This window comes from Puma concolor, chromosome A1, assembly GCF_028749965.1.
Source record: "Puma concolor isolate L17-30 chromosome A1, mPumCon1.1.hap2, whole genome shotgun sequence".
Classification (NCBI taxonomy): domain Eukaryota; kingdom Metazoa; phylum Chordata; class Mammalia; order Carnivora; family Felidae; genus Puma; species Puma concolor.
This window is the reverse complement of record NC_141667.1, coordinates 184,585,312-184,873,669: the sequence shown is the minus strand read 5'-3', so window position 1 is coordinate 184,873,669 and position 288,358 is coordinate 184,585,312. Positions and strand designations below refer to the sequence as shown.

Sequence of the window (288,358 nt, the reverse complement as noted above, 5' to 3'; positions counted from 1 at the left end):
TTCTTATGCTCATAAATTTACAATTTGAAAAAATATATGTACTCTTTTGACCAAACCACTGATGATATAGTATATAATTTGAAACTTTAACAGTTAAAATATTATTACCAAAATTGGCAATCCTGTATTAGTCAAGATGTCCTCTTTACCAGAAGTGTGATGTTGGGCAAGTTAATTAAATTCTTTGAGATTTAGAATTTTTATCTGTAAAATGCAGATAAGAATACCTGCCTTGTAGAGGTGCTCAAAGAGTTAGTTGAGTTAATATTTGTAAAGCACTTAGAATTATTTGAGAGATAGAAAACAGGGCAGGTTTTTTTAAAACAAGGGCAGTGTTTTTATTTTTTATTATTTTTTTATTTTTAAAAATAATTTTTTTAACATTTATTTATTTTTGACACAGAGACACAGCATGAACGTGGGAGGGGCAGAGAGAGAGGGAGACACAGAATCGGAAGCAGGCTCCAGGGTCTGAGCCATCAGCCCAGAGCCCGACGCGGGGCTCGAACTCGCGGACCGCGAGATCGTGACCTGAGCTGAAGCCGGACGCTTAACCGACTGAGCCACCCAGGCGCCCCAAGGGCAGTGTTTTTAAATAACAAGGTTATTAAAGAAAAAAAAGTTTAAAAAAAGAAACTTCTAGACGTTCATGTGTTTCACTTTACAAGAACAAAATAAGTTTTCATTTTAATACACTGACATAATGAGAAAGTATTCCTAAAATTTGAAAACATATTTGCTATTTTCAGTTAGTACCTAAATAGTCACACATTATGTAATGAGAATTTAACAAAATATATTGTAGAGGGTATTGCGTTTCTTTGTTTTTTAGTTCCTGGAAATTAAACCTCTGTGAAATGGAACTGTTCTTTGATCTTACTTCATAGATTAAAACTATCATAATTTTAAAGGTGTAGAGTATTACAAGGGCCATGTATTAGACATCCTTTTTATATATATATATCCAAAGAAATGTATCCTCCAAAATATGAAGTACTTGCTGGAAAGTGTCATTTAATTTATTTAATTTCATAGAAATATTATTCAACACTAGAACCTAGGTCTCCTTAATTCAGATCCAATACTATCTTCACACAACAGATAAAAATTGGGGTACTACTCTGACTCTGGTTAAATATTAGAATTATGTGAGGAGGGGCGCCTGGGTGGCGCAGTCGGTTAAGCGTCCGACTTCAGCTCAGGTCACGATCTCGCGGTCCGTGAGTTCGAGCCCCGCGTCGGGCTCTGGGCTGATGGCTCAGAGCCTGGAGCCTGTTTCCGATTCTGTGTCTCCCTCTCTCTCTGCCCCTCCCCCGTTCATGCTCTGTCTCTCTCTGTCCCAAAAATAAATAAAAACGTTGAAAAAAAATTAAAAAAAAAGAATTATGTGAGGAGATTTTAAAATATATATCACTGCCCATTGTCGCTGATCAGATCAATTGAATCTAAATCTCTAAGGGATGGATCTTGATATTTCCAAAAAGTCAAGATGTCTGAGAAATCATTTTTGAGACACTTTAGGGGGGAAAAAGAGGGAGGGAGGGGGAAGAGAGAGAGAGAAATATCCATGGGTGTTGAATCTAGATGATGGATATATTTAAGTTCATAATACTATTTTGTCTACTTTATTTAAGTCTAAAGTTGTTCGTACAGATTTTAAAATAAAAAGATAGTGGGGCACCTGGGTGGCTCAGTCTGTTGAGCGTCTAGCTCTCAATTTTTGGCTCAAGTCATGATCTCATGGTTTGTGAGTTTGAGCCCTGCATCTGGTTCTGTGCTGACAGTGGGGAGCCTGCTTGGGATTCTCTCTCCCTCCTCTCTCTGCCCCTCCCAGCACACATGCCCTCTCTCTCTCTCTCCATCTCAAAATAAATAAACTTTAAAATAAATAAGTAAAATAAAATAAAAAGATACTATGAAAGACTCTACTAACATAGATTAACTAAACCTTTACCCCTTGCTCTTACATAATACCCTAGAGTTTTACTCAACAGACACTTCAGGGTTCACAAACAATCCCATTATATCGATATCCAATTTAGCAAGCATTTTCTACCATCTTTTCCTGTTATATTCCATTTATTTTGTTTCTTCCTGCCGTCATTTCTTGATGCCATGACAAACTCACCCTTTCTCCCAGACCATGGTTCTTCTCATGTGATCTACTTCAAGGTACAAGATGCTTTGGTTTCAGTAAAGAATTACTTAGAAAAAGGCTTTCTGCACATCCATGCCATACTTTGTCAACTGGATGCTAAAGCCTAGAATTTCTGAGACTGTTGTTTCATATTTTCCCCCTCAGATTTATATTAAGGGTAAATTCATACCTGATGAATAGACATTCCATGGTTAAAGAATCCATTCTGATAATTTTCTAAAACAAAGAATTGTCTACAATAAATTGAAGTGTGTTACTTATAGTATAGAGATAAAACCTGCTTTCAGGGGCGCCTGGGTGGCTCAGTCGGTTAAGCGTGTCTGACCAGCTCAGGTCGTGATCTCGTGGTTTGTGAGTTCGAGCCCCGCGTTGTTTTCTGTGCTTAGAGCCTGGAGCCTGTTTCAGATTCTGTGTCTCCCTCTCTCTGGCCCTCCCCCGTTCATGCTCTGTGTCTCAAAAAAAAAAAAAAAAAAAAAAAAAAAAAAAAACCACAAAAAAAAACCTGCTTTCAAATTTAAGTGGTGGTTATAAAATAAGTTCCAGGGATCTGATGTATGGCCTGGAGACTACAGTTAATACTATATTGTGTATCTGAAGTTTGCTGAGAATAAACCTTAAGCGTTCTCATCCCCCACCCCAAATCCACACAGGTACCTATGTGAAGTGATGGATGTGGGATATGTTAATTACCTTGACTCTGGTATTTATTTCAATATGTATGAGAATATCAAATCATCATGTTGAACACCTTAAATGTACACAATTTTTATTTGTCCATCATACCTCAATAAACCTGGGAAAAATAAATGGCAGTTTTTTCCCACTACTTCATTTATAAAGGTTTTAAAAGTCTGAATTTTCTAGTCTCAGCGTATTACATTCTACTTCCAATAACATAAAATGAAACTATATAATGATGGATTTGTAGACTTAAGTGGATTAACTTCAGGCTATTTTCTCTTCCTTTCTCTGCATGGAGGCAAACATTTATGATTTTCTTAACATCCAGTTTGATGAGGCTGAAAAATATACAAATGGTATCCCTATTTTTAGGGAGACTTGCTATAGAGACTTGCTCAGATTACCTTTGAGCAAGGTAGACACAGAAACATAAACTCCATCAGATAAGTCAACTTTTTTCATGTAAGTTTGAGGCTGTTTCATCCTATTTGAATTCATTATATTCTTAGATACTTCTAGGAAGTTTTAAAGTATTATCAGTTCTCTGCCTATTTCTATAACAAGAAATTAAATTAGCCAAGGATTATCTTTGTTCTATAAATTATAAAAATTATGTATATATTATGTTCTAGACTTGCAGGAGATAATTTTTTTATTTTTGTTTTGTTTTTATTAATACAAACAATATGCAAGCCTAATGAAATGAGTTAGAAAAATTGAAAAAAACACACATAATTGAGTAGTAATACTAGTCAATAGAATCAGATATTAAAATATGTATATTTTTATAATATTTTAATTGTGAGATATACAGAATTTATATAATTTTTCCTGTTGCAGATATATAATACTTTATTTAAATCATTATTTTTTAAATTATATTCTTATATTAGTTCTTAAAAGCAGAGGTCTTAGAAACAAAATATATTGCAACTCCTATAGCATACAGCTGAATTCCATTATGAAACATACATTCTTTCTTAAAACCAGCAAATATTTTAAATATACAGATTCCCCCAAATTATATATTTACCATGTGTATACATACACATGGCTTTGATTTATTACATCAATATAAGCACACTAGCTTAACGATTTTATTCTTATTCACAAATTGACTTATGAATAAGAATCCATACAGTGAATCCGGTAATCTTAGCATTATAAATTTTTAAATAAATGATTGGAAAGCAAAAATGTTTCTGTGGCTTTAAACCCATTTTTTTTTCAAATTAAATTAGTTGCTTGAGCATATGAAAGATAGGCATATGTACAGTTCATCAATCATGTTATTTCTTTTTAAAGATATCACATGATTTTTTGAAGTAATAAGTATTAACGTGTAGTATGTGCATCTCTAATATTTTTATGACTATACACAAAATTTTAAGGTTTGCCTAGATCCTTTGTTAGAAAAATAAGTAAAGTGTATAATTATTTGTCATAATAGAAGTCTATATCTTGTATCCAGAAGTACTCTTGCTAAAACAAACAAAATGCAGGAGTAGTTCTTTAGAAACAACTAAAAAATTTTTTTTCAAACAGTTTAGCTTGCCACAGTTTCATAGATGTTAGCAGAAGACTGGTGACTCCTGAGTCAAGAGTAACAGCATGGCAGGTGGTCTGAACTTAATATTTGCTTCTGTTTTCTCTTGTCCCCTAGCTCCCATAGTGGAAGATGCAGAAGAAGGCCTACTGTATACTGCACACATGGTGGTTTGTGTCACAGGTGAGGAATCCTGGTCAAAAGAAACCCCAGTGTTATAAGGGGGTAGTTGTTTATAAGGGGGTAACTGTCTGTCCAACCTTTGCTCTGAAGGAAGATACTGTCTTTATAATCCTGGTTAGAAAACCATCTGCCTTCCATCCTTCCATCTTCTTCTTCCAGAAGAAGACAGTATCTCTAACTTCCAAGTCCTCTTACTATGTGAATACCTTTGAAAAAAGTAGTCCAGAATACAGCCATCAATGCTTTTCTTTTTTTTTTTTTTTTTAAATTTTTTTTTTTTTTCAACATTTATTTATTTTTGGGACAGAGAGACAGAGCATGAACGGGGGAGGGGCAGAGAGAGAGGGAGACACAGAATCAGAAACAGGCTCCAGGCTCTGAGCCATCAGCCCAGAGCCTGACGCGGGGCTCGAACTCACGGACCGCGAGATCGTGACCTGGCTGAAGTCGGACGCTTAACCGACTGTGCCACCCAGGCGCCCCCATCAATGCTTTTCAACAAAACATATAAACACACAAGAATCTCATCAAGAATCATCAGCTATAATCTTATGCAATGGTAACTACATATAACACCAGAGATATTAGTTGCTTGAGGACTCACAAAACCAGCAAAATTTGAACATTAATAATTTACTGTAAGTAGATAAACCAAAGGCCACAATTTCACAAGTTAGACCTAGCAAAAGAATCTGAATAGAGCAGCCATTACTAATTAAGGTTATAAATGTTCACTTCAGTAATAAATTAGGTTGTGAGAACTTCAAGGTAAAAACTGGACTTTAATCACTTTTGTAATCCTTTAAAATAAACCAGTATCCCTCCTACTTATTAGCTGCTAGTAACAAATGTCTCTTATTTTCAAATTCTCAACATCAATTTGGATAAATGCCCATCTCTACACTGTGTGACTCTGGTAGACTGCCGATCACCAGACTCACAAGAGTCCACAAGTCTTAGAACAGTAACTGGCATAGCGAGAGTACCATTTAAGTATTTGTTACACTAATAAAATTAAACCAAATAACTCTACGTGATATGATGCTTAATAAAATTGTGTTGAATTATATCAAATCTTATTTTTCTCTAAATTTTTATTTATTCAGGAAGCAAAATTAATATTCAAAATTTGAAATGTACAAAATGATAAAGCAAAATTCTTTTTCATATTCTTCTCCCTCAACCACACAAATTAATGTAGGCCAAAAATATCATTAATGTTTTTTTCTTATGGAAAAGTTTTATACATATATAATAAAACATATATATATATATATATACATATATATACACAAACATATTTACAAATGTAGAAACTGCTATTTTCTTATTTTTAATATGAATGATAATAAACCGTCCACATTATTCCAATCTTGCTTTTTTCTCTTAAATATGAATCTAGGAGAGCATTTTATATTCAATACATATGGAGTTTTCTTATGCCATTTTGAGGATTTACAGTGGCTCATTAAGCAAATCCTCTATTGATAGGCATTAAAATAATTTCCAGTATTTTTCTGGAAACAAAAAATTTGCAAGTAACTCATTTTTATCTGTGCAGAAGAGCTGTAGAATAAATTCTTGGAAGTGGAATTTCTTGATCAAAGTGTTTGGCCTTTTTATTTTTTTTTATTTTTATTTTTTTTGGTGGCACAGATTGCCATAGATGATATCTATGGATTTGTGTTATAAACTTCCTCCAAGAATCCACGAGAATGCCTATTTCCCTATATGCTTGCCAACTAAGCATGCTATGATATATTAAGGTTTTTGCCAATCTGGAAAGTAAAAAAATGGGATGGAATGCAATTTTAGTTTGCATTTGTCCTACTGTGAATGAAATTGATCATATTATTTTATATAATTAAGAGATATTTCTACTTCCTCTTTGGATAATTATGCACCACTTTTGAACATATTACTGCTTTCCTTTCCTTTCATATTTCCTTTCATTTTTTTTATCATTTGCCTTCTGTATTAGTTTTCTAGGGTTATTGTAACAGTACTATAAACTGGGAGTGATTCCAAACAACAGAAATTTACTAGTTCTGGAGGCTAGAAATTTAAAATCAAGGTGTATTGCAGGATGGTGTTCCCTCTGAAACTGTAAGGGGATCTTTCCTTAACTCTTGCTAGCTTTTAGTAGTTTGCTGGAAATCTTTGGTCTTCTTTGGCTTCTAAATTCATCAGCCCAATCCCCCATTTCCATATGTCCTTCTCCATGTATTACTTCATATTGTCTTCCCTTTGTGCATTCTTGCAAATACTCAAGAAAGAAATAATACCAGTTCTACCCACAACCTTCCCAAAAATTAAAGTGGAGGGAAAGCTGCCCAGCTCGATATTTTTAGGTCAGCATTCCTTGCTTTTCAAATCAAAGACTCTATAAGAAGTTAACTATAGCTTAATATAATTCAAGAACATAGATGTAACACCTCCAATTAAATGTTAGCAAACAGCATCCAGCAATATTTGGAAAAAGTTTAATATATCATGACTAATTGTGCTTTATTCAGGAAGCCAAAGTTCATTTAACACTCAGTTAAATTGCCCTCACATCAATTTTTAATGCTTGAATAGTTGCTTGTTCTCACTTGTCCTGAAAATGGAGCTTTTGGTTTCATTTCATTACTTGATTTGGATAATTTTTTGGATAATTTCCCTAGGGCAACGGTGGAATTCTTATAAGATGCCATCATGTTTAGTCTGCTTATGTTAAATTTTAGGAAATTAATTAAATTAATTTCAATTAGCTACATATTGTATATACTACAATTTATCTGATGGAGTTAATTGAACATCAGCATGATCAATATTACTATGCTAGTTTCTATTTTCCTTTCTTCATTTTTTTTTAGGATTCTTTCAAAGCTATCATTGATTTATAGATTTTCCTTTAAAGACATCTCTATGGTTACAGTGTAATGAAGGTATATAACAAGATCAGGTAATTATATATAAAGATCACACCAATTGTGATAGGCCAAAAAATAGGCCCCCCTAAATATCTATATGCTAATTCCCATGTGTTATCTTACATAGTAAAAATGTGTTCAGTAAGTAAGACTGTGTTATCTTACTATTATAATAAAAGGGACTTTTACAGATGAAATTAAGTAAAAAATCTTGAGGTAGGACAGTTATCCTGGATTATCCAGGTGTGTTTGATATAATAAGAATGGCCTATATAAGGGGCAAGAACAACAAAAGCAGAAGAAGAAGATGGGACCATAGAAGCAGAGGCTGGAGTGATACACTTAGATGATAGAAGAAGGGTCATGAACCAAGAAATGTATTTAGAAGATATCTAAAAGCTGCAAAAGTGAAGGAAATAAATTCTTCCCCTGCAACCCCTGAAAGAAACATAACACAGCCCACATCTTTCTTAGACTAAAGACCTCCAGAACTATAAGAGAATGCATTTGTATTGTGTTAAGCCACTAAATTTGTTGTAACTACAGCAGTGATAGGAAACTAATACATCACTTAAAATATGAAATATGAAATATAAATGCACCTAAAACAACAAGTGTTTCTAACTCCAATGTTATTCTTTTCTTTCCTCTTACTATTAAACCACTTTCCTGATTTTGGATTGTATTATTCTCATAAATTCTATGAATTTACCATATACATTCATGACTAAATGGTAGTTATTGCCTTCTTCCAGAGTAACAGAGTGGGGACTCTACATGTATTTGCTCAGTTAGACTGTATTTTCTTAGTTATTTGGCTCTGAAGTGTTGTTGCATGTCAGTGAGTTCTCACAAATGCATATGTACGTAACTAATGCATTTCTGTGTCTGAACATTAAGACATTAGGCAGATGATTTTTCACATTCTACTTTCTCCTCTTGCAGCTAGAAGGTGTGATGGTGACCAAAATTTACATGTGGAATTATTCTGAGGGTTCCATATATTCAGTGCAAAATAAATGCTCACCCTTCCCTGGTTTCCCAAGATAAGGAAGTATACTAGTGGGGAAGGAGTGGTATGATGAAGTATGGGATAGAGGCATCAGAGTAGATATGGATGAAACAAAGAAATTATAACCACAAATCTAACTCAAATTCTGTAACTATGGGAGGAAGTTCTTTCAAACTTATCTAAAGAAATTATTTTTGTCTACCTTAAATCTTTTAAGCATTATACCCAAGGCAGTGATGCTGATTCTCCTTAAGATACATCCTACCAGCACGTGTTTCATCTGTTTCCATGAATTAAGTTGGATACCCAATGTTTTAGTCGATTTGGGCTGCTATAACAAAGCATCAAAGTCTATGTGGCTTATAAACAACAGAAACATATTTCTCAGAGTTCTGGAGACTGGAAGTTTGAGATTATGGTACCAGCATGGTCAGAGTCTGCTGAAGGAACCCCTTCTCCTTTTTTTCTCGTTGGATGCTCACATGGTAGAAAGTGCAAGAGGTCTCTTTTATAATGGCACTAATCTCATTCATGATGATTCTGCCCTGTGACCTAATTATCTCCCAAAGGTCTATTTCCGAATACTACCACATTTTGTTTAGGATTTCAACATATGAATGGGAGGGGCACAGACATTCAGTCTATGGCATTCAACATAGTTCACATGGGAATTACAAGGAACGCTCATGGAGGTGAAAACTACACACTGAAAGAGTAGAAAGTTCTAACCGGACATTGTCAGTAGAGAGTACACATAAGATTATATGCTAAAGATGTTATATCAAGGATGAAAAATCAAGGTTCAGTAGGATTATTGTATTAATATGGAAGTGGTTACAAGGGATTAGAATTTCAATATCTTGGTTGAAGGCCAAATAGTTTTAATAATCTGCTAAAGATAAAGTGAACTTGGACTCAGTGATGGCATATAGTTAATGAGCTTGAAATGTCAGCTTCTCCCTGCCATAAAATAGATGATGTCCCAGAGAGATGAGAGTGTTGGAATGGAAATATTATATAGAACTCTCTTAGCCATCTAAAAATATTCCTAAATGAACTTCTCACCAGCTTTTAAACTAATGATTTTGTAAGGAGAATGCAACATTCTTATAATGCTCATGCTCTGTATCTCAGAGATGATGATAGGGATGCTGAAATGGAAATAGTTTCTTTGAAATCAACAGAAATGTCAGGGTCACAAAAGAAGGAGAGGCCAAGTTGTAATGGAATATCAGGGGGTTATATTCTACGTTATATTGCAAGTGATATAATATTCATAGATGGGATGACAGCATGAATATTTAATCCCCTGGCCAACCCACAAAATATTAATGAATAAAACAAAAAATTTTATCTGAAATACAAATAGAACAGGTAAAGTGGAATATGAAATATAATTGATCTAATAAGCAAACAAGACAGAATGAGAAAATGGAACCAAAAATAAAAAGCAAACAGAGGGTTGGAATGAATAATCTTAAGAATATTGATTATGTTAAAGTTAAATAAAGTACATATTCAATTAAAATGACAGACAGGATGCTACACTTATACCTCCCATCCTATAGGAGGAGACACAGAATTTATGGGTGTCCTTTGGTTTCAGTGACATTTCCTATATGTGGGCATCCTCTCATGATCCCTTTACTGGATTACTTAAGGACTGTGTACTCTTCAGTGTGACCTGAAAGCAAAAAAAAAAAAAAAAAAAAAAAAGAAAGGTTTCTGCAGAAAATCTTAGTTGTGATGAAAGATATCCCACCATGTTCTTTTTTTTTTTTTTAATGTTTTTATTTGTTTTTGAGAGACAGAGAGAGACAGAGCAAAAGTGGGGAAGGGACACAGAGAGGGAGACAGAATCCGAAGCAGGAGCCAGGCTCTGAGCTGTCAGCACAGAGGCTAACGCGGGGCTCAAACTCACTAATGGTGAGATCATGACCTGAGCTGAAGTTGGAAGCTTAACTGACTGAGCTACCCAGGCGCCCCTGCCATCTGATTTTTACCGAACAGTAGCACATACTCCACGGGATAGGAGTATCTTTGGTGCAAAAAAAAAAAAAAAAGTTTGTATGGAAACTGGCAGGCCTCCTCCCCACCACCCACCCCCCTGTCAAACCCACCCTTGGAATAATTACAGTGAATATCTGGGTTTCAGGGTAGGGTCAGAACCTCTTCTGATAATTAATATCCTTCTAAAAGTAGGTTCTAGAACATTTTTCTTCCAGCCATAACATAGTAACTTGTACTTGACCTGCCCTGTTGCTATAAACATCTGTCCGTGAAACTGGACAAAATACGTGGTTTAATTGTTTTCAAGCAATCATATAAAGAGAAGTAAAAATCTTTGGTCCTGGAGTGCCTGAGTCGCTCAGTCTGGTAAGCGTCCAACTCTTCATTTTGGCTCAGGGCATGATCTCACAGTTCATAAGTTTGAGCACTGCATCGGGCTCTGTGTTGGCAGTGTGGACCCTTCTTGGGATTCTCCCTCTCTCTCTCTGTGTCTCTCTGTCTCTCAAAATAAATAAATAAACTTAAAAAAACTCTATAAACAAAAGTCTTTGGAGTGCCTATGTAACTCAGTTGGTTAGTGTCTGGCTCTTGGTTTTGGCTCAGATCATGTGTGGGGTCCAGCCCTGTATCTGGCTCTGTCCCTCTCTCTCTACTCCTCTCACTTCTCTCTCTCTCTCTCTCTCTCTCTCTCTCTCTCTCTCTCTCTCTCAATAAATAAACTTAAAAAAAATTCTTTTTAAGACTTTGGCCTTAAGAAAAGGAAAACAAATAATGCAAGCCACCCTGACATCCCAACCTTTTGCTTGAGGAAGGTGACATGTAAACTGAACAGGTTGGAGATGTGGGCTGCTGAAGTAGCTGAAATTTATTGCTCAGGTGGAAAAGAAGTGGAAGCTGTGCAGGTGGAAAGGAAAGAGTAGACATAGTCTCAATGGTGATATACCTAATTTTATGGTCAATGGTTAAAATGTCTTTGGCCAAAGGTTGGGATAGAAAAATAGAAACAAATCTAAACAGAATGATAAATATATTTAAATAATTCAAAGGAAATAATTATAAGGAAAAAATGGATTTAAAAAGAAATAGAACAACAAAAAACAATTATATTGTGGTTACATAAGTGTAAATGTATTAAATACTCCAAGAAAGAAAAAAAAGACAAAGGTTGTCAGGCTGAATAAAAGAGCAAACCTAATTTTATTATGTCTCAAAACAAAAATGCTAAAAGTATGGGGAAAACATATCATGCGAAGAGAAAGCAGAAGAAAGCTGGTGTGGCTGTAAAGAGTGTTATCAGAGACAAAGAAGGTCGTTTCATAATGGCAAAGATTTGATTCACCAGAAAAATATAATAGTCTTAAATACATTTGTACATAATATCAGACCTTTAAAAATAGACAAAATTTGATAAATCTAAATGGAGAAATAGACTAATTTATAGTCACAGCTGGAGACTTTAATATCACTCTCTCAGTAATTTCTGAAACTACTAGACCAAGAATAAATAAATGCAGCTGGGCCCAGCCCTAAGCCTATAGACTAATGATATGTAGCTGCATGAGTGAACCCAGAGGACAAAAGCTTACTTCCACCTCCTTATTCTCTCTCATTTGTAGGTAAACTGAGTTATTTGAAACCTATAAATTAAAATGTTCTTAATAAACTGCAAAACATTGTATTGATTTCATATTATAAAATATGAACATAATAATATGCATTAAAGTATTTGAATGCCAAATAAATAAACAAACAAGGGCATAGATTTGAAGACTATCGACCAAATTGACATAAATCATTTTTATAATACAATATTCACAACCACTACAAAACATACATTATTTTAGAGTGTACATAGATGATTAACCAAGAAAGACTGTTTAATGGATCAGATAATGAATCTTGAAAAATTTCATGAACTTTGCAATGAGTATTTTTTCTTTTCTTTTTTTAATATTTATTTATTTATTTTGAGAGAGAGAGTATGAACAGGCTAGGGAGAGAGAGTGTGGGAGAGAGAGAATCCCAAGCAGATTCTGTGCTTTCAGTGCAGAGCCCAATGCAGCGCTTGATCTCACAAACTGAGAGATTAGGACCTGAGCTGATATCAAGAGTATTTTTTCTGATCACAATCATATAAGTTTATATCCTTCAGGAGTAGGCTCAACGCAGTGACTAAAACAAATAAACAAATGTATCTAGATAGTTTGCTAGATGGTAAGCTGAGCACAAATTAGATTTTAAAAGAAAGGAACAATAATTAAACACTTAAGCTTCATTACTATTTGCAGAAGTCAAGTAGTAAGTATGTTGTGGTACTTTGTTGTGGTATTAATGTGCATCTTTCTTATTTCTAGTAAGGTTCAGCAACATTTTATGATTTTTTACTACTTCATTTCTTTCTCAAATTCATTATGAATTGCATATTGTGGCTTTATTGTACATTTTAATGTGTAGGGAAGTTTATATATTTTAGTTTCTTATCTTTAGAAGTTTCCATATTTAAGGGCACCTGAGTGGGTCAGTTCATTAAGTGTCCAACTTTGGATTTAGGCTCAGGTCATGATCTCATTTTTTGTGAGTTTGAGCCCAGCATCATGATCTGCAGGAGTCTGCTTGGGATTATCTCTCTCCCTCTCTTTGTGCCTCTCTCCAGCTTGCTTGTTCTCTCCCTCCCTCTCTCTCTCTCTCTCTCTCTCTCTCAAAATAAATAAACATTAAAAAAAGTTTCCATATTGAAAATATCTTCTATTTGCATTGTAGGATGACTTTCTTTTTGAGACAGGGAGTGTGAGCAGGAAGGGGCAGAGGGAGAGGGGGAGAGAGAGAGAGAGAGAGAGAGAGAGAGAATCTTAAGTAGGCTCTACGCCCAGCATGGAGCCTGATGTGGGACTTGATCTCACAACTGTGAAATCATGACCTGAGCCAAAATCAAGAGATGGACACTCAACTGACTGAGCCACCCATGTGCCCCTGCAGGATGACTTTTAATGTATAGAAGTATTCCATTTCAAATGTACTTGTATGTAAGATATTTTCCTTTATGTCACACTATCTTAAGAAATTCTAAGATACTTCAATATGATAAACATATTACTCTATATTGTGTGGTAGAAGTTTTAAAGTTTGGGGGTGCTTGTATGGCTGAGTTAGTTTAGTGTCTGACTCTTTATCTCAGCTCAGGTCTTGATCTCAGAGTAGTAGTTCAATCCCCTTGTTGGACCCCACAAAAAAAGTTTTAAAGTTTTGCTTTTTAAGTATAAACAGTTGGTGTCATGCAGCCATTATGTGTGTGTGTGTGTGTGTGTGTGTGTGTGTGTGTGTGTGTGTATGTGTGCACATATGTGTGTATTTGTATATGATGTAAGTAAGGTAGCCATCCTTTCCTCCACCAAACTGCAATGTCAGTGTAATATAAAGCATCTGTACGTGTTTGCCACAGTACTATTTTTGAAAAATTATTGGGATTGTTCTCTTAAATATTATTTTTATAGATACCTAATAATGAATAATTGCCTAAATTAAGGTTTTTATGTTTTTTCTAATGACTCATGTTCACATTCTGAGTAGTCCCCTTGACTTGCTTTTGAATTGCATTTGAATTTGGATAGTTCTTGCATGTTTCAACTGTTCCTCGCAGATGTGTTGGCAGCAGAAAATTCTCTGATTATAGGTTTAAATATATGAGATGTTGACCAAAAGAATGGGAAAAGGGAAAATGGAGAGAAAAGAGGCATTTCCCTCTACACAGAAAGATGTGCGGCTTACACAATCCTACGTATATGTGTAGCATTCACAAGACCATTTGGAAGTATATTTAGAGTAGAATGTCTATACGTAGGTGAATATTACAGTAATTTCTACATAAGATCAAAATTTATAGATATTACCTTTTTAAAACTAAGAATATGACAAAACTAGGTCATCTCAGGTAGATTTCAGTTAGTAACTTGAAACAGTGTGTATTTATATCACTTTTTGGAGACTTTATATAACAGATTTTAAAATGTAAAGACTTTTCTAAGAATACTGTATTGTAATAGTGGTTATAACCAGATAATGGAGAAGGAATACTAAATTCTATTATTCATGAAAATTTGCTGCAAGAGGAAATTTAGAAATAACACATTTCAACCCTTCAGTACAGTCCTAAAATTAGCCCACTACATTTTAGAGGTAGAGCAAAATCCAAGATAAATACAATGTTGGGATCAAATGAAATTGTTAACAATGCCTATAATGAAAGACAAAATTACACTTTGGTTGTGGGGGCTGAGAAGAGACAGATTGGACCAAAAACGTTAAATTTAGATGAAGAAGAAATAGCTCCATCTTTGACCCAGAAGAACTGCACACTAAATATATTCTTTCATTCACAATAGAGAAACATGTGTTTAAAAGAATTGCAGTTCAATTGTCCTCTTCCATAAAAAACCATTTCCAAAAGTAGAAAATGAAACTGCTTGATTATTTATAATAAAAGATGTGAAGACAAAGAGATTAGCAAAGAAAGGGGATTAGCTTTTTGATGAAAGTGGATGATGTCAATGGAATGCATACATGAAGGGGGGATCTTTTAACTAAGACTCAGTGTCGATATCACATTTTCATATTATTATTAATGACCATTACTATTACTGCTGGCATGTATTGAGTCTTTATTCTGTGTCACATAGTATGTTAGCTGTACAGATCATTTTTTAAGTTTATTTATTTTGAGAGAGAAAGACAGAGCAAGCCTGAGCACATGCGTGCATGAGCGGAGGAGGGGCATTGAGAGAGGGAGAAAGAGAGAATCCCTAGCCGGCTCCATGCTATCAGCACAGAGCACAAAGCAAGGTTCCATCTCACAAACCATGAGATCATAACCTGAGCCAAAATTGAGTCAGCTGCTTAACCAACTGAGCCACCCTGGTGCCCCTATAGATCATTTCAATTAATTGAAAAATCTCTGTTGGTCAGGTGATATTGACATATTCACTATATTGACAAGGTAACTCAAGCTGAAAGAGGTTAGTTTACTTAGACAAGGTCATATTATATTATTAGAAGATGATGAAATTTGAATTCATATCCAGGCAGAATGATTCAAAGGACTGACTTTTCATCACGATGTGTTTCGGAACCTTCTTTCTCCTAAGTAATTATTATAACAATATTTAATGTATACAGTTGAACAATGGAGAAAAATAGCCAAACTTTTCAAAGAGGATTAAATGCTGACTCTGAACTAACATTAGTTCCTATGAACCCTAAACTATCACGTTGAACTGCCAATCTGAGTGGGAGTTTATGGGCACCAGATAATAAAAGATATTCTAACAAAACTCACTTTGTGTTGGGAGCAGTTCACTTTTAAAATACTGTGATTATTTCTTCAGCTCTTGCCATTACTTTGGATTCAAGTGGCCAAATCCTATGTTAGCTTCCACCCTGTGGTAGAAGTCCTATGCTAATAGGATGGTCTAAATGGAAAGTTTTAGAGGTCCAATTTACTACAGAAATAATAAATTAAAATGCTGCATGTCTGGAGATATATTAAGAATTTGTACTTCCACAAAGATTTCAAAAATGCATGTGAGATTATTCCTGTCACATATTTTATATATTGTTTTTTAGTTTTATAAGTGGAAAAGACTGAGGCATCTTGTAGATTAATGGTAGATTAATAAATATTGATGACTCTGTTTCATTTGCTCCCCCAAATTTAAGTCAATTGTAGGCACTGGTTTGAGCCTATTGATGTTGTTAATAAATGTCTATCCTTTTCAAGAATAGGAACCTCCATGGGGCGCCTGGGTGGCGCAGTCAGTTGGGCGTCCGACTTCAGCCAGGTCACGATCTCGCGGTCCGTGAGTTCGAGCCCCGCGTCGGGCTCTGGGCTGATGGCTCAGAGCCTGGAGCCTGTTTCCGATTCTGTGTCTCCCTCTCTCTCTGCCCCTCGCCCGTTCATGCTCTGTCTCTCTCGGTCCCAGAAATAAATAAACGTTGAAAAAAAAAAAAATTTATAAAAAAAAAAAATAAAAAAAGAATAGGAACCTCCAGAAGTTTTTGCATGACAAGAATATCAGTATACATTTTCATGCTATTTTATTATTATGTCAACACCCCCAATCTGTAATCATTATGTTAGTTTGCAAAATTCTTAATACTTCCTCCTCTCTACTAGACATGTTTTCCTCTAGGACATATATTTATGGTAATAAATATTTAGAAAAGTACCTTGGACTTCTTTATAAGATGTGTGAGAGAAGCAAGAGATACATTCCATATAAATACAGAGAAGTTCCTATGGATCCCATGGCCTGGGCCTGGGCCATATAGAGATCCAGATTCCAAAATGAAAAATAAATAAGTGCCATAATTTAGAAACCTTATCCTTACAAAGGGTGTGTATATATATATATATATATATATATATATATATATATATATTCCTTTCTAGTTTAATTTTGATTATTTGAAGTGACATGTAACACATTTACATTGTTCACTAATATTTGTTTGTCCAGTGAATCACAATATTAACAACTTTGAGTGGGATCCTGAATAACTGAAGGCTATAAATAAGTAGGGGTATGACAAAGTACTATTCTGGAGATGATATTCACTGACATAGAGGATTCAGGAAATGGATTAAATTTAAGATGAAAGATGAGTTGAGTTTAGAAATATACATTTTCAGTAAAATCAAGATACCCAAAAAGAGATATGTGGATGGAACATGTAGATTTAGTGTCATAAACATTCACAAGTGCAGTGAAGCCATGGCACAAACTGAAGTCTCTAAGGATAAAGTGTATGAAGGAAGAATTAGAGGGGTGAAGGATAGAAACCTTCATTGGAGAGTTCAGAGGGGGATAATTTTCCCTCTACTTTTATGAGTTATTAGCTGAGACTCCTGTGATAAAAAGATAGATTAAAATAGAGAAAATAAATTTATTAACATGTATACCACATGTACACGTGGGAGATACCCAGGGAAAAATGAGTGACGTCCTGAGATGCCTTAGAATTAAGACTTGAATACCATCTTAATATGGAAAGGGGAGTGGAAATGTAGGCCTCCTTCCAGAGAATAAAAATTTTTGTTTTGTTTTGTTTTGTTTTGTTTTGTTTTGTTTAGGAAAAATGAATGGGCCTTGTAGAAAAATAGATGGGAGTGTGATAGCTTGTGACAAAGTTTTGGTGTGATGTTAACTTTCAGTCACCTCTCATGTGATGAAACTCCCTGGGAAGGGATTTATGACAATTGAGTTCCTTGGATCTGACTTTAGGTAGATAAGGGAATTTTAGAAAAAGGCTGTCAATGCATTTGCTCTTATTCAAGCACCTACAGCTCAAAATAATTATTATACCAAAGAAGCATATTTGGGGGTGGTATGTCCTGGACTGCTACAGGCATATTTTGGAGTAGTAATTTCTCCTGCTCCTTGACAAAGATAAGTAGAGAATTAATTATAAGGGTGAAAAAAGGAATTTGAAGAAATACAGGCATCACTGGAGCAAAGCAGGTTTCTAGATGGTGTCAAATACTGTAGAGATTAAGATTGATGACAATCCACCTAGTTGTCTCATTTAACTCACTGGTAAGATTTCAGCTCCTGAGTGAAGGTAGTAGGCAACAGAATCATACTCCCACTAAAGACAGCTGGGAAAGCTAGGTAAAACATTAAAATCATATAATTAAAGTCATCAGATAAGTATGCATGCAAATAGGATTAGATTGGATGAACTTCCAGCCAGTGCTTCTCAGAAATGAGGTGAGGATTGCAGACATTTTCAGCCAGGGGATTCTTCATTATTAGTGTAGCCTAAGTGTAGCCCAGCAAATCTTGTACTGATTGTGTAGGGCTGCAGTGACAAGATTGGAAATTTGATAATCCTCAAAAATGTGGTGATTTTCCCTACATGATATTTGCTGAAGTCTGGCTGCATATGTTGTTGGCAGCTGGATTGAAAGCTTCTGTAAAGCAGCATGCAATCTTCCACATCTCAAGGGATTCAGGAAACAAAAAACTACCAAGGACAGGGGTCAGAAAATAAAACCGATATGAATTGAATGTCAGAGAGTGAAGGTCTAATTGTCAATGAGGGTCTTATTGTTACTTGCTACTTTTCTACCCAGCTAAAAGGCCCTTACAGCTAAAAGGCTTGGATTTTAGCCTTGGACCTTCTGTGGGGCACAAGAACCCAACAGAGATGCTAAAGCATTTGCACAGGAATGGAATGATGAACTTTGATTTGTGGAGCCAGATTTTCCCTCATGGCATGTGCAAGTTTTGAAGTTGAATGAGGCAAAAATCTGCATTAATACTAACCTAGATTAATACTAAAATCTCTGAAGAGCAGAAATGACTGTCTCTCAATCATTTAGATCTAAGTACCAAGACACACTGGCCTCTCAATGAAAACCTTGCAGAATCATGCTGAAGTGTGGGTGACAAACTAGAGTGTAACTAAGCCTTACCCAAACTGTAGCTCAGCCCTCATCCAATTGCCTGATCAGCATTAGCAATAAGTTTTCTCTCTCTTTCTAAGAGAGTCGAACAAAATCTCTTCTTTAGAAGACAAGATCATCTACAATAGGGCCTTTTCAGTTACTTGGTGCACAGAATATGTTTTTTCCTGAGTATTTTGGTTTTACACATTGGAATTTTACAGTTGGATAAATAGGGTCTTGGCATAATATGAAAAATTTGATTTATAAGTCTGGGGGGAAATCAATAGAGAAGTTATAGTAATGGTAATCTCCATCATTTTGAAGGAACACCTAATATCTTGCAGAGTTGTTTGATGAAATTTTGGTCTATGCCACCCTACAAAACCTTCCAAAACTTATTGTAAGTTTGCTGTGTGATATTAAGTATCCATTGATATTCCTGTGGGGGCCATAGCAGGGACGTACAGGACAGATGTGGTAAGTAGACAAAAGGGATCTAGAAGGGTATGCCATTGTTGTTAGGATATGTAGTATGATCAAAAGAGGATCTAGGAGCAGTGCCAACATGAAGTTTTGTGTTTCACATTTTGTTTTCCAGAGACATTATAGAGTTAGGGGAGGGTGAAAAAGAATCTGTTAGTTCTTTAAGGCTGCTCTTTGAGTTGAGAGCAGTTTCATGAGAAGTGACTTATCCGATTGTTACATCTGATGGGAAGAAATCAAAATTCTCTGTGGACTTTAATGGTTTCAGTGGGCCATGACGGCCAATCAGGTTTATATTATTTTACCAGAAAAATCTGAAACTGTATATTATCAGACAGAATCCTGAGCAGAATATGACCTCTTTGCCTAAGTCTTCTTGTAAGACGCTGTTGGGTTAACTTGGAAATTAGCCAGGGCTTTGCAGAAGGCAAGCTGCAGTGTATAATGTTATAAATGACCATGACACCTTTTGGAAGCTAGATTCCATTTACCAAGTCCCTAATCGAAGGGATATATTTATAAGGACCAAGGGAAACCCAGAATGTGGGATAGATGTGTCGGTGTCAATGAGGGTTCTAGACATGGCAAAACACAGGCTTCCCAGACTCGTGAGTTGTGGCAGATAAGCTGGAAGGAGCGGCTCTGATGAGGAAGAACTGGCAAGCACTAAGATATGCTTCTCTCTCAGTGTCTGGAAAGGCTGTGAGCTTAGGGACTTGGCTAGTTTGTCACACAAGGTACCTGGGGTCTTCTCAGAACTGTAACCAGCAGACGAGGGCATTTCACTCCATCTTCAAGTCAAACAAACTGAAGAGAGTGTTACTAATCATCACAGACAGAGAGATGATGCCCAAATGATCCTTGCTGCAGGGAAACTCTAAGAATAGATTTTCCGGTTGGAGAAGGAAACTTCTATCATCTCCTCCTCTTCTAAAAGCTAAAACAGAAAATACATCACATACTGCTGTGAGCCCAAAGCTGAGAGGCTCCTGTGCTGCTGTTGCTGTGAGGAAAAAGAGGGCATAGGGTTTGGGGCTGAAAATCACATCTTCCTACCTCCCCAGAACACATCCCTCATTACTTCTAATCCAACACTCATCGACCTCCCTCCTTCACAGATGCCATAGGGCTAGGCTGGCGCTCTCTTCAGCTCTCTAAGAAGGCACATATATTCTCATATTAGACTCAGTGTGTATGAGTTTGCAAAAAGATACAGAAATAAAACCACAAACATTATACTTTTGTCTAAAGGTAACATCTGGTTAAGGAAAAAAATATATAATAGCAATATTTAAACGTCTGTATGTTAAAGTATGAAAAAACTACATCGACCAGTTTTACTGGAGAGAAGAGAAAAAAACTATCCTTGGGGCAATATTGGATGAACTGAAATTAGGGTAAATAGTGGCTCATGATACAATCTAATCAAAAGTTTATCACACTTTCTTACTCTTTAAGTTATATTTACCTTTTATCTTGACATTTATTTGTTAAAGTGATATTAATTACCTCACAATTAATTAACCATAATTAAATAGTAACTGCGTCAATTTATATTTAATTTACATAGATATGGATATATACCCTTACTTTAATAAGCATGGTAGTGGGTCTAAACTGTGAAACATTTTTGTTTAGTAAATATAATTGCATGGGATTATATTATTCATCTATGCTTGAGTTAAATACTGGGTCAGTTTCATTATGTGGGTTAATGAATGAAAGCTGGAAGTCAATGGGCACAAGATTCAAATGCACCAAATAACCTGATTCCTGGGAGAAAAGAATAATAATAATTGTCTCCTTATAAACCCATATAGTTGATGACAAATATCACACACAGATGGTATAATATTTCAAACTCATTTTATTCCTTGTCAATTTAAAACTGATATTTACCTATTTGAGGAGCTTTGTTCACGTTATTTCCCTTAAAACAGTTAATGTATCTATATGAAAGAATAGCATACATCTATAGTTCTATATAAACTACCACCTCTTTGTCTCTAAAAATAAGACTAATTAGGTAATAATGTTTATAGTGTTCTAATGTAAACTCTTATTTAATATTCATAACAATGTTGAAAAAAAAGAGGTGATGTACCCACTTCACACCTTTGAAAATACAGTCAGAGAGGTTAATTAACTTAACTGTGGTTAAGTAGATGGTAAACAGTTGGGATTTAAACCTAGATCCCAATAGTCCTGATCATGGTAAACGTATGATGCTGCCTCTCTGGCTTAGAAAGTTACTATTCAATGGATAAGAGCTATTTGTTCTGATGTCTTCAAAATATTTTTAAAACTGCATGTAGGACATGCACATTTTAGAATCAAATAAATAATAAATATCAAATCTTACTTTCAGTGAAATGCTTATATAAACGATATAGGAATTTCACAAATTCTGACCTCATACAAGAGCTCATTTTGGGGCACCTGGCTGGCTCAGTAGGTAGAGCCTGCAACTCTTGATCTCAGCGTCGTGAGTTCAAGCCCCACATTGGGTGTGAAGCCTACTTAAAAAAAAAAAAAAAAAAACTCATTTCAAATCCATCATACTTGTTGACTCCAATATTAATTACTGTGAGATAAGCTCAAAGGAAGAAGCAAATCCTTACCTATCAGCAATCTGTGCTGGATTTTTCTTTTTATACCATGTGGAAGGAGTTACGAGTGCTGGTTGGCTATAACTTTGCTCCCTATCAAGATGCAAGGGCAATTGTTAAGAAACTGGTATGGGCAATTCAAAGTGAGAGTCAGATATGAAAGGAGGTAAAGGATCAGGGCAGCATAAGGAATTATTGTGGAGGTTTGCTGTGCAACAGGATGTTGATGAGAGATGAATAAAAGAAAGAAGAATGAAGGAGGAGAAAATGTTAAGTCTCCATTGTCTAGGGCTGGAAGTGGTTAAAGCTGAAAACCACATAAAATGCCGTCATTTCCTATCATACTAGGATTTTCAAATCCAAAGTAACTCAAAGGGCCTTTACTCTAGAGCAGTGTTTTCCAAACATAGTTTGCCTTAGTATTATCTGGGAAGCTAAGGCTCAAAAACAAACAAACAAACAAACAAAAAACAAAAAACAAAACAAAAAAAAAGCTCATGCCCTGGGCTCCATTGCTCAATGTTATGATTCAGTCCAGTTTGGGAGGGGGCAGAGCAATCCACTTCCTAATTATAATTAGAAGCCAATTCCGCAGAGCATTCCTTTATTTATTTATTTTCTGATGGTCTATGAAGTTGCATCTCTGTGTTTATTATTTTGAGGATTGAGAAAACAATCTTTTCTTTTTGGGAAAGCAATCATTTTATTATCCCAAGATACTCTACTTCATGGTCTATTATCCCTGAACTTCTTTAAGCCTATATTATGGAAGTAGAGCAAATTCAAAGGGCTATTTGTGGGCCAAAGTTATATCTTAATGCTTACATATTTAATGCCTAAACACTTTAGGCTTAAGTTAGTTAAATTTACTAAATATGGAAAATGTAATTGACTAACAACAGCCATTTTTCTCTTTTCTGCTTTGCTAACAGGACCCCAGTTTTGTTAGTTATGTAGTGATAATGTTCTCCAGGAAGTAAATAACAGGAGTTGATTCATAAATACGCCAATTATGTAATCAATTATAGTAATATAATTCCCTGTTACCAGAGATTGGTTTATAGTGTGTGCCTAACCAATAGGCTATAAAAAGGCACTCTTACAGAGTTTCTGAAAACCCTGATTTTCCTCTATAATAAAAACTGGGGACCTCTGAGGGTATCATTTACTGCTTTGGGACAATGAGTTATATGATGCTTGGAACTGGTGATATTTGAAATTGCTGTCACCATCTTAAAATTGTAGAAGAGGATTTAACCAAGACATTGAAGGCAAGGAAGAAATATTCAAAGAGCCATAGTCCTTGGGGACATCATACAGCCTGTGTGCCAATCCTGCTTCTGCCCACCTCTGAACTTCTTATCTTGAGATATTTCAGATGTTTTCATTGTTCAAGTCACTTTCAGTTAGGTATTATTTTATTGCCACTGGTACATTGATTTATACTTTTCCCTTCCTAGCAAGATATTTTTTTTTACTTAAACATGTTCAGAATTCTGAAGCTACAGGGTACTGCTCAGATCACTCTGGTACCACATGAGATCTTTGTTCATTATTTTAGCACTGCAACATTATCACGCTCACCTTACAGCATATTTCCCCCAAGGGTCTCAATGTTTCCAACCGATAGCTTTAGCACGGGTTACTTAAATTTTCTTCAAGATGACTAGATTTTAAAAAATAAGAATCCTGTTGTTTTCCATATGTGCTGATTAAAATGAGCAGCAGACCAAGGTGAGTTTATTAAAAACAGCAAGAATTGTAGCATGGAAGAGAAAGGCCAATCAGTAGGGAGCACCGCAAAATTAAAATTACAACGTAACCAAGCTGTGCTGTCAAAATCCATCGAGTTTTGTCTCTTAACTCTGGTGGGGAAATGTGAAGAGGCTGGAGTGAAAAATATTATTTCTGAGGTCTGGAGGGCAAAAGAGGCAAAGTAATTCCTGGCTAAGCAGAAATTAGTTGAGTTCAGTGGGGCCTGTATGCAAGATGCCGGGGGTGACGAGAGAGGCGAGAGAACTGATCGAAAAGACCCATTGTGGAGCTGGAGGAACACATGTGTACAGTCACTACAATTCAAGGCAGAAGTGCAGCCAACTCTAAAATGGACCAGCTTTGGCACAAATCTTTGTCCTGGCATTAACAAGTTGTGAAACTTTATCAAAAATAATTTATTCCAGGGGTTCAGCTGCATTCCAAATTAGAGGAAATAAGATCTAACAAATAGGGCTATGGAGAAGCTTAAATGGAACCTCACATGCAAACTACTTAGCATATTTCCTGGCCCATAATATATATGCAGTAAATGTTATGTAATTATTTTTTGAAAAAATGATTAATATATACATATATTTCTCTAGAGCTATATGGAAAGAAAAGGGATAGCTATTCGGGTATCAGAAGTGATTAAATAATTGGTAATTAGGTATTTTTAAAAGTGATGAAACAATCTATGATTTGGTCACACTCCTAGGTTCAGTCAAGAAAAAAAATGCATAACCCAGAAAAGAAAGGACAGTAAGTTCAGCTGTTCACTGAAACTGTTAAAGAAAATCCTGTGTCATTAAAATACAAGGAATCATGAGACTTAGGATGCTTTATTTTGTCTGCATCAGACTATTTCTTTTTTTTTTTATTATAGCAAAATCTTTTACAAACATTATTTTTCAATTGGTGATAGATTTTGTTCCTTGGGTAACATTTGGCAATATCTGGAGATGTTTTTGGTTGTCCCAACAGGCCAAGGATTGGCACTTGAATCTAGTGGGTAGATGCCAGAGAAGCAGCTAAGCATCCCACAGTGCACAGAATCCCTACTCCCCAGCAAAGAATTATCTGGCTCAAAATATCAATACTGCAAAGTTTAAGAAACCCACCTTAAATTTTATTAACACTTATTTTATTTTTTTAATTTATTTTAATGTTTATTTCTGAGACAGAGAGTGACAGAGCATGAGTGGGGGAGGGGCAGAGAGGGAGGGAGACACAGAATCAGAAGCAGGCTCCAGGCTTTGAGCTGTCTGCACAGAGCCCAACGCGGAGCTCAAACTCACAAATCATGAGATCATGACCTGAGCCGAAGTTGGGTAGCCCAACCGACTGAGCCACCCAGGCGCCCCTTATTAACCCTTATTTTTTAAAAATAAGGGTTACTGTGGTGTGTGTGTGTGTGCAAGAATAAAGGCATGCAATAAATAGGTAGATATTCAATAGGCAAGCAGTGAGAAAGATGAGAAAAAAGAAGCCTTGATAATCACCTAGTCTGAGCTGCAAAACCTACTACTTGCATTATAAAATTCACTGGATTTAAATGGCAAATTCAGCACTAAGATCCAGAGTTTGGTGTTCCTAAATCAAGGTGTATTCCCTGAGATTGTCTCTTAAATATCAGTATTAGAGTTAGATATTTTTGTTTCATTGGGGTTCTGGTAACACATTCAAGTGTCTGAAATGGTGGTGATGATATTTCTTATTTTATGTTGTATCATCTCAAAAGCAGTGGTTTCTATTTCACTGCACATGTTTTTATAGAATTTGGGGTTCCTGGTCATATAGAAAAGCATTCATGAGTATTCTAGAATCTATCCACTCTTGGATTTATAAGGTAAATGACAGCAATACATCATCTTAAAAATAACAAAACTTGGGGAGCCTGGGTGGCTCAGTTGGCTAAGCATCAGACTGTTGATTTCAGCTCAGGTCATGATCTCATGGTTTGAGAGACTAAGTTCCTCATAGGGCTCTGCACTGGGTGTGGAGCCTGCTTGAGATTCTCTCTCTCTCCCCCTCCCTCTACCCCACCCCCAGGCACTCCCTGACTCTCTCTCTCAAAAAAGTTTAAGTAAATAAAAATAACAAAGCCTTTATGTCCTTCCTACTGACATAATACAATGGAAAATTGTGTGCTAATTCTTTAGATCTTACATATTGACTGTTCATAATTATGATCACTATGAGAGAAAGTGTGCATTTTCTTTGTTAACTGTACAAGTTCTGACTCAGAAACAAAATTAATCGCTAGAAGAAATATACCCTTGACCTTTTCAAATATGTATTGTCAGCTGTGTTGTTTCACATGGTACAATAGGGTAAGAGAATGCCTATACTTCCTAGTGAGACACGGTGTTACTAATTCAAGCTCCGGGTACTGCAGGGAAAGAACACCTATTCCTGAACTCCTTTGCATTCCCCTCTTCTACCAGAGCAAGGAATTATAGGGCCAGAGCTGGCAATCCCACAACCTCTCAGTGAGCCCATGTTTCTCACTGGTTCCCAAGGGCTGCAGTCTGCTGTGTCAGTGGGAAATTGGATGGAAGCATCAAATGCAGAAATTCCTTTCTTCGTCAGCAAAGATTGCAAACCATGAAAAGCCCCAGAATCAGTGTCATGAGGACATTCTTCAATGCCCACAGGTTTGGATATTCATTAAACTCACTAATAATGAGTTGTCCATCACTGGAAGTATTCACATATAGAATAATATGGATGGATGTCTTAGAAGGGAATCAAGCATTGAGTGAGTGGCAGGAATAAAAAATATCTAGCATTTCTTCCATGCCTGACATTTTTAATCAGCATTTTATACTATACACTTTCCATATTATATAATAGAAAACAAATATCACTAGCAAAAATGCATAGGAATATGGGGGGGAGGGGAAGTACCTAAACCTTTTTTTATAAAAGTAGTGGCTAATGTGAATTTGCACAATTATTTTTCATAAGAACACATTCCACCTGTTTCTGATTTCTCTTGAAATACTTATAGTGAGGAAAAGAATAAATTTATATAAATAATTTTTTTGTGTTTCTTTCTCTCTATTGTTTTGAAGTTTGATACTTATGATAAGTAGACTAATGGCCTTCAAAAGATGTCCACACCCTAATTCCTGAACCTCTGAAACCTGTGAATATCTTATATTACATGCAAAGGGTAATTATGGTAGCAAATGAAATTAAAGTTGATAAGCAAGTAACATTGAGATGGGGGATTATCCTGGATTATCAGAGTTGCACCATGTAATCAAAAGTGTTCTTAAATGTGGAAGGCAGAAGAGTCAGAGTGATGCAATGTGAGAAAGACGTGATCAGTCATTGTTGGTTTTGAAGATAAAATAGGGCAAAGAATTCTAGAAGCTGGAAAAGGCCACGAAACAAATCTCTACTAAAGCCTCCAGAAGGGAATGCAGGGCTGCCAACACCTTGTTCTCAGCCAGGTGAGACCAAATTACCCACTTCTGACCCTCAGATCTATGGGAGAGTTGATTTGTGTTGTTTTAAGCCACTCAGTTTGTATTACTTTGTAACAGCAGAAATAGGAAGCTAATGTAGTGCTAAATTAAAACATCAGCACTTTGTGCCTTTCTGGCTGTTTTCTTGGTTGCAAGTAAAATACAACTCTAACTTAGATAGAACCTCAGAAAAGGCCAGTGCTCTTGGGTGTCAGGGATGATTGGAATCATGGATTCAAACAAGACAAAGATGCTTTCCTCTCCATCTCTACACTCTACTCCTCTGCGTGCTGTCTTCACTTTCTTAGGTAGGCTTCCTCTCTACACCTACAGACATGATGGCCGACAGCAGGTAGGTGCCAGACACAAATACCTCATTTCCAGAGTTTCCAACTGAAAAAAAAAAAAAAAAAATCCCAGATAAAAGGCCACCGGTCCATATGGTCCCTTGTCCAACTAAGTGGTCAGATAATGTGAGCATTATTTTTCAAGGTCTCCAGTAGAAGAACGAGGATAGAGTGGGATAGTTCCCGAAAGATTGTGGGTGTTGGTAATAAACAAGAGGAAATGGTGCTTGCAGGTAAAAGTAAAAATCTATAACATAGGGTTTCATAAATCCTCAATATACTGAATGAAAACCAGATCAATACTGCCGTCTAAATTGTAGCAATGATAGGAAGAAACAAGTGATTATACAAACTGCGAGAATAAGAAAAGAAATATATATGTTCATTCTAGACACTCTAATTGTCTTCCAAAATTGATTTAAGTGTTGGAGGAAATGGAGGTAATTGGGAAGTCTAGTTTTAACACTTTGAGCTTTAGGCTATTATGGGTTTTGTGTTTTCAAGTGCTACATGTAATGAGTAGCTAGTGTTTTGGAAACATTAGGTTACCTAGGTTTAGTGCCATCTGATACAGAAATGATTGCAAAGAGGCAAATGTAATTCAGGGAGTCTAATGTGCTCCATTCCATTTCTTTACCAAAATGAATTTCATTAGATATATATTTGGTTACCTTCAGTTTTATCTTTATTTTTTACTGTGTGAACTATTCCAGTGATTGGTGTCTTCTAAGAAAAGTAGACTTACACCTTTGAAAGTTTTGTTGTTTAGGAACTTATTCTGAAGTGATGGTCCCCTCACTTGGTAGCTCTTCTTGTCTGTCAAACAGCCCCCGGGGTGTTATGTCTTTTTAGTGTTTGAAGGTTTATCTTGAAGATAGGTACAGAAAGACAGTCTTTCTTACTAGATTTTTAAGGTCTCTTTTTAAGGTTATTTGGCAATTATTCCTTAATTAATTAAAATACACAACTTTGAACCCTAAAGATAATTTTAGAAATCTTATTTGCTGACAATGTGTATTTACATAAACGTTTCTGTAGAATTATTTTATTAACACTTTTATAAAAAACATGATAAATTACAATTCTTTTTTCAAAATTCTGAAAATGCTTAATACTCCAGATGTAAAAGGGCTCCCTTTAGAAATTCCAAATGTGAAACAACAACAAAAAAAAGAAATTTCAAGTGTGTTTTACATGGAATTATTATTGAAAAGCAAATATTATATCATGTCTTCAGCACAAATCAGTTTTTATGACCACAAAGTATATATTCATCTTGTTCATTTTATGAAATATATTTTATTGTTGTTCATAATATAATTTTAAAGTTTGAGTTATGATTTAATATTAACCCTCCTAAGTCCAAGAAGTATTGGCTCTTACATAATGTTTGATTTTCTGTTATGTTCTAAAATTAATAATGAAGTTTATAATTTTTAAATGAAAATATCAACTTGAAAAAATATAGCATATTTTTTAATAACACAAACTTAATATGGTCACACTATGGAGTGTGTAAATATATTTTGGAGTCTTTTTTAATTGTTTTTAAGTTTACTTTTGAGAGAGACAGAGAGAGACAGTGTGTGAGCAGGGGAGGGACACAGAGAGGGAGACAAAGCATCTGAAGCAGGATCCATGCTCCAAGCTGTCAGCACAGAGCCCAATGCGGGGCTCAAACTCATGAGCTGTGAGATTATGCTCTGAGCCGAAGTTGGTTGCCCAACTGACTGAGCCACCCAGATGCCCCAATTTTGGAGTCTTTTTAACAGACAGTGTATGTTTTAACATCAATGTACTGCTACATTTAAATCCCAGAGCTTTTTAGGGAATTTCAGAGCTAACTTGATACCTCTGTAGTAAGAACAAATGAAGAAAACCAAGAAAGCTTTCTTTGCTTTATTAAAATTGTGAAGGGATGCACATTAGATATAACTAAGGACATTTGTTATAGAGGCATATTCTTTTCTTTAGTGCCTTTGTATGGACACATAGGAGAAATTTGCTCAAAATCAAATAAAGTCTCTCTTCCACAGACATGTCAAGGTAGTACTCTATCCTTAAATCCTTAAAGTAATAGGCAGTATATATATTTTTTAAGTTTATTGACTGATCTTGAGAGAGACAGAGACAGCATGAGTGGGGGAGGGGCAGCGAGAGAGTGAGAGAGAGAATCCCAAGCAGGTTCCACACCACCAGCACAGAGCCTGATGCAGGGATCAAACTCACAAAACTGTGAGATCATGACCTGAGCCAAAACCAAGAGCCAGACATTTTACCAGCTGAGCCATCCAGACATCCTGGTAAGCCGTATATTTTAAATCACAGGGATTGTTGATGTGGTTAACTGAAAACTTGGTCTTCAGGAATAAAATGGATGGATGGTGCACTGAAGTATATTTAGCTCTACAGAGGGGAAAACTGAAGTCCTGATGGATAAAAACACAATTTATTCTCTTCTTAGAAACCTCAAGTCAAAAGCCAAGAGCTTTCCCTCAGTTTCAGATTTAAGGAAATTCATACACTCAGAACCCCAATGACCAAAGGCAACTTTGAATTTCTTAAGAAGTAGTTATCAAAGTATGGTCCCTTGTTAAGCAACATCAGTATCACCTAGAAACGTGTTATAAAAGGAAATGCATTTGGGGACACCAGGGTGGCTCAGTTGGTAAGCATCCAACCCTTGGTTTCAGCTCAGGTCATAATCTCATGGTTTGTGACTTCAAGCCCCACATCTGGCTCAGTGCTGACAATGCAGGGCCTGCTTGAGATTCTGTCTCTCACTCTCTCTCTGCCCCTCCCCTGCTCGCTGTCTCTCTCTCAAAAATAAATAAGTAAACTTCAAAAACATTGAAAAAAAAAACAGAACAAAAGAAAACAAAAAAGCAAATGCATTTGTAGGTATTACCGAGCTACCAGGTTAGAAATTCAAGTTTGGGGCTCATAAATATGTCTTTTAAAAAGCCCTCCAGGTGATACCGATTCATGCTATATATATATAATTTGAGAACCAGTATTCTTATGAAAGAACATTACAGGGTGCCTGGGTGGCTCAGTTGGTTAAGCATCTGACTTTGGCTCAGGTGCTGACTTTGGCTCAAGTCCTGATCTTATAGTTTGGTTTGTGAGTTTGAGTCCTGCATTGAGTGAGCTCGAGCCCCCTTTCGGGTAAACATAAACCCCCGACTCGGGTGAGCCCCATCTCTCTCTCTCTCTCTCTCGCTCTCTCTCTCTCTCTCTCTCTCTCTCTCACTCTGTCTCAGCCCCTCACTCACTTGGGCCATCTCTCACTAAAAAAAAAAAAAAAAAAAAAAAAAAATGCCTTACACAGGCACCTGTGTGGCTCAGTCAGTTAAACAACCAGCTCTTGATTTCAACTCAGGTCATAATCTTGCAGTTTGTGGGATTGAGCATCGAGCCCACAATGGGCAAGCCTACTTGGGATTCTCTCACTCATGCTCTCTTTCTTTCTGTTAAAATAAGAAAGAGAAAGAAAGAAAGAAAGAAAGAAAGAAAGAAAGAAAGAAAGAAAGAAAGAAAGAAAGAAAAGAAAGAAAGAAAAAGAAAAGAAAAGAAAGAAAGAAAGAAAGAAAGAAAGAAAGAAAGAAAGAAAGAAAGAAAAGAAGGAAAGAAAAAGAAAGAAACTTACAATTCTTGCATGATTTACGCAGCCTGCCCTAAAGAGAACTGTGCCCATTTATCAGGGTGACTATGTACAAGGAAACCAATGACATACAAAAAAAAAAAAAAAAAAAAAAGGAAAACAAAACAAAAAAAAAGGGAGGTTATGAGATATTTCTTTTTAAATGTGGTCCCTACTCCTTGGGCAGCCAACATATCAAGTTTGAACACAAATTTATCTCATAGAAGGCCCAGTAATTCCACAAACCTTTTCTGAAGTTAACACTTGAGTCCTTGAAGGAAAAGTTAAACATACTTGGTAAATGGCATAATCTACACCTGGGCCCCCTGACCCATGAAGTGAGGGCCATTATTGCTGAAGGAACTTAGTGGAAAATTCTGTCACTGTCCATCCACACCAATGTCATAATCCAAAGCAATACTACATTCTTGGAAATTTTCAGGGATTTGCAGTATCTTTAAAACCTTAAGAGATACAAAAATGATGCTTTTATCACACAGCCTTTTCTATAATCTGTCTGGTGAATGGATCTTGCAATCGGGTGGTGACTGTAATCACAGTTGAGGCCAGAGAGGTGACATTTTTGCTAGTAAGTTAGGAAGTCTCTGGCACCTAGCAGCAATTGGGATCTGGCAAATTCATTATTTCCATGCCAGTTGGAAAGGATATCAAACAGTAGCAATGACAAAAGTCCAACTTAATTCTCATTCCCCAGAACTGAATAGTTCAGTTCTGCTGCTGTGTCTTAGTCTTCAAGGACCTCAATCATTTACACTTCCTATATTAAATCATACTGGCCTTCTATACAAATAACATTCTGACACTGGTGACATGGGATCTGGTGAACAGGAGGTATCAGATACCCTAGAAGCCCAAGTAAAATGCGTGGCTTAGAACTAAAATGCAGGAGACGCATCATGACAAATATCCAGAAACATATAGGTATAGATTTCCTGGGGTTTTAGTGGTGGATAATATTCTTTTTGAATAGAAGCTAAGATGCTTTACTTTGTGCTCCTTACCACTAGGAGAGAAGTACAATACTTGGTGGGCCTTCTGGATTTTGTAGGCAATATATACCATATTTAGGTATATAATATATACCATATGGTATATATTGGTATACCAATGGTATACCATTGGTATAATATATACCATATTTAGGCTGCTTTGACCCATTTGCTCTGTAACTTATACTAGGAATCTTCTAAATTGATGGGCAAACCACTAGTGCTCCTGAGACCTTGTACAAGAGAAGTAGTTACAGTTCAACAGTGATTACAGTAGTTGACAGTTCAACAGTAGTTACAGTTCAACAGTGGTCTGTGGTACAAGAAAATGTACCGTTTGGTACTGTGGCATTGCAGGTCCAGCATTGCTCCAAGTGTCACTGGTGAGAATGCTGTATGGAGTCTTTGGACAGCCCCAAAGGAGAACCGCAGCACAGATACCTAAGGAAAGCCATGCCTATTCGTGCTGATAGCCATGGTTTTTGTTTGGTTGTTTCTTTCTTTGTTTTTGATAAACAGATGGCTTGAAAGAATAGTGAAATGGCCAATAAAATGTATAGGTATGGTGCTATTAGGGAGAAAACACCCTATGACTGTTGTAATATATGAATGAACCAGTGGCCAATATATGATGCCAATATATATATTTATAAAAGCAGAATATACAAGTCAAGAAGGGTTTGTGGGTGGCTCAGTCGGTTGAGGATCCAACTTCAGCTCAGGTCATGATCTCGTGGTTTGTGGGTTCGAGCCCTGCATTGGGCTGTGTGTTGGTGGCTCGGATTCTGGAGCCTGCTTCTGATTCTGTGTCTCCCTATCTCACTGCTCTTCCCCTGTTCTCTCTCTCTCTCTCTCTCTCTCTCTCTTTCTCTTTCTCTTTCAAAAATAAACAAACACTACCAAAAATGTTTATTATAAGTCAAGAGACCAAGGGGTAGAAATGGCAGTGGCCCCTCTTACTATATCACTATTATACCTAATAACTCAATTAACTTTGGACTCGATGTTAAAGATATATTGATTCCCAAGGAAGAAATCTTTCCCCAAATGGTCTAATTATATAGACCACCTATGTATTTATTTAGAGAATATTTGTGTCACTGAAAAAAAAAAAAGATGTAGAAAATGGAGTTTCTTTGATGGCCAGGGTGATTAATGTCTATTACCAAGCATAACTAAGATGATTTCATGACCAGTTAGAAAAACAAGCCGGGGAGCGGGGGTGCTCCTAGGTGGCTAGGAAGTCTCCAATTCTCAGTTTTGACTCAGGTCATGATCTCATTCTAACTCAGGTCAGCCTTGTGTTGGGCTCTGAGCTGACGACATGAATTCTTGGGATTCTCTCCATCTCTCTCTGCCTCTCCCCTGCTCACTCTCTTTCTCTCTCTCTCTCTCTCTCTCTCTCTCTCTCTCTCTCTCTCAAAATAAGTCAACTTTAAAAAGAAAAACAAGATTATGGCTTCTAGGCATAATTTTGTGTTTTCCACCCCCCATCCCCACCTTTTATCTCTCTTTTTTATTATTTTGGATGAGGAGTATTAGAAGTAATTAGCTTACAAGTGCTGAGTTTATAAATTCAGAGATTGTGAATGTAAAAAGGATCATAAATGGATCTTATGGGGAAGCCAGCCTGTCATGTGCAGATCTTGAGCTTGAGATTTTTGCAATGGAGATTTGTGGATCTGAGTGGGGGGCATAGGGAAGAAAGAGAAGTAGGGGGGAGGGGGAGAGGGCAGGTGGACAGTCATCTTTTTTATGACAGATAATTGACTTATGCCAGGAAAAAGCATAATGTTTTTAAATATTGATAAAATATGAACATAGATGCCAAACAGTAAAAGAAGAGAACTCTCCTGTTGTTAGACTTTATGAATAATACATATATATGTTTATATAAAGAAAATTGGTATTTTGGTACATTGTTATATCAATTTTAAATATATATGAAATATTTTTAAAACTTTATCTAATAGTAATCATTTCCTAATTTTGCCTTCAGAATAGGAATGCAATCTGCTCTCATTGATACATATACTTACTTTAATTATTGTCATGTCTCCTATATATCATTGAGTTTCCTAGAGTTGCTACACCAAAGTTCTACAGATTGAGTGACAAACAACAGAAATTGATTTTTTCCCCACTTCTGCAGGCTACAAGTTTGAGATCAAGCTGTCAGCAGAGTTGTTTTTCTCTGAGGACTATGATGGACGGTTCCAGACCTCTCTCCTTAGCTTGGTGTGCACAGCTGTCTTCATGTGTTTTCATGAGGTTCTCCATGTTCATCTGTGTCCTTCTGTGTCCACATTTCCTCTTCTCACAGGGACTAATGACCTCATTTTATCTTAACTATCTCTTTAAAGTGCCTATCTCCAAATACAGTCACATTATGAAGTACTGTGACAGTCTGTCACAATGGGGACAGTATTTTTCCCCCAGAATTATATCCTTTTCTATAGCAAAGGTATAGCCAGGGACCAGCCCATCTAGCCCATTTTTCCCTTTACTCTCCTTGTGGCCTTATTACTAGTCCTTGGCAAAGAAATGTGACTAGAAGTGCACAGTGTTACTCATACCCAAGGTTTTAAGAATTATTTATGTCTTCTCCATGCCCCTTGTCCCCTTTTTGTGTCTGGATAGCTTAAATGAAGAAACCCTAAACTATAGGATTTGGAGCCATAAAATAGAAAGAGCTGGAGGAAATTTTTCATGGCCTGGAGAAAAAACAGTCGATCTACAACCAGCTACACTGGCATTGTAATGTTATACATATCTATGAGAGAGACTTCCAATCTGTTGTGCCTCTAAACTATTGGCATTAATTTCAGAGAGCTTTAATCTAGTTAATTCATAAATATATAGAAGTGGGATGCTGCCATTGATTTAACAGTCATGTTGCAGTCGATTAGATAACAACCACTACAGGTTAAAACATTGAAGATTTATATACTGATGAGATATTTGAGAAAATTACTACTATCTGCAGTAATTCAGAAAGCAAACCATGCCCTATTAAGTCTGTAGCTCTAGGGAAGCATTTGGAAAAAATGAGAGGTTTCATGTTTGTTAGCTTTTATTTGATGGTTTAGCAAAGGGTTAAAAAAAAAGGCAAAGATTGACTAATTTCAGAACAGAGATGGAAAGAAACAGGGGTGAGAAATGTGGGGCCACACATGTTTGGGAAAGGCAAAGGCCTCTAGATACTAAATAATAAGAGATAATACTAGAGAAAACGATTTACATGACAAAGACAAATTAGAATTTCTTAGCTAAAAGGAGTTTCAGTCTTTTGGCAAAAATTATAGCAGGGGGTTTCCTTTCCATCTAAGCAAATTATTTCAGAAGCATGAGGATCAGAAGGAAAAAAAAAAGGCATGAAAATTGTAAGTAAAAAGGAACTTTGGTATGTTTACTAGCATGTAACTGACTAGTAGCAAATGAATCAGAAATCTACTAAGCTCTCTAAGAAAAACATTGCTGAGAAAAAGGAAAAAAAAAGCCTCATCTATATGTTTTGCAGTTCTGGGACACCTGGGTGGCTCAGTCATTTAAGCATCTGACTCTTGATTTGGGCTCAGGTCATAATCTCACGGTTTGTGAGATTGAGCCCTGCGGTGGGCTCTGTGCTAACAGTGCAGAACCTGCTTAGGGTTCTCTCTCTGCCCCTCTCCCACTCATGTTTTCTCTCTCTCTCTTAAAATAAATAAATAAACTAAAACAAGTGTTTTGCAGCTCTACAACAACCCTAGGGCTTTAAATCTTTGCAACCAAGGAAGCACCCATCTCTGAAGGAGGATGTACTCCTCACTTCAGATGTAATCATGAAGGAACTTGTGACATGAAGAAACTCCCAAACATTGGAATTAAGTGCCAGTAGAGAATGCCAGAGATCCTGAATTTAAACAAGAAAATCCCTCCTTTCCTAGGATGGAGACTCAGCCATCATTGCCAGAGAGCAGTGCCTGGGGTATTTTTACTGAGGTAATCTCATCCCTGGTTTACCATTTCATGCTGTGGGAGTTTGGTAAGGGGCAAATAATTAATCTTTCAATTAATAAATTTCAAGACCATGAGGTACTAGACCTGAATAATATGTTCCAATTGAGATAGTGGACTTTGTGATACAATCAGTACCTGGTATGGACATTGGATTTTCCCCTTTGGGGTAGGGGGAGAATATAGTATGTGAGTTTGAATAAAGCTGGAAGTCAATTCATATTGACCAGGACAGACTGTGGAAGATATGGCTGATTGTTCTTCCTAAAATCCATCTCTTCTCTCTCCTGAGCACATAGCTAGATTATATCTCCCAGAATCCTTTGCCATTAGGAGAGGTCTTATTACAGAGTTGCAGCCAATGGAATTTTGGCAAAAGTGATGTGTGCAACATCCAGGTTTTACTCAAAAAACTTCTCACACAAGTCACCCCACTTGTTGACCAGAAATAGCCATGTTGAACTTTTATATGAGTGAAAAGTAACTTCTATTTTGTTAAGGCACTGAAATGTAGACATCCACTGAAGTAGTTACTATAGCTTCATATTACACTTCACTAATTTTGTCCATCACCCTTTGTTACTAGTATAAACTAGTGTTCCAGGAGCCAGTTCATTGATTTCTTGAATATTCATCATTTAAAAAATTTCATTTAAGAAATATTCAGTCTTTAATATGAAATCTTGTGACTAATAATGGCTTTAGGTGATGGAAAATATGAAGAAGGCAAAAAACTTAGGGGAAAAAAAAACAGTAAAGGAGATTAGAAGCCCAGAAAATGAATTCTATTTTATTTAGGGCTTGTGCGGGCACTAGCTACACACTAGCACAGCAATGGAGAAGATTGCCTCCTATCACCTCCTTACAGTTGTACATTCACCATGGTGCATCTAGTTGATAAAATGATTAGATCGGAAGTAATAGCCATCTGCCCTTTATCTGCCTGGCCACCGCGAAAAGCAAAGTGGTATAAACATGGTTACATTGTTCTTGTGTAAACAGATCAACAGATTAGAGTTGGGAATAAGACTGTCTCTTAAAAGGTGTCTCTATTTTTGCACATTTCTGGAAGGTAAATAGTAATAGTTATTTTAAGAAAAAAGTTCAGTGGTGACAATAAATTAGAAAAGCAGTCTGCCTCTTTTTTTGTCAGTTATTTTCATTCTTCAATTAATCACGATATGTTAGATTGTCTTCAATATTCCCTACCCCAGTGTTTTTTTTTTTTTTTTTTTTAATTTTTTTTTTCAACGTTTATTTATTTTTGGGACAGAGAGAGACAGAGCATGAACGGGGGAGGGGCAGAGAGAGAGGGAGACACAGAATCGGAAACAGGCTCCAGGCTCTGAGCCATCAGCCCAGAGCCTGACGCGGGGCTCGAACTCCCGGACCGCGAGATCGTGACCTGGCTGAAGTCGGACGCTTAACCAACTGCGCCACCCAGGCGCCCCACCTACCCCAGTGTTTTTGATCACCTATATTGCTTTTGTGCTAAAGCCTCCATTAAAGAGAACCATTTAAGTCATAGAGTCTGCAAAGAAATAATAATAATGATAATAATAACTGTATGATTCTGAAGTCTGAAATTCTTGCTTCTACCTGTAAACCAAAAATCCAGCCCTATTTAATTTCCTTTAGTTATTTATGGGATGCCTCATTGTGCATTCCACATATGACCATGAAAGACCTGACTTTCCTTTTCTCCCTTTTTCTCTTATTTCTTCTATCATTATCTGAGCAACATGCAAGTTTCCCTGGGTGCTTTTCCTCTGTAGGGCATTGCTAATTATGCTATAACTGATGAACTGTAATCCTTGTAGTAACACAATAGTACTGTGTGGTCTGGAGAGATTCTGTGCACAGGAACATATTGGGATCCGTGGGGATTAAGGGGATTATCAAAAGAATCAATACAAGTGATATATTTTCCAAAGGAGAACCCAGTGTATCTACATTTATTTCTAACACAGAGACGTTAAGAGAAACATTTCTTGAAATGTTTGTTTATACTGACCTTTTTATTTTCCAAATCAGCTGGCTCGTATCTAAAAAAATAATAATAATGCCTTTATTTTCCTCACCTTGGTAATATTCCAAAATACTGTTCCACTCATATGTGTTAAAGTGTTTAAGAAATATATTAGTCTTGTCATAGATCCATGTGCAGTAAATTATATATTTTTTTCAAAGATTAAAACATTTATGCTAGAGAAGTTGTATGACTTATGTTGATAGCTGTACGAGTTAGTGGGAGAAAGAAGATTAGAACCCAGGGTATCTGCATCCATGCTTACAAGCCTGTACATCCAAAAAGCATATTTTATAAACAAGCTGCTTAGGCAATAGCTATAAAAAGCAAATTTCAAATGATTTCTTTCAGTGACCTTTTTTCTTCTTCTCAGTATTAATGCAATTAAATGTAGTATAATAATGGTTTTCTTTTTTCTGCAAGCAATAGAATGCTGATAGCATGAATCTAGCATCAATCTCTATTCAAAGAGTATATTCCAATGGAAAGTCAGTCATTCAAGGGAGAAATTCTCTAGAGCTTAGCTTGACACATCAAAGACTAAATTGAAATAGGAATTGCTTAAATGAAAGAGCTTTAGGCTTTTACAAGATGAAATACTTTTGACTATCTTTATATTGTGTGTGGGCATAAATATTTATTATAACATTTTAAGTATTTCTATTTACTACAAGTAAACGTGGCCAAATTTTAATCAGGATCTGGACATTCATTGTTTATCTGTAATTTGAAAGTTTTGAATTTGCACTCTTGTTTATACTAAGGCAATTTGGCTCTACACTGTCTTCTATTGAACAAACTAAATTTAAGCAATATCATTCTGAATAGAAAGAACTAAGACACTGCTAACATCTGCCTTCCCACATATAAACTCACAACCAATGATGAAACACATTTAAATTTAGACAATCTTATAATAACAGCAGTAAATTCTTAGCTTCTCATAGGCACAATCAATTCACCTTGTTAACTTTTCCTAACACCAACAGTAAAATTCAATAAGGTTCTATTCTGTTTCCTGTAAACTAAAGGTAGATGGGCCTTCAAATTTTATTTATAGATGTTGGGAGAACAACAATAAAAAATTGTAAGCTAAATGTAGAATATACGAAGCAGTTAATAAAATCTAAAAATAAAACTGAGCCACAGCCCTTGGGGGTATTTAGACTTCATATACTCATAGTTTCAGAAGGAAAAATAATGAAAAACATAAAAAAGTTTCCACGGACATAAGATGTTTATTTAAGTGTGTGTGTGTGTGTGTGTGTATGTGTGTGTGTGTCTGCATGCTCACATGCCAGAGATAGAGCCACAGTATTCGTAAGCATTCAGCTCAAAAGTTATTTTGAATATATTTAAACAGCAACTTCTATCTCTAATAAGGGGACCATAAACAATTGCTGTGAAATATGATATTTTAGTCTTCGATGAAAAAATATTTCAAGGATGTTTTATATGTTTGCAATAGTGACGTCAAGCTGGATTTGTTACAGTCTAGATAATGCAAAGTTCATTTCTGTGTTCAAGCACAGTCCTTTGTGTAGCTTGCTTTCCAAAAGTCATCTAAGATTTTTAAGGCAGGTCTCTATCTCAGTACCTGCCTCCATGTCTTGCTCAATATAAAGGTTTGTAAGTATCTAAGGAGTTCATGAAGGTACTCTTCCTCAATATGTTTCTATGTAATTAATGGCATAAGGAAAGAATTGAGGAGTTTGGGTAGGATTTCAACTTGGAAAGTGAATCAGAAAACTATGGAGTCTAATACAAGGAAGTGAATGAGGAAAACATCCCCAGGGTGATGCAGCCATTTTCCACACCTCATGCTGTGACTAATAAAGCCCCCTTTCTAAATCTTCCATTTCTATACTTAGAATCTTTTCCTTCACTATTCTCTTCAAAGGATAAAAGCCAGTCCATGTCTGCTTTGCCTGCATGATGCATTTACAGTCTACTTCTCTGAATGGACTTGCTATTATTTAAACTTGTACAGTATAAGAATTTATAAGTATGAGCATTTGGATTGGGAGATGAGACGAGCAGTCTAGGAAACAGATAGCTCTTCTCATTTTTTATCTTGTTGATGACAAATATCGTTAAAACATAACATGGCATGTAAGGCAAAAACAAATTCTCCATGGAATTTTATGTATTTGGTTATAAACCTGAAATAATATGAACAAAAAGTATAGGTAATGCACAACAGAAGAATATTACATCCATGTGCTGTGAAGCCAGACCTCCTGGGTTTAAATCTTGCCTTTGCTACTTACCAGCTCTATGCCTTTGGATAATTTGCACAAATTGCCTCTGCCTCAGTTTCCTCATGTGCTAAGTAGAAATAATTATATATCTAAAGTGTAAATAGCTTATGAAAAATCATGAACACTGTTTAGTTGTAAGCAATAAATCTTCAAAGACTGACAGACTATATAATATTTTAAGAGCAAATTATACAAGCTATTCTAAGTTAAACCCAAGGCATATTTTAGTTAATTCATCATAATTAAGACCTGCATTCATGTAAATATATGTGGTAACGAATGTACCATGTGTTCCAGAGCAAACAGGAAAATCACAGAATATGTGGTCTACTGTCCTACACTTTAAAATTATATTTCATATATTATATAAAAATATTATATTTCTTCCAACTCAGATGAATATCCTCTCAATTCAGGAAAAGTCATTCAGTTTCAGCGAGGCATTCACAGGAAGTGCGGACTTCTCTTGGAGAGCACAATATTTTGTTATTGTTGTTTCTTTTCTCAATCAAGAAACCTGCTCCTTTGCCTTTGGGTCACTTCTTACATTCCCTTACACCTCAGCTTACAAATCTCCTGGAACGGACCTTCCTTATGACCTCATCTGAAGCAGCTACAACACCTTGATTTTCTTTGAAGTGCTTTTAAAAACCTGAAATCATCATATGCATTTGACTGCTAATTTGTTATTCTGCTTTTTCCAACATGATGATAATGACAGTTTCTGTTTTGTATTCTTATATTCCCAGTGTCTAGTTTAATGCCAGGCACATAATAAGTACTCAAGAAATATTTGTTGAACAAATGAGTGAATGTTGTCAATATTCTTGGCTAGTCATGATTGTTATTCTTACATTGCTGTGTTTGGTTTTAGCTGTTGGTTTCTCATAGATTTCATCCAGGAACACCTCTATCTATATTTAGCATTTTCATGTAAGTCTGAACTGCTATTTTTCTCTCCTCTCTTTTTTCCCCACTGTCACTGCTCCAGTGCTGCTGACTGAAGTTAATTGACTTCCCCACTCCCAAATGACCTAAAACTCAAAATGATTTATATATAGTAGAGAAGAGGGTCATGCATTTTTATCTGGAAGGATGAAAGTTACATACAAAAACATCATGCTTATTTGATGGACAATGTGGGTAATAGACTTACCATAACACTATCTGAATACTTTTGACACATTTCATTGCTTTCACAAAAACCTGGCCAATGGCCACCTCTTTGCATCAAACTGCTATCATAACTCAGTGCTTAATTATATACATTTTTTGATGGTGTTTAAATAATAAATACATAATGGGCATGAGTTCTGTGCCTACAACAAATTAATGTGTTCTATTTTTATAGTGTTCTAAGTGTTTAATTAGGGAAGGATATTGTCCTTTAATGTGCTTCTATGGATTTCTTTCTCTTGCCTATTTCTGCTCAACAAGAGGCAGTGTATGCATCTACTTATTATCATTAAGTGCCAGGTAATCTGAGGGTTGTCTCTATTCTCTTCATGTATATGTGTGCAAATATGCCACCTTTTCAGAACTCTGTGCTAACATAAGGGAACACTAATTGATACAGATACAACCCATAATATTTTGCCAGGGCTGCCATAAAAAAAAAAAAGTTACCACAAACTGGTTAGCTTAAACAACTAAATTTATTGTCTCACTGTTCCAAATCTTTAAGTCCAAAATCAAGATGCTGTCACAGTTGATTCCTTCTGAGTGAAGAATATTTGGGATTACTTGGCTTGTAGATGTATGACCCCAATATCTGCCTTAATGTTCATGTCATGTCCTCCTCTGTATATGTCTGTTTCTTCATATTTCCTATTTATATAAGGACACCTGTCATATTAGATTAAGGGCTCATCCTGCTCCAGTGTGACCTCAACTTACTACATGTGCAACAACCCTATTTTCAACTATGTCCACATTCTGAGGTACTGGGGGTTGGAACTTTACCATATGAATGTTTAGGGAACAGTTTAACCCATAGCAACTCTGTTTCTATCATGACGCTTAAACTTAAGACACTCAGTCAGATTGTCTTTATTTGAAAACCTGACGGTCACTGAAGAATAAAAGGACACTAATAAGTCATCTTAGTATTTGACTTATTTGTTGCAAATAAATAGAAACTTGAATTTATTTAGTATTGCTTACTTTGTAGACACATTTTTTCTACGTTATACATTTGTTATGTGCTTGCACATTCCTGTGTAACATAGTACTTCCCATTCCCTTTTCTTACTCTGTAAAGAAGGGAAATGACAGAAATTTTACATATTAGGTATATTTCTACCATATGAGAGTATCCTTTAAATTTTCTTGATTAATATTTCTTATTTACAGTCCTCCTACCCTACCAATTCCGCTTTAGTTTTTAACTTCCTCCATTTTTAACTTTGATCATATTTGTTCTCTCCAATGGTACTTACTGATAGGTAAACACAATTAGCAAATACTCAAGAGATAACAAACTCTTCAAACCTAACCACTATAGAATACCCTTAGGTAATGTAGCCAGTAGGCTGCCTTTTTAGAAAATAAACTTATAAACAATAGCTTGATATTCATTTACTTAAATGTATTTAAAACAACCATGAATAAGGCTGGCTTTGATATGTGAAAGTCATTGCTTTGGGTATGTCAGAGAAAATCTCTCTTTAACATTACCGATTCTTGGGTTGCTTGGGTGGTTCAGTTGGTTAAGCATCCAACTTCGTCTCAGGTCATGATCTCGCGGTTCGCGAGTTTGAGCCCTGCTTTGGGCTCTGTGCTGACAGCTTAGAGCCTGGAGCCTGCTTCGGATTCTGTGTCTCCTTCTCTCTCTGCCCCTACCCTGCTAGTACTCTGTGTGTGTGTCTATCTCTCTCAGAAATAAATAAAAACATTATTTTTTAAAAAAAAATTAGAGATTATTTTCCCAAATGCAAAACTCTAGTTATCTGATTTTAATACCAAAGAAAATACCTTCCTAATTTGTTAAAATGAAAAACAAATAGTACTGAAAGCACTTGAGTGCACTTAGAAACCAGCTAGTGAGTAAATATTTCAGAGATGTGCAATATACTCTCCTTTAGAAGAAATAGGCTCTTATCCCTTGGTTATATTTTGAGCACCATACATGCTATATTTGTTATACCTGCACCACATATGACCTATTTAAAGTTAATGAGGGGCGCCTGGGTGGCGCAGTCGGTTAAGCGTCCGACTTCAGCCAGGTCACGATCTCTCGGTCCGTGAGTTCGAGCCCCGCGTCGGGCTCTGGGCTGATGGCTCAGAGCCTGGAGCCTGTTTCCGATTCTGTGTCTCCCTCTCTCTCTGCCCCTCCCCTGTTCATGCTCTGTCTCTCTCTGTCCCAAAAATAAATAAACGTTGAAAAAAAAAATTTTAAGTTAATGAACTGTTAATGCTTTTGGTAAGAATAATTAAAATTAAAGTCTGTTTGTATAAACATTTCTATTCACTATTTTTTTTTCTTTCTGAACATCTAACGGAATGTTAATACATCAAAATCAACTTTCTTAAGGTTGGGATAATGACAGGTTATAGAGTAGTTTACTTTCAAGTCTCTAACCTTTTTTTAGATTTTAAGCCTTGTTTTATAAGTGCACCTAATGAGGTCAACAACCATCAAATTGAGAACAGAAATGTCAGCATGGGCTAAATCTGACAATTTGCTCATTATTCACTGTCAAGAATAGCTTATGAACTTTTAATGATAATTCCTAATGAGAAAACCCCCAAATTGAGAATGAGATAATTAGAATAAATGAGACTGGTCTAAGTGACAGACTGATGTATTTCATCCCCACGACTTTATGATTTTATGAAATAACATGTATAAATTTTAAAATAACTCATTTATAATAATGTCTTTGACCTTTGGAATTACTATCTTTCATAATCTGTGCTGCTTTATGTCACTAATTTCTAGATCAAGACTAGTCAGTCCTTTTTTCCTTTCAGAACTAAAAATAGAATGTTAAGTTTAAATATGAGAAACCCATATTGAAAACAGATGCTATGTATTAAATTTGCTTATGTTTCAAATTTTCTGCTGCTTTTCAACTCTGTATAACCTTTCACTTACCTCTGCTGATTCTGATGTTCCAGGGGTCACACCTGTTCTTAAGGAGATGTGGGAGGGAGGAGGTTGGAATTTGAAAGAAACACCTGGGTGAACCTTGCCGTAGAGGATTTTTATATACTGCTGAGTCTTTCCACCTGCTGCCCCAATGCCCTTTCTGTTGACAGCAGCAACATGCCACATGGGTCAGAATTCTTCCTTACAGGCAAAATAACAGCAAACAGCTCTACTCTAAGGAGGATACTGAGCAATTTTTGCTTTCAATGAAAATTTCTACAGCAAGAGGACAAACATAAGGAAGGGGCTTTGTTATAAAATGATAAATAAACATTGAAACATAAAGTGTGTGTTACTAAAAGAAGGAGCATCTAGGATTTATTCCTAGTGTCTGAAACATTGTACCCTTCAGCAAGTTATTTATTCTTTTGGGACTCGTTATCTTTATACATAAAATAGGAAAGTTAGACTAGATGATTTTACTGTTCTATCCAACTCCCTCAGTCTATGTTTTTGGTCGTGTGGCATTGCAATGCGTAAGGGCAGTTATTAGCTTCCAGGTGATTCTTTTTGGGCTGCTTCATACCCGCTTCCCAAACACACAGCTCTTTTGCTTTGTCATTAAAGACATTAGAAGAAAGGTGGAATAATACTGTTACAGAATCGGAGGGGAGAAGTTGACAAAATTAAAAATAATACCGATGAATTGATTAAACTTAAGTAAACAAATTTACTAGAACACTCTGAGGAGCCAGAACACTCTACCTCCTGCATGATAGTGATATCTACCAAATATCTACCCTACACTGGCTGAAATGTTTACTGTTTTCCAGTCATCTTCCTGACATCGTGTCAATTAGATATTCATTTGAGTTACCAAACTTCACTTAAATGTATCCTGACAATTAGTCTAACACTGTAGTGAGGAGGATGTTTAGTGTACCTATTTGCTTGACCTTAAGAATTAGGAGGGCCCTGGGTGGCTCCTCGGTTAAGCGTCTGACTTTGGATGAGGTCATGATCTTATGGTTCACGAGTTCGAGCCCCACGTCAGGCTCTGTGCTGACAACTCAGAACCTGTAGCCTGCTTTTGTGTCTCCCTCTCTCTGCCCCTCTCCTGCTCATGCGCTCGCGCGCGCTCTCTCTCTCTCTCTCTGTCTCAAAAATAAATAGAAAGTTTAAAAAAAAAGAACTGGGAGATATAAAGTATAAGAACAGTTCACCACCAGCTCTCATTTGCCAAATGTGTATGATGTGTCATGTACTGGACTATACATATCATCTTACTGGAAATCTATAAAAATCATATGGGGTTGGAATAATTGCCCCCATTTTATAAATAGTTAAGCCAAGGATTAACATGTTTTTATTTTTCCAATGGCCACATTAAGTTAATAAATAATAGATAGCATTCAAATAAAAGTTTAACTGTAAATACCATGCTCTTAACTGCTGTGAAATATTAATATATTCAGACAGTAAGAGTTTGTCACTGAAGTCAGTGTTAACAGTATCATTTTTTTCCTTAAACTATATAATTCGATGTAAGCTTTCTTTCTGCAGATGTAGCTTAACTTTATAAAATATTTTCCACATCATTAAAATTCCTCTTAAATGTACTTTAACTGATGCCTATATTAGTATTCTATTGTTGCTGTAATGAATTGCCATAAATTTTATGGCTTAAAACAATCCAGTTTTATTGTGTTATAATCCTGAGACTCAGAGTCCAACATGGGTGTTACTAGGATAAAATGAAGCTGCTGGCAGGACTACACTTCTCTGTGGAGGATGCACATCCTCTGTGCAGGATGTCTTTACTTTTTTCTTCTTCTAGAGGCTGCCTACATTCCCTTCCTCATGGCCCTTCCTCAACAGCAGATTCAGTCCTTCTCATATCACGTCACTCTGATCTACATTTTGGCTTTGCTCTTCCACTGCTAAGAACATTTTGTAAACATTGAGGCCACTTGCATATAATCCCAAATACCTTCCTATTTTAGGGTCAGTTGATTAAGCAACCTTAGTTTTATCTGCAACTTGAATTCCCTTGTGCCATGTAACCTAGCTTATTTACAGATTCTGGTGATGAGGACATAGACATCTTGGGGGGGGGGGGCACCATGCTGCCTACCACAATGTCTAATATTATATTCTAGAACAATATCCTAATACTTTATGCTACCAGAATCCTATCTCTGAATACATGTTATTAACACTGATATTATTTCCTTAGGGTATTAAGGAAGCTATAAGACATTCATTTATTAACACTGAGGTTATACATACCTAAAAATAGTAGGAAGTCACACGTACACATTGTGTACTGTTTACTACAAATTTCTCATTTCTTGATTCATAATTCTGTCTAATGTTAGTTCATTCTTGAAATATGTTTTGATATTTTTAAGGTATTATTTCAGGATCTGTACACATCTTTGAATTTATTTATGTGGATTTTAACATGAAAGATTAATTCTTAGTGTGTAATTCATGGTTATAATTATTTTCCATTGAAGACCTATAAGATACCATATTTTACTATCACCCAGCATTTCAAAGGAGAAACAGGCTGAAATAATAGGTGAACATAATTTTTTCCCTGTTTTAGGTTTAGAAAATGTATATTATATATTATATTATATTATATTATATTATATTATATTATATTATATTATATATTATATATTATATATTATATATTATATATTATAATATAATGTATTATATAATATATTATATAATATATATTATAATATATAATATATTATTATTATTATATATAATATATATTATAATATATAATATATATTATAATATATAATAATGTAATATATTAATATATATTATATAATATATATAATAGATAATATAATATAATATATTATATAATATATAATATTGTAGTTAGAATGCCTTTCATAAAAATGTCAATGCTCTCATTCCTATAATATGTGGGTATATTATGTTACATGGAGAAAAATGATTAAGTTTATGAGTCTTAAGATAGAGAAGGTGTTCTGAAAGATTCATCAGTGCCCAATCTAATCATGGGACACTTTTTTTTTTTTAATGTTTTTATTTATTTTTGAGAGAGAGAGAGAGAGAGAGGCAGGGAGAGAGAGGGAGACACAGAATCCAAAGCAGGCTACAGGCTCTGAGCTATCAGCACAGAGCCCAACATGGGGCTGAAACTCTTGAAACTGTGAGATCATGACCTGAGCCAAAGTTGGACACTTCACCGAGTCACCCAGGTGCCTCTGGGGACCCTTTAAAACCAAAAAAACCACATCTCCAGATAAAGCCAGAGAGACTCACACAGCAGGAGGGACTTAGCCCACTGATGCTGGAGAGAACAACATAGGAAACCATGAGAAGGAACATGGAAAGCTTCTAGAAACAAAGCCTGAGACTCAGATGACAGCCAGAAGGAAACGGGGACTGCATTTTTGCCACCATAAGAGGAACTGAATTTGGCCAACAACCAGAATGAGCTTGGAAATGGACTCTTCTCCAGAGACCCCAGGAAGGGAAGCATTCACACCAACCTTTTGAACACTGGGATTTGTGACCTACAGAACTTGGTGGATGTTGTTTTATGCCGTGAAGTTTGCATTAATCTGTTTTGGCAGCAATGAAACCCTAACATAAATAATTCTTCAAATTGCAGCCAGGTAGCAATAAACACATTGAAATGTTCATTAGCTTTTCCACCAATGGCATTGCCAAAGCTAATATATATATATTATATGTGTGTGTGTTAAATCTCACGTTAACAAGGGTGGTTTTGTAAATAGTTTGTGACTATTAGTCATGCTATTTAACACACATTATGTGTGAAGATTAAAATTCACATGTCATTTGATAATTCTATTTATATAAATCTAATCATAGTTATACCCACACCTGAAACAAAGACGTGTATAAGAATGAATGTCCATTTTAAAACTGTTTGTATAAAAAGAGTAGTAGAGACAGTTTCATTGACATTTAATTTAATATGGGATATCCATGCAATGGGATGCCAGGCAGCAATTTTCATGATGAAGTGGATATATTTGTTGTCATGTGTGATATTGTGATTTATAAGAAATATGTATTTGGTCATTCAGATGACCAAAAGATGTTTCTTGTATATGTTTGATCTTTGTCCATGGTTCCTGGCTCACAGATCCCCAAATCTTTGGAATTCCCTGAGCCCTGAGAGCAATGAGATCAACTTTTGTTATAATATTTGGTCTCTTGTCCTCAATCTCAGAAATCCCTTCAAAGCCCTAAGGGTTAAATGAGTGTCTTGTTATTCATAAATAACCCCTTCCAACACAACTGGAGTTAGGTTAATGAGGTGACTTTTGAAAACACCTGAGGATGGGAGCTAGTTGCCCACGGAGCCAATTATGTGATCAGAGGGTTGGAAGTTTTAGTCCCTGCCCCTGATATTCAGGCAAAGGAAAGGGGTTGAATGTCAAATCAATGGCCAGCGATTAAATCATCATGCTTACGTAATGAAGCCTGCAGGAAAAACCCTAACCGATACGTTTCAGAGAGCTTTAGGAATGGTGCATACTTGGAGGGCCATTAGACTCGGCTCCCTTTCTCCATAGCTGGTGCTCTGCCTCTCTTCTATCTGGATGTTCATGAGTAATATCCTTTTATTATATAATATTAATCCAGTAAATAAAACATTTCTTTGAGTTTTGTGAGCTACTCCAGCAAATTAATCAAACTCAGGCAGGGAGTTATCGGAGCCTACGATCTATAGCTGGTTGTTCAGAAGCACAGGTGATATCCTGGATTTGTGGCTGGCATCTGAGATTCAGGGAAGGGCAGCAGTCTTGTGGGACTGAGCCCTTAATCAGTGGGATCTGATGCTATCTTCAGTAAACAGTGTCAGAACAGAGTTAAGTTGTAAGACACCCAGCTGGTATTGGAAAATTGCTTGGTGGTATGTAGAAACCTCCCCATTCCACATGTAGGAATTGAATGCAGAATGGTTTATTGGGAAACTGTCCCCAGAATCATTTTTTGAATGAAAATGATCAAGGTACTGAAGAATGCTATGGTAATCTCATTTGCATAAGGGTATATATCCTTTTATACCCTGTCAACAGCACATAGAATTTTGATAGCCCACATGTAAAAACTAGTCAAGTTGAATATTGGGAAGAGTGTCATGAGACCTGGGAGTCTAGGCTGAGAGACACTTACTATAATTGTTTCATAGTGAATTTTAACATATGCCTATATCACCTTGCAAAGTGTTTTTTTTTTTTTTTTCTTTTCCTCTGCTTATAACCAAACTGTGCTCCTGAAATTTTACAATGGCTTACATTCTCATGACAAATTGAAGTGTGTTTGCTTCCCTGGAATAAGTCTTCTAGAATATGGATATCAGATTCCACTAACCTCCCCACCCCATATCATATAGACAAACATGTCCAAGCATTTATAACACACTTGAATACATATGTGGACATTTATATACTCCAAAGTTATATGTTTACAAAAATTCAAAGTATGAAACATCCAGAGACTTTCTAGTATCTGGCCAACGGAGGATCTAGGATAAGGGAGGAACACTAACAGCACATTTTATAAGGTACTTAAAATTTTAAAGCACTGTGTAAAGCAGTAGGGTGGGGACAGTAAATGACATATTGAAGAATAAAGTGGTTATAGGAGGTTTTCATAACATTAAATTCTTATATGATTCTAATTCTGGTGGAATCATATAAAATTCAATTAAAATGCGCTGTGAACTATTGGACTAAACAGGATATGTGTTATGTTTCCCGGTGGCAGAATATGGAGAAAGTTATTTTCCTTATTGGTGTTTATATGTTTTTCTACATTTTCTCTAAGAAACATGTAATTCATTGTCATCAGAGGAATATTTTAAAGAACATAGACATAGGAAATGACAGTCCAATATTTTCTTCACCATTGTTAACCTGAGTAATAGGGTCTGAACAAGGACTCTCCATATCTAGAGATAGATAACATGGATGAGGCATTGATGGTGGTTTCCATTCTGGTTTCATAGTCCTCCTATTTTGATGTTGTATGCATTATTCTTTTCCATGTGTCTTCATGGGACTGTTGGAAGTTGCTAGATACTCATCAGTTGTTGCTAACCACCCTCCACTTGAAGATGAATTCTTCTAATCCATAAGAATTGGAAAATTGATGTGTTTTTGAATTATGTACATGTAGCCCATTCAAAGTAAAGTATTTCTGTTATAAAGGAGAATTAACCATGGGATGGATAGTCCTTGTCTTATCTGAGCTGCTCACTTTTGGTTCCAGAATCAAGGCAGCTGTAGTAGTCAGGTGGAGTCCATCCAGCATATATTTCTCTCCTGTAATAATAGCTCAGATTTATCTAACTCCATATTTTGTGAACAAGGTAAAAAGATTAGTTTGAAGTGCATAGAACCTTGACAGGGAATGAAAAGTGTGTATATATTTATCTGAAAGGCCATCTGTGCATTAAAACCAAAGATTTGGTGGAATTGACAATAACATTCAATTATAGTTTACCAACACTCATGGGAAGCATTTGCCTTTCCTGTTTTGTTTGTCTGTTTTTTCCATTCAAATTTCTCATTTTGCTTTGTTTCAGTTTTGTTAATCTTGTGTTTCTATACAATGATATCTGAGATGTCCCTTTCTGATAGGAGTATTCTTATAATTTTTTATTAAAATTATAGGTTTCCACATCTACAATTTGTGAAAATTAGCTTTGAGTTTTCTGTCCTCAAGAATCCATCTCTTAGGAGGATAAACTTCCCTCCAGTATGTGCTATAAATCTCTGCCTCTAGTTATGTATTAGTAGAAAAAGATTCTATCTTTACATAGTACCAAAGCTTCCTGTATATCTCTGAATTCTCTCTGCTGCTGGTTCTGTGTTCTACATGTGCTGGGAGTGGTCTTAAAAACTATTCTCCCCGGGGCGCCTTCAGCTCAGGTCATGATCTCACACTCTGATTTCAAGCCTGTGCCAATAGCTCAGAACCTGGAGCCTGCTTCAGAGTCTGTCTGCCCCTCCCTGCTCACTCCCTCTCTCTCTCTCTCTCAAAACTAAATAAACATTTAAAAAATTTAAAAAAAAATAAAACTCTTCTCCCTTTGTAAAGAATAGTAACTGTGTTGAAAATGAATCCCACCCTTTTGCTGAAATATGTTCACACTGATCCTTCAGTAAGCTCTCGAACATATTGGCTGAATGCTGCAGCTTAAAATTAAACACTTATGTGTGTTATCAGGGCTGCTATGTACAGTAGTGCCAGATGTGCACTGTGTAACACCAGAGGAAGTTGTTCACATATAGACCTCACTGATTTGAATATTGAGATGATTTCTGTCAGAAGATAGGAAAGTATTTTGGTGCAGGAAAACTCCTACATTTTGACCATGTTCAGATTTATGGAAGGAGAGGTATGTTTTTTAAATGTGGAGAAAGATCATATGAGCCAGCATTGACCTTCACTGTTGTAATAAGAAATCTGGAGATTGCATTCATTCAAATACCTTTAGGCAAACAACACAATAAAGTGTTTTCTGTGGAGTCAGGCAAACCTAGCTCAAAGACTTCTTCACCTACTAACTGTGTGACCTTGGGAGAAATATTTAACCTTTCAGGACTTTGGTTTCCTCATGTGAAATAATAGGAATGGGAAAATTTTCATAAGTTAAAATGTTAAATTTTGGTTGAAACAGGAGCATACATAGGCAAAAACAGATACCCCTGGGTCAGCAAACTAGGGGACTAAGGGACTGTTTTGAATTTTCATTATTCGTATAAATATCCTATGTAATTAATTTTAAAAGGATACCATAGGTAGACTACTTAGCAAAGTGGTTAGCAGGTGATATACATGTAATGGTAACTCAGATACAAAGTCCTAGAAATTTGAAACATTAGCCCAAATGACCAGAACTGTGGATGATCAGAGGGAAAAGAATTAATAATGGCAAGCCATAGATAGGAGTCTTGGTATGCATCATATAGAATGAGCTGTTATGAATATGCATAGAGTCCTCTGCTTCCTTTGGGTCAAAAATGCAGATATTCAATTGGAAGTGAAACTAGATTTTCCCAGAGTAGTCCCTAGCAAGGAGTCCCTATCACATCCAGGTGAGAAGCACTCACTTAAGAAAAATCTAAGGAACTGCCATATGAGAAGAAATTTTGGTGACATAAAAAGTCCTTTGGGATCTGTTCTCCATCCAAGACAGAAAAAGAGTTATAAAATTCACCTCTGGTGAATTCGCCTAAAGTGAACCTTTTAACACTTCCTGAGCGTGAAAATAGGAGACTGTAGAAGAGGTGCCAGCAAGGGGTTCTGGAAAGGTACAGGGATTTGCTTCAGGTATCAAATAAGCAGTGATGTTCAGAGAGGAGCTCTGATCTTCGGGTGTCCAGGAGAAAATGTAGAAATCTATCTAGGAAATATTTTAATCCCAAAATACCCACCAAAGTTGTGGAGGCAGAATAGCTGATTGGGAGCAGATGTGGACATTTAGAAAGATAGACTGGATGAGGCATAACTTGAATATGACTGTTGTGTACAAAACCACAACTTTTTAGAAGTTTGCTTGTTTAATGTTTTAGTTTTGGGAATACTTTGCATTTATTTCCTCAAAACCATTTCTTTCATGGACTAGCAGAGAAGGGAGATAGAGACCAGGGAGAAATATTCAGTCACAGCCCAATGTGGGTCTAGGGAAACCCTTAGATGTACAGAAATATTTGTGTTAAAGCTTGGATTTTCTACAGATGCTGAAACGGATAGGGAGTATAAAATATTTATTAAGGAATGGCACCTGTGAAGGAAAGGAGGCAGAAGCAGGATGAGCAAAAGAAGTCCAGTGGTGTTATAACTGTGACAAAGTCTCAGTCAGCTACTGGAGAGCCCTGCAACAAGTACTGCCCAACAGAGTTGTCCCAGGTTGGCCTGAAATGGTTGGGCCGTTATACCGCACCTTGCTCGGTCAGCGATAAAGCTGTTTTCCTCTGCCATCGCCCCTGCGTTCCAGGGTGAGGCATTGCTCTGCAGGCAGGCTAGACCTGAAGGAGCTGTAAACTGGAGCCTGTCTGTTGCCTGCCGTCTGACAGCCAGCCCCGCCCCGCTACAGCTAGCTCCGCCCTCCTACAGCCAGCCCTGCCCTTCTACAGCACCCATCAAGCCTTCCCTTGATGGGTGGTCTGAGTGGCAAGTCTCCAGGTCCAGCACTTCTGTAGTGTAAGCATTCTAAAATGGCTTTGATAGACAAAAGCCCAGCCAAATTTTGTACTTCTACAAATTTGTGTTCTTTATATTTTAATTCTCCACTTCCATGGAAACCTTATTTATTTCCTTTGTAAGCCCAACAAAGATAGTATAATATCCATCTGAACTATGCCGTCTTCTAAATATCTACTATATATATATATATATATATATATATATATATATATATATCCGTGTTTTCCAGTATGTAGACAGATACTTGAATATTTTCCTTTATTTCTCTTAATATCATAGCATTGGTTTTAGTTTCTCATTTGTTTCCTTTTTTATAGAGATATATAAACGTTGAACTCCTGCTTTTCCAAATGAAACCAGGAAAGGTAATGCTCTTCATGGTGGTATTGTTTTCTCCAAATATATTTGAAAGAATAGCAGAACTAACAATATAGAAAAAAAATAATTGTAGAATTACGATAGATAATCCTAGTCCAGAAATTTTTTTTAAATGTTCTAGATTTGAAATCTAAGCCTAAAGTCAACTGAAATGATTCTGTGTTGTTTCCTATTTTAAGAAGCTATTTCTTGAAATAATACATGAGAGCTTAGTACTCAAAATGAGAGCCTATCTTCCACGGAAAAATAAGTTGTCTTTCATCTCTCAATAAACCGAAGTTTATACCTAATATCCCTAATTGAATATCCTTAATTTAGCATATATGGTTGATTTTTTTAAAAAGAAAGAAAAATATCCTTGACTGCTGTGACATTGACAGCTTTTTCCTTAGCTTTCTTGAAGCACAATTTTGACATTCCTTTGACCATTCCAAACCTAGATGAGACCCTTCAGTCAGGAGTTTTACAGGAGTAGGCAAGCATGAAATTAATTTTCCAAAGTGAAGTAGCTTACAGATGCCAGAAGCTCATAACTCGGTAATACTGGTAAATCCCTAAAATAGTTCTTTAGCTTCTAGGTTGTTTCCCTGTTATTTCTCTTATGGTTTAACTGGGTGAATTCCTTCATTTTTTGTTTTCTTACATAGAAAGAGTGGATTACACATTTTCAGAACAAGGAAGCTATTTTCCATTATTTGTGTGTGTGTGTGTCAGTTTTTTGACTATAATCTTCCTCAGGAAGACCCGGTTATCCAGGCGTGCACCAATTTTTTTAATATTATTAGAAGAAATTTTCCTTTCATGTTGCGTTTACAGTTGCTCCAGTCTTTCCATTCTGATTTGGTAAGGGACACTAGTACCTACAATTGATAGTCCATAGCTGTCATTTCTCCTCTAAGGAATATATATTCTGACCTCTGTGTAACATCATGGCTAACTTCCATGTGAGGGATTATAATGCTTTATGTAACTTTCTCATTTACAGATGAACAAGTTGGGCTGACTATTGTTTAAAAATTTGTAGGGGTGCCTGGATGGCTCAGTCAGTTAAGTGTCCAACTCTTGATTTTGGCTCAGGTCATGGTCTCACCGTCAAGAAATAGAGCCCTGCCTGGAAACCACTTAAGATTCTCTCTCCCTGTCCCTCTGCCCCTCCCCCCACTCCCTCTCAAAAATAATTTTTTTTTAAAAAAATGGCTAATTTGGAGGTTATTAATCAAGCTTCTTCCTGTGAATGCCCTCTCTCATCTTGATTTACATTCCACCAGCTCTGAAAAGCTAACAGATATTTTCTGTAATGGAGTATATGCTCATGGCCACAAATGAGACCCTTAAAGCAAGTTGGGAATATCAGAATCTCTGCGTTAAGAATTTACAAGGAGTGCCTGGGTGGCTCAGCCGGTTGAACGTCAGACTTCAGATCAGGTCATGATCTCATGTTCTTGGGTTTGAGCCATGCATGGGGCTCTGTGCTGACAGCTCAGACCCTGGAGCCTGCTTCAGATTCTGTGTCTCCCTCTTTCTCTCTGCCCCTCCCCTGTTCACACACTCTCTCTCTCTCTCTCTCTCTCTCTCAAAAATAAATAAACACTGGGGTGCCTGGGTGGCTCAGTTGGTTGAGCGTCCGACTTTGGCTCAGGTCATGATCTCGCGGTCCGAGAGTTCGAGCCCCGCGTCAGGCTCTGTGCTGACAGCTCAGAGCCTGGAGCCTGTTTCAGATTCTGTGTCTCCTTCTTTCTCTGACCCTCCCCCATTCATGCTCTGTCTCTCTCTCTGTCCCAAAAATAAACAAACTTAAATAAATAAATAAACACTAAAAAAATTTAAAAATAATTTACAAGGAATTCCCCTTCCACTCTTTGTAAAGCACTATCAGTTCCCTTCATTACTATGGAGCCTAGTAGATAAATGGCAACCAGATCCAAGTCCATCTCTTAGAGACCAGGAGTTCATCAATCCATCCTATGTTCATTTCTCTGTTACCTTACTATGTAATTGGGATGGACATACCTCAAGTTGCAAGAATTTTCACTTTTTCCAAGACCTGTGGACAAAGAACAAAATGGAAGAGCCAAATGGAAGCCCTAATACTACATCCCTCCACTGTGGTGGAGGTAAAAAATGAGAAGCAATAATTCATCCAGGGAGGTGGCAGAGATTAGGGTCATTCTCATAGATTTATAAAACACATTATTAATGGTTTCTATCATATCCCATTTTCCAAGAAAAAGAGCAAATTATTGCACTTTGCATCTGCTTTAAAGAACAAGGCACAGTGCTTATGGACTTCTTTGTATTCTGAGGGCTGCACATACCACATTTGGGAAGATGGCTTCAAACTATTAGTAATAACTTGAAAAGTCTCTTCTGAGTGAGGTGCAGAGGAAGAGCAGGTTTAGAGCAGATTCAAGCTATGATGTTTATAGTTCTACCAATTAGACCATATGGCCCAGCAGATCTCAAGTTGCTAGAGGTGTCCATGATAGATAGTAATTAGTTGTGCTTTGTTATGTGTTTTGTAAGCCTAGACTACTCTAAAGAACTGAACTGTAGTTAGACTGGCCCGTATTTCTAAGTCTGTGCCATCCTCAGCAGAAAACTCTTCCCCATGTGAAAAGCAGAGCCTGCCCTGCCCTGCTAGTGGACCCTAATAGAGACTGAATGCATAAACATGGAACAATAAGCAACTCTGCAGCTGAACTGCCCATCATGAGCTGGGTGTGGCAAACCTGTTAAATCATGATGCTTGGTTGTCAAAGCATCAACTCACTATGCAAATGAGACAGCGTATACATACTTGGTCTTGAGAAGGTCCAGTGGACACAAGTTAGTTAAACAAAAAGGTGGGCTGTATATCCATGTCACTCATCTCTGTTGCACTCACCCTTTAGATCATACCATAGTCCTATAGTGTTTTATGTATACCAGATGATTGAAAAAGCAGGCAGAAAACCATAGTTTATGGATGGCTTTATTTAATCCTACCGTGTACTGATGCTCAAAACATCACTTAGAGGTGGCCCTGCAAGACCATGTTGAGGAGAAAACTTCCCAGGAGACAGAGCTCTGAGCAGTACACCTGAACATCAACTTGGTATGGAGGGAGAGTAGCCTGAGAGAACTCCTAAGGTGTGATTGTTGTGGCTCATTGTTCAGAAGCAGAGGCCAGGAAGACTATTGGAAGATTAGAGATTATATAGCCTGGCTAGGAAGTATGTGGATGGTCTTATGGGAGTGAGCATAGGGTTGTGTTATCTCCTATCCAGGATGATATACCACAGAAGAGATGCTAAAAACCATCCAAGAGAGCTCGGCCAGGCACTCATTCTCTTCACACAAGAACTTAACTCTAAATGTTTCCAATAATTTTCCTTTTATTCTGGTCTAAAGAGAACGTATTTGCTAACCTCTGCAGTAGAAAATGATAGTTCAGCAAGTATATTTCAAACTTAAGCCTTCTTAGCTTTAATCATGTAAAAAAACTAATTAAATTATTTAATTTCTCACTGTAGTTCTGCTATGGTTCCTTCATCTAACAAGGAAAACAAGAGAGGTAAACAGAGTAAAACACACATGCATACTCATACAGTAGTTTGTACTTACATGTGCAATTAAAGTCATCTTAGAAAGACAATAAAATACAATGGTCAAGATGGCATGTGGTATGAGTGAGAAATCATGAGAGACCGAATGTTAGATTACTTTTAGGTGAGCAAGGGTAGAGTGCTTTTAAATACTACAGAACAAAGAAAGTGATTCAATAAACCTTTATCTCACATGAAGGGGACCTGTATCTATGTGTGTGGTGGGGATGAATGTCATTGAACTACAGAGTGATGCATAAAAACTTCCATGTAGTCATAGAAGTTTCATCAGATAGTACTGGTTACCTGTGTTTGCAGATGACTTTATGCTAAAAGTTTTTTTTTTTTTTAAACTGTACTTTAGGTATAATGACCTTTGGGAAAAAGTATCCTTAATAATTTATTGGGGCGCCTGGGTGGCGCAGTCGGTTAAGCGTCTTGACTTCAGCCAGGTCACGATCTCGCGGTCCGTGAGTTCGAGCCCCGCGTCGGGCTCTGGGCTGATGGCTCAGAGCCTGGAGCCTGTTTCCGATTCTGTGTCTCCCTCTCTCTCTGCCCCTCCCCCGTTCATGCTCTGTCTCTCTCTGTCCCCAAAATAAATAAACGTTGAAAAAAAAATTAAAAAAAAAATAATTTATTTCCATTGCCTTTTCAAATGTTCCATCATTTCCTTCAGGATGTTTTACCTCTTAGTATTTCTACATATGAACATAGTATATCATTATATATTATATGTAATACATATAAATATTATATAATACATAAATATAAAATATAAATAGGTATCTATCACATATAACAAATATAAAGGTATATTTAACATGACTTATATACAATATCTAATCAGTATATTAATATTTTATAGATTCACAACTTAAGGGAGAACAAACTAAGTTAATTCTTTAAAATGTTTTTATATATTTTAGTTCTTTGAGAATTTTTGAGATTTATTTAAGAATATATTTTGTATATATATAAATAAATGAATATATTTGTGTAATAGAAACCCCTGTTTCTATGGTATGGTATATTTCCCCAATATAATTATTTAAAAAGGAGAACAACAATTTTTTTGTTGCCTGTATTTTCTTTGAGCAACATCCCATTTGGCTTATCACACATGACAGCTAATAAACCTTAGTTCTAACTAACTGCAGTCTAATCTTCAAATACACTAGTGTCTTCATTCCTGTCAAATCTCCTGAATTTATTGCAGTACCTGCCCAAAAGGATAGGTTAATGATTGTTGCTGAAATAAATCAGATTCTGTCACCACTAGATGCTTCAGCTAGTTTAGGTGGAGAGGAATATAGGAGGTCACATTATGATGCAGGAAAAAAAGGTTAAGAACCTACTGCACTGTATAAATGTTACTTTCCAACATACATGAGAAGAAAACAGACACTAAAACAGACCAGGGATATCAAAAGTGATTTCTGTATAAATATGTGTCCAAGTTGCGAGTAGAAAATGTGTGTCAGTGCCTTATTTTAGACATTAATTTGGTAATATCAGTAGTTTAACCATAAAACAATTTTCCTACTAATGCTTTCTTCCATAATTCTATATTCGAAAAGAATTTAGCAATCTTCTTGGTAAAGCAAAATATAATTTAAAAAAAATTTTTTTTAATGTTTATTTATTTTTGAGAGAGAAAGAGAGAGACAGAGCGAACAAGGGAGGGTCAGAGAGAGAGAGAGAGACACAGAATCCGAAGGAGGATCCAGGCTCCAAGCTGTCAGCACAGAGCCTGACGTGGGGCTCGAACTCACAAACCGTGAGATCATGACCTGAGCCAAAGTCAGATGCCCAACTGACTGAGCCACCCAGGCGCCCAAAAATATAATTTTTTAAAAAATGCCTATCTTTTTAAAAAGGTAATTGCTATGAAAAAGAAAGTAGGCAATGGGCAAAAGAAGTCTGTGTAATGTACAGTTATAAACTAGTAAAAGTCATAAATGAAAATGCTCTAGACTCTTACAAGAAATATGTAAGAGAATATAGGAGATAATACTAGATAACATCTATTGAGAGCTTTTCATGTGCCAGGCCTCTTGCCGAGCACAATAATTAGGTAATTTTTAGTTTTCTTAAAAGTGAATAAGGGGTACCTGCCTGGCTAAGTTGGTGAAGCATGCAACTCTTGACCTCAGGGTCATGAATTTGAGCCCCACGTTGGATGCAGAGCTTACCTAACAACAATAAAACAGAGGAGTTTTTCTGTACAAATGGTATTTCTAATCCAGAACGGGACTGTTAATCGTGGTTTATTGTATCACTGAGAAGAGGTGCATGAAAACACAGATCCTCTTATGTGTTCTGCTTCTTTACACAATGAAAAGTAGAATCTACCTCCGTGTGATAGAACAAAATGTATAGTCGGTAGTCCTGTAGCTTCAGATACCACCAGGCTATAGATCCCTGCCAGAAGCCAGCCGTAATCCATTCACAGAGCTTGTCTGCCAGACTGTGCTTCTTGATACATTGGCAGATCAGTCTGAGCCCCAGAAAGATCTACTTTTCCTGGATGCAATCTTAAATTGAAGACAGAGTATTTGCTTGCTCCACAGAGGGTGTGGAAAGCTCTGTAGTGACTCACTGTACAACCCGCCCCCCCCCCCCCCCCCCCCATGAAGGTACCTCTCTTTAAAGCCCAGTGTTATTAAACTCAATGTGCAAACTTAACAGTTAGGAAACAAGTAAGTCACAGGGATATGATATACAGCATAGGGAATATAGCCACTAATATTATAATAACTTTGTATAGTGATAGATGGTAACTAGACTGGTCACGGTGATCATTTTGTAAGGCATTTAAATGTCAGATCACCATGTTGTACACCTAAAACTAATATAATATTGTATGTCAACTATACTTTCATTTAAAAAAGTAAATTCAATGTGCATAATGCTCCTGAAGCTCTGAAGCTAATTAATATTGATTGATGTAGGCTGATGTAGGCTGCCCTAAGGAATTACCCTCCCTTTATACGATATAACAAATTTTGATTTTTTTTGATCATTCATTATTTAACAAATATGAATCAAAAGCTTCTACATATATCTTTTAAGCATTGTTTCAGGAACTGGGGATGGAGCAACCAACAAAATACCCTCCTTTCCCTGAAGGGGTTTACATTTAAGAGGAAAACAAAGAAGACTGGTAGGGAATGAGACTGAGGAAGTAGCAAAGGACCATCCATGGTAAAATTTGGATTTCATTTAAACTGTGATGGAAAGCCGCTGAAAGTTTTCGGGCAAGGAGTTATGTGTCTTTTTTTTTTTTTTTTCAATGTTTATTTATTTTTGGGACAGAGAGAGACAGAGCATGAATGGGAGAGGGGCAGAGAGAGAGGGAGACACAGAATCGGAAACAGGCTCCAGGCTCTGAGCCATCAGCCCAGAGCCCGACGCGGGGCTCGAACTCACGGACCGCGAGATCGTGACCTGGCTGAAGTCGGACGCTTAACCGGCTGCGCCACCCAGGCACCCCGTGGAGTTATGTGTCTTAAAGGGATGTTGCTGGCCATGTGAATACACACATGCCCCTGTTCATGTGGCAATTCTCTTGGCCCTAGATAAACAGCCCCTCGGTTGCTCCCACGAACCCTTCTGTACTGCCATGGATTACTGCATGTTATGTGAACAAAATTTCAACATCATCACCCTTCCATTGCAGTCCTTAAGAACCCTGGCCTACATCAGTGTTAAAGACCCTGACATGTGGGGATTTTGCTTTCCAAAGACAGGTCTAGTTTAGTACAGAGCCTATGTGCAATTTTGACAAGACAGGTTATCTATTTTGTGATACTGCGGAAGATTTCAAGCAGAAAGTTTGTAGAGTAGTGTCACTGAAGTAGGCATGATAAATCTGAACCCAATAATGAATTTCTGTTTTTAATTTTTTTTTTGTGGCATAGCTTAAAGGACTTCTCTATTTCCTGTTTTATATGCCAACATGTTTTCTGTTCTTAGAACAATGACTGGTACACTGTAGATGTTCAATAAATATTTTAAGTTGATGATGTATCACTCCTCAATTTTATACTGAATTCTCTCAATATGTAAGGCAATATGCTAAGTTTTAAAAGTGATGTATATTGAGAGAAGCGTTCTTTCTTCAAAGAAGTTTCCAATCTAATTTGGTTTAAGAGATTAAATACATGACTATAACATGACTTAATTAGGAATTGGCATTTACTGGATATCTGCTCTGTGCCAGCCACTGTGTTGTAAGTTGTTTATATGTTTTCTTCGTTAATCCTTTTTACAGGCACAAGAGGATAGAAATGTTATTATCTCCATTGTACAAAAAAAAAAAAAAAAAGAAAAGAAAAGAAAGAAAAAGAAACTGAGTCTTAATTTATATAATGTGACTAAGATTTCAAGACTGAGAAATGAACTAAGACAGTCTGACTTGCCTTATTAATCATTAGGTAATAGTTGTCTCCCAGGAGTTAGTGGTGTCCAGTCCTGTGATTTGCCATTAGAAAAGGGAGAATTTTGGGGTGCCTGGGTGGCTCAGTCAGTTAAGCCTCCGAATTGCGCTCAAGTCATGACCTTGCCTTTCGAGTTTGAGTCCCATGGCCCTGTGCTGACAGCTCAGAGCCTGGAGCCTGCTTCAGATTCTGTGTCTCCCTCTCTCTCTGGCCCTCCCCCACTCATAATCTGTCTCTGTCTCTCTCAAAAATAAATAAACTTTAAAAAATTTAAAAAAAAAAAGTAGCGGGGGGCACCTGGGTGGCTCAGTCAGTTGAGCATCAGACTTCAGCTCAGGTCCTGATCTCACAGTTTGTGAGTTCAAGCCCCGCTTCGGGCTCTGTGTTCACAGCTCAGAGCCTGAAGCCTGTTTCAGATTCTGTATGTGTCTCTCTCTGCCCTTCCCCCACTCGCTCTCTCTCTCTCTCTCTCTCTCTCTCAAAAATAATAAATAAACATTAAAAAATTTTAAGAAAAGGGAGACCTTTTACTGTTGGGTTCTGGGGGAAGGGTTGGTTGGGGAGAAGGGGGGCAGTCCCTGATGGAGGTGGGCTGATGAGGCAATATAGAAAAGAGAAAGCCATTCCAGAGGCACACTAGCAGTGCCAAAGTGGAACCAGTTAAAAAAGGTAAAGCACATGGAAGAGAATATAAAATGGCAACTTCAACTTTAAAATTCCAGTTTTTTGGTATATGTGATATATGTCTCTTTCATGTATATGTTTAGGCTTTCGTTCTTTAATTTTGACTTTTAAAAGTTTTGATTTAATCTCTACGTCTAAAATGGGGCTTGAACTTCCAACCCTGAGATCAAGAGTTTCCTGCCCTTCTAGGGCACCTGGGTGGCACAGTGAGCTGAGCATCTGACTTTGGCTCAGGTAATGATCACATGGTTCCTGCGTTCCAGTCCCGAGTTGGGCTCTGTGCTGACAGCTCAGAGCCTGGAGCCTGCTTGGGATTCTGTGTCTCCCTCTCTCTGCCCCTCTCCTGCTCACGCTCTGTCTCTCCCTGTCTCTCAAAAATAAATAAACATTAAAAAAAAAAAAAAAAAAAAAAAGAGAGCTTCCTGCCCTTCTGACTGAGGCACCCAGGTGCCCCTAACGTTGATTTTTAAGATCAGGAGTAGTTTATCTGAGTTTTAAAATGTACCTGTATAAGTTGTTTTAGCTGATATAGTTTTATAGATTCATCTTTTTTTCAAGATTTCAACTTTTGCAAAAAGGACACTGAATACCAGGAAACAGAACTTTCAGATTGGTGCTAACCCTCCAGGAGGTGTGTGTATGTGGGGAGTGGGGAGGAGTCATGGCAGAAGGGGAGGAAGAAGAAAGGTGATGAAACAGCAGGAAATGGAGAATTAAATTCTCACATTCAATGTTGTAAAACACCATTCTTAATGCGAAGGGTGAACATTAATTATCTGCTTAAAGTGAAGCTGTTTCTGTCTCTATTTTTATGTCATAGTATATTGGCACATTTAAAAAATTATTTATATACTTATATGCATTTATTTCTATATCTGGGTCCCAAAACACCATGTATGCCATCAGAGAGGGTTAGTGCCCCGCTACCTCTCTCTCCAGTCCCTTCACTGGCTTCCATCTCCTATAGAGCAAGAAGAATAAACCCAATATATTGCTAGCTGTGAACATTTTAAATGACAAGATAAATGCCAAGGGAGTATACCAGTATCAGCAGGGTGTTCCCAAATCTTAGGGTTTAAATACTTTAACCTTTAGATGCAAGTGATTCCTTATCTCTGATTGACATGTGTTCTTTAGTCTTGTTGGTTTCTTACAGTTTTTTAGCAAGTAATTTATATTTGTTCCTAAAAATATATATGATATTATCTTAGTGCATGTAACCTTCTTTAAAGCAAATTCCTTTTTCAAGCTGGAGCTAGACTTACAGAGAGGAAAGCTCTGAGAAGAGAAGGCATATACTGATAACTATTCATAACTGAATTTGGTGTTTATGCCTTTGAGTTTTGCAATCTTTGTCTAATGACATTAACCTTAATTTGTTACTTCCAAAAAATTACTGTAGCAGTTACATTTTGCTATTATAATAGACACCACACTACAATGATGAAACACAACATGATTTATTCTTTCATATAAAAGAACCCCAAAGGTAAGCAGTTGACCGTTAGCCTAGTAGCTCTGTGCAATCAATGAAGACCGAAGCTGCTTCTGTCTTTCTGCTCTGTCATCCATAGTGAGTGATTTCCTGCAGGTTTACAAGATGGCTGTGCAGCTCCATCTCAAAGTAGTTTCCAGAAAGGAGAGGAGAGGAAGGAGAGAAAAGCAAAGAAAACCCATTACAGAATGCCTGTCCCACATTTGATTGAGGGACTTCAACAGAACCATTCAATGATTTTACATCTATCTCAGTTGCCAGAATGAAATATGTACTCATACCAACCTGTAAGAGAAACTTGAAAATGTAATTTTTTAATGGGTATATTGCCACCTTGAATAAAATTAGAAATCTTTCATTAAGAAGAAAAAGGAGTATGTAAATAGTGTTGGCAGCTGCTAGTCCCTGACATAATTATGTAATGTTTTATCTTTAATCTAGAGTCATGATTGCCTAAGCTGAAAATGACTTTAGAGAAAACTTGAACTAAAATAATGTTAGAAACGAGGCCATTTGCTTGTTAACTAAGATTTAAGTACTAACTTATATGACAAGCTATGTGCTAAAAACTTTTTGTGTAATATCTTATTTCATGTCCTTACTGTGTCTGTGAAGATGGCATAAATGCTTACTACCTGTGATCTTGGTTAAGACATTTAACATCAAGCCTCAATCTGCACACAGGATCCTGGGGATAGTAAATATGGAATATTCATCAATCTCTATGTGAGTAAGGATTGTGTATTCCTAAAAAACCCCATGTTAAGGATGATGTTTGATGCATGGGAGGTACCCCCACCCCCCCTTTTTTTGGTGGGGGATTAAGAAATCAAAAGTCACACTGCTCGCATGATTTGAAGCAGTTATATCTGACTTCAGAGGCTGGGCTTTGAATCATATTGCATTCCCTTATTTTTTCTTTTTGTCAAAATGTCTTGCTTTGCATTTTATTTATTGTGTTGGGTTTTTCAATAGTGCTTCTCCCACCCAAGTCGTTTGTTTGAAAACTTCATAGAATTAGAATATTTTTCATTGCAAGCAACAGAAACCTAATTAAAATAAACTTAAAAGAGGAATTTCAGGGATATTGGGGTTTAGCAATCCAAGGATAGGAGCATGCTGGGACCTCAGGAAAAACTGGAAGCAGAGTCAGCACTTTGTGATCCATTGATCTCTACCTCTCTTTGCATTTCTATATTCTCTCTCTCGTCTGCATTTTGTCATTTTAAGCTTTGCTGTTCCCAAAGCAGTGTACGTTTTCACCACCCAAACTCTGTATGTTGTAGCTTCAGCAATTATAAAGAAACGGCGTGTCGTGGTTACATTTCCAAGAAGAACTGAGTGGTTGGGTGAGGTGCCTGCCTCTGGGGATACATCAAGAGGAAGGGGACAGGGTCAACTTGGCTAGACTCTAATTCCCAGTTTTCAATCAAACGCTAATTTAGCTGTTGCTATACGTTGTGTGTGTGATTAAAGTTTGCAATTAGTTGACTTTAAGTAAGGGATATTATTGGGTGGACCTGAGGTAGTTCACTTGCAGGCCATCAGTGATCTCCTCAAGATCTACTCCCATGACCACAATGTGCTTTTAGACCTAAAGCCAAACTCCATTTCCAGCAGACCCCAAATGATGCAGTATAAACTATAACCCATGAAGCTCATTGTTATACAATAAATTTTCCAATTTGTAGTGACAGAAATCTGGAAAATACATGTGTGAACAGATTCTAAGGATATGAATGAGATCATGGTGGAGAGAGCAAACAGTTGGATGAGGTTGAATTTTTTGATATGGATTCACTGAGCAGAGATGCTGGATTCCATATTTTAGCTTGAGGAATTAGAAAATGGCTCCTGGTCCAAAGGACATACCTATCACCGAAACTGAGAAAAATACTTGTGAGTAGGGTCTTAAAATCCCTGAAAAGCCCTGTGGTTATTCTTGTCTATAAATCATAAATTAACAGTGGGAACTGCTCCCATTTAACGGGTTCCTAAAAACAATGGCGATAACGTAATCTCAGAATTGTACAAGCCAGATGGTGACATTTAATCAAAAAAGATAAGGTGGATATGTTTAACTTAATAGACAGTGGAGTCAGAGCAGTGAGAATATCTGACTCATAGAGAGGTATTGCAGTGGTCAGTTGAATATGGTGACCTTAAAAGGAAATAAAAGGAAAGGCTGCTAACTGCTTACTTAAACTACGTAAGCAGAAGAGTTTTAGATCAGGTGCACAGAAGTCCATCTTGAATCAGTGAAACACTGAGTCATGGCACCTCAGTCAACTCCCAGACTTGAGCCAGTTTATGGACCTAAAACTCTACTTGAGGAAAGACCCTGCGATATTGCCAAAGTGTTTGTTGTTAATCTTTCTCCAAAAGGACTTACCAGAATGGCAGTACTGGAGAAAGGGAAATGATACTTTTGCCAATTGCTGGACACTGTCTTTGAACTAAAATTAATTCCTGGCAACACACACTGTGTCCATCATTCAGAATAGTGGCTTACAGAGGTCAGATGATGAATGGAATTTTTAGCTCAGATCCATCTTGGAGTCAGTCCAGTTGTCTACTAAACATATACTGTGGTTATTTCCTCAGTTCCAAACTGTATAATTGCAATAGACATACTCAGTAACTGGCAGAATTTCCATCTTGGTTTCCCAAACTATGGAGTGATATCTGTTATGGTGGGAAAGACCAAGTGGAAGCTACTAGAAATGCTTTACCTAGGGAAAAAAAGTAGAGCTCCATTCCACGGGATTGCGGGGACTGCCCTCATCAAGGAGTTGAAGGAAGTGATGTGGAAATTCCTACCATCCACAATTTACTTATTTGACCAGTGCAGAAAACAGATCTTGGAGAATGACAGTAGGTTATCATAGGCTTAACAAGGTCATAGACCCCAGCTGCAACTGCTGTTCCACATGTGGAAGATTTTATTGCTTGAGCACATCAGCATATCCCTACAACTTGTATACAGCTATCAATCTGGCAAGTGCTATTTTCTGAATATCTATTAGTGAGGACCACCAAATGTACTGCTTTCAGCTGGCGTAGCAAGCAGTGCCATTACCTTCAGTGTCCTTCACAGGTGTCTCAACTCTCCAGCCCTAAGTCATAATTTACCTCATGGGTTACCTTGATTGCCTTTCTCTTGCACAAGATATTATGCTGGCCCATTCTATTGATATTCTGCTGATTGGTTTATCTATTTTGAGAGACAGTGCAAGTTGGGGGGAACAGAGAGAGAGGGAGAAAGAGTGGGAACCCCAAGCAGGCTCCGCACTGCCATCGCAGAGCCCAACGTGGTACTCCAACTCATGACACTGTGAGATCGTGACCGGAGCCAAAACCAAGAGTATAATGCTTAAATGACGGAACCACCCAGGTGTCCCAGTTTATATTTACATATTAAATAATATATCAAGTATAGTGTGTGTCAGACAGTGAGAAATAAATCTAACAAAAATTCGGGGCCCTCTCATCTTAGGTATATTTTTAAGGGTCCATTGGTGTGGGAATATTGACATATCCCCGCCAAGGTGAATAAGTAGCTGCTTCTGGCCTTTCCTACCACAAAAAATAAAAAATAAAAAAAAAAATAAAAAGTGCAAAACCTAACAGGCCTCCATGGAATATGGAAGCATATTCAGGGTTTTTGTTTGTTTCTTTTCTTTTCTTTTCTTTTCTTTTCTTTTCTTTTCTTTTCTTTTCTTTTCTTTTTTTCTTTTTCTTTTTATTTATTTTTTTATTTTTTTTTTTTTGAGAGAGAGCCAGAAAGCAAGGAAGAGGCAGTGAGGGAGAGAGAGAAAATACCAAACAAGCTCCACGCTGTTGGTGCAGAGCCCAATGTGAGGCTTGAACCCCAAAACTGTGAGATCATGACCTGAGCCAGAACCAAGAGTCAGATGCTTAACCAACTGAGCCACCCAGGTGCCCCTGGAAACATATTCTTAATTTGTCTTATGCTACTTTGAACCATTTACCAAGTGACCAAAACTGTTCAATATGAGTTAGGCCAAGAATAAGAGAAGGTTGTGCAACAGGTCTGGACTGCCATGCAAACTGCTCTAACACTTGGACCATATAATCCTGTAAATCCAATGATGCTGGAAGTTTAATGCCAGGCAACACTAGGTTAGTTGTAGCATCACCCTGAGATTTTTGGAACGAAGCCTAATAATCCCCTAGAGATAACTACTTTCAATTTGAGAAAGCTCTTTTTACTATGGGCCTTAGTAGAAAGTTCGATGTTTATCCATAATTCTCCAAGTTAGCAGGCAACCTGAGATGACCCCCATGAAATGGTGATTTCAGCAGATTTTACTAATCAAATGTATGGGATTACTTCTCAGTGCCCAATGAGCATATGAACAAAGTGATCATTGTGGCAGGTATGGAGATTTTGCATAGATGTTGAAACCATGAATCGGGTATTGTCTGAGCCTTCAAGCCATAAATTTGGGCATTCATCGTCCAATGGAAGCAGTATATACAAGATGAGGCTTCTCCAGGCCCCGAAAACATAAGTATGTTGTGTAAAGAAGTGGCTCAAATTCCCTCTGGTCTTCATTCATCTTCCATTACCTTCACTTTTGAAGTCTACACCAATATTTATTCTCATGGAAAGTTTCCTGTGAATAGGAGACTGAAGAAGAAAAATGGTTCTCTTATGGATGGTTCTGCATGACATCCAAGCATCACCTAACATGGATACTTGTAAGACTACATTCTAAACATCTCCAAAAGGACAACAGTGAAAGGAAATCCTTCATGAGAGCAGAATTTCTAAGTAATACGCCTGGTTGTTCATTTTGCCTGTAAAGAGAAATGACCAGAGGCACAAGTCTATAGCAGCTCATTGGCTGTGGTTAATAATTTAGCTAAATGGTCAGGATTTAGAAGGAACATGACTGAGAAAACTGGTGACAAGGAGATTTGGGGAAGAGGCACATGCATAGATTATTATAAATGGTAAAAGGATGTAAAGATACTTGTCTCCTATATGACTGCTCCTGAAATGGTGACCTCAGTAGATTTTTAAAATCAAGTAGGTGGGGTACCTGGGTGGCTCAGTCTGTTTAGCGTTCGACTTTGGCTCAGGTCATGATCTCATGGTTCATGAGTTCGAGCCCTGTGTCAGGCTTTGTGCTGACAGCTTAGAGCCTGGACCCTGCCTCAAATTCTGTCTCCATATCTCTCTGCCCCTCCCCACTTGCTCTCTCTCTCTCTCTCTCTCTCTCAAAAATAAATAATAATAAAACATTTAAAAAATTAAAAAATAAATAAAATCAAGTGGATAAAAGTACCCATTCTTTGAATATAAGTCAACCTCTTTCCCTAGCCCCCTGTCATTGCCCACTGGGCTCATGAGCCGATTGACCATGGTGGCAGGGATGGAGGTTTCACATAGTCTTAATAAGAATTATTAACAGAATTATACTCAAGTCGGGTCTGACTACAACTACTGCTGATTGTCTACTGTGCCAGAAGTAGAGAATAAAACTAGGCACGCTAGAATACATCTGGATCCCCAAGTTGATCAGCCAGCTACCTGATGGTAGACTGATAACTCTGGACAGCTTCTATCACAGAAATAGTACTTTATTCGTACTGGAATAGACAGTTACCCTGGATATGATTTACCTGCCCTGAACTCAATACTTCTGTCAAAACTACCACCCATGGACTTTTACCATGCTTTATCCACCTCCAAGGTATTCCACAGAGCATCGCTTCTATTCAAGACATTCACTGGACAGAAAATAAAGTGTGGCATGGGCCCATGCTCCTGAAAATCACTGGTCTTATCATGTTTGCATCATCCTGAAGTGAATGGTAAAATAGTCTTCTGAAGACTGTTATAGTGCCAGATAGGTGGCAATACCTTATAGGACCTATGCAGTGTCCTGCAGGAGTCTGTATATGATCTAAATTAGCATCTATTATATGTTGCAATTTCTTCCACAGCTAGCATTCATTGATGCAGGAATTGAAGAATGGAAATTGGAGTGATTCAATTCTGTATTACACAAACATTTGATGTCCTATTCCCATGACCTTAGGTTTTGTTGGTCTAGAGTCCTTAGTTCCAAAGGAAAAGAAAGAATGTATCCACAAGGAGATGAAACAATAATATCACTGAACTGGAAGATGAGGTTGCCTCCTGGCCATGTTGGGCTCTGTGTGCCTCTGAATTAGCAGGATAAGGTGAGAATTACAATGTTACTGTCTGGGCTGACTGATCCAGATTATCAAGGGGGTAATTGGGTTGTTACTGAATAACAGAAGTGAGGAAGAGTATGTCTGATATACAGAACATTCTCTAGGGTATCTCCTAGTGCTGTCATGTCCTACGATTAAAATCAGGGTTAAAGTACAATCAGATAGGACTGCTAATGGCCTAGACCCTTGAAGAATCGAACTGCAATTAGAGGAGAAAGTAGTTATAAATTCCTGCTACAACTATGTGATCAGTTGCAGAAATGAGGATTGTAATAGTTATGTGTATTTTTCTTAATATAAATATGTTTATATATATGCACATTTATATACATACACCTGCTAGATATATTTTCTTCTTCCTCTTATCCCCCTGTCATGTAAGAGGTATTTATAATAAACTTTATATCACAGTATATAATTTAAAGTATATCAAAGAAGAAAGTGAGCATTACATCAATACTTTGCATTCTCTCCTAGGGAAAGGATTGGCCTGTTTTCAATTTATGCAAGATACCTGAATCATGTTTTGTAGAAGTATGACTTTGTTATTGTCTTTTTTTGAGAGAGAGAGAGAGAGAGAGAGAGAGAGAGAGCACATGTGTGCACAAGCAGAGAAGGGGCAGAGGGGGAATCTTCTCCAGAGAGAGAATCTTAAGCAGGCTCCACACTCAGTAAGGAGCCTGATGCAGGGCTCAATCTCATGACTCTGGGATCATGACCTGAGCTGAAATCAAGCATTGGACACTCAACTGATTGAGCCATCCAGGCACCCCATGTTGTCTCTATTTGAGGATTAAGTTTGGTTTCAGGTGTGTATGTGTGCTAAGTTTACAAGGCATGGACTGTGGCTGTCCATTTTAGGTTTTAACTTGCTAGGCTATTGCCTTCAGTTACTCATTCAAACATTAATCTAGGTGTTGTGATGGCATTTTGTAAGTATAATTAAATTCCATAGTCAGTTGACTTTAAGTAAGTGAGATTATTCTAATTCATCTGGGTGAGCCTGGTTCAGTCTTGTTGAAAGACCTTAAGAGTAGAACTGAGGTTTTCTTGAAGAGAAATTCCATGGTGGACAGTGGGTTTAGCTTAAGCCCGAGAGTTCCATCGTGCCCTTTCCTGCAGCCTGCCCTATGGATTTGGGAACTTGTGCCAGCCCTCACAAGTGTACGTGTTACATTTTTGAGCATAATCTCTGAAATTGTATGTCCTACTAGTCTATTTCTCTGATCATACTCTGGCCAAAAGGAGACAAAGTTACATTTCATATAATAGATGCTGCAGTGGGAACCAAGACCTAGAAGGGATCAGGGAGCAATTTGAGAAGTTCTGTGAAGGGGGTTGGATGGGGGGTTAGAATGAAGGGGGGTTGAAAAGATGAACCTGGTGAATGGTCTTTATGTTTTTATGACCTTTGTGCTGAACCTGCAATCAACGTTTATGATGCTTTATATTGTGTAGAAAATGTTATATAGAAGGCCTGAGTTTTTCACTATTTGCATGTATCTATCTGTTTTTTCTCCTACAAGATTCCCAAATAGTCCACATTATTATTTAATTTAGCAGAGTAAGGATACTAGGTGGAGCTTAAAAATCATCCTTTGATTTACCCTTTCACTCATTCTCATAATCACAGAATTTTTAGTTTTTCAACTGATTAGTTAAATGCAATTGAAATCTCTGTAAATACCTAAGGACATACTCTAGAGAGTTATGTTATTTAAAGAAAAGATATTTAAGTTGTGCCTATATGTCCTTTTAAATCTACACCACCATCTGTATTTTTTTACACTGGGCATTCCAATAGACATTGTAACTATTCATCCATTACTTTCTAAGGTTTTTATTCTTCATGTATGCCTTTTTTCTTTTTTCTTTACGCTTGCAGGAGTAAAATTGTTGCTGAATTATCCATTAATTTTTCTTAGCAATTGTACTTCCTTAAAAAACAAGAACAACAATCCTTTGCTAGCTCAAGGCAAAACACAGAGATTGCCATTTTTTTCAAAGCTCCATTACATAATGAATACAGAAAGAAAATTAGGCTTAAAGAAAATTAAAGCAGTATCAAAACAAAGTCTTTGGCAAAAATATTTCTGCAGAAAGTTAATGTGTTCTTCTGAAATGCAAAATGAGTTTGCTATAGTGATGAAGCTCTTCCTCTCAATTAAACATCAACAAAACAATTAGAATGCATTACTTGTGTTTTAAATATATATCTCTAGGAAGATGACTGGGAAAGACAATGAGGTAAGAAAGGAGGCTGACAGGAAGGGGTGAAATTGAAAAGGAAGAGGAAACCTTTAATTCCTTCCACTTTCTGACTCCTATTTTATAAGATATGGGAGGAAAAAAAGTTCTTGAAATAGTAATATTCAATCTGTGGCAACTCAATGCATAATTCAGTCCATCTCACAATAGACTATCTGATTCACAGGAATCATTTTGAATGTTATCTTCTCAAATAGCAATTTTGCCTTTTGGAAAGCTAATTTCACATAGACTAGGATGCTTTTGCAGGCTGTCAACAATCACAGCAGACAACAAAAGACAAAAAAGAGAGAGTGAGAGGTGGGGGAAGGGAGAGACAAGAAAGGAAGATAGTTAATTTACAGAGCAGAGGCATTTAGGCCAGTTACTCTGACTTTAATCCATATTTTTTCTCCTTACATACGTTCCATTAACTTGATATACAGTTATGCCTCTCTCATTTGTGGCTTTTAAAAGATTCATGTAAAGCATTTTGAAGTTTATATTTAGATACATAGCAATATTCATACTTTCACATCAATATCTTTCTGGTAAGCGGAACCTAAAAAATATTAGACTTTGAAAAATAAATGACCATGAAACCAGCTATTACTATAGACTTATTTTTATAGAAAAAAATTAGTAGAAAAATGGTTAGAAATCAGGGAACAGTCAGTGAATTGTAGTAATTCAGTGGCATGGTATGCTCTTACTAAAGTGATTACTGTAAACACTGCAGGAAAATGTCCATGGTAAGGTGAGTGAATCAGTCAGTAGACAAAATAAACCTCCATTGTAATTATTAAAAAAGTCATATGCAGGTGGGAATGACTCTAAGCAGCCATGAAGAACTTAAAACAACTGTTGTGTTTGAAAGTGGAATGGTGGGCGACATTTCAAAAAGTGTATTTTATTAACACATGGAAACAAAAAGGAAGTTTTAACCCATGTGGGTTTTTCACATTTTTAATTTCTGAAAAGATAATTAGCACTGGCTTGGGATGTTAAGTTTCCAGATCTCTCTCTTCTAGGCTGTACTTCTCTTTTACTTTATTCATATCCTTTCTTTTGGCTTACTTGTCTGTTACTATTTTGATGTTTGATTATATTTATTCTCACACCCTGATCCATTACTTCTCCCAACTCTCATTGTAAAGCATATGTGTCTTTAGGGGTGCCCGGGTGGCTCAGTCAGTTGAGCATCTGACTTTTGATTTTGGCTCAGGTCATGATCCCAGTTAGGATTGAGCTCTGTGTCAGGCCCTGTGCTGAGCGTGGAGCCTGCTTACGATTCTCTCTCTCTTTCCCTCTCTCTCTCTCTGTCTGTGCCCCCAACTCACACACACACACTCTCTCTCTCTTTCTCAGAATAAAAATTAAAATAAAGAAAAATGTATGTCTTTAGATCTAGAAAACTGTCAGGGAGGGAAGAAAAAGGACTGAAAGAAGGCTGCTTTGTGCTCTTGAAAGCACAAAATTACATTGAGATGGACCCAGTCCCTTTCCAAAATAAGGTTTTGGTCAAGTAGGGTGAGATAGACCTAAATAACAATCATACACATACTTAGAGTAGAGACGTATGAAGAAAAACTAGGATACAGGGAGTGCATACCACATGCACACACACACAGACACCAGAGGAACATAGTCTGAGTTTGGATTCAGAGGAATGCATCCACAAATAGCTGATACTTAAGATAACTTATAAAAGATATATAGAAATCCCGGATGAAAACAAGGAAGTGACTGTTAAAGGCTAAAAGAAAGTTCTTTTGTGGCAGAGATATAAAAAGAGAAGAAATGAGGTCCCTAGTAGCTTGGAAAGTAGGAGAAACTCCAGTACTGTGATTGTGGTTCAGGGCTTAGGAGTAAAGGAAAGTGTAGCATTCTTAGATGAGACGTTTAGGCATGATTTTATATACCATGGTAAGAATTTAGGAGATTTCATTTAAAAGCAAGGAAGGCCACTGAAATATTTTATTCAAGAAAACAAGAGATAAAACTTACATTTTGAAAGGATTGTCTGGATGCTTTGTGGAGAATCATCTGGAAGCAAGAAGCAAGAGTGAATGTTCATAACTAGAAAGCTATTGCAGGAAACAAAGCAAGAAATCTTAGTGGCTTAGACCAGCTGCTGCCATGAAGCTAGACAAGTTTTGTACTGAAGAAATATTTTTGAGATAGAATTCACTTGGGTTTGGTGACTGATAAGTTTGGGTCAAGACAGAAATTTGAACATTTAAAGTTTTGGTTAATACGAATCATGGGAGGAAACTGGGATAAGTGGCAGAAATCTAGAAATAATTTTCTTAAAGGCATTCATGAAGAAGGGGGTTATCATTGCGTGTATCCTAGGTACTTCTGCCTACTTCCTTCTGAAAAGATGTCCCCAAACTAACTTAAAGAGTACTATCAAGTGTGGTTTTACTTTCTGTCCTGCATTTGTAGAGACCAACTGTCCCAAAACAGTGGGTGTCTTCACTGCCTCCTCTTGCCATGGGGACACCTCATAAAAGTCTCCTCATGGGGATGGATGGTCCTTATTTCTGTGGAGACAGAAAGGGAGTAGGGTGCATCAAGCCTCCATTCCCTCTGTTATTCTGTTCCAGTTAGACTTCGTGAGAATAGTATTCTAGAATGAAAAGTTCTGTTTGGAAGGCTCTGGGAAATCTCAAAATGGAGTTAAAACCAAGAAAGTACTAAGATTCAAGTTCCAGTTAACTTGGACTTTGACTTGCACAGCACAGGAGAAACCTCCCAAACTTCAGCTTTAGGATGGTATATGACACCAGGGAGGCTTTCTTCACAGAACAGACTCTCCTGGTTTCATATCCATTCTTACCTGCACTTTCTCCTCCTCATCTTCCAGTTCTGTGACCTCTGTCCCTCCCTCAATCATAGGACCTCTTTTGTGCTTCCATCTATCCCTTCCTTCAGGCTTCAGATTGGGCTTAGGTTTCAGTCCATGTTAAAATCCAGCAAAACTCCCTTTCTAGCTTTTCTCCTTACATGACAAGAAGTCATGACCTGTTATTTCTCTTACTACAACTCCTACTTGGAAGCATAACCTTAAAAATTAGCAGTTCTCCTTAGAGAAAATGCATGTTACACCATTCTAAATAAAGAATTGTTTTCCCAATTAACATTACCTAGGCTTTTTCCTTTTAAAATTTATTTACTGTCATTTAGTGTTGAGGAGGATTGTGTTGTTTTCTGTCACTTTGGAGTATAAAGACACAAATAATTGAAAACATTTAATGACTGCTTTTTGTTCTTGGGGTCCCATCACTTTATGTGTTTATATTTATATTTTATTTAAAGATTTCCTTAGAAATAAAGAAGACTAGCAAATATTTAATCAGCTAAGTTCTTGACAGTCTTGGATACTATATCAAATATTGTGAAGAATAAAATGTTTTCATTGAATGGAAAATCCTGCTAGACTGACCTGGAGTTATCTGGTGCTGTGGTGGGCTAGATGGTAGACTGGAGGGCACTTAGAGTTAATGAGAGATGAGGAGATGGAAACAGGAATTGTAGTCAGCACATATCATATGTGACTATGAAGAAGAGGCAAGAACAGTTATTGAATCATAAAATCTCAACTTTTAATTTTAAGATAGAAGTCACTAGATAATATAAGAAACATATGAATAAAATTCAAAGGGGTAAATAAGGACCCACAAACAGAAGATATAAGACCAGAAAAAATAGAAATAAAAGGGTTCAGAGAGAGGCTGACATTTATAGCAAAAATGAAGACTGCCTTTATTAGAGAAGGAACACAGTCTTGACCAAAGCATGTATGAAATTACAGATGGTAGGTCTGCAGAAGTAGGTTTGGATCATTGTGCCAGGAATTGGAATTTTTTTGTTTTATGAACTTTTTTAGTGAAATATGATACAATGCAGATGTTCAGAATGCATAAAATGTTACTTTGTTAAATTTTTTTAATGTTTATTTATTTTTGAGGGGGTGGGAGGGGCAGAGAGAGAGGGAGATACAGAATCCAAAGCAGACTTCAGGCTCTGAGTGTTAGCAGAGTCTGATGCAGGGCTCGAGCTCACCAATAGCAAGATCATGACCTAAGCCAAAGTTGGACAATTAACCCAATGAGCCACCCAGATACCCCTAAAATTTTTAAATGTTGTTACAGATATGTTCAAGAAAACTGATTAGAAAATATATTAGAACATTACAATGAACTGAGTGTTTATGCCCATCACCCCAAATTCATAAATTGAAACTTGATGCCCAATGTGGTGGGTTTAGGAGGTGGGGCTTATGGAAAGCAATTAGGTCATGAAAGCAAGGCCCTCATGAATGGAATTAGTGCCTTTCTAGAAGAGACTCTAGAAGACTTTTTTGCCCCTTCTGCCATGTGAGCTTATGGTGAAAATATAGCTATCTATGAAGAAACTGGCTCTCAGCAGACATTGAACCTGCAGGTGCCATGATATTGGACTTCCCAGCCTCCAGAACTGTAAGAAATATACATTTGCTATTTATAAGCTATCTAGCTTATAACATTTTTTGTTATAGCAGACCAAACAGACTGATAGATACGAAGGGATTACTGAAAGCCAAGTTGAAAGTGATGACCCCAAATTTTCAGGTTTAATAGGGCATCTGCCTATTTGTGTGAGAGTCTACAGCAGCCCACAACTACTAGAAGAGAGCAAAGTATATTAACTGTTAATGCTACCGCAGGAGTGAGTTTGAGTTGTGCCAACAACTAAAGACACATTTTTCTTTAATACATTTTCCCATATTCTAACACATTTATATTATACAATATACTAATATTACATATTATGACCTTATAAAACAAGGCAAAATCTGCTGGTCAAACATCTGAGACTTAACACTGATAGCATCCTTTTTGCAACCTTTTCATGACTAAGTGTCTACCTTTATGATTTCTCAGCATATGCTTTGCATACTTTTATTATAGGACTCACCATAACATTATGATCTTTTTTTGTTTGCTTCACTTCCTATTAAACAGTACATTTCTTAATGTCAAGAACCTCTTCTTCCTATTTCTTAATCTTAGTAAGTTTTCAAGAAATGCTTGGTCAACAGAAATGAATGAATCTGTGGTCTATAACTGAAATACCTAAATAAAAAATTCTTAAACAATGATATCCTTGTTTCTATATTTAAAACTTACTTATTGCCAAATTTTGACTAAAAATAGTTTAATGTCGTGTTTTTATTATGAACCTCAATGCAGATGGACATATATTCCGGCGATGAAAAATTTATTCTCTTCTATTTTTTTTTATTCCTAAAATTAAGTATAAGCTATTATAAATAATGTAGCAGTTGCTACCATATGATCAGCATCATCTACAATGTAATACCATTATAATAAATATAAAGTAGTGTTTACACATATATATGAATTTACTTTAACCTGGTTATGAAAATGCAAAATACTTTGTCCTAACTCTGACAAGAAGTATATATTTCTATTTTGGGTGTAAATTGTATTATTTCTAGCAAAGCTCTGTCTACTGACTATAACTACGTGTAAATAATGTTGACTGATTCACATTCTCTAAAGTTAGTATAGAAGCTCTCTGTATTTTTTCAGACATTAAGGTTCTTTCTGTTTTAAGCCTATGGATGGCACTGATGACTGGGGAATACTGATAAACAGATTCATTTGTTGGAAGTCAGAGGAGATAATGAAGTGAAACAGTCCTCACATTCAGGTGAATTTTAATACAATATGCATTTACCTCTAGCGCTGAGCCCCAATGTGCTTTTACCCTTCCTGCTTCTGTTTTTAAAGCTTTCTATCCAAAAATATTCCTTTAAAGGCAGAGCATTTATTCTATATTTTGAGGAGAATAACCCTTCCTATATATTCTACCTGTTTTAGGCGGTTTCCTAAAATAGAACAATTTTGCCTGCTAGTGATCTATAAGGATCATTTCTCAGAAAAATAATTTTAGGCAGTCAGAAAATGGAAGTTGTGCAATCCTTCCCTTAAGCAGACTTCAGAGCTTTACCATTAACAGAAGAAAGGAAAATGCAGCTGCAACCCTCCAGCTAACTGTCACTGTGTTTTAATGTCATGATCTGGAAGTTCAGTAGGGTCATCTGAGAATGGTTCTTGGGCTAATCCTAAGAAATGGCTTAGGGGTGCTGCTGTGGCTGATAGGATATATTCTCTCTGCCAGAGGTTTTGGGGCTGCTTAAAGATGTTAGATAAGAGTATTTTCAGAATGCTGATTACAAGTAATTTTAATAATTAGAGAATGGAGAGGTGTTTGTGGTAGTCTGTGGGACCTTTAATCATCTTCTCTGAGTATAAACACATGTATATCCAAAAATAGGATTATACATTGAGGGATTTAAATATATATATACATATATATTATGATCTGCAATATTTTCATTTCTTGCCCATTTTCCTAAAAAGATGCATCTTTTGCTTTCTTATTTTTGTCCTCAATCCACACAACCTTACTATTACCTATAATATTACAAAATAAAGTGTGTGAGGAAAAATCTATTTCAACTTATTTTCAGCTAAGTCAAGCTTTGAAAATAAATTTCAGAATATCTGAGAGTATATCAAATTCTTGAGTATATTAATCAGTTGTCAGATTTAGCAAGCTTTATAAATTCACTTTTTTTTTTTTTTTACTTGAAACTACAAAAGATGTCACAGGTGATTTTAGTTCTAAAATGGTAAAGTAAGGAGACCGGGCTGGGTTGCCGCTGCCACTGCTGCTATGGTGCCAGTGCCTTGAGTCTCATCAAGTCCCATGACAGCCCAGTCAGCTTGGGAGGGGACTGGATCCAGCTTCATTCAACATTACTACCAGTGATTTGGTAATGATAGAACACAACTAGGTGCAATTTATATTGACGCATCATGCCTTACACGGGAAGGACAGCAGTTCCGAGGGAAAGTTGCCCTTGTTGGAAAGGTGTTTAGCGTTCTGTCCCAGAAAATCCAGCACGGCATCACGGTGCAGGACCATCAGCCACACCAGATAGCTGCAGAATTAACTTGGCTGTGAGCCAGCTCAAGGCTGTTGAAGACCCTATCATGAGGTTCCACCAGACGTTTTTATTAAAGACCATCAAGAGTTCTTGGGTTTGCACCAATGACACGTTCAGGCTTGCCCTGCACAACTTGGGCTCACCCACTCCCAGCCAGGCACTCCTGCTGTTTCCTCCTCCCTCCTCTTCCCAATGCTATTCACACTCCTCCAGATGCTCCAAATATCAGACACAAATGAGCAGGGCCGCCTTGGGAGCAGTGCAGTCCAAGGTATTGTGCATGATGTTTCAACTTGTTGCATCTGTCAGAGATTTATATTGTACCAGCACATGCCTTGGAAAAATTTAAGTAATGCAAAAGGTTGTTTGTTTTGTTTTGTTTTGATCTATTTACAAGTTGCTCGGGCAACCCAAAGAAATGAAGGAGAAAACAGTTGCCTCAGGGCCCAGATATTGATTTATTCAGATGTGTCAATGCCTCATTATCCAATCAAACCACAAAATTTTCTTAACATTAAAAAAATAATAAAATGGTAAAGAATAGTGACCTGTAACAAAATTTTAAATATAAGATGATGTGTACATTTAGTCAAAAGACTTCCTACTACCTAATTGGCAATGGGGGATTAGCATATGAGTTTATTGTTACTGTTTTCTTTTGTGATTTTGCTCAGATTTTAACATACTTTACTAAAGAAAGAAAAAAAAACATAAATATTTTGTAAAAGATTTTTTCTCAGAGATTTAGATACTCGGGCCCCTGGGTGGCTCAGTCAGTTAAGCATGCGACTTCTGCTCAGGTCATGTGTTCTCATGGCTCCTGGGTTGGAGCTGGCATGGGGCTGTGTGTTGACAGTGTGGAGCCTTCTTGGGACTCTCTGCCCCTCCCTCACTTGCACTTTCTCTCTCAAAATAAGTAAAAGCTATAATAATAATAATAATAATAATAATAATAATAAATAAAGATTTAGATCCTAAAACATTTACCATGAACCATATTTGAACAAACCAAAATAATCTTATGAAAGAATGGAAGAATGTTTTTTCCAACATCTTTATTTAAAGCCAGGTGCTTGTTCAAATAGTAGCTGCTCCTACTGAAAATAGTTTATTATGAAACAAAAACATACTTTAAAATTATTATGAATGTAACTCTTCTAAAAGAAGAACACCTGGGCCGCTCAATCGGTTAAGTGTCTGACTTCTGCTCAGGTCATGATCTCATGGTTTGTGAGTTCGAGCCCCTCATCGGGCTCTGTGCTGACAGCTCAGAGCCTGGAGCCTGCTTCAGATTCTGTGTGTCCCATTCTCTCTGCCCCTCCTCCGCTCATTCTCACTCTCTCTCTCTCTCTCTCTCAAAAATAAACACTAAAAACTTAAAAATAAAAGAATAAGAGTAAGGAAAATAAGTTATTTAAAAAGCTCACAATATATTAGAACTCATGAATTTGACAAAAATTATATGTAATTCTTACAAGAATCCTTCAAATATTATATTTTTAGAAGATTAGGCAGAAAAAAATATAGTTAAATTATTTGCCCATTATCACACAGCTGAAGGATGTGGAGGGCCTGAGATGTCAACCTCCAAATGTTGAAATTCTGAGTCAGTTCCACCATGAACACATTTTTTCTTGGCCCAAATGGAAACTTTTCTGATTAATTCAGAAATAACACTTTCCAATCAATTAATTTGTGATATAATTTTGTAGAAAACATATAAAAGTACAGTAGGATTATGTCCCCTGTAATCCTAAAATCGCTGTTTTAATGTATTTCCTTATAATCTGTATTCTATGTGGTGTGTTTTGTGTGCATGCATGAATGTGTCTCCATACATATATGAATAGGTAACAACCTCTATATAGTTGAAAATGTATGTTCTTTTTGTGAAAATATATGTTCTTTTTTGTGATATCCTTGAATTATCTTCAAAGTTTAAAAGAAATTTTCAGTGATAGATAATCTGAATTCTCTATAAAGAAAGCTGTTCTTAAGCCTGAACTTTTGTCATCTGAGTTTGGTTGAAAGTGAAGGACAATAATACATCTATCATCAAAGTAGGAAATCAATTCTCTACTTGCAATCATTTTCCTACTTGTTCTTCAGTAAACTGGTTATTATTTATTCCTTTATCCATTTCACCTATTATATAATCATCAGCTTTTTACAAAAAGAACATTTTCCAAACTTTACTAATAATTGCTTTTTAATAACTACACAGGCCCCTCTTCTGAGCACAGTTGGTCATTGGCTTTATCAGAATGATATCTTATATAATAGCTGGTGAACTTGTCTAAAATGAGTTAATATCTCATTTTCCTTCACATGACAAAACTAAATATAGCTATATTGCAAAAAAACCTCTCTGCTCAGACAGAGTATTAATATGAAGAATCAGTATTCTGCATTAAGTACTTACCCTTCAAGGTAAAATTTTAACATTGCTTGCGAACTTTTCCTATGTGCTCTGTGCATTTAAAAGTTATTCTGCATGCAAATATCAAGCATAAATAGACAAGACCAAGTAAATTGTGCATTACAACTAAATGCTCTGTAATCTCCATATAGTAAAACTGGAAAGGTCAGAATATCATTTAATGTTTTACAGTTTATATAAAAATAAACTGAATCTTAGCTTCCCACTTGGCCTTGACAGGTAATATGGTGAAAATAAAAGCTTCTAGACTCCTTCTCTTTAAGTCACACTGTAATCTGACATCACCTTCAGTTTCTAATTTACCTTTCAGTTTGCTAACCACTTTCAGAACTACTGGTACATAAAGCTCTTAGTCATACTCTGCCTCTATTATTATCAAACCTGATCTGCATCTCTATTCACTCACCAAAGAAAATCTGTCTTACATATAATAGCAAGGCAGTTAATGAAATAATTGGTTTAAAATGTTGTACTCTAATAGTGTACATTGTAAAGATTTTTGCAGGCACGATAGCTTTTGGAATATCATTTTGGATGTCATTTTTGAAGTGCACTGTTATTTAGAATGAATTGCATGACAAATTTAATGCATTTGGTATTTTTCCATGACATTAGTACTATACATACCTTTTCCTCCCTATTTTTTGGTATTGAAAATTCTTCTTCCTCTCTTCTTAAGTAGAGCAGCAGTCTGACACTGTGAAAAGATTCTGAGTGTTGAATCAGGACAGAGCTGGCTGATGAGAGGCAGCCCATGTCTTATAGCCTCAGTCTCTCACTTCTGAGCAGTTTCTAACACCCATTAAAAGTGCTCACTAGAGGGGCGCCTGGGTGGCGCAGTCGGTTGAGCGTCCGACTTCAGCCAGGTCACGATCTCGCGGTCCGTGAGTTCGAGCCCCGCGTCAGGCTCTGGGCTGATGGCTCGGAGCCTGGAGCCTGTTTCCAGGTCACGATCTCGCGGTCCGTGAGTTCGAGCCCCGCGTCAGGCTCTGGGCTGATGGCTCGGAGCCTGGAGCCTGTTTCCGATTCTGTGTCTCCCTCTCTCTCTGCCCCTCCCCCGTTCATGCTCTGTCTCTCTCTGTCCCAAAAATAAATAAATGTTGAAAAAAAATTAAAAAAAAAAAAAGTGCTCACTAGAACATCAAATACATTTATGTAAACTTTTTCCATGCAGCATGTTTTGTTTAATTTAATCTTACTATATGTAGTATTCTATTTCTCTCCATATCCTATACCCGAGGGGTGGGGGGGGGGGAGGTAATTTGCATTATACTTGTGTATCAAGTTGGCAGCTTGAGAGATTTTGCAATTAGGAAAACTTTGGCCTACAATTTTAAGAACTACTAGTGGAGAAAGAAAGGATACTGGAGTCAAGTCTTAATGCTACCAGTTAGTGGTTGTATGTCCTCTGGTAGGTCACTTAACCTTCTAAATTTCAGTTTATTCAGTGTATAAAATAGACATTTTTATAATGCATAATTTATTTAGGTGGATTAAAGTTTGCATAGTTGAAGTGTGTAGTGTTTCTGGGGTGTTAACCAGGCACAGTACACATACAAAAATTATTACTTACCCTTCCTCTCAATTTTGAGGAAACCTAAAATAAGCCAATGTCACAATTGTCTGCTTAGTATATGCAGGTGTATGTGTCTTTATGCAGCTAAAGAGATGCTAGAAACATAGTGGATGCTTAAAAAATGTTATGCTTATTGGTTACACGACTGATAAGTAATTGGTACATACCTGGATAGTGACTAAATGTGGGAATTGACGTAGTCCAGCAAGGAAGGAAGCAGTATTTTATGACATATGTTGTTTAGAATTGTTGATATATGATGATGGTAAAACGTACACCCATTTTTATTCTATTTCATTACTGTTTCAAAATTTTCCATGGAGGATATAACCCCCTCCCCTTATTGCATTGCCTTTTTGATACACTGTTGATGGAACTGGTTGGTTTTGGCTGTTGTCTAATCAGTGTTGTTCACTTCCCAGGTCTCCCCAGTTAGTGCTTATTTCTGATGTTGATGTGAATGCTGCTCTGAGGTCAAATATTGTTAATATCATTTGTGGGTACTAAGAAACCAGATATGAAAAGAATTGTAGGGACACTGAGAAATTCAGTTGATTCCCATTCATCCTAAAAAATCTTTTAAGATGCTATATTTCTGATGAGATTGAATGTAATTTTAACTGCATTTATAACTGTAAGTAAGAATCACAGGATTAAAAGAGTGTTATCAAAGGGGCCTTGATTTTTTTCAAACACAAAGAATAATCCTTACCATGTTTCAACTTTTACCAACATCCAGACTATTAAATGTACTTAAAGGAGAAGATAAAAATGACTTTGATATGCTAGCACAGACCTTTCTTTCTTTCAGTTACTTCAAAGTTGCTGTCTTCCATTTCTACTCCAGAATTCTCAAAGGAATAACCTTGACTCTCTTTGTCTACTTCTGCACCTCCCATTCACTATTCAACCCACTGCAGTCTGGCTTCTGTTCTCAGCACTTAGCTAAAACTGCTATTATTTGGAAGGTCACCAAGGAGTTCCTAATTCCCATATCTAATGAATGTTACTTCATTTGATATTATTGAAACACTATTCCATTTATTTCTATGTTTCCTCTTTCTTATTTTTACTATCTTCTTATGAGCATATTTATATCTTTGGTACATTCTATATATTTGTGTTTTACAGAGTTTCCTAGACCTGTTGCTCTTCTCACTTCACAAACTTTCTTATTATTTCCTTCCACCAACTTGCTTATTCTTGTGGCATCAATGACCTTGTATGTGTTGATTCCCAAACCTATTATTTTAATATCAGAACTTGAAGTTAAGATTTATGTATATAATCATGTTTGCTTTTCCTCACCTCTCCATCTAGAGATCGTACAGGTATGAACAAACTCCAAAATTGAATAAGTTCTGTCTATATGTAAATAATTCTGTATTTTCTAAGTTTGTACTATTATCCATCTATTTTCCAATCCTAAGAAACTATTGATATTTTTAATTATCTTTCACTTATATTTAATGAATAGTCTGTATTCCTAAGTTGCTTAATTTTCATTTCTATTTCAGCTTCTCAAGGTCAAGCCTTTTCTGTCTGTAATTAGGTATAATTATTATAGAAATAGCCTATCCCACTATACCCATTCTCCAGAGAGTCAACATCAAGTACTATAATGCAAATATTATCATGTCACTTGATAGTAAGTATACAAGCATGTTTTTATAGGCTGTCTAAAAATATAAAGTCACAATATCACATTTCTATTTTCCCATTTTGCCTATTGTGGAAAATATTCTTTTCTTCTTGGTACAGTGTCCAGTCCATTGACAAGTTAAAAAAATGAAAAAACAAAAACCTGGTACTTACTGAGTCCAAGAAGTCAGTGGCTTCATTTGGTCCAATGGGTAAAACTTGAAGGTATGATCTTCTAGCAATCAGAATCAATTCTCTGCTTCCATTGCTGCTTTTACTAGTATGCAATATTATTCCTGCAAACACGCAATTTCTATATGGTGTTCTCCCTTATATGTTCATGTAACAATGGACATTGCTGCTAGAGTTTCAATATTTGTTTCTTGGATGAAAAAAATTTCTCTCTCCAGGGTTATTTTAAACCATAATACATATACCATAATATATACCAACATAATTCTTGATTCCCAGCGAAATACCATTTGATCACACACATACACACACACACACACCTCTCCCAAGTGCATGTCCACATCGTTAAGTTACCTTATTTGAGATTAATTCTGGCCCAAGACTTGATTTGGCAAAACCCAGATATCTTCCATGGCAATCAAGGCCCAGGTACTAATGCATTCCATGATGATGATCTCTTAACTCAAGAGAACCTTGTTATACTAACCTGCCAATGTCTTTTCTCTGAACTCAAATATCAATGTTAGATATTCCAACAACACTGATCTTCTCAAAGTAAGAATTAAGAAACTTGATTCTCTTTTTCCTCAGAAAGTAAGATCATTATTGCTCTTTGTTTCAAGTAATTTACTCTTCCTGTTTAATATTATGTATTTTCCACATTAATAGATACCAGGCAAAATCAAATATAATTCACAATAGTTGTGTATATTCCATATGTAACTATGCCATCCTTATTAACAAATTTCCTTATATAGGTTATTTACTGTGAAATGTTTTATTAATATTTTTGTAAACATTTGTAAATCTTCATTTGTTCTGTGAATATTTCATTAGAATAAATTCCCTTCGCTGGAATTACTGAAAGAATATTTTTTGGGTTTTTATAAAAGTAGTCAATTATTTTATATAAGATAAATTTATATTCATTTCAACAGTGTGTTAGAATGTCCACGCTTCATATGTTTAACAAGATTGCTTTAGCATTTTTAATGGCAAAATAATCTCACATTTTAATTTCATAGATTACTTGTAATTAAGACCTTGTGCTCTTTTCCCACATATCTTTATGTGATATTTAGAAGGTCCCATTGGATATTGCAAATGAGCCAACATAGCAATTTAGCAAATTCCATGTTCCCTAATCTGGTCCCTATGTTAATTTATTATTGAGACTTCTGATGTCCAAATGACACCACTGCTTTTGTTATGTGGCCAAGGAGTGATTTCTCTAACTGCTCATCTTAAAGATCTTGTGTATGCTAAGATTTTTATTTGTTTCCTGCCACATTTAAAGCTCCATGTTATGTTCTACACAAATGTGAGGAAATTGGTTCTACTTCCTTCTAAATGTAATTGTGCTGTAATATATACTATTGTCATTCTGTCCACCTCTGAGATATTTTCCTCATAAAAGTTCCTTGCGTTCTGATTCCACTGTGTCTGGATGAGCACTTTATCTGTTCATTAACACAGTGATCCCCAGCAACTCTCTTTTGAGGTCACTCGGAAATGTCCAAACCATCCAAATTCTAGCCATATCAGCCTGTAAACACTCTCTATTATGCATGGGACTTCCCCTCCCCTCCCCCCACCATGGGGCATTTGTGGCTCCTATAACATACCATGAGGCCAATTCCCTAAATATACCAGAAATCAGATACTTTGTGGAATCCTTCAACTGGAAACAGTAAAGCCATCAACTCTCTATGTTCATGGTGAAATTTTGTGATTCGAGGGTTTATTCACATAGGTCCATTATGTTCATGGTCTGCCTGAATTTATATGGAACATTTTGTTTGAATTGCATCTTTTCCTGTAGCTTTTACAGAAGCTGTGAGAACTCTGTGACTCAGAATTATGTTTAATAATCAAACTGCACAGAGGCAGGCTTTAGTAGGACTCCTACTTTTCTGCTTACAAGATGACAGAAGCCATGTGAGTAGAGAAATATTACCTATGCCTGGAGGCTTATAGCAAAATCTTAGCCTTGTTATTATTATTATTTTTTTAAGTCCTGGTTCTTGTATACAGTGATGAATTAAGATAAAATGATTTGTGTTTTTTCACTTAAAAAAATTGCTGAGGGCAAAGTCTTCTCTCTTTAATACTACTCAACAACTCTTAATTGAAAAGTTTTACCTCCTTTGAAAACAGTAGGGAAATAATTTTGATTGACCTTTCTGATGAGGACATTATTGAAAATTCCTATCATCTGATGTTCTTTTTTTCCCCACCTACTTCTCACTGACCTTTATTGAATAATTCTGAATTAGATTTAAATTTCCTTTGGTCTTTGTGATATTTACTATTGAAATACCATTTGCTTTGTGGATCATTTTTAAGAGGTTCCCTTATGCACATAGCATTACTATAAATGAAGCACAGATACTTTATGAAGTCTTTCTTCTCTGCTCTTTTTATCCTCTCAGCCACCATTTCCTTTCCACATATACTCTAATTCTGAAACATACTGACTTGTATTATAAACAATGAATATCTTAATGTTTTAGTAAAAGTAATGATCTAATTATTTTAATAGAGGACTATAAGATGACCTAATGCTGATAAGGCCAATCTAATGAACAAAAGTTTACACGGATTTTTTTTCCTACAAATAGAATTAGTTTTTAGTGCAATGCAATGTAACAAAGACATTTTGAACACATAATGTCTGCAAGTCCTTGTGCTAGGTATAGGAGAAAGAAAAAAGTATCTGTGATATTTCTATACTCAGAAAGTTAGAGATTAGTGCATTAGTATGTTAGGATATATAGTCTAGGTGGCTATAGAATCATATATGTTTTTCATAACAATGAGGTAGGTGGGTAGGCCAGTGTAGGCTGGCAGTTTTGAACTACTAGATCATCCAGGGCGTATGGCTCTTACCTCTGTGCCTCATCTTCCTCAACTAGTGCTATTATCTGCATCGTCAAACTTGGTTGACCAGTGCTAAGTCCAAGTCCTGTCTCATGGGAAGGAGAAAAAATTTAAAGGAGAACCAAGCATAATTTTTTAAGTGAAAGACTTATCCTTAAAACAGTTGGCAAGGACATTGTTACAAAACTACCTCTAGCTACAAAAGGGAAAGGAAGTGACTCTGTGCACCCATTTACTAAATTAAACTAAAAGACAATACTAGTAATGAAAAAAATAATATTAGAAACTGGAGAACTATTAGCAGTACAAATGTGCTTTTATAGAAATAAATAAAATATTAACATAAGTGAAGTACTGTAATAGAGAAGTGTGAATACAGGAGCATGAGCTACTACTTTTGGAGTTGGGTGGTTGGGAATATTTCATGCATCCTTTTTGAACTGGTTCTTAATATTTGACTTTACCTTCAATACATATAGATGGAGGGAAAGGACTTTCAAATAGCGGCATCAATATGGTCAAAAGTAGGGATGAGAATGTGTGGGAAATATTAGGGAAGAGAGTAACCTAGTTTGTTAAGAAAGAGAATGAAGTTTTGAGATTTGAAAAGAGAAACTGTATAGAATACAGGGATTTAGAGTTTATTCCTTAGAATGAAAAGGTAGGTTCTGTGCAAGAATATACTTATTTTAGAGGTGTTTTTTGGAGTAATAGGTCTAGAGAAGGAGGGTAAAAACAGAACCATTTAGAATGCCACAACAATATTCATGGTGACAGATAATCGAGACTTGAGTCTGTGATATTTGAAAGTAGGTGTAATGTTTTGATTTGTACTTTTATGTTTTACTCACTAATGGCAGGTTATTAAATATTTTAATGCTATTGTGGACATATTTACAATTACTAACACTTTAACTTGTTACCAGTATGATTCTCTCTTGATTGCTTTGTTTTAAACATCTACAAAATTGTTTTCAGATATACCAATAAGAAAGATAACCTACATTACCCTACAGTTAATTTTTTAATGTTACTATAATTTGACTTAGTGATTCATATGCATGCTCAGCTTCCTGCCAATTCTTCCAATATTATTATTCATCATATTTCTGGCAGTCAGCAAATAAACAAAATAGATGCTAATTTTAGACACATAACAAAGATAAATGACTTGACTTTCAAATGCTATTCTTATTACATGGAAATTTACAATCAGGAAAAGAGAAGGCATATACTACTCATGAAACATTGACTCAGAATGCCTGCAATGATTCCACAATAGTGACTTTGAAAGTGTCTGTCAGGGGCGCCTGGGTGGCGCAGTCGGTTAAGCGTCCGACTTCAGCCAGGTCACGATCTCGTGGTCCGTGAGTTCGAGCCCCGCGTCAGGCTCTGGGCTGATGGCTCAGAGCCTGGAGCCTGTTTCCGATTCTGTGTCTCCCTCTCTCTCTGCCCCTCCCCCGTTCATGCTCTGTCTCTCTCTGTCCCAAAAATAAATAAACGTTGAAAAAAAAAATTAAAAAAAAAAAAAAAAAAAGAAAGTGTCTGTCAAATACCGTTAGAAAACCAGTAGTTTAACCACTAGTTTTGGGTTTTCTCTGCATTCTTCAGAATAGGGTATATATTCTCTATTTTTCCAGTACTGTTATGGGGGAATGGGAAGGAAATAGAAGCATGAAGAACTTTCCATAAGGTGGGGTCCAGTCCTAATTTGTCTACACTCAAGCTGTGTCTCTGCATTCCAGTTATCTAATGTACCATTACAAACCACCCAAAAATGTAGTGGCTGAAAACCAAAACAATAATTTGCCTTGCTCACAAATCTGCAATTCAGGCTGGGCTTGGTGGGGGAAGCTCATCTCTGTTTTATATATTGTCACCTGGGATGGACTGACCACTGCTTAAGGATCCAGCTGAAGGTGGCTGACAAGCTAACGCTAGCCATCAACTGGGACCCTCAGTTTTTGTCTATGTGGGCCTGTTCACTGATTGCTTGGGCATTTTCCAAGAGCAAATATTGTAAGAGGCAGAAAGGGGAGGACAGTTTCTGAAGAATTAGGCCAGGAAACGGGTACAGATCATTTCTGCCAAAATCTATTGGTCGAAGTCATCTCAGAGCCAAAATTGATTCAGAGAGAGAGAACAGTCAGTGGTGTGCTAGTAAACTGTCTCTCAACAACAACAACAAAACCCAAAACAAAACAATTGTGTTTATAGTACTTACCAATTTCTCTGGTGTAATTAGAGTTATCAATATTATGTCACTAAACACAGAATTGGAAAGAAATGAGGAAAACCTATCCTTGTGAGTTGTTACAAGCTGGTTCCAGCCCACCACTTTATACATCCAACCTCTCAGTGACAGATAATGTGTGGCCACAGTTAACCAGCCACACTTTGGGAATAACAATGAAACTGTATGAATTACTTCAATAAGATAGGAATGGTGTCTGCATTGTCTCACAAATGTGTGTTCAGCACAATGATAGGTTGTAATTGAAAACACTTGGAAATTTAATGTGTAACAGCTTCATTATTAGAAGCTATCTTACAACTTCATCCTTAGTAATGGTGATGTTTCTCCAGTAGATAACATGATGTGTTACTTCACCATCTGATTTTTCATACTAAAAATGTATAATGAACACTGGGAAACTGCTTTATATTGTTATAGCTTATATTCTGGTGAAAATAGTATATTTTATTTATAATATATTTAATATATTTAATATAATTAATATATTTAATATGTTATATTAAATATAATATAATAGTTTAGTAGATTTTATTTATACAGTTCTAAAAACTGTGTGTGTTTCAAATATAGGAACACTATTTGTATCTGAATAAATCTCCAGATTTTAGTCCTCTTTGAAATATTAGTTAGAGGAGGATCAGAATCCAGGTCTCCTAATTTGCACAGTACAGATCCTTCCACTCAAATACACTGATAAAACTGGTCTCTGATCACAAAGAACAACTAGGGGCAATGAGAAACATTTTATTTCAGTGTGGTATTAAAAAAGAAAAAGAAAAGAAAAAAGGAAGACTTTTCTATAGATTGATGATTTTCCAAATCACATTTCTATGTTGGAAGATCAAGTTGATAATTAATACTGACCTTGTTTCACAAATGGCATTTTGTTCTGAAGTATTTAAAATCAGTTTATTTCAGAATATTTTATGTGTTCATTTTAAACCCACTATCCTAAGATATTACAAAAATATGTAATCTCGTATTTATTTCTGAGTTTTCAAGAAAAATCTCTCATGAGTTACATTTCATAAATATATTCCTAACATTAGAGACATTGATTTTAGTACAGATCTTTGTCATTCATTTCAATTGAATTTCTTCATCTAAGAAAGTATTTTAGCAATTATTTCAAAACTAAAGATGAAGTTGAAATGCTGGACCTTGAAATTAGTCTTTCTTGCCTAGATTTTAAAGAATGAACTACTATTCTATGCTATTTTATCACTCATCTATCTATGCAGGAAGTGTTCTGCAATTTAATTGTTCTTTTTAAAGGTTAAGATGATCTATATTTATAAGATACAACAATATGACATTTGTACCCAAAAATTTCAATTTAACTTAGAAGTCTAAGAAGTTAAAAAATAAAACCATGACAGAAATGCTTAGTGATTGAGACAATATTTTCATATTGAATTGGTGTTTATATTAACTTTTTCATTGCTAGAAAATTTAACTGTACAGACTTTCTCTTCTACAAGTAAATATTTTGAAAAATTGTATATAAATGTTGACTAAAATACATGTTTCCTCTTAAAACTACTTCTAAATGATAAATATCATGAAACAATTAAAAATGAATGATGCTTATGTATATATATCACTATGGATTGATTTCAAAAACAATGTGAATGACAAAAAAATGCTTCACAATGATATACAGTATGATATATTTTCTGTACAAATTAACACAATGTTTACATATTATTGAATGTGTATTTATTCAATTCATCCCAAATTAGTTGTTTTGACACATTAGTGGGCCAAGGACTCTTCAAGGATCTGGAGATACAGAGAAACTTCCTGCCTTCAGGATGTTTACATTGTGATGGGAGGAGACAGTAAATAAGTGTTATCCATTAAACACATTGTACTTTAAGCTGATAAATGCAATGGAGAAAAGAAAGATGGGAAGATAGGATATATTGTGTACTGGAAGTGAGGACTCGCTAGGAAGGTATAATCTGAACAAGGACAAGAAAGGGGTGAAACACTGAGCTTTACAGGTACTAGGAGTAAGAGGACATTGAGAATAAATGCAAAGGACCTGAGAAGGGGACATGCCTGCTGTCATGGGGAAAAGTAAAAGGGGGAAGATACAAAGCTAGAGCTGAGCAAATAAGGGGTCCAGTAGTAGGAGATGTGGCCCAAAAGAAAACTGGAATAGAGACTTGTCTTGGGCTTGGGTCTCCAGAAGCAAACCCTGAGAGTATACATACATACAAACAATTTATTGTGGAAATGTTCTCCAGAAAGAACCTGATAAAAGAAGGGTGCAGTAAAAAACGGAAGGTGAAGGAGCAAAGCAAGACTGTGATCTTGCAGGGGAATTCTGGAGTACAAATTAGCCCCCAGATCTGATCTCAGCTGCAATCAACACGGCTGGGGTTTCTCACACCAGCACAAGTTAGTCCTCAAGCCCAAGGCTGCTTGAAGGAATATAAATTCCATGGACGCTCAGCTCTGAGGGCACAATGACAGCAGTTGCTCAGGTCAGTCTTCGGAAAAAACTTGCAGTCTTGTGCTGTTAGAAGAGGGAGTGACAAGGCACAGATGGGGGTTCTAGTGTACGTGCACAAACACGCATAATGTACCTACGGAGCTAAAAATTACATAGCACTTCGTCAATCTTGTAAAGGCTTTGAATTTACTATAAGCAAGATAACAAGCCACCAAAGGATTTTGAGCTAAGGTAATGTGATCTGACCATTATTTTAAAGGGAATTGACCAGGGGCACCTGGGTGGCTTAGTCGGTTGAGCCTATGACTCTTGATTTCAGCTCAGGTCATGATCTCACAAGATTGAGCCCCACACTAGGCTCCACTGCTTAAGATTCTCTCTCTTCCTCTCTTTCCGCCCCTCTCCCACTTGCACTTTCATTCTCTGTCTCAAAAAAATGTACTTACTTTAATGAAAAACACAGCAAAACTTGAAGGGAATGTACTATAATAAGAACAAAGGCAGGGGCAGAGAAAGTAGTGAGGAAGTCCAAGCCTTCAACCTATTTTGGTGGCTTGGACCAAAATGTTAATAATATCAGAAGTATTAAGAAATGTTTGCATTCTGGTTAATTTTGAAGGTAAAGCAAAGAAGATTACTACATAGACTTGAATAATGTGGTGGGGAGGCAGTTTAGGAGAACTCTAAGGGATTTGGTGTGAACAACTAGAAATAAGGAATTCGTGAAAACTAATATAACAGGGAAGAATTTGGGGAGGGGGGGAGACAGCATATTAAGGGCTCAATTTTTGGTATTTTACTGTTGAAATATCTATTAGACATTCAAATGATGCTATCAATAGGCCTTTAAATAATTGAGTCAATTTTGGGAGAGAGATTCTGACTGAAGATACACATTTGTAATTCTTCAGAGTATGGAAATAGAGCACGAGATTTAATGAAATTTCTGAGTGAGTGCAAGTAAGCCAAAAATAAAATACATCAGGAATAAACACTTGGAGTACTCCAAGATATATATGCAGAGATGAGAAAGAAAGGAAATTCAGAAGCAGTGGTCAGGGAAGTAGGCTCCAAACCATGGAAGATACTTGGAGGAAAAGGGAAGAAAGGGCTTCCCCAGAGAGAGTGAGTCAGCAATTATTTCAGATGGTGCTGTGGCTCAGGAGGAGAATGAAGAAATGACACTTATGTTTAGCAACTGAGAAATCACTTATGGTCTTGGCACCTTGGCTAAAGATATGATGTAATGATAGTGGCAAAAGCCTGACAGGAGTTTGAGAAAGGGAAGAAGGGAAGTTAAGTCAGAGGGTGAATATATGAAGTGAAGAAGTTTTGCTGAAATGGAAGGGGGAGAAGTAGGGAAAAATTAATGAAGAAATGAAATTGAGGGAAATCCTATCTTTTGTTCAATATGAGGATAATAGGAACATGGTTTTATACTGTAACTATAGATTTAGTAGCAAGAGAAAAAAATGCTTACAAGAGAGGAAGGGAGAAATAAGAAATACTGGAGCAATTGCTTGAAGCAGCACTGACGATATGGAATTGGATGTATAAGTAAAAGTGTTAAATCTAGAAAGGAGTCTGGCAGTTCATTAATGGTAATTTGAGAGAACATAAGATACAGCACATGGACACAGTTAGGGGGTATATAATTACTAGAGCTTATGGATATTCTCTTCTGTATTCTTCAATTCTGTTGGGGGAAATATAAAGCAGGGATATTAGTTGAGTGTACGTATAGGCAGGAAATGTTAAATACTTGAAGTCAGAAAAAATGCAAAATAGTCATCTTTCAGACTGCGAGAAGGGATGGATTGGAGAAATAAAGTGTGATGGTGGAGTAGCACTGAATGTTCAACTGAAATCGTTGATCGTGGATTTACACGGGAAGATTCAGCAAGATCGGTTTTCTTTTAGACAAATTAGGCAAGTTGAGTGTTATAGTTCCAGGCCAGGGAAGCAGCTTTGGCAACGGAGAGTAAAAAAAATAAGAGCATTGAAAGGAATGAGGATGTCTGCAAGAGAATGATTACAATGATTGACCATAGAATTGAACCAGGTTATGGGGAAAAAGAAGATATGAATATTATGAGACGGTAAATAGATGGAAGTATTAATTGATTGTAGATTATGGTGGGCTAGAAGGATTGTTGTAATTGCAGTAGTACAGTTAGTGAGCTGGAAAATAGAAGGTGTTAATCAGATACTGGCATTCTTGCAACTGAGATTAGTTTAAGGAGGAGGTGGCTGTTACTGATCATGAAAAGATCTAGAGAATAAACCTGTAATTGAACTTCTGAAGAAGAGTGGAGTACAAGATCATTTGACACGTGAACATACCAAGGTGAGAGGCAACGTGTATATAATTGCCAACATGGCAAAAACTATGTTTTATACTTTGTTGGATTCCCAATGTCTAGACCATTGTCAGCCACATATTAGGCACCAGGGAAATATTTATTAAATAAATAGAATGAATGATTTAAAAAAAATGTTAATATGCCAACTTAAAGTATTTTGAATGACTTCACACGTTTGATTCTACAAGTGGTGTTTTAGTCTCTTCATGCTGCTGTAACACAATAGCACAGACTACGTGGCTTATAAAAAACCAGATTGCTCACCATTCTGAGAGCTGGCAGTAGGAGTTCAGAGGGCCAGCATGTTCAGGTGAGGGCCCCCAGCAGGGTCCCAGACTTCTGTCCTCATTTGATAGAAGGGGCAAAGGAGCTCTCTAGGGCCTCTTTTAGTAAAGGCATTAATGTCATTCATGAAGGCTCCACACTTATGACTTAATTACCTCCCAAAGGCCTCATCTCCTAATACCATTGCAAGGGGCATAGGATTTCAGTGTAAATTTGAGGTTGTACAACAATCCATAGCAGGTGTGAAGCAAGGGAATCAAACTGAAGTGTTAACTTTACAAGTGATATTTCCTTAACTCATAATTTATAAAAAGCACATATACTATTTTGTTGTTCTTGTTTGAGATACATGTGTGTTACACTATTCTCTGGACATTTTTATACATTTCACATTCAAAAGACGAATCACATTTAAAGCAAGGAAAGAAATAGAATGCAACACGTATAAAACAGTGATAATTGAATTCTGTATATATAAGTGGTAGAGAACTATATTTCTACAAGAATAAATTTAGATTTTTATAAAATAAGGCACATATAATTAGATTCATGGTGAAATGTGGCAATGAAAATTTTGAACCTAAAAACTGGAAGAATTAGCATCCAAAAAGAGGACTTTTCCCAGCGTGACCGCAGAGTAATATCAAAATCTTAGAGAGCAGGCAGGTACTGTAAGAAGTACTGCATTGATTAGCCAGTAGCTTAATTATTTAAAGGAGAGTTTCATTATCAAACTGTAGCAGAAAATGTGAAAAGATTAAAAAAATTGAAAAGGAATTTCAAATTGCCAAAGTAGGTTAAAGGGAGGGGTTAATGAAAAACTTTTTAACTCATTCTATGATTATACGCTGACCAGGCAACTGTAACAAAAAGGGAAAAAATTACTTTTATATATAAGGACATGTATTTTTATATCACAGATTCAGTATCATTAAATAAAATCCTGCTTCCACCGGGAGACATTGCAATGATTTGAAATAATTACAAACTGAGTTTCTACCCTAAGACCTGTTGTTCTAGCTACTCAACACCAGTAAATACATAGACTAGGAAGAGGTTGCTATATGGAGTGATCTTTAGTATAAAAGAGAAATTGTGTGGGCACCTGGGTGGCTCAGTTGTTGACTCTTGATTTCAGCTCAGGTCATGATCCCAATGTCATGGGATAGAGCCCCGTGTCAAGCTCTGCACTGAGCATGGAGCTTGCTTAAGAGTCTCTCTCTCTCTCTCTCTCTCTCTCTCTCTCTCTCTCCCTCTGCCCCTCTGCAGCACTCATGCTCTCTCTCTCTTTCTAAAAATAAAAATTTTAAAAAGAGAAATTGTGATGCTATTAGGAAATATGGTATAAGGAGGAGAACGCTTAGTTTTCTGGGGATCATTGGGCACTCCAATGTCCTGTAGTTAGAGCCCATGGAAAATCCATCAACCCAGTAGAGTCAGAATGTGTAATGACCCAGCCACTTTAGGGATAAAGGTTTTGCTCATTCAACCAAGCAAGAATCTACAAGCATCTGAGGTGATTGCTGAAGGTAAAGGCAATACAGACTGGGAGTGGGAAGAGGTAGTGACAAACACCAATTATGAACTTGTAACTAATCTGCTGAAATGAGGTCTTCAGTAGTTAAGGAATTGTTAACTTATTTCTGTAAGGAATATAGTTTAAACATTTTTCCACAAAATCAACAAGTGTTAGATATGTTAATAGTAGCTAACCTTCTATCTCAATATTTAGGTTACAGAACATCAAAGGGAAAGTGTGATTCATCCTGAAAAGGACTGAGCATCATCAGCTAAAGACAAATATAAGGACTTTTTAAATTTGTTTAGGAAGATGGTTACTGTGTGCATCATGTTAGGAAGAAGTAGGACTTTAGAACTTATCTGTGGTTAATGAAGATGCATGTAGAGTCCGAGATAGCAAGAGAATCTTGATAGTTTTCTATTGTGTCAACTTAGCTGAGCTGAAACAAGATTTCCCAGAATTTCTTTCCCTCTATGTTCTTGGGCTCAGCTTGGCCATAAGGAAAACATGATGTGTAAGATTTAGAAGGTGGAAGTGAACAACAGCTAGATTGAAGCTCAGGGTGTCAGTGTAGGATCGGATACAATTATAGCTCATGCACAGTGTCTGAAACTTGCTGACTCACCTTGTTGGCTTGAAACAGTAACTGGGCTTCCACCTCCTCTGCCATCTGCTAGATCTCCTCCTCCAGATCCACTGGCTCCTGAGCCAGATTTTTGTTTATGCCCTTGACAAATAGCACCAGCCTCTTCTGCAAATCATCCCTATCACTCAAGTTGGACAATTCAAGGTGTTGAGAAGCTACCTGGCTTCCAGTTCATCCTCCTGGGTTCTCCATTCATTTATACAAGTTCCAGTTTGCCTTTGCTCTCTCCAACACCTTATATTACTGTGTATACTGCATGCCCTTGTTATTTCAGAGCCACCACCAGACACAAAGCAACAACTGTAGCTAAACGGTGTAACCCTTTCCCCAATTCCATAAACAAATCCCTGTCATAAATAATCTGGTGCATACCATTCTTAGAGGCCCATCTCTAGTTGATCTGACTCCTACAAATACCTACAAATTGAGCAGGGTTTCTTAATCTCCTTTCTAGGAATCCTCTTTTTTTTTTTTTTTTTTTTTTTTTTTTTTTTTTTTAAGAATTTGTCTAGCCATTTCAGGATTTAGTCATTTTAACAAAGCGTTTTATTTTGGAGTAGAACACTTCCCCATTTAACAGATTTTATTAAATTTAGTTTATGCTAATTACAGAAGAAAAAACCCACAAACCAACAGATTAACAAAAATAGATTAATTTTTTTCATGATCAATTGGCAGTTCTGTTTCATAATTTATTTGGTTCTAAATTATCACCTCTTGAAGGCTTCATTTGTATTACTTCACATCAAACTTTTATTTACTAACATCAGAATGGTATACATTTTTACAGCTCTTTATATTTTGCAGGGCATTGAATTTATTTCACTCCTGAACAGAAAATTGCTTTTTTCGCTTTTCTAAAAATTAGCAGACATCTGAAGTACTGTTTTTTTCAGGGTTTACCCAGGCCCCATTTACTACTTTCATGTACTCTATATTCGCACTATATGCTGAGCTGGTAAAATATATTGTAAATTAAATATTAAATATCTTCTCTGCTTTTTCAAATGAAAGGTACAGAAATACATACAATAGTCTCATTGAGGACTATAAAATGAATTAATATGTGGTGATAATGCCTAAGCTTTTTGACTCTCAAAATTATAACTCTCCTTCACTTGTTATAGCCATGAAGTGGCCTGTTTAAATAAATAAGACCTTGTTTCTTATTACATAGTTTTATATCAATCTCAGTATTTCTTTGTGCTATAGTCTTTAATAATGTTTGTGACTAAGAGTAAAGACAAATTATTGAAAAAATAAACAAAACTGACAAACCTCTAGCCAGGCTTCTCAAAAAGAAAAGGGAGATGACCCAAATAGATAAAATCATGAATGAAAATGGAATTATTACAACCAATCCCTCAGAGATACAAACAATTATCAGGGAATACTATGAAAAATTATATGCCAACAAATTGGACAACGTGGAAGAAATGGACAAATTCCTAAACACCCACACTCTTCCAAAACTCAATCAGGAGGAAATAGAAAGCTTGAACAGACCCATCACCAGCAAAGAAATTGAATCGGTTATCAAAAATCTCCCAACAAATAAGAGTCCAGGACCAGATGGCTTCCCAGAGGAGTTCTACCAGACGTTTAAAGCAGAGATAATACCTATCCTTCTCAAGCTATTCCAAGAAATAGAAAGGGAAGGAAAACTTCCAGACTCATTCTATGAAGCCAGTATTACTTTGATTCCTAAACCAGACAGAGACCCAGTAAAAAAAGAGAACTACAGGCCAATATCCCTGATGAATATGGATGCCAAAATTCTCAATAAGATACTAGCAAATCGAATTCAACGGCATATAAAAAGAATTATTCACCATGATCAAGTGGGATTCATTCCTGGGATGCAGGGCTGGTTCAACATTCGCAAATCAATCAACGTGATACATCACATTAACAAAAAAAAAGAGAAGAACCATATGATCCTGTCAATCGATGCAGAAAAGGCATTTGACAAAATCCAGCACCCTTTCTTAATAAAAACCCTTGAGAAAGTCGGGATAGAAGGAACATACTTAAAGATCATAAAAGCCATTTATGAAAAGCCCACAGCTAACATCATCCTCAACGGGGAAAAACTGAGAGCTTTTTCCCTGAGATCAGGAACACGACAGGGATGCCCACTCTCACCGCTGTTGTTTAACATAGTGCTGGAAGTTCTAGCATCAGCAATCAGACAGCAAAAGGAAATCAAAGGCATCAAAATTGGCAAAGATGAAGTCAAGCTTTCGCTTTTTGCAGATGACATGATATTATACATGGAAAATCCGATAGACTCCACCAAAAGTCTGCTAGAACTGATACATGAATTCAGCAAAGTTGCAGGATACAAAATCAATGTACAGAAATCAGTTGCATTCTTATACACTAACAATGAAGCAACAGAAAGACAAATAAAGAAACTGATCCCATTCACAATTGCACCAAGAAGCATAAAATACCTAGGAATAAATCTAACCAAAGATGTAAAGGATCTGTATGCTGAAAACTATAGAAATCTTATGAAGGTAATTGAAGAAGATTTAAAGAAATGGAAAGACATTCCCTGCTCATGGATTGGAAGAATAAATATTGTCAATGTGTCAATACTACCCAAAGCTATCTACACATTCAATGCAATCCCAATCAAAATTGCACCAGCATTCTTCTCGAAACTAGAACAAGCAATCCTAAAATTCATATGGAACCACAAAAGGCCCCGAATAGCCAAAGTAATTTTGAAGAAGAAGACCAAAGCAGGAGGCATCACAATCCCAGACTTTAGCCTCTACTACAAAGCTGTCATCATCAAGACAGCATGGTATTGGCACAAAAACAGACACATAGACCAATGGAATAGAATAGAAACCCCAGAACTAGACCCACAAACGTATGGCCAACTCATCTTTGACAAAGCAGGAAAGAACATCCAATGGAAAAAAGACAGTCTCTTTAACAAATGGTGCTGGGAGAACTGGACAGCAACATGCAGAAGGTTGAAACTAGACCACTTTCTCACACCATTCACAAAAATAAACTCAAAATGGATAAAGGACCTGAATGTGAGACAGGAAACCATCCAAACCTTAGAGGAGAAAGCAGGAAAAGACCTCTCTGACCTCAGCCGTAGCAATCTCTTACTCGACACATCCCCAAAGGCAAGGGAATTAAAAGCAAAAGTGAATTACTGGGACCTTATGAAGATCAAAAGCTTCTGCACAGCAAAGGAAACAACCAACAAAACTAAAAGGCAACCGACGGAATGGGAAAAGATATTTGCAAATGACATATTGGACAAAGGGCTAGTATCCAAAATCTATAAAGAGCTCACCAAACTCCACACCCGAAAAGCAAATAACCCAGTGAAGAAATGGGCAGAAAACATGAATAGACACTTCTGTAAAGAAGACATCCGGATGGCCAACAGGCACATGAAAAGATGTTCAGCGTCGCTCCTCATCAGGGAAATACAAATCAAAACCACACTCAGGTATCACCTCACGCCAGTCAGAGTGGCCAAAATGAACAAATCAGGAGACTATAGATGCTGGAGAGGATGTGGAGAAACGGGAACCCTCTTGCACTGTTGGTGGGAATGCAAATTGGTGCAGCCGCTCTGGAAAGCAGTGTGGAGGTTCCTCAGAAAATTAAAAATAGACCTACCCTATGACCCAGCAATAGCACTGCTAGGAATTTATCCAAGGGACACAGGAGTACTGATGCATAGGGGCACTTGTACCCCAATGTTCATAGCAGCACTCTCAACAATAGCCAAATTATGGAAAGAGCCTAAATGTCCATCAACTGATGAATGGATAAAGAAATTGTGGTTTATATACACAATGGAATACTACGTGGCAATGAGAAAAAATGAAATATGGCCTTTTGTAGCAACATGGATGGAACTGGAGAGTGTGATGCTAAGTGAAATAAGCCATACAGAGAAAGACAGATACCATATTGTTTCACTCTTATGTGGATCCTGAGAAACTTAACAGGAACCCAGGGGGGAGGGGAAGGAAAAAAAAAAAAAAAAAAAAAAAGAGGTTAGAGTGGGAGAGAGCCAAAGCATAAGAGACTGTTGAGAACTGAGAACAAACTAAGGGTTGATGGGGGGTGGGAGGGAGGAGAGGGTGGGTGATGGGTATTGAGGAGGGCACCTTTTGGGATGAGCACTGGGTGTTGTATGGAAACCAATTTGACAATAAATTTCATATATAAATAAAAAAAATAAAAAAAAAAGAGTAAAGACAAATTAAAACTGAAATCCTTTCAAAATATTTATAAGTAAAATGGGACGGTATCTTAGGATTTGATTCAAAATAATGTGAGGAAAGAAGAAAGGAAAATAGATGAAACCATATTAGTCAAGGGTTGATAAATATTGAAACTTCTTCATGATGTTACTCCTGGTCAGTCCTATTTAGCTTCAGAAAGGAGGCTGGTCACCAGGAAGAACAACCTCCCGATTAGTGTGTTGGAACTTGGAGCTAGCCCAAATTCTAGGAAAGGGAGCATGGCTGGAGATTAAATCTGCCCGTGTATTTGAATTCAATCATACCCAATTAATGAAATCTCAATTTATTCTCTGCACACCAAAACCCAGTGGAACTTCCTTGTTGGTGAACACATTGATGTGCCAGAAGGGTGACACTCCTTGATTCTGTGAGGAAAGGGCACAGAAGTTCTGCATTCTCTCCCAGGTTACACCCTGTATGTATCCTGTGTGAGAAAACTGTAATTATGATACAGTACTTTCCTGGGTTCTCTGAACCATTCTAGCAAATTATTAAACCTGACGGGATTGATCATGGAAACCCCTAAATGTGTAGCCAGTTGGCCAGAAGTGGGATGGCCCAATCATGCCTTCAAGACTTGCAGCTGGCATCTGAAGTGAGAGCAGTTTTGTAGAGGAATCTGCCCTTAATCTGTGAGTCTGTGCCAAGTCCCGGCGGTTAGGATCAGAATTGAACTGTAGTACATACAGTTGGTGTCAGACCAGTTGGAATAACATAACTGCCTTTTGAATAAAGTTTACATTTTTTTTTAGGTATAGCCTCTTATTTCTCCAACATCTGTCCCTACTGTCTAATTCAAATTGATGTAGAAACACCAAAATGATTATATATTTCCCTAAACACAATGCTTATCTTCCTGCATATGTTCACTTATTTCACCCATTTTGAGTAGATGTCCTTACAGACATAGATATCATCTAATATGGTTATTTTATGCTCAACTTAGGAATCACTTCTCCAGGGTGCTTTACCAATTGCCATCTACCAACTCCTTCCCATTCCAGTACCCACAACTAATGCCAAAATAGTTGGAGTAAGATACTTCTTAGCATTTTTATCAAACCTTATATATGTTTCCATTATGGTACTTGTACATATTTTTATAATGCTCATGTAACTGTTTTCCATGGCATGCTGTTAGTTCCTCAAAAATAATTTTATCTTTATTTATCCCCAGAACCTAGTTCCATGGTAACAACAATGAATGTGCATTTAATATTTCTTGTGGAAATTATTTGAGCAAAGTGCATATATCTGTACATGGCTTTCATAATGTACTTTTTCCTCTATATCTGTATTTACTATATTATGTGTATTCTATGAAGTAAGTTATTTTCATGGTTAACCTTAAGTAAACAACAATTCTTTCTCAGATGAGAAACAATGCTTGTTTTTCTCTAAATTTCCTTCATGTTCAAAATAAATCTATTCTAATTGTTCTTTGCATAAATAAACGTGACAATCATGTGTTACCTTCTGTCAATTTGAAATGTCCTTATAGATGTCCACAGAAATATTTTGTAATTGGACTGCAACTTGGACATCTGAGGTCAAAATAACAACTATATTAATCAATCTTGACAATATTTATTTGATATAAGGTTAGATCATTTGTAAAGGCTAGAACGCTACAATTTTTTAAAAATTAAGCTTGGTGGTCATACAAAAGCCATATTTATCACTCAAGATCATCAACTACTTGGTACTGAAATCTTTAATCTATTAGAGTGCATCTTCATTACACTAATTTGATTACTTTTTTTCCTCTACAGTGTATATGGAGCAAACTAGTTTTGGTCCAATAAACAGTAAGACTGTGTCTTTATAATGTCACTTATTTAGATGATGAGTGAAAATTTCAATTACTCTAAATGCATGACCTATGTGCAATTAGAAAACTGAAACTGGAAATTTGTTTTATTTTTTAATTATAGCTAAAATTACATAGGTCCCTGGACTCCAGCTGTAAGACAGTTAAGAGTAATAATCAGAATCTACTAGGAGAAAAATTTTCATGAGAACTAAATGTAAATACTCTTGTCATTAAAAATATTTTAAATCTTACATACAGAGAATGAAAAATACTACACTTATATCTATATCTATATATAGATATATATATACTATTTTATTTTTCTCCTAAGCCATTTCTTTGAAATTATGTTGACATTGGTAGAATTCGCTTTACACTTGAGATTCTCCCTTTAATCTAGGCTACTTTGTCCATTTGCAGACTCTATTATGGTTGGATAGCTAATATATAATTTCTATCTTAAAAGAGTTTTATATTACCATTAGAAAAGGAAGTAAAATCTTTCAGCAGCAGCAGAAAACATGCCCTGCTCAGGACCCTGCACAAATGCTATCAGTCAACAATATTTCTGAATGAATAAACATACGCATGAGATGAGAATCATTCAATATTACAGAACAGTTTCTGGAAATTAGCAACAGATCTATTCCATTTTATCTAGTTCCACATACATCATTCTACATGTAAATGTTTTTATATTTATAGGATTTTTGAAATATATCCTAGAAAATTCCATGTATTTTACTGATTTTAAGGACCATCCTTAAATATTGAGTTCAAGTCCCATCTCCTCATTGATCCCTCTGGATGAAAATTAATTTTATTTAGTACTAGTGCACAACATATCATAATTTACTACTTTATTGACATCTAATTTTAACCTATGGAAATTGTGCCCATCAGTTACATAAAACGTTCTCTCAGATCACCAAAAACAATTTATTTTTCTGTTCTATTTTTCTATTTTAACAAACAATCCATCAAATACAGCACCAAACACAAAGTGGATATATTATATATACATGACTAATTGAGTAGAAAGTGTAAGCATTTTATTAATGTGAACTTTTCTAAGAAACCATCCAAAGAAAGAAAAGATATCCTTGGGCTAATATATTTATGGGCTAATACATTTAAGCAATCTGAATAATGACTCTCCGTTTGTAGATTTAGACATATTCATTCACATTGAAATGAAATTTGTAGATGTTGCTATATCAATTTAATATGGAGAAAGAAGAAAGGCAGTGACAGATAATATGAATATTGCCCCTATAAAGAGTATTAGCTCTAAACCAAAATGCTTAGATTTTTTCGGTCTATTTATTTTGAGAGAGAGAGTGCACGCAAGTAGGGGAGGGGCAAAGAGTGGGGGGAGAGAGAGTCCCAAGCAGGCTGGGTCTGTCAGTGCAGACCCAGAGGTGGCTCCATCTCACCAACCGAACTGTGAGGTCATGACCTGAGCCAAGATCAAGAGGCTGACACTTCACTGACTGAACCACCTAGCTGACCCAAAATACCTGGATTCCTAATCTCACCTGTCATATATTAGCTCTTTTATCTTGGGCATATTATCTAACTTCTGTGACTTAAAATCTTTATCTATAAACCTTTGATAATTTATAACCATTTATACACATTTTTGGTACAAAATAAATGGGGGATAAATGAAACAGCCAGAAATTAAATATTCAGATATTTACCAAATACTTGTGTGTATATATACAATATATATATATGCACTAGATATATAATATATATAGTACAGTATAAAGTTAGTTATGAGCTATATATATGTATATAAATATACATGTATTCTATAGTTTACTCTATATTGTAATCACCATAATATTGTGCCATTCTTAGAAATGCTTTCAAGACTAGTTGAGAAGTTGTTTTGGGGCTCTAGTTAGAGAAGATATCAAGTCAGCCTCTGGGAAAGAATTCACTCTCATGGAAAGGTAGTTACAGTATTTAGTATAAGCCAGGAAAAATCCTCAGGGTCAGAAAGAATAGTTAAGTACTGAAGAGCATGAGTCATTTAGGTCACCTTCTGACTCAGCCTGAAGGGGCTGATGCTTGAACCCTACAGGAAAAATGTCACTAAAATACGTCTGACCTTTAGAGGAAAAAAAGTGCCATGGCTCTGTAGCCTACTTAACCAAGGATTATTGAGGATTAATTAGGATTATTGCTGGAAAATGATGACATAGACACAACCATGAGATATAATCCATAATGTAGAACACCAACAAGGCTTATTTGTTTTTGAGGCACTCGTTAAAGAGGCAGCTGTCGCATACGCTTTGTAGCGGTTTAGAGCTGATGTTGGGTTCAGTGATTTCTTAGCATTCTTGGTAGTACTTGCAGCTTCCCGTCATCAATAGCATAAGTTATTCATACCAGGAAGCATATGAAGAGAAAAAAGTAGACACCACATGGCAATTCATTAAACATTATATGATCTTCCTAGAAGTTTTAAATAGCAGGATAGAAATGAAACATAGGTTTCCCTTCTGATGCAGTGCTGTTTGTACTATACTTGTCTACCATGTTCACCTGGATTTTCATATCTTGCTGATCATCAAAGTAATTTGGAAGATATTTTAAAAATCTATTATATTGAGTCATTGACATTTTAATTGATAACAAGTCCAGGAAATCCTAGTTCTTCAAGTCTTTCTGAATATGAGACAGCCACTCACTTAGACTATAAAGGATTCTTTAAGCTTCTGCTACTCATCCAGCTTTGGAACCAGCCAGCCTAGGTAAGCATCCTAGTTCAGCCATGTAATTAACTGTCTGGTCTGGAACAACTTTTCAAAACCTCATAATACTCCTCTTTGATTATACCTATTTAGCACAGTGTTTAAAAAATTAGAGATAATTTGGCATGTCATAAATACCCTATAAATGACATCTTTTATAAGGCCATTAAAGTTGGTCTCATAAAAATTGTCCCAGCATATGAGGTAAATTTAAAAGCCTTTTAAAATCAGTGAATATATTCATCATCATATATGGTACATTTAAAAATCATTTATTTCCTTATAACAGATTTTTATAATTAGGATAGGCTATATCATTGCAACCCACAACAAATTATAATTAATTCTAAAATATTAACATTGGGGTGCCTGGGTGGCTCAGTTGGTTAAGTGTCCAACTTCAGCTCAGGTCATGATCTCATGGTTCGTGAGTTCCAGCCCCGCATTGGGCTCTGTGCTGACAGCTCAGAACCTGGAGCCTGCTTGGGATTCTGTGTCTCCCTCTCTCACTGTTCCTCCCCCACTTGTGCTCTGTCTCTCTCTTGTCTCTCAAAAATAAATAAATGTTAAAAAAATTAACATTGAAATTAATGGAATTTTACAGAATTGTAATTCTATGTGAGTTAAAAAATAAGATATTAGGGGCGCCTGGGTGGCGCAGTCGGTTAAGCGTCCGACTTCAGCCAGGTCACGATCTCACGGTCCGTGGGTTCGAGCCCCGCATCAGGCTCTGGGCTGATGGCTCAGAGCCTGGAGCCTGTTTCAGATTCTGTGTCTCCCTCTCTCTCTGCCCCTCCCCCGTTCATGCTCTGTCTCTCTCTGTCCCAAAAATAAATAAACGTTGAAAAAAAAAAATAAGATATTAAATAAAACACTTTCACAAGTAAACTACTTAGCTTATTGAATTACACATCGAGTATTACTATTTATTATTTTAATTCTATGAAAATTCTATCTAGTGATTTCTACAATTACATATTTTTATTACTACTGAAAAATCAAGTCCAGATATCTTCAGGAATAGGTAAATTAAATCTTTTAGTTAATTTTCCTAGTCTTTAGAATTTTGATGAGTCATAAAATATAAGTGACTTGGATTCTCAGTTAGCAAAGTACTATTTATTTATGTTTTATTTCTATTTTGTAAAAATTAGTCCAATATATTAAATTCAAACATTATGTGAAAAATACTTAACCTAGTCCTGTATCTTCCTATAAACCAACATAAGGTTGAAAATGATAGAGACTTATAATATTGGATTTTTCTGTTCTTTTTGGAAGGGGTTTATAGAAACTGGAGCAATGCCTTAAATATGTTTACCATAAACACATGTGTGTGTGCATTTGAAAAAAAACTTTCTTTATTGATGGCATAAATAAATTTGACTTCATTGCCATTTCAATCAATTTATACCATTCATAAAAAATATTATGAAGAGGCATTTTTATAAATATATAAGCATAAATATTTTAATATAGAAACAATGACATATACATTTAAATGTTGTTTGTGAAGATACATGTTTTTTCTTCCAAAACTTAGCTAAGAGCTTTAGGAAAAAAATAACTAAAGAGATTTTTTATTCTTTCAATTCTTCATCATCCTAATTTATAATGTTCTTGGCCAAGATTTAAAATGTAATCAGTATTAGTATTCAATAGGATTCTGAGAATCAGCAGATATTGTCCTAATATTGCCTCAAACTTTGGCAATCCGTTTTATTACAAAGAATCCAAAATACAGTAAGTAATGTATTTGAAAGTTATAGTTAAATTTCTATTTTATCAAATAGCAAAAACAACAACAACAACAAATAAATTGAATTACAGCCAACAGACTGAATATGCCTGCCATTCAGATTATGTAAGGATAAAAAATATGTTTCTGATCATGAATGGAAACAAACATAGAAGGATAAAGAAGACAAAGATACAGTTTTTGTATTTAAGGTGTCTTAAATAAAATATAGAAGCTAGTACCTAATTTAATAGAAAGGAGGCTAAATTATCTTTATACTACAGGTATAAATAATTCCAGTTGATTATAAAAGATAGAATTATTTATCTGGGTAAGGAACTAGAATCTCAGTAAAGAGATTTGGGTTCAACTTCATAAAATAACAGGTTTTGACTAGAGAGGAGGGAAAAGAAGGGATGAGTTTTAGATATTTGGAAGAAGCTAAACTAAGTAAGCATCCTAATCCAGCCATATAATTAGCTGTCTGGTCTGGGACATCTTTTCGGACCCTCATAATACTCATCTTCAACTAGACTTATTTAGCACAGTGCTGTTAAGATTACAGATAATTTGGCATGTCATAAATACTAAAAAAAGACAGATTTGAGTATAACAATCAGAAGCATTGAAAGGTATAGCGACATAGTCCAGAAGGCCTTGTATATAAATTAAGGAGTTTGTTTTTTAATACTCACTAAACAGTTGTGAAAGGAATGGCTTAATCTAAACTGTGTATTAGGACAATAAATACCATATAAAGAAATATAAACAAACTAAGAGATTGGATTTTGAGTAAACAATTAGACCACTACTAGGTAAGGGATTATGAAATCTTAAATGAGCAATGGAGGTGGGTGGGAACAAGGAAGTACGATGAAACAATTTCGTGCATTCTTTTAAAAAATCATTATTTTTAATGTTTACTTATTTTTGAGACAGAGAGAGACAGAGTGTGAGCAGGGTAGGGGCAGAGAGAGAGGGAGACACAGAATCAGAAACAGGCTGCAGGTTCTCAGCTGTCAGCACAGAGCCTGATGTGGGGCTCGAACCCATGAATGGCAAGATCATGACCTGAGATGAAGACGGACACTTAACCAACTGAGCCACCCAGGCACCCCAAATTTAGTGCATTCTTTAATGTGAGGGTTAAAAGGTGACTTTGAGATTTCTAGTGTCAGTGTTGGAAAGGATATGACAACTCTAAAGTACTAATTTACAAAAATCAAAATCAATCTAAGACTTCTACAAAAATGTAGTTTTCTTTTTTTTTTTTTTTTTTTTTTTTTTTTAAATTTTTTTTTTCAACGTTTATTTATTTTTGCGACAGAGAGAGACAGAGCATGAACGGGGGAGGGGCAGAGAGAGAGGGAGACACAGAATCGGAAACAGGCTCCAGGCTCTGAGCCATCAGCCCAGCGCCTGACGCGGGGCTCGAACTCGCGGACGGCAAGATCGTGACCTGGCTGAAGTCGGACGCCTAACCGACTGCGCCACCCAGGCGCCCCAAAAATGTAGTTTTCTAAAAATCTACCAACAAATGCTAAAGTATTTGGTTTTAGGAGTTTATTTTATAAAATCAAAACCTGAAAGAAAAAAAAATCAAAACCTGTATAAATTTCAACATATTAGAGATCTAAGCACAATGTAATTTTCATTTTTTTATTTCAAGTTTTATTTAAATTCTAGTTAACATATATGGCAAAATTGGTTTCAGATATAGAATTTAATGATTCATCACTTACATATAACACCCAGTACTCATCACAAGTGCCCATCAGAGGCAAGGGAAGCAAAAGCAAAAATGAACCATTGGGACTTCATCAAGATAAAAAGCTTCTGCACAGCAAAGGAAACAATCAACAAAACTAAAAGACAACCTAGGGAATGGGAGAAGATATTTTCAAATGACATATCTGATAAAGGATTGGTATTCAAAATCTATAAAGCACTTATCAAACTCAACACCCCGAAACCAAATAATCCAGTGAAGAAATGGGCAGAAGATATGAACAGACATTTTTCCAAAGAAGACATTCAGATGACTAACAGACACATGGAAAGATGCCCAACATCACTCATGATCAAGGAAATACAAATAAAAACCACAATGAGATATCACATGACACCTGTCAGAATGGCTAAAATTAACAACACAGGAAACAAAAAGTGTTGGTGAGTATGCAGAGAAAGGGGAATTATCTTGCACTGTTGGTGGGAATGCAAACTGATGCAGACACTCTGGAAAACAGTAGGAGGTTTCTCAAAAAGTTAAAAATAGAATTACCCTATGACCCAGCAATTGCACTACTAGATACTTATGCAAAGAATACAAAAATACTCAATATTCATATGTATATTCATATATATCCATATGTATATTCATATATATTCACATGTATATTCATATATATTCATATATGAGTGACTTTAATTTAAAGAAAAGAGATTTAATTGTAGCCTTGCAGAAAATACCATCTTCACTGTTCAATCTCAAATATGATTATGATATATCCCCATGTTAAAAGTTACTAATTCTTAGGAATATTAGGTGGCATGATTCAGTTTAGTATGTTAAGAAACTTTCTCACCCTAGTGTTTATTCAGTGGTTATTTTTTCAAGCCATTACTTCCTAACTTCCAAGCCATTACTTCCTATGAGGGCATGTATGACATTTGCTGTGGATGCCTGTAAATACCTCAAAATTAGGAAATTATTATCTATATATTAGATGCAAACGGGTCGAATGGTACAAGAATAAAAACAATTTAGAGAAAATTCCCAGCTTTAATTGTACTTAAACTCTTCAATCTCCCTATACTAAAAATGTAACGAAACAGCCTTTACTTAGCTTAAGTTTCTCTGCTTCAGTATGGTCTCCTACACAGATGCCAGGGAGATATCAAATGGCCAAACCTTTGCAAAATAAGAATTAAGGAAAATAAAATGAAAGGGCTGCTGAATTAAAACTAAATTACAAACTCATGGATGGTAAGTTTTATGGATTCATTGAACTATTTACCAATTCTTAACATAAGTCATGTTAGGAAATGAAATGCTTAAGACTATATTTTTATGGCTCTATTTATTCATTAATTTTATGACTTTGGAAAGGTTATTGATCTCTTTTTCTATGTGTCTTACAGGCTTTATGACATAAAGATACTGAACCTGAAAGCAATGAGTAAAATGTGAAATTCTTTGCTTATACTAACCTTGAAAATTATTAATGCTAATAATTGGAAAGGAGTCACAGAAAATGGTGAATCCAGATTCAAACAAGTATACTTTGTAAAGTCAACTTTGTTAGTCTACCTAAAAATTGATGTTATTCTTCAGTACCCTGAAAACCCTTGAAGATGTGAACTTTTGAAACATACCCTAAAGGTACTATTGATGGAATAAGAATCCAATGTGTTTGTGGTTCTCTGGTTTTACCTCATCTTTTTTCCACGTTACTAGGCTTAGCTACATCAGCTGGAATATGTAAGAAAGTAAAAATTGAATTAAACTAAGTAAATTTGATTAAACATTCAGGTGGGAAAAATTAATATGAGGATCCAATTTGAAGAGAGAGTGAATAGAAGCCTTATTATAATGCCAAGAGTCTATGATGCGCCCAGCAAAGTACCTGGCCCTTAAACCATCTGTCAGTTTTCACTATTTTCCAATAGATGCTGTTACTAACAATCTTTTTATAGAGGAGAAATGTGAGACCCTGCAAACATCATTAGTTAATTAAAAGTTACCCAGCTAGGACACAGAAGGCCCAGGGTTCTAATGTGGAAATGTCAGAGGCAGCATAGAATATTTACATGAATTTAAGTCAGTTTTCACCTATAATTCCAAGATTTCTCTGACAAGGGCGGGGTGTCTGGTGACTATGCCCAGCTTTTTCTTCTATTTTTGAATCTCAGCTATTTATTCAGCAAATGTAATATCACTTTTATGTGACTAGGATTAAATTCAGAATCAGTGAGGGGTGCCTGGGTGGCTCAGTCGGTTAAGCGTCTGACTTCGGCTCAGGTCACGATCTCTCGGTCCGTGAGTTCGAGCCCCGTGTCGGGCTCTGTGCTGACAGCTCAGAGCCTGGAGCCTGTTTCAGATTCTGTGTCTCCCTCTCTCTGACCCTCCCCTGTTTATGCTCTGTCTCTCCCTGTCTCAAAAATAAATAAAACATTAAAAAAAATTAAAATTCATAATCAGTGCCCCCACATTCAAATTAATCGTCAAAGTAAGATCTTTCTCTGTTGGCTTCCTATTTAATCCTAATAAAAAACTGAAGTGAACAGCACAATTCCTACACTATTAACTCTAAATTGAGACTTTGAGAATTTTTCATTTCAAGGTCTTCATAGTTTTATCTTCTCAGCCACTGTATCCAATTTAAAAAAATTAATATGAACTAGGTTAGTAATACAACTGTACAATTATATTTCAGCATGTGTACTTTTCTGGATATCCATTCTTGTCTGTCATTAGTATTGGTTTGCATGATTTAGAACATTCAACATTAATTAGAGCCCTGAAAATTGGCTGTGCATGCTAAAATATGGCTACTCATAACTTTGCAGAGATTTTCAAGCACCTTACTTTGCTCTTATCTGGCTCTTTGATTTATCTTTGATGCAGTCCACCATTTATACAAAATTTAGAGATTGATTTATCTATTAAATTTCTGAAGGAGGTAAAAGCAGTTCATCATTTTTCTTCTGCTTAAAAGTGTTAGATCTACATTAAGATCATTTTCCATTTCTCTTGGGCCTTTTAAAATTGTGTTCTAAGGTGAGAACAATGAATTAGCTGACAGAAAAAGGTTTTACCTGCACTGCCAACCTTACAGTACATGATAAAAGGATCTTATGTAGTTTTTATGCAGCCCATAATGGCTGCTGGCAGGCACCTGTGACAGACAAGGGCCAGATATCACCTTTATTTCACAGATCTCACAAAACAGCTAGCGAATTAAGGAAAGAGATAAAGTGAAGGATGAGAACTCCAACTCACTTCGTTTAGAAGGGACATGGCTTACATTTGTCTTTTCACCTTTGGAAAAAAATTGCAGAATTGCAATAAATCAAACTTTTCACCAGTTGAAATGGCTTGAATATTTCTTGAAACGGTAAGAAGTGTGTTGCAAAATTAAGACTCTTACTACATAAAATGAATTTAGGATGAGTCTTGGAAACATTGGGCTAAGTGAAGGAAGCCAGATAAAAGGCCATATATTATGATCCTATTTATATGTAATGCCCACAATAGGCAAATCAATAAAGATAGAAAGTGGATTAGTGGTTGCCAGGAATTGAGAGAAAGACATTGAAGGGTAGGTGCCAATGAGAAGAGGTTTCATTTTAGGGTGATGAATATTTTTTAGAATTAAATAGTGGTTGTGGTTGTACCACTTTAGTAAAACCACATGAATTGGACACTTTACAAGACTGAATATTATGGTATCTGAACTACTTTTTCTTCCAAAAATGGCCTTAGACACACTCTGAAGATGTTGGAAACTAAAAATCTACATGAAAGAAATGTCAATTTGACCACAAGCTAGGTAGTCTAAGTTTAATAAGAGTACATATTCTGAAGATAATTATTTTTAGACACTTTAAATACACCTAAAGTAAAATATTTCAGACAGTAGGCAAAGCATGAAGTCCTAGTGTTTTCACATATATTTCTTTTTTGTTGTGAGTATGAGGTTGAAACCCAGTAGTCCCAAAACGCTTAGCTTACAAGTACTGAAGAGTTTACTTTTACAAGACAAACACATAAAATAGCTAACAGATTAAAAACTAGAAAAGCAACAGGGACCAGAGTCAAACATTAGAATTTCTATTATTCTAATTTTATTTTCTAGTATGGAAATATACTTCAATGACTTAATATTATTAATTCTGAAGTAGATAATTCCATGACTGAAAGAATATAGCTTCTCTCTCTCTCTCTTTCGGAGATATCTAAAAAGCTTTATTTTAATGAAATGGTACATTAAAACTGATTTTTACAAATAAGACCATTAAGTTTATATGCTAATATTATAGCAGCTTAATGTGATGTGGTTAAATATAACGTTTATTGAGAGACAATTGCGTGTATGGCTTCCTCAGAACTTAATCCACCACCCTCTCTACACACACACACATTTCAAATGCCACTGAAAGCACAAGAAGACAGCAATGTAGAGACTCTGGCAAAAAAAAATGTATAGCCCTCAAACAAATCCCCGTGTTCTGTGTTTCTCGGTGGAAAAATTCAAACAAAGCATCTTATTTTCTATACCTGCACTGTATACAAGTTTAATTGCACATGAAAATAAATGTTTTACATTTTGGTTTACAGTTATTTAATTTTATTTGCTAACCTATCTTTTTAACAACAAAGTGGAAATGTGATTCAGTATCCGGTATTTTATGAAATGAAGAGTGGAAGAATTAAAGGGAGAAACATCAAAGGAGAGTACCAGAAAGAATAAGACTATTTTTACCTTGACAATATGGAAATGGTTTTAGGTGCCATTTAATGAGCATCTATTAGAAACCAAGTTTTGCTTATTTACAATGTCAAATAATCAATCCTTTTATCATACCTACAATTCATTATAAAAAATCCTATCATACCTACAATTTATTATAAAAAAAAGTCCAACCTGAGCTATAAAACAGTATTCCCAAAGTCACATAAATTTATAAGTTAACATTTAATGTCAAGGGGTGGCAGGAAGTTAACATTTAATGAGATTAGAACATATGTCAGTTTGAATAAACTCCACCATATTATACTACTGATTATGACACACACATGTGTGCACATATGTGGAAAAATAAAAATTACTAAAAGTCCTCCCCTCCCTCTAAATGGGGCAAATACAGGGGTGCCTGGGTGGCTCAGTCAATTAAGCATCTGGCTTCAGCTCAGGTCATGATCTCAAAGTCTGTGAGTTCGAGTCCTGCCTTGGGCTTTGTGCTGACTGCTCAGAGACTAGAGCCCGTTTTGGATTCTGTGTCTCCCTCTCTCTCTGCCCCTCCCCTCTCATGCTCTGTCTCTCTCTCTCCTTCAAAAATAAAAATAAAAACATTAAATAAATAAATAGGGCAAATATTTATAAAACATATATAAAACTCTATAAAATTTGGTATTTAAATGATGATTTACAGAGCTATTTTATAATCACTCAGTTGACCATATTTAAAATAAAGGCAAATAATATATTTAAGCCATCTATTACCTACAAAGTTGGAATGCACAACAAGTTACTCTAGCATAGTGGTACACAGCAGCATGAAACACCATGGGTGGAGCATATTTAAACAGCAGGGTAACATTAAAAGCCATTTATTTCAGTTCAGGTAGTGTTGTAGGTCATGTAGTTACCATAATTTCTGGTGAAAGACAATATTGTATAATAAATCATTAATGAGAATGATAGTAGTGTTATGTAGAATGCATTTATCAAATTTGAAGGGAAAATGGCATCTTTCTCAAAAGGAATTACACATTAATAATGTATATATTAATTGATGTATATTAAATTACAAATATACTCCTGTTGGAAGCACAGAGTGGTTACATACACATATTCTAGGTATCTCAGTGTATCCTGTCTTAATATTTGAATATGGTAAAATACAGTGCTCAGTGTTTTTAGAATTTAAAAACATCGCAATACATCTTCCTCATAATCTGCATGAACTATTTATAGTTATCAATATCAAGTTTTATGTCTGTATTTTAACAATTTACCTATCCATTATTGTTCTTAGGACATTAATGATATGTTCTACCATGGTATCTTTAAATATCCATTAAAATACATTCTTCACATACCAAGAAAATTTTTCTGTGTACACTACCATTAGAAAAACTACAGTATTACTTTAATGTGTTTTATGAAAAAGCCATTCCAGATTAAAGAACACTAATGGGGGCAGCTGGGTGGCTCAGTCGGTTAAGCTTCTGACTTCAGGTCAGGTTCTGATCTCGTGGTCTGTGAATTTGAATCCCACATCGGGCTCTGTGCTGACAGCTCAGAGCCTGGAGCCTGCTTCAGATTTTGTGTTTCCTTCTCTCTCTCTCTGCCTCTCTCCCACTCTCTCTCTCTCTCTTAAAAAAAATGAAGAAAGAAAGAAAGAAAGAACAAAAAAATAATGCTAATGGGATTCTGGGGTGTCTGGGTGGCTCAGCTGGTGAAGCACCTGACTCTTGATTTCAGCTCAGGTCATGATTTCACAGTTCCATTAGTGAGATTGAGCTCAGCATCCAGCTCTACACTGACAACACAGATCCTGCTTAGGATTCTCTCTCTCTCTTTCTCAAAAATAAATAAATAAACGTGAAAAAAATTTTTTAAAGAATGCTAATGGGATTTTGATACCGTGATAAAGGTTGATGTTGTAAAAAAACTGATACAGTAACAAACGTTTTTGGCTAGAATTTAAAGAAAGCAAAACTAAGACTAAGTCTCATAAATATTTAAGAAAATTAAGTCTTGGGGTGCTTGGGTGGCTCAGTTGGTTAGACGTCTAACTGATATCCATTTGTTTTCCACTCAGGTCATGATTTCAGTTTGTGGGATGGAGCCCCATGTCAGGCTTCACTGTGAGTGTAGAGCCTGCTTGGGATTCTCTCTCTCCCTCTCTGCCCCTCTGCTACTTGCATGCACATTCTTGCTCTCAAAATAAATAAATAAATAAAATTAGGCCTTTAAATTGCACATACAAAAAATCATTGAATAGGCATTTCTGGAAATGAAATGATAAATCATTTTTTTCAGAGTTATGTTATTGCTATGATTTGATGTAATAATGGAGACATTGATTTACTCTAGGGTTATATTTTTATGTATACAATGGAGAATAGAGCATTTCTTTATTGCTCTATTTATGTCCACATATACTCAGTTTATGTCCACATTGGTTGACTCTGTTTTAGTCAAATGAATCAGTCACCATCATGAGATATAGAGGTACAAAGAGTGAGAGAAGAAAGGGAGAGAGGGAGAAAAAATTAGAATTGAAATTTTAATAAACTCCACTGAACCAGGCTAAACCTAGAGAGCATATTATAGACCATATTTCTCTCCCAATGTAACTCAGAAACACTAGTCAAGATTTGCTTCTTTGTGAAAGGAAAGGTTGAAATTGAGAATAGCAATGTTCATCATGTATAGCAAGGGTAAACAATAAGCCCTCCTAATACAAATCAATTAGTCAAGGAACACAAATTTTGTTCTTTATTTTTGTCTCGAGTGGCTGAATTCTTTAAGCCTAGAGTTACAAGGCATAAACTTTGTCCAAAGAAAGTAACTGAAATATGAAGTGAAAGAGCATTTCCTCATTTATCTGTCTTTTCTAATTCCAACTAGGATACACTTGTTCCTTATTTTTTGTCATGATCATGGTAGGAAGCGAATATATGTGAAAAAGTTGAAAATGATGATGAAGAAGTCATTCATAGTGAGATGGGTCAAGACCTCCTTGCATCTAACAATGGGCCTCACTGGGTACTTCTTCAATTAATGTGAAATAAGTCCTGGGGCTCCTTATAAAATTTTGGCACACTATTGTCAAATGACGTTTGTATAATTCTCTCAGTTGCTCACTGAAACACAATTTTGTAAAAACGCAACATATATACAGGCATAAATTTTAACCGCATGGGAACTTTCAAATTCATATATATATGTCTATTTCTGTTAGATAATATTCATATATAACTTTTAAGTTCCCAATTTGGAGCCAGACTGACCTTTTAAATATACTAGGTATAAATATAATTTTATAATTTTAATTAAAATATTATTTTTGGTTTTTCACCTATTTAGTTGAAAAGAATTATGTATTGTAGAAATGTATCTAAAATGATGCTGGTGCTCTATTTCTATTTCTATTATTTCTATTTCTATTTCTTTTCCAGCTTGCTTTATCTTAGAAATTCTCATTTAATACATGGTGAACTGGATCTCCAACACTGAACATGATGCTCCTGACCTTCTCACACTCTTTGTAGGCTGACCTCAAGAAAATTCTACACCATTTAGAACAAGTTCAGTTGTTAACAGCATCTCAGAGAATGATATGAAATCTCTAGATAACATGATTAGAAGATACTGATTTTATCCTTCAAGAATACTTATTGAAATTTTACACATTCTATAATGAATACAATGTTGTTCATTATAATATTTGAGTTTTCATGCTTCCCTTGAGATGCATGCATGTATGATCAGAGGTTTGCTTCACAAGAGAAAGAAGGGGTAGAATGGAAGCTGGCTAGACAAACATTATTATAGGAACCTTCATAACCACAGCTACTAAGCATGCAGCTATTGATTGATCTGTCTGTATTTGCACAACTGTCATTTCATTTTGGATTTATTATATTTAAAGAAAATAAAAATAATTTGATACTTTATAAATTATTAATAACTTGCCTATTAACTCTGTTAATCATCAGCTACCTATTTGGTTAACTTTGTAAATTCCTATTTCATTACATTTAGAATCCTTAACTATATTTAAGACAATTCTTAACAATAAATGACTTTTTTTTTCCCTAACTAGATATATAAATACCCAAATATTAAAGAGATCATTGAACAACCATTTCTCACCATTGCTGTTGAGGTTTGAAAGCTCAGGGGTGGTCATGACATTAAAGGAAACACTGGTATTTGTTTCCATTTATACTTTGAGAGTATTGTATAGTAACAAAATTATATTAATAATATAATTTTTAGGTTTTTAGGTGCTTTATTTGAGAATTTTTAATAGTTTATGGAGACTACATGAGCATAACGAATACTTAATAACATAGTTTATCATTCACTGTCCATTTTGGTTACTTAAAACTTCATTCAGTTTCTAGTTGTTTGACAATTTAGTCACATATTATACAGGTACTTATTATGCTATTGGTTATTGGCAGGAAAGAGTCAAAAGTGTTGGTATAGATATTCATATGTGTATGTAGCAAATAGCAATGGAAATGAACCAAGCACTGCTTTATGTAGAAAGAGGTACAAACCTCACACAAAGATATCTGGAGCTAGATATGCTATACACAAAAGATAACATGTTATATGATTCCATTGAGATAAAGCTGAAAAGTGAAAGTAATCTATGGCATTGGAGGTTATGCTAATGCCTGGAACTTGATGTAAAGGTGTATCTGTGGAGTTAGCAATGTTCTATTTCTTGACGAGCATGTAGTTATACAGATGTGAAAATCACCAATTACAAAATACGTATTTTTGTGTATTAAATTTAGTTTAAAATATATAATAAAAGTATTAGAAGCAGAATGCTCTAACTTTGTAAAAAACCTTTCAAAAAGGTACAGTGGCTTTTTAGGGGCGCCTGGGTGGTGCAGTTGGTTAAGCGTCCGAGTTCAACCAGGTCACGATCTCACGGTCCGTGAGTTCGAGCCCCGCGTCAGGCTCTGGGCTGATGGCTCAGAGCCTGGAGCCTGTTTCCGATTCTGTGTCTCCCTCTCTCTCTGCCCCTTGCCCGTTCATGCTCTGTCTCTCTCTGTCCCAAAAATAAATAAACGTTGAAAAAAAAAAATTTCAAAAAGGTACAGTGGCTTTTTGAACTTCATTGTAAAAGATACAAAAGAATTGACTCGTGTTGTGAAAACAAAGTTAAAAATATGGATTTTACCACATGGAATATTAAACATAATAAACACATCTTCTAATTACTGTTAAATGATATTTATGAAGATTTGTAAGAATTTTTATGTTAAACTTTTATTTATTTTAATTTTTAAAGTTTATTTATTTTGAGAGAGAGAGAGAGCAGGAGAGGGGCAGAGAGACAGGGGGACAGAATCCTAAGCAGGCTCCGCACCATCAGCACAAAGCTTGATGTAGGGCTCAAACCCACGAACGATGAGATCACGACTGGAGCTGAAATCAAGAGTCAGGCGCTTAACTGACTGGGCCACACAGGCACCCCAGTATGTTAAACTTTTAAAGTGAAATAAAGGGGCACTAAATATTTAGTAACATAAAATAAAATTTAAAAAATGAATACAATAGTCATCTTTATATTATATTAACATGCCTTCTTTTTCTTTTGCTACTGTATGCTTTTTTGTATCTTTAAATTTTCTCAAATTAACAGATTTGAGAAATTTATAACCTAAAACCATGTCATAAAAGTGCTCATTTCCATTTATCTAATGAATTGAAGACAGGATTTTATTATGTGTAAAATATCTCCTATACTGGAAAAATATGTAATTTCTTACCATATATTATTTATAATAGAGGAATTTGATGAATGATTAAGGAATACATGATATTCATCTAAAGAATAGCAATACGGTTATTATTAAGTTTTACAAAGGGCTTATAAGAGGGTTAAAATTAGCTTAAAAAGTATAATTTTTCTTTCACCATAATTTTCACTGTTGTTATGTACCCTGAAATTATGTTATTTAAAAAACATTTTAGGGGCACCTGGGTGGCTTGATCAGTTAAGCGTCCGACTTTGGCTCAGGTCATGATCTCACGGTCTGTGAGGTTCATGAATTCAAACCCCGCGTCGGGCTTTGTGCTGACAGCTCAGAGCCTGGAGCCTGTTTCAGATTCTGTGTCTCCCTCTCTCTCTGCCTTCCCCTGTTCATGCTCTATCTCTCTGTCTCAAAAATAAATAAACGTCAAAAAAATTTTTTTTAAACATTTTAAATACATAATATACACTTTTTTAAGTGTTCCTTTTTTTTTTTTTTTTTTTTTTTTGAGAGAGAGAGCAGTCTGGGGAGGGGCAGAGGGGGACAGAGGATCCTAAGCAGGCTCTGAACTGACAGCAGCAAGACTGATGTGGGGCTTGAACTCACAAACCATGAGATCACGACCTGAGCCAATGTCGGACACTCAACCGACTGAGCCACTCAGATGCCCCCATAATATGTAATTTTTCATTGAGAACCATTTATGAAATATCAACTAACTCATATGCTAATGGTCTGTTAAAGTCCATGTCACAATAATTATCGTTCCCTAATGAAGGCACATAATCAAAGCTTTATTATGAGGGTAAGCATGTATAAGAAAGGTATAGACATTCCAAAATCTCAAACTGGAAAAAAGTGAGTATTAAGGGTTCTTTTGCCCCAAAACCCTTGTAATCACCTTTTTTGGATGGTAACAAATTCTTGAGTTTTACTTCTATCATAAAGAAATGGAAGCTGGGGAAGTTATTTCTTGTGCTTAATGGGTCAACAGTGCTACAGTCTTGGTGCACTAGCTACTGTATCTGCATCAGAAAACTCACAATAGGTGAATTTTTCATGAATCTCATGCTTGAATTAAGGGCGGGAAGGAGGGCAACCTCCACCTCTGATCACTGTACCCCAATCCATAGACATCTGTTTGTAACAGCTCATTGCTAGGTTGGGATGACCCAGAAAACAGTGTTTATTAGTTATTCAAATAGATTTTTCTAATTGAATGATAACATTGTGTTGAATATTTGTTTAGATGACAAAACAAATATGCAATCCCAGGCTTCCTGCCTTTCAATTCAGATTTAATCGAGTATGGTCTTGGCAAGGGGATTGAGAAACGCTCCTTCTAAAGCAGTTAATCTCAACTCCTGTTTCTTTTTTAAGAATAACATTGTAGAGGAATACCTCAGGGCAATGGAATAACTGTTTGAGGGAATAAAGCCAGGCAGTTGCTAAGAATGTTAAAATCTGAAAACACTGGTTTTCAACATGCTACCACTGGAGTAGCTGAATAGATGTCACCTAGGAACTTGCATAAAAAAAAAAAATCAACTTCATTAGAAATTCTGGAGGTGGGACCCAGTAGTGTTAGCAAGCTCTGAAGGTGAGTTGCTCCATGGTATAGTTTGAGAGCTATAGGTGTAGATTGGTACATAAAAGAGTGATTCTGTATTTTGTGTGGATATTGGCTTTAACCTTACCACAACAGTAAATTAAAATAAGTCCTTGAGTAGAGTATTAAATTCACTATAAAAATTCTGTCTAGAAAAATGATGTCTATATGTAAATAACTAGGCACAGGTCCTTACAGAATCTCTTATTTATAAAGGTCTACAACACTGTTGTTAGTAGGCTAGTGTAGAAAAAAGAGACGACTAAGTTAAATTATTGTTTTAAACTTATATGACACTATTCATATTATTCAAGCTTTTTGACAGTCACTTGTTTACCTTTATCCTCAAATTCACCAAGAAAGTGATCTGGAAATATCACATATGCTTTTTATGGACTGGAAAGGAGACCAAAGTTTTTGATGAAATTACTTAAAATTTCATGGTTAAGAACGAGCAGGGCCAGAATTTCTGATTTTGAATCTGATATTCTGATGGATGTATTTTAAGAAAAAAATGGAAGGGAAGATCAATTTTTGCTTGACAGGCATAACCACTCATGAAATTTATCATGTGTATGTGTGTGTGTGCTATTAGATTCCCCACCATTACAGAAAAGGAAACTGAGCTTTTATGTGAAGCTCAGAGCTATAATTAAAACAATCAAATTCAGGATCTCTAAAAAGATTCTGAATAGATTGCAGATTGCTTAAAAGCAGAATATAATCAAGCAAATTCAGAGAGGATTTAATAAAAACTTCTCCTGTCTTAATTATATGTACCAGTTCAATGGAGAGCCTTTAATAAAGAGGGATCATCTTGTTTTGCTTTTAGCAGAGACTCATTATCTTGCCATTTGTCATAACAAATATTTATCTTAAAATTTGTATGTGACCGACCTTATAACTTTTCTGTCTGTGCAAACTATCTACATCTGAATTTCCCTTCAACAACAAAAAAAGATAATTCAAAGCTCACTGGGTTTCCAGTTATCTACATTTTGGGGTCTGTACACAAAAGTAAGTGAGAGACTGTACCCTTAATTACCACCACTTGACTTCTATCAAAATATAATTTGTTTCAACTATGTAGAAATAGAAATAAGTGAACCAGGTTATAAACTAAATTGACAGCATGGACCATATATTATTCTTTCTGTTCACATATTACATTGAATATGTTACATTGTTTAAAACTTAACTTTAGTACCTGCATCAATGTATGTAGAATGTTCATGACAGAAAAATTAAATTAAATTGAACTGGATATCTATTCTATGCCAGGCATTCTGCTAGATCCTAGGAACTCCCTGGTGAATAAAAAAGATATTGCCCTTCGTGGCAAAGACTGATAATGAACAAATAATTTAGGTGTCATAGATGTTATAAATGTGGAAATACAAAAGGACTATGGATCCAACCTAGATAAAACAGGTAAGTTCTTCCAGAGCGAATTGCATAAGACCTGAGACCTAAAAGTGAGTTGTTAGATATCTAAATGAGGTAGGTATGGAAGAGAGATTTTGTTCACTGAGAAGAGCATGTTCAAAAGCATGGAGAATGTGGCCTATTCTGAGAACACATGGGTAAAAAGCAGGGGTGGAAGTGTAGGGTAAGTACTGTCAAAAGTGTACTGAAGAAAAAAGAAGAGGCCATTTACAAGGCCTTGAAGGCCAGATATAGGCCTTTACCCAAAGGTGGAAAAAAAGAAGAAATAGAATATACTTTTATTTAAAAAAAAAATATTGAACAGGGATAAGAGAATAGAAATAAATTGAGAGGTTTTGTGGGATAAGATGAAAACCAGAGCTTGAAGAGGAAGATTAATTAGCCCTGGGGAAAGAAGAAAATATGGAGATTAATATGGGAGAGTTATCGCTAAGGAATTTGAAGGCTGTGACAATAATGTGATGCTTGTAACTTAATATCTAATATGTAAGGGAGAGCTGTGAATGTGTCTCCTTTCTTACATATGAAATAAGTTTGCAACTTCAAACTTTATACCTGATCTAGGTGGAGCACCTTAATTTTTTTTTCCCTTCTATACTTTTCTCACCTCTCCGCCCATATACAATATGCTCTCTTTCTACTCTTTGTGAAACTAAGACTAATCTTGATTTATGGCTATCTTCAATTTGCAATTTTTTTGTATTTGTGAAAATAGTCCATGAATCATACTTTGGATAGAATTGAAAATGCTTTTCATGACATAGTTAATACCATACATTTTGGAATTTTTTCCCACTGTATTTAGTAATCTCTTATGATCAGAATCACAAGAACAAGATGGTAAAGGGATCTGTGGGGCATTCTAGTTCATGATCCTCCCCCTGCACAACTACAGAAATTCTGTGTTGCATGGTAGATGGAAGTTAGACGCAAAAAACCTGAGCCTAAATTCCAGGCTTTATAAACTTGGGCAAGCTGTTTAAGCTTCTTAAGCCTCAGTGACTATCTGAAAAATATTGAAAACAATATCTGCTTTTAACATAACATATATAAAGTATATATTACCAACAATGAACAATAAATGTTAAATTTTTTCTATAAAATATTTGGACTAGGTTTTTGTTGTCAGTTGTTCATTACTATTTGTTAAGAAGTATTACCGTTAGAACACATCACTACAACATTAATGTTAGTAAGTGTTATTATAAACAAGGATCACTGGGGGCGCCTGGGTGGCTCAGTCGGTTAAGCCTCCGACTTCCACTCAGATCACAATCTCACAGACCATGAGTTCGAGCCCCGTGTCGGGCTCTGGGCTGATGGCTCAGAGCCTGGAGCCTGCTTCGGATTCTGTGTCTCCCTCTCTCACTGCCCCTCCCCCGTTCATGCTCTGTCTCTCTCTGTCTCAAAAATAAATAAACGTTAAAAAAATTAAAAAAAAAAAAAAACAAGGATCACTGGTTTTAAGGACAGACTAGGAAACATAATTTTGCAGACATAATTGTTTATAATTTAATGGCTTGCAATATATTTTATTTTAAAAATGGAAGTCTTACTAAAAGAGTCTTATCAAAGAGTGCCATGATATTCCTACAGTATCTGATATGTGCACTGTGCTCGATGTGCAATTTATACTCATTATCTAAATCTGAAAACAACTGTTATTGCAAACCACAAAGTAACTGAAACCTTTACGGTTTGAATAACTCTTTCAAGTTCACTCACCTAATGCTTACTGGAAATGAGCTTTTGAACAAGGCCTATTTGGTGCCACAGACCACCCTCTCTACATTTCATAACATCATAAATCAAGAAAAGAAATTCCACAAAATCTTTTAATTTAAGATGAGATCGAACAAGAACTTCCAACCAGGAACTTGAGAGATACACTTCCAGGAAGAATAGCACTCTAAGTTGCTTTGCTACAGGCAAGTAATGAAGTCTTTGTTGTCCAAATCTTCAAAGTCCTTGTGATTGACTTTTATCGCACTATAAAAATGAATTTATTTACATGCCTTAAGTCCAAAGTCTCTTTTCCTTAGGGATTATAAATATGAAGAAGCTATGTGTTGTGGAGATTATTTTTCCCACTGTCTTCTGTGGGAATTGGACACAGACGTCTAGGCTGTGGGGAGCATATTCCATAGACTACTCAAGAATGTAAAAAAATAATAATTTACCATCCACCAAATTAATGTTCTGCAGTAGTAGGGAAAATAAACCTATGACACATTTGATTCTGCTGGCTCTGACTTAATTACCTTAAGACTCAAGACCCAGTATTGGAGATGTTATAAGTTCTAGATGGTCCTCCACTATCACTACCAAGTTACAAAATCCCTTTATATATTAAGCCAACACAAAATATTCCTGACATGCTACACATGGTGAAAGTAGCTTCCATTTCACTGCTATCTCTCTGGAAACTGTCAAAATAATAAAACGTAACTGCCATCTAAATTACTCTGTGACCTATTTGCTTTAGGCAATAAAAAAATATAAAAATGATTACATGTATTTTATAGTCTCTCTAATTTTTAGACACAGTAGCAACACTGCCAAAATAGCACGATGAAGTAGATTGGAGAAGAATCCTTTACACAGCCCCTCTCATTTGGGACTGTGTTTACATTATGCATGATAGAAGCAGGTGTTTGCAAGATACAAGTTCACACACGCACACAAATTTACATAGGTGCTAAATAATTAAATAGTTACATTTGGTATGCTGTACATAGAGCAGTAGCACAGATGAGTTTGCAACATTAAAGGCTTTTGGATTGTGGAGTTATAGTCTGGTATTCAGATTGTTGATGGATTTTTAGTGTGGGAACAGGGAAGAGCTAACTGTACTGATGATTTTCAGATTGCACACCCCCGCTATTTCTCATCTGCTGAAGTGAAAATCATAATATTGCACTGAAGCTGAGCATTAAATTCTTCAGTTCATTTGCATTCACCTCTCCCCTGAGTCCTATTGTCCTCTCTCTTTTTATGTTATAGCACATGATTAATTTATTCACTCACAATTACACTCGAAACAAAGCTTAAATTTAAGAGGTAACTTGTTTTAAAGAGGAGAGGTGAAGACACTGCCTTTAGATGATGAGTTCAGCCCGAAATTTAGTTAATAATAAGAACTTTATGGTATGAGAGTTTTGAGCATGGAGTAAAGGAAATCTCATTTAAAATGGAGTGGCGATGGAGCGCCTGGGTGGCTCAGTCGGTTAAGCCTCCGACTTCAACTCAGGTCACGATCTCGCGGTCTGTGAGTTCGAGCCCCATGTCGGGCTCTGGGCTGATGGCCTGGAGCCTGCTTCAGATTCTGTGTCTCCCTCGCTCTCTGCCCCTCCCCCATTCATGCTCTGTCTCTCTCTGTCTCAAAAATAAACGTTAAAAAAAAAATTAAGGGGCGCCTGGGTGGCGCAGTCGGTTAAGCGTCCGACTTCAGCCAGGTCACGATCTCACGGTCCCTGAGTTCGAGCCCCGCGTCAGGCTCTGGGCTGATGGCTCGGAGCCTGGAGCCTGTTTCCGATTCTGTGTCTCCCTCTCTCTCTGCCCCTCCCCCGTTCATGCTCTGTCTCTCTCTGTCCCAAAAATAAATAAAAACGTTGAAAAAAAAATTAAAAAAAAAAATTAAAAAATAAAATGGAGTGGCGAGCGTGCCTGGGTGGCTCAGTCGGTTAAGCCTCCGACTTCAACTCAGGTCACGATCTCGAGGTCCATGAGTTCCAGCCCCATGTCGGACTCTGTGCGGCTAGCTCAGGGCCTGGAGCTTGCTTCGGATTCTGTCTCTCCCTCTCTCTCTGTTCCTTCCCTGCTCACACTTTGTCTCTCTCTCAAAAATAAATAAAGATTACAAATAAATAAGTAAATAAATAAATAAAATGAAGTGGGGGAAGTCCTGAAGGGGGCGCTCTCACAGGTACCAGTACTTGCAGTCTGCCTAATCAGCGGGAAGAATATAATTTTTACACTGAAGAGTTTCACATAGGAATTTTATTTCCCGCCTTTGAAACAAGTAAGGCAGATCTCTACGTGCCCCAGCAACAACACACTATCTACCACCTGTAGCCAATGAGAAACCTCCACAACTTCATTATTGCTGTTCTCCCGTGAACTCCTGTTAAAAATAACCTTTCCCAATTTCCTCCTGAAAGCTACTAAAGCGACCTTCTCTTGGCCTCTTCGAACTTGACTGTTGTTTGCCATAGTTTGCTTGTCTCAAATAAACTCATTTTGCTAGCAAAATAACTGGCCATTTTATTTTTAGGGTTGACAGTCTTACATATTGTAAAGTATCTATGTATTAGACCATTTGGTGATATTTGTGTATATGTTATTACAAAGACATAGGGCAGTCATATTTGTAATTTTATGGCAAATAAAATATATATTTGCATAGAGATAACTTGACTTACCTAAGGCTTTAGCATTTTAGCCATATTTTTCTGTTAAGTATTTGCTATTAATTTGAAGATTCTAGCTCCTATTATTATTATCATTATAAATCTCTTTCAAGAAATATGATTTTCAAGTGAAAATCACATAGCATATAAAAGTTCAATAATTTAATCATCATATCATTTTTAGGAAAATAAATCTGGAAAATAAATCTGAAATCCAGGAATTTTTACTATAGCAAAATAATTTTTAAAAAAGATTTAAATTTGATGAATGATGAAATTATCACAATATTAGTGTCTTTATATAGTTCTGTTTTTATGAAGTTTATCTGGGACTCAAAATTAACAGATTGTTATTAATTATGTTGATCATTCTTCATTCTTTATGTATATGTATATATACATACTGATATATATTTATAGACAATTTTTAAAAAAATATATATTTATATATATATGCATTTCTTGATGCCTCTCACAGAATGCCTAATCCTACAGCAATCACACATAGAAAACACAACCACTTGAAATAAAAAATAATATCTCCTTTATCACTTTTATACAGACTTATCGATGTATTTTCTATTACCTATTTGGTAGATAGATCCTGGGAATATTAAGTGATACAGAGAGGTATTTCTTAGTAGAGTTTTATGTTCTACTGATATTCATCTCTAATACTACTTTTTTTTTTTTTTTTTGGTAATTTCCTTATATTTATTTATTTTCAAAGCCATAGTAACACATCATTCCTCTACAGTTTCAAATAGTATCCAAAGTAACCAGACCTATTGGCATTTTTCTGTTAATGTCATCTATATTATAAGTTCCATGGTTTTAACGGCAAATACTGAGATAGTAATGTAGGGTTGTATCATGTAGCGAAGCATTTTGATTTCCCTTATAACCCAGCACTTTCTTCAGAGGAGATACCACTCCTCTGTACCACTACTTACTACTATTCATCTCTGTTTACAGTTATTATGTATAAGTATGGAGATTAAGTGTATCTGTGCTGAAAAACTGCCACACTCCTCAAATACATTTGTAAAAAAGCAGTTTCTAAATAACACGTATGTCAGTAGTGTGAATGGAGAGAACATCTTATGCATGCCTTTAAATGTCAGTGAAAACGTGTGCGGGTGTTTGGGTGACGTGGGGCAACAGGGAAAGCTCCTTTAAATCAGGCTCATTAGTCCCTTTGCCCTTCTTTTTGTATTCACTTATTTTTTGTTTCCATAAATGTGTAGGTATTTGTTTTTCCACTACAGTCCTACAGAATTAAAGGGCATTCTTAGGATTAAGAATTACAAAACAAAAATAAATAAATATATTTTTCAGAGAATTTCTGAAGTCCTAGAAAAATCTTTTAAGGTAGTAAATTTCCCCCCAATGGGACGTTTTTCCCTTTTCCATTCCCAGTTCGAGCAACACTAAACTGTGCTATAATTTCCCAGATTTCCTACAATACTGTTTTTTGTTTTGGTTGATCTTCACTGTTGTTGTGAGCACAGTGCTGTTTACTTGACATATGCAAGAACTGTATCTGATTATTCATAGAACACAAAACAGCTTCATGGAAAAGTCTGAAATTTCTAAGCAATAAAGTATCGTGGTGCACTGATACTATAGGTAAGGGAATTTTCCTTATTGGGATTGTCTGTCTATTGATAGATATTTTAGCACAGAAGGCACATACCTCCTTACCTATTCATTTATATACAAATATAAACTAATTATAGAATATAAAGTCAATGCATTTGTAAAAACACAAACTTTCTTAGTGGGAACAAACTTTCTTAGTGGGAAAAAGAAATAATTCATTTCTCTGCATGAGAAGCAAAAGTACCTGTTTCTTTTCCTTTGCATGTACCACCAAGTACAGTCTTAAGGTTAAGTAGGACTTAGACCAAATCAATCTCACGAACCTGTTTGATGTTTGTCTCCTGACACCCTTCTTTGGAAAAGACAAGATCTTGTGACATTTTATCCATTCATTTAATCAATGCATGTATTGAGCATCTATTTTGTTCTGGGCACAGTGCTAGCTACTGGTGACCCTGATATGGACAAACCAGATATGCTCCTCTCCTCATGGATTTGGTGCATGTTCCCTGTGGAATTCAGATGGTATTCTCTGACGGGACACTGAACTCCTCATGATTTTAGCAGTATTTTCTTTACCCCCTTTTTCAAGCCTCTTGTATTTTAAGAGGTACATTTTATTATAACATTTTTAACAATAACTAGGAATAATTTTAAATAGGAAATATGTGATTGAAAAATATGCCTTATTATCTGTCCTTATCATACTATAATTTAACCAATAAAATTGAAAAGAGTGACATCTATGTATCAAAGTAAGGGAAATGTACAATTCACCTGGTAACCACTGATAAACACTTATATAATTTGCCCAGATTGGTTTATCACATAACAATAAACTGTAAAGAAAACTTTTCTAGGTATTTTTAAGTCTCAATTTTTCTTTTGACAGCAAATGCTAATGGCATTTGCAATTTAGCATAGCTATTAACTGATATCAGTCCAAAGAGAAGTCTTATTCCAATTCCCACTGAAATCCATGCACTTCCTAATACTGAAATTATTCCATCTTTATTTAAAAATCTTAAATTGCACCATTTTCATCAGCAGCACATTGCTTGGAAGCAGTTTTCCCAGCAGTCCTTTTTACCACACATCAATCAACATGATTAGTCCTGCCAAATACTCAAAAGAAATAAAAAAGTGAAAATAAGACCAACTTGCCAGGTATAACTTTGTAGTTCAAATGATTTGAAATCTCTGTACTAGTGATCATTGTAGCCCTGGGAATATTTAGAGGAAAGTAGTCTTGAAGTGAAATTTATTTAAAAAAAATCTTTAAATAAAAATCTATTTTCACTTTCTTGAATACTTTCTACAAAAATGTTAAATGGATGGTGATGAGCTCCTAAATTTCAATTCCTAATAATTTAGACAATGCATCCATGATTACTTGTAAAACAAACCTAAGGAAAAATATATAAGCAAACTGCCCAAATATATTTTTCTATATTCACTGTCATTAAACATAACTCCTCTGTAATTGCATAAAAAAATGAGACCACTTTCTAACTTGCAAAGGTAACAATTTACACAGATAAAATAATGCTCTTTTAGCTAAGTATTTTAGACAACTTTTTAAATTTTTTTTTGTTTTCCTTATTAGTACTGTGGTATCAATAATAATGCTAAAGTAATTCAGTAGTATAATACTTTGCTATTTTTACCTAGACTTTCTTTGTAGTTTATTGGCAGATAACAGTTTTTAGTATAACTTAAAATTTAAGACTAAAAATTTAATATAAAACTGTAATATGCATCAGTCTCAGGTGAAGTCATGGGAAACAGTACACATGAGGACTCTACAACCAGCTCAAAGAGTTCTTACTTTTTTTTTTTTCCAATATGATGTGCTATGTGAACAAATGAAAAGTTGATGGTCTTTTCTATTCAAAGTTTTACAAATGAGATTCTTCACTCTAGTATTTTTCAATTTTTTCCCTATATTTATACACACACATTGGGGATGGATATGCTATATGTACATACCTGGTCATGAAGAAAGATATCTGTATCTGATGAAGAGGGATATATATTACATTGAGATCCTAGACAGGAAATTCAGTTGAAAGTATATATGAAAAAGAAATATCGGTGTCAGGTGGCAAAAGTGCTAGACAATAGAAGATATTGTCATTGAATTCCAGAGACTATCATTCCTTTCCCAACTATCCACCTATACCACCCCCACCCCCCACTTTAATATATGTGTTGGATGGGTTACCAATAATCTAAGACTCTAATAAGTATCTCATCCTCTTGCCATTTATTGCACCAGAAACCCCAGCCTAGATCAATCAACATACAGTATTCTCACGGTGAAAGGAATGAATACAATAGAAGCCAACAAGAGTTTACCACTGACTTCCCAGAAAAGTTTTCCACTTATAAAATCTCGGCAACATCCATCCCTTTGCTGCTGAATAAAATTGCTATTGCTTCCAGCAATCATTCTAAATCTACCATGACTGTCAAAGAATGACTGAGTGGGACCATGGAAAGGGTATGCATAAATTGTGTTACTGTATGCCATTAAATCATCAGACCCTGAATCCTATGTTCACTGTAGGATTTCTCTGATGTGATTAAATATATATTAATATTGTTAGAAGCAATTTGAATTGGACTTTCTGCACCTTGAAGCTAAAATCATTTTAAATAAAAGATTGCCTCTAAGTTTGATTGAATGTTAGCTTGATCTTGATTCAGTAATTGATTCACCCTTTGGACATTTATTAAAGATCTACTAGCTCAGTAAAGACTACATTTGGCTGCCAATAAGTGCCTTATATGTTTATTTCTATCTTGTATAAACACACTCTAGATGTAAGTGGTCCCAAACCAGTTATTGTGCTTAGTCTATGAACTCCCCAGGGAACCAAGGACTATCCTGTTCAGAACTTTGTCATGTTCTGAATGGGTTTGCCACCCCCCACCCAATCTCATGTTCCAAAACAGAATGTATGCATCCCAAGAACTGACAGGAGGGGGGCGCCTGGGTGGCGCAGTCGGTTAAGCGTCCGACTTCAACCAGGTCACGATCTCACGGTCCGTGAGTTCGAGCCCCGCGTCAGGCTCTGGGCTGATGGCTCGGAGCCTGGAGCCTGTTTCCGATTCTGTGTCTCCCTCTCTCTCTGCCCCTCCCCCGTTCATGCTCTGTCTCTCTCTGTCCCAAAAATAAATAAAAAACGTTGAAAAAAAAAATTAAAAAAAAAAAAAAAAAAAAAAAGAACTGACAGGAGGGAGGAGATGAAAAGGTCAAAATGTATCTGACAGCTCTCTTAAGGAAAATTTCTGGAAGCTTCCAGATTACATTTCTATCCATATTCCATCTGATCTGAACTTATCCACACAGTCACACTGGAGTCCTTGGGGGGTGGGGGAGAGGAAAAGAAAAAAAATCATGTGTATTCTGAATTGGAATGTGTAATTTTGGAAAAATGGGAGTATGGATATTCAGGACAACCAAGAATCTTCGCTGCTACCACTGTGTCAGAAATTCTGTTAGCTTTGGATATTAACCAAATACATAATTTACAATAATGACAAGTATATTCCCAGTAGAAAGGATAACCATGCCTTATTGCACAAACCACAATAATTATAAGTGTAAAAGAAGGCACCATTAAAAATTATGCTGGGTAGATCAACATAAATTGAAACTTCTCATGAACTTTATGTATATAAGGAATTTCTTATTTAGGTATCAAAGCCCTTTGCACTTGTTATACATAATTAAAACATGTTATATTTGTTGTGTAATTTTACTTACTCAATTGTATGCTCCTGGTATTTTAAAATTTAAAAGCTAAAATAACTTATTAATGGCTAAATATCATAGGAAAATTTATTATTTTAGACATTTGGGGACATTTTGAAAACTGTAAATGAACGTGTCCATACATTTTATTCTGTGTGATAACATTTGAACAGTTTCTGTTTTATTCTTAGAGTATTTCTTTTCCTCTATGGTTAAGCTGTCAGGTATTAATCTTGGTTTTGATCACTATGCTTTTAGGAGTCATTCTAACATCCCCATATAAAATTGTTGTTCTAAAGTAGTTTGCTCTGGGCTGAACAAAAAAAATGAAAGAGCTTATTAGAATAGTGTGTAAAAAAATGCCAAGATATATCCAACAGAGTAAAGTACATGAATTTCAGGGCATAAAACTTTAGACAACCGTTTCAATCTTCATGCCTGTGATTGCTTACTTTAATTTTCAATGATTGCTCAAGAGACTTCAGATTATTAAAGGAATCTGTGCATATAAAATATAAAAATATGTCCATTTTCTATACATTATATCACATTCATTCATTAGTTTTATGCAAATTGCTAATTCACTCATCATTGCCTTCCTGTAATACATCAAGTATATTGTCACTATGAACTCAGGGAAACAGAAATTAATCCATGTTGTTCAAAGAGGCTAAATGGTTATACAGGTGGTGGAGGACTGAATGATCAAAAGAAAGATGACAGGGGGCGCCTGGATGGCTCAGTCAGTTAAGCGTCTGACTTCAGCTCAGGTCACTATCTCACAGTCTGTGAGTTCGAGCCCCACGTCGCGCTCTGTGCTGACAGCTCAGAGCCTGGAGCCTGCTTCATATTCTGTGTCTCGCTCTCTCTCTCTGCCCCTTCCCCACTCATGCTCTGTCTCTCTCTGTCTCAAAAATAAATAAAAACATTAAAAAAAAAGAAATTATTAAAAAAAAAAAAAGAAAGATGACAAGGGCTGAAGGAATAAATTGGAAGAGATAATACTAAGAAATAGAAGTTGTTAGTAATGTCTCTCAACTGTAGGGCACCAGCCTACATCAGCTACTGCACACTAGGAGAGGCTATAGTGGTAGTTCTGGACACACTAATAAGATGAGTGGCATTGACACAATCAAAATGTGTTCAAGTACAATATCTCACTGCTACCACTGCTCTAAGTAATGCTAGCAAATGCCAATACAGTAGTCACCCCCACCTTATCCATGAAAGATACATTCCAAGAACCTTCAGTGGATACCTGAAACCATGGACAGTACCAAACCCTATATGTACTATGTTTTTTCCTATACATACATACCTATGATAAAGTTTAATCTATGTATTAAGCATAGGAAGAGATTAACAACAATAATAAAAATAGAACAATTATAACAGTATGCTGTAATAAAAGTTATATACATGTGATCTCTTTATCTCTTACAATATCTTATTGTCCGGTACTCACCCTTCTTGTTATGATGATGTGAAATGATTAAATGCCTTGTGATAAGATGAAGTGAGATAGGTGATGTAGGTATTGTGACATAGCATTAGGCTACTGCTGACCTCCTGAGGATACATCAGAAGGAGGATCATCTGCTTCCAGATCCCAGCTGAGCACAGGTAACAGAAACCATGGGAAGTGAAAACAGGGGACCACTGTAACTGCTGTGCTAGAATCAGGAAACTCCTCTTTCTCTCCTCCCTTCTGATCTATCAGCAATGAATCCTGTTGGCAGAACCTGTTAGAAAACCAGCCAGTAAGACATGAGACAAATGCAGTTTGTGAATTCTCAGTGTTCTAAAGGACAATGGAGAACAGAAAATAACAAAAATAGAGAACAAAATTAAATAAGCAAAGACACAAATGAAGACCAAAATTTGAACTTGAGAAGATTAACCATAAAAATAGAAAGTGAGGATTGATCTTATTGGCTCTTGAATAGATCTATAATGTTTGCTTCTTACTCTCATGATTGCTCTGTAGGCTCTTCTGCCTGGAAATTTTAGAGTAACTCAGAGACAGTCATTACTCAATTCAATTTGGATTTTACTTTAGTTAATTAAGAGAATACTCAGTACTGGGTCACACAGACATATGAAGCACATGTACACAATTAGACTGAGATCTCCCATAATTCTCTGGAATGTTGACATGACCCAATAAATTCACTTGTTTTCTACAATGAAATTATTTTTCTGCCCTTATGACTGTTCTCATTGTAGTAAACACACATTTCTTCATTTTTCTTTACCATTCATCTAAAATACATATATACACTATATCGATGCACATACTTGTATTAATTAGGACAACTTAGGTTTTATTGAGCTAACAAGCAACACCAAATTCTGTACACACAAAGGTTTATTTCTTGCTGCCCTCCATCTGCTTGTAGGCTCAGATGTCTGTTTAGATGACACTGTTTCTTGCCATCCACGTGGCTAATCAGTCATCTAGGCTGCTCAGATCTTATCATTTCTCCTCCACCTCTGAATAAGGTCTTCTTGCATTTCCCAGTGGGATATGGTATAAGTGGAAGGTCTCACATGGGCTTTCCTAAGACTATGCATGGAAGTGATTTGTTACTTCTAGTCACAAATCACAAAGTCAACTGAAATGTAACGGAGCTAGAAAAATAGGAGATCCTATGTCTTTTACACTTACTATTTGCCACTAAAGGTCTCAGGGGCTAGGAATACAAAGAAGGAAATAAACACATCATCTGACAAAATGTTCTTGGGGAAGAGACTACTTAAAGTAGCAAAGTCTGGAAGAACATCCCTGAAGATGTGACATTTGAGTTCAGATCCCTATGGGATGTGCTTTGTTTGAGATCTGTTTACTACTGATTCTGACCCAGACTCTATAGTTACATGTTAAACTGTGGATTTTTTATTTAGTTGAGATGCAAATAACTTCTGACCAGAATAACTCAGTCATGATTATATTTCCTTCTAGAGCATAAATATTGTAAACATAAAATTCTGAACATAAGTTTGTATATAAGCTGGTGATTTTTACTATTTATTTCTTAATTCTTATAATCAATTCTTAAAATGTTCCCATCTCTGCAACAAGTATAGCTGTGACTGTACTTTGACAAGAGAGCAACACAATTCAATGGCAAAAGGATCGGGCATCTTTTCAATAAATGGTGCTGGAACAACTAGACACCCACATGCCTAAAAAGATGAGTCTAGAATAGACCTTATACTTTTCATGAAAATCAACTCAAGACATATCACAGACAAAAACTGAAAACACTATTATAAAACTCCTATAATATAACATAGGAGAAAATCAGGGTGACCTTGGGTTTGTCTATGACTTTGTGAATATAATACCAAAAGCACAATCCATGAAAGAAAAAAGAATGATAAATTGGAACTTCATTAAAATTAAAAACTTCTAATCTGTAAAATATACCACTAAGATAATGAAAGGGCAACCACATACTAAGAGAAAATATTTGCAAAACACCTATTGGATAAAAGACTGGTTTCCAGAAATATAAAGAAACCTTAAAAGTAAATAAGAAAATATGGGGCACCTGGGTGACTCAGTCAGTTAAGCGTCTGACTTCGGCTCAGGTCATGATCTCACAGTTCATGAGTTCTAGCCCCGCGTCAGGCTCTGTGCTGACAGTTCAGAGTCTGGAGCTGGCTTCAGATTCTGTGTCTGCCTCTCTCTCTGCCCTTCCCCTGCTCACACTCTGTCTCTCTCTCAAAAATAAGAAACACTAAAAAAATTTTTTTTAAAAAGAAAATAAATGATCCAACAAAAACTGGGAAAAATATCTGAACAGACTACTCCTCAAGGAAAATATATAGATGGCAAATAAGCACATGAAAAGATACTAAATATCATATATCCCTAGGGAATAGCATATTAAGACAACAATGAGATATCACCATGTACCTACTAGAGAGGCTAAAATTCAAAACAAGAATAATACCAAATGCTGGCAATGATAGGAGGTGACAGGAATGCTCATTCATTTCTGGTGAGTGTAAAATGGTACAACTATTAGAAAACAATTTTGGCAGATTTTTACAGATCTAAATATACTCTTATTATGTAATATGACAATTGTACCCTTTAGTATTTACCCAAATGAGGTGAAATATTGTGTCCACATAAAACCTGCCCATGGAGGTTTTATTCATCATTGCCAAAACTTGGAAGCAACTAAGATATTTTTCATTCGGTGACTAGATAAGTAAACTGTGGTACATCTATACAATGGAGAATGACTCAGCACTAGAAACACAAATTGCTATCAAGCCACAAAAAGACATGAGGGATCTTAAATGCATATCGCTAAGGGAAAGATGCCAAATATGAAATATCTACATACCGTAGGATTCTAACTACATGACATTCTGGAAAAGACAAAACTATGGACACAGTAAAAAAAAAAAAAAAAAAAAAAAAAATCAGTGTTTGCCAAAGGTTGGAGGGAAAGGCAGAGATGAATAGGTGGAACACAGTAGTGTTTGGAACAGTGAAACTATTCTGTATAACGTTTTAATGGTGAATAAATGTCCTGATACACTTGTCAAAACCAACAGAATGTTCAGCACAGAATAAACCCTCATGGTAAATAGGGATTTGAGTTAATAATGGATCAATATTGGCCCATCAATCTTCAAATGTACCTCAGTAATGTATGATGTTAATAACAGTGGAAACTAGAGGAAAGGTGGGTGGTATATATGGTCAATCTCCACTTTCTGCTCAATTTTTCTGTAAACGTTAAACTACTCAAAAAATAAAGTCTTTTGAAAAATATTCTTTGTATCGATTTTACCACACTGCTTGTGCTTTCATAAATGAATTTCCTAGATTCCAGACACATTTGTACTTGGATAAAATCAAGATTTTCTGAATTTTGAAAATTATTTTTTTACATGTTAGTCATAAAAAGTATACAGAATCAAGTATATAAAAGTTGAAGATAATTTTAATGCATATACTTATATAACTACATCAGTAATTATATTAGGACTAAAGACCCTTAAAGTAAATCTGGAATATTAGAAGAAAATTTCCCAGAGCTGAAGGAATACATAAATCTGTATTTGTATAAGGCCTGTCAAGTACTAAGTAGTAAGAATGAAAAATGACCCACAAGACACATATCACGGCAAAAATTTTGAACTATAAGGAAAAATAGAGACTACGGAAAACTTTTAGAAGTAAGACAAATTGCCTACAAAGGAATGAGAATATAAGTAATGCTGACATTCTCATTACCAGAACTGGATTACATAGAAAATGTTTTAAGAAAATTTGAAAAATAATCTTAATTCATAAGAGCCTATTTTATCAGACACTTGGTATTAAACATAGCCATAGTAATTCAAACAATATAACACTGATGGAAGGGAAACTGATTTGGAATTTAGGATTCTGCATCCAAACCAAATGAACTTTAAAAATGCGAAAACAAAATAAACTTTGTGAAAATATGAGGACTCAGAAGGTTAAGCCCCCATGCATGCTCTCTAGAATATTACTATAAAATATACTCGTATCAAAAATCTAAAAACTGTCAGATTCATCAACAGAGTAATATTATAATAGGTATTGATATTAATAAAATTAAAATTTGTACTATGAAATATGTAAGTAGATATTTTCCATATAATTTATAAGTATTACACCAATATCTAATAATAATAGTTAATCTTAATTGAAGGCTTACTGTATCATGCATTATGCCTTTGAACATATTCTGTTATCCAGCTGTCATAATTCTCTGACATAGGTAATATTTTATTTTATATCTATCTTATAGATGAATAAACAGAGGTTTGTTGTGGTTAACTTGGAGAACTAGAATTCAACCACAAGCAGTCTGATGCCACTGTCTTCTTAATCAATATATTATAACAAGACTGTTTAAAAAAAGTGGGAAAGTATTGAACAATTATACTACCCTATAATATGGATAACATCTTATCAATAACAATCATAGGGATGATGAAATTAGAGGATGTTTGAAGAAATTCTAGAAATTACACTAGGAATGGCTCTAGATTTTTAAAAATAATTGTTAATTTACATAATTTATATTAAATATTTGTATTAATTTGTGGCTAAAAAAGCAAGATACTAAAACAATACATTATTCAAAAATTTATGAGGATGCAAAATTCTGTATATTAATTCATAATATATTTAATAAATAGATACCGATAGGCAAGAGATTAAAATCTAAAAGAGTGAATATTTATGTGAAAATAATTGAGTTCCATAAGGAAACTAAAATATATATTTGAAATAGATAACATTTTTTGATTGCTTAATGTGTCCCAAATGCTTCTATTTTTCTGAGAAAGGAAAAGTAACACTTTATTGCACATCTGAAAATAAGTTTGAGGACTCAGCTCAGACATCCTGCCAAATGCCTGTAATTTTTTTATCCTTTAATTTCTGGTGTAGTTCTCATACCTCTTATCCCATTCTACCTCTTCCTGCTACCTCATCATTGTACCATCACCTCTGTCCCCTTCCTCCAGGGGACAATCCAGCAATTAGGTTAGAATGTGAAACAGAAGTCAGAAGGATGTTCTCTGAATAATTGCTAACTTCACCTAAGAATAGTCTTGTCATTTTTAGGATGAAAAAGATAGAAATATTAACAAAAGATGGAGGAAGAAAAAAGTACATCTAAAGACAGGATTAACAGATAATCCTATCTCATCAACAGCTTCATCTGTCTGATGATTTTTGGTTTTGTCCTCTTCTCCAGAACCTGCTTCTCCACAAATTCTCTAAACTCCAATAGTTCTTTGATCTTCTTATATGCATCAGTGAGAAATGCTCGAACTTGAGGGTACTTTAAAGTCATGAAATACGTCCATCAAAAAAATTGCAATTTTCTAGGCCCTTCTGCAGAATCTGATTCAGAAGATCTAGCTTAAGTATCTGCATGTTTAACAATCTCTCTGAGGGCTCTTGGGTGGATGGTCTTCTGGCTGTATTTTGCTCCAGAGTTTCACTAGAAATTTCTAGCTATCCTTTATTCAAATAATATTTTTGATCCAAGGCTTTTAATGATGTCTTATTCTTTTAACAGTTAAAATATTAAATGCCTTAGCTTGGTATTTAGTGGCATTTGTACTCAGTACCTCAAAATTAATCATTCAATCATTCATTCAGCCATTAATCAATCCTTTCATTCATTAAACAAACAAGCATCCAGATCTTATTATGTTCTAGGCATAATTGTTGGTTCTGGAAATATAGCCATAAGAAAGGTAAGGTTCTTGACCATAAAGAACTCTGTAGTAGATTGTACTATTTTTTACCAATATCTACAGGGTCCATCTATAAGGTTTCATCTATCCCTTCCGTGTTCTCCCTGTTAGATGAATATACCCACTTCTCCCTTTTGTATCAGAGCTAATGGGCCATAGGGTTATCTCTGGCCAACAGGATGTAGGAAGAAATGACATATCATATTCAACCAGAAGTTTTAAGAGCCACAAAACCAGTATACCCTAAGCAACCTTGTTCCTTTAGCCTGAGTTTTGGAATAAATAAGAAACAGAATAGAACCTATAGCAGAGGACACAAAACAGTAGTGAGAAATAAACCTCTGTTATATAAATCCAGTAGGATTGTTAGTGATACAAATTTTAAACACTTTTTTATTGGCTTACAGGCAACAGAGATTTATTCCTCATAGTTCTGGAGGCCTAAAGTCCAAGATCAGGGCACCAACATGGTTGCATTATTTGGTGAGGGCCCTTTTTCTGGTTTATAGCTGATGCCTTCTCCTTGTGACTTCACACGGTGGAGGGCAATATAACTATTTGGAAAATATGTCTGAGGAATGTTGCATAACAGATTGTTTTCAAACTGAAGATAAGAGGTATTGAGAGCTGTCTTCAGTGGTATTTTACAAAGTCCTATCATCAGCCCTTTTCTGCTCAGCATTGTTATTAATGTCTTTGATAAAGTCATTTTGGTTGTTGATGACACAGATTAGCCAGAGCAAAAAGAAATAATCAACACCTGACAAGTGTTGCTTTTCAGACAAGCAGAATAAGGAGAAAAGGAATATCTACCTACCCAAACAAAATAAAAGACAAGTATGCAATTATACATGTTTATACACACACAGATAAACACTCTACACAGACTGCATTCCCAATTTGGTTATCCAAGGATATAAAATCATAATGAAAATAAATTTTACACTATGCCAAAACAGATGTAGCCAGAGTCTGTGGTAGGGCACGTAGGGTCTTACCAGTTTCCAAAAAGTCAATTTATTTCATGATTCTGACCTTTTACATGTGGAACTTCAGCTGACATTTGGAAACTCTTAAATTGTTAATCAATGTGCTGCTTTTAAGGAAACATATGGAGGTCTTAAACCAAACAAACTCTGTATCAGCAAGGCCATACCATTCCAGAAGGAGAACTCATCATTACTGCCTAAATGCCTCTGAAAAACATCTCTGCCTCCAGCTTTCTCAAGGAATCCTTTTTCCCTTAGATTACAACAACTGGAATTTAAAAATATCTGATGGGAATTATGAAAACAAAACAAACTAAAATTAAGCCATGATAAAAGTAACATCTGTATTTGGACATAAAACCCCACAACAAAAATACAGGCTAGAAAGGGAGGCAGGGGTAACTTTGGTTTACCAGGAAAAAATGTTCGTCTCAAAAATATATGATTTTATTTTAACATTTGCTAGTTCACTATGCATCTACAGTATTAAATATTTGCACAGTACTACACTTTAAATAGAATTGTTACAGAGTAATACAAAAGCCAAGTAACATATCATAAGAGAAGTGTAAAAGTATAGTTTGGAAAAATAAATATAATAACCATCTTCAAACACTCAATGGACTTACAGATGGAAAACAAACAGATTTATTTCATGTGCAAAGGTCCAGGGAAAATTATAGGGAACCTGATTTTTAATCAATCCAAATGAGGAATGTTAAACAGAAAACAGCCAAAAATGGCACCACTTATGCTGAGTCCCCAAACTGAGGTTTAATATACAATCCATCTGAAGTTTCAACCTCCCCCAGAAATGTAGTTATAACTGGTCAGTCAGGAATTGTCTCAATTGATGCCAGTGGAGTAGTCTGCCATGTGGGCCCTCTCCATCCCCCAAAGGGAGATGAGGTCATCTGCTGGGTAAGAGCCCATTTTCCCCCTTAATGAAAAGCCACCTTGCCAGGAATCATCCTTTTCTTCTACTAACAAAGGATGCCCCACCTTCCTTCCTATAAAAACCTTCCATTTGTACCACTCTGAGCTTCCGTCTACTTGCCAGATGGGATGGTGCACACTTCATGAATCCTTTAATAAAGCCAATTAGATATTCAAATTTACTTGCCTGAATTTTGTTTTTTAACAGGAAATTGACTTGAATTAGAACAATCTATTAATAGGTATAGACTGTGTCAAGGGAAAAACACAAAGTGATTTGTTCAAAAGAAGTCTAACAAAGCATCTCCAAAAGATTTTGTAGAAGAGATTAAAATGACACCATCAAGGGGTGCCTGGGTGTCTCAGTCAGTTAAGTGTCCAACTTCAGCTCAGGTCATGATCTTGCAGTTCATGAGTTCAAGTCCCACCTTGGGCTCTGCGCTGACAGCTGAGAGCCTGGAGCCTGCTTCAGATTCTGTGTCTCCCTCTCTCTCTCTCTGCCCCTCCCCTGCTTGTACTCCTTTTCTCTCTCTTTCTTTCTCAGAAATAAGTAATACTTAAAAATAAATAAAATAACACAATCAAGTCATAAAACCATGACCAAATCCAATCATAAGATATAAGTTATAAATCATAGGTCTGGACTCCATGAAAAATCTCTCACATTATTGTGCAGTGGAAAAGTGATCAGGAAGTAGATCCATGTAAGCCACATTATAGGCTAACTTCAACAACACCTGATGTTCATTGATGCGTTGGCCTAATTAAGTACATGTGATATGAAACCTTATAGGTAGATACAAAGTCATTTTTTTGTGGTTCTCAACCATGGCTACCCATTAGAATATCTCCTGGGAGATATTAATAGTTCTTAATGCCAAGTCCCCTCTACCTTCAGATATTTTAATATAATTCGGAGCAAGTTCTTCCAACATGATTTCTTTCAATACTTCCAAGTTATTATACATTCATCTAAGGCTGAGTGCCATTAAAGTAGTCTAAATTCACTATAGTGGGATTGAATGGCCGTTCCCACTGGGTGGATTATACATAGTTTTCAGTATTTCTCAAGAAAATGTTCTCATTTGTCTACTTGTTAAATAAACACTGAGTCTTTAGCTAGGACTAAGAATATAAGAAAAACTAAAGTAGCTATAAAATAGTGTGAATATAGGGGCTGAGTGGCTCAGTTGGTTGAACATCCGACATCAGCTCAGGTCATGATCTCGCGGTCTGTGAGTTCCAGCCCCGCGTCAGGCTCTGTGCTGACAGCTCAGAGCCTGGAGTCTGCTTTGGATTCTGTGTCTTCCTCTCTCTCTCTGCTCCTGCCCTGCTTGTGCTCTGTCTCTCTCTCTGTCTCAAAAATAAATAAACATTAAAATTTTCTTTTAATTAAAAAAAGATAGTGTGAATATAAATAGCAGAGAGATATGAAATAGAAAAAAGTAAAGGTGCAAAATGCAAATTCCAATCTGAAAGGACATACATCTTGATGTGAGGTGATTTGGATTGGAAAAATCATTCAAACCTAGGATAAAGGGGCAAACTGAGATCAGCTTAGAAAGAACCTCATACCCTAAAGCATTTGAGACTTACTTATCCTGGAACAAAATGTGGTGATATTGAAGACAAGGAGAGGAGCTCACTCCTCCTGCTCTTTCCCACTCACATTTTTTCCCTAACACATAGACATATAGAAATGGTTTTTAATTATTTTTTGGCATGAAGTAGGTATTCTTTAAACACTAGAACACCCAATTTGAAATTCTCTTTAGTCCATGTCTCGAGAGAGAATACAATCCTTGTGTCTATTTTCTCACAGGGCCTGGAACTGATGACTGATATTATAGGAAGATATCAATGGGTATCTAGGTACAGGAAATATGGAACTTTGGACAATCGTGACCTCAGAACAAATTGCTGCACTGCTACTTTTCACAAAGGAAAAAAAAATCTAATAAACAACTTATTAACAGAATTTAGTTATTTTAAGAACCTAAGACATTAAGGGCCTTGTCTAAGAATCTGTTTATACATGTTTTAGTAATAGTTAATGCTATTAAATATTAAATAACTATTATATTATAGCTAATGCTTATTTGGTGCTTCCGGAATGCCATTCACTATTATGTTGTTTTATATTATTAACTGATAAACAAAGAAAATTGTACATAGTAAACGAAATTAAAAAACTAAATTATTATTAAATTATTTCAATCATGCTTGACTATCAGGATACATTAAAATTATAGTAGGTAGTCCAAGGAGTATTAAGTAAAATACACATACATACTCCTGTTAATGGTGGCTTAAAATAACCCCAGAAAGAGGCCACATGCTGTGTTCAAGTGAGGTCATGGTCTCAATTCAAGCTTCTGTAAAATACATATATTTTTAATTTTTGGCATCCCTTGTTTGTATGTGTGTGAGAGTGTGCACGTGAATAGCAGTGATTTGATAAGATTATGTAGACATATGGCAAGGAGCTGGGCTTCTTGGCATGTTTTGGCAGAATGACTAGAGATTTTTGAGTTATAAGTGAGCAAAAAAAAGAATACTTTTTAACTTTGTAAAACATTTGGATTTTCATAACTCTATATAATCCAAAATAACAGCAGTTATAAACTTTATACTTGGCAACCTTAACATTCTTATTTCAGACCAAAAGAAGCTTATGTTTTGAAGTCTATGGAAATGTAATCATCTGTAGTCTATTTCCAACACAGGCAGAAGAGGAGTTTAGTTTAAGACCACATCTAACAAAATAATTAAAATTGTTGCAGATACTCTGATTTGTTTAGTATACAACTAAAATGAGATATGAGCTAATGATTTCTAAATTAATATACTCATTAATTTATTCTTCTGCTAGTTTAATGCTATCGTTTCTGAAAAAAATTAGTTGAATGATGTTCCATAAGGTTTTACAATTTTTAATTCAGTTTTTCATAGTCATAATAAGAACATTATTAATGATACGCTTCTTATTACTCTGGTTTGTAAAAAGACATGATATATATCATATATATATGTATATACTTTTTTAAGTTTAATATAAAGACCACAGTAGATAATCTTTTTAAGAAGCCACATTGTTGGGGCACCTGAATGGCTCAGTCTGTTGAGCATCTGACTCTTGGTTTCAGCTCAGGACATGATCTCACAGTTTGTGGGTTCCAGGCCTACACTGGGTCCACGTTGACAGCATGGGGCTTGGGATTCTGTCTCTCTCCCTCTCTCTCTGTCTCTCCTCCCTGTTCATGCTCTCTCTCTCAAAATAAATAAATAAACTTAAAAAAAAAAGTTGGATCCTCTTATTTAAATAAATAAATAAATAAATAAAGCCACATTGTTAATGGTTTCTGAAAAATAAAAAGAAAAACAAAACAAAATGCGAAGTTCCTTTTTTTTTTTTTTTTTTTACTTTAAAAATTCATTCTAAATGCATTGAGTTAATGTATTTAATTTGTAGTTCCTAAGTAGTATACAAGGCTTTTACACTGTTGGTGGGAATGTAAATTGGTGCAACCACTATGGAAAGCAAACAGTATGGAGGTTCCTCAAAAAATTAAAAATAGAACTCCCATATGGTCCAGCAATCCCACATCTGGGCATTCATTTGAAGAAAAAGGCAACACTAACTCAAACAGATATATGTTTCCCCATGTTCACTGCAGCATTTTGGCTAAGATCAAGTGTAAACTTCCAGTTATAAAGAAATAAGTCATGGAAATGTAATGTACAGCATGGTGACTATAGTTATAACTACTCTATTATATATTTGAAAGTTGCTAAGGGAGTAGGCTTTAAAAATTCACATCACAAGGAAAACATTGTAACTACGTGTGGTGATGGAAGTTAACTAGACACTGCGGTGATCATTTTGGAATATATACAAATATTAAAAAGGCATTACGGGCCAAACCTTATTATCACAAGTACAAAATAACTCCCCAAAAACTAATGTTAACATTGGTTTTCAATTATAAATGTGCTTTGAAAGTTGTACTACACAGAAGTGTTGACCTCATTATAACACAGTCTAACTCACATATAGATGGTAATACTTCTTTACAATTCCTGAAAAAGGGAAACTGGAGAGATTTCTCAGTCATAATTATTACATGATTACAAATGAAGAATTCTAAACAATTTCAGAAAATATATGAATGTTTTGTCTTCTCTTCCCTTGACGAATTTCTACAAATTTTTGCATGTATCTATTCTTTCAAGATGAGAGATGGATTCAACTTCCATGATAGATATTTTAGTTTATTTTTTATTGATAAAAATACAGAAAGTAGTATTTTTCAAATTTTCATTTGTAATTTATAAAAAAATAAAAATTTGTGTGTGTGTGTTTATACGTCTGTATATGTACAAATATATACACATAGGTATTATATATACATATATAACGTTCTACCATTACTTCAAAATTATTTCAATCATATCTTTTTAAAGAATCATCAATATTGAGTATTTAAATAAAAAATTTCACATCCTTATCCTGTTGAAATGTTGTACATGGTCATTCACTCCTATGCCCAAGATATTATTTATTGGAATTTTATGAGTTTCTAAGAACTATGGCAGGTCTAAACCCAGTGATATCTGCTCAAAGCACAACCACCTTTGGGATCAGATACTAGCAATAAAGGCTCTGAGTTTCATTCCCACAACTAATACTCTAACCATGTCTTACTATATAATATCTTTCAATGAATTACTTCATTTAATTTATAACAGAATTTGAAGTCTAAATAGCAGTCAGATCAATTTATAATATTTTTCAATGAATGGCTTCAGTTCACTTAGAATTTAAAGTTTCAGACTTGAAGCTGGAACAGTTTTTAAAATATTACTTGACATTTTAGTATAAGAGTTAAAACTTTTGTAAATAGGTAGCTATTTAGGGCAGTTTGTGCAAGGGGGAAAAATCCCATCTCTGACTAAATTGACAGGTTTGAAGTTGAGGTGTTTGTGAGAGAGAATTGCTCTTTATGGCAACTCTGTGTTTAAAGGATTGGTGGTACACTAATTAGCCTCCTGTCCTGGCTATTGATGCAAAGAATACAAAATACGTGCTAGTATTCATGATGGTGCGATTTGAAGCTGATGAAGTCAATGCAAATGTCATGTATGGGATTTTTCAGGGAGACCGGAGGGGCTGGAATAGTGACAGAGTGTTCCTCTATGAAAGAAGTGTTTGTGCACACTGCTAAAATGAACTACTTGTTGCTGTGCTCAGCTGGCCCAAATCCACAAATTTTAGACCTCACATGTTCTTAGCTTCCCTTTGTTTGGCATACTACACTGTATTTTTAGCATTTACAGAGATTCCTGACATCCTTCAAACATCCAAAACACAGTGATATTGTTATTTTTGTTATTGATCCATTCTAGCAGAGTTAAGTCAAATTCTATTACATTAAGGGCATGTAGATATATTGCGGATACTAACATGAAATCAAAATATTTCTTTTGCACTGATCACCTATTTTTTTATAGAAATGCATTTTTGTGTTAATATGCACATTCGTGTTAGTCTCTTTTCTCTATCTTTTGAAAATATAATGTGGCAATGCTTTACATTTCACAACACAGTAGTTTGAGAAGTTTTTTATTAGAATTTTAAAAGTTTGTTTTACCCAGAAACAGTTACCAAGCAAATCTTTATGCACCGTTATTTCAGCTCCAAAGTAGAATAGAATCAAGCCATGGTTTAAATAGGTGTGTGTGCATGTGTGTGTGTGCATGTGTGTGTGTGTGTATCTGTATTTTTATAAAAAATATGATGGCTATAGAAAACAACCTCTTCTTTATTCTAGTAAGTATATGATTATTAAAGTCAATAGGACTTTACCAGTTTTTAACTTAAAATGGTGATATTCCTAGATAGTAAAACAGACAAGGAATGTAAAAACAAAACAAAACAAAACAAATAGCAATCAAGGCTAGAAATGCATTTTAGATATTAAACCAGACATAAAACATATTTGAGAAGCTAATTTTAGCTGGCTATGATAAAATTTCAAAAGCAATAGAAATCTTTTATGAGCTAAATATGGGTCAATTATAAACTGTTAAGGATTACTGAGCCAGATATAAATTTTGAGAATGTATTAACTTTAACTTTGTCATTCTGAATTAAGCATATTACTAAAATTACAGAAATGCTTACATTTTTTAAAGGCCAGGGATAATATTCTAAGGAAATTTTAAGAGAATAGCTCTTCAGTAGGATAGCTCATTAAGAGTTTATATTAAATAATCACTAGCTAATAACAAATATAAATTTATGAAATGGGACATTTTCATTTGGAAAAATATATAAAAATTATAAACTTATTTATAATTACAAAATTATTAAATAAGATTTTACCATAATAAACATTGATACAATATTGTAATAAAAGGTCCAAAATATTTTAAGTTAAACCAAATATTAGAAAAATTAAGTGATGAATATACAAAGCTGCAAAATTGTCACCAAAATATCAATTAAAGTTAAATCTGTGTAACTCTTTCCCTCAAGACATGCAAAATAGAAAACAAAATACCCAGTGATTCTTAAACTTCAGTTTGTACTAAAATCATCTGGAAGGCTTGTTAAAAGACACATCACCCGGCCCCACCTCCTAGTTATTGATTCAGTGGGTCTGGGTTAGGGCCTGAGAAGTTACATTTCTAACAAGCTTCTAAGTGATGCCAGTGCAGCTGACATGAACACCACACTTTGAGAATTCCCAGATTAATAAAAAGATAAGGAGTTACTGGCACACAACAATGGCAAAAAATGCAAAGTCAAATTAAATTTTCTCTATTCTCAAGAATATGATTGTATTTTAGTTTTCACTAATTTGTTAAACTGTGTGAACCAAGTAAGACACAAACATTCTGTGACTTTGTCCCTTCCTCCAGTCATGCACAGATTCTGTAATGTTATGGTTCTTGTCAGGTTTGAAAATATGAGACAAATTTAATCAAGTGTAATAGTCTAATCTCCTATCTCATTCAATGCGTTCTATACTTCTCTGCCTAAGTCAGGCTCAACTCTGGCCCTAGTAACCCACATGGGGTAGGGGATATGTTCTGCTTTCTCACTGCTTTCTTTCTCTCTCTTCAGTTCCATTCTCCTTCACTAGGTCAGGATTGGAAAAAGAGGAGTAGAAAGGAACAAGTGTCTCTCTAGGCTGCAAATTTTTTTCTCACTCATCTAGGTGATCACTGATGTTCTGTGTAACAATGGTGTGAAGGCTGGCTATCTCACTGTATGCATGGGTAAACTTACAGACAGGAGTTATGCAAAGATGGTGATTCCTTTGGCTTGCCTTCCTCCAACCCTTCAGCTACCATCCTACAGTCTTTTGTTCGCTTGGCAGCCAGCAGACTTGGCAGGCTTCCTGATTGAGATACCAGCAACATGCCTCAAATTTTATTTTCATGCACTATAAATACTAGAGAAAGCTTACGCATCCTGGCCACGTCAAGTGATGGTTATGCCTGCTGCTCCATTTTGTGTCTTCTTCCTGCCGAAGATTTTCACTTCAATTCCCTCCCTAGCTCCTGCTTAAATAAGCATATGTAGCTGATAGTTTAAGGAATAGACCTTCAAATGGAGAATGAAGGCAACCCTAAAACTCTGTGACTAATTTTGTTGGAAACACTCTTACTTGGCTTGAAATGGAGGGTTCAGAAGCTGGATTAGAATCAGGGGAGCAGAGCCAAATTAGCCTCCCTTATTAAGTGCTGAAGTGGACGTCTGGCCTCCAATTCCTTGCTGCTTGATGCTTCTCAGCCTCCAATTTTGGATTCCATCATCAATTTTGGGCAATAATAGAGGTGCAACTGAGCATTCTGTTGTATTATTAAAATGATATGATAAAAATTTCATCTCAGAACCAAATCATGAAAATCTAATTCAATGTCTCAAAAAGTTTTGGTAGGGAAGATGGAGAATTTTACAATTTAAAATTAGTGATTTGATGAGAACATGTTAAAATTCAGGTAGAATCAAAAAGAAAATTCAATGGTGGGAATAGTCTGTTTACATAATGGCTACACTGAGTACATTTTTTTCAGCAAAGGTGTCTATGAGATAGAAAGAAGCAAATGATTTCAGATAGATTTATGAAGACAGCCTGGTAGTGACTGGTGTAATAAAATCTTTAGACAGAAATACCTAGCTCTAGGTAGAATTAATATCTAGTTTTTCGGGTTACTGGCCTCTTTCTGGTATTCTCAAATCAAAGTCCTTCCAGTTACAAACTGGCAGCGAAGCATCAAGCTATTTAACTATTCATCTCATTTTCTAATATGTGAAATGGGAATATACCATTCCATAGGACCGGTGTGATAATTAGGAGAGATAACTTACAGGAAGTGCTTGCCCAGTGTCAATGTGAGTACTATTGGTATAGTCCAGCAGGGTCTACTAGAAGTCAAGTAAGAACACAAACCATTAGGCCTGAATTTTAAAATAATCAGAAAGTTTCGCAGAGACTTAAATCCCAGGAAACTAGGACTCAAAATCAATGTGCATAAGAATCACCTGGAAGGGTAAAGTGCAGATCTCTTTATGGCTAGGATGAAGCCAAAATAGAGTAAATCAAAAGCTATTCTGTTCATTGTTTTTCCAACGACACTTTGAAAATGGGGGAGAGGAGTTGATGTTGGTTAGTGGAATACCCTGAGAGAAGGGAATAAAAGCATGGGACAGGACTGGAGATGAGTGGTACTAAAAACTTTAGGATCAACCATATGTTAAAATTCAAATTTGAATTACACCATCTGATGCACTTGTTATCCTATACATATGTTTAGAGATATCTGGACCCACGCACTTTTCTTCAACTTCCCAGTCTATAGTGTGCAATAGTTAGGGCAGGTATTGTAAGTATTGGTATTACATAGGGTTAATCTGCTATCTGCCACATAGGGTTACACTGCATCTGGTTTTTGTCATAGATTCTACGGAGCTTATGCTTTCAAGACAGCAAACTTAAACATGTTCTAGTAATGGGGGAAAAATTAAAGGCAAAATATTTCCTATGTCCCAATCCCTTTCTTTTAAAACAAAACAGACTCATTAATTGGAGCTAAGCTACAGGGTTCTGTTAAATAAATGTAACAAAAGTCATTTCTACCAATTGTGTAAAGGATAATTATGATTTTTGGTTATTTTGCAGTCATCCACTTTATTACAGCTTGGTAAAAATATTCTATTAGGACAATCAATACATTGCTAAAGTACTCTAAGAAATATTCTAATTATTAAATAATTCAAGAAATTTCATTTGTTTCTCATTTATTACAAGCAGAGTATTTGTTCCTAATTTATTTCTGCCTCAAATCATAAATGGAACAAGTGATTTCAGTACAGTTTTAATTCCTACATATGGTAAATATATAGGAATTAAATTAAATTACAGGGATAGACTGTCTCTAATCTCCAATTCCACCTGCTCTTCAAACATGCCTTTTGCTAAGAAGTCGAGAGACCACACAGAAACCCAAGGAATCCATGGAGAACTGTATCTTCAGAGCGTGCAGCATAATTTTAACACGTTTTAATTTTAACTATTCTGATGCTCACTTCCCCCCATTTTATAGGTAAAGAAAACAAGAAGAAATACAATTTAAGTAGTTGTCACAAGATCATGGATTAGAACAGCCCTCACCTCAGCTTTGTTCTCCATGACCTTTCAGCAGCTTCGGCATCTGTTATGGTCTGAATTTGTCCCCTCAAAATTAATATGTTCAGGTCTCAAGCCTCTCTGAGGTAAGGTGTTTAAAGAGGGGATTAAAGTAAAGTGAGACATTTGGCGTTGGCCCTAATTCAATCTCCTTGGTGTCCATATAAAATGAGGAGATTAAGACACACAGAGAGACACCAGGGATGGAGACCATGTGAGGACACATCAAGAAGGTGACCTTCTGCAAGTCAAGAAGAAAGGCCTCTGGAGAAGCCAACCCTGCCGATACCTTGATTTTGGACTTCCAGCCTTCAGAAATGTGAGAAAATACATTTCTACTGTCTAAGCTTCTCGGTCTGTGGTATTTCCTTATGGCATGCCTAGAAAAAATAATATATCATTCTGGCCTCAGACAGCTTGTTCTTCAACAACATATACTCGTAGAAACTCAGCAATGAAAGTGCTGGCCATGTCATATAAGAAAAAGTGGTTACATTGTAAAGTACTTCAGCAGGTAAATTCAAGAAGGTCACTATATTCAAGAATAGGCTCTCTGTTTTGATGTTCTGAAACATTAATATTATCATAGCCTGGGGTGTTTTAGTCTCAGGACCATGATTATTCACAAAGAATACAATGGTTAATCATTTGCTAGCAATAGGAAGTAGAGAGATAAAGACTATCAAAGGAAGTAGAGAAATGAGACTTTTTTAACCACCAGCGCCTTAGACACAGTGACTACAGGCTAGGCACTTTTCAATTACCTGAGATTTTCCTTAGGTCATACAGTGCCTCTCTGATAGTATGTGCAGTAAATCCCTAAAACCAAATGAATCTTTTGCTAACCCCTCCCAGAAAGGCTCAAGCAAGCTGTGCTACATTATAGAATTAAACAATGTTCATAACCCAAGACAATTAAATCATGATTTCTAGGTGGAACATGAACACTGCTCTATTCTAACTCTTCCCTGGCTGATTAAAATGTGAAGCAAGCATTGAGACCACTAGGCTAGAATCTTGCTTGGCACATATCTCCCTCATAAGTTAAGTGTTTCTCAAATATCGGAGGCTGTCACTTTTCCAGTATGTGGTGATATTCACATTGCCAGGTTGTGCCTCTGGTCAAGGACTCACCTTGAAATATGATCAATCAAGTCCTGGATGTCTTTTATTCATCAGGGACTGAAAGGGATTTATTCTAGTTTGAGAAGGCTGTTGCAAATGTGGCAGGAAGATACACACTAGCTGAAGTATGTTTCTCCCTTGTATCTTACGATCCTCTCAAATTAGGCCTTGAGACAGAAGAATGGCATTGCCTTGAGGAAAGATTATAAACAGAAGAACTGGTAAATACTGAGATTTTAAGTTAAAAAAAAAAAACCTTCTGTATTATTGTAAAGCAGAAAGATATAGGAAATTGAATCTTTGCTCCCGACCATATAATCCTCTGAACTGTGAAGAGAGAGGGCAGGATGGTATGTGAGGACATAGAGTCAGAACAAGGTAGATATGATACTTAGATTATAATTTCTACCTGCATTTTTTATTTTTGTTTGTTTGTTTTCAAGGTCTAGTCTTTTGGAGTGGGGAGTTGTGGATGGTACAACTCTATGTTTGGAGAAATGATTTTAAAGAAGACAGTGCTGCAAATTCTAGTTAAAGCCTTCTTTCAGTTATCATAGTGACACATAGTGTGTGTCCAAACCTGAGAGCAGAGAATTCCTCAGATTCCTGCACTTCTTCAGTAATGTAGGATTAGAATGGACACCTATGGTCCCACTTGCCACCCCCAAAGGAGGCACAGAAACTAACCATGAGAGAGAACACACAAACAGAAAATTTTACAAGGCCTCTCACTGTCAGTTAGAGGAGACATAGCAGCAGAAGTTGTGGAGAAAACATACAAACGAGTCAGATGTGGGCAGTGATAGCAGTTCACTGAATATTTTGCTAGAGGATCCTAAAAACTCCACAAAGGGAAGAGTGGGCAGGATGGGAGAGAATGACTCTTTAAGCAAGAAATATCTGAGAAAAGTGACAAAAGTGACTTATTTGAAAGAGTTTAAGCTAAGGTTTTTGTTTTGTTTCATTTCACCATATCAAAAAGAATAGGGAGAACTTCCGGTTATAGAGGTGCAAAGAGTTCAGAAAATGGTCTCCCCCAAAGCAAATTGGGATCTGAACAAAGTTGTTACAAATATCTATTTCAAGATTCTGGGAGTTGGTCAAAGGCCAAACAACAAACACAAACAGAAGCAGTTTCTTATGCTGTACCATTGAATTTGGGGTAACAACAGTGGGAGTCTGTGTCATTATTGCTAGGGGTGCTCCTGTCCCCACCATCTCAGTCAGCATATAGCTCTACCAGAGCAGTGCCAACTGTGAAGACTGGAAGTTTCACTGGAGGAGGAAGTAGACTTAATTTGTTTCACAGAATGGAAAGTCCAATCCTAACAATATTCCCAATAAAAGTAGCAAACTCACTTGGAAACAAATACAGAAAGCCTGTAGCTCTTGAGCTTAAGGTTAAAACCATCATGAGTGGAATGCGTGGAGTTCCCCAGACAATCAAAACTCTTAGCAGAGAGATCCTAGAAATTAAGAGCAAAAGTCGAGTTAGACAAGCTTTTCCCTAGTCCTGGCTTGATGGGTAGCTATATGTCCATAAGGAGGAGACTCAGATGGGCCCAAGATCTCCAGGAAATGACAGTGGAATAGGAGACTTTGCATATGCACATGGGAGATGGGAGAGGCCTGAGTGGAAAGACTTGAAAACCGCCTGATGTTGGAAATACTTTCCAATCAGAGCTATTGTAAAAGAGTGGAAATCTTACTGGATTTAGGCTTGAGCGGACTCTTTCATCAACAATTGGTTGCCTACCAAGCAAACATAGGTACAACCATTAGGAATTGAGGCTAAAAATATAAGAATAAAAACAACTGAGCAGAAGCATCAGTGACCACACACTGCAGAGGAGAGAGTCCATATTTAGTCCAGGAAAGTTACAGCATAAAGGAAAGCAAAGCAAAATAACAAAAATTAGCAATGGCTATAACTCTTCTCTGTTAAAAAAAAAAAATCAGAATCCAGAAATGCTACAATATGCTCTGTAAAAGGTAAAGTTTCCAACAGAGAAGTAAGAGACATGTAAAGAGGGGCACCTCAGTCGGTTAAGCCTCAGACTTTGGCTCAGGTCATGATCTTGTGGTCTGTGAGTTTGAGCCCAGGGTCGGGCTCTGTGTTAACAGCTCAGAGCCTGGAGCCTGCTTCAGATTCTGTGTGTGTGTGTGTGTGTGTGTGTGTGTCTCAAATAATTAAACATTTAAAAAAATTAAAAATGAGACATGTAAAGAAATAAAAGAGTGTAAACTTTATATATTCAAGGAATCAAAGGAAATGATCCTTAAAGAATTATAAACAATGTGAAAATGTTTTAGCAAAAAGGTAATATCAATAAACAATAAAAATTCTATAAATATACAAATGAAAATTCTAGTGTGAAAAGTAAAAAAAAAAATTTTAATTTAGATATGCTTAATAGCAGGTATTAGATGTCAGAATAATAAATCGATGAACATGAATATGGATCAATAGAATGTGCATAATCTGAAGAACAGAAAGAAACAAAGATGAAAGAAAAATAAACAGAAGCTCAGACACCCAGAACACAGTATCAGGCACACCACCATAGATACATTTGGAGAGAGAGACAGGGGGCAGGATTAAAAATTAAGGATGATGACACTCAATTGGCCAAATTTGATTTATAAAATGATGCCACAGAAGTTTAAAGCCAAAGAGATCCACACCCAGATACAGAATAGACAAGCTGTCAATAGCCAAAAACAAAGTAAAAAGACTTGAAAGAACAAATAGAAAAACAATTCACCACGCAGAAGGCAACACCAATAAGATTAATTTCTGAGTTCTCATCAAAACAACTAGAGGTAAAAGCTAGAGAATAGCATGTTCAGAAAATACACACCCACACCTACACCCTGCCACCCATCCACACACACACTTTAACCTTCAAAATAAGTGAAATAAAGGTATTCCTGGATAAACAAAAGCTGTGATAAATTGTTGCTAGTATACCTGTCATTCCAGGTATAGTAAAGGAGACTGTCAGGCTGAAAGGAAATTACACCAGATGTTGACACAAATACATAGGAAGAAATCAAGGGTACTGGAAATGATAAATATCTGGGTAAATATAAATTATTTTATAAATATATCTTTTCTTCTTTTAATTTCTTTAAAAGACACATGGTTCTATAAGGCAATAATTATAATGCTGTATTTTTCAGATCAAATATATAGATGCAAGATATATAAAAATTATAGCACAAAAGGAGGTGGAATAGAGTTCTATTAGTGTGAAATTATTGTATTTAACCAGAATTAAGCCAGTATTAATTGTTGGGAGGCAATTCCCCACGGGTCCCTCACATTCCCATCTATCTTGTCAGCAGAGACATTTCTGCATTTAATTTGGACTACCCCTTCAAGTAATTTGTATAAGGAACAGCCTTGGAAGTAAGAGATGGCATCTTCCCACTGGAACAAAACAGAGGGGAACTTCGTTGCTGCATATAAGATATGAGTAAGCTAACCTCACGGTTTCCTTCCTGTAACGAAACTCACTGTGTTTGCAAGTGCCACTTGACCTTTTTCGGTTTGCCCTGTGGGAAATAGTCCTCAAAGAACCAGGCATGGGAATGCTGATCTTCCGGTTTCCACTATTGCTTTGAGTAAGAAAGTCCTTTGCTTCTTGCTCGTGAGTCACATGTTCCCTATTAATACCCATGATACTGTTGCACACTATTTGTTATTGAAAGTAAAGCAAAATCTCAAAACATCGACAGTTCTTAAGATTAACTTGAAGCAGACTGCAATATATTAAAATACATTAAAAAAACTAAAAATATACTAGTAAAAAATCACCAGGGAAATGAAAATGGGCACTAAAAAGTAGTTAACACAAAAGACAAGAGTAAGAAGGAACAGAGGAAGAAAAAGATATGAGAACTATTAAAAAAATAACAAAATTATAGACAGAAATTCAAACATACTGATAATTATGTTAAATGAGTTTTGGCAAGTTATGCAATTGAAGTGCAAGATGAAAAAGCAAGATTTAGTGAATGCTGTCCACAAGAAATACATTGAGACCAAAACCACCAGTAGGTGGAAAGTAAAAGGGTAGATAAAGATACAAATGCCAAATAGTGATCACAAATGTATGAGAATAGCTATACTGATATCAAATACAATATAAGACAAAAATATTACTAGAAACAGAAATATTTAATAATTATAAAATGTCCATAAGATAACAATTATAAACATGTGTGTATCTTAGCATAGGGATATGTTAATACATTAAGCAAAAACTGATGGCACCAAAAGGGTATATAGACAATTCATAATTATGGTTAGATATTGCAATGCCACATTCTCAATAATTACTAAAGCAACTATATACAACATCAGCATAGATATAGAATTCTTGAGCAATATTATTAAGCAGCTTGACCTGCCATTTACAGAACACAGCACACAAAACAAGGATGATACAGATTCTTCTCAAGTGTAGGTGAAATATTCTCCAGGATATGATGTATGCTATATTATAAAACAAGACTCAAACTCAAAAGGGTTACAACAATTGAAGCTATATTCTCTAAACATAATAGGATAAAATTGGACATAAAATAAACAGCTGGGGAATCTTCAAATATTTGGAATTAATCAGCACAATTTTAAAGAAGTCTACATTTGAAAAAAGAAACAGTCAAGGAAATTAGAAAATATTTTAATTGAATCAAAACAAAAACAAAATATCAAAATTTATCAGATCCTGATAGTTTGTAGATATCTATGACTTTAAATGTCTCTATTTAAAAAGAGAGATAGTTATTTAATATAAACAGCAGCAATAGAGAAAATGGTCAAAGAAGGAGAAATTGAATTCAAGCATAAGAAATAAAATAATAGATATCCGAGAACTCAGAAAATCAATAAATGAAAAAACAAAATCTGATTTAAAAAAAAAACACAAAAATTGACAAACTATTCTTTAAGGAAGATAAAAAGGACAAAACAAAAAATATAAAAATCAGATATTTAAAAAGCCATTACTTATGGCCCTGGAGAAATTCAAAGTCTTCTAAGGGCATATCATGAACAATTTTTATGCCAGTAAATCAGACAATTTAAATGAAATTAGCAAATTAATACAAAGACAACAGTTAACAAAACTGACTCAACAACAACAAAAAAAGAGATAATCTGGATATACCTATTACAGATAAAGAAATTAAGTATGATAATAATTTTAAAAATCTCTCATGAAGACAGTTCCAGGCTCTATGAAATTCACTGGTAAGTTTTATCAAGTATTTAAAGAAGACATATTGCCAATCTTAACCTCTTAGAAATAGAGGAAACACTTTCCAGTTCTTTCTACAAAGACTGTGTATCCTAGATATCAAAACAAGACACAAGGAAACTATAGAAACTCCATGAACATAAATGCAGAAATTACTGACAAAACATCAGCAAGCTAAATCCCACAACACATAAAAAGTGTTATATATCAGGACAGATTGGAATTTTTCCAGGAATGCAAGGTTTGTTCAATATCTGAGTATTAGTTAAGTAATAACAAAGGACAAAAACAAAAGCATTTAGCAAGATCCAACACCTATTAATGATAAAAACTCATGACAAACCACAAGGGCAATATACCCATCTAATGAAAGCATTTATAAGAAACTATAGTATTGTATTTAATTACAAAAGACCGAATATTTTCACCCTAAGGTTCAGAACAAGGAAAGAATTTTGCTCTTATTACTATTCAAATATTGTATTGGAGAGACTAGCCAAATAAATAAAACAACAAAAACAAATAAAAGGCATCCAGACTGGGAAGAAAAAAAAAAGTAAAACTGCCTTTATTTGCAGACAACATAACGTTGTATGTAGAAAATTCTAAAGAGCCTATGAAAAGACTACTAGAATTAAGAACCATATTCAACAAAGTAGCAGGATACCACTACAACTACTACTACTACAAAAAGAAAACAAAAACAAAAAAAATGATAAGCTATGGATTGGGAGAAAATATTTGTAAATTCTATATCTAAAATAATTTTATTCAGAATATGTAAAGAATACTTACAACTCAATACTAAGAAGATAAACCAGCTTAAGAAAAAAAACAGATTTGAATAGACATTTCACCAAAGAAGATAAGTAGAGGCTAATAAGCATATCTTTAAGGAAATGCAAATTAAAATAATAGTGAAATATCACTATATACCACTAGAATGGTGATTATCAGTAAGAGTGAGGACATCAAGTATTTGCACAAATGTGGGGAAACTGGGACCCTCACTCATTTTTGGTGGAAATATAAAGTGGTGCACGTAAAGTAGCACATAAAAAACAATATTAGGTGTAGTTAAAAGGCCAGACACAAAAGAGATCAGAATCCATTTATAAGGAAATTCCAGAAAAGCCAAACCTATAAACACAGAAAGTTAATCAGTGGCTGTCCCATGCTAGGTGTAAGAACATTGATTGACTGCAAATATTCACAAGGAAAGTTTTTGGGTGATGAAAACTATCTAAAACTGGACTGTGGTGATGGTTGTACCACTCTGTATATTTGCTAACTATATAGGACACTTATATTTGGTGAATTTTATGGCATTTAGATTATACCTCAATAAAGTGGTTTTGAAAGAAAAGTCTAGACATGCTACATCTAAGTTTAGTTACAAGAAAAATTGTTAACATTATATTTCAGATTCATGTGACTAAAAATGTTATCAGTGATGCTACTAAAACTACCATATCATGGCTAATAGTCTTTGGGACTTCCCATGATGCAAATCCCTTTGTTTCATGTCATCTCATGCTCATGTCTATTCGTACTTCTCATTAATTCTACTTCATTAACACAAATTTCAATGTCCCACTCTTACCCAAATCTTTTCATGATTCTCTAAGAAGGCACCATTCTGTACATAGAACTTATGTCCAAAAACTCTTCACTAAGGGATCTTGAATCTCATCTTCAAAATAGATTTTCCCCTGAGCGTCCTGTCTCCTTCCTGTGTAACCCTGTGAAGTAAACGAGCCTGTTACTCCTACATCCTAGGTATTGCTGGCTTCCTGCCACTTCCACACTCTTACTTTTATGTTTTTTTTTTTTTTTTAATGCAAACCTCAGGTCTCTGAGGCTCATTTATATTGTCATAATTCACCCTTTTTTTATTGAAAAAGAAAGATCCTTGCAACTTCCTACTTTTCTTGTTAATCATACTGACTACATCTACTTAGAACTCCACTTCCGTAATTATTGGGACTCAGCAGAACTCTAGTCTTTTGATCTTTATTTTTTCCCTATCATAAGCTCCCTTCTGCCATATTCAGTTTAGGCTCCAATTCCATTATTTCAACCACTGACTTGTCAGTATGTATAGTCCCTCTGTGTACTGTCCTTCAACAATACCACCCTCTCCACTCCCTGAACTTGAATTACAACAAATGTTTGGCTTCACATTTATTGCCAAAGAAAAATAGCTCAACTTTAAGATCTGTGCCAATACATATCCTTGTTTTTTAACATCATCTGGGCTCTACAATGTCGAACAATCATTCCAAGTTATTGCTGTTCCCATTCTCCAGAGAAATTATTTCAAACATTATCTTCCATTGTCCTCATTCTCAACAGAAAAATTTACCCTCAAATTCACAAGCAGAAATACTCAACATTCTCCCACCATTATTCAAAAAGAGTTATCTTTTTATAGCAATAATAATCTCACACTTTTTTCCCCTTCCTTCTTCAGCTATATTTATCTCTTAACCAATCTTTTTTTGTTTGGTCTTTAGCCAACACTTTTTCTTGGATCCTTTCATTGACTACTTGAACATACTTGATTTTTCCCTCTCATTAACGTACCATCCCTTGATCTCATATCCTCCTTGCAACCATATAACCCCATCTATTTTCTTTCCTGCACAAACTCCTTGAATTTAACTGAATTGATTGCCACTATGTCAAATTTTTTAAACCTTGCTTTTCTGTAAAATTTGTCTAATTGCTCTGAAATTACAGTTATTTTTGCTAAAACTAATATTAAATAATCCTGTATAAATAACTGAAAGACATACAATCCTACTCATCATTTATCTTCATGAAAACTCTATTCCCTTGATTCCTTTAAACTTCTCTGGCCACTATTTGTGTTTCTTTATCTCTCCAATATCCTTATTCTTTAAGATTATGTTCTGTGTCCTCTTTCCTTCCCTCTCTCTGCTCTCTTATTTAGTAGACTAACATTACCATTCTAATTAAGCCAATTTACCCACTTCTAATTCCCTTTCCACGAAGCCAAAGACCCCATTTCTGATTTATAAAGAAATGTTTATAAGTAAATTTATAAGAAAAAATAAACTAGGATTTATTTTAGCATCTTATTCTTTAACATATTATATATACACACACATTATCACTTCTCACATCTTTAATGCTGCAGGAAAAATGTATCACTCCAATTCAAAGCTAATTCTCTCTCACTCACTCACTTGCTCTCTCTCTCTGCTCTGGGTAACACCTGCGCCTATTTTCCAGAAACTCTAACTGATCAGTTATATCCACTTTCCCTTTTATCCTACAATTATATTCCTTCACTGAGATTATCACCTTAGGTTATATTCTTCTCATCTCATTTTCAGAAGGCCTCCTTGTACCTTGAACTTCCCTTTATCAAACACCTAAAATGTCTCCTTTACAGACATGTTTTATAAGACATATTCAACTTGCTGTGCCTACTCTTCAGCTTTTGTTTACACTTTAGAATCATGGAAATCTGTTTTCATTCCCACCTCTTTACTAATCCTGCATCCATGACAACTGATTTCGCTTGAGAGCTCAGCAGCATCTGAAAGGCTAGGTCTTAAATGTTTCTCTCTCCCTTATATTTTTGGTAAATCACACTTTCCATGTTCTCCCTTTGTTTGGAAGTCTCTTGAAGCCTCTTCTACATCTTCTCTTCTTTTAATGACTCTTCAAATATTAGTGATCTCAAGATTATGTTTTGATACTTTTCTTGCCTTCTTATCCAGACTCTACACTATATATCACCCATGTTGATGGCTTTCAATGCATCATTTATTCCAGATTCTTGACAAACTCATGATGTTTTGATATTTGTGCAACATTTATGACTCATACTTATAATTTTCAATTGATATAGTTACTGAATATTATTACCAATGTTATTAGCTTTTTACTATATATAATATAGAAAGTATATATATGCATATATAGATATATTTCATAATATAAAATACATAATATTTGTATATATACAGAGTGGCTCTACTTTATTATCTATGTAGTTTGTAACAGTCTATATCATTTTAGTGCTTATATTCTTTTCTCTTTGACACTCTGCCTCCCCATGTTATTGCAAAGCTTTAAGAAATGATAATATATCTATCTTGTAACGGAAAGTTCTAATTTTAGGATATGATGTAGAATCAGTAAATTTCCATAGGACAACTTTGTTTTAATCGGATTGAGACCACTTCTTTTTGGGTTAGAAATAATACAATAAATGATAGCGTAAAATATTCATTTCACTATCACCTAGTTCCAAAACTCATTTCAACAAATGGCGTTGGGAGAACTGGACAGCAAAATGCAAAAGAAAGAAACTGGACCAATTTATTGCAACATACACAAAATTAAATTCAAAATGGATTAAAGACCTAAATGTGAGACCTGAAATCATAAAAATCCTAGAAAAGAACATTAGCCAGTAATCTCTTTGACATCAACTATAGCAACTTTTTTCTAGGTATTTCTCCTGAGGCAAGGGAAACAAAAGCAAAAATAAATTATTAGATTGCATCAAAATGAAAAGCTTCTGCACAGTAAAGGAAACAATCAACAAAACTAAAAGGCAACCTATAGAATAGAAGAAGATTATTTGCAAAGGATATATCTGGTAAAGAGTTAGTATCTAAAATATATAAAGAAGTTATAAAACTCAACACCCAAAAGCCAAATAACCCAAATAAAAATTGGGCAGAAGACATGAAGAGACATTTCTCCAAATAAGACATACAGGTCGCCAACAAACGCATTAAAATACATTCATTATTGCTTATCATCAGGGAAATGCAAATCAAAACTGCAGTGAGATAGCACCTCACACCTGTCAGAAAGGCTAAAATCAGTAACAGAAGAAACAACTGGTGTTGGTGAGGATGTGGAGAAAGAGGAACTCTCTTACACTATTGGTGGGAATGCAAACTGGTGCAGCCATCGTGGAAAAGAGTATGGAGGTTCCTCAAAAGTTAAAAATAGAACTACACTATGATCCCGCAATCACACTATTGGGTATTTACCCAAAGAGTATAAAACCCTAACTAAAAGGGATACACGCACCTCGATGTTTATAGGATGTTTATAGCAGCATTATTTACAATACCCAAATATGGAAGCAGCCCATGTCCATCAATTGATGAATATATAAAGAAGACTGATTTTATACATATATGCACATATATACATATACACACACAATGGAATATTATTAAGCCATTAAAAATAATGAAATCTTGCCATTTGCAAAGACATGGATGGAGCTATAGAGTATAATGCTAATTGAAATAAGTCAGTAAGAGAAAGACAAACATCATATGATTTCACACATATGTGGAATTTAAGAAACAATGAGCAAATACTGAGTAAAGAGAAAACAGAGAGAGACAGAGAGAGAGAGAGAGAGAGAGACAGAGAGAGACAAACCAAGAAGCAGACTCTTAATTATAGAGAACAAACTGATGGTGACCAGAGGGGAGGTGGGTGGAAGGATGGGTTAAATAGGAGATGGGGTTAAGGTGCACTTGTCATGATCAGCACTGGATGATGTATGGATTCTTGAATCACTATATTGTACCCCTGAAATTAATATAACACTGTATGTTAACCAACTGGAATTTAAAAAACTCAAAAAGATAAATAAATGATACTCAATTCATTTTATTAAAATTTAGGTAGTAAGGACATCATATATATGACATGGAGGAGTTGTAGCTCATCTAAGATTTTGATGTAGGAAAGAAGGCTTTTTATTATTATGTTTAGTGAGAGCTCAATGGCTATGCCTCACAAGAAATTAATTTAATTGCAGACCATTTCAAGGTATCCAGTGTTAAAGTGTTTTGTGACTACAATAATAATGAAACAATTAGTAGATAATAGAAATCTCCTGTGGCTGAAATACATTCCTACTAGTTATGTGAAGTAGAGAGAACTGAGACTTCTCACTTTATTTTCTATCTATAGTCTATAATAAAATATACAATCTAAAATCTATTCTCTAAGGCTGCCATGACTGCAGATAGATAGATAGATAGATATAATGTTCTTCAAATCGTTGGGTTGCAACTTGGGCTTTAACTGTATGTTCATTTAAAATTCCATTCATATATTACCATTGTTGAATCATGCTTTCTATACATGCTAGAAATCAAAGGCTCTCACTTTAGGCTCTTAAGCATTGCATTACAAATGGGTCACAAAAATGCCATTTAGCTGTATCTGTCTTCTTTATGCTAACAACTGACAGCAGCTTTGCAGAATTTAGTATGGTTTTATATTGTACTCAGTTTTCTATTGCAAACAAAGAACTATATTATGTGGTGCTAGAAAAATCCTCCAATTAGGCTACCTGTAATGCTTAATCTGAAGTTAATACCCAGAGTTAGAAAACTCATCAGGAATATATGCATATAATCATCTGTGCAAATAAGGAACTAGGAATTTTCCCAGCTCCCTAAAACTTGACATTCTTCTGGTGGTATTTAAACCTACTTCTCACTTTAAAAAGCAAAAATGACTAACATGTCTGCCACTATGGAATATTTTAAACTCAATTATGTCCTATGCCCACATGACATTTACATACTACCCACCAAACCCTATATCCATCACCCCCACCCCGCACACACTCTACACCCCCAAGATCTTTCCTCTTTCCAGCTTAGTTTTAATTGTGCAAAATAGCTCAAAGGAAAAGAAAAACGAAAATATTCAAAGTATCCTAAATAAATGTTAGATAAATCAAAGTATACAATAAGTGAAATGCATCCTTAAATTTCAAATGTGGTAATAATGTATTAATTAAATTATTTTAGGAGTGTTGATATACTTATTGTGGATTATTAAATTATTTAAACCACCTTAATCCGTGCAAGAGTAATATGAGAGAACATGTTTATGGTTTAAAGTAGAATATAAATGTCCCACTTCCACAAAGCATACATTTGATAAAATTAAAGACTTAAGTAATTATCTTTATAGGGAAACTATAACTTATTGGGTTAATTTACTAATGAGTTAAATGTACTGATATGAAAAACAAAACCTTAATCCATTAGTTACTGCTGTCCTCCTTTAAGGTATAATGTATTACCATTCCTTGAATAGACCAACTTCAAAAGCACTTTTCATATTCAAATCACTGGTTTGTATGCTGTTACACCTCCAACTCTCCAAGATTTCCCTTTCCTTCCTATATTATCTTTTCTCCTTGCTTTGAGCAATAATCAAGTGCTCATTATGCTTTTCCAGGACCTGAAGATCAGGTGAGGTAGTTCTTCAAAACTTCCTCTTTCCTTACCCTTGTAAGGAATACTCAATACTTCATTTCTTTCAGCTTTCAAGCTCAGTTATTTCTACCTCAAAAATTATTGCTTCTGCACAAATTCTTTTAAACCTTCCCTTAAACTCTTGTCCAACTCTTGAAATTTTTTTCCAAGCAACGTATACTGGATCCACTAAAAACAAATGGGTACTTCAATTAACTTCTTCTTTGATCTATGCTTTGTCTCTATCCAGGCAACTAATGTGGTCCAGACGTGCAGAACAAATTAGCAATGTTTTAAAATCACCTGGAGTTTTATCAGATTTTGAAAGAAGTCTAGTAATGCCAAAGTAAAGTAATAATTTCTTATTTCAGCTTCATTCCATGGTAAACATGAACAGGGCATAAAACAGAATTGAAATGAAGTGAGACAGACTTGGAGACATCCTTTTCAATAAATATCAAATGTAGTTAATCCAAGTATCATTTGGTCATTGACCTCAGATAAAAAGGTTCAGTGATTTACAATAGAAGAAAAGTTAAGCAAATTTTTTCTTATGTTTTGATGGGGTTGATTTGGCTGAATGCTACACAAATACTTTATACATAGATTTTATACATAGATTTTCATACAAAGTACATAAAGCAATTGATGAGAATAATTTGCAAATGTATTGACTACACATGCTTATAAGCCTTTGATTCACTATTAAGTTTGACATAATATATACTGTAATTAATATTTATAAATAATTATGCATGTATGTTAATCTATTTCAGTATCATGTGTCATTCATTAAATATCAGGAATTCAGTCCATGACAAAATTGACCTGTTTGTAACTATGATTAAAGGTAATGTAGTAAAGATGTTTTTGTATGATTTGAACAAAAATCCTTCTTTATGAATGAGTGAATTATCATTCCACAGTGTAACTTTTAACTATAACATTATCTGATGATGCTGATATTCACATGTGGATAAAGGTAACCAAATGTATAGTTCTTTGAATTTTCATTATGTTGGTCTAAATCATCTCTGTCACAAAACTATTGAATGAAGTTTGTTGTAGTTTAATTTTATAACCATTTTGATCACTTATCTGCTCTAAACTAAATCATGTTATATATCTGAAAAGAGTGGCTACGCTCATGCAATACTGGGTGCTCTGCAGACAGCTCACACTTGACTGATCAGAATCCTCAGGTCTTATGAATTATTTATAATTACCAGTAGTAAACATTTTTAAGTCATCTTTCTCCTCCAACAGATTATTCACTGCTTTGAGACAGAAGTCTATTGATCATAATTCCACCATTGGTACCTGACGCACTTATTGAACTGAAGTTATTTAAATGTTAATACATGGGAAAACAGAGCCTTAAACAATTGTTTTAAATACACTAAAACAGATTCCCCATGAGGTGATCTTTGAAAAATACAAAACTGTTCTCATGTTCTTCCTGTGTTTGTTTACTGGGTATTGCAAATTATAAAATCAGCCATATGAAAAAATACTTATAAGTTATCCTCTCGGTTAATCATTTTCATAACTTAGTAATTCTCAAGATTCCAAGGTAGAAAAAAATCTGCATTATTCATGGTAGTAATGGGTTTTTTCCTTTCCTTTAGTTGTTATTTATCTTATTAATATTCTAAGTGGTCATTTTTTATACGGAATTTAAAAGATGTGTATGTTAGTTCACAGTCATCCAGTTGTACATTAGTTGTACAGTTCTAAAAAGACAAAGTATTGTCTTACTGAAGAATAGTATCCATTTAATCTGCTTTTTCCTCCTCCTTTCAGTGAAAACAAACAAACAAAATCAAATAAGGAATTTGTAATTAAACAAGGAAACCATTAGATTGAGGTGACTTTAATGACTTGGTAGCCTAGTAAGCAAACTAAAACCTAAGCCAGAGTCAATGGACTCAAATATGAGAAAACAGAACTTAAAAACAACCAATCACAACAGTCAATTAGGCTTTCTTTAATAAGGTAGCTGCTTAAGGTCTAGCCAATAAACGAATTCCCTTGCTCTGTTTCTGCATCCTTCATAAAAACCTCCCCCCTAGCTTTTATCATTGTAGTACTCCTAATCACCCTGGGCTTGGTGCTGCCCATTTCTAATCTCAAATAACTTGAAAAAATTTAATGTATCTCAGTTTACCTTTTAACATACCTATGACTTCTGATCACCAGGCTATTTTTTCAGTATTCTTCCATTTTCAAAGTCTCTCAGTAATTATAATCTAATAATTATGTCACCTTTAGGTTTGAGACGTTCTACCTTAATAGCATTATAAACACATAAATTCAAAATCCATACGATTTTATCCCCGAGCTTTATACAAATTTAATCTCACAATTCTAAAGACATGAGTCAGTGTGATTCATATTATCTACTAAGGCCTAGTCATTATTATTTAAGGTATAGCACCAAAATAGGCCTCTAAAAATGTTTGATTAGACTATTTTATAATTATTCTAGTTTACAGAAAAAAGTTAAGTTTCTTCACCTCGTAAGTTCTCAATATCCCCAAACAGCCTTAGGACATGCTTCATGTTTAACAAAACAGTCTTACTTTGGCAGAATAGAGACATGTGATATCAGTTTTGAAGCTTGAACAGTTTCACACAGTATGATTAAAACATTAATGGAAGGAACATAGGAAATAAATAAATAAAGCAAGTTGCATTGAGTCTTCATCCATACTAATGAGGTCAGAAAGAATATTTTGACGTTGGAAATATCTTTTAGCACAGTGACTTTTTTTTTAACGCTGGTGACTTTTGTAAACATTATGCTGTTATTTTAGTTAATTCCTTTACTTAGTGAATTTACTTAAATATGTCACACACACACACACACACACACACACACACACACACACACCTCACTTAACACTTATGGAATATTTGCTATATGCCAGGTCTTATGCTAACTTTTGGAGATACAAGTGGAAGCAAACAGGCATAATCTCTACTTTAATTCTGCCTAAAATCCAGCAGGAAAGATTGACCTTCAGTTCTAGTCCAGTGATCTCTTATGTGTCTTTTAATACCATCATGAGAGTAAACAGATATAAAACCAAGTTTTGCAAGTTTCATTTTACTCTACCAGCCCTTCAAACACAGATTTGGAAACAAATATGCAACATTGATAAGAAAAACTGCTTATTTCAAACACTGATTAGGATGGTTTGTTCTGAATAAGAAGAAAAGTAAAGAATTAACAAATTCACCACATTGTTTGGTTAAACTAAAACTAATCTTAAAGTTTTATTTGGATTGCTTGAATAATTCATTTGTAACCATTTGGTATTTTAAATTTCCCAAGTGCCTTATATTTATGGGTATATGGATGAATATGAACATGTGGTTCACATATAAAGGATCTGGCGTGGCAATAAACTTTTAAATAAAATTGAAGAGTAGAAATCAGTGTCTTCAAAATTCTGATGGGAATATATTTCTAACCTAGACTTTAATGAACTGCAAAGATAAAATCTTCTTCAAAACATGCTGGTTCTCAAAAAAATACCCCCATGGATTATTTTCGGGAACTACTGCCGAATGTGAGCAGACAAAACTAGGGAGGAAAACAAGCAAGAAGATAAAAATCAGAACTGAGGAAAACCATCAGCCAAAAAAATGTAAAGGAGATTTGCAAGATGATGAAAAAAGAAAGGCCTAAGGATGAGAACAAGACTAGAATGAATTCAGAAAAAAAAACAAAAGGAAGGGCTTTGGGAGAAATACCTCTACCTCTAGGACTGAAGTGAACCTGAAATTATGTGTTTCCATTCTCTAAACTGAGATATTATTTTTAATTCTTTTGTGCTTTTATGAATGAATTCCAAACAGAAAGGGAATCCAAAAACTTACAAAGTCCCAGTGGAATGTTATAAGAGGGAAATACAATGATATCACACTAATGAAACTTACATGGATATAAAGATTAAAATTTGAATATTTACCCCCAAAAGTTATATAATGTACAAAGAGAATGGGACAAGAAATGTGTCAGGGGGGTTGAGGGCAGGTAGAGGGAGTTTATGTATTAGGCTGACTAAATACTAATTTTCCATAGTTAGAATAAATTGTGTCTAAAATTGCGGAAAGAGGAAACAGCAGTATGTTTTTTTGGTGAGGAAAAATGAAAATGAATAAAACAAATAATAGAGTTGCAGTGGTTGACTCTAGCATGGAAAGAAAGGGGTAGGCAAATGACTGTAATTTTGTTATAATAACATTATGTGTTTTTAATAATATATTTTCATTGATAAAAATAAACAAAACAAACTAAAAATAAAGCAAATGACTTCATATTTTTAAACGTTTTTGGTTTTTGTTTTGTTTTGTTTTGTTTTGTTTTTTAGAAAATGATGTTAGTTGGGGCACTTGGGTGGCTCAGTAGGTTAAGTGGGCAATGCTTGATTTTGGCTCAGGTCATAATCTCATGGTTTCTGGTTTTGAGCCCTGCCTCAGCCTCTGCGCTGACAGCATGGAACCTGCTTATGATTCTCTTTCTCTGCCCCTCCCTTGCTCGCTCTCTCTCTCTCTCTCTCTCAAGAAACAAACAAAGAAAGAAAAAACAAAAAAAAAGAAACAAAGAAAGAAAATGATATTAGCACATTCTTACCAGGAAGGGCTCCCTGATATCCTGAAAAAACAAAAAGGAAATACTGCATTTTTCATAGATGTTTTTCTTACAATTTATGTTATAGGCTACATCATCAGAAATAGAATGCAGTGGTCTGAGTTTCCAGGCTATGATAAAGCAGTACTCAATTCTTTCAAGAACATAATAATGAGCCTCCTAATTGATCCGAGAGGCCATTTTGGCATTGCAGGTAGGGCAGAGGGACAGCTGACTGTATGTTGGCCCAAGTTTTTGCCACGCTGCATCTCACATACTCTTTGCGTTTGGGCAAAACTCTCAGTAAACCTGCCAAGTTGTGCCCTTTGTAGGACTGGCAGGTAGGGGGTCGAGGGTGGGGATAAAAAGGGAATGGGAAGAGAATTCTTCAACTGACAACTACTCAGACCCAGGAGTGGAAAAATCCATGTGGCTTATTTTATCTCTTAGAAACTTAAGCCAGAGTGGATAGGGGAGTGATGATGGGGTAACATTTTTCTTATCTTCCAATCAAAATTTACAAAGATAGGTAAAATACTTTAAATAATTTTACAAGAATGTGCTGGGTTTTAAGATGCTAATTTCTTTCATATTATTTTCATATCATACAAACAGCAATATATCCCTCAGAGTCTAATTCACTACCTGATAAATTACTAAAACATAAAACATTACCTTACGTTTTTCAGCTTTTATAACACATTGATTAAAAGTAACAGATTCAAGTGCCTGTTACTTTGCCTCTTAGGTAGGTCTTGGGTGGGCGGGTGGGGGGACCTCATTAGAAATCTCACTGGAAATAAACTGTTGAAATCTGTTCCTGACTTCTGCCACACATGCAGTAGCTTCTACTGCAGAGCAATGAAAACAAACGAGAGAATAAAATATAAATTCTGACAGTCTTGTAGGAAACTGGGAGCTGTGGTCTGGCATACGTATGTCACAATAACTTTTCACAGTTACATAATAAGAGCTCACAATGTAGTCTCCCCATTTATTTCCCATATTTCAAATCACAAATCTAAAGCATTATTTTCCTAAAGGTAGTATTTTCACACTTTTTGAAATGAGAATGAGGCTCCTTTAAGTTAACTAATCTTCTCAAGATTGCAGACATTTATGATGTCAAATATCATGTCAAGCTAGTGGTCGAACAAGTAATTACCCAAAGCATGCATTTTAGCAGATGCAATGTTTCTGGCAAAACAACTGCATATTCTGGCCTATTAAACCATACCTAAAATGCTGGTTTAAGAGAACTGGGGAAATATTTCCCTTGGAAATAAAAATCACTGCTTAATTTTTGTATTTATGTATTTTCACATGTAAAATTTGCTAAATAAAATGTTATTACTAGGGGGTGCCTGGGTGGTTCAATCTGTTAAATAGCTGAGTCTTGACTTCATCTCAGGTCACCGTCTCACAGTTCTTAAGTTTGAGCCTCGAATCGGGCTCTGTGCTGATGGTGTGGAGCCTGCTTTGGATTCTGTCTCTCTCCCTCCCTCGGCTCCTCTCATGTGCCTTCTCTCTCTCTCTCAAAATAAACAAAAGAACCTTAAAAAAGTGTTATTACTACTTCACTGTGTCAGGTGATCGTTTCATCCACTTTTGCACTAGCTGAATCAGTGTGACATCTAATCTGCTCATGAGGATCAGGAAGAGAACACATATGGTTCCCGAAAATGGGTGTGCTACATTTGCCACATGATTTGGTTTTAAGGAATATATGTAGACAATACACAAACAAAGAGACTATAAAGCAGTCACTGTAGTCATACTGGAGTGGCAATATCTTACATAAATAGAAAAAAACACAGGTCAAGCCAAAATTTCACATTCTGTGATGTAGCTTCAAGTTACAGGGGTGAGGAGTGTTTTTGTTTAATTCTAAAAAAAGCAAATGGAGAAGGGTGTGGTAGTCCACAAAAGGCTCAACATTTTGAGTTGGATCACCAAGAAATGCACTTAAGTAATATTGCATTTAGGGTTGGTAGAAACCCTAAAAATGTAGGAATAATAAATGTGAAATTTTAGAAAATAAAATATTTAAAATGTAAAAAAAAGGGGGGGGGGGACATATCCTGTCTGAAAATCAAATAATTCATGAAGAATTAGAATTATTAATATAAATAATTATAATAATTAAAGCAAGGTTGTATTAGTGCAAGCACAGCCAAATATTTCAATGTACTGGGATAGAGCCCAGAGAGGCCCATGTATACTATGTTCCCATACTTATATGGGAAGATGATGAAATATGACTATTATAAAACAAAATTCCTTTTTATCTGAAAATCTACTCCCAATATTAAAAAATAATATAAACTAGGGGTGCCTGGGTGGCTCGGTCAGTTAGGCGTCCAACTCTTGATTTCATTCAGCTCAGGTCATGATCTCGTGGTTCTTGAGATCAAGCCCTGTCAGGCTCTGTACCAACAGTGTGGAGCCTACTTGGGATTCTCTCCCCTTCTCTCTCCATCCTTCCCTGGCTTGCACATATCCACAAACTCTCTCTCAAAATAAATAAAATAAACTTTAAAAAAATAACAATATAAACTATATTTAATTTTAAAGTCTTTGAGAAATTTGGAAATTTTGAGATTTTAAACATGGAACCGATTTTGTCCCTTTGTACCTTAGAAATGCCTCAATTTTACAATGTTGGAATGAACACAGAAGAATAGCATTGACGAGGGGTCCCTGCATGGCTCAGTTGGTTAAGCATCCTACTCTTGATTTCAGCTCAGGTCGTGATCTCACAGTTGGTGAGACTGGGCCCTACTTTGGGCTCTGTGCTGGGTGTGGAGCCTGCTTAAGATATTCTCTCTCTCTCTCTCTCTCTCTCTCTCTCTCTCGCTCTCTCTCTCTCTCTCTCCCCCCGTCCCTTCCCTACTCACTAGTTCCTTCTCTCTTTCTCTCTCAAAAAAAGAAAAAGAATAACATTGACTAAATAGAATTATTTTGAGAATATAAAAAAACATGTGGATTGGAATTTTATATAAATTAGTAAAATGCTTTCATGCTTTTTAAGACAAAAATCCCACCAAGGTACAAAAAATATATGACTGTTTTATAACAAATATGGGGGGAGTGAAACACAAGCATGATGAAGAGCAAAATCGATGCACCTTTAACAATGTGAAATCCAACTGCAAAGGTCCAGCAGAAGTTTTTGTGGAAAAGAAGAAATTCTGGGTTCTCATCTGGTTTTAGAAGTCTCTGTGGAGATCAGCCTCGGAAGGATTAAATTTCAGGAAGCCCCGTATTTTTGTGAATGCCATGAAACCAAATCCTCCCTGTTCCCTTAGATGTAACTTTTGCTTGATCATTTGTCTGTGGTACAAGAGCCAATGACAATTGGCTGGATTGACAATCCTTCTGGATTTCCTAAGGGAAGGCTAAAAATGTTGACTAGCTTGCTTCTGATGCACAAATTCTGATGAATTGATAGTGATTGATTGAGAGAGCACATCAAGAATTCTTCAGTTAATTCTCTACATAGTTAGAAAAATGCACTTATCAATTAGGCAGCATCCATGATGTTTACTTGTCAGTTTTGAGCTATATTATTCTGAAACCTAGAATTCTTTACAGGCCTCAATAGTTAACGGTATCAGAAAAGCATAGGCACATACAATATAATATTAGGGAAACCAATATAGTCTTCATCTCTGAATTTCAATCATACAACAGTACCACTGTTTACAGGTTCATGAAAGTAAGAATATAAGGCTCTACTATTATGCAAATACCATTTGGAATGGTTAACATAGAGGAGGGCACTGCAGTTCCCTTTATACCAGAACTGCTTTGCATACAGTTAGACAACCTCTTATCAGAATCCCCCAATAATAGGACTAGGAATAGCTTTGTTCCAAATGCTCTTCTATTAAGATTGGTGTAAGGTAGTACAGATGAGGATTGGGGAGCACTGTGAGAAGGAGCAAATGGAATGAAAGAGCAAGTGAAAGTAATCTGCAGGCATAAGCCAAAAGTAAAATTTCCTTCTGGTTGATCTCAAAGACTTGGACTGACATCAATGGAACTCAACATTCCCTGGAAGTCTTTTATCTGTGAAATAATCAGTTGGGGTTTTTGTACTATTTGATCACACTCTTCCAATATTTTGATTCTATTTATCTCTAGCATGTCTGTTCTTCTTTCTCATTTTGATTTTGTTTTGATCCCTCTTCTACCTCATTTTCTGTTTTCCCCTTTTGCTCTCCCTTCCTTTTCTATGTGGATTGTCACTTAAATCACTGTCACCAATTTTCTTAACTACCTTAGCCATTTGCTCTTCATGGCACTGTAAGATTGATACAATTGTAGTTGATTCCAGTGCAGACTGGAGCAAGGGAGGTTCACCAGCAATCCTGACTGGCAAGTTAATGTCTCTAATCACATTCAGGATGCCAGCCCTGCCCTGCAATAACTCCTCCAGTCTCTTCACCTTTAATTGGGGCATCTCTTTCCCTCAATCTTTGTCACTTCTATCTGAATTGAAGAATAAAAAGCCCATTCGATAAGAATTTACTCAACTTTCCACTGTCAAAACCACAAATCTACTCTTCTCTAGGAAACTGAGCAGGGTTTTTGGTGGACCCACATGCTGACTAGTGAGGAGACATCGTGTACAGAGGGTCACCTTATGTCCTCTGACATAACCCATCTTTGTCAACCATATTGCCACCATCATGGCTGTATCCCACTCAGGGGGTTGATTCTGGGAGCATTTTATCTTTGCTTATAAACCGCTTCAGATTCAAAACCATCCTGACAACCTCAACATTCTCACCTCTGCATTGTGAGTACAGGGGAAAGGGAGGGCTTAGTCACTGGCCTGGGGCAAAACCCAACCAGTGTCTTCTCTTATCTGTGGAAAAGACTCTGTTACCTCTTATGCCCCAATACCCACAGTAACTGAATCAGTGCCGGCGGTATATTAAACAGTTACTGTTTGAATTGAACAAAAATTGAAAACAAATTAATTAATCTGATCACAATCTAATGGTAATCATAATTACAGGTCCTTATCAAAATATCTCAGGCACTAATACAAATGAAAAATAAGTGCATGTAACATTTAACAGTTCTGAAATTAGAAATACACAATTGGGGCATCTGCGTGGCTCAGTCATTTGAGTGTCTGACTCTTTTTTTTTTTTTTAAGTTTATTCATTTTTGAGAGTGAGAGAGAGGGAGAAAGAGAGAAGAGAGAGATTCTCAAGCAGGCTGTGCTATCAGCACAGAGCCCCATGTGGGGCTCAAACTCACCAACCGTGATCTGAGGCAAAAATTAAGAGTCTGACGCTTAACCAACCGAGACACCAAGGTGCCTCCAGTGTCCGACTCTTGATTTCGGTTCAGGTCATGATCACACAGTTGGTGAGTTTGAGCCCCATGTTGGGATTCTCTCTCTCTCTCTCCCTCTTTCTCTTCCTCTTTCTCTGCCCCTCTCCTCTTATGGTGTATGCTTTCTCTCTCAAAATAATAAATTTAAAAAAAGAAAGGAATTCTTTAAATCACCATTCTGAACATTTTCTCTTAAATAAATTGTGCATAAAACATTTAGTTTTGCCATAAATGCTAACTCTAAGCATTTCCAGCAGAACCTAAACTCTTAGTTATAAAATGTATATTTTATATAGAGTCCATTTTACTGTATATTCCAGAAGCAGATGCTTTCACAAAGGAAGATGGGTTGTACTTCTACTTTCATCAAAGTTATTAATATAAATTATTTGTAAAACTCTTAAGTACACGTATTTGAGTGGCTGGGCAGATAATAAAGTAAAATCACACAAAAATTGCTTTTAAAAATAAAGTTTCCACTTTTTGCTCTAGTGCTTGGTCACTTAATATTTATTGTTTTCTCTTTCATTGCTATATTTATATTAAAATAATAATGAGTAAGTACATATTATTATTCATCTTAAGGGATAATATACCATGATAATTCAATTTTTTAAAGGGTTTATCAGAAAAAAGTTATAGTCTTTATTCTTTTAAACTTTCTAAACCATATTGATTTCTTACTGCACTTAAATAACATGATTTAATTTATATTTGCTATTATAAGGTACTTAGCAGAGTCATTTCTTATTTTGGAGAACAATAGATGAATGTATACAAAAGGGTAAAAATATATAGGTTTTATCTGTAACTTTTACTTCTAGAAAGGAAAAAAAACTTAACTGATGGATTAATTAATTATGCATTAATTATTTAGATATACTGCTGCATTCACATTTTGGCAACCCTTATTTCTAAAATCTATTAGATATTTAATACCAAAATTTATATCAACTAGTAACCAGATTATTTTATGGCCTCATGCCTGACATAGTGGCTGCTCATTTGGATTTTTTTTTTTTTAATTTTTTTTTTTCAACGTTTATTTATTTTTGGGATAGAGAGAGACAGAGCATGAACGGGGGAGGGGCAGAGAGAGAGGGAGACACAGAATCGGAAACAGGCTCCAGGCTCTGAGCCATCAGCCCAGAGCCTGACGCGGGGCTCGAACTCACGGACTGCGAGATCGTGACCTGGCTGAAGTCGGACGCTTAACCGAATGCGCCACCCAGGCGCCCCATTTGGATTTTTTTTTTAATGTTTTTTTATTTTTGAGAAAGAGAGAGAGACAGAGTGCAAGCAGGGGAGGGGCTAAGAGAGGGAGACACAGAATCCAAAGCAGTCTCCAGGCTCTGAGCTGATAGCAGAGAGCCCAACGTGGGGCTCAAACTCAGGAATCCAGAGATCATGACCTGAGCTAAGGTTGGATGCTTAACTGACTGAGCCACACAGGCGCCCCTGCTCACTTGGAGTTCTAAGCCAACTAAATTATCCTTTGTGAAATTAACTCCTGGAGCTTAATTCTATAATGTGACTCAAAAATAAGTTTATGTATTTATAGAAAGGAAGAATGTATATTGCATTAATTTTAATGCTATTTTGTATGTGCCACACATACTTTGACCTAATTCCTTCCTCCCCGCCCCCCCCAACCAAAACATCTATGAAACTCTGGGATATTCTTGAAACTGACTATCTTAACTTAGCTACTATATTTGTGGGTTCCTAATTATGTGGCAATTATAGACTCACATGAATCACAAAGCATCAAAAGGAATGTTTTATTAGGACAACTGCATGTATCAACTGACTTAATTCTTTGCTGTTAACTATTTATTTCAAATCTCTGACAATAGCACAAACGTCTCATCTTCTACTGTTACCTGAATGTAGAAGAGGATAGACGGATGGAAGAAAGAAAGAGAATTTGGCCATTTAAAAGTATAGCATTAAGGGGCACCTGGCTGGATCAGTGGGTTAAGCATCTGACTTCGGCTCAGGTTATGATCTCACAGTTTGTTGTTTTGAGCCCTGCATTAGGCTCTGTGCTGACAGCTCAGAGCCTGGAACCTGCTTCAGATTCTGTGTCTCCCTCTCTCTCGACCCCTCTCCTGCTTGCACTCTGTATCTCTGTGTGTGTGTCAAAAATAAATAAACATTAAAAAAATTAAAATCAAAGTACAGCATAAAAAGAGTAAAAATCAACCTTGTATTTCATCGTTTCAAATAATCGTAAAGTGACAATAATCATTAGGTATTACATATGATGGATTTCTTTTTCCATTAGTTCTTTTTTTTCTATTAGTTTTCTATTACTACTGCTTATATTGAAAAAAAAAACACAGAATAAATACAGGTTTAGATGCTTTTGTAAGGGAAATATCAATCACAAGTAAGGATCCACTTAGCAATGCAGAAAACACACAATTTCACAGACAAAAATAGTCAGAAAAGCTAAAGGAAATGTGGGTACTAGACAGAAAAGGATTTTAAAACTTTAGCTCTGCTTTTCCTTCTCATGGAAATTGGTGCTCAGGAAAAAGCCTTCAGTTAGAATGTGATGTGTTAAAATAAAATAAATGTAGAAACGTGAACTTAGGAAGCATTTTCGTAAGTTATTTTTTTATTTTTGAGAGAGAGAGAGAGGGAGAAGGAGAGAGAGAGACAGAGTGTGAGTGGGGGAGGGGCAGAGAGAGACAGAGACAATGCATCTGAAGCAGGGTCCAGGCTCTGAGCTGTCAGCCCAGAATCTGACATGGGGCTTGAGCTCATGAACCCCGAGATCATGACCTGAGCTGAAGTCAGATGCTTAACCCACTGACCCACCCAGGCACCACTCATTTTTGAAAATCTATTTCTATGTGTCTAACAACTATTGCAGTAATCATTGAATACCTCTGATACTTATATTTTATGTGCGAAGCTGTGTCAATAGGGTTTCTCTAGAGAAACAGAACCAATAGAATCTGTCTACCTACCTGCCCCTATTTAAAGAAATTTATTTTAATAAACTGGCTGACATGATCCCAGGACAAATGTGAAATTTGCTGGGCAGGCCACCAGACCAGAAAGACTTGCTTCTGAGTCTTGAGACATAATGACAACTTTTTGTCACAGACTCCTCAGGTTATGCTACTAAGGGCTTTCAAATGACTGAATGAGGCCCACCGATATTATTGAGAGTAATCCCCTGTTCTTAATGTTAACTGATCATATAGCTGCTAAACACATCTACCTACACTGGTGTTTGATGAAATAACTGGGCACTATGGCCTACACACCTTCAGAGATAAAACTCACCCTAACAGAGGTTATGTTGAGCCATCACAGTGTATCATAGTAATAGACAAATTTTCTATATTCTATTGCTTTAGACTTTACATCTAAACTATTTTAAAGGTATTTAGATTTTTTTCCATTACAGCACTACTGCATTGCCAGAATCTTAGATATCCGTTATATTATACCTATCATATATATGGACAGAGCTTAAGCATACCGTTGAAATTTAATGTTTTTAAATATAAGGTGAACATTCTCATTACCAATGTATTTGAATTAAATTTTATCACTCAGAGTATCTATTTCTTTGTCTTATTAACTACTCTATTTAAAATGCAATGATTTTGATAAATGCAAAGTATACAATCACTAATTTTTAACTAAATATCTAGCAATTGACTTATTTCCTACAAATAGTTCCAAATTAGTTTTTTCATCATATGTTATATTTAATAGATTTTTTTATATTGGTGATTGAGAATCCTACCATCTTCAGATAACTACCTATTATATTACTTGCAAATATCCCAAATTCATCTTTTTTTTTTATTTTTTTTTTTTTTTTATTTTTTGGGACAGAGAGAGACAGAGCATGAACGGGGGAGGGGCAGAGAGAGGGAGACACAGAATCGGAAACAGGCTCCAGGCTCTGAGCCATCAGCCCAGAGCCTGACGCGGGGCTCGAACTCACGGACCGCGAAATCGTGACCTGGCTGAAGTCGGACGCTTAACCGACTGCGCCACCCCAGCGCCCCCCCAAATTCATCTTTTAACAATTAAATCATATCACACTGACACATGTTGATTTTCCTGATCTGTTTTTACCTTTACAATACCTCTGACATGCTATTTGTTCTTTTTGGAACTACAACCAAAATCTCTATTTTGATTATCTCTTTCTCTTTTGTTTTCTAAAAATGATCTTATGTTAGATAAAATGTTGTTATTACTATTACTGCCATTTCAATTTAAATATCCAATGAGCAAGAGTCTACTCAAGACCAAAGTATAATTTTGTATGATAAAAGAAGAGATTCATTAACTTTTTTTCAGGTTATGAGCATACTATAGCCATAATGCATGGAACGGTTAATATAGCTACAACATTACAATCATTTAGAGAATTTAGCATTCTCTAAAATTTGAAATCTTATTTCATTATTTCATTTAATAAGGACTACCTGTTACTCAATATTTTTAAAATATATTTTACCTTCTAAATATTTTATTATTTTGTTTTGTCATCTATGCCTTCATCTCCCAGTGTTTTCAGGTCAAGATGCCTTCAGATTTTAAATTGCCAGTTCAAAATATTATGTAGGTTATTTGCTGGTATTGTTACAGAATTTAAATTCTTTTTTTTTTCAATTTACCTTTTTATCAGTTCCTACAGGGAGAACTAAGAGATGACCTTGGAATCTAGGCAACTAGATAGGGAACATGAAAAAGAAAATCAGTCTGAAATTGCAACGGCAAGGTTATATGCTCTTAGCAATATTCTGAAACACAGAAAAGCAGGACAGTTGTTGACAAGCAGTGAGGCAGATGCAGAAAGGTTTCTGGTATTGTATGTCCACAAATGGTAAGAGTTTACTGATTCCTACTTGGACATTTAAATGGGTAAAGGGAACTTTGAAACAATATTTTTTCTCTCTGAAAAATGCTTTAACACATTAAAATAAACTCAAGTGTAATCTAACAAAGGAGTATTTCTTTTAACTCTTACATACGGAGAGCAGGGTACTATACGTTCTACTGTACTTATTTAAGCACTCTATAAAGATTTATCTAATAGTTGATTGACAATTTGGATGATTGATGATTGCTAGAAAAGTCTCCATTCTTGCCCATGATATTAAATAGAATGAATCTTAAATCGAAACATTTACTCTGGTAATTTGCCCTTGATATTTGGTCACCTTCCAATTTTCCAATTTTAACCTGCAAATCATATCTTATACAATTATGTTATCAAAATCTGTCATCAGTATCTATTACATTTCTACCAACACACTCAGAATTTACATGGAAATGCTATCAGAGTTTTAAAGATAGCATTTATTAAGCATTGGGGCAGGGAAAATCTATCTCCGTACACACAACCAATGAGAGGTGAATGGCCAGGTGATTTACATGAAATACAATCAGCAATGTTAATAATTATTTGTATTTTTTGTTGTCACTCAAACCCTAAATGGGTTTGAGCCATCCCAACTAAAAATGTTCACCTGCATAAGAGGATAGTTTTTTTTTCTTTTTTATCATAGTTGGTATCAAACAAGCATTGCATACCCCCCCACCACCACCACCTGTAAGGTTTTTTGTTGTTGTTGTTGTTCTTATGACTGCTAACATCTCCAGCTGTAATGAGGCAAGGAATACAATTTGTGCAAAAGTCAGGTCAATTGAACAGCTTCACTACTAACAGCACCAACTGAGAATACATTTAGATACGAGTTTGCCTTGGAGTAGAGGTCTTCTGCAAATATCTGACTCTGCCTACCAAGTTTTCTATATCAGACTCTGAATAGGCTATCACAACAAACGAGGTACTAGGCACGTTACCATTTTCTGCTCACATGTAATTTTGATTATAGTTTTCCCTAATCTCACATTTGGAAGGATATTGAAACACACTGTATTCATGCTTGTATTAAAAATTATTTTAATAATATATGTGCATGAATATTATTTTCTTCCATTCTTCTTATTTATATTAGAATTAAGACACAATCTTAATAATGGCCTTGAGTACATTTCAAACTTTCAACCATTTAACATTGTTTCTTTAAGTGGAAACAATTCTCTGATAGAGATATCTATACTGCTGTATGACTTTCTGTTGTTGCTTTACAAAATCACCATGATTTATCTGCTTAAAGCAATGCACATTTATTAACTAACCTCAGTAAGTTGGTCCTGATGGGCTCGGTTGGCTTTCAACTTAGGGTCTCAGAGGCCAAAGTTGGTGTAACCCAAAGTCTTTGCCTTTTAGGAGGCTCTGGGAATGAAACAGCTTCCAAACTTATTCTGGTTGTGGAGGGCATTTGGGTCCTGGGACTGAGGTCTGCACCACCTGTGCTGGTTGTCAAGAGGTTGTCTGTATTTATTCTGATGCTTTCCAGCTGGCTCCCACACTTCTGTGTCACCTAACCCTCATGCTAGGCAGTAGATTCCCTCACAGACTTCAAATGTCTCCAACTTCCCTTCTGCTGTATCTCTCTGCTTTCCTCTTCTTCAAGCTGGAGATATTTCTCTGCTTCTAACAACAGTGTGATTAGATGGGGTCCACCTGGCTAATTCAGACTACTCTCACCGTCTTATGGTCCATGCCCTTGCATCAACACAGATCGTTTTAGTCTCTTTTGTTTGTTTTGTATTATGTTGCACATCACCAATAAAGATCATTTTGCCATGTAAGGTAATATTCACAGGTTTTGGGGATGAGATCATTGCCCATTTGGTGGAGGGCATTATTCTGCCACAGCTGCAGATCAGCAGGGATTGGTTTACATTCTCATTTATCTTAGCATTTGTTTGTTTGTCACCTTTTCCAAAATATGAATACATAGTTTACCATTATCTAATATAAAATTATATTAGATGAAGTTTGATGTTTCTATCTTCACTATAGACTTGGTAACATGATCAATGTTTTAACTGTAAAAAAGAAAAAAATGGAATCAGGTAAAAGAAATAAGTACCCAAAGTCTCACAAAACAGTAACATTTTCAATGTTGCGTTAAGAAAATCAATAAACTGGCCACCTGGGTGGCTTAGTCAATTGAGCATCTACTTTGGCTCAGGTCATGATCTGGTGGTCCATGAGTTTGAGCCCCACGTCAGGCTCTATGTTGACCACTTAGAGCCTGGAGCCTGCTTCAGATTCTGTCTCCCTTTCTCTGCCCCTCCCTTGTTCACGCTCTCTCTCTCTCAAAAATATATAAACATTAAAAAATCAATGAACCGAATATTAATATATGAAACATATTTCCCTTCCAATTTTCCTTTTCTATTTCCAAAGAAAAAAATTATAGAATCTTAAATTTCCTGATGTCCTTTCTGGTCCCTCAACAATAAGACCTTGCATCACTCATTGAAATCAATGAGTGTGTGATGGAATATTCTTTCCATACTTAATATTCTGAATGGGCACTGCATTTAAATAGTTTCTTTTTCCCATTTGTTCCCTCATGGAACTTAACATTCCTAGGCCAGAAGAAGACACTGTAATTTGTACCTTTTAACATGTTCTTTTCTCTCTGCAACTTTAACATTGTTCATAATGTAGTCCTATGTTACACACTATAAGTACTGCAATTAAAATTTTTGACCATCAACCCAAGCATGTTCTTTATGTGTATTCTTTAAGAATAATGTATTTATCAGTCCTGAAAGTAAACAACTCTCATGTTTATTTTATTAAAGTTATTATTTTCTAAAATGTATGACATAAAAAATGAAAATACTTTTTTCATGTTTCAAATTTTTTTCTATTATTTTACTCACTTATCCCATTTTCAATCTCTATAAATAATGTAAACATATGTAAGCTCTCCATAGTTTTTAAACCATGAAATTCTTCATAATCTATCTTGATTACTGAATTCATCAATGAGGTAGAGACTCAACTGATACAACAATATCTTGTATCTGATATTAACAGTAAGAAACTGTATGGCTCTATTTTAGGATTTAATTTCTTTGCAGTCTGTCCCTTCAGTATCCAGGACATTTCTGGAATGATGGATATTCTGTGAGGAAGGCAATGTCAAGCCTGCAGACATGCCTGAACACACTGTGGTAATTTATGGCCTGCTTTCTCGGTGCTAATGTAATGAGCTACATCATATTTGAGGTTCAAGAAGATAAAGATGCTGTCATTTCAGCATTTTGACATGTATTGCTATTGGAAAAATAAGCCATTTTCAAAAAGATAAAAGCCATGCACAAACTTTTCTATGTTATTATATATAAATACAAGTGGAATCAGATTAATCATGTATATTTTCTGGCACATTATTGTTTAAAACTGGTAATAAAATATTTAGGAAAATCAAGAGCTAATGGACATTGATATTTTACTTCTTTCTTATAAATGATATATAGAATATATTTAAAAGCACCAATATACATTAAGGTATTAATAATATGAAAAAGTCATATATATACATATATGTATATATATATGTATATATAATTGGAATTATTTTTCTAAGGAAGAAGAATAGAAGTTTAAGTCAGAATAGCACATTTATAAGTTAGGGAATTATATTTCCAAAGAAAAACCATTCTGTCTGATGGCATTATATATATATTCCTTTGAAAATCTGTTGAATATAATATCTTTATAATGATTTCTACAATGAAACATGTGGTAATAAATAAATGTATTATTTTATCTTCCCAAATATAAAACTTTTATGTATGCTTCAAGTCAATTGTCATTTTTCCCTTGCCCAGTTAAAATTTTATTTACCAGTAAAAAACCATGGGCACAAAATATTTATTTTCTTATTGGAATATTTAGATACTTCTCATTCTTTTCTGTTTAGCTTAAATAATCTCAACTGACAAATAACTGCCTTAAGTTATTAGTATGATGTGGGTTTCTGCTAAAACAACTCTAGTTATATCACCCAAAATTTTTGAGATAAGCAGAAATTTTAGTTTATTAATTTTTCAAAAGGTTACAACCATAATTCAAATACAATTGCTGTCTAAAAGTCTACTCATTACTTGGGTGCCTGGGTGGCTCAGTAGGATAAGCGTCCAACTTCAGCTCAGGTCATAACCTTGTGATTTGTGGGTTTGAGCCCCACATGGGGCTCTGTGGTGACCGCTCAGAGCCTGGAGACTGCTTCAGATTCTGTGTCTCTCTCTCTCTCTGCCCCTCTCCTGCTCACAGTCTGTTTCTCTCTCTCAAAAATAAATAAACATTAAAAAAATTAAAAATCTACTCATTTCAGAGTCCAGGAGGCCACAAGAACAGAAAACAGCAGATATGTGCTTAATGTATAGTGAAGACTTGTTATATAGTGTACATTTTGTATAGTCGGCCATGTGAAAAGATGAATGGAAAAAAATCACATTAATATTAGATTTTGACTTCAATTACTAATGCATTTCTTCTCACAGCTTTTGATATGTAAAAGTATTCCATCACTTTTCCACCTTTCCAGAAGCCTGTGAGTTACTTGTGGGCCATTTCAACTAAAATCTAATCTAGTCACTTACCCCTCACAACAACCACCTAAAACTATAAATGCTAAATTTGCTATACTACTAAGGTAAATCACTATATGGATGAATACAATTACATTCACCCATCATTCTGAGCTTGTAATACATCTAATCTCCTCAGAACCTCAGGTTTTAAAAAAATTATAAACAATTCCAATGATAGAGTTGAACAATTACTTTGCAGATGAACTAAGTCTTGTTTAAATCTTATTGACTGCATTCTCTCCCCGGTGCTATTGCTATTATTTTGGCTATTTATCCCTTTCCCTCACTGCTTCCCAAGCCACAAAGAAGAAAATTCTTTTAGATTACATCACAGAGTTAACACTCCTCTGGTAAAAGAATACCCACATATCAGGGGGAAAAAAAAGAAAAATGGGATTGAATAGAAAATATTACAAAGATGTTGGCTGTTCATCACTCTAATTGAAAATAGTCCTTTCCAATAAGGAATTCTAAACTCCATTTCTCAACAAATTATTTTCAAAAAAGGTACTGGTGCCTAGACCATTAACTTTGTACTGACCTTATCAAAATATTATACAATAAACCTCTCTACATGCAACATATATATGCATATGTATAATCTGTCTAGACAAATTTATGAAGCAGTCTGAAGTCATTCAGTATTAGTGTCCCAGGTTCCTTTTTTTTTCTAAATTCAGATTTACCAGATCTTTTCTGAACCTCTCCTATTCTGCTGGCATTGTTTTAGGCATTTTTAGGGTGTTACCTCTTTGATGTTTACGAAAATTCTAGCATGTCCATTGTGTTACTGAAGTACTGATAGGGAAGGTATTAACCCCTCCAACAGTCTTAGGGGTTATTCTTCCCTGTCTATGACCCACAGATAACAACAGACATATCTAGTAACCAAATCTTCTGAAACCAAATCAAACCCCAGCTTTGGTCTGCACAAGTTATCTTTCTAAAATGTTAAATATGCAAAATTATCAAGTCATCTAATCTTTAGAGACATGCAAAGTCTCTAGATGCAAAATACTTAGTGTATGCCCTGGTCATTTGAGCCAATGACTTGATATTGATTGGTCCTAATGCATTCTGTCAAGAGCTCTGCCTTAGAACAGTTTCTAGAATAGGTCACTCAGTCATATTTAACTATTATTATTTGCTAAAATTTCAGCACCTTTCTTGAAGCGAGGTGTTGGTTCTTTTGCCAACTTTAAAAAATTCCACTCATAAAACCAAAGTAGGAGAAATCATTTTAGCAGTATTTAATACAGTATGCTTTGCCTCATTTGGCTTTTCAGTTGAAAATACAAAGCCTCACGTGTATCATACAAAATGACAAGAGGACCTATGCCAATTATGCACTGGCTTGATTGATTCAATTTTATTTAAGCACCTCCAGATTTGTTTTAATATTTTCTATTTTATTTTAGATTCTTTACAATGAGAAATATGTTTAATATAAATAAGTAAATTGACTTTCTTTGGGGACTTTTAATTAGCAAGTTAGTAAAAACTAATTATCCTTAATTATACTTTTACCAGGTAATAAAAGATCATTTGCTGCAAAATTAGGTTTTCTCAAATAATAAACCTCAAAATGCTATAAAAATATATGAACACATATGCATATGTTTATCATATATGCACATTATTTGTATATAGTATTTTAAAGCACATTTGATTTACATTAAAACCTATTTTGTACTGAATTACTATAGGCTATGGGAAATCTTGTAGATATATTGTCCAAGGACATTACTTAAAATAAAATATAATAAACATTCTATTATAACATGTCCTCTTAAGTTTAGAGCATTATATTATAAATAGAAAGTCTTACTTAAGTCTAGCTTAATATTAAGTAAAGAAGTAATATACTTAATAAAATTTATCAAGAAATTAGTCTTCTAATGGATATTGAAGAATATTATCAGAATAGGTTAAGTCATAAATTCCATTTTACCCAAAATATAGATATAATAAAGACATTAGCGGAAATTGACATGCTGATATCAACCTAGTACGATTTGCTTGAATTTATTCAAGCGAAACATTCACATTTTAGTATAAAATATTTGGGTTATTATTGTTTTTAATTGAACAATGCTCAACGGCCACGAACATCAAGGACTTACTTTAGTATGCCACTAAAATTAGAAGTAATCACAGTAAAATACCTTGATTCCACACATAAATTCTCCCCACATTTGACAGGACCTTTAAAACTAACATAAATAGAAAGGACATGAGTGGGGAAAGTGTTCCAAATCTCCCAGTAATAAAAGATATTTCAGAAAACTAGTCCATGAAAATTTGCTTGATGTGACACCCTCCCTTTGTCCGTTTATGCAGACTCTGAAGCTGGACTGTTTGGATTCGAGCCCCAGCTCCAACACATGCTTCTGCAGAACCTTGGAGAGTAGCTTAACCTTTCTGTGCCTCTGGGTTCTGATCAGTGAAACACTGCTGATAATATTAGTACCTACCCCATTTGGCACTTGGGGATTAAATGACTCAACAATGCCAGTGTCTAGCAGGTAGGAAAGATTCTGTAAATGTTATCTGCTAAGTCTTACCATCCATTTTCTTTTTCCTAGACATAGATAAAACCACTTTTATGTACATTTCCTTTTACTTTCAGCAAACAGGACTAATAATATAATATTCAATTATCTTCGCTGAAATTTCATAATGGCTCTGACCTTTATTTCCAAAGATCTTGCTAAGAACAATGAGATTCTTACCTAAACTGAGGAACTAGAACAGCACAAGAGACAGGAATATGCTATTACATGTACTTAGGATCCTTTATGCAATCAAAATTATCTTAATAAAAATGTCATTAACTATACAAAATGAAGATAGTTTTTCAAACTTGCACATCATACTATAGCTAATGATAAGAATGATTAAATGTTTAAGTATATTACACTGAAGAATATGATTTTAAAGAGGACTATTCGACATACACATTTAGACCTGTTTAACTTATTTTTGTATTTTGTATTTTTTATTCTGTCACTTTGGAACCTGAATTAAAGGCCTAAATTAAAGTCTGTATCTTAATAATATCAAAGCAAGTTAAAGTCAACTAAAAATTAATGCTCTATCAAAATGGATATTACTGACGCAGTTCCTAAATTGAAATACCTGTGTAATCATAACATTTTGCAATTCTATTATCTTTTTGTTGTCTCAGATGTTTCACAAATTTCTCACAAATGTCCACACAAGGGTGTTGTTATCTCTCATTGCACTGAAACTTTCCTTTAGGTTAAACAATATTTCTGCAATAGAACACTGACTTCATATACATTTAAATACCCCAAATTGAAATGATCTCTTTTTTTTCTTTTGAAAATACATGAGAAACTTAAATCCATAGGATACATCTATGAAAGTGATAGAAGACAAGAGACCAGAGTTCATACTCAAGCTTCCAAACCCAATCAGAAAAAAACAGAAACAGATAAATATGTAACTTGATGTAGTACCAAGATTTATACGATCTCAAAGGTTGCCTAGTTTAAGGAGTTGATAAAATAAGGGGCAATTCTTTTCAAAATCCGTTAAGTGAGACCATCAACCATTGTTAATTTGTTGTTCCCAATCACAATCTATTTAGGTTGGAGGAGGGTGCCAGCTCTGACAATTTTGTGAATTTTCCAGACACTGCAGTGATTTGAGTTCACCACTGCTTCTCTTTTCTCCTTAGCCTGTGCTGTCAAGGGCCACTGTCAGATTACGCTGGTGGCTGTAATTAAGTTGTCAATGAATGTCTGTGCATCTGGCATTCCGCTAACCTCTCAATACATATGTGATGTCACAATCAGCTTTCAAACACATTGTTTTTTATGAAATGAGGAGCGTACCGCTGTCTCCTGAAGTTGAATCATTTTCTCCATATTTATGTCAGTTTGTGATAATAACAACCCTAGGGCATCTATCATGTTTCTGGCATGATACCAGTGTCAACACTAATAGGATGCACACTGACTGCCTTCAAGTAGTTTACCTTTTCCAGGGGAAAACAAAACAAAACAAAAGAAAACCTTTCCGCTTACATTTCTAGCATTGTCCGTAACTAGTTCTACTCATATGACAATTTTCTTTTAATGTACTTGGTGTTATTATTATTATCATTATTATAGCTTCTGAACAAGAAATGGTTAAACCAGCACTTTCATATACTGCTGGTGGAGTATGAATATAATACGTATTCTTTGAACAGCTTTTGGAAATCTGTATTAAAATGATAAATGCCATTCTGTTGAACCCAGCCATCCTATTTAAAGAGTCTATGTATACTATATATGCTGCCTCATGTGAGAGATAGATCACATCATTTTCTTATAACAGAAAATGTGGAAATACTATGAGCTTCCCTAAATGACACATTAAATAAATTATAGTGTATGTGTTTGTGTCTATATTTGTGTACACCACATCCTACAAAGTATAATATGATCTCATGCAAAGCATGAGGATCATTTTTTCCTATATTATTGGGGGAAAATCTCCATAATATATTAAGTGAAAAAGCAAGAATGTAGAATGATGCATGTAGTATGTGGCCAACTGTATTTTAAAAAGGGTCAAGTGGATGAATATATATAATACATAACTGCTTAAATACTTATAAATGCACAAAGAATATCCAAGAACTTATTATATTTTTGCCTCCTGGGAGATGAATTGGGTATTTAATAGACACGAAGAGGGAAAGTATTTCTTAATTTATATTTCTAAGCCTTTAGAAAAGTGAGTTACAAGAATGTTTTACCTTAATAACAATCAAAAACTAAAAAAAGAGTAACTTAAAAAAGGTTTACCTAACTTCTTTCTGTCTGAGTCTCTCCAAAGTTTCTCATTTGATTAATACCTGTTTACCCCCAAAAGATTCTGGGGCCTACAGAATGCTAATTTCATGAGTTCAAAGTATAGCATCACATCTTCATTATTTAAGGTTCAACATATTTAAAACTGAAGACATTTATTATACTTCAGTGTAGCCCTTCTTCAGGACTTTTATATCTTTACCACCATTTGGAAATTAAAAATGATAAATTTTGAAAATTAAATAAAATTTAAATAACACGTGGTCATGAAAACATTAAAGAAATTTAACGACAGTTTTCTTTTCTTGGACCCACTACAAAGAATAATTAAAAGAAAAGGCTGGGCATATTTTAGATATGGGTGAGACACTGCTTTAGAGTTAGTTTATTTTCTCTAAGTAATTATTTTAAGAAAAAATTTTGGATATTTTAATTATAGGTCTGGCTAAAAGCACTATGAATTGCTTTTAGAAGCAGCTGGAAACTTGATGTTTTATGGATAGGAATTAAACTTACAGAAATAAAATAATCCTACAATTGGAAAAATTTTAAAAGCTTAAACTAGGTAGGTAAACATACAAATTATTATGGAGTATATGTAAAATTTAGGTTATTATCTATTAGCAGTAAAAATAATTGCAGAAAGCATAAGAGTAGTTTTTTTCCCCCTGAATATTAAGAACATGTTGTATCTTATGATCTTTAACAAGTGTGTGCATGTACGTTTTGATAGTTAGATGAACCTCCTGATCCATCTCCTGCTATCTTAATTTTCCACATATACCAATGAACTTTTAGGTTATAAAAATTTCACCCTCCATTGTTTTGGTTACTATATCTTAATGATTTAGTACTTTTTTCTGTCTCCATTTTATGCCACAGGTCATTCGCTTCATAAAATAACTAACACAGTCCATCTGTAGCCATAAAAAATATGGCCCTAACTATCTCAATTTAAAGTACAACCTGAAAAATGAATTTACTAAAATTTCAACTGAAACAACTGGCCAATTTGTTTTTTTTTTTTTTTCTAATGTTTATTTATTTTGAGAGCAAGTGAGCACACACAAGTGGGGGGGCGGGGCAGAGAGAAAGGGAGGGAGAGAGAGGATCCCAAGTAGGGCTTGGGTCTGCTGTCAGTGCAGAGCCCAATGTGGGACTTGATTCTACCAACCGTGAGATCAGGACCTGATCTGCAATCAAGAGTCAGTCGCTTAATTGACTGAGCCACCCAGAAGCCCCTGGCCAATTTGTTTAAATATGAATACTTAAGTATTTTACCTTCTTAAGTAAGCAAGAAATATAGATGAATAGAGGTGGAGGTGGGGAGAATGGCAGGATATCATGGACATATGCGGAAGAGGAATATTATAATTAAATTTAAGTTATGGGTAATTTTGTGGTATAATCTGGCTACCGGTAGAAAAAGATTTAAAAAAATATATATCCCCCTATAAAATTTTCTATGGACCTTGTACTTAGAAAAAACATCAATGATAAATGGAAAAAGTAACTATTTTGTTACTTGTTATATGTACTATATGACAGACACTGACTCAGAAACTTTGCATTGTCATATATTCTATTACTTAATCCTAAGGACTGAAGTAGCTTGCTTATTCATTCATTCATTCAACAAATATTAGTGAACACCTACTCCTATGTATCAGAGATCTAGAAAGAAACAAACAAATCCATCTTTATACAGCTTACAATATGGTGGTAACATGATGGCACTAAATTATCATCAATAAATCAATGAATCATGCATACAGTATTTTAGAAGGTGACTACACTATGAAAAATATAACCGGTAAGGAGGCTGGTAAAAGCTCACCCAGGTGTCAGTTTTTAATAAGATGGTTAGAGTTGACTTCACTGGAAGACACATTGTAAGCAGTAAGGGAAATGGCCTTGCAGCTATTTAGGGGAAGAATGTCCCATGCAGAGGAAAAAGCTAACACAAAAGTCATAAGTTGTGGTGGCCTCATGGAGGACCTGTTTGAGGAAGAGCAATAAAGGCAATATAGCTATAGTGAAGTGTGTAAGAAAGACTACTTGGAAATGAGATCAGAACAGTGCATGGATGGAAGTGATGAGTTAAGCAGGGGGAAAAGTTGTAGGGCTGTGCAGTCCCTTTTAAGGACATTTCAGCTTTTACTTTGAAATAAAATGGGGAAATAGTGTAGGGCTCTGAGGAATTATAGCACCTAATGTACATATTAAAACACCCTCTAGGCTAATTTTCAGACTGTTGTGGGACAAACTGCATGTCAACTTCCCCAGGAAATAGCCCCTGAGATAGAAATCTCAGGCATGATGTCTATTTAGGAACAGTGACAAGAACACCTGTGAGAAGTGAGGAACGCGGGATCGGGCAGAGAAGGAATTTCAAATGCCATAAGACCTTAGCAAAGACCTCAGCTGATCCCAAGATATTGTAGACCTGAGATGTCTCTGCTGAATTGGTTCAAATTGGTGACACAAGTTACCCTCATTGAGGAGGTGTATGCTTAAAAAAGGCAGCTACCTATGACTAAGAGAAAATCCAAGGGAGGGATTCACTTGTGACCTGTCAACAAGCAACATTTCCAGCAGATATTGGAGATGAATGTATCATTCCAAAGGAGAAACCTAGGCAGGCACAACAGCACCTACTGTAATGCACAGGAAGGAAGCATAGGGAGAATGTCTAGGCTACTGCAGTGGTCCAAGAAAGATATCGTAATAGCTTGGACCAATACGGTGCCCTTGGTGGGAGAGAACAATAATTCAATTCTAGACATAGTTTGAAAGCAGAGTCACCAACATTGCCTGAGAGATTAAATGAGGAGTGTGAGAAAAAGAGTACAATTAGGAATAACTCTGAGGTTCTTAAGCTGTGCAAAAGTAGACAAAACAACCATTAACTGATATGAGAAACTTGAAAGTAGAATAGGTAAGAGGAAGAAACTTAGGAGCTCATTTTTAGGGGTGCCTGGGTGGCTGAGTCGGTTAAGTGTACATCTCTTGATTTCCACTGAGATCATGATCTCACAGTTCATGAGATCAAGCCCCATGTTGGGCTCCAAATTGGGCATGGAGCCTGATGAAGATTCTCACTCCTTCTTCCTTTGTCCCTCCCCTGCTTGCAATTTCTCTCTCTCTGTCTCTCTCAAAACAAAACAAAACAAAAATTTAAAAAGGTTTCTTCTCTCTCTCTCAAAAAGAAAGAACTCAATTTTATGCATGATTTGTGGATATCTGTAAAATAATTACATGGAAACCTGTTGGAAGTTGGTCAGTGATTCCCTGCAGAAGTCTATATTAGATACATAATTTGGGAATCATTAATATGCATAATATGCACTTGGTTTTTAACATCACAGGACCAGATGAGATAAACAGTGAAGGGACTATGAATAAAGGAGAGCGATAGCTTACATCCCAAGAAATCCAAAGTTAAAAGGTCAGGACAAAGATGAACAAAGGGGAAAAAGAAAATTAAGAAACAATGAGGTGGGGAGAAACCAGATTAAAATTTTTTTCCAAGAAGCTGATTGAAGAAAACGGTTCCAAAAGGAGGCATTATTAACAGGTGCAAATGCTTGTGGAATGCTAAGTAAGAAGCAGACTGAGAACTGACTGTAGCACTTCGCAGTGTACATGTCATGCATGACCTTGACAGGAACAGTTTCATTAATAAAAATGGAGGTAAAAATCTGATTGGAGTGGATTGAAGCGAGATGGAAAATAAATGAAGGGATGCATAATGGGAAATTCTGTCAAGAAGCAGCTCCACCAGGGAAGGAAGGATCCAATACAGTAGCTAGTGAGATAAGTGGACACATAAGGTTTTTGTTTAAGACAAAATTACAGCATAACTTTATGCTAATGAATGATCTGAAGAAAAAATTGATGATGTAATATAGCAATAATTATTGCTGTAGATATGTCCTTGAGTAGGCTAGTGGTACCGGGATTTAATGTAGAATCACATGTATGTATGTGTTTGCACAAGGTAAAGCTAATAGCCTTAGTAATGAAGAGAAAGCGAAGTGTATATGGTTAAAGATATTGGTACAATGGTTGAATGGGGGCTATACTGACATCCTCAGTGAAATACTTAAGCTCATCCCCTGAGATTGAGAATGACAGAAAAGGTCATCATGAATGGTGTGGGACAGTGACAGAGTACATGAAATAGAGAAATAGTGGACTAATCACTGTCTGATTTTTTTTCTCCTGCCAGTTAGCAGGTGCAGCCTGCGTGGAGAACTGGGTTGAGTAGGAGTCTTGGCTATGCCAAACAAACAAATTAGAGAGCATAGAGACAGTAAAAAAAAAAAAAAAAAAAAAGGATCTATGAATACTGACAAGGAATTTAACCATAATAAGAAAGGAAAAGGTATGTAAGTGGGGATGAGGGATCATAAAATAGTTATAGAATCAGTGGGGTTTCATTCTCATTAGGTCAAAGCTTGTTGGAATATTTAAATACTAAAAGATTTTCTCTCCCAATGTAGCAAAGATTAAGGAGAGCCTGATTCAATGAAATACAGATTGGAATAAATACAAGTCTCATTTACAGCAACTATCTTGAGTTTTCCAATCTTAATTCACCAAGTGACAATCACTTATACTAAGAAATCTATCTCTGACATTTCACTAGTATTTTATCACTTACTTAGACATTAGTCAAATCTCACATTTTCCTCTTCCTTGACATAAGCACATAAAATATTTGCAAATTGTATCGTCAAGAAAACCATTTTCTGGGGGTGCCTAGGTGGCTCAGTACTTAAGTGTCTGACTTGATTTTGGCTCAGGTCATGATCTCAGGGTTGTGAGATCAAGTCCTGCCTCGGGCTCCAGGCTGAGTGTGGAACCTGCTTAAGATTCTCGATTCTCTCTTTCTCTTTCTCTCTTCCTCTCTCTCTTTCCACCCCGCTCACACTCTGTCTCTATAAAATTAAAAAAAAAATCATTTTCTTGCTCATATTCTTCCTGTTGTTTCCATTTTAAAAGAAGAGGAAGTTCAGTGGTTCCAGCTCCTTTACTTCAGCCCTACACTTTTATTTCAAAAGTGCCAATAAAGAACAATGTTAAAAGATGTTGAGGGACTTTCTCCTTACTCCCAATAGAATAGGAACATCACCATGGATTTCTCCAGTTAAAAATAATAAAGCCTGTTATTATTTTAACAGTTCAGTTGAGTATTCTCAAAAGATCAACACTGAATATTTATGCATGTATAAGGTGATGTCCCAAAAAGTTATTAGACAAGTAAATGGCTGATTCGGGATTGAAAACCAGGATAGCAAGGTGTTCCCTTTTGTTTGTTAAAAAAATATTGACTTTAAATTGTTTTCAGCTGTGGTCTAAAATTAAAATGGGCAAATTGTGAACTATTCTTACCTTTGAGATATATATTTTTATTTTTGTTTTAATTTCGATAAGCTTTGAATTCTTTCCTTGAATTTTCAAAACGAACTGACGACCTGACAATGGTTCATCATACAATTGGAAAATTCTGGTTACCAGCCAGCCACCTCACCCTGTCAACTCGATATGTGAGTAAGACCTGGAAAAAAAGTAGGCCAGTTTTTCTTTTTCTCTGTGACTCAGCCTTTCTCGATTTTTTTGTTTTGTTTTGTTTCTCTCTGTGTGTTTTTGTGTTCATGAGTGTGTATGTATGCTCACACATTCATGTGTGTTTCTATGAGGGCTTAAAAAGGAAAAGGAAAAATAAGGGAAAATGCTTGAAACGTATCAAGTGCATGTAGGCCAAGCAGAATGGAGACAACGTGTAAAAAGAATGTCAGTTGTACCCACATTTCAGAGATAGCAATGTCCTTTCCAGCTTTCAAGATTAATTTTATTCTCTTTTCATACCTACCACTTTAGAGAAGCAAAATGTCATTTTCCTTTGAGAAGAAAAGGTAATCCAAGATACATTGTTTACTAATGACTTAAATCATAAATTTAATATTTTGCAAAGCATTATAATAATTGCCTTTGAAAAATTTTGAAGACACATTCAATTAAAAGGAAATATATCAGGTGTATTAAAACAGCTGCTTGTGATGGAAGAGGTAAATGGGAGTAAGGAATGGGATATTATGAAATGATTATATCTCTCTACGCATTTATGTACATATAACGAAGGTGGAGATAATGGCTTGGATAGGACCAAGGATAATAGTGGACCCTGAAAAGAGGCATACAATTAAATCAGCCCCCTGTACTTAACAAAAAAAAAAAAAAGAAAATTTATGAAACAATTTATGAAAAAAATTTATGAAACAACTATTTTTGATATAATAGTAATAATAAGTCAAAATATATATTATCTCTGTATTCATAGATAAGATAGTCTGATACTGGCAATTCCATGTTATTTAAACTTACCTAAAAATAACAATTCATATTTACTTGGGATATCATACTCAGAACATTTTATGCCATCCTTACAAACGCCATGCTGTAATTGGGAATTACCAGTGTTAGAGGTGGTTATATTGATGCTCAGAGAAGTTAAATTGCTCTATAAAATGAAAAGATTAGATTACATGACCTGACTCATAACTCAAAATCTATCAAAGATCTTTAATTCTATTTATCCTCTTAATAAAGTTATCATGATTATTTTTGCATTTACTCTGGGAGTATAATTATTCTTCCTTATTCATTACCTTGCTAATTAGCTGAATGGGTTATGGAGATTGGCTAAATGAAACACACTGTTTCGTCTAACTAGTCCTGCAAAGATCTGTTTAGGTTGGAGGCACCTGGGCGGCTTAGTCAGTTAAGGGTTGACTTCAGCTCAGGTCATGATCTCATGGTTTGTGGGTTCAAGCCCCACATTGGGCTCTGTGCTGACAGCTCAGAGCCTGAAGCCTGCTGTGGACTCTGTGTGCTCTCTCTCTCTGCCCCTCCTCTGCTTGCACTCTCACTCTCTCTCAAAAGTACATAAAAACATTAAAAAAAAATTAAAGATCTGCTTAGGCTGAAAAGTAAGAGGGTCACCTGTGAAGTCTGTCATTGCTATCCTTTTCTTTATTAAATGATCTTGTTCAGTTTCCTACAGCAGTGGCATTCACATATGTTTTTGTGGTTAAGTCTTTGATTTTTCAAATGCAACTTTACAGAGAAACGGTTATAAAACAGACCTGAATAGTGTGCTCTTGTTGAAGTAGCAGAGAATGGACCTGAGCTGTTGCCTCTGTTTGACTATGTTTAAATGTTCCCCAAATCCTGAAGCTCCAGGAAATCCAATTTGACAACTGTCCAATATTTGTACATTTTGTTGCTTTGTATGTATAAGAACACTAAAGAAACTAAATCTTTCATTGTATTTCCTCAAAGTTTCAGTATTCAACATATCATTTTCAAAATGGTCTGTGTTTCATCATCTATAAATAATGGTTAAAAAAACATAAAATCCTGGGGCACCTGGGTGGCTCAGTCATTAAGCATCCAACTCTTGGTTTCTGCTCAGTTCATGATCTTGCGGTTCATGAGTTCGAGTCCTGCATGGGGTTCTGCACTGACAGCATGGAGCCCTCTTGGAGTTCTCTCTCTCTTCCTCTCTCTATGCTCCTCCCCTGCTCTCTCTCTTTCTCTCTCTTTCTCTCAAAAAATGAATAAACTAATAAAAAATTAAAAAAATAAGATCTTTCGTCTGAATATTCTATGATATTATGAACTGAGTACAATTAGCAAATGCCAAACACAGATTAAGTGCAAGTGACAGTTACTATATTTGATTTTTGAAAAATACATTGTAAAAAAATCTGCTTGAGACAAAATATCTGTTGATTATCACTGATCTTTCATTTATAGATGGCAACAAGCTTGATGTTCCTCTATGATATTTATTATGGTCCCACATATGGCGGGCCCTTCTCACAGTGAATGCTGATGCCAGAAAGGAATCATAAGGAAGAAACCCTGCACCTCCTATCCGTTATTACAGCAGTACCCTGATGGATGCAAAGAAAAACTTTCAGCACTGAATAAAAATAAAAGAATGTTTTCACAAGGCACAAACTGTTTTCCATATACTCAAAAAATATAGACATTCAAGGTTAATTGTGTTTTCAATAAATTGCTTTATTTTGTTAGGAAATGTTCTTTCTTATTCTGAGGGTGTTTTCCCTAGCATCTTTCAACATGTTGGATCATGTAAATCGTTCTAACTTTTCTGTATCATCTACAGAAATAATTCAGCAATGATATTAAATTATAAAGATGAAACTACAAAAAGAAGCATTTTTAAATACATTTTTCATGTAATGGAAAATACTCTGGTCCTCCTAGAGACCAGCCTCTCCCTCTTATTTTGAAACTTTTACTTTTCTAGTAGCTTAACAATCATGTGTACGTGTGTACGTGGTACTATCCTGGTACATCCAATTTCTCACAAATGTTGTGTTCTTTCATAGCAACCTAGTCTTGGGTGGTCATTTAGAGTGGCCGACTTTTTCTGTAAATGGCCAAATAGTATATATGTTAAGCTGTGTGTGCCTTCCAGTGTCTGCGGCCACTACTCAACTCGGTCCCTGTAGGCACGCTAAAGTGGCCAAGATAAGATGCAAACGGAAGTACATGGCTGTGTTCCAATAAAACTTTACTAAAAAGATAAACAGCAGGTCAGATTGTGTCCACCAAACAGTTTACTGACTGCTACCTAAAGAGTCTTTTCAAATCTATTTCGTATAATTCTTTTACTAATTTATCTGTTCATTCAGAGGTGCAGAAGGGGGAAAACGAAGCATGATAAGGGAAGAGTAATGTATGGTCTAAATAAATGCCGCTGTCTACAATGTGTGGTTTACTAAGTAAGTAACAGTTCATCAGGGATTTGTGATCTGTAAGAGACTGAAAGGAATAAATTTGTAGAAATGAAAAGTTACCTATTTCAATCTTATACACATAGATATAAATTGAAAAACCTATAAAATCAATCAGGCTTTTCTTCAAAATTCTCTCCACATAGAAATGCATGAGGGAAAGGGCTCATTCCTCAACAGATGAAAATCTATGGGGAAAACAAAGGCAATGCCCCTGGTATTGCCAGACTGCAGGGCACAGTAGCATATTGTATTACCCTCTGCTTTCTATTGGCAATTGTTTTAGAGTCTGGCAATCACTGCATTTCCCTGAGCTGCAATTTCCTCACCTATGAAAGGAAGAGACTGGTTTAGATGATATCTAAAATCCTTCAAGTTTTAAAATTCTATTAAATAGCAACCCATTTCTTACCTGATACCATCAGAGATCACGATGGAAATTCTCTGTCCCTTTTGTCTTTGTAATAGCAAATCTCATATTACGTTTCGCCTCATGTCTAATGCTGTCATTTCAAATAATCCTAGGCTGACTGCTTATTTCCATTTTTATAATGTTTCTATATTTTAAGTAGCTTTTTGCTTCTGTTGCCAAAGAAAAAAAACATTAAGGATTAACCTTCACTTCTCAATTAAGGTTTTAAATAATGCAACCTGAAAACTTTTCCTCTCAAAAAATACCCCATGAATGAAAATTACATTTTTTTTTTTTTGGCTTTTCTCTTTGTTGAACTACTTTTTGGATCTGTGGAGGAACATCAACAAAGGAGGCAGTCCTTGAAGCAAAACAATTGACAAATAGCTCCTCTAAGCAGTTAACAAAGACTCTGTTATACCACCACACAGCAGTTGGAAAGTTTAATGGCGAAGAGAAGTAAAGAGCCAAATAATTGACTTTTTAAGAAACAAATCCCTTGAAAATTATAAGGAAGTTGTGGCATCATATGTTACACATGTAATAGCTTAACTTTATTAACCTGTTAATGACTAAAACCAACTTCTTAGTAAGCAGAAACATTTCAAGCTTTAAAGTACAGGTAAGATACTTGCCAAACTTCACGAGGGCACATTTTAAGAGGGGGGAGATAAAAATTTTAAAAGGGCAGATTAAATAATAAAATGTACAGGGGCGCCTGGGTGGTTCAGTCGGTTAAGCCTCCGACTCTTGATTTCAGCTCAGGTCATGATCTCACAGTTCATGAGGTTGAGCCCCACACCAGGCTCTGTACTGACAGTGTGGAGCATGCTTGGGATTCCTTCTCTCTCCCTCTCTCTCTGCTCCTTCCCTGCTTGCTCTCTCTCTCTCTATCAAAAATTTAAAAATAAATAAATAAATTTTAAAAAATAAAAATAAAGAATAAAATGTACAATCCTAGGAGCACTTTTCTTTATCATGTCGTCAAGTGTAGAATTTTTAATTGTGAAAAATAAGCACCATAGATAGCAACAAACTAAACTTTTATGTACTACTTTCTTTATGAACTTACTCTGTTGTGACTAAAAATGAGTTAAGTTTATATGTTTCGAGGGGAAGCAAAGGGACTATGGATAGAATGACCTCAAACAAGAACATACCTAGAATGAAGACTCGTCTTCTGTACTTTCAAATACTGATGACAGATATGAGCCAAGAGACATATGAGTAAGTTGAAGATTGCTTTTAGACATGACTGGTGATGCTGAGACAGAGCCAAAATTGGCTGTGAAAGCCTTGCTGCAAATTTTGGCTCTATCCCTTACCAAACACTCGACTTTGTAAAAGTTATTGAACCTTGTATTAGCTGTAAAGTTGGATGAACCATCTGTGCCTTATACTTAACAGCTGCTGTGGAGTTCAAAAGAGATTTTATATATATTTTTATATATACACACACACACACACACACACATATATATATATATATATACACACATATATATGTTTAGGAAATGGCAAAACGTTGTAAAATTGGAAGCCAAGTTCCTCTGGAAGCACAGAGAAAGAGGAGCAAATGAACTGCGAACCTGCAGAATTGCACCAGTTGCTAGTCCTGTCTGCCTCTAACCAGGTGACTTCGGGTGAGTCAGTCCCTCCCCTCTGAAATCTCTTTGTTGGAAAATAAGAGAAATGTTGCTTTAGATGGTCTCCATGCCCACTTTGGCCTGAACTTCTATTGTTTATAATAGAAAACTCTTCCTCAGGGTCTGGTTTCTCCTGTCAGCATATCTTCTCCTTGAGTGAACTCATCTACTGCTGAATTGGCATAACTATTCGTGTTCCATTTATTTTTATTTATTTATTTAAAATTTTGTTAATGTTTATTTATTTTTGAGAGAGAGAGAGAAAGAGAGAGAGAGAGAGCAAGCATGGGAGGGGAGAGAGAGACGGAGACACAGAATCCAAAGCCGGCTCCAGACTCTGTGCTGGTAGCGAGAGCCTGAAGCGGGGCTCCAGCTCATGAGCTGCAAGATCATGACCTGGGCTGAAGTCGGATGCTCAATCGACTGAGTCACCCAGACGCCCCACCACTTATTTTTAAACTATAATCTTTGACTAGTATGTTATAAGTTGTTGAGCCCTAGTCTATATCTCCAGTTCCAAATTCTTTCCAAAGGTCAAAACCTTCTCCCGCATATGCTAGAAATACATGTAATACATGTGAAGTTAATAATAATTTAAATATAATAGTTTAAAAATAACTAAATCACTATCTTCCCCATATTCAGAAATCAAAACAAAATACTCTTTCTTTGCAAGTCCTTACTCAGTTGGTGGCACTAAAAGCCATCTTAGTAACTTGGTTTAAAATAAGAAGAGAAAAAGAATCAGCCCATCATTCTGTAAACCAATTAATTACAAGTACTATAAAACTTATCTCTTCCAATATTTGCTTTTTCTACATTTTCTAAAAGGTAATATCAAAACAGGCCACTTGGAAAAACCCTACAAAAATAGAAATAAATAACCTAAAAAGAGAAATACACCTATTATCCTATTCCTCAAGTCTAAACATTGTTAAGTGTATAGTATGCCATTATTTTCTACACATTATTAAATATATAAATATTACATTAGGACACTAAAATAATATTTATAATGCTTGATGAATTTCATTTCACACATAATTAAACATGAAAATCTTTTTGTGGTACATATATGAATATATATTTCCTAACTCATTATTTTCAAAAGTCACACAATAATTCATCCTAAGAATAGGTAATTAGATTGTTTGCTATTTTTGTAACATGCAAAAATTACTAGAGTGAATATGTACCTTTATATAATAAAAAAGCAAATATATACTCACATAGATAAATATATGTATACACAATACCTATATATACACATTATATACATTTGATCTTTGTTTTTTAGAAGGTAAAACTTCTGCTTTTCAAAAATTAGTTTTTCACTCTCATTTACTACTGCCCTAATTCAGAGACGTATAGTGTCTTTTCTGTGTCACCATGACAATTTCTTAACTGTTGCCAATGACTACAAGCTTTTGGTCTTTAAACCTGTTTTCCACATCACCAGTCAAGTGTTTTATTTAAAACAGAAGTGAAAACATGACGGTGGTCTGCTTAAATGTGATACTATCTTCCAGAACCTCGTAAGATAAAGCCAAGGGTCGTAGACGGTCTACAAATCCTCCATGATGCTGTCTTCATCTTTCTTGTATTCTCTAGTATTAGCCAATCTCATCTCTTTTGCCAACTCCAAATTAAATTATAACATTACTGTCATTTACACTGCATTGGGGCCAAGGGGGTATTTTCATTTGCCTGCAAGGCCTTTCCTACATTTTCGACTGCCTTAGTTTCATTTTCCTCTAAGGCTTAGTTCAAATCTTGTATTCACCAAGAGGCTTTCAGTATACCCGCAGACTGGGTTATATAGGCACTTTATTCGTCCTTCACTTCCAGAGTCCTATCACCACTTTACCCTCTCATTTTAAAGTTCTCAAACTTTGTATGTCATGCTTAATGCCTAGTATTCTGTAAAATATCCAGTCATAGCCTGCTGAACGTAATGGAGTTTAGACCTACAAGATTAATAAAACCTTAGCTTAACCTAGACTTTGCCAGTTGTCTAAAAATAATTCAAAATGTGAATTGTCCTAGGTTTAGAATCAATGTCTGTGAGTGGCACTTGGCGGTCATCTAAGTCCTTGCGATTTATTATCTCTCTAAACTCCTAAATGGAGACCCTTAGCTCATCAAATGGTCCTCCTACAAAAGTCAGAGCCAAGACTGGTAAAGAATCTAAGCTTTTTAGAAGCAAAAGACTACATTTATACCTTTGTACTCATTTTGCACTTAACACAACATTTCATGTTACTTTCACTGAGAATGAGATGCCCATAATGAGAAAGAGGGAAATAAAAATGACCTCTTGATATTAAACCTATAGCATCTTTACAAAGTGGGCAAGAGCATAGGCTTATATGATAGTAGGGAAATCTTCCAGATTTATTTGGTAGAAAATAAACCATTAGTCAATAAGGGAAAATTTTTTTTAATTAAAAAAAGTCTTAGCAAAATTCAGCATTGCCGTTCAATATAACTGTCTAAGAAAAAGTTTGCTTAGCTGTGGACTTCTACACTAATGCCTCATTAACTTTTCAACCATATTTCTTATTAGGATCCCATGTTCACAAAGTGAGGAATCTTCAAAATAATCAATAATCAGTATAGCTTGGGCACCAAAGAATGAGTGCTACACTCAGTAGGAATGACATCAGCTATACACAACTGTGATGGTCATAGTAGTGGATACTTACTGGACATCAGCTTTGTTACTACGTTAGTTCCCTAAGAATGCTGTGAAAAAGTATGATAAACTAAGTGGCATAAACTACAAAAATTTATTCTCTCACAGTCTGGAGACTAGAAGTCTGAAATCAAGGTATTAAGTAGGCTCAGTCCCTCTGAAACCCTGGGTAGAATCTTTCTTTGCCTCTTCCTGCCTTCTGGTGGTGACAGTCAATCCTCCTGCTTCCTTGGCTCGAAGCAGCATCCCTGTGATCTTCGCTTCTATCACCATATATAGTATTCTTGTGTGTGTCTCTCACCTCTTCTTATAAAGGGCAACATTCATATTGGACTAATGGCTCACCCGATTCCAGTATGACTTTATCTTAAATTAATTACATCTGTAAAGACTCTGTTTTCGAATACGGGCACATTAGTAGACACTAGGGGGGAAGACTTCAATGTATCTTTTTGGAAGACACAATTCAACTCATAACAGTTAATAGATAACTGTCTTCTTTCATTGTCATCTCAGGTATAACTTACTCCTTGGAACATATTGTCACATGGAATTCCAAAATTGTTATTACTGAGGGCACGTCTGCAATTTATTGAAAGAAAAAAAAGGAAAGTTTTCCAAGAAAATGACCAACATGGATAAGCCATCCAATATGCATAGCCAATAGTAAATACCTTAGTCTACAAGGTTCAAGGACAGACTTTGGATGTTAGATGTTCTCCCAAGTATATGTCCCGTTGAGAGCCCTTTCAAAAACAGGAAAAAACAACAACAAAAAAAAAACAAAAAACCTTGTTAAGTTTCTTCTACGCTATATTCACAGTAAGGATGCAAATATTTGTTTCCTATTTGTTCGATATAACAAATAGGATTAAAAAAAGCTATTAGTAAAAAAAAAAAAAAAAAAAAAAAATCTTGCCCTCATAAGAAATGCCATCATGGTAATAAGTAAGAAATGCATGTTCCATGAAGTATAGCTCTGAAGCTTCACTCACACCCAAAAATATGCCCTTAACTTTCTCACTAACTGTGCCCTCAAGATGTCACAGAAACAGAATTAAGATCTACCCATTTTTCCACAATATAGGAGTTCTTTATTTTGTTCCATACTAAATCAAAGATACTCAGCTAACAGAGACAAGGACAATGATAAGAAAAGAGACAGAGTTGCCTGGAATGCCTTTTCCACCTACACTTTGATTTGGGTTCTGAGAACACCAATCCTTCCACCTCCATGACACCCATGAAAGCCAGAGTTAGGGAGACACTCTTTCTGATGGTAGTTGGGGTATTCTCAGTTGTATTTGAATTTAAAAAAAGACAAGTAAAGAATTCCCAATCTCGAGAATGGCGACTAAGTGCTGTGAAAGAATGAAACTTATCTAAGGCATCTTTCCATTAGTATATTTGCTTTTGCATCTGCAGTAGACAGGAATTTTTCAGAGATGCATGGGGAAATATTAAGGTGAAGAAAAAACATATGTAAATTTATGAATAGCAAAAGAAAACAAATAAACATAAAACCGAAGACCTGCTAAGCATGGAAAGCAAGCCCACACATGGTAGAGTAGTGAGCTCTGGGTTTAATACGATTTGGCTATAAGCAGGCTTTTTTCATTTTGTCCCAGCTTTGATTTTGCTGAACTATCTTAATTCAGACATTAAAGAGAGGTAACACGTTGTAGTAAATGTTTGAATATTTATATGCTTTCACATTTGGAAGAAGCTTCCAATACCTAACAAATACTTAAGAGAATTACAAGAGGAGTTTTTGTTCAGCAGAAATGGAAAATCGAGGGCTTTGCTATGTTATCAGAGGAAATTACTGCTTTGTAAGCTGAGCTCCTTGCAGCTTTAGAAAGTGATGGTACTACACATTAGGTAAAACAATAGAAATCTTTGCTGAAAATATTAGGAGAAACAGCTTCTGGCATCCAATGTTGCTTTGTAGCGTGGAAGAAAATTATTGCAGGCATTATTTATAAAACAAGCTTTGTAGAGAAATAACCTTTCCAGGACTCAGTGGCATTAAGTAGTACAAAGCAACTGCTAAAATCTATGTCAAGTGTTCCAACTAATATTAGTGAGGAAGCCATTGCAATAAGCAAAATATCTTGATTCTTAAATAGTCGTGATGTTAAAAGTGTTCTACATTCCAAATATAAAAAGCTATACCTTGTATTAATTAACCTAAATATTCCTTGTCAGGCTTGGTATCAGAGCACTGAGAGCTGCCAGAACCGTAATTGTGTGTGAGTCCTGAATTTTTGCCAGTTCTGGATGCAGGCTAATTAGCATATTCATAAGTCACAGACTTGTGCAGGTGCCAGAATGCTGCAAAATGTTTTGTGACTATTTGTTACAGCAGTAGAGGCAAATAGTAAATTACCCTTTAAAAAAACACCATTATATACCACAAAACATAACAGGCCATGCTATAAAATAACTGCAAAGGCTTTTTTAGCAATTATTCCACAACAAATGAAGAAATACTTTTTTCTGAGCAATGTAAATGATAGGGATCCAGAGGAGAGGACACAAAATGAGATATCTGTACATTCCATGAATTAGAAATAGGTTTTAGGTTTGTTAAGTGATCAGTTAACATTTTCTGGATAGATAATATTCCATGTTCGAGAGAACAATTAGAATTCAGAAATTATATTCCTACTAAAATTGAAATCTTACTTTATTTCTCAAATATCTTTATATATATATATATATATATATATATATATATATATATACATATATATACTATATACTATACTATATATATATATACTATATATATACATATATATACTATATACTATACTATGTATATATATAGTCTTATATAAGTATAATATTCATTAATAATCACCCTCATCTGGGAAACTGATTCCTTAGAGTATAAAAACTTCAATGATACTGCTTAGGTGTATGAGCAGTATCATTAAAATTTTTATACTCTAAGGAATCAGTTTCCCAGATGAGGGTGATTATTAATGAATATTATACTTATATAAGACAATAGAATGAAATAAAATACATACTGTAATCATAATTGAAAATATAATTTTCAATACTTCAATTAAATTTACTATACATTTTAATTCCTAATTGGAGTTTGTATAACCTGAAAAATTTTAGAAATTAAAAGGAAAAATAACAACACTGAGATTAACATCTTTCTTATTTTTCTTATAGTGTATAGGTATCTTGTCTTTGCTACTGTGATCTTTAAGTTAATTACATTTTATTTTCAACAAACATCTATTAAGTACCGTCTTATGTGTGAGACACTATTAAATGATTTGGGAATAAAAGATGAACAAAACACAGTTTCTAAAGGAGCTCACAGTATAGTGAGGGAGACAGACAAAAAATTAGCAAATTCCAAAATAATATAACACACGCCATGAGAGACTTATGCCTGGGGACCTATTCTCTTCATTCTCATTTTTCCCAGTTGTAAAAATGATAGTCTCAATTTGAAATGTTATGTTAGGTGATCAAAACTTCAGGCAGACAAAAATAAGTAGGGTAATTTGATCTTTCCATCTTCCTCAAGTTTGAGTCATCAGACTGAAGAAAAGTACAAGCAGACAAGGGAACATCTTAAAATAAATGTCAGTAACAGCTGTGGATTTTCTACTGGCAATAAGCCAACTAGGTGTGAAAGTGAAAGTCTGGAGAACTTGTGAGCCTCAAGGTGCATAGTCTTCAGAACTGGAATTTGTTATGACCAGATAACTAAAACACTAATGAGAAAGGACTCGTTTTGGTAACATTACTTGGAAATTTTTCAAACAGACAGAATATTTTCCTCATTAACCTAAGTACATTTTGCTGTCAGTTGTTTGCTGCATTCTTGGAATGAAAGCAAAAAGGAAACATATTAGCAATATGTTTGCTCTGACTCTTGCAGTTGTCTCTTTGCCTCCCCTTCTGATCTCAGAAATCTTCATCATAAAAATCATACCTTGTACTCTTTTCTAATTCAGATTTGTTCTCAAGTGAGAAAAGTAAATAATATTCTCACCTTGCAATTGATTCATCTTTTCCATTGGACAGAGGGGTACTAGAGCGGTAATGGCATCTCTATTTCTGTCTCTGTTTCTGTGTCTGTCTGTCTCTTGCATATGCACACACACACACACACACACACACACACACACCTGCACAGCTTTGACACACAAAAAAAGAAAAACAAATGGTTACCAATTGTATAATCAACATGACCTCTTTGGTTAGTCAATAGGTACCACATAGAAGTTAAAAACCTGATAGTACATATATTTTGCTTATATTCATCATCAAACTACTTATTTTCCTGATTTTTGTATATGCCTAATGTTAGAGCTTTAGAAGCAGGACTCAGATAAAAGCTAAAACCTATGTATCTAACATTTTTTCTATTTAAATAACAGGAATTTTTATTTGAAAAAAATTCCAATTAGCATTACAATGGTTTTGTATCAGCATTTGGATGGAAAGGTAAATCCTCCATTTTAATACTTAGCTTATCTCCTTAGATTTAATTTTATGCCTTGTCTCAGTCTTAATTATAAGAAACAATATCGAGATAAGTCTACCAAATGGGCTATCATATGCTATAGAATACAGTTTGGAACTGAAATTCTTTCATTTTTGGTTTAAAAGCTATCCAAAGCACATAGAGAAGCTTTTCCTCAATTAGTTGTCTTTTCTTGACCTTTTAAACAGACTCCAAATCATATAAACATATTTTAAGATTCACTTTTTTTCTATATCCTCTTCTTGCTTATGAAAATTCAATTTTAAATTGGTAATTTAACATTATCCATTCTCTCTGTGTTTTGGAGAAAATAACCTTTTAATTTTTTCCTTAGAAAACAGAACATTAATTCAAGATCCTCCCTATTAAATATATTATCATAGTCTACAACATTTCTTTATGAGTAATATAAATGCAAAACATGAATCTGCCACATCTCATTGATTCTCTCTTCCTTATTTCTCTTGACCTCTATGTGCTTCAATATGTACTGCCACAAATCAAAACTTCCTAGAGCAAAACTTTCCTGCAAGAGTAAAATAAAATGAACAAAAATAGGATGTCCTATTTTTTTCTACAGAGAATACACACACACACACACACACACACACACACACACACACACATTTGTCTGATTAAAAAGTTGTACTAAATAAGTATTATTAAAAATAGTCCCTAAAAAATCGTAACCAAATTACTGCAGATGATATTTAAACCTTTTTGTCCTGAATTAAGTGCTGTTTTCAAGGGTAATGTGGTCGTCTTGTTGACTATCATTTGACAGGCTCTGGGGATGCTGGAACTTTCTTAGGATTTGGAGTAAAGGTAGTGACTGATTGCTGATATTATTTCTTCTGCAGAGATCTGCACCTAAAGTATCTTTAAGGAAGTAGGTTGTTTTGCTGTTTTGTGTTTATGGTGGAGGTAGGTTATATAAAACTCACTTCAGTTTTTTGTTGTTGTTGTTTGTATAAGTAGGCTTTACATCCAGTGTGGGGCCCAAGGTGGGGCTTGAACTCACCACCCTCAGATCAACACCTGAGTGGAGACCAAGAGTCAGACATTAAATCGACTGAGCCACCCAAGCGCCCCTAGTTTTCTTACGTTTTTAGACTGTTTTTCATGTAAGCGTCAATACAAATTACCCATATAAAAATATTGAAAGCCACTGGAAATTAAGTACTGATTTAAAATAAATAGAAAATATTGGGTGCTGATAAGTGCGAATGGCTCCCTTCCCCTGTTATTCTTGGAATCTATTCATTTGTGCATTCATCAGACTTATGTGGAGGATATACTTTGTTCTCAGCCCAATACTACACCCAGGAGTTAAAAGATAATAAAGAATACTGTTAAGAAGGTGGTAAATATGTAAGAATATGATTATAATTAAATTACAAAAATGCAATAATAAAAATACTGAAAACATTATAATGAAGACAGAATTTATTTACTTTCTATCTACTTTTTATGTACCAACAACATACAGATCACTTTAAAATCTGCACATCTTTCATTTAATTGGCAATAAATAAAACTCAGTAATATTGATATTGTTAGCTTGATGCTTAAGGTGAAGAAATTAAGGCTCAAAGAACTTTAAAAATTGAATTATGATTTTTTAAGTTTATTTATTTATTTATTTATTTTGAGAGAGAGTGAGAGACAATATGAGCATGGAGGGGCAGAGAGAGAGAGAGAGAGAGAGAGAGAGAGAGAGAATCCCAAGTGGGCTCTACATTGTCAGCACAGAGCCTGATACAGGGCTCAACCCACAAACTGTGAAATCATGACCCAAGCCAAAACCAAGACTCAGATACTTAACCAACTAAGCCACCCAGGCACCCCTAAAATATATTCACGAACATCAATGGTTCAATCCAACTGAGTCACTCCAAAGCTTACATATTTTGTTTGTTTCTTTAATTATACTTTAAAGCTAAGTAGGCCTGGAAATGTTCACAAAAGACTTGACAGAGAAGATAACATGTGAGATGATGTGTGATCGAGGCCTTGAGGATAACTAGGATTTCCCCAGATGAGGAAGGTATTGAAGGACATTCCAGACCAAGGGAACAGCTTAATCAAAGAAAGGAAATGATGTACTTGTGGATCAGTGAACTCTGCGTAGTTCTAGATGTGGTCTGAAGTGAATTTGTGAAGAGTTGTGTAAGGACTTGGCAGGGCATGCTAGTGGTGGTTAAAATTGTTTTGTTATAAGAATGAAATTGGGAGGACTTTTTAAAATAACTTAAGAATGAATAAAGTATATATTTAGGGAAAGTCAAGAAGCAATATCATTTGTTAAGTAACTATTAAAATATACTGCAATTCGAGCAGAAACAGAAAACATGGAGTGATACAGATACCTTAAAATATGTTTCACCACAGATAGTTTGTGAAGCACTTCTCTGGAGGATTTAGTCTCTGGGTGTGGGTTGAAGGAAAGATTAAAGACATTGAGGTTCCTACTTGTGGGGTTACATGAATCTTGTCATCATTATCACAATATGAATTGAAGTTGTGAAGGGGAGATACATGTATTAGATCAGTTTGAGCCATGCTCTGTGATTACCATGCAGCACACATAAGGTAAAAGGAAAAGTGGAGAAGAAGAGACCCTTGGAGAACATGAATGTTTAAGGTGTTAGTAAAGGAAGAGATACTATCAAAAGACACTAGGAAAAGGCAGGAAGAAACTAGGAGAAATTACCTAGAAATGAAGGATAGTTTTCCTCTGTTGCTCACAGCTGAAATATTTGTGTTCTCCAGGGTCTACTCTTCTTCCACTTAATGAGTATAAAGTTCCAGTTATGACTGATGAATAATTCCAAAAGCTGAAGTACAATATTTTGCTTATGGTTAACAGCATGGTATTGTGCACCTCAAAATTTGTTAAGTGGGTAGATCTTATCTTATGTAGTCTTATGACCAAAAAAAGAAAAACAAAACAAAACAAAACACAAGCCAAACAGGGACACAGGAAACTTTGGGAGGTGTTGGTCATGTCTGATTATTTTATAATTGTGCTGTGCTTGTGCTGATGGCATTACAAGTGTTTGCATTCGTTCAAACTCATCAAATTGTACACATTAAATATGTTCAGTTTTTTGTATGTTAATTACCCTTCAATAAAACTGTTAAAAAATATTTTCCAATAGAGACGGTCAACAGTATTACATACTCTAAAAGGCAAAAGAATGAGACTCAAAGCAGGCCATTGGATTTAGCAAAATGTAGCAAAGGTTTCTATAAGAACATGGGAGAATGATAAATTTAGCTAATGTGTTTAAGAAACGGAGTAAAAGCTGAACGTTCATGTTATGATAAAGGACAAATCAGATTTGTGGAAATAAAGGCAGATAAAGTAGACTACCATATCAAAATTTTCTCATAGCCAAAGGAAAGAGCAAATAGAGCAGTGGGTCTCTTCCCTCTAAGAAAGAGCAATAAATTAGAAAAATTTCACTTTTTGTTTATTTTGCTTTCTGCTGGGAAAAATTAAAGCAATTTTGGCCTCTTTAAAGAGGAAACCAAAAATGAATGGGAAAAAGGGAAAAAATAGGAGGAGGAATGTAAGGGGTGGGGATGGACACTGATGTTATATGAGAGAAATTGAGCTAGGAATTGAACTCTCTGAGAAGGCATTAAGAGATGGTATTCATAATTCAGGTGAAGGGACTATTCTGAAATAAGGTAAAGGAAGCAAATTTCTTGCTTTAATCCCAGAAGGAAGAATATAAATATTGTATTGATTCTAAAGTCAGAGAGGAAAGTGAGTTGAAAAAACACTGACTGATGATCTATATTTTTTGATTGTTTGAAAGATGGTCATCTGCAGAGATAAAGTGAGCCAGAGGTAGAGTAGGAGTCCAAGGACAATGTAAATAAAGCAGTCATTATAAAGAATGAGAGAGGGAGAGGACCAGGGACAAAGTTAGAAACTATTAGTTCCTCGGGTATTCACCCTTAGACACAAGCCAAATAGTTTTATCTTGCTAGCTCAGGGTTACCTTGATCCTGAAATACTAAGTCAAGCATTAACCAGACTAGCACATCTGCTTACACACTCCCCTTTACTGAGCAGCCACATAGGCTCCTTGCTTTTCCAAGCCCCCTGTTTAGTGCATTACCTAAAATCCTCTTCGTGCACAGCTGGCCACATTGCTTCCTTCTCTTCACCTTTCAGGTTTGTACTCAAACGTCACTTCACCACATTCTGGCTGATATAGCCCCACACTTGAGTACACTCACACCTCACCTATATTATGGTATATCTTCTTATCCAATTTTATTACCTTTGTGTAGCACCCTGAAATAAGGTTATATTAAACCAAATTTATTATTATTTGTTTAATCGGCTTTAAGGTTAATTCCATGAAGGTGAGGAGTTTGAACATTATTTTCACTCAGATAACTGCAGTCCCTAAAATAATGCCTCATGAATATGGTTCAAAAACAAAAACAAACAAACCAAAGAACAAAAAACATTGTTAACGGTAAGTGAATGAATTGAGGAAAGAGCAGTTTCCTGAGAAAGAACCTCTGATCCAACTGTAGGGTGAGCTCAATCCCAAAAGGGTCCTGAAACAAGGAGGAAGGAGGAGAAGAGGAGATAGAGGAGGAAGAGAAACGGTTACACATCGCTGCTTCGGACACATCTTTTGGTAGGATTCTATACATATACTGAGAAGGATCATCCCAAATACCAGTCTCCAAAAGTTTTAGGAAGGAGACAAGAAGGTTAAAAAGTGGGTATAGGAGTGATAGATCAATTTGCATTTTATACACTTCAATATTCCTTTTTGTAAATTATGGAGGGAAGTTTATTAGGAAAAAAAAGTTACGTGATGTTTAAATGAAGTCGTCTGTAAATAATGCACTTCGAAAATTTTACTTTTTTGACTTCTTCTCTTCCAAAAGAATCAAAATGAATTAATTACATGCCATTTAAACTTCACTATATTTCACCATCAACTCTGCAGGAAGTACTAGAGAAGTTCCAAATATCTTCATCAAATAAAGTGTTATCTGTTCATTAGCACTCATTAAATAATATTTAAGGAATAGATATTAGTAAGTAATTTATTATTGAAAGTAAGTGATTTATGGGGCGCTTGGATGGCTCAGTCAGTTAAGTGTCCAATTTTGGCTCAGGTCATGATCTCGCAGTCCTGGGTTAGAGTCCTGCGTGGGGCTCTGTGCTGATAGCTCAGAGCCTGGAGCCTGCTTCAGATTCTGTGTCTGCCTGTCCTTCTCTCTGCCCCTTCCTCACTCACATTCTGTCACTCTCTCTCTCAAAAATAAATTTAAGGGGCGCCTGGGTGGCGCAGTCGGTTAAGCATCCAACTTCAGCGAGGTCACGATCTCGCGGTCCGTGGGTTCGAGCCCCGCGTCAGGCTCTGGGCTGATGGCTCAGAGCCTGGAGCCTGTTTCCAATTCTGTGTCTCCCTCTCTCTCTGCCCCTCCCCCGTTCATGCTCTGTCTCTCTCTGTCCCAAAAATAAACGTTGAAAAAAAAAATTTTTAAATAAATAAATAAATAAATAAATATAAAAAAATTTAAAAAAAGAAAGTTATTTATGATGAAAATAAAGTTAGACTTAGTAGGCTAAAATAATATATAAAATCTTCCTAATTTGCCATGATAATAAGACAGTCAGATTTACTTTGTTATCCCTTTTACTGTCCCCATAAAGCAAATATTCTACATTAAAAAAAGAAAATGAATTGTATCTTTTTTCCCCTTTAACAAACTTAAGCTTTTTGTATGGAAAGGCAGAAATATAGCATATAAATTCCGGTAAGTTCCTGACTTTTGGAAATAGCATGCAATTGTGCAATTTTTCCTAATGTGATGACTGGAATACTTTGGCCAAACTAAGATCACATTGACCTTGGCAGTATTACAGAAGAAAATAGTCTTTGAAAAAAGACTGCAATGCATTTTTTATAAAACAGGTAAGTGTTTGGTTCAGTATCAGTTTTGCGTATACTGCATATTTCATATCATTCTCTATGTTTGAAAAAGAAAGTAAAATCTTTTCCTTTTCTTATATTTTAAACTCAGCTGGAACCTACTAACAGCACAATATAAAGTATCCTGTATTTTCTATTTTCATTGCACCACAAGTTTTCATTTCATTTTGGTATATTTTCTATAAATATCACTGTTTTCACTAAAATAAAATTCTTTTTTATAAGCATGTTATACAATGAAAAAAATATATATATACATACATATAGATATATAATGTATACTTTTATACTTTTTGTACATACATGTACAAGTATAAAAATGTAAATAGATGACATTACTAATAGACAGTGTTGACCCAGGACAATAGACACAGCAATTAATCTACAAGTTTCCTGGTCCAAATCAATAATCATTGCTACTACCTAGTTGATAGATACATGAAAAAGGAGGCAGGTAGATTAAACAAATAAATATATAATTTAATTAGTACATGAATTTGATTTAAAAAAAACTTTTTTTTTTTTAATTTTTTTTTTCCAACGTTTTTTTATTTATTTTTGGGACAGAGAGAGACAGAGCATGAACGGGGGAGGGGCAGAGAGAGAGGGAGACACAGAATTGGAAACAGGCTCCAGGCTCTGAGCCATCAGCCCAGAGCCTGACGCGGGGCTCGAACTCACGGACCGTGAGATCGTGACCTGGCTGAAGTCGGACGCTTAACCGACTGCGCCACCCAGGTGCCCCTTAAAAAAAACTTTAAAAGCCAATTTAAATTACAAAATATATATGCACATATTCCTTCTAAAGAAGATATTCTGAACATTGCCAATAATGTTGGCATTTGACCTAAAATTGTGGAACTATTTATATCTAAGAGTTCTTCCTGCATTTTCAACATAACTTAAAAAATATATAATGTTTTCCAAAGACTTCTGCATACCTCATTTCATTTGATCTTGCAAGGACACATACTTTGGGGCATATATTTAGATGGTAAAAAAGAAAGTGCTCTAGATAGCACATGTTCAAATATGCAAAGCAATTAGAATTAGGATCTAGGACAGCTGACTATTGAATTCATTATTTCATTTGTATGATCATTCATGTATTGAACACTTACACATGAATATCTAGCATGTGCCAGATACATTTACTATGTAGAAAATGACAAATTCTACATATAATTCTTGCTCTTACACAAATTAACATACTTCCTTTTTTAAATTAAGATTTTGTATGTTATAAAGAAAAAGAGGGAGCTGAGTATTTATCCAGCACAGTCTAGGTCAACAAAGTCCACACTGATGAAATGAGTTTTTATTCTATGTGTGATGTATTGGATTTCCAACAGCTTTCCCAATTTCAGGTATTGTGTTTCATTTCATGCCAAGATTTTCAAGCCATCATTCCTACATTTGGCTTCAGAAAATGATGAGGTTCTTGTTAGCTTCCTATAAAAAGATCTCTGGAGGAATATCTCAGGACATATACTGTCATTTGCATATAGCCCCCCTGTCTTTGATTAAATAACCTCTCCTAACGAAAAGACTATTTGAAATATGAAGATTTCAAAATAGTCTTAAATTCCAAGTAATCTGTCAAAATTTTAGTGTGGTAAAGGTATTTCCGGCTGAGAACACTGCAAGCTGTTTCACTGTTGCTAAAAACTAAGATGTATATGAGAAGAAATTGGAAGTTTAGAATAAGACAGTGGGGATGGGTCCAAACTATATGTATTTTCATAATAGGTACAAGTTCAAAATATACTGGAGAGTCCTCTGATTTTTCTATCCATGTGAACTAAACAAGGTTGATCTAATCAAGTAAAAATATGTACTAGATGGACAAGACATCAAGGCAAGTTTGGGTTCTAATACTGGTTCTACCATTTAATAAGTGAATAATATCACTGAGGCTCAGCTTCCTTATCTATGGAATGACAATAATAGTTCGTAAGGTTAAGAAAAGTTCATGGCATAATATATGTGACTGTATTTTATATAAAATTGTATAAAAACTGTTAACAGATATATTATTGAAAATAGTGTGGATACAGGTTATAATTCACTTTTGTTGAAGATCTGAAATTAAACTTGCAAAGGTCTCAAATTTTTAAACTTCTCTGATGTATTTTTTTTCCATCAGTGGAACTTTAAAAATAGTTTAGTCCTCATTCAATTACTAGACATATTTCCATCAACTTGACAATTGCATCCTACGAACATCTCATTTAAAGGGTTACAAGCTGTTATTCAATTTTTTCTAATCTCTTATATGTTTATCTCATATGTTGCCAAGTCATATTATATTCCACAGTTCTTAAAAAAATATCTCAATCCACATGTTATTTCTCAAATTACATGGGTCACATTATCCTAATGTGCCACTCTATAAGAATTGTAACTGAACTATTTGGTATGGAAATCACATTTGTGGCAACCATGTAAATCCACTTTAAAACTATCAGAACTGCAGACAGGTGCATTGGCAGAGTGATTCCCCACTTCCAATGTGTAAGATACATTTCCTTAGCAGTCTTCTTTTGCTAATGAGCCATACTAATGATGACTGATTCCAGAGGAATGAGATTACAAACATCAAATGTATTAATGTGGTATGTTAGCTTCTGAAAATGACTGATTAATAAAAAGAGGAAAAATAAAATATATTATATTGGTCTCTAACTTATTACATCCTATGTCCTATCTCAAAAACCAGGCAAAATGTACTAATACTTACATGGAAAATAAAAAGTACTTCCATATATTTGATTGAATGCAGAGAAGGTATAAAGTGAGCTGCATGTGGAACCCAATTAGGATGACACTGGGTTGAAATAGAAGATGGGGATTTTTCATACTCTTGCTTATTTCCCCCAATGTGTTTTAGGTGTAGATCAACGAATTTTAAGCGATTTCAGTAGTATACCTTACTCACTTCTTTTAGGTGATGATTCTATGGACTAGTAGATTTTATTGTCTAGAAAGTCACATTGGAACGTACTCAATTTGTTCTCCCTGTAATTTGAAGTACTTGTTTCTAGTTTGTTGGTTAGACCTCTGTTATGCATCTGGGCAGGGACTGTGTCTTATGCCTGGATTTCGGGAGTGCTCAGCAAACTATCATTTGTTATTATTTCTTTAAGTTGAAGGAGATATACTTGATATTATATGATAAAATTTTTAAAAATCAAAAACTTAACTGCAAACAAATAAAAAGGCTTCTCCGGGTTCCAACAGCAACCACTTTTGTAGGATCTGGTGCTATACCTTTTCCAATTACATAAAAAAGAAAAACCCATCTCCACTTCATTTCAGATTCCTGAGTCTGCCCTAGGAATTTTTAGGCATCGTAAAAACTCTGCTGAATCACTTAACATTCTGCTTCAGTTTCTCTGTAAAGCACTTTACTTTGTTTACTTTGCAGTCTTTGAATGCTTCAGCAGCTTTGATGCCCTTTTGTCACTATCCATCCCCAGGCTGGGCCCTGCCCAGGGCAGAGCCATTGCAGTAAGTATCATTTCTATGCAGATGAAATAGTTGCATTCCAGGGTCCTTTGTTCACGACTCCACTTTGTCAATGAGTGTCAAATTGCTTCTAGAAACTGATGATAAACCCTTTAAGAAACTCCATTGAATAGATCTATCTTGAACACCTATCTTGAGACTATGTTTCATAACCATACATTTTCTTGTATGCTAACACTTCTCTGAAAAACATGAATCTGATTCTGTACCTGACTGAGGACACAATTATGAAATCAAATGTCTCTCTGGTTGAATTGCAAACTAAATGTGAAGTTTCTACTTCACTTTGACAGTCTTGACGGGGCTGCTCACATTTTTGATATAAAGAAATGTTAGACCATTTTCTTTTCAGAAACTAGGGTCTGAAAAGCTCATATTCTATTTCTTGGAAATAAAATGACAGGGTTCTGTTTTCTCTTCCTGTGAAAAGGCATTGTTGATGGCGACTAAGCTAAAAACTGGGTCTAGGACATGTTGTGTTTTCTGAGGCACTTTGTTCTGAATAAGAAAACATACTGGACAGTCTAGCCTAGTATGCCCATTTTGAGTTGGTCCTGAGGGAAGCAAACTATGTGACCCCAAAATACGCCACTTTGGCATGTGGATCATTTTCAGCCCAAGGCAATCAAGACACAGCAGATTCAAGTAAAACTTTTACCTCTCCCTTAACTGTCTAAAAGAATTTAAATAGAGGGCCTGGCCCCAAAAAAAGCATTATTACCAGAAATAACTTTTTATCTGAAAGACCTGTCTGTATGGCAGGGCAAACATCTAATTACCAGACATCTGCTCTTCTTAATGTCCTGTGAATTACCCTCCTCCCCTTTGAAGCTCCAGGCCCCTGTCTCATTTCTTAGCTCAGGATGACAGTAAGCCTCAACTGACTCACTTGTCCTTGGGTCTCATATTTTTTTAAAGGGCTCCCATACATATGTAACTATATTTGTTTTTCTCCTGTTAATCTCTCTTATGTCGGTTTAATTAATAGACCAGCCAAAAGAATCTATAAGGATAAAAGAAACATTTTTCCTCCCCTATAGTTGGTGACTCGGATGAACAAACTTCTCTGGCTGGACCCTGCTTGCTCCAGGGCTGCAACTGCTGAGAGATGCTGGGATCTCTGGCAAGCGCTGGTAGAAAGTAAGATTTTTTTTTTTTTCTTTCTTTCTTTTTTTTTTTTTTTTTTTTTTTATTGTGTCAGTCTCTTGGATCACTACCTGCAGGGTCCGGTAGAAGCAAGAGTAGTGAGTCCTTTTTCCTTTTCTAAATTAAGGTTAACATGAGAAAATGTCTGTGGAACTAATTCCTTGGGTATAGTGACCGGTGAAGATTTGATATGAGTATTCCTGATTTTTACTGATCTTTTTCTTCTCCAGAGTGATCACTGGTTTTCTTTGTCTCTTTCTGTTACAACGTTTGGCATAGAAGTAATACCGTAGGGTAGAATGTAGGCATAGGTGTCCTATAAGCCTGCTATTGAAGCCAGCCTCATGTAGTGGTGAGTTCATGTTCCTCACCAGACCTGCATCTGTTTAGGCAAACTTTACTGTGAGTTAATGTGCATGTAAGGTAAAGGCTGTTGCTAAGGAACATCTTAGAAGCCAAAGCTATAGGGGAGCCTGGGTGGCTCAGTTGATTGGGCAACCGACTTCAGCTCAGGTGATGATCTCATGGTCTGTGGTTTCAAGCCCCACATCAGGGTCTGTGCTGAAAGCTCAGAGCCTGGACCCTGCTTCAGATTCTGTGTCTCCCTCTTTCCCTTCTCCTCCTCCCCCTTGTGTTCTATCAAAAGTAAACATCAAAAAAGAATTAAAAAAAAAATAGAAGCTAAAGCTACAAAATTGGTGGGCCCAAGCTGAGCACTTACGAGCTGTTAGAGTGCTTGCCTCCTAACTCAAAGATTCCCATGTGAGGGTAAGTTGGTTATTGAATGGGTTAGACTGACACTAGGTCATCTGCCAACCTCAAAAAAATTTCCATTTAACAAGGGACTCTGCAAAACACGGCACAATCCCACCTGGGCAGCACATCCCTCTTAGGTTTTAGTTTGGCTCCGATAGAGCAAAGGCTTAGGTAAAGCTGTTGATGTGCGTGTATAAAAAGAAGTTCTCCTTTCTTCTTGTTCTCTGCCTTCTGAGCTTGGCTTTGTGACCAGTCTCCACTGACTGAGAGGATTCATGTACAGGTGTGCAGCTGGTGAACACCCTGAATAGGCTCCAAAAGAAAGGGAGGTCTTAGGCAACATTCTCTTTGTCTAACTGTGGGACAGGGAGTTTGTCATGAGATATCCAGGTCCATAAGCGACATTTGTTGTCTCATCCTTCATTATTCTGTTAGTGCTGGATAAGTCCCATTCCTGCAGTACTTGCCCAGTCACAGATTAATGGGTCTGTGATTGGTGGTGTCTCGTATCCATGGGAAAAAACCAGAGATACCACTTACACTAGACCATTCTTACCTTCTGTGACAATGAAGTCACAGGACAACGCTTTTTGAGGCTAACTCTGGAAGTAAGCTTTCTGGATTCTTGTGAGGGCTGCATCTTTTACAGTCTCCTTTGGGGATGGTCTTGCATTCATGGTTAATTTGTAAATAGCTAATTGGCTTGAGTTGCTATTGAGATTAAAATAAAATCCTACTCATCAACGGCCAGATGAGGGATCTTTCGAATTAGACAAATGTCTATATTAATTTTTTTTGTCTTAGAGAGCTCTTATTCCAAATAATTGTCTGTTGGTTCCTATGGAAATGAGATAGGGAAAATGAAGGACGCCATAAAAATCTGCTGTTTGCTCCTTTTCCTGCTTCTATTCTTGTTAGCACCTGTAGGCACCCAGCCCACTTTACACATGCCTTATAATGCAAATAGCATAATGTCCTCCTTGTAAGGGACAAGGAGTTGATGATTTCTTTAAAATAGATAATGTCTAAGGAAGGACCAGGTGAGAATGATGGCAAAGCTATCTCATATGAAGATTCCAGACTGCTGGAGCTAGATAACTCAACACCAAGAGCCCCTGGCCTCAAGATATAACACCTGGGTGATTGTCTTTGTTTTAACCTGTTCCTGGATGCCTGAGGGGACATGTACAATCTTCAATAAACCCCTCCAAGTCCCAAACAAAGACAAGTCTTATGCTCCTTTCTGAGTTTCCCAGATGCTCCTTCTGTATATGTTCTATGTCTTCAACATAAACTCTGCTGTTACTACCTGCTGGCTCCTGTTTGATTTCCATCCTACACAAAGCTAAGGACCCTCTTGTCTGGTCCTGCAGGAACCCCTCTGGGTCCCTGGACCTGGAAGACAGGCATTAGAAAGGCCAAATTAAAAAGTGGATACAAAGAATTATAACAAATAAGTATAATTATGAGAATAGCCTTAATATAAGTATAGATGGAAGGACATAAATGAGACCTAGAACAAAAATTAAGCTCCACATCCAAGGTATATTCCCCTTCTTAACATCTGGCCCTATCTCTTCAGCAAATTACCTTAGTTCCCCAAATCCCTCCACCTTCTCTAGAAAATCTCTTAAACATTCTCCTGCCTGTTTTAGTTTCCCTTCCTCTGCAATATTTACAGAGAGCACTCCAGGGTACACAGGTTCCTCAGGTAAGTACTAAAAACCAGGAAAATCATTTAACAGAAGCACCCAGGATGGCTAATAAGGCTCAGACATAAGGTTTATTTTGCTGGGCTCTAAATCAAGCCCTGACAGCATCACATCTTCTTATACAATGTCTTTTTTGCAGATACATCCTAGAACCCCACCCGAAGAATTTTTGTCCCCTGGACAGAAGCAGATCTTTTAAATTTTAAACTCCTTAACTTCCACTCTTCAGAAGGTCCTACCAAATTTGGAGAGAAATTACAAAGATCGGTGTCCATTCACAACTTCACTCACCGAGACCCGACACCGTGAGACGAGACTGTGTTCTCAGGCAAACCAGATGACCTCTGGCAAGAACAAACAAAAACAACCTCACATAGAAAATAGATGACCAGAATTTCTCTAGGCCCTCCAACAAATGATCAGTTGCAGGCTGATGTTCATGGGAAGATAGAGGCTTTTCCCCCTAAAATGAATCCAAATTTCAACCCAAAATTGTATTGCATACTCAGAAGAAGGCCTTTGCTAAAATGTTTCATACAGACTCTACAAAGACATATTCCATTATATCCTGAAAATGTTTGCTGCTTGTCCTGGCTGAAAATTGACAAGATATTTAAAAGAGTGTGGGTTTTTTTGTTTGTTTCTTTGTTTTTGTTTTTTGCTTTAATAGCTCTGTGGTTGGAGACTGGCCAGATTAGAAGTTGATATTCAGAGCCTGATAGGATTTTTTTTTTATTTGGCCTCTTCCCCTAAGCTAAAATAAAACTATTTACCCAGAAGGAAAGAAAAACCTTTTAAACTGCTTTTAAAAGGATTTATGGGTAGACTAACCTATGATGTCACTTGAGTTACAACCCAATTATTTGAAGAATTGAGAGCAACTGTCCTTACCTTATAAATGTTTGCAAAACTAAAAATGTAACCCCAGAGACAATTCAAAGTTCACTTATTTCTTGTTACCAATCCTAAAACCTCCCCTATTTATCTCAAAAGGCTTATAAAATATTGGCTTTAACGAACCAAAGTCCTTTTTGGAGGACCCTGCATTCTTTCTCTGTGCCTTTGAAATGTAAATGTTAACTCTTGATTAGACCATCCCCCAATTTCTAAGATTGGATAAGAAAAAAAAATGGTGGGGAAGGAGTCTTTTAAAATGCAACTGTTAAGGGGCGCCTGGGTGGCTCAGTTGGTTAAGCCCCTGGTAGGGCTCTGTGCTGACAGCTCAGAGCCTGGAGCCTGCTTTGGATTCTGTGTCTCCCTTTCTCTCCACCCCTCCCCTGCTCATGTTCTGTCTCTCTGTCTCAAACATAAATAAAAACATTTAAAAAAAATTAAAAACAAACAAACAAACAAACTAGTAAGTGTTGTACCAAATTCATGGCTAAAGTTTTGGAATGTAAGTTAGGAGATTTCTGTGTATGTCTATGTTTATGTATGTCTATGTATGTCTATCATATAGTATTTTCCTCCAGAACATATTGCCAAAATTAATTTGTAAAGAGTTCTATTTAACCGGTTTAAAATTAAGGGCTTATACTGTGGTATTCCCAAAGTTCTGAGAAATGTAACAAAAAGTAGCCCAAATGTATTTCAGGTTCACATGATCTGAAAAAAAATATTCAGTATTTAAGCTAGTTTACATTCATTAGTTTAATTAAAATAGGTACGACTTTAGGGGTGTCTGGGTGGCTCAGTGTAGTAAGAATCCTTGATTTCAGCTCAGGTCATGATCTCAGGGTGGTGAGCTAAGGCCCCATGTTCGACTCTGCCCCAGGCCTGGAATCTACTGAAGAGTCTCTCTGCCTCTCCTCTGGGCCCCTCCCCCATGTTATCTGTGCACACCTGCCAGGGCACACCTCTCTCTCTCTCTCAAAACAAAAACAAAACAAACAAACAAAAACCCTACAAAATACAAAGGTGTGACTTTAGAGTGACTTTAGAATTATCAACATTGAATATAAGGCAGACATACAAATTTTGTTTTGTCTGGGTTTACTAGTCAAATGACTTTATATTATATCTCTTACAAAAATTTATCTGCAAGAAAAATAGCTTGGGATGATGGCTGACTTTGTCTAATGTCTCGTGAAGTTTTTGTGAGTAATCTAAACATAATTGTTAGAATCAAGTGATTTATGTGGATGTAAATAGAATAAAAAGTTTTTAGGTGAACTTTTTCAAATAGTTCCCCCAAATCCTTTTGGTAGCCTGAAACCTTAAAGTCTTGCTAAGTTAAGCTAAATGATAAGCTTGTTGATTATCCAGATCATTTCCAAATAAGATAAAAAACTGAAACATTAGTTATCAAACATAAGCATATCTAGTTTTGGCTTTCTTTTACAGAGGAACTAAAAGATATCTGGGCCTATTAGTAAACGTGTATACCACATTGAAAAAAAAAAAAAAAACCTATGCTATTAGGAAACACATATGTCTAGAAAATATGAAATATATTTATAAATGTGGCAGGTGTGAAGAATGTTGGTGTAACAGACGGTGTATAATTGCTTACTTTTTTTTGTTTTTATTTATTTATTTTGAAAGAGAAAGAGAGAGAGAGAGTGAGAGAGAGAGAGAGAGAGAGAGTGCTCAGGGGAGGGGCAGACAGAAAGGAGGAAAGAGAGAATCCCAAAGCAGAGCTCGAGCCCATGATCCTGAGTGAGATCATGACCTGAGCTGAAAGCAAGAGTCAGATGCTTAACTGACTGAGCCACCCCAGGTGCCCCTAAGATGGCTTACTTCTTAAAGTTTCTAAAGATTGAGACTTCTAATTAGTAAATGTAGTTAAAACTACAGCAAATGATAAGGGGGGAAAAATCCACATGTAAGGAAAGTTACATGTGTTTTTGGTAGGAAGAAGTATCATTTACAGAAACTGTTTGTTGAGGGAAAGAAAATAATTTTGTCCTAAAAAGATGCTAATTATTTTAAAGTGAGAAAGAGAAAAAAACATAGGGCAAAATCTGAATGTGAAAAAGAAAGTTATAGAAGATTTATGAAAAAGGAATCTTTATGTATTTATTTTTATTATGAAATTTATTGTCAAATTGGTTTCCATACAACACCCAGTGCTCATCCCAATAGGTGCCCTCCTCAATGCCCATCACCCACCCTCCCCTCCCTCCCACCCCCTATTAACCGTCAGTTTGTTCTCAGTTTTTAAGAGTCTCTATAATGGTTTGGCTCCCTCCCTCTCTAACTTTTTTTTTCCTTCCCCTCCCCCATGGTCTTCTGTTAAGTTTCTCAGGATCCACATATGAGTGAAAACATATAGTACCTGTCTTTCTCTGTATGACTTATTTCACTTAGCATAACACTCTCCAGTTCCATCCATGTTGCTACAAAAGGCCATATTTCATTCTTTCTCATTGCTACGTACTATTGAAAAGGGAATCTTCAGAAAGGAATATTAATGTGTGGTCAAGCTGGCTAAGATTAGAAAAAAAATAATTAAGTTACATGAATTTTAATATCAAAAATGCATTGGAACAAAATCAAAATTTGTTTTTTACTCTCTGTTAAAAGCACAAAGTTTTCTTTGACTAATGCTCTGCTTTTTATTAAAAAATATAAAAGGTTTTTCTTTATATTTTAAAGTAATCTGCCTAAAAGAACAAGATTTTGTGTTTTGTCAAAATGACTTCTTGTGTTTTTGTCAGGTCTTTGATTATTTAAGTAAGCTATCTTTATTAAAAGAGTTAAGGTTGTTTTTTAGTTTGTTTTTTATAACTATTTAACATTTTGTATTTGCCTTCAAAGTCTTTAATTGTCACTAAGGTTAAATGGATAACTTTCACAAAGACCTATGATCCAATTTGACCAAGTGTTTTCTTTCTTCATGTTGAATTGTGTAGGCATATATTATAAGGGTTGTACAAATTATATGAAATTCCTAAAAATCCTAATATGTCTTGGTATAATATTATCAATCATAATTTCAGTTATCATCTTAAAAATGTTATATGTTTTAGAAATAAGCAAATTTTCTTATCAGTTGCATTGTAGTACTCTCATCAGAACTTTAACCATGGCCATTTTAAGTCTTGTCATTTACAGATGTTTATTGTTTTATCCTGATGTTTTTGCAAAAGCATTTGCATCTTCAAGAAGTGATTTATCTTTGAGGAGACTCATGGAAAGTACTCTAGAAAACAGGTTTCTGGTAACTTTAAGATAATAAAACTGAACTGGGTAAGAATTTCCAGAACTAATGAGAAAACTGGATTCAAGCAGAACAAGTATTAATTACATGGGACTACATGAACTGAGGACGATTACAATTTTTTTTTTTTATGATCTTGCCTGTTCTTAATGTTTTGTTTTTCCAGATTTAATGAGATTTTTTTTCTTTCTTCTCTTACTATGGCCTACAACAAATTGGTAAAATATATCTTTGTAAACAAAGATGAAACACTTATTTTTCTCTCTACCTGATCCCTCTGGAATTTGAAAACTCTTGAGTATTCTTTTTATGGCAATGTAGTTCAATATAGTTTGCAAAAGTTCAATGAGACTCAGTTCTCTTTATAAAAGGACACAATTACAAACATTGGTTACATTACTAAATCCTTGACTGAAATGTTTGAGAAACATACACATACTCAGATATAACCAGACAGTTTTAAGGAACCAAGGTTGACTTTAGGAGCTAATAAAACCCCTTAGAAATATTGTGCTGGTCCCTTGCTTACAGGGTTCCCAACAGACTTACCTACCAGGTGGGTAAGAAAGGTCACTTCCTAGCAGGGACAGAAAACTCGGGATATTTGGGGGACCTCAAGAAAAGAGGAATTCACCCAAATCTATGGGTATTGCAGGCAGATTCTGACGGGGAAGCTTCTAAAAGTCCAATCTGAGATTCTTTATGGAAAGTTCCAGCAAAGCAGATTAAAAGATACATAGTCAATTGATACTGCTTCTGCACTTATGTAAACAAACCAAATGTATTAAAACTAGACTTAATTTGCAAACATCTCAGTCTTACTGTGGTTATCTTTGATAAACATGCAGGCGATGATTAGAAAAATTATGCTTCAGTGATACACCTTTGTAGATATCAGATTCTAGTATTGTTAATTGTCTTTCAGGTCCTATCTCTAAATTGGACTGGATCCTGAATTCTTCTAGCTTCCTCTGATATTTGGCCACAACTTTCCAAACTAACATTTCCAATTTTTTCCCCACCCTTCTGACTTGGAGTCATTGAGAACTAATGCAGCTCTTTTTCCAAAACCATGTGAGCTAAAGTTGGACAACTTGATAAAAAATTTCAGAGGAATCACCACAATGCTCCTTATATGGGAATCCTTATGCCTGTTGCTATATGAACTCCTCAAAAAGATTATCAGAGAAACTCAAACTACAAATCAGGGAAATCTATCAGATGGCCACTGCCTGTCCTCACTGTAAAAAGTCTCCGAGCTGGACCTTGACCGGCTGCCTTCATAACTCAGAAATGTAGATTACAGCCTGCTCCATTTATTACCCATTATTTTTCTTTTGTTTCCATAGAAATACTTCTTATTAAATACCTGATTGCTTGCACCATAGGCCCAACTTTGGGAGCTCACCTGCATCAATGCCTCCTGAAATGAGACACAACTATCCAACTAGAGGACTGATATATTCTTAGGGCTAAGGGCGGAGAGATTATTTCAGTGAGATAAAGCAATCTACCACCAACTCAACTTCTGGACTGTGAAATTTCTTAAGAAAGTTTCAAAGGTGGGACTGAGGGGGAGCAAAATATGTGACCCCAAAATATGCCACTTTGGCAAATAGATTGTTTTGAACTGAAAGCAATCAAGACCAGACCCCACCCCCCGAAAAAAAAAAAAAAAAAAAAAAAAACCAACCAAACAAAAAAACAACAAAAAACAAAAAACAAAAAAACAAAAAAAAAAACCCTTACACTTCTCCCTTAACTGCCTAAAAGAATTTAGACACGGGGCCTGGCCCAGAAAGAGAGCTATTAACCAGAGATAACTTTTTATCTGAAATTCCTATCTCTATGTCAGGGCAAATACCTAATTACAAGACACCTGCTTTTTAGTGTCCTGTGAATTATCTTCCTTCCCTTTGAAGCCTGAGGCCCCTATCTCATTTCTTAGCTCACGATGGTATACAAGCCTGACTGACTTTTCCTTGGGTCCCATATTTTTTATGGGGCCCCTGTATATATGTAATTAAATGATGTTTCTCTCCCATTAATCTGTCTTATATCAATTTAATTAACATACCAGCCAAAATAACCTATAAGGATAGCTAAAACATTTTTCTTCTCCTATAATCCCAACAAGCAAGGATCCTAGGTGCCTGTATTGAAATTGTCCAGTTTACTAAACTAATTGGGTTCAGAGACTGAAATCCCTAGGATTATGGTGGTGTAATTAATGAGTCATTCTCCAGATAGAATAAAAACTGGCACTTAATACAAACAGAGCTTCAGAATTACCCCCCTGGGCAATGTTAAAGTATGTCTATTCTCTTTATTCAGCCTCTCAGAAAACTGAGTCCCAGAAAGACTTAGTCATAGCTAACTTCTTAATACTGACCTTTTTTTAAAGGAACTTTTTCACTTCCTAAAATTTTCTCTTTCTTTTCATGTATTTTGGAATGCATAAGCACCTAACTGAAAGTTTTGTGGCGGGGGGGGGGGGGGGTAGAGACTTAAATTCTTTTCTCAGTTTTATCCTTGAATTCTTTCATGATTACACAATATGTAAATCATAGTTATCCAAAATTCTTTATTACTCTGCACCAACAAACTGTGTATGTACCTTAGCAATATGTGATAATTCAAATCTTTCTACTGGCTTAAGTTTTATAAAGTTCCTTTCTTTTTTTAAATTTTCTCTTATACTTTAAAAAAATGTTTATTTATTTTGAGAAAGATAAAGAGAGAGCAGGGGAAGGGCAGAAAGAGAGAGAGAGAGAGAGAGAGAGAGAAAGAGACTGAGAGAATCCCAAGAAGGCTCCACACTGTCAGTGCAGAGCCTGACATAGTCTCCATCTCATGAATGATGAGATCACGACCTGAGCTGAAATCAAGAGCTAGATGCTTAACCGACTGAGCCACCCAGGTGCCCCCAAATTTTCTCTTATACTTTAAAGTCTTTCCTATTTCTGTAAAGTTCTTCCACATCCAGTATTTATACTTACCACTAGCTAGCTCCATAATATTTGGCAGTCTAATGATTTTCTTTACTATAGGGTTTTCTAAAGCCATAATATCATATTAACAATATAGTAGGCATTTGAAATACCACTTTCTCTCTCTCTCTCTCTCTTTTAATTTTAGAGAGAGAAAGAGTGTGTGAGTGGGGGAGGGGGAAGAGGGAGAGGGATTTAATCTTAAGTAGGCTCCACACACATGTATCACACACAAGCATCACAGACCTTCCGAAAGCACAGGACTAAAGTGTTACCAGTGGAGAGATCTAAGCATGAAGATCTTAGAGTTGTCTAATACCATCTTTATCTGTTTATATGTTTCCAAATTTTCTAAGGGCATACATTATGCTAATAAGTAAAAACAAAATCTATCTTTAGAAACAAAAACAATCTTTTTGTAAAGAATAAAAATCTATTAGTAAGGCCTTCTCAATATGTGCACTCATGCAGGAGATCGTATTTTTTTAAATGTCTGTTTGCACAAGTAAGTAAATACCACAGCGATAAACTCTAGTCTCTCCTTTTCTACAGTAACTCCCTGGGAATGAACTGAACAACAAGGAAGATTCCTGAACTCTTACAAAGCATCAAGTGTCATTTAGTGCATCATCGAAGTGCTGAATGAATCCCAGAGGCCCTAGATCAATGTGGCGCGCAAGCCATCAACTCCACAAGTATCTAAGAGGTAGCATCCCTGTGCACAAACACACTGAGGAAACTTCTCTGACAGCAGTCGATTAGGCTACATATGTGGCTGAGGGGCATGTCTCCTGACTTCAACAGTAAAAATAAAGAGGGGACAAAGAAAGTTACTTCTCTTTCATATTCAGTTGGTAAAAACAGTCTGGACCACTTTACTCCTAATATATTACTTCAGTATACACTCACCCCCCGCCGCCCTTTCTTTTTTTAATAGGTATTGATCTTAAAATTGTCAAACCTCAGACTTTCAAGATATTTTACAATTAAACCTCTGGGTCTCACATTTTAGAGCCATAAGAATCACTTAGAAATACTGTTAGAATAAATTCTCTGGGCTCCCCTCTGAGAAACTCTGTTTTGATGGTGGGAATCTATAGTGTAAATAACATCCCAGGTGTAACTGAAAGTCAAGTGGTCCATGGAGCACATTTTAGGGGCTTGAACAATGGTTCTCATACCTGTAAAATCCTTTGACAACACGGTTAACAAATGTTGTTTGCAAAGAAGACACAAAAGAATAATCATTAGCAAGTTTAAGTTTACATATTCATCTTTAAATTATACACTCCAGGTAACTTCCACATCCTATTTAATGTCTATATCACTCTGAGAAAATAAGATTGAAAAACAAAACAAAATAAACAAGAAACAGAGTCACCCAAGTAGGTAGTTATGGTAAATGCAGCCAGCATTAACAGCTTCAGTAGACCCCCCATCTTTTTTTTTTTTTTTAATTTATTTATTTATTTTGAGAAAAAGAGAGACAGAGAGTGCAAGCACATGAGCAGGGGAGGGACAGAGAGAGAGATAATCCCAAGCAGGCTCCAGTGCTGTCAGCACAGAGCCTGATGTGGGGCTTGATTTTATGAGATCATGACCTGAGCTGAAATCAAGAGTCTGACGCTTAATTGAATGAGACACCCAGGTCCCCCCAAACCCCACATCCTTAACATCTAGAAGAATCAAATGATTTCAAAGAGAGAGGCAAGAAGCTCATCTTTTTGTAACTTGTTCTAAAGCAGAGGAAGTTAACCCATTAGTCACAGTACTGAGGGAAGGCCCACACTATTTTTTACAGCTCACAAGCTGTTTTAATTTCTAAGAAAATTTGAACTTTTAAGTAGAAAATATTTAATATATATCATTAATATACTTGTCTTTTTATCAACACAGACATAATAACATAGCTTCTAACATTTATTTAATGAAGAAGGGAACTACATAGGTAAAAGTGCTTAGTGCTATGGCTCACCAAAGTCACAAAGCAGCTCTGTTCCAAAGTTGTCCATTGTAACTGTCCTGAGTTTTAAACTGATCTAGGCTGGTCTGCAGATGGTTCTTCTCTACCTTATACAGTGTGAGATAAGTGTGAAGTGAGTTTGCCTATCTCACTAAATTCTTTTTCAGACTTATCAGGAGAAAAGGTATGGGTTCCTCGAAAAGCACCACATCCCAAAAATGTCTTTAGGAAATACTTGTTGATTGACGGACATCAGGAAAAGCTGCTAAAGAATTCAAAGCCATATAGATGCTGCTTGGGAAATGCACATTCAGATGGTGATGTGCAATCAAGAAAGTTATGATTTTTCTCTTATGGATGATGAATTCTTTATGTTCTTAATATTTTTAGAAATTCTGCTTGACAAATTCTATTAAAGACAACTTTAGGGGTGCCTGAATGGCTCAGTCGGTTGAGCTTCAGACTTTGGCTCAGGTCATGATCTCGTGGTTCATGAGTTTGAGCTCCACGTCAGGCTCTGTTGCTGACAGCTCAGAGCCTGAAGCTTGCCTTGGATTCTGTGTCTCCCTCTCTCTCTCTGCCCCTCCCACACTCACGCTCTGTCTCTCAAACAAACAAACAAAAAAAGACAACTTTAAATAAAATACCAACATTTTCTGAGATACATTTTGTTAGTCTAACTTCTTTGCCCAAAAAACGAAAGAGGTGTTCATGGAAAGTTTACTTGTTTCCCCAAAGAAGCCTTGAATTCAAGTTTTTCTCATTCTGAACAGGCTATATCATTTTTTAAATTTATACGCCTTATGGCCAATGCATCCTACTTCTTAAAGCTAGGTCAAAAGACTTCGTGAAAACAGCTGAAACTCTGAATTACAGAAAGATATTCACCAAGAAGAAATACTTAAGTACAGATAGTCATAAGCAACTAGAAATGCAATAAAAGCGATTTGCCTAAATTAATGTAAGTGGCAGTGATTAAATAAATCATGCATTTGCATATTTATGCTTTTTCCATTCCGCATATTTGCATTGTTGTCTAGAAGGAATTTAGGATGATGACAAAATAGATGTTTGTTACCCTGGGGTCCTAAGTAAATTGGTTTGGGGTCTGAAGCAACTGGAGTATACTGCTGCTAGAATTTCTCTCTTGGTTTATTTTTATCTTCTATGAGAATTAAGGCAGCCTTAAGCTAGCAATGGCAGGGGAAAAAGAAGTCAATATATCCACTAGGCTGTTCATTAGACAGTAATAATAAATTATCATTTAAAAATTGCATAATTATTAACAAATAATATAATTATTATATCCTAAACAAAATATAGTGGAAAATAGGCAAAGGAAAAATATATTTGGGCTTCTATATGCAGTATGATTACAATCCAATTTTTATTTTATTTTATTTTTAAAATTTTAATATTAGTTAATTTTTTACAACCCAGTTTTTAAAATGCAAATTGCTATACAAAATTTTTTAGAAAATATAGAAAGGAACTCTAGGTAAATATTTTAAACAATTTTATTCCTTTTTAATTTCAAACCTTTTCAAAATTCATACATAATGGAATTTTAAATGTAGAAAATACAACCAATATCAAAATAATGATGTGAGCATTAACTGAGGAGAGTAAAATAAAAATGTACAATAGAAGATTCTATTTTAAGTGAGAAATATAATAATAATGTAAACTATTGAAATTGCTTTAAATTTGTCAGTGGGGGTCTAAAAGCCATACTTAATTAAGAATTAGTGTATGACAGGGGTGCCTGGGTGGCTCAGTAAGGTAAGCATCTGATTTCGGCTCAGGTCATGATCTCCTGGTTCATGAGTTCGAGCCCTGCATTAGGCTCTGTGCTGATAGCCCAGAGCCTGGAACCTGCTTCAGATTCTGTGTTTCCCTCTCTCTTTGCCTCTCCCCTGCTTGTGTTCTCTCTCTCTCTCAAAAACATACATGAAAAAAATTAAATAAAAAAGAATTAGTGAAATTAAAATTGGTCATTCCCAACGTGCAGTCCTGTTTCTTTGCTTATTTTTAATACTCTGACTTTCTTTTGTGCGTGCTTTTACAGTGCACGTTGTTTGATGGTATGCCATCATTTGAAACATTGATCTACCCCCAAATGTCTATGAATCAATCATAAGAATTTTTAAAGATATTAGTGTCTCTGCTTTCCTTTGAATAAAGAGTGCACACCTCTTCATCTGAGGGGAAACGCTTGTCTATTATAGAAGTCTGAGAACTGAACGGAAGAGAAGATTACATAGCTACTGTTTGTTGAAGAAAAGGTGTGGTTTTAATGCATTCCATGATAGTCTCATTTAATCCTCAAATTCTTCTCTACTGCCTCAAAAACATAGGCTTGCTCCTACTCAATAACCTTACCACCCTGACAGATATTTAATTCATTCCTTGCCAATCCTCTATTCCTGAACACCTATCAACCATACATTTTTGTGCTTTCAAACGGTCAAGCTCAGTGAACCGACACCACTATGAATGTGTGTTAAAGAATTACTTGGTGCTTCATGGGGCCTTTCTGGAACTTGCAATATCCTTGTCAATCACTCATCTAGTAGCAATTGGTAATCATATCCACTTTCTTTTTTGTTTTTTCTAAATGTTTATTCATTTTTGAGAAAGAAAGCATGAATGGGGAAGGGCGGGGGGTGGGTACAGAGGATGCAAACCGCTGCACTAACAGCAGTGAGCACCACATGGGGCTCAAATTCACAAACTGAGATATCATGACCTGAGCTGAAGTTAAATGCTCAACCAACTGAGCCACCCAGGTGCCCTTCGTACCCAGTTTCGTCAAGCTCCCAAGCTTCTCCTGGCCACATATTCTCTGCAGACAATGTTCGGTTATGGAGATATTCAAAGATTCAAAGATAATTTTTTTCTTTTATATTTGGGTCCCTTCCTACATATAATGTTTATAGTTTACCTTTCTTTTGCCTTACTTTCTCCCTTCTTTACTTCCTTCCTGCCTCCAAGGAAATCCTGTTTGGAAAATCCTTTGATTTTTAAATTTTAAATTTGTTCCTATAGAATTATTAATTACCCTTGTTGCTGTCTATGTCCTTCTTGATAATTCTATAAATGTGTTTATTCTTCAACGTTTTTTATTTATTTTTGGGACAGAGAGAGACAGAGCATGAACGGGGGAGGGGCAGAGAGAGGGAGACACAGAATCGGAAACAGGCTCCAGGCTCTGAGCCATCAGCCCAGAGCCCGACGCGGGGCTGGAACTCACGGACCGCGAGATCGTGACCTGGCTGAAGTCGGACGCTTAACCGACTGCGCCACCCAGGCGCCCCTAAATGTGTTTATTCTTGACAGTTCTTACTCATTCTTTTAAATTTGTTCTTCCTTATCTTTGAGTATACCTCAAAGATTTACGTGTGGTTGCTAACTTCCTTCTTTGCTTGCATGAAAGAACAGTCTATTGGGCTCCTGGGTGGCTCAGTTGATTAAGCATCCAGATCTTGATTTTGGCTCAGGTCATACTATCACCATTTGTGAGATCAAGGCCCAAGTTGGACTCTGTGCTGCCAGTGTGGAGCCTGCATGGGATTCTCTCTCTCTCTCTCTCTCTCTCTCTCTGCCCCACCCTGGCTCTCACACATATGTGTGCTCTCTCTCAAAATAAATAAATAAACACTTAAAAAAAAAAAAAAAGAAAGAACAGTGTACTGTGTATGTCAAATTCATTATATTTACAATTATATTCAAATTATATTCATCATGGCTCTTCACTATTCACCCCATAGCCAGCAAATATTTCTACATCTTCTCTGTTTTCATTGATACCCCTCCTTAGATTCAAGTTCCCAGGGTCATTTCTGATTTCTCCTTCTTCTTCCCCATCAATATATGTATAAATTTTCCAAATCCAGCAGATTCTACACCTATAATATCTCTCCCCCATGTTCATTTTTTTAGTATCTTAAAATCAGCATTAATAGTCTTGTGAAATATTAGCATAACCTAACTGGTATCTCTTTTTCCATATCCACATTTCTTTTTTTTTAATTTTTTTAATGTTTATTTATTTTAGAGAGAGAGAATGTGCAGAGTGTGAGTGGGGGAGGAGCAGAGAGAGAGGGATACTCAGAATCAGAAGCAGGCTCCAGGACTCGAACTTTCAGTACAGAGACCTAAGTGGGGCTCCAACTCAAGAACCATGAGATCATGACCTGAGCCGAAGCTGAGCTCTTAACTGACTGAATCACCCAAGCACCCCAGCATTTCCTCATTTCTGATCTACTATATATACTACTAGAAAAAAATATATAATTTTAATTAATTCAAAAGACTGCAGGAGCATCTGGGTGGTTCAGTCAGTTAAGTGTCCAACTCCTGACTTTAGCTCAAATAGTGATCTAATAGTTTGTGATTTCTCACCCCGCATCCAACTCTGCACTGACAGCATGGAGCCTGCTTGGGATTCTGTCTGCCTCTCTCTCTGCCCCTCCCCCTCTTGCTCTCTTTCTCTCTCTCTCTCCAAATAAATAAAAATAAACTTTAAGAAATTAAAAAAAAATGCAATGACTCTCGTTGCCTATCAAATTTTAGCTTATCTACAATATTACCCCCACCTTGCTTTTTTTATTGTTCCAAGTGACTATTATCTTTGGCATTTGATACATTAAAGCTGAAAGGTTATTAGGTAGAATTAAAAGCATGCAGAGGGAATACATCATTTCAAATATGTGTCTACTACATACCAAACCAGAGCTGGCTGATCTATATTAACTTCCTGAGTTGTTCCCCCCATAAAATACCACAAGGAAGGTATCCTTATTTTATAGGTGAGGGCCTATGATGGACTGATGTTAAGGAATTTAAATAGGTTTACTTGATTTCAAGTTGACTCCTATTTTCATGTAATCTTAGGCATGGCTTCTCTCTGCTCTACAGCATCCATTACAGTGACCTTGATGGTTTATTAATGTCGTTGAATTCCAGTCCGAAGGAACTCCTACAGCAAAGATCCTCCATTTTATTCTCTTTAATCAACATGCTTGACAGAAGGCTTGGCACATACAACGAATGTTAAAAAAAATACTTTTTTTGAGTGAATTGAACACATGCGTATTTTTTTCACTGACAACTTAAATCTTAAAGACATTTTAAATCTTTGAAGATTTGAGAAAATTATGTCTGTAAAAAATGAATACATTCAATAATTAAGTGCCAGCTGCTCACCTGGCACAATTCTAGACCCTGGAGAAACACTAACTAGCAAAGTAGTAAATTCATAAAACTTAGGCTATAACTGGGGGAAATAGACAAAAAAATTAAATGTAAAGAAAACGTGATACACACACACACACACACACACACACACACACACACACACAATGGAATATTATTCACCCATAAAAGAGAAGGAAATCCTAATATTTATGACAACATGGATCAACCTTGAGGGCACCATGCTAAATGAGAAAAACAAATATTGTATAATCTCACTTATAAGTGGAATCAAAACAAACACACAGAAAAACAAATTCATAGGTACAGAGAACCAACTGGCAATTGCCAGAGGCGAGGGAGCGGGGCGGGGAGTGGGGGGAGGGAAGAATGGGGAGGAGGTGGTCAAAAGTACAAACTTCCAGTTATAAGATAAGTAACTTTTGGGGATGTAATGTACAGAGTAGTGACTATAGTTAACAATACTGCACTGTATACTTGAAAGTTGCTAAACGAGTAGATCTTAAAAGTTCTCATCATGAGAAAAAAATAACTATATTTGGTGATGATGTTAACTAAATTTACCGTGGTAATAATTTTGCAATATATACATGTATCAAATTATTATGCTGCATACCTAAAACTAAAACAATACAATGTTATAGGCTAATTATATCACAATAAAAAAGAAAGAAAATTTAGACATGCTATATATATATATATATATATATATATATATTATATATATATATATATATAAAATTAGACAAGGGAAAGGGAGAAGGTTTGTGGCAGCTGAAATCTAGAACTTTAAATGAGGTCATAACAGACTGCCTTAAAAAGATGTCCATTTGAGCAAAACTCTTGAGGAAGTGAAGGAGCCAGCCACATAGATATTTAATATGATGGGTAATTCTAGGCAAGGGGAAAAGGAAGTGTACAGGCTGTAGAGCAGAATTAGGTAAATAGTGTAGGGGCTAAAGGTGGGCCCCAAGATGGGCCACTTTGGCATTAACATTATTTTGAGTTAAAAAGAATCAAAACCCAGTAGATGTAAGACAAGCTCTCTTCCCGGTCCTCAAAATTGGGAAGGAGACCCTGTACCAGAAGAGAACTATTAACAGAGACTTCCCCTTTACCTAAGAGACTTATGTGCATAATAGGGCAACCTTTGTTTTGAAAACATCCCCTGCTAATGGCCTTCCTCCCTTTTATATTTTCAGATCCTACCCTTCTCCTTAGGTCATATAAGCTTCATGTTGCCTCCCTGCCTTTGCAATGTCATTTCTGTGTGGATTCCCCATACATATGCTATTAAATTTTATTTTTCTCCTATTAGTCTCTTTCATATCATCTTGATTCTAAGTCCAGCTGGAAGGACCACAGGGCAGAGGGAATTCTTCCTCCCCAACAATACCTAATACTTCTGAGGAGCAGCAGGAAGGCCAGTATATTGTAAGAGTAAGACACGGGTTTTGGAGTGGGAAATGAGGTCAGCAAAGGTCAGAATAATGTAATGTAATGCACTGTGGGTCTTGGTAAGGACTTTGCCTTTCCTCTGCTTAAGATGGAAGTGATTAAAGATTTTAATCAGAGCTGTGGTGTGTTCTAAATTGCAATCCAAAGAATCCCTTGGCTGCACGAGTACGTGGGGGCTTGGTGAAAGGACTGGCAGACTGGAGAAGGAAGGCAGAAGCATGAACACCGATGAGGAGGATATTTCAATCATGCAAAAGGTTACATAAGATAGTGGTTTTCCAGAGTGGAAGCAGTGGAGTTGGGAGAAGAGGTCAGAATCTAAATTTGCTTTTCAAGTAGAACCAACAAAATTTGCCAACAATATTAGACATGGGATGGGGGAGAAAGAAAGGAATTAGGAACAATATCAGACTTTGGCTTGTGCTTCTCAAATTGTCCATTTCCACGATGCTGAAGACTACGAAAGAGGTAGGTTTGAGGGGAAGTGCCATGAGGTCAGTTTTGCACATGACACATTGGGATACCTGCTAGACATGTCTGCAGATAAATGTATGAGCCTAGTGTTCAGGGAAGAGGTCCAGTCTGGAGATATAAATTTAGCAGTTATCACTGTATAGGTAATTAATTTTATGAGACCGGATGAGAACACCAAAACAGTAGTTATATATAGAAAAAAGAAGAAAGGCAAGAAGTAAGCCCTGGGGGTGCTCAAAAGTGAAGAGGTTAGGGAGATGAGGTAGAATGAACAAAGGGACAGAGAGAGTAGCCAATGTGGCAGGGCGGGGTAGGGGGTAGGGGGAAGTAAACTAGAAGATAGTAGAGTTTTGGAAGGCAAGCGAAAAACAGTGTTTGAAGAAGAGAAAAAATTATCTGTTTCAAATGCTATTGATAATTCATGTAAGATAAGACTGAGGAATGGCAAGTAAAATTTACAGTGTGATTGTCCTCTGTAACCTTAAAAGAGCAGTTTCAGAGGAATGGGTCAGACAAGCCTAATGGAGGGTTTAAGGATAAAATAAAGGAAGTGAATTTGGAGATAGCAAGTAGTAAATCTGAAAGATGTTCTGTTTTCAAGGGGAATAGAAAAATGAAGTAGTATAATGCTAGAGACATATGGATCAAAGGAGAAAGCACTGTACCATTTTTAAAAGAATATGGGGAAGTTACAAAGGCAATTAGCTCAGATATTCCATGCATGTTATATTTAAGTTCTAAAATAACAAGAACCAGGTCAAGACACACATAAAAAAATAATAGTAGGCAATTATTCTAAACAATGATAATTTTCTCTTGAGCAAACAAATTTCCATACTAAAAATGTAGAAAACTAGTAGAACTATTACATATTTAACTTTAAAAAGATTTGAAAAATATTGATCATGAAATATCCATTGAGCAAAAAAATAAGTCCTAGTCTAGGTATTTATATGGTCAATGAATATACTAGAAAGTCATATTTAAGTATATATGGTAATAATTCAAAATTAAATAATGAGGATGTAGGATGTGTTACAGTGATGTATAGCTCTAAGGGTTATGGTCTCTCATATTTTGGTAAATAGATCATTGGATTACAAAGAGAAGCTGCGAAAAAACTGTAGATAATATTTTCTAATCTGATGAGAATTTAAAGTAGTTTGGTTATTTGGGTTGTATCTGATCAATTAAAATCACAACACTATATGGCTTAAAAAAAGTAATAAGTTTTCATAATAAAACTTTTACAGGCTAGAAGAAAACTTTTAGAGCTTAATTAATCGCATTACTTTTAATACACAGTTATCATTCTAGTAATACAAAGTGACATTTGGGGTAAAATATTTATCTTTTTAAAAACTGGCTTCTAGAATACTACATTTAGGTGTTAGTAAACCTTGTTTAACCTAACTTATTAGTACCCAGTTATTCTGTCGTTGGTGAAAACTAAATAAGGTAACAAAACAAAAATCTTTATATCATGTCTACAAATTGAATATACACCGACTACTTAATGAGACAGTGTAAAGATGACTAAATAAGAATGAAATCTCATAATTTGGTAAGCCTTTCTTCCATCCCTGTGCTGTATCCCCACCCTTAGTGGAAGAAGGGCTATCATGAAGACATCTGGACAGGAACTAATACTATTTTCTCAGATGACCTCCTCAAGTGGGGCCTAAAGGAAAGATCCAAGCTAAAAGACTCCATTAGATATTTCCTTGGAGAATAATATGGTTATTTTTGAAATGCTGCAAAGGAAATAACTATAGTAAATCTGATTTAAAGAGGGCAATTAAGTTAGAATTATTCAGTTCCAAGAAGTGGCTAAGGAAATATAGTCTATAATTGTAAAAGCTTGTTACTAACAAATCACTCCTTTATATCACAAGTGTATGACCTAGAAAGCTGTAGCTTCAGTAAACTTATGGACCTGGGTATTTACTGCTATTTCTTATTTAATCCTGTGACTGAAACTGAGCACCAAATAAATCTGCCCATAAGAAGATATATTACAATCTCTAAATAAATTAAACTAGTCAATTTATGGGAAGCTTGGAATAAGAAGGATGCAATTCTATTGACTGAATGAATAAAGAAAACTCGGGAAATACTTTAAGCAATTTTGCCACATCAGATTAATTCTGGTGATGGAAGAAATATGCATTGAACATTTATTGGCCTAATATAATATACTGTATATATCTTTTATGAAATTAATTCATTTTACTTGGATTTCTGTTTGATAACTTCAAACCCTAAACTTACTGGGTTTTTATCATTTTGCTTTGTTTTTTTTTTTGTTTGGGTTCTTTTTCTTTTTAGTTGCACAGCTATATATATCTAGATTTACTGGGGACATTTCTGATGTCAAATATTCACTATATTGTACTAATAAGAGCTAAACCGTGTGTTTTGGTTTTTGATTTGGAAAACATGGCCACTACATTACTAGATTCCTTCAGAAAAGAGATTGGCATTAAAGTAGTTATTTTAGAATAAATTTTTTTTCAATGTTTATTTATTTTTGGGACAGAGAGAGACAGAGCATGAATGGGGGAGGGGCAGAGAGAGAGGGAGACACAGAATCGGAAACAGGCTCCAGGCTCTGAGCCATCAGCCCAGAGCCCGACGCGGGGCTGGAACTCACGGACCGCGAGATCGTGACCTGGCTGAAGTCGGACGCTCAACCGACTGCGCCACCCAGGCGCCCCTAGAATAAATTTTTTTAACTTAAAAGAGAGAAAGAGAGGGAGACAGAGATACTGGTTGATTGATTGATTGATTGATTCAAATGGTCTGGGTACAGAGATGGCCTCAGAGATTGAAAAAAAAAAAAAAGCAGCCATTAACATTGTAATAAAATGAAGAGTAAAGAAAAAGATGATGTGCCTCTTGGAGACTTGTATCTTCCACAGTGCCAAGCAAATACAGAAACCATTCACTTTCAAAGTCAATTCTATTATCAGTAATTTTTAAAGAATGTGCATGTGCTTTGGAAAGACATTCATCCCAGTTTTTCCCAGCCCTCTCCAGTTTCATCACTGAAAGTCCTATATCCCTGGGAATTCCTCAGTCTAGGACAAACTGGGAATGCTGGCGTGTGTTGGTGACCTCAAAAGAAAACTTTTCATTTAATTAATTGGTGATTCTAAAATAGGGTACACATTAGGGGTCCTGGGTGGTCAGTTGGTTAAGCATCTGACTTTGGCTCAGGTCATGATTTCCTGGTTCATGAGACAGAGCCCCTCATTGGGCTCTCCTGTCAGAGCATGGAGTCCACTTTGGATCCTGTCTTCCTCTCTCTCTGCCCCTCCCCTGCTTGCACACTCACACTTTCTCTCTCTCTCAAAAATATATAACATTTAAAAAATTATAAAAAATAAAATATAGTACACAATAAATTGAGAATTACTTGGTATAAACAATAAAAAATAGTTATATCTTGGCTATTGATAGAATAAACAGACAGTCAAAAACATATACAGAATCACATTTGTCAAATAACAAACATGCCAATTTTAAGGACACTTATGAATTTAATTTTCTTCCTGTACATATTCACTTTTTTTTTTGCTATATCCCCAGTAGAACTATAGTTCAAAATTAAGTCACTTTTGGCTTAAGTCTCTAACAGCTTCTTTACATCCTGTCCTTTCTCCATTTATTTTATCAGTTAAGAATAGTTTTCCACAAATTTTGACTTTACCGTGCACTCTACTTATAAAAACAATAAAGTGATCACATTTTGACACCTAATCAAAGCATATGATGCTTTCCAAAACCTTTCTTCCTTTTGTCTAGTTTGCTTTAACTTCAGTTATACACAAAAAGCACTGATTAGGAATGCTACTTCCTGACCCCCAGTTACTCATTTCCTTCCACTATTGCTATAATAATGATATATCTGTGCTCTGCAATCACTATCTCCCCCAAATTATATTATCAGACTCAAACTGTCTTTATAGATCAATATGTATATTAGGAAAGCCTAGACCATCCATAACCACCTCTTCAAAAAATGCCACTCCACTCCTTATTCGTTATGGCAAGATAACCTGTTTTCTAAGGAAAAGTTGTCTTTTACATTTTCTGAAACTTAGTGATACTTTGAAAGGGTAATATAAAGAATAAAACAGTGACATTTAAGTGAAAATAATGGAAAATTTTAAGTTAATAAGAAGGTAGAGGTAGCCTGATGGTGACCTTAGGTCTCTTCAAGCTTGAGTTGTATCTAATGCATGTTCAAGATCTGATTAACCTAACTGGGTATTTATTTGAATATCTCTATTAGCCCATGATAAGACTAAATTTTCTACAATAAAAATTTTAGGTGTACATTTTATTTTACTTAATATGTGTGTATTTTCTTCCTTAGTGATCATACTAAAATAAATGCTAATATCTTACTAAAATATAAAAATTCATTCCTTATTTGTCCTAGTATTTGAAACATGTAAAACTGTCTTATTTCTCTACATGTTTTATTTTTAATGTGGAGTAATTAAAATTAAATACTTAGAGCTATAAAATCATAAAGTACTAATAAGTTCACAAAACCATAAAATCTAAACTCATTTTATACAATAATGAGCTCCTTTCCAAAATCACCCAAAATTAATTCGGCCTCACACCAGTTACACTTAAAAAATTTTAAATATAACCTCACAAACACTAATACACTCTAATAAAAATAACATCTCCTTTCTTTCAAAACATTTTGGTAACTAGGCCATGTGAAGAGGCACTTAAATACTTAAAAAATTTAAGACAAATACATAGAATTATGTAGTAGTCAGTACCCAGTAAAAAGCAATACTTTTATACTATGTATAAAAGTAAGATTGATGGAATATATATTCTTATTTCTTAAAAATCAAGTCAAATTTACAAAAACTACTTTAAAATAGCATTAACAACATTCTGTACATGGTACCTCATGTTGAAAAATGTATGTCTGAAGCTTGCATTTTTCAAAGTGGCTTCAATTGTCATATCATGGATATCATTTGTAAGAGGTTGTTGGATATAATATTTGTTTCTTGGTTGAGTGTAGCAAACAATGGCTAGACTATGAAGATTGGAAGTTGCCTATGAGACCAGAACCACATTATTATGATGTATATATACATATTTTAGATAGTATATTATTAGGCATTAGTATTAAGAAAAAACTATTTTGGGGTTGCCTGCATGGCTCAGTCAGTTGAGCATCCGACTTTTGATTTTTGGCTCAGTTCATGATCCCAGGGTCATGAGATCGAGCCCTATGTCAGGTTCCATGTTGAGCGTGGAACCTGCTTAAGGTTCTCTCTCTTTCTCTGCCCTTCTCCCCAGCTCACACATGTGCTCTCTCGCTTTAAAAAAAAAAAAAAAAAAAAAAAAAAAAAAGAAGAACCATTTCAGTTGACAGTTTTCCTTTAGCAATCTCACAATTCCCTTCAATGTGGAACCATTTGAACTGTTCCCATATTGATCTATTTAGAAAAGGACTAACATTGCATTTGGCATTTTATTTTTATAATTTTTTTAAATGTTTGTTTTTAAGAGACAGAGAGAGAGAGAGCAAGTGGGGGAGGAGCAGAGAGAGAGGGAGGCACAGAATCTAAAGCAAGTTCCAGGATCTGAGCTCTCAGAATAGAGCCCAATGTGGGGTTTGAACTCACAAAATGTGAGATCATGACCTGAGCAGAAGTTGGACACTTAACCGACAGAGCCACCCAGGCGCCCCTGCATTCGGCATTGTAAAATGTTTGTACATTTTTGTCTGTGATAAGGGGCAAAATTTCATAAAATACATAATCAACAAAGTATTTTTTTCCCCAGATGGGGACTAGTCTAATGTTTTCTTACACTAGTGGGACATTTTCTAAATGGCAGGATTCTTCTGTTGCTCCTCTACCTAACATATTCTAGAAAAAGTGAAAGTAGGTCAGGTTATTGTACAAAATATGAACCTGTTATATCTTCTCTGTGGAAAGCTTACCTAGGCACTGAGACTTTGTGACTATGACAACTGTTACTACATATGTCATTTCAGTTTTTAAGTTCAATCTAAATTCATGATTACTTGACTCGTATGAAAACATGTGCTAATTTATCCTTATTAGCAAATAAATTAAACGGAGGTGTCTGAATTTTACTCTCGACAGATTTAGGGAAAATAGAAATGTGTCTTGTAATAGTAAAAATAAGTTGGATTATAGTTGCATCTACTAGCTAAAACATTTTGTCATCGCATGATATGTGCCATTGGAAACTGTTAAAAAATATCATTATCTTTGAAATCAGTCATAGCACCACTGAAAATTCATTTGATTTATTTTGTTATTATAGTGACAGTAAGAAATGTAATGAGATAATTTGTAAAGGACAAATACAAATTAATCCTGGAACACTGAAAAATAACTTGGAATTCTATAAAATAACAGTAACCATCATGGGTAAAGTCAATCACTGTTGATTATATGAAGGCAATTAAATTGGTTCCTGACAGAGCATGGAGAAATATGAAGAGCCAAACATCAGTGTTTAAAGAAGAAAATCTTAATACCCTCTATGAAGAAGAAAGCTCTTAAGGAATAGACCTACACCTTCACACTTACAATACAGATTGCTTTGGAGTGAGTATTTAACTTTGGGCTTATTTTATTTGGGAAAGCATGTAGGAAAATCCATCTATCTGGCTGTTTTTGGTATAAAATTTGTGGCTTATAAGCATCATCTCAAGATAGTCATACACCTACCATTTTTTTGAAAATAATACAATGATCATTCAAAATATAAATCTTTAAGTTATTTGAAAAATTATATTTCTTAGAAAACATCAAGAGAGCTTGGAATGTGTTACCTTACATCAGAGAAAATGTAACATGTTGGACCCAGAATGTCTTGAAAAGAGCTGGAAACTGACTCCAGCTTCTCTGTGTTTCCTCAGGAACAGAACACTCTTGGATCTCTATCTACTATCAAAAATATCAGTCATCTTTTCCTGTTCTGTTAGCTTTGATATAGAGACTATTCTGATGATTTTATGTTCGCATAGAGATAATTCCATGTACAACTTACACACAAACATGTTCCATGCTAGTCATAACTTAGGCTTTCAGTAATAGTTGATGCATGAATGAAATCCCAAAACATTCCAATTTAATATCACTTTAAAGCAAGCCACAATACCACCATGATCAGGTCATGATCTCACAGATCGTGAGTTCAGGCCCCACATAAGGGCTGATGGTGCAGAGCCTGCTTGACATTCTGTCTCTCCTTCTCTCTGCCCCTCCCCCACTTGTGCATGTGCACGTGCTCTCTGTCTCTCAAAATAAATAACCTTAAAATTTTTTTAAACATATTTACAAATAATATAATTATATACAGCTATTGTTGCAGGAATCAATCTATAAATTGTTTGATGATATAAATTTTATGTCATAAACAATAGAGAAAATAAGAACAAGTTTATTTACTAGACCATAAGATTCTTGAGCACAGGACTATGGTATTATCTCTAGCTCTCGGAATAGTTTCTATTGAATAGATAACTAAAATGTATGAGAAAAGCATAACTTGCATATGAACATTGTTTCACAAAACAGTTTGTAAATTTATACTGTTTAGCATACAGGGTAAATTTTGGCAAAGAATCCGAAAAGTTTAAGAATTGTAGGGATTTAGGTCTACTCATAAAAACCTACAAAATACCTTAACATAACTTATGAGCAGTCTGTACTAGTAATTCCATAGTCAATGATCAACATGCATAGTTCTACATCTTTTTGCATCTTATTATTACTATGTTTTACCTGCCGACCCCCCTCCAAAATATGACACCTTAGAATAATTGGCCCACTTGGCATATGTCGATTAAGCAATTATTACTATGGGAAAATAAAATCAGAATTATAATATTTCAGAAGCACATTTCTACCACTTGAGTAAAAATTGGGTTACTTGACCTTTCTACTTGCTATGTAATGAGAACACAGATTCTCCAACTGTAAACCACCAGTATCAACTCCTGGGTCTAGTAGAATGTGAAACTAGGGTGAGAATAAGGGCTGTAGACTACAAGAGCAAAAAGCAGTAGAAACTACAGCCATCTGCCAAGGCAAGCCCCTTCCTCCAAGAATGCAAATCCCAATTCCAGTCCTCCACCTTCTTTCCCATCTGCCAACATGAAAAGAAATTGTGCCTACCGCACCTTCCATTTTCAACACCTATTAAATGTGGCATGAAGTCTCCTCTCTGTTCTGTGAAGAATCACAATGTCATCTCATAATCTTATTAGCAACACAAAAAATGCAAACAAAGTATTTTTAGCTAAACCAATGGAGTACTTTAACCGTAAATAACAATTTGGAAAAACAGAGAGTGAACATTCTCCCTCTTAGTCTCCCACCTCTCTTATTAGTTTTTCACCTACATTTCAGGGAAACAGGCTCTGGCTATAATAAGAATTTCAAACTAGAAGCTAGGAAAGAATCAAGTGTTTTGGCTGGCTTACAAACAATTTTTCTATTTAAAATTTAAAGATGAGGAAGTTGGTTTAGACTGATCTCTAAGATATCTTCCAAATCAATGATTATAATTGAATCCTACAAAACAATAGAATGATTATTAGGCAAATTTCCACTTGGTATAATTTGTGTCCACAAGGAAACACAACTCATACTACAAAATACTGAACAACTCAATGAAAACTCCAAGTTAATTTAGGAAAATAATTATTGATGAAGAGGAATATTAAAAAGTTTATCTTGTTGTTTGTTTCAGAGTTGAGACTACTTTTTAAGAAAAATCAAAAAACCTTTAGAAGTGTATAATTGCACATAGTCTTTGCTTATTTAGATGTTTATTCTTTATAAAATATTTGGCTTTAAAATCACAACCATGTTTTCTATATATGACTGACTCCCAAATATCTTCAGACAAGGTATACTTGGTAGTGTTTGTCCTCATTCTTGTTTTTCACTCACCTCATGACCTAAAATTTCTGACATCAATCACAGCTTTAGTCTTTCACAGCTTTATCAAAAGTAACTTATGATAGAAATAAACTCCTACCACTGGCCATATACACAAGGTTTTTATTACACCTTTAGGGTAAGATGTTTACTTCCATTCACATGAATTAGGAGATCTCTAAATTCTCTTTTTATGATACCCATCTTTTTTGGAAGTGTGAAAAATTAGGCTATCTTCATCTTGAAATGGATATAGGTATTTTTTTTATTTTTTTTAACGTTTATTTATTTTTGAGACAGAGAGAGACAGAGCATGAACGGGGGAGGGTCACAGAGAGAGGGAGACACAGAATCCGAAACAGGCTCCAGGCTCTGAGCTGTCAGCACAGAGCCCGATGCGGGGCTCAAACCCACGGACCGTGAGATCATGACCTGAGCCAAAGTCGGATGCTTAACCGACCGAGCCACCCAGGTGCCCCTATAGGTATTTATTAACACACACACACACACACACACACACACACACACACAGAAACACTATCAATTTACCTATTATCTTTTAGTGTTGAAACAACTTGTTTCTTAAAAATAATAAAGGAATCTTGTGTTTCCCCCAGGCTTCAAGAGATTCTCCAATTGTGGTTGAGGGACTATGTTGATGGGTCATAGCCTATTTGTAATCTCTCTGAAATTCTCTTCAGATTTTAGTGCCTAAGAACTTCAGAAAGATCACCATGACATCTCAGTGTAATCAATGTGAACCATCTGCAACTACTCCTTCTGTGTATCTTAGTGATTATCAATTGTCCTGCATACTAAGCCAAGGAAGGAGAGTGGCTTCAGAAGGCTGTTTATTCAGTGAGCTACAATTAGGCAAGGAAGACTAGATTTGTCTCTTCATCTTTCTGTTTATAATGTTCTCTATGATATGTCACAGCTAATCTCTAAAAGCTCAGATTTTTTTTCATTACTCGCTATAGAAGGTAATTAACTTTGCTATTTCTATTTTACCATTATAGTATTTAAAACTGAGAAAAGTTAGATACCTTCCAGCAGTTAGAAATCAAATAGGTGTTGGAAACAGAAGATTTATTTTTACTCTTAGGTCTATGTATCAAAATCTTAACCTGATCTATGTAATGCACATAATACCTTTCTGTAAAGTAATGATATATACCCACCCGACAACTAAGAGCTTTTGAAAACATAGTACCCAAGACTTTGCCTTTATTTAAGTTTAACCAGCCACTCCTATTATCATGGAGTAGTCCAGCTAACAACCTAATTCATAACATCCTCCTTTTTGACTATTACCCCATATCTTCCAGTTTTTTCTAAAGTTCCTTTCTGCTAAATCTTATCTTCAGATTCTTAAAGACCACCATTGTCTCAATTCTTGCAACCTGTTCTTGTCTATTGGAACTATTCTTTCTCTTTCCTCTCTAGTTTGGACTCAGTTATTTATCCATTGAATAATTCTCTATGGAGATCATCTAACACATTTGCAGCATTATGCCTCCACCAAATAGGCTCAGCAAATTCATATCTGGGTCAATAACATGTGTGTCCTTTCATCCCATTACCATGGCTTAACACACACACACACACACACACACACACACACACACACACACACAGAAATCCCTCTGCTAATTGGCATCATTACAAAATCATTGTTTCCTAACTTATCTGTAGCCTCTGATCTCTCTGTGAATTTTTCATCTACACTTCCCACCTTTATCATAGAAGATAAATTAATTATGAACATTGTATTGGTGAGGAATAATTGTCCATAAATTCCTATACCCCAAACTAAAGCTTATGTACAGCCACATTGTCATGTCTTCTCATCCTTAAATTGTAATCCATGCTGCTACACTTGAGGTCATTTCTTCCTCACACTCTGGTCAAGTGGTCATCACATCCAACTTAGACACCTTCAAAGTCTTTCTCCATACTCTCTCTTTTTCTAATCCAATAAATATACTTATATTTATTCCATTCTAAATAAACAAATGGTTTCCCTTGATCTTATTTTACCCTCATCCTGTGTATAATATCTTCTTAGCAATTTTTACAAAAGATTTGTATTTACAGTAGTTATTTATATCCACTTCCACACCTACCATTCACTTACCCACACACTGGCATTTATCTTCCTTCCCAAAACACCTCCTTTTAAGGAGGGAGAGCACCTTTCACTAATTAGCATACTGTCAATCAACAAACACAGTGGACATCTACCTACAACACATCTGCTGAGCTAACATTCAAACTTCTACCAATTCTCACTTATTTACTTTCATGATGAGTTTGGTTTTACATCTCTTTGATCAACTCTTGAATAACCATTTTGCCATTATTCTGTTCCCTTAACACTGCTATTTTAAAACTATACCCACTTCTGTGTTATCTTGATGATTTCTTCTATGATGATAGTTTCATTTGGCATATCCTGTAAGTCCTGAATCTATGACTCAAACCTCTCCTCTACCTTCAGTCTTGATATCAAAATGTGTGCAATATGCCAATGCAGAGTTGGACAAAAATGGATTTCTCTTCCCCTGCAAACCAATCATCCTTTGGGATTTTTTTTGTTCCAATTAGTTGCACCTTAATCTGTCAAATAAAACAAACTAAAACCCTGGAAGTAATTCCTTAATTCTCCCTCTCCCTTTTATCCAAAAATATAATCACCAAGTTCAGATAATTTGACCACTTAAATAGCTTATGACACAAACCTTCTCTGTATATTGAACAGCTAAATCTGCTCCTCCAGAATATCCAAAGATTCCCATAAAACAAAGACTGTCATTTACAAACTTATAGCTTGAAGACTATGTATAGCTCAAACATTTTTCCCAATATTACTAGTATTGATCATACATAGTGATAGATAGATGATAGATATATAGATAGATACTTAATATTTCATGTGTAATTGAATGTAGTGCAAAATGCTTCTGGTCCCCTAATATTCATTCTGTGTTTTTTTCCATAATAATAAAATGTTTAATGAGCAATGGCTACTCAGAATTTTAAAAAACCCATTTCACAGTCTTCCATACACCTAAGGCATGTAGACATAGAATAAAGCTCTATGGCCATCTCCAGTGAACTTATTTAAATGAGAACACTGTCCTCCTCCATCACCTTGTTCATTTCTTCTGCTGCCTGGACACAATGAATCATAACAACAAGAGTCAGAACCCAGGGATAATGGAGGAGTGAGGTAGACATCATCTGGCTCCATATAGTTTTGGTAGAACAGAACCGACATTCTAGCCTAGCACTGCATTTTTCCAGACTAATTTGTGAGCAATAAATAATTTCATTGTTGCTGAAACACTTATTTTAAGATATCCTGTTATTTGCAGCTGAACCTAATTCTAATGAATACACCAGATTTTTGGCTATTTTTGAAAGACTGGACAATCTGGCAATTCTATGCCACATTTCCCCATGGCAACGACTAGCTGGAGAAGAACAGCTTTCGTGTTAAAAATTCTGCATTGCTTCCCTCTCTGGACTTGTTTCTTTAATAATCAATTTTATTTGCATTTGAATATCAAAACCAGTGAAATACAAGATAGGATCCAATTTCCTTAACATAACATTCAGGGTCTGTGATGATTTGGTGCCTAATCATCTTCTTAATCCTCCTTTTTTTATGTCCCTTATTCTCCACCTAAACAAATTCCTTGCATTTCTCCACCTATACCAGTCTCTTACTAATCATCTCTTCCTTGATATGGAGATTATCTGCTGCTAGAAAGGCCCTGGAATGATCCCCACCAAACCACACATGAGAAATAGGGGCTTCCTGTGATAGCCGACCTTAGATGTTCCTTCCAAAGAATGCCTTCCTGCTCCTCTAGATTGGGTTACATGTCCCTTCTCTATGCTTGCAATTCCCTGAGCATATCTATTACTACATTACTTTGAAAATAAGGTTCTGCTAAAGAATCTATTACTCAAAAGTATTCTAAATAAAAAGGCTTAAGCAATATAAAGGGCATTATTTTTTAAATGCAGGTTACCAGAACTCAAGGTAGTGAAGCAGAAAACTTAAGACTCTGTCCAGGAATCTGCCCTTGAAACAAGCACCTCTGATACTTTGCACACAGGCAATGCAACAACTTCATTTTGACAAAAAAGTCTTTGGAATGTGAGTTCCTTGAGAAATTGGACTGTTTTATTTATCATGTTGTACCTAACACCTAGCTCATTGCTTTTTACTCAATAAATGCTTGTGAATACAAGTGTCTTTCAGCACTCGGGAGAAGCAGGAATCCTGGCAGGTCATGAGGTCAATTTAATAAAACACAGCTAAGGTACATAAAAGCATCATCTCTGCTCCTTGGCTCAGTCCAACAAGCTATCAGTCAGAAGTTGATTAGCATCATTTGTACTGAACAAAAATGTGAGCGTTTAGTGCTTTATCTATGTTTCTAACTCCTGTACACAAAGCGCATCTAAATCACTAGTACAAATGTGTTTACTCAAAGGTAGTAATAATACTTGCTTATAATTGGAGCTAAACATCTATGAATATCTTCGAATGTCAATACAGCACTCCATATGTACTGGCCACTCAATAATTCTAGTGACTGATGATATACACTATTTCAAAATAATATGTATGTTTCATTTTAGTTTGGATTACCCAAAGTAATACTACTATATTTTTCAGCTTAGAACATTTTCTGACTTAACAGAGATTTAAGTTAACTAAGAAAAAGGGAAGTGACTATTTTAACATCTTTAATTTCAGATGCCTCATCACCCTGGACATTTTTCTTATTGGTCTAATTCACTAAAATCACATAGAAAATCATTTGTCTCCACTTACAACCCAAGTGTTTTGGAGTAGTATAGAAACATTTTTTAAATTAAATCTAAATAAGGACATAAAACTATTTACCACGGAAATGTCTTTAATGAAATAAAATTGTAAAATAAATTGATATCCATTAATAAATACTTTTTCTGTTCAGATGGAAGATACTCAGTTTTTTTTTTCTTTTTCTTTTTTTTTTTTTTTTTTTTTTTTTTGAAGATTTACTTACTTATTCTGAGAGAGAGAGAGCACAAGTGAGGTGGGGCAGAGAACAAGGAGACAGAATCCCAAGTGAGCTCCATGCTGTCCACATAAAGCCCGACTGGGGACTCAATCTCAGGAACTGTGAGATCATGACCTGAGCCAAAATCAAGAGTTGGACGCTTAACTGGCTGAGCCACCCAGGCACCCTGATACTCAGTTTTTCCTGTTCTTGATATGTAGCTGATTTTTAAAAATCTACCAAACATTAATGTTTGTTCCTAAATAATCAGCTTGAGTTAAAAGACACATACCTACAGCTATAGTATATACTACCAATCTGAAGAATAATCATCCTTCAACCATAGATCAAACTGCCCTCAGGATCATCCCTGGCCACTCCTTATCCCTCTTATAGTACTTGACTTTCACAAGGCCTCTTTGTAACATTTTCTATTATTTTTGTTCATTACTTTTTGTCTATGTCCTTGCCAGACTCCACTAAACACTCTAAACCACATATGCACTTGGGTTTTCATTTTCCTTCTTAATAGACCTTGAAATTTCCTTCTTAATGCCAACAATTAGTCAAACTGAGGGTTCCTATTAACTGTGCAGGTTTCCTGACTAATGTCTCAGGGCGATATATTTTAACCCTGGGCACATTTTTAGAGTACCGCAATAAGTATCTTCAATTTGGCACTGTCTTCTCAAACAATAACTTTTTCTCTAAGCTGGTTTTCAGTATGAGCTAGAAGATAGATAAATTAGAACTTGTTTCCCTGTTCACACACATTTCAAGATTTTAGGGTTGGCTTAAAAGAAGAATTGTAATTAATTGTACAATTATTCTTAATATGATAGAATATGCAGAGACATATTCTGAGTCTTCTAGGCCTTAGGTTAATTTTAAATAATAGATAAACATGAAAACGCATAGGAAATATTCTTCGAGCAATTTCATAACTCAAAAATATAATACAAAACTAAATCGTCCTTAATATAAGTGAAACACAGCTCAAACATACATTTTACTGAGTAAACAAAATCAATAGAACAAATAACATTTGCAAATGAGTTGCACTTTCATTATACAGAAAAACTCTAATGGTAAAATACTTATGCCATAATACCAGGCTGCTGAAATAATGTGATTCGTAATCATCTATAGTCCCATAGAATCAAACAGCTCAATTTACAAAATGTCTTCTTACATTTAGCTGAGATTCACTTCTTCTCTTTGTGATCAGTAAGGATAAAGGTCTCAAGTCCCCTTAGTTTAGAAGGCCAAAATGACTAGGCACTCCTGGCATTTTTTTGTCCTACCCTTGAACATATATATGGAAAGGGAGAAATTATCTCCGTTAGCAGCATTCATGCTACACAGCTAGGGTCAAAATCATATTTAATTTTATCTCAAAGTTGTGTCAACCATAATGCATCACAGAAGTAGAAAGATGCAAGCTGTGTTTTTAACACTAAAGGCAGCAGAAGTCCATTATTTGGTTCCTATCAACTCCTTTGATGCCTACAGCACACTTTGGAGAGTTTTTCCACCTCTTGTCCAGAGGAGTAATCAGCAAATAGTGCATGTATTTTCCCCTTAAATTTGAGTTTTTTAAAATTTTCCTCCCAAACATTCATAGATTAAGTAGGAGCTCTCTTTCAGTAAAGGAACAAAATTTTTGATGTCCCTAAATATGGATTAAATAATTTAGCAAAAAAAAAAAAAAAAAAAAAAGTGAACATTACTAGTAAATATCTGCTTTTAAGACATTGTTAAGAAAATTCTCAGTCACAGGGCTTATTTTTTCTCAAAAGAGAAAAATTTTCTGTCCAGTGATTAAATACATCCAATCTTAATTTTAGTTGCTGATGTGAATCCACCAAAATGTTTTAAAACCACTAATAAAAACAAAGAAAGCAAGATTCCCTGTAGAGTCCATGGGAATTTAAGATTTTAGTATTTTTAAATAAAATTTATAATACAGAAAAAAATAGTTTATAATATGGTTGTTTCTGCTGTAACATTTAGAGACATATGAGTTTGTTTAATATCCCCAAATAGGAAATCAATTTCAAATTCGTTTACAAAACAGTAAATGTCCTTAAAGTGTTCTAAGAATTGAAAGCTTTCTTTTTAACAATACACTTTGGAATTTCTTAAGGATGATAATTAATAATTGCCTATGAATAAGACAATTTTTAAAACACAAAAGAGATTACAAGAATTATAAAATAGTACCAAGAAATGAAAATCAATGTTGAGTAACTAATCCTCTTTGGCCAAAAGCAATTTGGGACACGATATGATTGAGTTTAATAGAAACTGACAATTCTCAGTACATATTTTTAATGAAAGCTTAAATTTCAAAATCATCTAGAAAACTCAAGTCTTATTTGCAAATGTAGTTGACACTTATTTCAGTGCTGTGTGACATGCATTTGGTAAATCTCACATACATAAAACATTTATGCCAGTCAATATAAACAAGTAATTTTAATAAATCAATAATAAAGCTTTGCTTTACTTATTCAATAAACTATGTAAATGCACCATTTTCCTTCTCATCATTCTACTGGACAAGTAAATTTAAAAAAAAAGACAGTATTTCTATATTTTCAATATAGACCTATATTCAGTGTTGCTCTATCCCATTCAATCCTTCATGAGTCAGTGTCCCAGAAGCTGTGGTCTACTATTGTCCTTATGTTTATACCATAGCAGGTATTGTGTGCATGGTAGGAGAAAATTTTTCCTGAAAGACTCTGGTGAGTTTTTAACAAAGCCCTTTGTAGCCACATTTCTTTTTGCTAACTTATAGCCTGTGACTTTTTTACCTTTTGTGTAAATCTAATTTTATATAAGTCTATTACTAGCTCTACCTGTCAAATATATCATGATTAACTTAACAAAAAGATAAAGCTCTATGCCCTCTTTGAAAGATAGCCACTTTTATCTCCATAACAAACTTAGGAATGAACAATTTATTTACAAGTATTGTGCTTTGTGGTTTGGAAAACATTTGTTTTAGGAAGAGTGTGGGTTCTGAAAATATGCTGAAAATGATTTTGCCTTGCCATTCTATAACCATATTTAAAGCATAAAGATACGTATTTTTAGAAGTGTTCATTCAATCACCTAATATTAATTATCTATTATTCACCAAATAAGTAAGGAGGATACAAGATACATAAGGCAGAAGCCTTGCTCAAGAACTTACAATGTTAATGGAATTTAAAGGATATAGATTTGCTAATGTATAATAATATCTATTTATCACTGTGAACATAGGCATAAATTATTTTAAAAGAGGGGGAAAGGTGAATTCTTCAACAAGTAGAATTTGCTTACTGACTTAACAAAACAGTAGCAAATTAGAACAAATTGACCTTTTGTTTCATTAAGTATGGTCGTAACTGATAAGTTCAGATGGAAAATCAATCAGCATTTTAACACACCAAATTAGAGGAAATAAACTTGCTTATAAAGTCGGGTAAAGAAGACCTCCAGTTACAGAGTTAAGGGACTGCACACTAATCACCATAGACTGTCAGTTTATTATTAGTTATATTTTACTTGTAAGGCTGACTAAGTCTATGCAGGAAAAAGATAATTCATTGAAGACGAGAGGGATTGGGATAACTTGGAATTGTACACTGTTGTAAAATAAGCTCTATTGTGATCAATTAATTTTATTCCAATAAAACATGGCTAAATGGAAGAATCTTCCAAAACCAGATTAATAAAGAAAAATTGTTCAGTGGAGTATTCTGTATTTATTGAAACACAATCTATTTTGAATGACTAGGTCATGAAGTAGTGATCTATCCTGTGCTTCAACAGATGGCACAGTTGAAGAAAGTCCAAGCTCTTCATGGTAAATGGCACACAATTTGGATTCAGAAATTCCTGAAAGCCATAGGAAGTGAAAGTAATGGCTCCTTTTTTGTTTTATTATTATTATTATTTCTCTGGATTGTTAGTTTTCTGTCAGAAGTAACTGGCTCTAAGCCTATTATTATAGACCACTAAAATTCAGGTTTTTTAAAGATCTCAGCTTGTTTTGTTTTGTTTTGTTACCTCTCCTAAATTAGGTACATAGGCAGTTATCTCTTGTGTCCCTCTAGTCTCTAAATAGTGTTCTGAAAAAAACAAACGAATAAACAAAGGATGGTAGGTGACAGAAGGGTAGTGACTTCTGAGGTCAATAAGTGTGAGAAATATTACATACATACATTTCTCACAGAGATTCAGAGTATTTCTTGAAATCAGTTAAGTCCTATAGTAAAGATGATTACTTAAGTTATATATATAGTGCAGTATTTCTCTAAATTTTAAAGTCAAGAAATCATTTTTTAGAGGCCACAGTGCTGTGTTTTTTTTTTTTTTTTTTTTTTAATATCTCCTGGACCTTTAGGATCATAAAACACAGTTCCATAAATAACAGAGTAAACACAGATTCTATTGGAAGTAATTCATGAGAGGAAAACATGTTTCCTATCCTAAGCAAATGTATTCTGACATTTTAGCCTGCTTCATCTTTGGCATTGGAAGGTGGAATGAATTGCCTTTCAAAATGATGGCATGGATTATTAGTACTCTCATAGTAGCAACAATATTATATTAAAGATTCATTCACAGACAGGTGTTATTCCAAGCAAAAAGATCTGTGGTCCCTGGTATATAACTAATACAGAGTCTTCAAACCCAAATATAATAGTTACTCCAATTCTGTAACTGACTTTGGTGGAGAATTTTCCTTATACAAACACTAGTCTAAATTCCCTTTCCAGTTCTATTGGACACCTTGGGAGCCCCAAAAACGCAAATTTGACCATTTTCATTTTCTGATATGATGGAGAAGCAATCGGATTTTTTTATTTAAATACTTTTTAAAGTGAGCTACACTTGTGGTGAGCATAGCATAACATATAAACTTGTTGAATCAGTATGTTGTATACCTCAAACCAATGTATGTCAACTATACCTCAATTAAAAAAAATAATAAAATGGGGTGCCTGGCTGGCTCAGTCAGTGAAGCATGCAGTCTTGATTTCAAGGTTGTGAGTTCAAGCCCCACACTGAATGTAGAGATTACTTAAAAGAATAATAATAATGATAAAATAAAATAAAATGCATAAAACATGTTACCTGGTTCCACAGCATATCTTATTTGTATGTATTTAGAAGCACTATGACACATTCATCCTGCCAAACATCCTTGTTGAAATGCTAGTATTAGAAATGCATTTATTTGTTACCATACTGCTATTAAATATTTTTAAATATCCTACCTCTTGCAGACAGTTGTCATATTAATCAATTTTGTCATATCCACGTGCCATTTAGCTTGTTTTTGTTTTGTTTTTTTCTTTTCCTTCTGTGTATTGGCTAAAATCAGCTACTATGCAGAAACTTAAACGAAGCTTAGGAATTGAAGGCCAAATGTAAGACAAATGAAATTTTAGAATGTCAGTTACTGTCCAGTAATTGAGCAAGTTGGGAAGAGGGGGTAAATTTAATTGTGTCAAATTAATTATTTATATATATATATATATATATGTGTGTGTGTGTGTGTGTGTGTGTATATATACACACACACACACACACTATATATATATGTGTGTGTGTGTGTGTGTGTATATATACACACACACACACATATGTGTGTGTGTGTGTGTGTGTGTGTGTGTGTGTTTACTTTGAGGTGGGTGTGGAATGGAGAGATACAATAAAATATCATTATAAGCCTGTAATCCCAGGAAAAACAACAACATGTATGTCAGAAAAATGCAACAGGATATTGGATTGGATAGACACTGATAATTTCTCATCAAATACCCAGTTGTGCAGTTAAAATGCATTTGTTTTAAAGTACCTCTGATCTGGCTTTGCATTTTGGCTCTGCACTGAGCAGTATTCTCCCAGGCAAGTTGCTTTCTAATCCTCAGATTCTCTATTTGAAAAATAGTGATTTTAAAAACTGACCTACTAGTTGTAATTGTTTTGAGGATTATGTAAAATTATTTACGCAATAGAGAATCACGATTAATAGCTAATGCTTTCTGAAAGTTCCTAATGTATCAAAACTTCTTTTAAGCACTTTAACTGTATTAACACATTTAATATTCACGGCACTGCTATGAAGTAGGCACTAACATTGTCATTTACATTTTATAAGTGAGAAAATCGAGGAGCCATAAGGTTAATAACTTGGTCAAGTTCACACAGCTAGCCAGAGCTAGGATTAGAATTTATACAGTCTAATTCTAGAGATGGGACTCTTAACCACTCTAATAATTCTTGATCAAACACGATTAGTTTATTGTCAGTCCTCTTCAGACATTATTTTATCCCTGGCCTACTGTTTTTTTTTTTTTAATTTTTTAAATGTGTATTTATTTTTGAGAGAGAAAGTAAGAATATGAGCGGGGGAGGGTCAGAGAGAAAAGGAGACACAGAATTGGAAGCAGGCTCCAAGCTGTCAGCACAGAGCCCAACGCAGGGCTCAAACCATGAATGGCGAAAACATGACCTGAGTTGAAGTCGGACGCTTAACCAACTGAGCCACCCAAGTGCCCCTATCCCTGGCCTATTTTATACACATTTATAATTATAAATTGATGACATTCCCTGACATAATTTAAAACATAAAACACTGAATGGAAAAAAAAAGTTAGACAAATGCCCTGTATAATTTTGAAAATCTTACACAATTTTCATAGAGCAAAACAATTGGAGCTATTATAATGACTATATAATAAAAACTTTATTTGAGCTTTATTAGAGGAATTTAGAGCTAATCTGGTTCAGGAATTCAAAAACTACCTTCCATAGGCCAGATCAGTTCTGCTTTCTGTTTTTATGCCACTTGTGATGTTTTTACATTCTTAAGTAGATGAAAAAAATGGTATTTATAACATATAAAAATTATATAAAATTCAAATTTCCGTGTGTGAAGAAAGTTTTAAATTTTGTCAACACATACTTTTGGAAATTTGTTTCCTCTCTTGTTTTAATATATATATACACACACATATATATAATATGTAATACACACACATATTTAATATATAATATGTCTATAATGTCCTAGATTTGCATCTTAGTCCACAAAGCCTAAAATACTTATTATTAGGACCATTACAGAAAAAGTTTTTTGATTTCTTTATTCCAGTCCAGCAGTCTCATTTCAGGGATGAATTAAGAGTTTTGCCTAAGATCACAGAGCTAGTTAGAGAATGACTTAATCCAGAATCCAGAGCTTCTGATTGTAGGTTCATTGTTGTTGACCCCATAAATGATCCCAAAGACTGAACTCTGTAGCACCATAAGGGCATGTTATGAGAATCTAAGCAGAGCTCTCAGTCAGCTTTTAACTTTCCTTTTGAAAATAAACGGAGTATTTACGACATGGCATCACACCTACACAGAAAGAACTGAAGCTACTAAAAGCCTTCTGATGAGGGGGAAACTATCCTTGTACAATGTCTAAAATGAATATTTGAATTACAGCAGGACTACATTAAATGAAAGGTTATTACAATTTACTTAGAAAATTAAGTTCAATTCCACTTAGAGGGTTAAGAATTAGAGACAGTTACTGATGGTGAGCTGAATGGTACATGTGGACAAATTGTTCTATGAGGAAAACATGAAATATATTTTATTGTGCTGTCTCTTCAAGGGTTGGACTAAATGCCAAATGTGTTGTGGGAGGTTTTCAGAGATAATCTGATCATCGAGTTGCCCAAAAGTAAGGGTAAAAAGGAAACCTTCCTAAATGGAGTCCAACCTTTGACTACCAAGTAAGAATAGCCCAATCTTCATTTTTGTCTTATTATTGATTATGAAAGCTAATCTTCCTTTGCCAGAAATATTTTCTCTTGGAGGAAAAGAAAAAAATCCTTTCGTAACTGATAATGGATATGATTAGTTGCTACTTTCTTATTCAGAAATATGCTTATTAAAGCAAAGACCTTAAGCATTTCAATTTAAAGTTTACATTGTGCAATTAGGTCACAAGTTGTTTGTATCCTTTTCCAGACTATTTTTCTCCTGTTTTCAATTGATTTTCATAAGTGAATATTTTGCTAGGTTTTATGTATTGTCTTCTGGTTTGAGGGAAAATGTACAAATATTAAAGATATAACGTTTCATAACTTTCCCATATCAGTTGTCTCTAAAATCAACTTTATACTCAATTTTGAGTAAATCTTCCCTGAATATAGATTATATATTCTGGTTAAACACAACCATGGGCTTAGGTTTTAATTCTATAAAATGGAGTCAATAAAAGACTAATGATGAATTCCAAGTCTGTATTTCCTCCCTAAACTACTCCAGAACTCCATAGTCCCATATGCAACAACGTACCTGGAATATGTAAATAGGCATCTCAAAGTTATCATGTTCCAAATCCAGCTCTGACACCTAATACTTGCTTCCTCCAGATTTCCCTTCTCAATAAAAGATACCACCATCAAATCGTTTGAAAAAGAAAACACACACACACTCACACATGCACACACACACACTCACGTACAAGTATTTTTTCTACCTTCACTAATGTCTGTTCCAATATGGAGTTCTGTTGACACCAAAAGATACCCCCAGCTGTCCACTTCTGTCCATCTCCCCTCCTGCCTCTATTGTACAAGATATCATCATGTTTATCCCAAACTCCAACAGCAGCTCTTTGCCTTCGTATAATTCATTCTCACTAAACAAGTCAAAATGGATATTTAAATATACCGCTTGAATCATAACACTTGGCTGCTTAAAACTCTCTGTTATACTTAAAATCCAAATACTTTGCTATGGCTTATAAGACATTATCCATTTTCTGTCTTTCCAGTTTCAGCTCTGTCTGTGGTCAGATACCAGCCATTCTAGTCTTCTTTCTAGTCCTCAAACATTCCATGCACATTTTAAAATCAGGATGTTTTGTACTTGATGTTTTATTTGCCAGGATCTCTCAGCTCCAAATCTTCAAATGATTGTCTGTTACCATTTTCACTCAGTTCATGCATTATCTCAGATAGAACTTTCATGATCATCCTAAAGAAAAGAGATCATCAACCCCTTTCTTATTTCATTTCATTCATGACTCTTCATTATTCAAATTTATCTTAACTGCTTTTTTTGTTTTGTTTTCTGTAATACCCTATAGAATGTAAATTCAAGTGAGCAGAAATCTAGTCTGTTTCCTTTAGATTTAGATCCTCTGCGTAAGTACCTGTCATATAGCTGGTAATCAGATGAATACATGAAATACATGTTGAATCAATCAAAGTAAAATTTCCATCACCCATAGTTGTTTTTCTTTTTTTGTTTTTCTGAATTTGCCATGATTAAGATGTATCTCCCCAACACCAATGCAATGTTGCCTCCTTAAACAATTGTGTTAGTCTTGACGAATACACTATTATAAAGGCCGTGGTCAAAATATTTCTCAGTCATGGTTTAAAAACCAGCAAAATATGGACTGAAATTACTCTTCTTTATATATGTCATACTAGCTTAAGATATTATGAACAAAAAAACCCTGACTTTATAAAAGAAAATAACGTTTCCAATTTGTTCATTTGATTACTCATCAAGTGTGTAAATTGGGCTTTCAGAGATGGAAATCTAACAGGCACCATATTAGCTATCCATGTAAAAATGCTGGAAAACATGTTCTATGTTAATAAAACACTTGTGGTATAAATAGTTTTGGGCTAGCCAAAAGTGATGTCATACTTATGCAAATAATGTTCAAAAGGGCTCTGATCTGACTTTCCTCTTAATTTGATGTTATAAATTTTAAGTTGTAATAGTAACATGACATTCCATGTAATTCATTTCTTGGGGAATATTGCTGCTTCCAGCTGTTAGTTTCTTGGCTCCAAGTCTTATTCCTCATAACATTACACCGTAAGATGTAATACCCTCCTGGAACACCCTGCTTGTTATGTCTTAATGTCTAATTATACCAAATACCATCTGTGACATGAAATTCGATTGTTAAAGAAATGACCATTCTGGTGAAAAATACAAATGTCATAAAACCAAAGTTTTGCTGAAAAATAACAAAATATAACATTTTCTGACTCCAATAATAATAATAATAATAATAATAATAAACTCTCATTAAAGCATATATTACGACACCAGAAAACATTTACTCATTCAGGAAACAGAGGGATTAACAGCATTAAACCCTTTGCTGTGTAATTTCATTTCTTTAGATTTATCTGATAATGAAGTAAACTAATTTAGATTCATTATTTAGGAACCCTGAAAAGTTCACTAACATTAATTTACAATTCCGTGATGACAAATGGTACTTAACCATATTCTGTATAAGCTACCAAAATACAAACTGGTGCTAAATATATCCAATTAGATAAAGTTAACTGGACTCAGAACTGAATCAGATTAGCTATAGAAATTATGTAAGTGAACAGAAATTAGCAAATGATTATTATATGATACCATTTCATATATTATACAACAAAATATTTTGGATATAATAATTTAGTCACGTAGGATTACTTGTAACTATAAAAATAATTATTTTAATAAATAAAAATGCCTGAACTAAAACATGTGGATTCTACTATAGTGTATAGGCAATGACATTGTTTTAAATTCATTCACATTTTGCAATCTTATTATTTTATGGCAGTGGTACAAAGTTCTTTGTGTGTGTATATATATATTATATATATAATATATATATTAATATTCAAATCATATTGCTATTATAATAATGAGCATTACTTTCTCATATCATGTACAGTTCAAAAACGTTAAAAAGATCTTGATTTAAAAGAGGAAAGTATACAATAAATATCAGAGTCTGGTAAGAGCTATTATTGTTTATGGTAACAGTGGCCCTTTACACTCATCTCCCTTTCCTGGGAGGCACAGACTGCTTCTCTGATAGCAGTATGGATTAGCCATTTATCATCTATATTTGAGTCACTTCTCATTTTTCACTATATATTGACTTTTTCTATCGATATGCTGCAGCTCAACATGTTTCCTTCCTGTATTCTTCTGCCAAGAAATGAAATGGAATTAGAAGCAAAGGGAATAAGGCATAGAAGCAAGTAAATGTATGATTTTGCTTACTGCTTCCTGCATGTTAAACCTTTGGACTATACTACTAAGTAACTGAATATTAGCTTTCAGTAAACAACACATAGCTATGGGATTATTAGCTTTACAGCACAATTATAAAAGAATATTAATATTTTATTAAAGTGACTAATCTATTTTATGTATATAAACAACACAAATCAAAGCTAAGAACCAAGGACAACTATTCTGAAATTCTTATGATATCATAACATACCTTATTAAATTTCCTAAACTTATTTGATTTCTCAAACAATTAAAATTAAAAAATGATCATTCACTTATGGTAAAATCGCTTTGTTTCTTTTTAGAGTGATTAGATAAAAAAACTCGTAACTGAAGTTACAAAATTGCAGACATTATTCCCATTTTACAGAAAAAGATATAAAACCAGCGGATAATTAAAGTACTGCTTTCATTTAAAAATATCATTTTAAGATTTTCAACTATTTGCATAACAACTAATAAAGCTGATGTGACCATTGCACTTTTCCAAATGGCTAAAAACCTAAACTACTTCAAAGAAAGAAACACAAAATTTTCTAGTAGTATTCTAAGAATTGCCAATGGTGTACCATTCTACAATTACAAGGATGGATATAGTTTTGCTTTGTAGGTTGTAAACTCCTTGAGGTGAGAAATGCCTTATTCTCTTTTCCCAAAAGAGTTTTCCCAGTATTTTTCATGTAGCAATTGCCCAATTAATGTTGCCAATTGAATATTTAGGTTCTTACTCATTCAAAATTCTTTTTTTTTTTAAGTTTTTTTTTTTTTTTTAACGTTTATTTATTATTTTTGGGACAGAGAGAGACAGAGCATGAACGGGGGAGGGGCAGAGAGAGAGGGAGACACAGAATCGGAAACAGGCTCCAGGCTCTGAGCCATCAGCCCAGAGCCCGACGCGGGGCTCGAACTCACGGACCGCGAGATCGTGACCTGGTTGAAGTCGGACGCTTAACCGACTGCGCCACCCAGGCGCCCCTCATTCAAAATTCTTTAAACTATTAGATAATTCTTTTCTTGCAAACCTCAGGCAAAGTTCAAGTTGGAAATATAATTATATTTCAAGTATGTGATATAGCATATATTTAACAAATAAATGGATGGGAAAGAGTAATTAATTAGATAATTGAGGTCTAAGCCATATACTGTAATTGCTGGTCAATTGAGGCCAAAGAGTTATATTGGGCTTCAATAATCAAAGATGATTTCTTCAGTCGTTCATTTCATTATAAAATTTTAGTTCTAAATACTTAATCTGTTTTTTTTTTTCTTAATGATTCAATTTTTTTGACAGCAATTTTGGGTTACAGCAGAGTCAATACTGGTTCAGATTTCAGGATTGCTCTGTTTTTAACATGTGTTTTCATGGAACCATTTAGTGCTATATCTTTAAGTTTTGATACCAAGAAGAAAGTCCTGAATGTCCTGTGTATTACTTTTTATAACAACAATAATAATATTTTTGGTAAATTTTTAGGAAGAAGAAAATGTCAGGGGATTATATGAAAAATTTATTTTTAGTCTTCTTATTTTTATGGTTCAGGGCCAAACTGAAGCAAATCCTATACATGAAAAATCTTGAGTATACATTTGTTATATCTACTGATACCATAGAGAGTTTATGTTCTATGAATTAAATAATATGTTGCATTTGAATAATACCTACTAAAATGAAATCTTAATCACAGTTTATATTTCCATTTTTCTTCAAATAAGCTTACTTATTAAAAAAATAGTATTTATAAATTAGCTAGCAAAAGAGCTGAATTAGAAACCACTCTACTTAATATTCTACCAACACATTAAAAACACACACTTCCTGTGTTCACCCTTGCAAATTTATCCACCTCTCTGTACATACCAAATAACACTTATTAGCAACCTGGAAAAAGCTAAATTAACAAACTGTCCTTGGAATTACCAATATAATTTTTAACACATTAAAATGCCTGATAATTCTAATTACATCTGACATAAAAACTATTAAGAAAGAGAATCCTGTTATGTTAATGTTAGATCAGCTATTCCAGCTTCCTCTGAGTAAACATGTAAAAATGGTTAAACAATAAATTTCTATGGCAACAACTTAAATTCTAGGATATTCTTAGTTACAGCAGCAACCACAGAAGCTACTACTTTCTTTAAAGCAATGGAACTAAACAACATACCTCCTTTTTTCCTCCTTTTCCATCTGGCATAACTAAAATCTCTTACTTTGATGAATTAAATATGATTTAACTGGAAACAAGATATCTAAACTAATTCACATGGCAGCTAGTTATGTGAACATTTTACATAAAGGCAACAACAATAAGGTAGGCACTTGTAAATGAAAGTTATGTGCTAAGACCATATGTATTATGTATCCTGAAAACTAAACTAATACATAATATATATTACCTTAAACCAAAACGAACATATATGGTTATATATTAGCTTATATATATAATTGCAATAGAGATACTTTATCAAAATAAAAAATTCTCTAAATAATGAATGTTCTTTTACATTAAATCATTGAATACCTTTTCTACATGGATTTTTAACATATATTAGTGTTTATTAAAATATTTGATAATTCTAATATTTTTAGAACCAATAAATAGAAAATTTAATGATTTTAATTTGTATAATTGATAAATGCCTATAGCAATTCATCTTTTTTCTTTTATGTTGCCTTCTTATACATTCTTGGAGAACACACTAAAGTTATCTCCTCTAAATGTAGGGCAATTTTCTTTTGCTGCAAGGCATATTGGAAATATAAAGAGCTACCTATACATACTCAATTAAGAAGATACAACTTGGGTTTTTGACTTGTTATAACGTATTTCTACAGCTCTGTGTATTTTTTAAGGATACCCTTCTTTAAGAGTTTTCCTGCTAAATATATATGACCATTCTATTCAAACAACGAGGTTTGGTAGGGCAAAGAAAATTGAGTTTAAATACCACTTCAGTATCTACCAGTTATGATCTGAGTTATCGCTTACTCTCCTCAATTTTCTAATCAGTATAATGGAAATAGCAATATTGTGATACATTATCACAATATTTGTCAAATGTATTTGTGAGGGTTAAATTAAATAATTAAACTATTTAGCACATGGCTGGCTCACTCAAAGATGTTAAAGCAGTATTTAAAAACTAAGTTTACTCTTTAAACTTTGGCCTCTATATCGTAATTTATTTTTAATTAGTATGAACAACAGTTCTTGCCCCAGTGAAGACCTTCTAGGAGAAGTTCTAGTTTCCTGACTTAGACAAATCATGTATTAGTTTTAAACATTACTATCATGCTTCACTAGGTATCTTTTAATATCACTTCCCACCAGAGATGTAGAATATCTACATTTAAGGTCATAATATTGCTGAGTATACGACTCTTCCCCTCCTCTCCAACTTTTCCATTACAAATAAATCTATTGATTGCTTACAGGGAACCCAGTTGTACTCTCCAAAAAAAGAATTCAGTCCTTCATAAGAAAAAAATAAATAAATAAACAGCCCATAATATTTGTCAGAGGATAGTAGGTTACAATTTCATCACTATGAAATGCAGTCCACAAACAAAAGAATCAAGAGAGAAAATGATGAATGGCCTTAGGTATAGTCATAGTTTATAATAAAGATTTTATTTAAAAACTGTTAAAATAAATAATACATACTCTAGAACATCACTCTTCTGGGAAATTACTTCTCTTTAGAATATGAGCTCTAGAAGGCAAATCTTACTACTACTGCTCTGGGAGTTTTCATTAGCTGATTTACAATCATATATATATAATCATATATATATATATATATATATATATATATATATATATATATATATTAATCTCTGGTCTGCAGTCTTTTAATACACTTCTCCAAGGTGGATATGTGGTGGAATGCAGACCCCCATCATATGTGTAGTTTTGCTTGCTGTTTGTCCCTTAACTGCTGATAAATAGACTGCTCAGAAATCCCAGAGGGATATGATTGAGGCCAGGTTACACTGGCTCATACAATTCAAACAGTTCAATGCTTTTCTTGTTAATTACTAGGCCACAACCAGAAATCCGAACGATGGGAGAGAAACACTTCTTCAGGATAATGATTGATTTTCATAAAGATGAGTGCTTTAACAAATTTCAGTATGCAGTTGTTGGGGCGGGGAGGGTGGGTGGGCACTAATTAGTTTTACCGTTTTCAGCAGATGTTGAATTCAAAATGCCAGCAGCATCTCAAATGCCAGTCATTAGGGCTGTCTTTCATCGAAGAGTGCTGACCAATGAAATCTCCACTCTGTTTAATGAGACCGATCTAGGCAGAGTCAATTAAATCAAATCTCTACTAACATCCTTAATATATCTGCAGTGTGTGCAGCAGCAGCAGAAGCAGCAGCGAGGGATTTCCAGTATTAATAAAGGGATTCACTGCCGCATAAGGAGAAGGGGGAAAAGGGGCGGAGGGAGGGAGGGTGTGTTGGGGAAGACCTTGCTTTACAGACTGGGGAGAGCTGGAAAAAGCCCGGGTGCGGATGGAGGAGGAGGGGAGCTACGTAAAGGATGAAAAGCTAAGTAAAACGCTTAAAGAGCCTTGATGTAGTTCTAGAAGGGATCCACCCCCAACCGTCCCCCTCCCCCGTCCCTTCCACCGCAAATCCAATTTACCAGTTGCAAACATGAAGCTGGAAAAATGTAAGGACCCAGAGTTGAAAACATTTTCACTTTAATACTGAAAAAATATGCCATTATAAAATCCTCGAATAGAATTAGTAAGTTTCACGTGCTTCCTCGGTTCTTTTTTCCTACTTTATAAGTAAGATTTACACCAGCACAGAATTGCTACCATAAGATCGCAGCCTAAGCACTAGAATGACATTAATTGGTCATGCTTAACTGCCTCAAAATCTTTTTTTTTTTTTTAATAATTACACTGATACTATAATAGAAATCATGGGTACTTATTTTACATTCAGATGAAAGGCATTATTGGATATGTATAGAAAAATATTCCCCCTCAAAAAAAAAATTAAAACATCACCATCAAAATAAAAGAAAGAACCCAAAACAACCCCTAAAAACTCCGCTCAACAAAATACATTTTTAACTCATAAAATGGACCGATGATTAGCCATGCAAATGTCTTAAATAAAACCTTTACATTTTTTTTTTCACAGTAAACGTACGTACGCTCTGAACTGCCTACCGATCACAAATAATGGTGAAATGGCACTTTCTGATTATACTGTGTTTTGTTTATAGAAAGTTTGATACGATGGGACTTATCAGGTAAGAGGGTGGGTGCTGTGAACGTGACGCCGTCTCCAGTCGCCGAGGAGGGCAGCGTCCCTGGAGCGCGTGGATTCCATGCGAGCCATGCAGCACTTTTTGTTTTTGTCAGAAGTCAAAGTTATTTATTTACAATACATTCATGCCTTCGTGCAACTGCCCGTCCCTGCATAGCCAACAGGGAGCCATCACGCCCCCCCCTCCTCACGGGGCTAATCCACAGGGGGAAAAATAGATATCTATCTCTCTATATAGATGTGGGGTACACGTATATATGTATAGGACCGCAGCAGACATCCCGGTCAGCCCCAACGCAGAGGGCTAGTTCTTCGAGCAGGGCCCCTGCTGGGTTTTATCAAAAGGAGCTCGCTGCAAAGAGCGATTTGGCAGCGCTCTCCCAGCTCACCACAGTCTGCTCTTTGTTTCCAGAAGGGAGCTAAGGGGTCAAACCCTCTCAGCGGAGCGAGTTCACAGTTATTTATTTACTTATGTCCATAAAGCCTTGGGGCGCGCTGGACTTGGGTCTGGGCTCCTCTGACCCCTGGGATGCCAGCCGGGTAGGGGATTGGGGGGGGGGGAGGGGGCGCATCGCCTTCCCGCTCCCCTGCTCTACCCGGGTTGGGGTCTTAGTCTGAGAGTGAGTGGGAGCCACAGTCATATACTCTGTGGGCCCCATCTGCGTTGTAAGGCCCATTGTGCCAGTAGGAAGAGTCACAGACTGTCTGTAGGGAATTAATTTCGGACGCCGAGGAGTTGGCGTCCCTTCTCTTAGATCGTTTTCTATTCCTCAGGATAAACACGAGCATGCCCACTACAGTGAAGGCGGAGGTGACAAACACCAGCAGCAGTCCCGGGACCAACACCGAGATGGACACCCTGCTGGTGTCTAGATAGGAGTTGGAGTGCGTCCCGGTCTCCGCCAACCCAGTGCTGTTTTTACTGTGCGAAGTTAGCGTGGGCGAGATCCTCGCGTACAGCTGGGGGCAGATCTCGTCATTGGAGAGGAGCATGAAATCCTTCCTAAAGAAGTTCACCGGCGTCTCACACTTGAGGTCGCTCATCAGCACTTCGGAACCCAGGCGTTCTGCCCATTGCTTAAAAGGCACAATGGTGCAGGAGCACTCCCAAGGGTTTCCGTGCAGGTCTATCTGGATGATGGAGGTTAACTGGTCCAGTACCCCTGCCACTGGAAGGTACATGAAATAATTGTTGTGCAGACTGAGCTTAGAGAGCGAGACCCCAGCGAACACGTCCACGGGTAGGGACCTCAGCAAGTTGTTGTTGAGAATGAGGATCCTTAGTTTGGGCATGGCATTGAAGGTGCCAGGAAGGATGAGCTGGATTGCATTGTACTCCACGTTCAGGTACTCGAGGTTTTGCAGCCCGGCGAATTTCTCCCGGGACAGCGTGTCCAGGTAATTGCTATCCATATACAGCCACCTGAGGTCCAAAAGGTTCTTAAAAGTGTTGTTCTCTACGGTGGCAATGTTGTTGTTGCCGAGGTCTAACAGAATGAGATTCTTGTAATCCACAAAGTGCGATTTTCGGATGCTATGTATCTTGTTATCTCGAAGGAAAAGCTCCTGCACATTGGAAAGCTTGGGCTTCAAATCAGCCAAGCTGCTCACGTTCCGGTTGTTGCAGTTCATCTTTAAACCCGACCCTGGGATGTGGTCACAGCTGCAGCCCCCAGGGCAAGGCAAGCCATTGGTTTGGGGCTTGTTTCTGGCGCCGCCGGTCGCTATCGCAGCAGTGGGTCTTATTTTGATCTGCCAGTTGCCTGGGATCTTTGTACCTCCGTTTGGAGCAGACCCTGGGGTGGCATGATCCTCTTGCCCATTTGTCTTGAAAGGAGTTGGCAGGGGGCCAGGAGCGAAGGTCTCTTCTTGGGCAGGGGGCGCCGGGAGACTGGAATCCACTCTGTTTTTCAAAGGACACAAGTCCTGTTCTGTGGTTTCATTGAGGTCTTTCCCCTGCAGTCTGGTGGGGGCTTCACAGACAACTCGGCCGATCAGAGCATTTTTGGGAATGTTTTCCAGCCATTCTTTCAGGGAGAGGAGATCACAGGTGCAGTCCCACGGGTTATCCTCTAGCAGGATCTCAGCAATGCCAGGGATTTGCTCCAAGACCTCCTCATAGGGCAGCGTTTTCAGCCTGTTTCCCCGGAGGTCGAGGTGGGTGATGGGCACATACTGGAACACGTTGGCAGGTAGGGTGCTGATGAGATTGTCATTTAAAATGAGTACCTCCAGCTTGTTCAAGTCCTGGAAGGCCCCCGGGTCTATATCCCGTAATAAATTAAAATCGGCCTGGAGGTATTCCAGATCGTCCAGACCCAGAAAAGTCTGCTTTCGAAAAGATTTGATCTTGTTGTTGTTGATGTGCAGCCTTTTCACCAGCTGCAGCCCCAGAAAAGCCCCAGGAACGATTTCATGCAAGCCATTGTTTTCCATGTGCAAACTAACCGCATTATAAAAGTTAGCAAACTCATTAGGGAAAAGTCGAGTGAGGGAATTACCATGCAGAAATAGATGGTAAAACTGGGAAGTCGGGGCGGTGAAACGCTGCAGACTTGTAAAGCCCTTTTTTTCACAGTCTACGTGCAGGTCCCCTTCTATCTCATTGCAGGAACAGATCTTCTCTTTACAAACGTCCCCTGTAACGTTTCCAGCGGCAAAACAAAGAGACGTCTCCAGCAACAGAATCCAAAGCAGCATTTTTAAAGCGAGCAATTCATCCCCGATCTCATCACAAAGTAACAGCGACCATCCTGCTCGCCACAGACACAATTCAAGTTCATTTAGTGCTCCAATGTCCGAACCCAGGGAAGGAGAAGAAAAGGGTTTGGGGGGGTGGGGGTGGATTCCTTCCTCCCTAACCCCCCCGCACTGCAACAACCCAGGCGCCAGTCAATAATTATATCCACAAACTATCCAGGCACGTAGTGCAAGGCAAGCAAAAAAGAAACAAAAAGAAACAAGAAGAAGAAGAAGAAGAAGAAGAAGAAGAAAGAGAAAGAAAGAAAAGTAGAAAAAATAACCCCACTCTCCCTCAACCCTTTAAAAATTACCAAAAGAAGTTAAATATATACATATAAATTAAAAATACACCCTTACAGAATCTGATCTAGTGGTCCTCACTAATCAGGAAGGGAACAATGCTAGTAATTAGAAGCAAGTGCATGTTAGAGAAACAAGCAGAGGGTTTGCAGCGTAGTACAGGCGCACTGCCTGTGCATGGCTGTGCGTCGGACTGACCTTGCCTCTCTGATACAAAGCAGGGTTTTCCGCGGCTTCTGTAGCTGAGGCGGCTGATGGAGTTCTTGCTGTGGTTGCAGGTTGCCCAGAAGTCCCCCCGAGGTGCTGTCCAGTCCCCCCGGTGCTGAAATCACGCCCGACCGAAAGGACTCACGCTGCCGAGCCAATGGCGCTGGAAATTTTCCGCAATCGCTGCGTTTTGTGGCTGTCCATCCTTTTCCTTTCCTCCCTTTCGGTCCTCTTCAGCCGTTTTTTTCTGGGCTCCAGCTCTCGGTTACTAGCTCTTCTTTTCTTTTTCTCCTCTTTATTCTGCTCTTTCGGAATTACGTGGAGGGGGCGGAGGGCGGGGGGCGAGTTGTCTGAGGGAGGGAGAGAGCGCGAGAATGGGGAGGGGGTAGAAGAGAGTTGCTAAGAAGCTCTGCTTGTTCCAGCCTGGTGCACTCTGAAAGATCTGACACCCTCTGCTGATCTGCAGTAGCAAAAATCCATCTGGTGAGGGAATGCTGAAGGAAAAAAAAAATCAATCCACGTACAGGGCAAGCGTTAAAAATGTGGGCATTAAAGGCTGTCGATCCAGATAGACGCTTATTTTAAATGGATTATTTAATTCTTTTTTGCGTGCTGAAAACTTTACCCTTTCCTTTCCTTAATGACCTCACAGCCCCCACTGGCTCCAGCGTTTGGAAAGGAGTGCTTTTAAAACATTTATTTCCCAATGGCTTGAATAAAATTAGTGTCAGGGTGTCAAGCGAACAGCAATTTGAGGTAATTATACTGCACGCCATTTTCATCGGTGCTTTAAATGCATTTCTTCCGTCTCTGCAGTACAATGTTTTATGCTATTTGATGTCTTTGAAACCTTTTTTTTTTTTTTGGCTATGTTTAAAGTGATTATTTGGAACATATAATCGTATCATATATATTTTTTAAATAATATACTTGGGTATGAATTTTTTGTTGCCTGGATATAATTTAGGCACATACTTTTTCTTTTTTAAACTTGGTATAGAATTTTAGTCAATTTGGTTGTTGAGAGTTAGGTTTCTCTGATGATATTTCTTGAATGTTATTTAAGTCTGCAGGGTGAAAATACAATGCCTGCTTGCGTCTTTGATTCCAGACCCGAAAGCTTTCACAGAGAACCGGAAAAGGAGGGAGGGAGCAGGAAAAAAATCCCAATATGATTCGTGAGTGCTCTTAAAAACCCACTGGCAGACTGGCACGCGCACCACACACACACACACACACACACACACACACACACACACGCACGCACTCACTCACTCACTCAGAGACACTCACAAAGTTTCCGAATTTGAACGGACGATTTTAAAACGCATACAAGTAAATAACCAGTTGCATTTTGAGGGAGAGAGAGGGGGAGTGGGGAGGGAGGGAGAGAGAGAGAGAGAGAGAGAGAGAGAGAGAGAGAGAGAAATCGCCGGTCTCTAAGGCCCTGTTCAAAGCTTCTCTGCAGGTAGCTAGCAGTTTCTCTTCTCTGGGTCACTGGTGCTAGTGGAGCTTGGCTAGGGCTTTTCTCAGAGAAGGAATCTCCTGTTCCTCAAACTTAGATGGAGCTTATAAAAACCAAGTTCTACAAACACCGGAGAGGTGAGAAATGGTGAGAGACTGCTGCTTGTCAGCTGTTCTGCTGACTTTTCTTATTAGTGTCAAAACCTTTTCAGTGAATGCATTTTTAAAATTGTGCACATTTTAGGGTTTGAATTTACAGGACATGATGGTGATGATGATGATGATGATGCCCTTTCTTCAGTCGAAGTAGAAATATGTTTACATCAGTTTCCCTTTCAACCATGTGTTAGGCAATTGGATAGCTGTTAATATGCCTGCTAATAATCTGAATAAAAGATCCAATATTCAAGGATGTGTGCATTTTGAAAAGACTGGAGAGTTAAAGAATTCCGGGAAGGACTAGAGATAGGGAAATTCAGAGAAGTGTAGAGGAAAATTTTTTCTTGGGTCCAGAAGCTAATTCTTTGGGGGAGGCAGTTTTCGTATCTATAGATAATATTTTCATATAATCAAATGTATTGTCTTCTGGTGAAATTCAGCCGGAGAGCATGGATGAATGTTCAGTGTGTGTGTGTGTGTGTGTGTGTGTGTGTGTGTGTGTGTGTGAGAGAGAGAGACAGACAGAGAGAGAGAGAGAGAGAGACACAGAGAGAGAGAGAGACAGAGAGAGAGAGACTGAGAGAGGCGAGGCCTTTTTTTAGACAACCTATTACACTTCTAAAACAATTCCCTTCCTATTTAATTTAACCCATTACCACATGTAGAAAGAGAAAACGCTTAATCTGAAACCATTTCACTGAAAAAATGCTATGCAGTAGAGCTGCAGAAGTGCTGGAGGAGTTATACTGAAGGGAAGGATATTTCTGTATCTTTGTAATAGGACTCAGGTCTGAAACTTCTTAGCCCCAGAAAACACCCTGTGAAAGGCAGCCTCTTTCAGTGTCTGTGATTGATAGGGGTAAGTAGGCTCTGAAGGGGAGACAGAAAAATGCTGTCTGTTTAGGAAGAAAAGTATTGATGGTAATCATCTAAAATCACACTTTTTCACTTAATTAGTTACTTGTTTATTCAACTTGCTGAATAAACTCTTTATATGAAGAGACCGAAAGAACATATTTCAGTTGATTTTAAATGAACAGAATTGAGGTAGCAAGCAATTGATATTCACATTTCACCCCTCCCCCACCCATTAAATTCTCTCTCTCTTCCTTGATTGCTTCTTGCCTCTCCAAGCACCAGTCACATTAGAAAATTTACAATCAGGGTTTTCCTACTTAGACACATTACAATTTGAGGGGGGGAGTTACCCTCCTCAAATAGTTTATTACGTCTGTACTCTAAGAAAAGGTGTGTGGTAGTGTCAGATGAGCAACCAAATCAGAAAAAATATTAGGTAATATTACCTAGATGAAGATATTCAATACAAAGTTGCAAGCTAACAACACAGATACACACATGTAGTTCCTTTGAAAATGCACCCTCGGGGCGCCTGGGTGGTGCAGTCGGTTAAGCGTCCGACTTCAGCCAGGTCACGATCTCGCGGTCCGTGAGTTCGAGCCCCGCGTCGGGCTCTGGGCTGATGGCTCGGAGCCTGGAGCCTGTTTCCGATTCTGTGCCTCCCTCTCTCTCTGCCCCTCCCCCGCTCACACTCTGTCTCTCTGTCTCTCAAAAATAAATAAACATTAAAAAAAAAAAAAGAAAATGCACCCTCATTAATTAGCCAAAACATTTTTCTTAAAAATATTATTGTCCTAAAAATTCACTTCAGAGTAATAAATCAGTCCAGGAAAGCACTCCCATCCCTCCAAAGATTAACTCTTCAAGTACAACAGTAAATTTCTTGGTGGGAAATAAAAAAAAAATATGGCAATGTGTATGCGATCTAAACATTTCTAATGCCTTAGGGGAACATTTCTTAGGCATGAACTCTTTTTAAAAGGGTTCTACTGTATCTATTTGAGTTCAAGTGAACTACTTCAATTGCTTTGCCTCTCATAACAGATGATCTCAGGAGACTGAGATAAAGGATACTCCAGATGATGATGAGAACTGATAATATTTGCTCAGGGCTGTAGTTTTGTTTCTGGGCTGTGGCTAGAAGGATTTCAATTGTATCATTAAAAGTTCATGTTTTCTTATTCTTCTTCAACAGGTTCATCTCTTAAGTGACAAGAGCTAGATATACATATCACAAAATCATTATGATTAAAAATAGAGTTATCAGTTTGTTATCTATTCCCCAAGTGGCATCAAATTTCCAGATGTTTCCATGCATATGTGTACTGCATATTTAAGATGGAAGAATAGAATATATAACAAATATTAATTTAATATATTAAATATCTTAAGATATTTAGTTTATTTATTCTGCACAATAATTTTAAAAGTATTCAGTTTTGACTTTTAATTAAAAAAATTTCTTAATGTTTATTTATTTTTCAGACAGAGAGAGACAGAGCATGAACGGGGGAGGGTCAGAGAGAGGGAGACACAGAATCTGAAACAGGCTCCAGGCTCTGAGCTGTCAGCACAGAGCCCAACGCGGGGCTCGAACACGGACCGCAAAATCATGACCTCAGCCAAAGTAGGCCGCTTAACCGACTAAGCCACCCAGGCGCCTCTGATTTTTAATTTTAAAGAAATACATTTTTATTTAAGAAATACAAAATTATATATAGGAAGTCCATCTTTAGTCTTCTCTCATCCATGAATTTTATTCCAGAGGAAACTACTGAAAACTTGTGTATAGTGAATTTAATATTGTTATTCTATTTTATAGATGCTTAAACCAAAACTGAGGAGTATTGAGTAATCTACCAAGATTGAATAATACTAGCTGACTTTGCCAGAGTTAACAAAACTACACCCTCATGAGCTAAACTTTTATTCCTACTTGTAAGTCCTTATTTGCTCTAAATCTGTTACTTCAGGTAAGCTCTCCATGGGTCAATTTCCTTACTAGCAAATTAATTCATTGAAGTTTGTGGAATTTTTGTCCCTTCATGCTTTTTTTCCTGATTCCAAAATCTTTAAAAGTGATTTCAGAAAAATCCAAATGTCTCTTGCCTCCTTAGACTTTTTACATTTGGAGTTGGGATATTTTATTAATGTATTTGCATATTCACTTGGCCTTGAAACCAAGAATAAATGTAATAACCACTGCAGAATAGAATTCACTGGTGCTGACTTTAATCTACTACAATCCTTGCTATTTCACAAGATAAAGGAGTTGTTGGAATTCTTTCTTCTGTAATACAAATTGTAAACTAAGAAATGAGAACATAAATCAATTATACCTATAAACTAATATGCTAAGAATGTAAGATTTCCCTCTATTTCTCTATAGTTTCTTTTTATGTTTGTAAATAATTATCTAGGAGTGGAATACCAAGATAATTATCACATTACGTGACTTCTGAAGGCAAAACCATAAAAGATATTTTTACATTATTTTTTATAGTTGCTTTTCAAAATGTAGCTTTTATTTATAATGAAATAAACAGTAAACTAAGTAGGACACATAAAAATACTTTTACATTTTTACTTGTGACTTGACATATCCTTTTGTCATGTTCATATTACTTTAAATTTTAAGCTGCTTTGAGTCACATGTTTGGCCATTTTCAAGTGGAACTGATGTTCTCATAAAGTCTCATTGTCTAATAAAACTCATGTGAATCACTATTTTGGACATATTGGAGAGGACACTGATCAAAAACATAATTTATATGAAGGGAAATGCTAATCAATTATTTTTAAAAATTTAACATAGATCACACAACCAAATGTTTGCCTGGAAAGGGTAACAGTTGACTTAGGTGTATACAATTGTCTCTTGAACAACCCCTTGCACAGTTGAAGATCCATGTATAACTTTTTACTCTCCCAAAATTTAACTGTTAATAGTCTACTGTTGACAAGAAGGCTTACCAATAACATAAATGGTCAGTTAACATATATTTTGTATATGATTATATACTGTATCTGATGGTAAAGTAAGCTAGAGAAAAGAAAATATTATTAAGAAGATCATAAAGAGGATAAAATACATTTATAGTATTGTGCTGTATCTATCAAACCTATTTTGTTCAAGGGTCAACTGTGCTACACTGTATTCTGTACTATGCTACCATGAAGTAAGAACACATATTCCTCCAATTGTTTATATTAATGGGTGCCTAAGTATATAACTATTAAGAACTGTTAAAACACAAAATTCAACTGAATGAAATTTAAAGATTTTATTGGCTTTACTCAATGATTCATGAATTGGGCAGCTTTCTATCTAGCAGATAGTGAAGTGCTCCAAAGAGCTGTCCAAAATGAAAAAGACTTTTGTAGGCAGAAGGCAAGCATGAAGAAGAAAGTTATACTAGCAAAAATCAGAGTGGTTGTGGCAAGGTCACTTTTCTTCAGAGCATGGAACGAGTTCTTAGAGCTGACTACCTCACTCATGCTGATTTAATATTCTACTTCTGGGAGAGCCAAAATGAATTAAGTATTAGTTTGGTGATGTGGGGCTTAGCATAAGCAACTCCATCTTGGGTCTGTTGTTTTGTTTTTAACAGAACTTATTTTACTTTTAAAAATTTGTAAGATACTGCAGATAATTACAGAAAAGAAATTCTGTGTTACGTACAAATTACATATTACATTTTTAAGATAAAGCAATACATGTTACTAGTAGAGCTTTTGGAAAACACTGAAAACAACAGCAAAAATATAAAATAATATCTACTGCATTCCAGCACCCAGAAATTAGTAAAAACATCCACACATATATTTTGCAATACACTTTTTGCACTTAACATTTATTTGTGAACATTGTTCACATTCCTTGTTATTAAACAATTATCCATCATTATATTATATTATATTATATTATATTATATTATATTATATTATATTTTATATTTTATATTTTATATATTACATTAGAGGCTGAATTCCTTTGTACGGCATAGAATAATTCATTGAATTAATTTCACATTGTTGGATATTTAGTTCTTACTAAAATTTTTGCTCTTATAAATAATGCTGCAAAGAACAACCTTGTGTTCAAATCACTATGAACATCATTATTTATCTTCTTATTATAGATTCCTAGAAGTAGAATTGCCAGGTCAAAGTGTAGGAATAATATTAAGACTTTTGATACAAACTGACAAGTTCCCTACACAAAAATTTTGCCAATTTATATTCTATCCATGGTAGATGAGATTTGCTATTTCCTTAAACCCCTGCCAACACTATTTGTTATTATTTAAAATATTTGCCAATCAGTTCAGTACTTTTAAAGTGAAGCCAAGCTGATCCATTTACTTAAGCAAATAATTTTCAATTTATGATTATTTATTGAGTACATTGTTTGCCTTCTTCATTCCTGTTTAAGTATTAAGGTATGGTTCAGCTTAAAATCACTTCCGTGACTTTCCAGACCAAGCTATCTATGTATCTCAGGACCTTTCAGCTTAATGTATTCAGTAAAATAACTAATAAATTGTGTATTTTTTTAAAAAAATTATTTGTTTGTGGCATTGATTCCTCACTAAAATGTAATATTATTGAAAGAATAAAATTCTTTTATATTTTTATATCAGTCATCTAGCAGAGCAATGGGCACATAATATGTGAGATGTATACTCTACCGGTGAAATAAGGCAGTAGGCAAGTTAGTGATAAATTGAATAGGACAGATCACAAGAGTTAGAAGCTCAGAGACAGGATTAATTCACAAATTAGTTACCTGGGGAAGTGATATGATCTGTGAATTTTTTAGGTACATTTTTAGGTTTCATGTTTTCCATGCATTATGTGCACTTTATACATTTTTTCTTGTATTATCATGCATGTATTTATGAATTTTTTTCCTCTAGAAAATGAGTTTCTAACCTACATTTTGTATATCCCATAAGAGTAGTATAGCACCATGGACCTAGTTGACAACCATTGAATGGGTGATGATGCTAATGATGGGGACACTTTGCTGCTTTTGCAAGAGGAAGTGGATTATGAAATTAGCTGTTGTGAATATAAAAGATCATGAAAGTCTATAGACCCAGTGAGGTTAACTTTTCAGGTTATTGACTGGATTTCTAAAAGGTGTGAAAACAAAACAAATGTATGAATACAAAAATATTATTTGCTATTCTGTTTTTTTTCAGAGCTATGGCAAAATCTTAAAGATGCTAAGTTGTCTTTTGCCCCCTAGTTTCTTTCTAAAATACTTTCTTTCTTTACCTTTCTCTTTGTCCCACTCATTATTATTTTGTTATATACATTACTATGTCTTCCTTGGGACCTATTTCAGGACAAAATTTGACTGTCTTTCAAGTGTTCATATGATGGCAAGATTATGTACCATTTAAAAATGTATTATACCCACATTCTTTTTCATCAGTTTTCAAAAACAATGTGTTAAAATTATTTATTTCCTTTTACACACACACATGTACACTACCCATACGCAAACATGTATATACACTGTATGCACAATAAATCATAAAAGAACCTACTGTATGCAAAACACCAGAATGCAAAAACTGCAAGATGGACAAAGCTGCCACTTACATTTTCACTCTTGATTCTTAAATATACAATGTCTTGATCTAGAGAAATAAATGTCTAAAGGTAGAATTACATGCACTATTGCAGGCCAGGTAGAGATGCATTTAACAGAGGTGGATGCCTTGTTGTGATGACCACTACATTACGTCATGCAGATGGAGAGTGGCTAATCAGCTGATAAAAAGGTCAACACCATCTCTTAGATTTGTCCACAAGCACTATATACTAGTAACTAATTTCGGTTTCGATATTATGGAGAACGGAAATCTTATAGGGCATTTAAATCGCCCAAGAAAAAAAGAATTAAATATTATTTATTAAACTAGAAAACGTTATTTTCTAATCAGTTGGAATTGGCAGTTCTTAACATTTATGGTAACTATTAGGCTGTGAAAAATCATTATCTCACATGAGCAGTTGCCTAGAGCAGTGAAAATAGCATGGGCTTCGGCATCAAACTCACGAAATCATACTTTGTAGTACACCGGGCTTATGGGAGAATCTCTTACTCCGATCCTAATAGCAGTCAATTTCCCACCTTTTAAGTCTTATTTGGAGATAAACCACATATAATATCATAAATGGTAAAACATTAGACACCCATTTTCCCAGTTCTTCTGGTGGCTAGGGCAGATCATATGACTTGGCTCATGTGTCTGGATTTTGAAATTAGACTTAGTGACATGTGGCAAAGGAAACAGAAGGATTATCTCTGGCCATGGTAGCAACGGCAGCAATGAGAATATCCAACACAACTGTGGCAGGGGACTTCTCAGGGTCCAGGGCTGAGAAGGGAGTTGTTGAAAGCGTTTTGCTGCTGGTTCCAGTGCTGGCAGCACCATCCTCAGCAGAGGAATGTTATGGCCTAACTTCAACCATTTTGATTGTGGGGCAACTTTTGCTCCTGTCCATGTACCCAACCTGGTTCTCTGATCTTTCCAGAGATTCTGGGAGCTACCCAGTTACCTTTTTCTAAATGGCTTCTCTGCTTGAGTAAATCAGGAAATCTGACTGATCTCAGTGGGAGTAAGGTGATTGACTTTACATCCATGTTTTCCCAGGAAAGTCCTGGTTTATGTTGGTTGTTTCCCCTCACCCCCAAATTTTACCAATCCTTTTTCTAATGCTAGTTTATCAAAGATAATTGTACAAGAAAGTAGGTAATTCGGGGCTACTTCTGAGATAATGGTGGTTCAGGGTTTCTGAATATTGTAGTACAGACACAGCAGAACACAAATTCAAATTTTGTAATTGTTTGAAAACCCACAGTGTCACTTTGAATGTGGCACTGAGAAATAAGGCTTTATGCCCAGTTATCTGCTCAGTTTTAACTTTGTTGCTGTACAGTCATATATCTACTTGTTATATCTCCAGGAGCATCCTGGAAAGTAAGCTGATGTTGGCAGTTAGATTGCATGGCTTGAGTAATTCCCTTGAGGGACTTTTGTTATCATTTCTCATTTTACTGTGTCCCTGAAGTTAGGCTAACTAGCTACATTCCTGTTTCTTCTTGAACAAGCACCTCTATTATAGCCATTTATTAAACATACAATGCTTATACTCAGTTTCCAATTATTTCAAGCTGAAATTTGTATCTAAAGCACAGTGAGGTTTCCCTTTCCCAGAATATTTTGCTTTGTCCAAAAGCTTTGTCCTCTAAAACTATCATGAAGCCGAGGAAGTGATGTCATATCTGGTAGGTGATTTACATAAGTTAATAAACCAACATATGTACATGTACATATATACACACATATATAGGTACGCATGCATATATATATTTTTTTTTCAAGCGTGGTTTTCTATCTCAAGTTGGTATTTTCCCATTAGTATGATTTTTGGAAAAGCGACTAAATCTTATCATCATTTGTTTTTCTTTATTGAAAAACTTTATTGGAAAACTTATTTTTGAGAACATAAGATTCTGCTACATAGTAACGATTTATTTCTTTTTAAACTTAAAAAAGTTTAATGTTTATTTTTGAAAGAGAGAGAGACAGAGTGTGAGGGGAGGGGCAGAGAGAGAGGGAGACACAGAATCTGAAGCAGGCTCCAGGCTCTGAGCTGTCAGCACAGAGCCTGACGTGGGGCTCAAACTCACAAACTGTGAGACCAGGACCTGAGCCAAAGTTGGAGGCTTAACTGACTGAACCACCCAGGTGCCCCAATAATGGGCAATTTCTATTCTTCTATGTCATTATAATAAATATTTTCTGCCTGCCTTTCTTATCTTTTTAGTTTACTCCTCTTCTTTTCAGTATATTACAGCTTGAAATTATCATGCTAAAAAATCCATTGACTGGCCTAAGAAATATATCTGCAAAGATTATTTCAAATATAATGAAAAATTTTAAATAAAAAAACTTACTAGTTAAAAAGCTATGTTAAAAATGATTGTGTTAGACACTAAATTTGCATTTTAAAACTCATACAGTAAATCATTGTTTTCTTAAATATTTTTTTTTTTACATAATAGGTTTTAATTAAAGGGGCAAATTTAGCAAAAGTTTATTTCACAGTAAGTTTCTAAAATGCCTTTGTGCACAGCCATGGATTTTTATATATCACTATAATTGACTTCACATTGCTTGATTTTAGTTTGGATTTAGTTTAATTGGTTAGCTTATTTGTTAGTTTATGAATTTCACTACTTTGAATTATTTGTTAGCATACAACCTGCAGAAAAATAATTGTTTTTGAAGAATATGGCTTCCACAAATTATAAATATTGTTACCTTAACTTAAAAACTAAGTGGAAAGAAGAATTAAAACAAATACACAGTAAAAATTTCATTATACTTTAATGCTTTTCATCTTTGGAACTGTTTAAGAAGAGATATTATTTTAATATGCTCTTCCATAATTTTTACTGTTTGATTTGAAAATATTTTATTGACAGTTATTAAATATTCTACCCCTTTTGAAATTGGAAATAAATATATTAGAACACAAGACATTAAAAACCTGTAACTTTTCTCATACTTTTAATCCTTCATATACTTATTTTAATCTAGAAATAATTATAATCATATTTGAAATTGTCATAACTGTATTTCAGTTCTCTTATATTAAAAGAACATCATTAAGGAATTCTCTAGAAGATGTTTACTTACTGAAGTATTAATACTATTGTATTTGTAATTTTCCAGTTCAGCAAAATTTTGCCTTTTGCTTGATAAATTTAGTTTTAGGTAAACCAGTATATGGCTTCAAACCCTAAATGACTAGGTTTATACCATTGTTTCTTAAACTTTTAATTTTTTCCATTATCATTTCCCATACCAAGAGCTTTTTTTTTTTTAAATTTTTTTTTTTTTCAACGTTTATTTATTTTTGGGACAGAGAGAGACAGAGCATGAACGGGGGAGGGGCAGAGAGAGAGAGGGAGACACAGAATCGGAAACAGGCTCCAGGCTCTGAGCCATCAGCCCAGAGCCGACGCGGGGCTCGAACTCAGACCGCGAGATCGTGACCTCGCTGAAGTCGGACGCTTAACCGACCGCGCCACCCAGGTGCCCCCAAGAGCTTTTTTAGACTTCTTTTTCCCCTATTCCTGCTCCCCTAAAATGTTCATAAAAGATATACTATATATCATGCATGTCCTACACGTCTACAACTACTGCAATATCTAATATTCTGCCATTTCAAACGAATTTCCCCCCTTGTGGGTGATCATTGCCACTGAAAATGGATGGTCTGTTCCCAGATTTTTACCATTAGTTTAGTAACATATTTATAATTCCTGGTATTCCTGAAGGAAGATTTGCTGAAATAGTCACTACAGGCACACAAAATATGTTAATAGCATTAGGAGATAGCACATAACATTTTGTCTCTGAGGTGGTCTTGAAAAATCAAAATCAAATGTCATATCTCAGTGAAATGTTTCTAAGGGAAATCAACTGGATGCAAAATCTGGTTTCCATAAATTATAGTTTGCTTCACAGTACTTAAACATCTGCAAGCATGTCAATCAAAACACATGTTGAAATTGCTCTCCCAGTCTAGGTAAAAAACAGATTTTTTTCTTTTTTCATTTTGGTCTTATTACAACTAGTATCAGCACACATGTTTTGGGCAAATGGTTTGCTGCACTAGTCTTCCCTGCTGTCAGTGTTAATCATCCAGTGTCAAGTGTGATGCTTTGGCTATCCTCAAGGATGGAAAAACCACTACCCTGGAATGTGACTCTCTTCCTCAACAATGGGAGGAAAAGGAGGGTAGTAAACCAAAGGCAGAATAAATAGACTTGTTTTCAAATCTATTTTATTTTATTCTATTTATTTTTGAGAGAGAGAGACGGAAAGACAGAGAAAGAGAGAGAGAGAGAAGAGAGAGGGAGAGGGAGAGAGAGAGAGAGAGAGAGAGAGAGAGAGAGAGAGAGAGAGAATTCCAAGCAGGCTCCATGCTCAGTGGGAAGCTCATGCAGGGCTTGATCTAAAGACCCTGGGATCATGACCTGAGCCAAGATCAAGAGGTAGGCATTCAACCAATTGAGCCATCCAGGAGCTCTTAAATCTATTTTTCAAAGGCAGCCAGATAAAGCACAAAACCATGGATAGCAGTAGGATATGTAATTGGCTGGCTTCTATTTTGCATGGTAAGACAGAATAAAATATTTACATTATCAACATACATGACTATTATTTAGTAAATGGTCATCAAATCATTTTATTTTACATATTTAAAATTCTTAAAGACTTAAAAATATAAACAAATTAGAGGTTTTTCTTAATATGTTATCATTTCACTCTGATCTTTGGCTCTGGATTCTTTTCATTTTGTTTCTGAAGCAATGCAGTAGTCTACAATTGGTATTATCTACAATATAAATATTAGATTCTCAGATTTGGTAATGATGGAAGCATTTTGCTTCATGAAAATCAAAATCCAATAACACAGTACAGAATCAAAAGGGGTTTCACCAAAATTCTAGTTATTCTCCCAGGATAACACATCTATTCAGATTTGAATCTTCACACATTAGCTACATACTCCCAGTGGATCTATTATTGAACAAAATAATTGTTGCAGTTCAGTGCCCAGGAAGAGTAAACATACTTCTAATGCACTTTTTAAATTTCCCATGTGTGTATATCAAATATGATAATGTGGAAGAGCTTGCTATATTTCAAAGTACCATAAAAATGGGATCCACTTTGGCTAGATTTTTAACTCCTTGAAAAAAAGGGATTGTGTCATGTTTATCTTTGTATCTCCAGCATCTGGCAGAGGGCCTGGCACAGTGCAGCTGCACAGAATTAAGCAATTAATTAATAGCATGTCTGGTTCCACAAAGGATTTGTGGTAGTTTACAGAAAATATATACAATAAAATAGCAAAGTATAGACATATTCTTAGGGAGAAAATGAGTTGGAAAAGGCCATCAGGACCTAACCTGCAGACTGTAAGGTCCTCAGAGCCATTTTAATTTGGTTATGCATTTGCTCCTGAGTATTATGGTGTCCAAAACAAAATGGGTAATAATACTTTTGCTAGTTTGTAAGGGTGTGCTTATAGGTAAACTATTTTCCTCTCTGTACAATTACTTATGGGATGTCAAACTCATTGAATTGCTATTTTTTTCTCTTTCCACACTTAACCAGTATGGATAGCGTAATAAAAATAATGTTGTACTTATATATTATTAATCACCATAGCTCTTGCTCTGTTCTTTTAACTAAGCATTTCTAACTTTCCAATAGTCTACTTACATTTATAAATATGTGCACTGAGTGCAAGGTATTTTTCAATATCCTTTAGTGGATGGCCAAATTTTGAAAGTAAATACTATATTGGGAGTTACTTTGTGATATGGGGACAAAACTGAAGTTCCCTTAAGAAAACCACATTTTTTTCACAAGTACTAAATTTAAGTACTGAATTTTCAATGTAGGTTTTCATACAGAAGACATTGAGAAATGGTGATATTATGGATGACATAATAACTCCTTAGAGCATATACAAGAATGAGTTTTTAAAGCTGTTCCTGTAATACCTTTTGGTGAAATAACAATATTGCACTCAAATAACTTGATAGGATGCCAAGACCAAATAATCTATGTACAAACTACTTGATTGCATGGCCTAATCCATGTTTAAATCCTTAATTGTCTGCAAAGATAAATGGACTCTGTATGCTTCATAAACTCCTTCCAAGTAACATTATAGTATCTGTCAGTCTGCTTTTTGTAAAAGGTTAAGAAGCTTAAAAAATGCTCATAACTATTTGTGCCATGAATGATGATAAATTTGAATTATTTCAAGAGCTGGGTGAAAAACACAAATGCCAATGCCTTCAGAAATAATACTTTAGAGGCAATATTTATCTTCTTACTTATGTGAAACAACGTTTTGATGTGAACCATTTTATTTCTTATCATTGTATATGTTGAAGTATGCATATGCAGTAAAACATAAGTGGGAGCGAGAAGAAAAGGAGAAAGGGGAATTTTCTAATATTAGCCAAGTACTGATCTCCATTATTCCTTTTCTTCTTATACATTTCAAAATATTTGTATGTGTTAAATTGAAAAGGTGGTGTGAACAGAAAAGTAGTTTTCAATATTAGCCAACTATTGAACTGTGAAGTATAAAAAACACTATCAAATTAAATTAAAAATGCTAAAAGTTATTTTAAAAAATGCAAAAAACAAAAGAGGTGGAAGAGAATTGAGATCCCAAAGAAAACTAATTAATGCTCAAAGGTCAATTTAATCACTACATTTTACAGCTTGAAAAATAAAAGATGCACAACTTACTTGATCAGTTGTTAAATATTTGTTCTACCCATTTTCATGTCTATACTCTGAAGATTAAAGGAAGTGATGAACACAAAGGCATGTTGTTAACTGTAAATCATTGTGCCTTAGTTATCTAAGTGACCATTATTTTACTCACTTTTCACTGTTAGCAAAATATTTTAACATGTCTAACTATGTAAAGTTGCTGAGCAAAGCCCAGGTTCATATCTAAGAAACTTTACTAGATTCTCCAAAACTGTGTATTTTATCATAGAGGACTGATGATTGTTGAGATTATGATGGAAGTGCAATGACTAGGGGCACCTGGGGGGTTCAGTCAGTCAAGCGCCTGACTCTTGATTTTGGCTCAGGTCATGATCTGATGGTTTGTGAGATCGAGCCCCATGTTGAGTCCCACTTCGGCAATGCAGAGTCTGCTTGGGATTCTCTCTCTCCCTCTCTCTCTCTCTACCCCTCCTCCACATATGCTCTCTTTCTCTCTCTCAAAATAAATAAACTTTTCAAAAAAGAAAATACAATGACTATAGTTAACAATAAGGTATTATGCACTTAAAAATTTGTTGAGAGTAGATCTTATGTTAAGTGTTCTTAGCCTCCCCTCCCCAACATAAACAGAAACAAAAGGGACACAAGGAAGCTTTTGGAGGTAATGGATATAGTTATTATCCTCTTTATCTGATTGTGGTGAGGGTAACATTAATGCATAGATATGTCCAAACTGATCAAATTGTATAAATTATGTGTCATTTTTTTGTATACTGATTATATTTCAATAAATCTGGGAAAACATGTTAAAAGAGTATCAAAAGCCAAACATGAGACCCATAGAAAAGCTTGCAAAACAACAGTTCCTTTTTTTAAATTCTTACTCCCCAATAAATGTAAGTGTAAACTTACTAGAATCCATCCATATACCATATTTCCATTCTGTCTCATGATAGTCTAGCTTATATTATAGGCATGTCCTATCTATCATTATAAATTGTAAGCTGAATTTATGTGTGTATGTATATGTCTATATATGTATGTGTACATATATGCATATATACAAATTCCACAGCTCACAATAATCATATGGTTGATATGATGGTATGAATGGCAATCATAAAATTTATTCAGTAATTTATTTCCTGAAAGTTATACTTTTTTTTTGAGCAAAGAGATAGAGTTTATTGAGCCAAAGTACAAAGCTCTCAAGAGTAAGAGGGGTCCCGACTGGGTTGCCCAAAAGTTATACTTTTTTAGGTACATACTATCATATGATAAATATGCCACCTCACCCTAAAGACCAGCTCATCAGATAAAAACAACAGTACCATTAGAGTAGTATCATGGCAAGAAACTTAACAAAACAAAAGAAACAGAAAAATAAGATACTGGCAAAACTCTTCATATCTGAGAATGCTAAGGGGAAAAGTGAGTCCTGGGAAGTGTATCCACTTACATCCTTGTCCTTTGAATTCTGATTTCATGCTCATCAAACCACCTTCTGACTGTCCTATGTCTTCCCC

General features: G+C 35.5%; 1 protein-coding gene across 4 annotated transcripts; it reads right to left on the bottom strand.

Annotated features, from left to right (window-relative positions):
• Positions 1-64,422: 64,422 nt before the first annotated feature.
• SLITRK1 (SLIT and NTRK like family member 1) lies at positions 64,423-272,629 on the bottom strand. Of its 4 annotated transcripts, XR_015252327.1 has the most exons (4): positions 83,043-83,305; positions 76,400-76,511; positions 74,959-74,997; positions 64,423-64,596 (listed from the first exon to the last, which is right to left on the bottom strand). XR_015252327.1 is itself a non-coding variant. In XM_025924754.2 (2 exons), the coding sequence occupies exon 2, from the start codon at positions 271,441-271,443 to the stop codon at positions 269,353-269,355; it is 2,091 nt and encodes a 696-aa protein (XP_025780539.1). In that variant the 5' UTR covers positions 271,444-271,496; positions 271,984-272,573; the 3' UTR covers positions 267,069-269,352. The 4 variants fall into 4 exon arrangements, 1 of the variants encoding a protein (XP_025780539.1); XR_015252328.1 differs by lacking the exon at positions 64,423-64,596 and adding an exon at positions 271,984-272,629 and having other exon boundaries at positions 73,633-76,511; positions 83,043-83,112; XR_015252333.1 differs by lacking the exon at positions 64,423-64,596 and adding an exon at positions 85,807-89,656 and having other exon boundaries at positions 73,633-76,511; positions 83,043-83,112.
• Positions 272,630-288,358: the final 15,729 nt, after the last annotated feature.

What these genes read in the sequence shown, in the direction of transcription:
- SLITRK1 (XM_025924754.2), bottom strand. Translation starts at nt 271,443, where the DNA reads ATGCTGCTTTGGATTCTGTTGCTGGAGACGTCTCTTTGTTTTGCCGCT.